Here is a 231,293-nt window from a genome sequence, read left to right on the forward strand (position 1 = left end):
AATTTGAAGCGACCTGTATCTGGGTCTGCTGAACAGAAGGCCTACACACACGCACACGCACACGCACACGCACACACACACATCATCTGCATCACCAACAACACAACACGTCATATTTGTGAGTGATTTTCCTTGACACCTTGGTCTAGAGAAGATGACAAACACTTCATCGATGTGTTCATCAGCAGATTGCAAACGGCTAACGGTCTTGAGGAGAGGCGCGCTGCATAATTTACAGCAACTTTAAGTTTGAATCACACAATTGGCACGTTTCCTTGAACAACAACAACAACAATAACAACTAAACTGTAAATGACCGTGTATTTAATTCATCCTGTGAGTAACTATTTAAACACTAAGGCTCTTCTTTCAGTGAGAGCTTTTCAAATCAAATGGGCATTTAAAAAAAAAAAAAAAAAAACATTTCCCCCACAGAGAAAAGAGAAACCAATGCTGCAAAAAATAAAAATAAAAATAAAAACTTCAGGGTATTTATTAAGAGGCTAAAGAGACAAGCACCATTCAGGAACACGTGATTTGGAGTCCACTGGTTCTTTCCCAGTGCACCAGTATAATCCCCCCCCCCGTCTCTCACCATGTCCGCTGGGGTGCTGGCCGTCATGGTGAAGGTTGTCTCTCTGTCTGTCTCTCACACAGGACAAGGACACCGATCTGTCCTCTTATCAGCTCTTTTTGCTCGCTGTCGTCGCTGTTCGGAGACAATTACCGGTAGTTCCGGTCTCTCCGAGTCTCTCCGAGTCTCCCCGGTCGCACCGAACCGAAGTCGTCGCGTTACTTCTTCCTCGCTAACACGCAGTCATGGCGTTTATCGCCCCGTCGGACCCGATGGCCTCCCGCGGTCCGCTGACACCAACGACGGAAAAGGCGCCTACGCCATGCGAAAAACCGAAATGCATCCGGACACAGACCGTTTCCTCTGTCGGTGGGGGGGGGGGGGGGGGGGGGGGAGCAACCGACGTCCGCTGGTGAGCTCAAACACGTCCTCTGGTGAGCTCAAACACGTCCGCGGGCGGCTACAAATGCGATTTGAATGTGTCTTTTGAAACGAGGGTCTGTAGATCAACGCTCCGGATCGCCGCCCCGCACCTTTACGCGCAGTTCAGCTGTCATCCCGTCTCAGAACAACCAGCATAAAGCTACAAACGGGATAAAAGAAAAAAGCACGGGACTTCCTGTCGAACTTTCAAAGTAAAGGCACGGGGTTTTTTTTGGGAGGGGGGGGGGGGGGGGGGGCTTGTGATTTTACATGCTTTTTCTTTTTTCTGGTTGTCTACAAGATATCAAACATCTGTCATTGAAATGTGCAATTTTATTTAGCCGTAGATTTCTGATGAGGGAAGAGGAGATTTATTTTAGGTACATCTTGCAAATAGAAAAGTCATTATAATAATATAATAATAATACCCAGGCTTGAACAGCGTCTGAGTCCCACCATAATGGACAATAAATCAAGACCTTTTTTTAGCAAAAAAAAATGTCCAAATATCGCAGTGGAAATTTAATTAGTCATATTATATGTAATATATTATATTAGTACGCTTACGGCTATGGGCCGCTGTGACTCGGGCTGGCATCGAAACATCTGATGCAAAAAATAATAGAATTTCTAACCGAAATTAAGTTGAATTTGCAAAATCTTGCCTGTTATTTTCCCTTTTACATTACTGTTTCTTAAGCATGACAAAGAGTTTATCCAAAAATATGCATCGCTAAGTGGTTTTATTGCCCGCACATTTTATTTTGAAAATATAATTACCGTGCATCCGGTTTGAATGGCGTTTAAAGTGCCGTTTGATGCGGTTCCTCTCCGAACATGGCGGCAATGAACGCCTCAGGGGGTAGAACGGAGAAGAGAGCCCTTTGAGTACTATAGTGGGGGGGGGGGGTAACTTAGTCGGGCAATTAACAACCAAACTATTTATATTCTCAAATTCATCCAAACACAAGATCGAGTCGGTAAACTGCTGCAGACGAGGACTCAGCAAGACTTTACTCACACATAAACAAAAGAAGAAGACTACTGCTATTTTCATTTTTATTTTTATTTTATTTTTTGCTCTTTTACTGTTTTCTCACGTTTGGGAAGGTCAAAAGTCATATAAAAGCATTATATTAAGCATGATTAAAAGAGTTTGCATAATTAAAGTCCTGGTGATGGTCGGCCCATTTGAAGTGAATCAATTACTTGAGACGTGAGACAAGGCCACAAGGTTCTTCATCCTTTCATGACTGAATCAATAAATAAGTCAATCAGTACCCATTAATATACTGTGATGAAGGGTAAAGAGTTGAAGCACGGGTGCGTGTGCGTGTGCGTGTGCGTGTGCGTGTGCGTGTGCGTGTGTGCGTGTGCGACTGGTGTGTTGAGATGATGCCAGCATCTCTGTGCTTTCTGGTGGACGGAGTGAAAACCGTTGTGGCATCAAAGAGAGCCTTTTTCTCTGGGCTCTGTGGGATTAACTACCAAATCTCCCCACTATAAAGGAGAGGGGCGTAATGAGTCCGACACACACACAAGCACACACACACACACACACACACATGAATAAATATGACACAACACACAGTGAGGTGTGAAAACATGTGTTTATTGATCTGCCAAAGAGGGGGTATTTTTTTGCTGCCTTTGCTTTGTTTGTTTGTCATATTTTGCTAAATTCTTTTGGAGCGGTAGGAGACAGCACCCAGGGCGTTGTTCCAGACCTTCTTTGTGTTTTCTTCTGTACTTGAGTACGTAGCTGTGTAATGTGACTCACAAGGTCACCTTCACAGCTCCCGAGTTCCTCGCTTTAAGGCCTGCGATCCTCTGTGAAGCTCCTCTCTCCTTCCCGTTCACGGATTGTGGAGACACACACACACACACACAAAACGGTTGCTGCGTTTTGCCTGCAAAGGGCTGCTTGTTGTTACCACTGCTCCATACAGACACTGACATACAGCACAGCAGAACTGGAGCGTCCCGATTCTTCCGCTCGCCGGTTTCCCCCCCCCCGTAGATTATTGACATACATCATGTGGCGTCGGCTATTCTCAGACCGTGGAGTAGACTTTGAGCTCTGACTGGTGCAAAAGTTGTTGCCAGGAGGCCGCTGATGCAACGGAACACCAGCGTGACACATCACACACTGAGGACACAACTTAGTTCGGCTCTCGTGTTGGTAACTATTACCCCACCATAACCACACTGGCCCTTTTTTTTATACCCCCTTCCTGCTTTCTCCAGTGTCCTTTGCCCCCATCTGTCCCCAGTTGAAGGAAATAAGTGACAGAGGCGTTGAGCTCGTCATTTTTTTTTTTTGTATCATGGCACCCAGGACGTGACGGCGTTTACTCTTTGCCCCAAGGTCCACCCATATAGCCTTAATTTCACATTAAGTTCACATGTTTTTATATAATATTTTGGCTGTGTGCTAAAACCAATATGTGCCAAACCGTTCCTATGCTAATCTGTCTTCATGCGTTGGTGAATAGTATTATATTTTTATGGAACAGTGTCCAGGAGGCGGAGCTTTACATTTAACACAACTAAACCAAGTTGATACATTCACCCGCGTCCTAAATGCTCTCTCAAATAATTTAATAAACCCAATTTCTTCTGCGATTGACAAGTTCTGTCCAGAGATCCGCGTTTATTACTCAGGATCAGGCCCCTCTCAGAAAGCCATAGCCTTAGCTGAGTTGGATTTATCTCAGACTGACCAGGAGACGGCCTTAGCCCGAGCTAAGAGGAGGAGGTGGGCGTCCCTCTTATTCTCCCACCTGTCTAATATACTCGGTGTTAAATATACACAGGAATTCATGCAGACACCGTTTCTTAGGAGGGAAATCTGATAGGAGTTGTGGCTTTAATTTCCAGTGACGGTCTCGGGAGTCTTTGTGCTGTGAGCATTAAACGAAGTTGTTGTTCTGCTGGGTGATGCATATGAGCAGCGAGGCAGTGATCACTCAGTTGTCATGCCGTTGATGCTTCCTCCCCTCTGCTGTGAAAGCAAATTTGTCATCATCTCACATTGTGGCCATCTGTCAGCCACAGAAGGTGAATATTATACATGCACAGTGGGCGTGTTTGGTATCTTTGCACTGTCTGTTTGTTTGTTTTACCTGTGCATCATAATCTTTTATAAAAGCCCACTTTATCCTCCACATACGCTCTAAAGTCTAAACCTAGACCTACTAGCTGCAAACATTTGAAGCTTGTTTCACATTTTGAAAGTCTTACATTTAGCTTGTCGTTCAAATCAGCGTTTCCCCTATAAAGACACAAACTGTTTATAACACATCCAGCTCTGTTTTAGCTCGCAGTAGACTACTGGATTTGTCTTTTACACATTAAAAAGTCCAGGCAGTCTTTCTTTTACTAGAAAACAGAATGATTATCTCACATCAGGAAGTCAAACATCCAAAAAAATAAAGTAAAGTCATTGTGATATCGACAGACATGAATGCGCTCATGATGAGCTACACGCTGTTATTTCTCAACCCTTTCCGCTCCAGTAGTTATAGTTAGACTTTATTGGCAAAGCATACCTGAGTCAAGCTCTACTTCCTCCTTCACCCCCCCCCCCCCTCTTCCTTTCCTCTCTGCATCCCTCCCTGCCTCGCGAGCGGGTATAAAGTACAGGTGGAGTTGGATGATCAGGAGCGCACAACAGCCATTACAGCCACCAGTGTCAGGTTATTATGTTATTATGTATGTCCCAGTTATTATGGCACACAAAATAGCTGTGATTAGATGAGCTGCGGTTTCCCGCGCAGAGCTCAAAACAAAGAAATAAGAGGATTGTGAGATAGCAATCGTGTCTGTTTGCCCCTTCGATGGTTTCCCATTCGGTCGCACGTCGATGCTCGCGGTGGCCGGCGTGTCCTGAGCTCCAGTCAGACCTTCATTCACTCAGTAAATCTGCTCAGCAAATCCGAGGATTACATGGTTATTTTTGCTTTGCTCGTTCCTCAAGTCTGTGTTGTTTTTCTAGGCGTTAATTCAATTGGAGCAGGTGGAGCCAGAAGGTTGTGGTTCTAATCCCGCTCCATCTCCAGTCATCCTCTGCTTTTTCTTTTTTCCTGAATGAGACACGATTCTGTCCGTCTGCTCCTAAAGCAGCAGTGGCTACGGGTGTAATTTACCGCCGCTGTGTGTGACTGTGTGGAGTGAGTGAATGATGGCTTCAGTGTGAGCTGGAAAAACACAAAGCACAGAGGTCTAAACAAAAGCAAGCCTGACTCGTCAGCATCAGCAGGAGGAGGGGTCGCGCTCCGGGGCCTGGGATGGAAATGCACAGTCGTGTGAACAGTGTTGTTGTGCAGTAACAATGTGGGATGAATTATACAGCACTTTAAGAGTGTGCTATTATTTACAGGAATGTGGTGTAAAAATAACCGTAAACAGCCGAGCATCATGGGAAGGTTAGAAAAATGACGCTCTTCACCCTAACGTAAGTCGACGAGGCCACCTCCACCGAGCGACACAGGTCACCATACTGCGCCCCCATCATCCTCATGCCCCCAAAGGTCAATGGAATGCTGCACAATTTTGTTATTGGCCTTAAAGATGTGCGTCTTTAAGACGCCAACACGAGCAGAATTAAAATTCCCCGCCTGCATCCCTTCCTCTCCTCTTCTTTTGTTTCTTCTCTGAATGACACAGTAAAGTCAGCAACGCCTTCCACATTATTCAATCACTAAATACAAACATAACTAATTCGGGAAAAAACAACAGATTGATTATTGATTATTCATCAACAAATGAGTCTAATTATTTTAGACAGTGTTTCTTATCAGCTGTAATGCATTATTACTAGATAATGACGTTACTACGGCTGAGCCTTACTGTCACTTTTATTCTGACGCATTACTGAAATCAAAATCATTAAATTTTATCGTTTTGTTGGCTCCTTCAGCCATAAAGTACGAACCTGCACTAACTCTGGAAGCGAGGCTCGTTAACTCTGCGTCAACACGTCGACTGTACAGAGTTTTTGTGAAATATTTTACCACGAAAACTTTCACGCCAGCTTCTAAAGAACGCAGAGCGTGATTACTTTCTGTCTGCAAATCTCCAGGCTTTGCATTTCTCCTTGTCGTAAATCCCTTTTTTTTTTTTACTTTTTCTGCCCCGTCCCCTTGACAAACCTTGTACTCGGATACTTGTGTCTGAGTACTCAAGCAGAGACCATGGTCTTGGTCAGAGCTTGGTGGCAGTAAAAGGGCCATTAGATACATACATATAGAAGCACTGACGCTAACCATTACTCTTTAACTACTTAATATACAACATGGTAGTAAAGTTCCTCCTCATGGAATAACACAACCTCCAGATGATGTCATCCATTGTTCAGTCGCAGGTTCCATTCCAGCACTGTGGCATTGTTCTCCTGCAAAAACCTGGACGTCTTGTCCCCGTGTCAGGTCAGATCATCATGACTCAGCACACCTGCTACTGTTCTCTCATCTACTGCTGTAGCAGCGGTTCGTCCTGATCTGAGTCATCGCCTGTGGCCGGGCCTCTATCGCTGTTCAATATGACGTCGGTGCTCCGTTGTAGAATAGAGAACATTTTCTGCCCTGACAACTTCTGCCAGCACCGCCTCACGCAAACAGGTGGACAAAAAAAAACAAAAGCCCTAAAGTGACGCATGAGTTTACAAAACCACCAAAACAGGATAGCAATATTTCACAAGAACATTTGTGTTAGCCGCCCACTCAAGTGTTTGCAGCAATGTGTCCACTTCAAAATGCAAAATAAAAAAAGTGTGCAAGCAAGAATCTGTACACCGAGAGTTTGAGTAATCGTGACGATGAGAGCTGAATCTGTAGCAGCAGACTTCAGACTTCTCGCCCACTTAAAAACAAATCTTCATTTGTGTGCCCGTGCTTCGCCTTATTCTCTGACCACACAGTTCTAACCACCATCATCGCTCTAGTGCAGATGTGTCATGGCTGATTTCTGTTTCTGACTCTTTGAGGAAGTAAGCGGCGAAAGGATTTGAGCATATTTTATTGCGTTGTGAGAAACAATGCAGAAACACAGCTGCAGAGGTTTAAACAGTGCTGCTGCTTGTGTAAAGGAAACGACAAAAGTTTCCTTTACATTGTGTTACCTTGCGTTGCGTCGAGGCCGGGTCATCAATATAAATGAGAAGGTGTTCTCAACTGATTTACCTGGATAAAGAAAGAAAGAGGTAATGAAATAATATTCACTTTACAAGTAAAAAAAAAAAAAAAAAAAAATCTTGCTTGTTGCATTAATAAAGAAATATTTTAATGTCCAATTTCATGCTAGTCTTTAACAACAGCATCACCTAGTGGGAGTTGCTAGTAATTTTGCCTCATAGCCTTAATGCACCGACATGGAATAAAGCACAGGCAGTTGTTTATCATTATTATTAATAAATAAACAACTCACCTACAGTCTGGTGAGATTATCTCTCCATATAACCTGAAAACAGCAATTAGTCATAAACGGTTCCACCACCGTAGCATATTCTTGACATGCTCACTTCAGGGAACATGACTTCAGCAGGTCACGCTGACCGCAGGATGTGATCATGCAAAATGAGCATGGAAGACAATAATAAAAGGAGATGACATCACGCTGTTCTCCAGGCAGTGCTCTCTATGTATAATAAAGGGGGGGGGGGTTATAGCGAGAAGGATGACGGAACCCCTATGAAGGGCTGAAAACTGATTTAAAAGAAAATGTTACTGAGGATTGGAGGCAAACACACACACATACGTACATAATTGTGTTTTTTAGATGGTAGAGCGTCCAGATACTTATACTCCTGTTGGAGGAGAAAAAAAGGACCCAGACCCCCGCCCCCTCTCCCCAGGACAATTAGACTCGTTAGGAGCTGTTAACATTCATAAGGGAATCATTGTCAGAAGACACATGGCCGTAGTGAGGGAGGACATGAGAGTGGCTGGTGTTGGGTGGGGAGGACGATGCTACTTTTAAACAATGTAATAGTACCTCATTAGTAATTACCGCCTCCGAGGAGGTTGTGTTTTTGCCGGTGTTTGTTTGTTTGTTTGTCCATTAACAAGATAACTCAAAAGGTTCTGGACGACTCTTGATGAGATTCTCAGGAAATGATTATTACATGTTGGTGATGATCCCGAAGAGATCCTGAATTCTGGATCACTTTGACATTTTGGGGGACATTGCAAGTCAATGGAGCTATCTTCCACCAAATGTGTGAAAAATGTGATTACAAATGACCAGAATAAAATAAAATAGCTCATAGAAAAGGACATTGTTAGACCCATGTCCCAGTGATGATCTGCTGTGCCTCTGAAATAAGCGTCATTAAGCTCCTGAATTCAGCTGCTGAGTTGTTCAACTAATAATTGGACATGTTTCATGATGAAATCCACATTTCTACAATAGAACAGGTTCATCCTTCAGGAAATCAACCGATTTCATTTCGACTTTGTAGAGGACTCTCAAGCCGCTGTCTATTAATAGACTGTGTATTTATTATTTACATGTATTTATTTACATAAACTCGTTTACTCAAGACACGAAACGCCGGTTCAAAATATTATTTACTCTCAATTTGTAGCCGATTGTATGAATTTAATTTGACCTGCGTTATCAGAGCGGCTGGGTTTTTAAACCTATCTTGCACCGTGCAGTTGCTGTATTTAGCCACTAGGTGTCGCCCGGAGACTAAGTGATTTTGAGGACGCCTCATGTTGGATGAGATCAAAAAGGTTTCGCCGCCCGCTGGGGGCGCTGTGGAGCTAATCCGTCTTTACTGTATGCAGCGCTTCTGTACACAGACGCTGATCAACAGCTGAGAGCAGCTGCACGGCGCTGCAACTGTTCCGGCAGTTCTCCCCGTCCCCTGCCCCTCCACAGGCCGGACCCACTCCGGCAGAGGAAGGGCAACCTGCCAGCCAAACGTTCACCATTTTTTATTTAAAAATGCTTTCCAAAATCCTGCTTTTAATGACAACGCGAGACCATATTGCAAACTGACAGCCTGGTGGCTTGCATGCGGCGGTGCTTCAGGAACGAGGACAGTCGATTGTAGACAATACATTTACGATAAACGGGGCCCCAAGGTTGAGAAAACATCGAGATAAGTTCACAATGGTCGCCTCCTGATTTGGAATTCAACGTGCAACAACAGAGCACCATCAGTGAGAACGAGGACAGATCAGGGACAGCAAGCTTCTGGGACAGACTGGGCTTTAACGGTCCAGAGGTCCAGAGGTCAGCTGCCCTGGATCTGCCTGTCCTCCATATCAAGGCTTGTTCAGCAGGCCGCAGCTGATCCCGGTGCAGGGAGTGGCATGGGAGAGAAGGCACATGCTTGTAATTTACACCACAGATCAGAAAGGTCTTTATGGCTCAGTGTCTTGCGTATGCGAGTCTATGTTCAGACCCCCCCCCCCCCCCCCTCTGTCTCATAAACCCCCATGGGGTAAACTGTTAACACAACATAGTTACGTACATATGTGCCTTTATTGTTGTTTATACCCAGCAGCCATATTTGTTTGTCACAGTGTTGTTCAAATCACATAATCCGTATTACATAAAGGCTCGTCTTTACCCCGGAGGGGACCTGGAGCGGCACGCCAGAGAGACGGGGCTAAATCAAACAGGATGTCAGCGTAGCTCCACCTGGGCTGGGGGGGGGGGGGCTGAAACACACGGCTCATTTAAATACAACTGTAGTAAGATCACACACACGGGGACATTAAGTTGTGGCGACGAGTCCTAATTATTGCTCTATTTAAAGTGTCTCCTGGCATGTTTGTGTCACCGAACAAACGGAACCGTCTCAGTCGCGGCTGCTTCCTAACAGAAGTCGTTTGCTATCGATCAGTTCTTTGAAGCAGGTTCGATTCCATTGAGCTGCCTCGTCTTCTGACGCTCGAACCCAAAAAAAAAAACAGCTTTATTTAAAAAAAAAAAGAAAATGTTTATTGACATCAAAAGCAATTTAAATTTCAACAATAAACAAGGTGTTTTTTTTATTATTATTATTATTTCTGCTATTACAGTGGTACGTAAAGATCAGTAAAACTGTGATACTTCAATTCTGATAACATGTCATTTTTTAAAAAATAAGAACACACAGGAAAACTGGAAAAGAGGAAGAACCACTCATCTCTAGTTCTGAACATTTATGTGCTGTGCACTTCTAACTAGGGTAAATACTGCAGCCCCCCCCCCCCTTCACACTGCACCAGGTAGGATAGTGGTCTAGGAACTATCACTGGGAAATAAGACTGGCAGGAGGATACAGACACGACACGTGTGTAGTGTTAACTATACAAAAAGGAGAAGAAAGAAAGAACAGTACAGCATAAAAACAAGTGATATACACAGCCGTTGTTGTTTTTATTTTAACCCCTTGGATACTAACACATATTCTTTCAGTGAACGAGGTTAAATGCTTTATGAACAAGAAACTGACCGCCGCGTGCCATTTTGCCTTCTACTCGTCGTCGTCGAAGTCATCCTCTTCCTCCTCGTCATCGTCGTCGTCGTCGTCTTGTGCCTTCTTCTCTACCTTGGCGGGAGCTTTTCCTGCCGCTCCGGAAGGTGCTTTGGTCTTTTGGCGATATAATGCGACTTCCTAGGACGGTAGAAAATGGGGGAAAAAAATAAAGTGCAACTGATCAGGAGGGAGAGCGGAACAAAAATAAACGAGCATCGCGCCAGATTTACGGCGGAATTCTTTTACCTTCTCATACTTCTCCTTCAGTTTGGCAGCTTTTTTCTCATACGGCTGCTTGTCCTCTGAGGGGGTGCCGTTCCACATCTCGCCCAGCCTCTTGGCTATCTCTCCGATGGTTAGACCGGGCTGCTCGGCTTTTACCGTTGGGCGGAACGCTGAGCAAAAGATGAAGAAGGCGGATCTAGGAGGAGGTACAAGTAACACGTTATCTTCGAGAAATCTCGCCCCCCCCCCCCCACTTCCACTAGACAAGATGATGAGGCATCAGCAAGTGCAGCACTCACGGGGGTCTCTTGGGGGCGTTGGGGTCCTTGCACCTCTTCTTCTTGCCGCCTTTGCCTGGAGCATAAATCTGCATCTCTCTGTCGTAACGGACCTTGTCCAGCTTGGCGAGGTCCTCAAATTTGCCCTTCTCCTGGTTGGACATCGTCTGAAAACAGAGCTCACTTGCTGATTGTGAAAAAATCCTTTACATACAAGTATCCGCTCGTGTTTGGGAGGGATACTGAAACAAATTAAGAGTATAACAAACAAAAACAAAAAAGTAAAATGAGCCAATATCAGGAACGGGCGAAGCTTTTAAGATCGACATCCATCTGTTTTCTCCTACCTTCCATCGCTCAGAGCACTTCTTGGAAAACTCAGAGAAGTTAACCGAAGCTTCCGGGTGTTTCTTCTTGTGCTCCTCCCGACAGGTCTGGACAAAATATGCATAGGAGGACATTTTGCCCCTCGGCTTTCCCGCATCTTTCCCCATCCTGACGACCGATCTAAAAGTTCAAAGTGCATATTAGCTGTGAAACTGCAGAGGTATTTAAAATTAGGCAAATAAAATCGATAAAAAGTTCTTGAAATCCACCAATAATGGCTTTCCTGAAACTGTTATCTTCCCTTCAACACTGCCTTTTCCTTATGGATCAGCCAATTAAAACCAATGAGCCACTAATATTGTTAGTGACCCCGCCCACCCGGGTGACCCCGCCCTCCCTGCTGTCAAACGGTAATAAGTTGGGACCTGTTAAAGCAACTCGCTGGAATAAAAAGGTCCTCCTCACACGGAGTTAATGGAATGGAAATCACTTTATTTATCGATGCAATTTGAACCGTGGCCTTTACATCAACGCAATGATCCATGATCAACTCAGATTTTTAAACTCAAAAGGGAAATCTCATGAAATAGATTTCCCCGTCCGCAGTGATTTCACGTTAAACTAAAAAAAAAAGAAAAGTTTCAAAAGCACAAGTGGCTGGTATAAACTCTGTCTCCGTATGGAGCTTCAAAAAAAAAAAAAGCGTTTTTGTTTTTATTTTATTTTAAATACCTTTAAAACTCATCTTCATTCAGAAAAAAAACCTTAAAGAAAGCCCCGTGCCATGTTTTTTTTTTTTTAAATCAAACAAATAACTTGGACACACACACAAAAAAAGGGCAAAATTACACATTAAGACGTATTTATTGAAAATAAAACATTTAAAAGACTCGTCTTGCAACAGTCTTATTTTCCTCATTCTGAAAAATATTTCCTCCATCTTGATTTAAAATATCCGAAACTTCTATATTCTTACGCATTAAAACGCGGCCGTAACTCCCGGCCGAACTGCGTCGAGCGGAGTAGCAATGGCGCATACTGAAGGAAAAGGAGGTCAACAACGACAGCAATATTTCTTCTTCCATTTTGTGCGAATGGCTTCTTCATGAAAGAAAGTCCCCCTCAAATGTCTCCTCCCGCCTCCCGCTTCGCTTTGTGACTCGACAGAAATGCCCGAAAAGCCGGCGATCCTGTCAAAAAATCTTTCCCCGATTGATTCCCATTGCGCTGGCCGGTTTGTACAGTAATACATTGGGGCTGCGCTACTGACTGGGTTCCTATGGAGCTCCTAAATGGCCGCTCGTCTTCATGCACTAACATGGAGAATATGGCTCCTTCTCTTTGTGTCAAGCGCGATAGCGGGCACAAGCTGGGACCCGCTTCGTTTCGGCGGCCGATTAAAACGCTTTCGGAGCATCGCTGGGGGGTCGCGATAGGGTCGTTCGAACCGCGAAAGGTTGAATTTTCTTTTGCCGTCGTTACATGCCACAGTTACCGATTCGTTTCGCGAGAAAACACCGCTATAAAAAGTTGACGCGAACTGCGCCTCTCCCGTCTGTAGCTTCCCGTTGAATTACAGTCAGCCATTACAGTAAAGCGCAGAGCGCGAGGGGGGATTTGCTTTTTTTTTCACCGTCTTCTTGGCTGTATTTTTCTCAAAGTAAACACACGTTTACGTGTATTTTAAATCGCTTCCTCTTTTTCTGAAGTTTTTTTACATTTTTTTTATGTTGGGAATGAACCCCGCACTGTTTTTGTTTTTTTTTGCGTGACAGCCATTCAAGCCTCGCTCATGCACTGCAATGCCAATGGGCTAGCTAACGGTGAGTCTTCTACCATTGTCGCTGACCGTACGCGAGACATTTCTAATTTTTTTCGCCACATCTACCGTTTGATTTGACTCCATTTTGTGGGAAATAATACCACCGTAATATACAAAATTATTTCTATTTAAGAAATTGACGGGTCCCCGTCGAAATTTTGTCAGGGTTAATAATCGCTTCTTAATTTTCTTTGATAGAGCGTCTGGTCTACATTGAGGCAGGGCAATGTAACGTTACCTCCGCTCCAGATATGTTTTCTTGTTTTTAAACGGCTATAAAAGATTTAAAAAAATTTTTTACAAGTAGTAAAATATATCAAAATTTAACATGGCAAGCGCATAAGTGCGATATTAATAGATGTTATCTTTATTCTCATCGTTAGGAGTACTTAAAATCGTGTGCGATACTTACCTCGGGACTATCTCTGGGCTCTCAATGCTCTGCAATGGCTGTGTGTGAAGGAGCTCAGGCGATACGCAGTGTCTTCAGTCCCTCAGCTCGCTAACCATTACTCTCGACGGGGCTCGCACGCCATTGGTCAGCCCCGGATCTGGCACTCCTCCGATTGCACAGCAGCGTTTCATTGTCCTAATAGAAGACGACGTCCGATTGGCTGCCTTTTGTGAAACGTCACCGAAGTTTTCTGAGGCGCGTGGATACAAAAACATCCTCCGCCCGAGCACGCTTTGGAGCTGGTAGTAGTGGAGCGTTTTGCTATAGTATTGGATTCACTTACGTTGAGCGCAGTGTTACAGTGAGGCGAGGTAAATGAACGGGACGGGCGCGCATGTAAGTCGGTGAAAGAGGCAGGTGTAAAGTGTGTGCCCTCCTCTTCATCAAACTGCTCTGGAGTATTTTCTCCTCGTTAGCACGTAGGTCGTATTTAAGAAATTATCGCATAATGAGAACATCACGCATTCATTTATAAAACACAGAGGACGCGTTTCACCGTCCATTCCGGAATAATTAGGGTGGAATTTGATATTTTGAAGGTTTCAACTCCAAGTTAGAATAAACACACTTAAAATTCACTTAATGGCTGACTTTGAATTATCGCATAACCCACGATTTAAATTTTGTCCCAAGTGTTGACGTGATTGCCTTCGGTGACTGTAACAAGCAATTGTCATTTCCACAAATATATATATTTTAATTACATTTAACTAACACTCGCTCATGTTCAATTAAAAGTCTGCATTGAATCAATATGGTGATGAGGATTTAGAAACAGACACCGAATCATGCTGAATGAATTAATAGTTATCCTAAATCACAGTTTTTTTTTTATATTTTTCTCTCAGACAAATGTTATCTTCGGGACTAGCTACTTCCAGACACTAGCTGTGTATCCCTAATTAAAACAAAGAGGAGATTATTTGCTGTTTAAAGCCACAGTTAGGGGGTAAAGTAAATCTGGCAAAAAGTAAGATGTAAGGAATACTTTTTATGATTACACAGAGTAAAGTTTTGCTTGTCTGTTTCTTAGATTACAATAATGTGTACATTTTGCTGATTGCAGTTTTCGTAGATCTGTTAGCATCATAGTTGTGAGACCTTCTGCATGCATTGCTCTCTCTATGAAATGAATGAAGTCCTAAATTCCAATAAAAGCCTTACTGAATTGGAACAAGACAAGACGAGAGCATAATACATGTGTACGTGTCTGCATGTGTGTGTGTGTGTGTGTACACAAATACATATGCATGTGTGTTTGTTTATGCAGTATACGGCTGATAAGTTATGTAATAAGTGTGTATAATTGTTTGTTTGTATGATCATTGACTGATCATCTGTCATCATTTGAAAAAGGTTCAGATTTATGTATTATATTTTATGATATTAATGAATAATAATACACACAATTTTTAAGAGTTGTTTTTCTAAATCAATATACATCTTGGGAACAATGGTAAAACGTTCAGATTTACACAGATATCCATTGTGTAGGTCTGCTTGCTAAAAGTTCAGTAAAAATAATCTGAGATTTTGAAAGAGGGGGCTTTGATAAAATGACTTACTTTCTCTTTTTTTTTCTCTCTCTCTTTTTCCTACTCTTTTTCTCTATTTAAAGTGAATCTAATACATTACCTGAATTTAAAGGCTTTTCCATATCTATAAAAATAGTTGTTGATATGAATACATTTAGAAATTTCCCAAGTTAATTATGATTAGCATAAAAAATGAATGTACCCACAGGAGATAATAATACATATACACAGATATAATACATCCTTAAAAATAATTGACTAAATATCTGCATGCATTTAATGAGGAATTCGGTGTTCAGATATGCTTTTTCTTATCAGTATAGGAACAAAGGGAAATGACAAATAGAGCTTGTTTTTATCTGAATTAAGAATGGGAATGGGGAACAGTTTCCCGATGCCAATCTCAGATTCAGGCCACATTTCTGAATGATGCTGCCTGTCTGTGTCTCCATTTTGCAGGAGATGCCACAGCAGAATGCAGAAAGCTGCTCATGAGGCAAGGCGGCGGCCAGTTAATGCATTATAATGAGCACTCTGGGAAAGATATGCAAATTCATTTTGTCATCAAAAGGAAAATAGAGGACAGGAGAGCTGGAGATACGGGAGGGGCTTAAGGGAGGAGGGCACATGCGAGAGGCGGGATTGGGTGGAAGGAGAACTGTGTGTGTACGACTTTGAATGTGCGTAGGAATGGGGGTTGTCACGACAAGGCGACTTGAAAGGTAGATGACACCCCCCCATCCATCCGACTCCACCCTTCTATGACATATAGTTGATCCTCAAAACAAATAAATAGTCATCCTAAAAATAAATACATCACAAAGTGGATGAGGTAGAAATGTGGTGCATTTCCAGGTAGATGTGTCTCAGATGATTTGTTGCTACAGATATATCTGAAAAAGAACTGAAAAATAAAATAAAATTTATTTACAATGAGTGATGTCGATTGTGTTTTTCAGTTTATGGTCAATCTATCTGGTCTTGTGTTTAATAACAGTTTCATAAAGCAGTTGTCGTGGTTAGATTAGCGTGACAAATGTGTTACATTAACATTAAAACATTAAAAATTAAGCTTTAAAAAAACGATTGCAAATTAGAATTGCAGTTGAAGTTTTTATAGTGTTAGCTTACTTGAATTAAATATGTTTATTTAAGTCACAAATTATTACTTTCAAATATAATGCAATTCAGTCTCAAGGCACTTTACAGGATTAGCAGGGAAAGACAGAACCCAACTTGACCCACAAGAGCAAGAACTTTGGCAACGGAGGCAAGGAAAAACTTGCCTTTAACAGGCAGAAACCTCGGACAGAACCTGAGGCTCATAGTGGACGGCCACCTGTCTGGATCAGGGATGACAGCCACAGGTCCAGGTTCTGCAGCACCATGGACAGAAGGACCTGCAGACTGAGAGACAGAAAGAGGGACAAACAGAGGGAGAGAGAGGACAAGAGTATAGGGAAGAGAAGGATTACTGACATATATATATAACATGAATAATCAGAGGGAGGGAGGAGCTCAGTGTGTAAGGCGATGACAGCATATTGATTATTGTATTGATTAACTATAAGCTTTGTTAAAAAAGGAAAGTCTTTTGTCTACTCTTGAACATAGAGAAGTTGATTTGTGTTAGCCTAGCTGCAGTGTCAAATAGAAACCTTGGATTATAATTAGATTATATGCTGCTCTTACCTTGTGGCGGACCGTCCAGAAATTATAAATTAGTTCATGTCTGTATATTGACAATATTAAATGCTCCTGCGCGTTAAAGATACATTCGTGTATCGCACTGGTTAAAGAGCCATGGAAAAGAACAGTAGCAGTAAAATCAAGACAATTTATTATTATGCATTTCGCTTCCAACGACCGAGTGGGGTCGGACCAGCGGAACCATTCTCCTCCTCTCAGGGGGGAAGACAAAGATCGCTGCACAATCACCGGCGAACGGGGAAAGAACGTTTCGAAAACGAAGTGGCAGAGACGGGCACATGGATTGGGTTAATAACTACGGCGCTTCGTGGATAAATGTCGCTGATCAGAAATTTAATGTAAAATCCGATTTGAGTTCAGTTTGGGTACGTTTTAACTTTTATTCAAACTGAAATGATCCGGCGGCTGCTGAATTAGCGCCCGATTTTTAGGGCAACATGTTAGCATCATTAGCAAGGGTTGCTAGCTAAATTACTCGGTGTAGCCTATGTTTGGATTTCATTATAGTTAGAATGCTTTGGTTCGGCAATGGAGATGTAATGTTAGATTTTGAGTAACGATACGCTACGCTAAGATTATCGACGTTAACCGTGTCGCAGTAAAACGTAGCACGAATGCTAACGCTAGCCCGTACTTTATTGCATTAAGAGGGTTTTTCCCATTTCATGCTGTGACTCCTGTGTTTTAGCTCAGGTGGCAGAGTAAACGGTAGCTGGCCCGACGGATCCACGTGTCTACAAACATTCCTTCAGACGAGATTTATGTAAAGGGATAGGGAACATCTTTGGCTCCTGGTTTAGTCTTATTTATTTTTTATAATATAATACAAAGTGTTTATGTCAAAAATGTGTTTTTATTGTTTAAAAAAAATAATATCAGAAAATTATTATCAAAATCGTATATGCAATAACTTCACAACATGCTTTTCCAGTCCAAAGTTGTAAATGATAAATCATCTTAAGTAAACTTGAACTGATGCTCATTGCTTGCAGTGTTAGTAGAATTCATTTTACCCTGGTAGCTTGGTAGCTTGATGAGATTCAGTAACATGCCCTGCTGGTGCTGTTTTTGTGTTTGTTTTCTCTCCTCAGCTCCTTCTGATTGGAGCCGGGTTGCAGTGGTATGGTAATATTGTTTGAATGGCACAGCACCGCAATGGATCAGAAGAGCAGGAACAATTTTCCAATGACTGAAGACACTGGTTTGGAGGCCTTGGCCTCACCAATAGAGGGGTATTTGGGAAAAGTCAGTAGAGCTCATGTTTTCCTCTCGCTCTTGTCACGTGCGCAAAGCTGAATTGAATTTGAACAAAAATGTTATTGGACATTACCCATACAAATTCAACAAAAAGTCAAAAACACAAAAACGGAAATCTTTGGAGGTAAAAGGCGAAAGATTTTGGTAAACTTGAAGCTAATGTGTGCAGAAACTACCAAAATACGAATTCAAGTAACAGATTCCCTGTTCAAATGAATGGGATGTGTGATCAAACGTTTAATTGTATGTTGAACTCTTTAATATCTTTAGATGAAATACAGTGTAAAATACTCTTGATCGTCATCGGGGGTCTCCTCTTGGTTCTTTATTTCTAATGTTTCTTTTTAAAGATTCGAGAAAGAGCTGCCTCTCTGGAGCATTGCCCCTGGTGCACTTCAAAGGGCTTGGACTATGTCCTGCACTCCTACCGCCTCACCCTCCAGGAGTCAATCACACTCTGCACAAACCCACAGGTAAATCCCAGCACTGCTGTGACACACACACACACCCCGGCCATTATGTGTTTTGCTTTGTTAACCTGTTTGAATCCATTCCCACACAGTGCCTTTTCCCCCTGGTCAGCCAGTCGCTGGATGATGTTTTGGCGAGCTTGGTTCCCGTGGAACCCGTGGTCGGGGGCAAAAGAAAAAATTCCTTTGAACCGGAAAAGGAGGATTTGCTTGAACCCAAATGCAAACGCCTACTATCAAGTGAACTTGACAGTTTTGACCCACAAAATGTTACTGACGGCCTCGCCGGCCTAGCAGACCATGTTGCCATGGACTTTGTCCCTAAGGGTCAACATGCAGCAGCCAAAACGACTGGCGGAAAGGCAAGGGAAAATCACCGGGGCTCTCCTGCTGCAGACTCAAGGAGACGTGACTCGCTACGAGATGAGGGTGATAAACTGGACATGGAATCAATGGATGTTTTACGTACAGATGGTTTTTCTTCTGCGTCCGCGGTATCGGTTGAAGCACTGCGGTGCATTTCAAACACCTCCATTGGTGATGGCAACGAGCCTGCGCTCTCTCCTCACCGTAGCGCTCTTGGCCTATCAGAGGGAAAGGATGACATCAGGCAGGAGAAGAGTCCATCCGAGGGGCCGAACTCAAGCTGCAGTTCGGACTTCAGTAGGTCTCTTTTCACACTTGAGAACGTCGGTTCGACTGAAAGTGGTGCTCCGGCTCCTCGGCACAATGAGCAGACGGCAACGATGGGATGTAAATCTGTGGCCGCGCACATCGTATCTTCTAAGGACACGGACGGAATCGAATCTGAGGCATTGACTGCTACTGCCATAATGGAGCCCAAGAATCTTCTCCCTATCCCCAAGCAGCTCTTCTGGAATAATAGCAACAACCTGTGTTGGCTGGACTCGATGCTTGTTGCTTTGGTCAAATGCAAAAGCCTGCGAGAGTGTCAGCCTAAAGATGAGACTCATCTGTCACCCATCTGGCAGCTGATGAAAGGATATGAAGATATTTGTGCTGCCATCCAAATCCATGAACGGCCCGGAGGAGGTAAGAGAAACCGGTTTGCCAACCACGCGTGCAGGGTCCGAAATTAACTCCCTTGACTTATCAGCCAAGTGGACTGGTAGCTGAAAAGAAAACACCGGCCAAGCATGTTTTACAGGCCAAAATGATAGATTGTCTTTTTGTGTTCCATATGCATTAATTTCTGATGGTTGATGTGAGCAAATGTGTCAGTGAAGGAAAGAGGGCGGTCATCACTCGATGCCGTCCTGCTGGTGCGTGTGTGTGTGTGTGTGTGTGTGTGTGTGTGTGTCTGAGGGACACAAGCGTTTCACGATGCAGTTTTATTTATCATCGCTAGAAGTGTTTAACCGGCAGTCACTTTGGATTTAACGCCTCCTCCTTGTCACTGGCCGTGAATAAAACGTCAATACAACGAGTAGTTAAACTTTGCAGGTGACATTGTCAAGGCATGAATTTGATTTACTCTCCATCCAGATGGTGTTGTGAGGGTGCCGAATCAGGCGCTGCAAAAGGCCAACGCAGACCTCCAGAGTCTCAGGATGTCGGTCTTCAAACTCCTGAAGCCCAGACTGCGTTGCAAACTGGGTAAGGGCAGGTTTGAAAGATCAGCCAATCGAAGCTGTAATTCAGAGTGAAGACACTAGCAATTATTTGATGTTCTCAGTTTGGCTTTCTATTTAAATGAACTATTCTGCATAGTATGAGTTCAGTGGTTTAGTTTCATTCAAGATGTGTCCCACTTCCTTTTACTGCTACAACGGTGCATGAGCTGGGGGCAGCTAAACATGTAAAACTCAAATGGGCTCTCTTAGCGGAGGCCTGCCGCTGCTGTGTATGGTGATGGGCGCAGATTGGCGAGGAAATTAAAATGATTCATGGCAGATGAGAAGTAGTCAGGAGAACGAATACTGTATCTCACCAATGAGAAAAATACTTGCAGTACTTCAGTCAGTGTCTGCTGTCTGTGCCTTTCATGCACAAGGGCACCGCAGCTTAATTTATTCACATCTCTCAACATGCAGGCAGGATTTTAAGTTGATCTATTGTAGCCGCCCATCACAGCTAATGTAATTATTTATTTTTTACCTTGTTTGGAAGTGAAGTGAAATGTTGAGGAAGGAACCCGATTGGAGGAAATTACTATTTTATAATGCAACTATGCAACTATTCAACATGGTTGAATAGTTGCATTATAATAAAGTATTTCCTCTGCAACAAAAATACTAAGACTGGACTCGAGTACTGATTTCATAGCAGTAGTACAATACTGTGATGCCACCATACCATAGTCACACTGTGAGTCTCATTCCATTGTAAACCCGGCAGTTACCTGGTCAGGGTCAAGGGAAGCTGAACGTGAGGCTTCGACCTTGACTCTCATTTTCATGTCGCGTAACGGCGGCCGCCACAACTCGCACCAAACCGTGACTGACGGGAGTCGCTTTTCTCCAGAGTGTCGGTTGTAATAGTGCAGCGGCACAAGACGCAACTCCGCCGGGCCTAAATTCCTCCAAACACAGAGAAGCACAACTCACACCTGACAGACGCTGGTTCAGCCAGTTTGCATTGGATCAAACCGGCTTGAACTGCACTGCGCTGGAGTGGCCAAACCGGAAATCCAACACAACACTGTCATTATCACCTGATGATGATGATGATAGAAGAAGATGGTTCTGTACACACAAGCCTTAGATTCTGCTCTGTTGTTGTAGCTGAATCTCTAAATATTAACAGAGGTGGTAAACCTTAGCTGGCAGCGCCGGATTGAACCCGCCTCCAGATACGACGGCTAACAGGATGTCTTGCCCTCCCTGATGCTACGTGTGAATTGTAGCTTTAGAAACAACGTATATTTCATATTTCTGGTCCTCAGAGGGAGCAGTTTATGAAACGTATTCAGGCTAAACATGGAGCGTCAGAAGGAAGGGGGTCGGGAGCTTTGTGCATCGTTGGCTCAATATGCTCGACATCCATGCTGCTTTGCATCGACCTCAATTTAAAGCCACTGACGTTAGTTGGACAGATCAGAGTGAATGTAAAACTTTATTTTTTTTCTCAGTAGGCCAGTTCATGAGTGTACACCTTGGACAAAGGATTACGTGTAGCAACCAAGCAAGATTACATCAGTGAGAGGTTCTAAATGTTCGTTTTTTTAAGTTTGTAATTTTTGTCGAGTGCTTTGTCTTTCATTGGACTTTTCATTCAGCTTGCAATTGACAGGAAATGGGGAGAAATAGCGGAGGTTAAGTAGGAACTGACCCTTTTTTCTTTACTTGAAATGCAGCTCCTATCGTTACTCCTACCTGTGAAGATCCTCTAACTCCTGTGACCTTGTGCTTTCCAGGTCAGACGGAAACGCCGGTGTTTGCTTTGCCACTTTTGCTGGCGATGGACCCTTGGGTGGAGCCTCTCTTCGAGCTCGTCTTTCACTGGGAGTTCAAATGCAGTCAATGTAAAACTCCCACCAAAGAAAGGTGACTGATGGAATACGTTTAAGATGTTGTACTTTGATTTAAATGATTCTGTCTTTTCCGGAGACCTGTTTGAGATTTGTTTTTGATATGAACAGGAAATCGCTAAAGCGGCGAGTCCTTCAACAGAAGTGTGTTTTCTGCCCATCTAAAGGCATTCTTTAATTTATCCATGAGTGACTGTGCTGTATGGATCGTTGATTGATGTCTAGTAACGGCTGAAAACTCCAATTTCTTTAGGTTTTTGGTAATTAGTGACTGAATAAAGCCTAACTATATTTCATGCTCTCCTTTTAAGGGTTAAGAAAACTCTCACCTCCTTCACAAATATTTCACCTGATTGGCGCCCGCTGAACGCCGTTCACTCGGCCCCGTGTAATGTGTGCTCCAGGAAGAATGGGAGGAGGACTATGAAGCTGCAGAGGTAAGTCTGTGTATTAACGATACTTTACATAAACAGTTTGAACATTCTTGGAATTTATGTCATGATTAAGATTGGCGTGACGCAGGTTAGACTTCACCCCGTGTCTCGTCTTGCTTGTAAACTCTTGAAATCACAATATTACTAAATATTTAACTGTTATCATTGTATATATATCTATTCTGTATCCCAACAGTAAAACGCATCCTTGTTGTCAGAACAGGAGTGAAAAGGAGCCCGTCTGTTTCCGATCCTATTAATGCTCTGCTTTGTGTTTCGTTTAGAGTCCCGCCGGTGTTCGGGCTGCACTTTGTCGAGGGGCTTCCTGACAACGATGTCAGAAACTACACCTTTACCTTCAAAGAGAAATGTTACTCTGTCACCATTTGCATACAGTACAACCAGCAGCTGAAGCACTTTGTCACTTGGATTCGGAATTCTGATGGTAGGTGCTTTAACACATTCATTGATGGGTTTTACGAAATCTTTTTAAACCGTCGTCATGTAAACATTATCTTGACTAATTTTGCTAAAATTGTAGATTAGTTGATTACAAACTTTGCAACCTTTCTGGAATACTGTCTTTTTTTTTCCTTTGCAGCGTGTTGTGCAGGGATAATTAATTACAGGAATCAGAACTACTACTGTTACTACTTCAGGTTTAGTTGATCCCCAATAAGAAGGAACGTGCGTCCATATTGTCTGCTAAGGTTTTAGAATTGAGCCCCCCCCACATTTTATTTATTTAGTCTGCATGAGATTCTATTCAAGGTTCTGCTGCTCCCGTTGTAGCTCTCAGCGAGCCACTTGCTTGGATTAATCCTTCTGTTTGATTATTATACAGGACATCATTGGTAATTAGAATCTGATCATCGGTTTTTTTTTTAACCAGTTTCGGTATCTGTATCTTAACAGGATCATGGCTAGAATATGACGGCCTGAAACATCCTGAGTGTGAGACTTACCAGAAGCTTCCGGTCCCTGCTGAGGAGATCCACGTTGTCTTCTGGGAGGTCCAGGAGGATAAGGAGCCTCAGGCCTGCTCTCCTTCCAGCACTTTCGGTGAATCTTGTCTATCTCAAAGCGAGGTTAACATCAGTCCAGATAGTGAAGACTTGATCGCAGAGGAGACTTTTGCTCACACCCAAGATCCCTCCCTGCTCGCGTCTTACAACGATACCGATATCCTCTGCGCACTCTCGACATCCGCAGACGGCAACGACGACGTGGACGCAGCGGCCACAGGCGACGCGTCGATAGGGTCCACAACGCTGCTCGACGCATTTGAGGGTCTGACCCACAGTGACATCGTTACGCTCACGCTGGTGGAAATCAAAGATGGTTCAGATGAGCAGATTCCGGATTTGAACGTTCCCAACCGGAATGGGATGATCGACTCCACGCCAGTTAGCTCGTCCTTCGTAATAGGTAGTGAAATGTCTGGCGCTCCTCGGGTTGAAACGCCCGCTACCTCAAACTCATCTGAAAGTGGCGATGGCTCATCGAGTGATCCGACATTTGTGCCCGATGCTAAGAGACGGCGAGGGAGAAGCAAGCCTGAAAGGAGACAAATGGATCAAACGGAAGCCTGGTTTGACGTAGCTCCACATATTTCATCTGAATCCCCAGAATCTAACAAAATAGTCGGTGATGAAAGTGCTGCCGCGGCTCAGGATGGCGTGCCGGATGCAGAAAGGACACGGCCGTTATCCCCCGTGTCCTCGACCAATACCTCCCCTGTGGCCACGACTCAAAGTCTGGCAGCTACGCCGATGCCAGTGCAGGATAGCTGCTGGTCATTCCTGCTTGGCAAACACTCTCTAAACCAGGTAGGCAAGGCAGCTGAGAAAGTTGCCCCCATCCCTGTCATGGAAGTAAAGCCCACTCATTCCACGCCCAACCCTTTGAGAAGACAGCCGTTTCCGGGCGGACTCCCTAAACCACAGCTGAAGACCGATAAGGGTGAGCGTCTCCCACCGAAAGCTGCAGAAATGTACGATTCCTTTGGTATAAAGAGCTCAGGCGCCACCAGTAAAGGTTCCAGTCCGGCGCTCCCACCCGCCGGACTCAACCTCGGTGTCAAATCAAAGCTGCTTCAGCCCGTACCTCCCAACCACCAAAAACCACCAGTGAACAACACAGGGGTGTCTGGACGGGGACTCCTCCCTGATGTGCCCTCTTCAAGGAACCGCAGCAGCCAATCCTCGAGGGCCCCCCCCGGTCTCAGCGAGACTGACGTCCTCAGGTACAAGCTAATGAAGAAGCTTAAAGCGAAGAAGAAGAAGCTTGCTAAACTAAACGAGATGTTGGGACCTCCGGGAGGAGCGAGCCTCAGGCAGGACAACACCAACCAGAGCTCTCCAACCACCGTCACCTCCAGCACCTTTGACGGAAGCATCGGCAACGACCTCCTCTCAGAGCTGCTCTCGCCGGCGACGACAGCCAGCAACCTTTCACCAGACAGCACCGGCTTCCTCGAGGTGCTCGCCAGCGGGCGAGAAGAACTCGGCCAGTTAGACTTGGGGATGTGTGCAGCGTCGCAGGTGAACAGCCCCAACCACGAGAACTTCTTGGAGGACTTCCTGTCCCAGGCTGTGGCTCGCAGGCCGACTGAGATGGAGACGGAGGCACTAAATGCCCTTGAGCTTTTCATTTAAGGTCTGGCGTGGAGGCGTTTTTCATGCTGCAAGCACAGATTATAACTCTGACCTGCTATTGTTAGAAAATCACACGGTTGACTGGTTAATGCTGCGCTTCCTGCTTTTTAGGTTTGTCCCAGGTAGCATGATTTACAATTATGTTTAAACCAGTGAAATGCCTTGGTGTTTTTGACTATTGTGACACACACACAGTTTGTATATAATGTATTAAATATTAAACTTTAATCTTCAGGTTTAGCACCTTTTGTGTGTTTTAATTTTTTTGTATTTTGTGAAAATCATGTTTGCCAGGCATCGCTGTCTCTTTGCTTTGTTTCTTTTTCTATCTTGTCTACATGGAAATATCTGCTGCTTTGTATTATTTATGACACTTGACATGACTAATGTCTTTAATTTTTGAATTATTAGATCTAATAAAAAATGTTTGTGCTCTTTTGCAAAATGCTGGAGTTGCCACTTCAAGCAACTTCCTCAAAGGGAAATAAAATCATCAGTTTTATTTTTAAATTAGCCTCCATGTTAATGTTTCTGAAGTCTTTCACCTAGGTCATTTCTAGGTTACAATTAATAACCGTGCACTTGGACTACCATTCAAAAGTTTGAGGTCACTTAGAAATTCCCTTATTTTTGAAAGAAAAGCACGATAAATTTAAGATTAAATAGTGAAGACTGAACTGGGGAGAGTTTTGTATGTCTTAAGTATGGTGAGATTTGAAGTCTGCACTTACCGGTATGCTTATGGAGGGGGGGGTCACTGCCTACAAAAATGTGATAATTGGATGGCTTGCATAGAGCTCAAAAAACTCCCTTTTTCTGTCTTCAAAAAAACAAAACAATCTCCAGTCCACACCCAACCAACTGCTGAATGCTTGTATCAACTGTACTGACATTTATCCAAGCTGTGTGGAATCCTCAATGCGCTTAATTAACCTGTTTGTTTTAGTAGTAGCCAGGAATCGAAGAGCCATCTAGTGGCCACCAGTATATATAAACTTGTTCAAAGCACCTACTGATCAAAAACAACATTCTAATATTAGGACTTGAACCCTGACCTCGTGGGTGAAATTTCCGAAATCCCAAACACTAGACCTCAAGCATTTCAATGATCTAAAATACGCAGTCTGATTGGTCGTCACGGTCCCTCTCGCCCCTTCACCTCTGGCCATTTTGGTGTTCAGCTTCCGGTTCTATCCACACTATCGCTGTACGTCTTAATCTTCTTGCGGGTCAAGTTGATATAATTCATAACATTGTGGAGATGTGCATCTATAAACAGGTGGAATGAAACAAAGGGGAAGCTGCATTACCGTTCGGGAGCACATGTAGGTGCTGTTTGATGGTAGACACCTGTGACTACATGAAAATACTTGTCACAGTGTCACTCGTCTATTGTGTCATTTTATTCCAAATCGTGACTTTATTCCTCACATTTTAAAGACATCACTTTTCTCATTCAATTTACTAAAATATTCCATAGTCAATATTTACACATTCTTTCAAGCCAGGCTTAATCTTGAATTTCAAATCATGTAATGGCTCAGTATTATTTGTCCTTTTAGAATTGTTCCCTTCCTGTTTTTGAAAGGAACTATCTGAGCTTGATCCTGACTCAATGCTAATTTGAGGGTCAAAAAAATCTGATCTAAAGAATTCAATTTGATTTCTAAAGCGCCAGATCATGACAGAAGGTCATCTCAAGGCACTTGACAGAACCCAACTTGACCCACAAGAGCAAGCTTCCTTTTACTAGGCAGAAACCTTGGAAAGAACCTGAGGCTCATAGTGGTATTTGTCTTTACCGGTTGGGTTGAGAAGGAGAGTGATAGAGAGACAGAGAGCACGTAATGTAACGTATAGGCTGCTGAACAAGAGACTGAATAAAGAGCTGCTATATAAAACTATAAATGCTAATGTTAGCGATAGGGACATCAGAGTTGAGGGCTACAGGTCCAGGTTCTGCAGCGCCACGGAGAGAAGGACCTGCAGACAGAGAGACAGACAGAGGGAGAGAGAGAGCACAAGAGTACGGGGAAGAGAGAGGGATTACTAAAATATATTTATAACATGAATAATCAGATAGAAAGGGAGGAGCTCAGTGTTGTCATAAGAGGTTATGCCACCAGGGTTGGCCGATGACAGCATATTGATTATTGTATTGATTAACTATCAGCTTTGTTAAAAAGGAAAGTCTTTATTCTACTCTTGAAAATAGAGATGGTGTCTGCCTCACAAACCGAATCAGGGAGCCGATTCCACAATAAAGGAGCTTTTGGACACGCAGAATTGGTTCCAAACATTTGATGACAGCAAAAGCTGTCTTATATTTGCAATTTAATATTTAATTAACTGTGGAATACAATCAACAAATCATTTGGTTTCCAAATAATATTTCAAATATTGGTTGTATATTTATATTACGTAAATAAAAATAATAAGCCAGTGTGGAGACAAGAAAGAATGTTTGCTGCCAAAAAAAAAATAGGAGTTGAAAGCATCCTTTCTCATAGCAGGTGTCTTACCCTTGCATCCGAGGTGCGCCCCCTAGCGACACGTTAATGAACACAAGCCACTGAACCAATAAGAAACACGCCTTGCCTCAGTTTCCAGACTCTCGGCGCGTCTGATTGGTTGCTAGGGGCGGGGCGCCGTCGTCCCCGAGATGGTAGCGCTCGTCAGCCGGAGGTCGCACACGCATTGATGAAAACAAGCTACTGAATCACATAAAACAAAAGAACCCGTGTTGAGGAAATGAACATATAGCCTTCCAGGTCGACGCAGAAAAGGTACCGTTCACCGTCGGGCCCGCCTCGGTGATGTTTGATGGCTCCGTTACAATGCGAAAGGCAAAGTCGTGCTTGATATACCGCCAGCAGCATCCACGGGGCTGGCACTGGCTCGTTAGCGACCCAGTTAGCTAAAGGCACGGCTCGGAACCCCCCCCCCCCCCCCCCTTTATGGAACCAGAACACGCTTTCCTCGGCGGATTCGCGAACAACGAACAAATCGATTAGTGTGAACACGCGCACATCCGCGATGGCGGTGGAAGAGACAGCGAGCTGCGATGCATGTTAGCCACCGGCGAAGTAGATCGGATTCATTAAATGGTAGCCGCCGCGTAATTACTACCAGGTGCTGAAGAATATACACGCAAATGAGATGCGTGGAGCGTTTCGCTGCGACGCGTGGACGCGCGCACCGCCTTTCGGAGCCACCCGCTGATGCGGCGCGCTCCTTTTGTGCAGATTAATTACTCTGTTGTGGCTTGTGCGTTAAATCCCAGCTGTCCAATTGTAAAATAAATAAATAAACAAATTGTGGTCTAATCCAGTGGGGGGCGCACGTCTCCCCACCTGGATAGATGTGCAGCAAGAGTCCAGAGAGAAAGTCTGTTTCAGCATTTATTATTATTTACACCCACACGTACAGGAGAGCATGCAGCCCTGCTGGTGTGGCCTCTCTCCCTCTCTCTCTCTCTCTCTCTCTCTCTCTCTCTCTCCAGCTGTTTAAGGACATTACCTCTGCTTTCTGCTTTCTTTTAATCGTCATGCTCCTGTTTTGGGTCTAGTTCTGCTTGTCCTCTCTCCCCTCAGTCCTCAGTCCTCCATCATTCTCCTCCACCTCACCAGCTGTTTGGGACCCAGTTAGCTCCATTGTCCTGCGTCTGGATTTGGACACTCTCAGACAGCTTTTTGTGGGTCAGGACTGTGTGCACCCTGCAACGCTACATCCTCGTTCAGTGTGGTGCATGTCTCAGATTTAAGCGGTTGTGATGTCTCCTTCCTCTTCCTCTCCAATGGCCTAGTTCCCCCCCCCCCCCCCCCCCCCCTCCGAAAGTAAAGGTGCCGTTTGCTGTAAAGTTGCCGCTGGTTGATTTTAGCGTAGAATGAGAAATAATTCAGTGCTGCCACGGAATGTTCAAAGGTTTTACAGAATGTGAGGAATTCATATTATCTTACATGTTACTTACCGGTACTTGTCAGTATTCACATGATTGTTTGGTAAATATTAGGAGGCCTTTTAAATTAGATGATCCTTAAAAACAGGTATTCAGACATTGTCTTTCAATACCATCATGTGACGATAAGAAAATCAGATGAGACATATAGAAATATAGCATATTTAATAAAAATCGCACTGGCTGCCAACTGGACTAATCAATACTTTGCATGCTGATGTTATGTCAGGCTCTTTAAATTTGAAAATACAGTAATACCTCGACATCTATCGTCTATCTTGAAGGTAAAACTCGTATCAAAACCACATTTTATGTTACAGTAATACTGTATATCATTAATTCTATCATTGTGTGTGTGTGTGTGTGTGTATCTTTTTTCCATTGTTATCAGCGTAGATTTGAGTGAGATCTGAGTGACTGCCAGAATTGATTAAATTGTTTTTAATTATTTTATATGGGAAAACTTGATTTGGCGTACGAGTGATTTGAGTTATGAGCTCGGTCCAGGAACGAATTACACTTGTATGAGGTATTACTCTTCAACAAAGAGCAGCCTTGACTTTGAATCAACCACAATGCATTTTTTAGTTTGTCCATTATAAACACATAATTTCTTCTCATCATCCTTAAATTGGAAATGAAATTCCATCAATGCTACTAAACATTACGAGTGTTTCCAATTGATAAAGCTTCCATGAACTCCAGCACGAATTTGGTTTCATCCCATCTGCCTATCACATGTTTGTGAGCTTGACATCGGACGTCAGAAAAAAAAGTGAAATGTCTCCATGTGTTCTGGATTTGGTTCCGGGTGGTTGCAGCAGGTCAATCTTTCCCACAAATTCCAACCTTTAAACATCCACTGAACCAAAATACCGGTACCTTTCTATGTGTTATTATATTTGTGGCATTTGTCTCGAGTAAATAGTGGACGAGGAAACAGGGGGCCGGGAAGGAACATTGTTTGTTACAAATATCTTTACAGCAGAAATGCTAAGTTGAATAATTTTGCATGCATTGCTATGCACAGGATCAGCACGGTGGCGCAGTGGGTTGTGCTTTTGCCTCACAGCAAGAAGGTTGCAGGTTCAAATCCAATTGGGGGGGCTTTTCAGTGAGGAGTTTGCATGTTCTCCCCGGGTTCTCTCCCACCACCAAAAACATGCAACTCATATGAAATGGTTACACTAAATTGTCCATAGGTGTGAGTGTGCATGAGTGACTGTCTGTGGCCCTGTGGTGAACTGGCGGCTTGTCCAGGGTGTACCCCGCCTGTCACCCGTAGACTGTAACCTGGTTACAGATACAGCGGTTAAGAATGAATGTTCTGCATAGGTCAGGGTTTGCATTATGTAGCATGCAGTGCTACTATTTTAGCTCTGTGGCTACCTGAGAAGCCACTCATTACTTACTGTGAAGACCTTTGTTGAGCTTCATCCCCGCACGGGAACGGAGCAGAAACTGTTTTAACATCCTGCCTCACAATCCTTAGTCGGCTTGCAAAACTGTCTATCTTTCCTTGCTGTCCTTGTTGCCATAGATACTGAGACACTGGCCTGCGCACACGTACTCGCATTCCTTACGTTTGACTCTTCGGAGCATCGCTTTGAGAGGAGCAGAAGACACTTTCCAGTGTAAATAACAAGATAAGCCCCGAGTTGATATGAGTATGTAGACATCTGGTGCCGGATTGATTTATCTGGCCGTTTGTTTGAGTTAGGAGAGATGTTGTTACGCTTACACTGTGATACAGCTCTGAGGCTGTTTGCTGATGCATTCATTTGCACATTAGAGACCCCAGAGATGGTGTTAGATAACACAGCTGTATATGTATGGAAAGGCCAACGGGCATCGTGCTGTGACTGTTAGTATTTACAGACTCACAGCAAATGTTTGTGCATGAATTAATCTCTGTCAGAATATATTCAACCTAATTGTTGAATTTTAATGTATTTTTCTTTCTTTCTCAGAAATGGTTTGTATTGAAGTTCAGACAGGGAGATTAAGCAGGTGACCAAACAGAAAAACATTTTCCTTACAAAGAAAACATGACAATCAAATCTAACAATAATACAGACATCCTGAATCAGAATTTTCATCAGCAGAATGATCATATCTGTAACGGGCTGAAGGGGGCACCATCGTAGAGCCAAGCGTGCCTGTTTGCTGCAGACAGAGGAAAGGCGAAGGACGTCTCAATGATACTGCTGTTGTTGCCGGTATGACCAGTATCAGCCGTAGTGTCGTCATAGCTCTAGCAATGCAATAGGTGCATGTTAGTGTTTGGTTTTTTACGTTTTGAGGCGATATATTTAATGTGAGATTCTATAAATGGAATTCATTCATTTCAGTGCAGATTTATATTTCTATATTACCTGTCCCGTAAAACAGTAGTTTAAAAAAAACATCTGAAACATCTGCTACAATCAGGTTAACGCTTGTTCAATCCTCCATTGAATGTTTGAAAAAGGGCGCTGCTGTTTTCAGTTTTAAACCATGTTCACTAACGTCAGTAGTCTATTGACGTGCAAATATTTAATACAACTGTTAGATAAGGTTTTGTAATAAAAGAAAACTACAGGTAGCTATATTTTTTGTATTTTTTACCACTCAAAGTTCTGTTGTGTTTTTGGGAATAAAATAAATTGCAGGCAGGTGGAGCTCGTCTGTCTTGTTATGTGACGCCTCTAGCCGTTAGCAGGTAGCAGCCTCTCTGCTGAACTCCAGGCAAAGCCATCGCTGTCCGAACACTGAGCAAAAGACAGAGGTTTCAACTGAAATAGTCTGAGCGTATCACGACATGCAGCGTTTTAAAGTTAAGTGCTGAGGTGTGTGTTCACCAGCTGGTGCTGTCGGTTCATACACCGGAATTTGCTGCTACACTAACTTTAATTTCTGACTGATTATGCAGAAAGTTCATGATTTCCTTCTCATTTGTGTCAAAAGGCAACTATTGAGATGCTAAAACAAAATATATTCACAATTGATTGGCTTGCTGGAAGAGGAAATACAAGATTCCTCTTCCATGTGTTTTCTTGTGTGGTATGCTTAAACACTTCTCGATCCAGATGTGATCCATCACGGAGCTCCAGCACTGAAATATGAAACTACCCCTCAGACACGATAGAATATTCATCGGCGTGATGAGAATTAAGAAAAAAAAAAGTACCAACAACAAAATGAGTGTAATGAGAAGGAAGCTCAGGGGTCAGTGTTTAGCGCCATCACATCCAGACATGGGGACTCAGTGTGGAGTTTTCTTGTCTTCCCAATGGACCCTAATGTATTACACGTGAATCCTGAATACTGTAAAAGTAAGTTAAAAAAAACTTTTTCTAGGTGTGTGAGAAGTGAAGTGAGAGGCTTCAGAGTACAAACACACCTCACAAATCAGGTCAGACAACAGTTTGAAACCTGAGTGGCTTTGTCAAAGCGGCGTAACTGTCACTGGCTGGCGTCCCACCCTACTTTTACGCTGTCATTACATTCCTGGGGGATGAGTGGCTAACCTGCTTGTTTTCTTTGATTGGGTTCTAAGTTAATGAAGTACACAGTCTCCCAGGTTTGCCGTGCTTTCTGTTTGTTCATGTGGGTGTCAGAGTGAATTAGCCTCGACGCTTGACCGTTGCACTCCCGAGGAGAGGGCGCGCCTCTCTAACTGATTTGGCACAGGTGCCTTTCAGTGGTTGTTTACCATCGCCAACCATTTCCTCAGCAGATGGTTGATGTTGAAACTTATGTGAGGTTGCAAGGCGAGAAAAAAAAAATCAGTGCATGTGTTTTCAGTTTTATTTGCTCTAACAAAGACTATAACCGGATCAGTGGTTCTAGATTTTTGTATGCAGCACAGGTACGGAACAGAAGCTCAGTATTAGGGCGTGTGACCGGCTCTAATAGAATTACAGTCATTTCAAAGAGCATATCTTAGCTGAGCTGTTGTCACACAAACTCACATGATCTCTCATGAGGCGCTCAGTAGAGATGATGACGGCATGACAATGGCGTCATCGACAGCAGGAAGTCACCTCAGGGTAGACGTTTCCTGAACCTACAACAACAAGCGGACCTACAGAAAAAGAGACACTCAAATACAGGATTTTATCTTGTTTGATGAAGGAATTGGATCAATTTAAAATTATTTAATAATTATGGATGTGAATCAAAGTTACACAGCATTGCCCTGCAGATTTACCAGGAATAGATGATTAAATGTTGGTGATGATCCAGAAGAGATCATGGATTACGTATAAATTAGAAATATTCGTTAACTTTACAGTCAATGGAGCTTCAAAATGTGTTCCTCAATATCTCGGTTGATTATTGACCAATGTTTATGGAATTTGACATAGACATCTACCACCACCGAATTTCATCTGGATCGGATCCAGAATAACATTGTGAAAAAAATATTATATTTGAACATAAAAAAAAACCTAAATTTACAAACTCAAAAATCTGTTAAAAATACACATAAATTCAGATTAACTATTACTTTTCATGGTTGTTTTATAAAGATACCAAGAACAATGTAGAACCTTTTGATGATGATCCAGATCACCAAGTGGACGGTGGGAATCTAATTAGGAGGGGAATAAGCTGCTCGGTGGAGGTCTGCGCTCTCTGAGTGCTTTTCTATTTTGAGCGGTGAACTTCCCTAATCTGCATCACAATAGAAGGAAACCAGTTTTTAGTTTTAAGCATGACTGGTTGTGGCCCAGAGGTGGAGACTAGAAATCCAAGCTGAAGTAACTTGAAAAATGGCCGTCCACATGTTTATCAGCACAAACTGCTAATTTTCCTGTGTTACCCAAATGAGGGTTCTCTCCATTTCTGTTTTTGCTTTGTTTCCCCCTCTGTAAAGGGGTGTGTCTGCCCCGAGTAATTCTACACCAGTAACACTTTGCGGTTACTGTAACTGGCTGAACAGCCTCTACCAGTGAGTACAAGGACTCTATTACTCACACCCACATGCCATGTAGGTGTCTGGATCAAGCAGATGCATAGCACTATATCATGACGTTCTATCACGAGAGACGCAAGGGATGAAAAAATGGAAACAGGTGTGTCCCAGAGTGCACAAGAAAAAAAAATTTGTTTGGCCTGATACTAAACAAGACAAGAGGAGGATCGCTGGAAAGCCCCCAGCGAGTGAAAAAAGAAGACGGTGAGAGGGAGAGCCGCTGAGAGAACCTCCCAATCCTCCCAAACCGCCCAATCAAGCTGCGCTCTTGGAATTGGATCCCTCCCTTGTTCCCCACCTGAGAGCGATGGAACAGAGCCGTGGCTCAGTCAGAGGAGTGAAAGAGACAGAAAGAAGCAAAGAACAGGTGAGAGGAACAAAAGAAAAACAGGCCAGCGAGCGGAAGTCAGCGAAACTCTAACATACAATAAAAGAGAAGACATTTGTTTTCGTCCAAGGGAAACAATTGAGGAAGAGACTCAAGGGTAAGAATCTGAACTCCCAGAGGAGTTGTGTCCTGGTAAAAAGAAAGCAATAAGCGCACTCTGCATTGAATGAACTCGACAGAGAGACAAGAAATTCGAGACCAAAACATGGACGAAATGGACAGGACGAAAAGGAATACAAAGTTTTTCCAAAGTTCTGATTTGTAAAAAAAAAAAAACTCAACTTATTGGACTTTTCTTTTCCGTGAATGATTTTTTTCCCCCTTCCGATTTTATGTCAAAACACGTAGCGCCTCCTTGCTGGCTCTGAGGAGTGCGAGGTTTTGACTGCTCAGGGTGGATTGGCAGTGGGGACATGTCTCTGGAAGATGTACGGAGTACTAAAAGCTTTGGGACTGAAAGCGGTGCTTCATACGACTGTGATGGAAACTCTCTGGTCCAGGGTCAGGACAATCACCTGGACAGCCCAGGACATTTCCAGAATGAGTTTGTTCTGGAGCGTATTGCCGCTGTGTCTCTGGACATGTTGGACCCCAGTGACTTCATTGGGAGGTTTACAAAGTTCCAGCCTAGGTCCAGAAAGAGGTTGCAGATTATCAAAGGTAGGTCCAGACAAACCCCGAATCTCTTCGTGATTAGAGTGAATATGATGAGGGACAACAGTTATGTTGTCTCTCTGGTTTGGCTTTCAGTGTGTTTAGTTTGAATGTGAATGCTAATTTGTCATGACCTGCGGGGACTCTCAGGCTGGAAGTAGTGGAAAATCTGATTCACCATCTCGCTGGCATAATGAGTTTCAACAACCCTACTGTGTGGGGGATTGGAATAGCATTTAGATCTATTGGGACAGCACTCAAGTGTTCCTCATCTTACTTAGCTTCTGTGAATTTCATGTCTAAATAATTTGACATTTGTAAATCCAGTAAGTGACATTAAATATTGTCACTTACTATAAGCTATAAGTTTTTAAAAAAACTTATATAAACTTTGTTTGTCTGGCACCTTTTTGACACACAGTTGGAAACTACGGCCCATCCTTTCTTGAACCTTTAACGTCCAAGTTTTAGGATATTCTGTTCTATTGCAATTACGATACTATCAGTTCATCTCCAAATAGACAAACAGGCTCAGTGTTTCTCTTTATTCCTTGAAAGCTGCCTCCAGGCCCAAATCAAGCGAAAGCCCTTCTTTTTTTATGACGTTTCCAGACAGTGGTCCAGAACATTGGTTTCTAGATCTCCGATCAATAATAGAAAGGAGGGAGACATAAGCGTGACATGTCTTTACCATAATCAATGGTAAAGACATGGGATTCAATGGGATTTTGCTGCACTTTAAAAGACAAGAGAAATTGGGTGTAGCGTGAAATCTGGACTGAGGTAGTGCCTGTGTAGCAACATACACCCTGCACAAACATGTCTTGTGGAAAAGTGGAAAATGAGTGCGCCATTAATGAAGACCTGTCACTGCTTTGAATATTCCAAGATTAGATCCCTGTTATAATGTACATTATTCCAACTTTGAGGCAAGGATAGACAGGGATGGATGAAACTACAGACACACACATTCTTCACAACCAATATCTATTTGATCAACCCAGCTGTGTCAATGAGACGCCCCTGTGTGATCCTCAAACAGACTTGTTTGGGACTGTTTTCTATGCTTCCATGTATACATGTGTACAGTATATCCATCCAATGTATTTTTTTTTAAATCATGCACTTAAACAACCCACAACCACATGCTCGGTGAACATATGAGAAAGACAAATTAGAGCCACACGTTTGGCTGTTTGTTTAACAGATGTGATGTAATTTATGCAGAGACGGTATGATCCAGAGCTGAAAGTACAACTTAACAATCATTAGCCAGTGGTTATTGATTGGATTTAGATTATATCATTCTGAATAGGAAGCATCACTATTTAGACCTAAAGCAAACGAAAATAAGGTAATTTAATTGGACTCCATATTACAGTGATAAAGAAGGCGGAGCCAAAAGGAAAGTAATGAGGTACATCCCCTCAAGTGGATCCATGTAATAACAAGCTGGATTCCAAACCCTATATATATATTTTTTGTACATATGGAAGATTAAACACAGATTTAATTTAAGGTTACATGTGTGTTTGTCTGTGTGTGTGTGAATTAATGCACAGATGTGTGCATGTACGGCTGCGTGTGTTGTGTGAGGGAGTCACATTCCGACAGCTGGCATGCCCAGGCCCCTGCTTAGAATGTGAGGAATCCTAGGAGCCCCATAAGGGTGTGTGTTTCCTTATGGCCAAGATTTATTTTTTTGTAAGCTAGTCAGTCAAAATATGATCAAATTCTCGTTGTTGGTCATGAAGTCTGATTTTCACATGTTGGGCATAAGTTGCACTTTCTCAGACACATGATTCTCAACCCAACAGCTGTTGCCTCTTCATGGAGAACACATTTTATTTATATAGAGATAAGCCAAGGGAGCCTTTGCCAAAGAGATAAGCAATATTTTTAATTGGGCAATTTCTATTACAAGAACTATTTCTCTTTGTGCGCCTTGCCCACAGCTTCCTCCCCAGCACTACAACTGGCATGCTCAGCTTGCCCACACAATTCAAGTAAAACTTCCCAATAGCTTCTCCGCTGGCACACCTAGCTTTTTAACCTATTGGGCAATGTGAGAAATAGGGTCAACAAACAGTAATCCATGACACGTCTGAGTGAACGAGGCAACGACACAGAGAGGGGGGTCACAGTGGAGTTGAGACAACAAAGTCTGAGTCTTAGAGTTCAGCCGGTCAGTAACTGGAGGTTGGACAGAAAACTTTGCATGGGTTTTTTGACGGGGAACGTCTTGCAAACGTTGGTTTTCTATCCGTGCCAAGACTGTTTGTTTTGATACATTGAGCAGGTTCATTGCTGATGCTATTTGGCCCAGGACTGTAATGGAGTATCCTCTCTTACTCACACAGCCACCATGGCCATCACAGGTTTCTGCTTAGACAGAAACCTGTCTGAGGATATCCCAGGGAAACTAATTGTATTTGTTGAAAACTAAACCTGAGGTTTCTCTAAATGATTGCTGAAGAAATAAACCACAGCAGAGTGGAGATTTAATCTTGGCCCTGAGGCCTGTTAAGTGCTGGCAAGTGACGATGTCATGGTAAATGTTGCTATTGGTCTTTATTGTTTGAGGTATTGAGTGAGTTAGAATAAGCTAATTATAAGAGTCTGATATATTTGGCTATATTTCACACCATGTCATCATCAAAATATCTCCAATCTTTCTTTATGTGCTGTGAGTTTTGGGGCTTGACTTACTGAGGCAGAACAACTCCAATTTTTTTATAGGTATTATTAGTGTGGAAACCATCTGGTAAATCCATGATAATTACCAAATCCTCTCAGACCTCCACTGAGGACATAGCCTGTGGTCAAAACTAATCACAAAGTCCAGCTAATTAATGAGACCTGATGCCAATACAAAACATCGACTCAGGATCCCAGGAGAGAAATAAAAAAGGAGTTTAGAATCAATACTATAGTTGGTCAACAATTATAGACCCAACTCTGGAGTTAGCCGTTGTAGTACAGGATGGAATGGACAGAGCGGGAGTCAGGGGGTCTCATGTTGGGTCCACAGAGTAGAGAAGAGTTGGAGACGCTTCTGATTCTGTTAAAGAGAACTCTGATTGCTTTAAGGATGCTGTTGGGAAATAAGTGTTTTGTTTTATATATATATATATATATATATGTATACGATCCCTCAATCTGAAACTCTATACTGTCTAAATTCAGCATGACTTTGGGCACAGAATCGGGATCTCTCCCCAATTTAAATCGTGCATTGTGGGACAATGCAGTCTGCTGCACACGCCGCACGGAGACATGACATTAATAGTATGTGTGTCCATTGTGTGCTCGCTCGTGTCTGAGGCCGGTTATTCTCGTCTATTAATGTTGCTTGTCGTCAGTGCTTTTCTCGGCTGTCGGATGAGTAGGATTGCGACACGTTCCCTCAGCAGATAACAGAAAACAACATGACTTCCCTCTGCCTCTACCCTCGCTTCTCCATCCCTATGTCCGCTGTCTTGCCATTGTCCCTCACTGAGTAGTTTCCTCCTTCCCATTTTCCCCACCTCTCTTCTCCTGAGCTCCTCTGTGCAGTGCTGCCTACTGAATGTTTCACACTCTCTCTCTCTCTTTCTCTCTGTCCTCTAAGAGGATTGGTTGCTTGCGTCTACCAATATCTGTGTATCACTGTCCTGGGAGAGCAAAACAGAGAGGGGGGGTCGGGGGGGTGTTAGCCGGCTTGATAGCAACAAAGTGCACAGGCAAGACTGCGTGTCGCGCTCTTCTTCTTTCTCTTTACACACACACACACACACACACACTCACTTAGCAGCTGACAGCTGCAACATCCGCAGCACCGGCTGCCCACCCGCATCCCTCCTCTCCACAGTCCTTCTCTCAGTCGCTCTGCCTGCAACACCTCATCCTGCCTCCTGTCCCCCCCCCCCCTGTGCTATCTGTCACCGTGGCCACGTAGCCTCTGCAGCCATGGCGACCAGCCAGCAAGAGTCCGGCTTCTTTGACATCAGCATCAAGTCTCTGCTCAAGTCCTTGGGAGGGAGTGAGTACAGCTACCACATCACAGCCGTTGCTGCTGTTATATCAAACAAACGCATGATGTGGTCTGAGCGCAGTCAGTTTGTTTGTAGACTGTGTGTTAGGAGTGGACGAGGCTAAAAACAGTTAGCATAGGGCACGATCCGTTCTATCAATATTTGGCAGCGTTACATAATTGCATAACGGAAGACGCAGAGGCTCCAGAGAGCGTTAATCTGGTGACTCAGCAATTCCTCCTGATGAAATTCTTCATTATTTTTTCAGGACATTGCTCAACAAAAAGTAGAAATCTTTCATCTCCCACTAAAATAGTGCTGTCAAGTACTGTCAAGCTCAAACATCTCAGTTGAAATGTGCCTTTACATATAAAGCAGATCTTTTGTCAGCCCTTAGTTATCTGGGATTTTTGGCCTGAAAGATTCTGAACTAATTCTGCTGTCAGTAAGTCTGTTTACTAACCAGCTACAGCATGCAGCTCAGTGGCAGTCCGGAATGAATGTCCAGCATCAGTTCAGACTTAAAATACTGCCCCCCCCCCCCCCCCCCCACTTCTATCAGTGAGTTCATGAATATGTGTCTTTCCAGGCAACCAAAGCACCACTGTAATTCGGTCATCATCCCACAGCCTGTATTCAACGTGCATGCGAGAACCGTTGTGTTACGGTCAGTGCCGGGATGTGGCAGCTGTGTTGATCTTTTATATTAGGTGTGTGTCGAAGGTTCTTGTCAGCATGGGTTGTGACGGAGTTGTTGCTACAGAGGAATCGATGATAGCCATTTACTGTGCTGCAATGGAATATACATTACAGGGACCCTGGTGTTGTGTCTGATTTCATTTGAGCTTCAGCTCCGATGATAACATGGAGTCAAGTGTTTTTGTATGCTTCAAGGTCACACTGACAGCAGTGAGAAAGCTTAATGTGCAGGCTTAATCTAAGTTCAATTTGTACTTCAGTAACACCAATATTAATTGCCTTGCATCGACTAGGTGTCACAGATGTTTGCTGATTCATCTCTTAATATGCTGAGTCATTAAAAACTTTTGTACAAGATTACATGGGGTTGCTGAATTGGTCAATATTGACAGCTCTATAGGACAATGTTACAGTTGCATCTTCCTAATCTCGTCTTTTTTTAAACACACACACACACACACACACATACTGTCATATGTTCAAGATTCTTTGCCACCACTTAAATTTTTTCTAAATGTTATTTGCCACTATGAACATTGTGTGTCTGTGCCTCTGAGCGTGCTTTAGTGTGTGTTAGTGTGTGTCTGTGTGTGCATGTGCACTTGTATATGAGTAGGGGTCAGTGGGAGTGGTGGGTATCTAAGAGAATGACCTCCAGTGGTCTATATATAGGGCCTGCCTCCTCCCCTCGCCTCTCTCTCGGGGCAGTGTTGAAATTCCAACCGAACTCTTCTGGTCAGATCTCCATGAAGACGAACTTTTCTTTACTTCTACTGACAACTACCAGAGAGCCACCGAACCGCCCCGTAAGGTCGCGGGAGCTGCCATAGAGTGGACTGATAGTAGGCCAGAACACAAGCTAAAGAAGACGACATGGACTTCAGGCTCGTATGCTTCTCAAGCACGGGGTCCGTTGCAACTTTGGATCCACACAAGTTCCTGCTGGAGTGTTACTGTGGAATAGTTCTCAATGTGGAATAATTCGGATGTTGTTTTCAGGGGGCACGATCACAATTTCTTCCACTGTGATTGCAACACTCACAGCTTTATGCCCAGCCTTGCTTATTTGTGCAGGTTTACCCTGGCAATGACTCTTCCAGTCGGCGGATACAGAATACTTTTCCTCTTTCATGTTGGATTAAATGTAGGATATAGCTGTCATGTGACAAAGGATGGAGCTTCATACTTTTAGCTTTGGTTGAAGTTCTCTGGCGCCAACACCAGACATTACCGTTACTGTTACTGCCATGGTGGACTAGTTGGACAAGACAAAAACCTCTTCTGCACTACTCTGCTCTTTCTTCAATCATGTTAGCTGTATTTTACACCTCGTAGACTCCTCAGTTGCCCCTCCTTACCTCGTACCCTCTCCCGATTACCTTCCCCCCCGCCACCCCAGTCTTTCTATCCATTTTACCTACCTGCTTGCACCATGGAAGTGCCAACCAAATGGAGTAGGGCTAGTGTCATCAGCTTTATCAAGGGCCTTGGTAAGTGACCAGGACGTGTGTGTGTTCATGGGTATACATGTTTGCATCATTTGGACACTCACGTTTCACACAAACAGGTTGCTGTGATGCTTGGGGGGCGTATCGTGTCCAGGAATTAGTTTTTGCGTTTGACTAGTCCGAGGAGGTTATGTCAAGATGTCACGAGAGGTCAGTTATACCCTACAGAGTGGTATGCTCACACATACTAACCTCTCGGGTTAGACAATATGAGAAACGTGCCACGCTTTTGAAATCCCTTTGTCTCTTTCGTCCTGATGAACCCTAACAATCTTGGGTTTGACATTAAGAATTCGTTTTTGTTACGACTGGATGAACAACATGATTTTGTTTCACCATCATAGGAAAATAAGTAATCGAGGTAACATTTGGGGGGGAGGGTGTTGCAGACAGGAATCCCGGTGCCTCAAGGAGGTAAAATGAGACCGTTTTCCACACATGAAGTGAGAGTGACAGTCGAGTTGTGTTGTTTTTTATGACCATGATTTAAAACTACAAAGTTAACAGTTCGTGTGTGTGTGTGTGTGCTGGTGCTCTTCTTTAAATGTGTTTGAATTTTCAGTCATATAGTTTGATTATATATTACGAAGTCGGCAACAATATTTCATAGTGCAACATGCCTGTTGCTACAGCTCTTGCAGTGCACACTCACTGATGCCGTGGAAATGTGCTATGTCTTGGAGGGACAAGCTTGTTCTATTTTAAGGCCATGCCAGTATTCCTAGAGACATATGACAGGAAATGTCATGTCCCTTCTTAGATCTGTCCGTCCATGTGCCGTCTGTCTCTCACTCAAACCCCTTCCAGACTCCGCCCATTTTATGTCTACTGTCATTATGTCCTGCAGGGTGAAAGGTGCAGGTTCATGCTGGGTTTGTGAATAGTTATTTAGGGAAGTTACACCTATTCGTTTGGTTTCTTAACAGCACAGTCAATGGTTAGAAACACTTGGCACCTGATTGCCTTCATTTAATAATAAAAAAAAAACAATCTTGCTTTCTTCACTGAATGATGGTGAAGTCAAATGTAATCCTTGAAATGTGATCAGAATATTTCATGTCTAAATAAATAAAATAAAAAAATCCATGAATCTGCTTTAAAATTAAAGATCATATATTCTCCTCATGAATGTGGAACTGAGAGAGTCTTAGAGTCTCCATGTCTAGAGGTTTTCTTGACAGGGTGGGAAACATCTGATACACAACTGATTCACGGATGCCACGGAAACATCTGACCTCCTGTTCCAAAACATTGGACGAATACTCCCTGAATAGAAGGAAGACAAACAGTGATAATAAGAGATGAAATCATGGAGGATGTTGAGGGAACGCAGTGGTCCCTGCACGTGAGACATGTCCTGCAGTTTAACTGACCTGTCCTAACTCTCCACAGCCTCCCCAGTGGGACTGAAGCCACCCGTCCCGCCAGTCAGTGGAACCTCGGGAGAGAGAAAGGGTCCCGTCATCATGCCGCCTGTCAACGTGGACCCTGATAGCAAGCCGGGGGAGTTTGTCCTACAGAGCTTGTTTGCAAACTTCACCTTGCTCTCCGAACGAAAGATTCGCATCATCATGGCTGAGCCACTGGTGAGAAACTTTGCGTCGATGATATTTCATGCTGTCTTTGTTTTGTTTGATCGCACCTAAACTCAGGCATATACTCGGGGCTAATGGGAGATGGTAACTAAAGCAGAGGGCAGGCTGACGATTGCATGGACAGGGAGATATTGCGTGGGCTGGAGGTTGTAATTTGGAGTGGGTGCAAGCGGACAGGAATGTGTGATCCGCTGTCGCTGTACAAACATTCACTGAAGAGCCGGAGTAGACTGACTGCATAGCAATGACGTTGATGGATGGCAGGCGTGCACAATCAGGAGGAAATCACGAGCCAGGAGAGACAGAAGGTGCACCACACCGATGACACACCCAGACAAACTCACAGAAACAGTCAGGGCAGGACACGAAGCACACGGAAACGCCGGAGAACAAAAGCTCCTCTCTCTCAGGCTGCAGCGGTATTACCTCCGCCAAGGAGGCTGGGTTTTTGATGCTGTTTGTCTGTTTGTTAGCAGGATCACGGGAAAACTGCTCATGATGGAAAAGAAATCTGAAGATCGGGTCTCGGTCTAACTTAGAGCCCATTAAGTTTTGAGAGCGATCCGGATACTCGTCTATACAAGAAAGAAAAAAAAAAAAATCCCATTTACTTATAATGGAAGCGTTTTCAAAAAATGTTTCATTCAATTCATTCACAAAAATAAAAATCACAGTCATAAAGGCGTCTGATATTCACTATCATACAAAAATGTCTTCTGGATCTGATCCAGAATGAGATTCAAAAATCAGTTAAAAATACACATCAACTCTGATTCACTTTTACTTTTCATGGTTGGTGTAAAAAGATACCAAGAACAATCTATAACCTTTTGGTGATGATCCAGATCCCCATGTGGACGGTGTAAATCTAATTAGGAGGGGAATGAGCTGCTTGGCGGAGGTCTGTGCCGTTTGAGTGCTTTTCTAGTTCAGGAATACTTTCCACATTTTATCTGGCCGTATGATCATCGCTCACAGCTCGTATGAAAGCCCATTTAGAAAAGACACATTTTCTTTATGTTGTTTCTCTGCCTGTGCCTACGGTATTTCCCTCTCTGACTTTTTTCTCTATGACTTTATCGCTCATGTTTTTGTAAGGAACTTGCTAATCTATTTTACGTCTCTCACTACAACCTCTTTGCAGCCATGATTCAATCTTTTAACTTGGTGCACCATGTTCTGCTGTATTGTGTTACTGTGCTTGCATTGTTTCAGTGTTGTCACAAAAAAATACTTTTTTTTATTAATTAGGAATGGTATTATGCTGCGGTAAATATTCAGGCATAATGAAAGGAAAATATATTGATTACATATATAATAGATTCCTTTAGATTAATGGATTGCAGTATGTTGATGTCATATATTTATGTGTGATGCCTTTTTGTGCCAGTGCCAGAAACTGCTTCCATGAATTCAGAGCATTTATGTGGGGTTTATTTGTCTCTCCACATAAATCCAGCTGGCTGAGCACAATCTGTATTTTATAGACAATCTCTTTTTTCTTAGAGAGTTTTTGTGTTTACAGGATTTGCCTGATTTGTTTTTTGAAAATAACTTTACAAGCTTAAAGCAACTACAGGCTGATTAATTAAACCATCTCTGTGATTCAAACCTTTGAAATGACACGCAGCCATTAATAAAATTTTAATTTACCAGTACTTGCAGCTGCAACATGGACTTCATGTTTTTCATATGTGCAGCCTGCACAGGTGGAAGTCTAAGTTGTGAGCAGTTATAGGGCATTTTAAATTTAGGTTTTGATGAATATGTTTTCCTATTTCACAGGAGAAGCCACTGAACAAATCACTGCAGAGAGGAGAGGACCCACAGTTTGACCAGGTGTGTGTACCTGACATGCGTTGCCCTTCTGTTGTCCAAATAATTTTATAAGAATCTTAATTAAATGAAATTAACCTCTATTTCCTTTCTTCCAGTTGATCAGCTCTATGAGTTCTCTCGCAGAGTACTGTCTGCCATCCATCCTGAGGACTCTGTTTGACTGGTACAAGAGACAGAACGGCCTGGAGGACGAGTCCCACGAATATCGACCCAGGGCCAACACCAAGACAAAAAAGTAAGACACAAACTCCTCAGATTCAGAAGAAGAGCCATCCAATAAAAAAAAAGGATGACAAACGTACTTCTGCTCTAGGACAGCTCATACATATTTAAATGAGTATTTTGCTCTGTAGGGTAATAACTGCCTTATAACAATGTAATAACAAGCTGTACTCTATGGAAGTTTATTCAATGCAGATTCTCACGTGGGATTTGTTACCTTACAGCAGTAGTGAACGATGGCGTGTCCATTTTCTATATTTCTCTCTGTCTGACTGTCTTAGTGATGAACAACAGAAGGACTACCTATTGGAGCGGAGAGATCTGGCGATAGACTTCATCTTTTCTCTGGTGCTTATAGAAGTTTTGAAGCAGGTAAATGTCACTTTACAGCGTGATCCATCCTCAAACCTATCACTGTGAGTGGGCTCAACTCTTTCAAAATGAAATATCTAACTTTAAATACATAAACTGTTAAAGCTCTGTGTTTTTTTTAAATGGATAAATGCAGGAAGCAATTTGAACATTTAGTCCACACAACCCACTGAACATCAGTTGTGCACTATTTTCCTCCACACTCATGAGGAACGCGCGAGTGTGTGTATGCGTGTGCGTGTGCGTGTGTGTGTTCTCAGTAGGTGATGTTTAGCAACAGTCGCTATTATAACACATCTTTAATCCAGCCTTTTCAATCTTTAGTCCAGACGGTCTGTAGACTCTCACTCATTGTGTGCATCACAGACAAGTCCATGTTGCTGCAACCAGAGAGAGCAATTAGTCCAACATGATAACATCCTCATCAGAATTACCTCCCGGCCTCTCTAACCCTGCTCCCTGAACCACCCCCACACGCTCTCTTTGCTACTACTGAATGCTAACCAAGCACCAACACCACAGAGTCATTTACATAATCTCGATTATGGGCTCAAGAAAACATCAGCGCATAGTTGACTCTGCAGACTGTGCATAAAAGAATAATAAGATCATTCATTTACTCATATTATATATTTTTCCCCCCCCTCTGAATCCAGATCCCCCTCCATCCTCTTTTGGATGGACTCATCCAAGAAGTGATAAACCTGGCATTCAAGCACTTCAAATACAAGGAAGGGTAAGGATGGTGACACACAGAAACACGAGTGGATCATAGAATACCTTGTTTAACCCACGGCAAGAGATTCAGGCTGCACTTTCTAACCAGCTCCGCCATATTGCGCAGGTGTTTATTCGTAGATCATCCAAGTATCATAACAGTGCATGGTTTATAATCAGTTCTGTCTTCCTGCAGGTACCTGGGACCCAACACAGGCAACATGCACATAGTAGCTGACCTCTATGCTGAAGTCGTGGGAGTTGTAGCTCAGTCCAGGTACTGCTGTGCTAATGAATGTTTTTACAGTTGATGCGTACATACAGATTAATAGTTGTTGTTTCTTTTCTGCATGGAATTGCATTGAATTTCCAATCCATGTCCCTTTACTCCTGTCGGCTCATTCACCATGGTTACAGTAACTACCTGTCTTCCGCTGACCCATTTTCAACAGAAACAGCAATTACAAATGCCATCAAAATAAACTGCATTCATTAATTGTGTGGTGAATTTGACTGAAGACAACAACAGTTCAGATTTTGTGTTATTTGTGATGAAATATGAATTCTGTATCCATGGAGCTGTCTTCATGGAAAATAGCTACAGCTTCACACACAGACCGAGCCATCGCAGCTAATAGCCTAATAATAAATTGAAGTCTGTGCTTCCTAACTAATGCACTCTGCGTTCCGTGTGGAAGATGAGATTCTCAACGAATTTAGCCTCTTATTAGCGTTCCAGCAGTGTTTTTTATTCATTTGTACCACATAACATAACAGAGGGCTGATCACTCTTCCACTCACCCTACTGCAGGGGCAGCCCCTGTCAAACATGCCAAAGCATGACCCAGAGAAAAACTGCAGACACCTGAACACCAAGTACATGCACACGCATACACATTCCTTCCACATCACCCCTCCAGATGCCATTCTAAATATAGGCCTGCAGAGCAGCGTCGGTATAATCCGTCCAGCTCATGGGGCTATACGCAAGCGCACACACCCATGTGCACAAAACAAAAACAGGTGGGTATGAGGAAGAGAGAATCACCTCCACGTGACACAGTACTCGAGTCATCCCACCTGCCATGTGACGGCGTGGCTTAGACCCGGATGGGATAACATTCCCTAAAAAACGGATGTAAACAGAACAGCTGCTCCATTTCCTCTGCAGATTCCCGGCGGTGAGGAAGAAGTTCATCTCCGAGCTGAAGGAGCTGAGACAGAAGGAGCAGAGCCCCTACGCCATCCAGTCCACCATCAGTCTCATCATGGGACTCAAGTTCTTCCGCATCAAAATGTATCCAGTGGAAGACTTTGAAGCCTCTTTCCAGTTCATGCAGGTGCACTGGTCTGATGTCCTTTATTGCTATTTGTCAGCAGGCGCTCTGCATGCATTCATGTCTGGAAGTCATTTTGCAACACCAGAGCAATTCCTTTGATTTAAGAGTCCCTCTGAAGTAACTAGGGATGAAATGCATTGTTTATCTGCTCTTTCATGGTAATTGCAGCGGTGCAAATGTTTTCTCGTTTCTTTTCACCGTACTTAAGGAGGGATTTGGACTGGTGACCCATCACATTCACAGTTATCATATACACATACAGTACATTGCTGAACTCACTGTCTCTGGCCATCTTAATGTCTTACAGGAGTGTGCACAGTATTTCCTGGAAGTGAAGGACAAAGACATTAAACACTCATTAGCTGGACTCTTTGTGGAGATACTTGTACCTGTAGCTGCTGTGAGTGCATTTGCTTTCCTTTTAAAGCCACAGTCAGATTAAAGTACATCTGCACGCATAAATATGCAATATGCTGTTTGCATGTAAATGTGAATGCGTTTGTGTCTCCCTCCAGTCTGTGAAGAATGAGGTGAATGTGCCGTGTTTACGAAACTTTGTAGAGAGTTTGTACGATACCACACTGGACCTGTCCTCTAGGAAGAAACACTCGCTGGTAAGTTCCACCCAGTAGTCTGTCTTTTCACTGCACATCGCTCTTCATCCTCCTCTCCACTAAAAGTAATTGGTGAAAGCTTTTTAATGTAGCTCTCAACATGTGGGCTTTTATCGCTCTGTGGGAAGGACACGAGTTCAGTGGGCAGTACACAGGTTACTTTTTTAATTGTATTGGCGATGAGCAATATTTGTCTGCAGGGACACGGGAGAAAATCAGACAATTAAATTCACTACACCTCTGTTATTAAGCTTTTGGTCTCACATGAACTGGGATGCTGTCAGGCAGGCAGATTGTAAAGAAAGGTGAGAAACTAGCTTGAAGCTCTAACTGTGTTTTAATGAAATGAGAGCTGTCCTCTCCTGTCCTTCCTGTCAAGAGTTTTTCAAAATTAGTTGCTGAAGTTTCTTTTAAATTAAAGTCTGACAAAAAAAAAAATAATAATCAGATAATAGATTAAGTATCTACTTCATTTCTTTTCAATTTCAACACTGAAATTAACGGGGGGGGGGGATCTGTTGACATTTGAACCGCACAAATTAGTTTGGTATCTTTCTCATGAGAAAGAAGTGTTATGATAAATTAACAATAAAAAAAAGAAAGGGATAGATGATGGAGAGACAACAACATGATTGTGAAAAATGTTATTGTAATGTATTTGTTAATGTAATTGTTTTTGCTGTCTTAATGATTGTATGTTTCAGATTAATAAATTGTCATTTTTTAAATCCTCCATATGATATATTCCATGTGTCCCTTTTGTCCCCTGTCCTCATGCCAGGCTCTGTGTCCTCTGGTGACCTGCCTGCTCTGCGTCAGTCAGAAGCAGTTCTTCCTCAGCCGCTGGCACGTTTTCCTTAACAGCTGCCTGTCAAACCTCAAGGTTAGCGTTCATGTCTACGCTCTTTAAAAAATTACTGTAGCATTACATAATGCCTTCTGAGCTTTTAAATGAAGTGTGTCACCTTGATGAGAATACTGCAGGTTGGTATTAGTGATTGATGGGGCCCCTCATAAAGGTATCTGAGCCAGGCCGGTCCATAATCTCTCTGCTATAAGGGAAGAGAATATAATTTATACTTCTTCCCACTCCTTTTTGAGTGTGAATATCCTGAATTAAAAAAAAAAATCTATGTGTGTGTAATATAGTGTACATGAAAATTCTAACTCGAAACGATTAATCAATTTTTTGGGAGAATTTAATGAATACCTGGTGAAATATTATTATTTTTTTGTGAATGTATGAATGCAGAACAAAGACCCCAAAATGGCCCGTGTGGCGCTGGAGTCCCTGTACCGCCTGCTGTGGGTCTACATGATCCGAATAAAGTGTGAGAGCAACACTGGAACCCAGAGGTAACAGCCACGTGTGTCTCTCCTGAGTGGCATCTGACATGTTATTTCAAAAGACATTAAAATTAAATTAGCACAGAAAATAGCCCAAGAAGAGTGCAGTTATCATTCTTCTGTTGCGCTTCCATTAGAACTGAAATTATGAAGTCAGTGAATTTTGTTTTGTCTTACTACGGACTTTCTCTTCCCTCTCTGTCCAGTCGTCTGACGTCCATCACCTCCACTCTGTTCCCCAAAGGCAGTCGTAGCGTTGTGCCCAGAGACATGCCTCTTAATATTTTTGTTAAGATCATACAGTTTATTGCCCAGGTTAGTATGTGTGATACTTGTACCTCCTTTGATCTACTAGAAAAACTTTAATGCTCACCCGTTCTATTCACAAAGTATCCATGCATTGTCTTTTCATCCTTTATGTTGTTCTTCTGTCAGCAGTTACATCCATACATAACCAGTGAAATATTGAACAGTGTCCTATCTGCGTGTTGTTGCAGATATACAGTAGTAGTACTAGTACTAGTTGTAGTAATAGTAACAATAGTACTATATGCCTCCCATCTCCATAACGTGTCCTGGAGATCCTGTAGCACCTGTATGTCTGCTGTCTGTTCAGGAGAGGCTGGATTTTGCCATGAAGGAGATCATATTTGACCTGCTGAGTGTCGGGAAACCTGCCAAAGCCTTCAGCCTCAACCCCGAGGTGAAGAGAGAGTCATACTCACATAGTTACACACAGATTCCAGCTTTCATCATGCTGACATAAATATAATGGTTAAAGTGAGATATACAATCATACAGTATGCGAAATGATGGGTAGAGTTGTTAGTTTTTATCCAGAGCATATCCAGATCGCCTAATGGCAACTGATGTATAAATTAACCAGGTCAGGTAGTTGTGGTTTTTTTTCTTCTTCATTGGAAAGATGGTTTTAAAGTGAATACATAGCATCCTCCATAGCCTCACCTCTTATGATTAGCAGGCCCACATGAAGCGTACGATAGAGAAACGCCCTGCTCTACATTTGCCTTTGCTCCCGATCATCACACTCTGGCATGTCTGTGTTGCAGCGTATGAATATAGGCTTGCGGGCATTCCTGGTGATTGCAGATGCGCTCCAGCAGAAGGACGGAGAGCCTCCCATGCCCAATACAGGAGCCACCCTACCCTCTGGGAACTCTCTGAAGAAGAAGAAAACCTATCTCAGCAAGACACTGACTGAAGAGGAAGCTAAACTGATAGGTCTGTGTGTGTCGTGTATTTGAGGAAGTATCATTTGATTGCAGTCTTTAACTTCATATGCTGTTTTTTCTGCACAGGCATGTCCTTGTACTACTCCCAGGTGCGAAAGTCCCTTGACAACATCCTGAGACACTTGGACAAGGAAGTGGGTCGTTGTATGATGCTCACCAGTGTCCAGATGCTCAACAAAGAACCTGAAGACATGATCACGTGTGTAACTAAAATGTGCAGCTTTTAGTGCTGAAGGTTAAGCCTCATTTCAATAGACACTGAAATATGAATATCTTTATGCTGCCAATCATATGTGTTGTGATGAATTGTGTTTATAACCTTAAATAACTTGTGTTTACATAAGCTAAAAAAGAAATCTGTGTTCTTTCATACTTTGCCCTCCTCTGTGCTCGACAGTGGTGAAAGGAAGCCTAAGATTGACCTGTTTAGGACGTGTGTCGCTGCCATCCCTCGAATCCTGCCTGATGCTATGTCTAAACCTGAGCTCATTGACCTGCTCTCACGGTGAGTTCAGAAGCTTTATGCCTGGCTGGCTAGCTTACTGCTACATGCCAGGTAAAACACAGTTTACGTTCTTTCCTGTTAGATCCTTCTTTCTTTTCGTTGTCTATGTGCTTGACTTCCATCGTTTCAGTGAGATTTTGTTAATTCAACATATGATGTCATCCGTCTCTCAGACTTACCGTCCACATGGATGATGAGCTCCGTCTTATTTCCCAGAACTCCTTGCAGAGCTTGCTGCTCGATTTCTCAGACTGGAGGGAGGATGTCCTGTTTGGTTACACTCATTTCCTTTTGCGTGAGGTAACTGACAGAAACCTGCAGCTACCTAGGCAGGAAAGGACTATATGCTATATGTTACATTCCTATCGTGTACATTTTTAGGCTTAGCTATTATTGATTAACAACTGATAACCAAATACAATATTCATGATAATCTGAGTGTTTAATCATGATTCCCAGTAAAAGCTCTTTTTTATGTGCATGTAAACAGTTCTAAACCAGATCAAGATTACTCTAGCTGTACTTATATACCTTCTTAGTTTAGATATTTACAGCAAAGATTTATTTACCTTTTCAAAATGATCATTTGTGTCTCGACAACTCAACAAGTGTGATTCAAAAGGCCACGTCCTTTCTAAATTAGAGCATGTTCTAACCCTGACACAAATACCGGCTTTGGAACTGTTTCAGGTCCAAGACACTCATCAGGGTCTTCAGGATGCATCTGTAAAGCTGCTCCTGCAGCTGCTCACACAGTGGAGGTTAGCGCTGCAGCTCCAGGGAAAGGCACGAGGTGGAATTGAGGTTTGCACAATGTAGTTTAACTTGTCAATAAGTGCAATAAATCAAGCATTGTTGTTCAGGCAGGCCACCTGACCGTCACGCTCTGCTCAGCGCCGGGTGCATCAGTTGTTTCGTTATTCTTGATTAACTCTTCCTTCGTCTGTCTTCCCTCTCCCTCAGTCCAGCCCTCGGCTGCCAGAAAGAAGCCCCCATTGCTCGGTGCTCCATGCGGTTGAGGGCCTGGCTCTGCTGCTCCTCTGCTCATGTCAGATCAGCACCAGGAAGCTGGCGGTCGGTGTGTTGAGAGAAATCCGCTGCCTCTTCACTGCTCTGGGACATGCTGAGGTACAGTATAGGAAACTCACGTCTCTCACAAAATAGACGAATATACAAGTCAAAGATGAATAAAACCAAACGTGTATCAGGCAAAAGATGAAAGAAGAGCCATCTGACCCCAGGTGTGATTAGATATGCAGTGTCACGTTCGCTCAGATATACGATGCCGCTATTGAAAATGGTTGTTTAAATGTCTTCTCTCCCAGGATGATGACAAACCCATGATAGAGATCCTGGACCAGCTGAGCCCGGCTGTAATGGATAGCATTGTGCATGTGGCTGTTTCTGACTCTGTGAGTGTCTCTGTTTAGTTTTAATCAACACCTATTACGCATCATAAACTATTTTTCCAACTTGAAGTGTGAACATTCTTACGTTTTCTCCCTGCTCCTCCCTCAGGCCACCTTGCCTCTCAGTCACCACGTTGACCTGCAGTGGCTGGTGGAGTGGACCGCTCGGCTGGTTAGCAGCTCCTACGACGTGAAGAGCCCCAGCCACGTGTGGATCTTTGCCCAATGTGTGAAGGACCCGTGGGTGCTCTGTCTACACATTTTCCTACGGCAGGAGCACCTGCCCAAACTCTGCCCCACCGCCCTGGGTTATGCCTGGCCCTACGTTTTCACACGGCTACAGCTGCTGCTGCCACTGGTTGATCCCAAGTAAAAGGACATATACACACATATATCATATTATGTGTATATTCTAGGGATATATTTGCTACTGAAACATCAAAAAATAGTTACTGGAGGTGATCGTTTAACGAGAGTACGTCTCATACAACCAAAGGTCCATGCCTGCGAAAGAGAAACTATCTGACCACGTGTCGTTTGTCTTTCTGTAACAGTCCAGTGAACGCCAAGAAGACGAGCACAGCAGGCTCCAGCGACAACTACATCTCTCTGTGGCGGAACTACCTGATCCTGTGTCTCGGTGTGGCTAAGCCAAGCATCATGTCTCCCGGTCACCTCAGAGCTTCCACGCCCGAGATCACCGCCACCACACCCGACGGCAGCGTCACCTACGACAACAAGGTGTTTTTCTTCTTCTTCTATAAGATGCCACGGAAACGAGGAGACGTTTGGGATTATTTGACATGGACGGACGGACGGATGGAAATGCCGCATAAAAAACTGAAAAGCTGACATTTAAAACATAAAAAAGCCTGAACCCATTAGTAATGATCATGTAATACAGAGTTAAATGTGGCCATGTGTACATTTGGATCAGGTTTTAGGTTGTTGATGTCATCCAATCCATGTTTGTGTACTTGTTGTCTCTCAGGTGATTGGCACCCCCTCAGTCGCCTGGCTTTTAAAACAGCTTGTCCCACTGATGAGAGGAGACAGTCTGGAGATCACAGAGCCTCTGGTGCTGGGGTTCGGATGCACAAACGCTCTGGTCTTCAGGTACAGAAACAAGGAATAAGACACACAAATTCACTCTGCATATATCCAAGTTTGGAAGAAACCGGCAATGCTACGTTAGCTCTTGCTAACCGCACTGCCCGTGCTACCCGTGCGGCTGCATTTGGCTATATTTAGCCCTAATCCCTCACAAATCGACAATCTTTCTTCCTCCTCCTTCTACTTGCTAAACCCGCATCTCTTCACATTCACTTCATACTTGAGACGCCTCCAAGGCATTCAGAGAAGTAAAAACAAAACTGCTGTTGGGCAAGATTAACACTTTTTTTTTTTAAACATTCCATTCCCATAGACCAGTCTCAACCTGCACAGGAAGGAGTATTTGATCTGTCTCATTTTGGTAATGGGGTGCTCAGCTGATCTTTTCCCCTCTTTGATTCTGTATTGCTCTAGGGAGCTCGTTGAAGAACTCCACCCACTGATGAAGGAGGCGCTGGAGCGTAGGCCCGAGGTAACAGGCAACACACTGACACTGCTACTGAAACAGGATTTGATCAACTATATTTGTTTATTTTAAAATCACAGACAGAAACATGTGAAAATATCTGAAAACAAAATAATGAATGAAACATAATATTAGTCCATCATTCAGCTTCTTTTATAAGAAAACTTGTGCTTTCAGAACAAGCGGCGCAGAGAGAGGAGGGATCTCCTCAGGCTGCAGCTGCTGAGGGTCTTTGAACTCTTGGCCAATGCAGGAGTTATCAGTGACAGGTATTCAATCCTCTGTGTTGTGGGGGGGTTATCCCCCTCACATACTCTTACTCATGATAGCATTCCAAAATTGACATCAAAGGTATTCTTCATGGTGGAGTAAGATTTCTCTCTCCTCCTTTACAGCACCAATGGAGCACTGGAGCGGGACTCCCTGGCGCTCGGTGCCTTGTTCCTGGAGTATGTGGATCTCACTCGGATGCTTTTGGAGGCTGAGAACGAGAAAGAGTTGGATGTGCTTAAAGACATTAGAGCCCATTTCAGTGGAATGGTGGCTAATCTCATCCAGTGTGTTCCTGGTACATCATTTTATTGTATTTTTATGATATGTCGTTAAACTTCAATCTAACAGCGGCAGTGAATATAGAAGACGCGGTTTTAGCCGTGTTTTCCAGCAGGAGACAACATTTCCATTCCAGTCGGCAAAAATGCTGAAAGATGACCAATGTAAATTCAGCATCTCCTCATTTGACCCTGAATGTCTCTCTATCTCTCTTTCCCATCGTAATCCAACCCACATCTTCACAGTCCACCACAGGCGCTTTCTATTCCCTCAACAGTCTCTGAGACACCATCTCTTCATCCTCTTCAGCCAGTGGGCTGGACCATTCAGCGTCATGTTCACTCCTCTGGATCGTTACAGCGATCGCAACCACCAGATCACTCGTTACCAGTACTGTGCTCTAAAGGTGAAGTAAAATAACACGCTGCTATGCCGTCATGCGTTGTTTTTTTATTCTTTGTGTAGTTAGAATAATTGTACTCGACCTCTGTCCCCTAGGCCATGTCAGCAGTTCTGTGTTGCGGCCCAGTGTTTGACAATGTGGGCCTCTCCACTGATGGTTATCTCTACAAATGGCTTGACAACATCTTGGCCTGCCATGACATACGGGTACATTCATATTAGGATTGACTGTCGCATTTAACTTGATGCTCTGGAGTTTGTAATATATATATATAAGTTATGGTCCAGAACATTAAGAAGTTTAAGCACTTACAGGACCTGGAATGTATCATTTAAATCAATCCCATTTGTTTGTGCCGTCTTTGATCTCGTCTCTTTGCGCATTGACTGCCCTAGGTGCACCGTTTAGGCTGTGAGGTTGTCATCCTGCTCTTAGAGTTGAACCCAGACCAAATCAATCTGTTCAACTGGGCGGTGGACCGCTGCTTCACTGGATCGTACCAGCTGGCATCCGGCTGCTTCAAGGCCATAGCCACAGTCTGTGGTAACAGGTAGGCAGCAATGGCTGTGTTCGAATTCTGTTGTCTCTACAGACTGAAGATCTGTCAGCTGCAAGGAAAACTATTGGATTTATTATGAAAGAAGCATTTGTTAAATACTATGAAGCATGTAAAAAATATGCTTTTATATTGTAATAATTAATCAATAATAAGCTACGGTAAATGAAATCCAGTCTTCAAAAACATTGGGTAAAATATTTCTAACAAGGCCTGGCTGCTGGTTCGCCAATGGGATCTTACCTCATCCATATGTTAAATTACTTATTAAACTGTAACTTAACTGGTGCCAACTACTGTCTCTAAACATTCACTGATTTCATTTCCATTGTAACCAGCAACTAAAGACCATGTTTCCTTTCCTCCAGGAATTACCCGTGTGACCTTGTGACCTTGCTAAATTTGGTTTTATTTAAGGCTTCAGACACTAGCAGGGAAATATATGAGATCTCCATGCAGCTGATGCAGGTATACATCAGGACACAGAAAAGAACAACATATGTCTTTGGTTTTTTTTTTTTTATTCGTCATTGCACACAAAGACAAACGTGGAAATGCATGTTGGCTGTAAAAGATAAATCATTGGCCTGCAGGTGCTGGAGTCTAAGCTGTGTGTGTACTCTAAGCGGATGGTGGAACAAAAGCCTGGAAACATTCTGTATGGAACGCATGGACCCCTCCCTCCCCTGTACAGCGTCAACCTGCCTCATCTCTCCATCCAGCTGGCCAGCATGTACCCAGAGCTCACGCTGCCTCTTTTCTCAGGTGCAGCTCTCTGAGTGAAAACACTGAAGTACTTTATCACAAAATCTATGAAACAGGGCTGAGACTCGATTGATTTTCAGAAAACAATGCAACCTAATTGCTCTGCTCCCTACCTTAACCTTACTGTCTTTCCCTACACTCTCATGTATCGGTTTTTGAACAATAAAACCATCCTCAGCCTCCTCAAAGCTCTTGTAACATTGATTCCTCTGACATTTTATGCTTGTGCAGAGGTGAGTCAGCGTTTCTCAACTACCCACCCCAATGGCAGACAGATTATGCTGTCCTACCTGCTACCCTGGCTTAGTAACATTGAGCTAGTGGATACAGGCCTCCTGCCTCCTGCTTCAAGCCCTTGCACACCAGAGGAAGACGCTCACAGTCAGGGGCAGGGTCTGACCCCCACTCTGAGAGGCAACGGCTGGGGCTCCCTGCAGGCGACCTCGCTAGTGCTCAACAACCTCATGTTCATGACTGCTAAGGTAGAAATGCTTGCTCATGAAGTTACTCTACCTTTTCAAATGGAATGTCCATTTGTCTTTAATTTCGTGTGTTTTTTTCTTTGCATTATTAGTACGGGGATGAGGTTCCTGGTCCGGAGATTGAGAATGCCTGGAATGCTTTGGTGTCCAACGAGAGGTGGAGCAACAATCTACGCATCACCCTGCAGTTCCTCATCAGCCTGTGTGGAGTCAGCAGCGACACGACGCTGCTTTCTTATGTGAGGGTTGTCTTGACAACAATGCACTGCTCACATAAAGCCAAAGTAGAATGATGTAGAATATAGTTTAATTACAAAATACAGTTTTGTGCATTTCTTTTATGTTGCAAACACAACAAGAACTATGGAGCAACACTGTGACCGGTTAATTCTGTTTCCGTTTCAGATCAAGAAGGTTGTGATTTACCTTTGTCGAAACAACACCATTCAGACCATGGAGGAGCTGCTGTTCGAGCTGCAGCAGACGGACCCCGTCAACCCTGTGGTGTTGCACTGTGACAACCCTCCCTTCTATCGCTTCGCCGCCAGCAACAAAGCCTCCACCTCACAGACAGGTGAGAGGAGAAGACGTCTCTCTAAAATTCTATCGCATTCTCTTCGCCTTTGCTGTGTTTCTGAAACTTTGCACCACACCATGTCTGATGTGTAGGAACCACGTCCAGCAGCAACACCGTGGTAGCTGGCCAGGAGAACCTGCCAGACACAGATGAGACCAAACTGGTCAGAGAGAGCGAGGATCGGTAAGTTTGAATACATTTTAAATATAGGCTAGGCTTCAGTAAAAAAAACTACTGGATGTGTTATTAAGGCTGTTTCATTCAGTCTCGGCCCTTCATGAGGCTTGTGCAGGAAGATAAATCCAGTTTGACATTAAAAACATTAAAATAATGTGTTTGAAACGTTTCAGTAATGTAATAAAAACACACACTTTCTGAATGTCACTTTGAATGCCACTATTTCAGCAGGGCCAGGGCTCACAACAGACTGGAGTCTCGCTATAGCAACAGCTCTGGAGGCTCCTACGAGGATGAAAAGAGTACGTAGTCTTGGTTCTTATGAGAACAAGTGTAAAAACATGCAAGTAAATGTTAATTCAACTGTCAAGTAAACGTGAACTGTCGTTTCTGCTCTCTGTGATCCAAAATATAAAGGAAAGGTTGAAACAAATCAAATTGCATCTGTAAAATAATTTTGGGACATAGTGTATGTTTCACGCGTGGTTCTATTAGCATCTTGATACATTTTTCCAGCTGACCCACTACCACCGTATGCTGGTTGGCTGTTGGGCGTCCTGGAGACCAACCATCCTCAACCTTTACCCATGCCCATTAATGGAGGCTGCTGGGCTCCTTTGGTTGACTACCTTCCAGAAACCATCACACCGAGAGGACCGCTGCACAGGTGCGCTCAAGCAAACACGGACACACACTGCACCCACACACACTACACCCACACACACCCACACACACGCACGCAGTGATCATCTTTGAAACAACCAAAAAAGGCACTCGCAAAGAAATGTCTCAGAAGAGAGTGATGTTTCCATCAGTAACACTTCAGCAGAGTCAGCAAAGAAAGGAATTATTTCCACATACTTACTGATGGTCGGATACAGAATCTGCTGCACAAAATGAAGCCTAGCCTTCCTGCTCTGTCTCTACTGAGTGGAGACTGAATATTAGGAGGGATCACAATAATAATTCATCACCTCTTATTGCCCAGACGCCAGGGAAATCATCACCGAAATGAGAATTAGGTTAGATTTATGATGCACGCATATATAATACATTACAGGAGAGCAGTAAATCTTTATTTACAGGCAGACACACTTTCTATATTTGCAGTTTTTATCTGATTTAACATTCAGTAACTCCAGCAGCAATATAATACATACACAAAGCCGAGGATTCCACAATAAGATGAGGACCGAGCGATAGATGCACTTGTCTGAAGAAATTCCTAGAAATCAGTTTTTCACAATGATGCATGGTCTTCTTCAGACTGAAGTACATTCAAGAAACAAAATAAAGAATGCACGTTTAGGGAATGAAGTTGCCTTGAACTTTTTTATTTATTTACTTAGACCTGAAGAAGTCAGTAATCAATTAGCAGACTGACAGAAATTTATCTTGAAGTTACATTGATATGCCAAAAACGTACAATTCCATGTCTTTATCATCCATTAAAACTGTTGCTGAAACAAGAATCTAGCAATTGGAAATTGTTCACTTGGATTTGTTTAAACAAATGAATTAAGAGATTAATTTATTGATATCTGAAGTGTCAGATCTGAAGTTTCAGGATGACTCTTCCAGGACACAACTACTAAAACTGACTTTGCAGGGAACCCAAGCTGGAAATGATGTCACAGTCCTCAGTGTGCCACGTCACAGCCCATGCAGGGATCCAGGGATCGGGCATTGCTGATATTTTATGTCTTTGTGTGTCCGGTGGTTCTCAGGTGTAACATTGCAGTGATCTTTATGACTGAAATGGTGGTGGACCACAGCGTGAGGGAGGACTGGGCTCTGCACCTGCCCCTGCTGCTTCACGCCCTTTTCTTGGGTAGGCAAACACAACACGGCTTTGGTCAGCCTTGCTCTCTGTAGATGTGCTAAAATCTACAACTAAGAGCTTTATAGTTACGTGAAAAACTGGACTCTCTGGTTGACTAACTGAAATAAACTCAGAAATTCTCTCCGGCCTGTCTCATCTTAACTCCCAGTGTGGGAACATCAAGCTTGACTCAAAGTATCTGGAAGAAGATGAGATACAAAAATCATTATTCACTGGGTGTTAGCAGGGCGTCTACCCAGCAACACACACACCAAAAAAAACAACAACGTTTAGGCATGTAGGTATTTTCTGTTGTCTGAAATAGCGTGACAGTGTGAAGTTTTATCTCTGTTTCTCAGACACAAAGGAATGATCATCTTTATGTGTCATCAGAGACACAAACTCATTTCCCAAGTCTGGCATTTCTCACCCAGAATGCACATGGACACATACCTACACTGTCAGCTGTGCAGACACGGACTATTATGCATGCTGCATATTCAACATACTTAACCTCGAGTTCAGGCTGTTATTTTATCGTCCAATCCGTTTCACTTTAGTGCATGACGTTGGACAAGGACAAATGCTTTATCCATGGTAGAGTTCATACTCCACATGAGAACAGGAGATACTAGCACCTTGGCTGGAGGTGCAAACCGATGAAGAAACAAGTCTGCGTTCATTGTGTACAGAACCTTTATATTGTTATTGTCGTACTGGATGGGTATTTCTTTGGCCAGGTCTGGACCACTATCGACCAGAGGTTTATGAACACAGCAAGCGACTCCTCCTCCACCTCCTCATCGCTCTCTCCTGCAACAACAACTTCCAGGTCTGAGATGCATCCTTATGCGTTCGGCATTAAGCTATGTAAGCCCATTGATATATAAATAGGAGCATTTATAGTCCTCCTTATATTTACAGGTAATTGCTTCTGTTCTGATGCTGACAAGAGAGATCAGTGACAACAAGACTCTCACCATCAAGTCCAGCTACCACACTGAGTACCAGCAATCGCGTAAGTAGGAAACACATTTTCAGAGATGAAATGAAAACATGTGCATAGCATGTACAAAGAGAGCTGCTGGACTATTATCATCGTGCTCCTTTAGACGTACCTGATTTCCTGCGAGAGTGGCAGACATCTCCTGTGGTGGACTCTGGCCTCAGCTCCACCTCCAATTCTTCCTCTGCCAGTCTGGGCGGTGGCAGCACTGCAGGCAGCGTTGGACATTTGCCCCTTGTCACACCTGACGACCTGGAGGACCTTGAAGATGCGCCCAATGAAACCGATGACAAAACAAACAAACTCATCGAGTTCCTCTCCACCAGGTACACACACACACACACACACGCCGTAGAAGCAGCACTGCTGCACTTTGACATGGAAAGGTTCCAGCAGGCGTGTTTGCGAAGCTCATGCGTGTGTGTGTACGAGTGTAGACCTCTCAAGCGCTTGTGTAACTTGTATGTGGTGCTATTGGTGGTGGGTATGCAGTGCCTGGAGTACTGTGTTGTCGTTGCTCAGAGCATTTGGGCCACTGTGGGTGCACGAGGACATCACACCAAAGAACCCCAACTCCAAAAGCTCGGAGCAGCTCTCCAACTTCCTACGCCACGTCGTCTCTGTTTTCAAGGAGTCGAAATCAGGTGAGAAATGGTTCGACTAATAAAGAACAAAAGAATTATGAATCACTTCTTACCTCATGGGTCATTTATTTTGAGATAATATGGTTAAAGCTCTCCGCTAGGTAGACTGCTAATCTCATCAGTTCTGTAAGTTATTATTATAAGTAAGAGCCAATATCTGTGTCTTTGCATCCATCTCTTCACACAGACTTTCACCTGGAGCACCAGCTGAGCGACGTGGCTTTACAGACGGCTCTGTGCAGCTCCTCACGCCACTATGCCGGGCGCTCTTTCCAGATTTTCAGAGCCCTCAAGCAGCCAATCAACAACCACGCCGTCTCTGACCTGGTATCGCGACTCGTCGAGGTGGTGGGAGAACATGGGGACGAGGTGCAGGTAGGAGAGTGCCAGAGTTTAGAAAGAGGGACCTCGGAAACACTATAAATCTATCTATATCTCTAAATGAGAATGCGCGTGTGTTTCAGGGCTATGTGATGGAGGTGCTCTTGACCCTGGAATCAGTGGTAGTGAATCTAGCAGAATGTCTGAAAAACAGCGACCTTATGGCTGCGCTAACCAGGTAGACCTCTGCTCTTCATGTGTGACATTTAGTTACCCATTTGTTATGTTGCTTAAACTCATCTCATTTACTCAGTGATCTGATGCAGCGGGGGATTACATTCAAGTTAAACTTGACTGTGTTTTATTCACAGTACATGCTCTCCAGACTTTGCCACTTGTGACAAATTGATGAACCGAAAAAGCACAGGTCAGTTGAACTTCCCTGGCCCAGGATTTGCTGGTCTGTCTTCACAGCGTCACCAGCGCTCCTACTCTGTTCCCAAGAAGTTCGGTGAGTGTGGCCACCACTTGAGTGATCCTCCCCGGAGCGCAACTCTGGACCGCATACAGGCAAGAATGAAGATTCTTGCTGGGGCAGACTTTCTGCTCAGAGTGCATATCTCTAATTCAAACCTGATTTGTTTTTTTACAGGCCTGCAACAGTCACGGCCTCGCCCGAACAGGAAGGAGCCCTGGATCCTGCACATCGTCGACCAATCGCATTGATCCCAGTGTTCTGTCGGACCCGGCCCATGTTTCCCATCCCTCCTCAATACTGGCCACAGTCTTTTGGGTGGCAGTTGCACTCATGGAGTCTGACTTTGAGTTTGAATATCAGATGTCACTTCGCCTTGTTCACAAGTTACTATCAAAGGTAGATTTCTATTCCTTAACTGAAGCTATATAGTCTGAAATGCCAACCGAGTCATCCTAAGACTTTAAGGCTTTTAAATCAAATGGTATCTACCCAGGTGTCAATACTGTGTAGAAGTACAGACATCTGGCTGTAAGAGTACAAACGCCTCAGGCCGTCACCATGTATTTCAGAACACAATATGATAGAACCATTTTCCATCGTCAATATTACCAAATATAATGCTTGTTCTCCAGGTGCCCTTAGACAGAGCAGAGAATCGCGAACGCCTTGAGAAGCTGCAGGCTCAGCTGAGGTGGAGTGGATTCTCTGGAATCCAGCAGCTGCTATTGAAGGGTTTTACCTCTCAAGCGACCTCTGACCTCACCCTGCAGCTCTTCTGCCAGCTTACACCAGTCTCCCGTGTGCCTGTTGTCGACAGTTCACAGTCTATAGGTAGGTATTTTCATCCTGTGTAACTGTAACGCTGCAGTTTGTGTTCTTACCAGGTGATGTTGGAAGCTCAAGCTCTTCTCTGTGTGTAGGTTTCCCTCTGAATGTGCTCTGTCTCCTGCCTCACCTGGTGCAGCACTTTGGCCACCCAAATCAGTTTTGTAAGGAGAGTGCTGAGAGGATTGCTCAGGTTAGTAGTACTAGTGTAGTACTCATGTCCCGTTCTTCACTTGAGTCTGATCCAGTCTAATGCATTTTCCTTTAGTTCTTTTTGGGCTTTTTTAAAGTACGCTTCTCTAAACGAAAGCATTGTGAAATGAAAGGCGGTGAAGGACTTTTGGTAAGAGGCCGGCTTCCTTTCCCTCTTCTCAGGTGTGTTTGGAGGAAAAGCACACAAAGTTGTCGCATTTGGCTCATGTGATGACACTTTATAAAACACGGTCCTACACACGGGACCCTTTCTCCTGGGTCAGTGTGGTCTGCCGCTACCTCCATGAAGCTTTCTCCGACATTACGCTCAACATGGTCACCTATATGGCTGAAGTAAGTGCTGATAAATGTGCATTGCATGTTTTTTTTTATGTAGCTCTGCATATCTTTCATGCAGTGTGGTTTAGAGACGGGCTGGTTGTTTATTTTGGCGAGGCATTGCCTCTAAACAAGATCAGTCATGTACTTGCATGTATTGTCACTCACCAAATGTCTCTCACAAACTCTCAGCTGCTGGAGAAGGGCCTTCCCAGCATGCAACAGTCACTTCTCCAGATCATCTACTGTCTGCTCAGCCACATGGACCTGACTTCCGTACAAGTCAAACAGTTCAACGCTGATGTCACCAAGACCATTGAGAAGTTTGTCCAGGTAAGTGTCCTGTGAATACTCCCTATGTTATTGTGTGATATAAAGTATGGACAGTGTACTTTTACTGTATATTCTGTATGATTTTTGTAGACTGTACATTGGAAGGATGCCTTAAACATCCTGAAACTGGTGGTGTCACGCTCTGCCAGTCTAGTCCATCCGGTGTATGGCCACTCACAGGGGGATCTGTCCAACCTCGAGGTCAGCAGGGTGTGGGACGGTTCAGCCAAGGCGTTGCCTGGGAAAACACTGGACTTCACCTTTGACATCTCTGAGGTCAATAAGCAACTGATTCAGCTGATCACTGAACGAATCCATCGTCTTCTTCGGCTAACTGCCCTCATGTGTCCCTCACAGACTCCCGTTATTGGTCGCCGGTTTGATGAGCTCCAGGGTTCAGGTGGTAGAGAGGGGAAGGCCAGAGCCATGGCCGTAACCCGCAGTACATCCTCCACCTCCTCCGGATCAAACTCCAACACCATCCTGGTACCCGTCAGCTGGAGGCGACCACAGTCTTCTCAGGTAGGTGCAATCTCACCATTAAATTATGGGATAGAAAATGTTTAGTTTATGCATGCTTATCACCGGTACTGTAAAACATTAATCTTCTGAAGAAGTTTAACATCACCAGGCTGACAACATCTCGAATATAATAGTGTCCGTGTGTATTTCCTCTTTGTCTACTACATGCAGTGTAGTTTTTAATTTCTTTCTCCTGCATCCAGAAAAGAACCAGGGAGAAGCTGGTGAATGTTTTGTCTCTTTGTGGACAAGAAGTCGGACTCACAAAGAACCCGTCCGTAAGCTACGTCTCATGTCTTGTCACTGCTTGTCTGTGGTGTCTGGAGAAGTCGAGTGTTAGAAAGTGTCCACGAATCTCCCCTTGTGTTTATGGAGAATAACTCGGGCGATGCTTTCAGTACGAGGGAACCTGCTAACAACGACTGTAATCGGCTCTTTTCTCTCTTCCTATCAGGTGATCTTCTCGTCGTGTGGTGACTTGGACATGATGGAGGTGCGGGAGAGCGGCGTGTCATCGGAGGAGGGTGGGACCAGGGAAGACACGCTGGACGACACCGCCAGTGAGCAGCAGTTCAGGGTTTTCCGAGACTTTGACTTCCTTGACGTGGAGCTGGAGGACGGAGAGGTGGGATTCATATTCAGCTGTTCCATCACGTGACGAAACGTGAACAATGTCAAACGTCGATGTCTTTCTACCCCTTTTACCTTTAACGTGTGGACATTCGTGTCTTCCTTTACCACCAACATATTTGAAATATATTTCTCTGTCCCTCGTCCTTTTCTCTCTCTCCATCTAACCGAGTGTCTCTCTCTCTTCCCCTCACTGCCCAGGAGCTCCAGGTAAGGCCTCTCATACTGAGCACCTCCATTAGCTTTTTGTTCTCACTGTGGTGTTGCTGGCGCCTTTGTTTCCCTCTGGAGAGTAAGAGAAGGGATGACTGTGCTTCATTGTGCTCTCACGGCTTGGTTGCACAATTACATTTCTGACACGGCTGCTTTGTCATTACACATAAAATTGCTGTTGTCGTGCCTTTATGGGATAAAGATGATCATATTGAATGCACAACGCAGCCTTCAAGCATATTCCAATGCCATGAATAACAGCTCATTCTGCATTCTGTGCTCTTAAACAGCAACCGATCATTACCTTGAAGGTAAACATTGACGTTTGCTGCTGCCATTGCCTTTACCCTCGTCTTCCAATGTGTACGTGTGTGTGTGTGTGTGTGTGTGTGTTTCATCTAGGGTGAGACTGTTGATAACTTTAATTGGGGTGTGCGGCGGCGATCTCTGGACAGCACCGAGTTGGGTGAACTGCTGGAGGAGAGCCAGCACTCTGGCAGCACCCCGAGTCTGGGTCATGAGGATCCCCACGGTTCAGACGAGTCCTCTGAAGAAGAGGAGTCTTCGACCAGTCAGAGTCTCTCTCACTCTCAGCTTGTGCGTGGTCGTAACTGGATCAGTACAATCCATCCATGGATAAATCAATCAAGATTATATAAATTCCTTGTATACCTTTCTGTTCCAGACAAATCCCTCTCCATCAGAGGAAACCAATCACACCGATTCTCTGTCTACTTCTTACGATACGCCTGCCGACCCGCCATCACTAAATGCCCCTCCCCAGGGCCAAAGAGGACGCCACGATGATCACAGTGGCCTACATGTAAAGAATAAATCACACACACGCGTGTCATTTTAGTTCTGCTTGTTATCCGCTGAGAAACGTAAAGTCTTTGTCTCCTCAGGGAAGGGTTTGCGGTGACGATGAGGACACACAGGCACAAGATGACGAGCTGTCACTGAGCACCTGTGAGCTCCCTCATGGCTCGGACTGCGGAGAAAGCTTTACTCTAGAGTTGCCCGGGCAACCTCAGGATCAGCTGCGCAATCTGGACCACAGGCTCAACCCAGACTACTACCAACCTCAACTGGACTTTCTGGACCCCAACTACCTGCCCAGGTGAGTGTTACAGACAGGAATTGTAAAAAGATGGAGTTTTTAGTTTATGTTTTTTATCCCTGTGGTGGATATTGACCCATTTTGTCCATCAGCACATCTTATTTCTCCATTTTGTCCAATCGTTGTGGGTTGCTGAGTTTCATCAATCATATTGTTACATGTTGCACGACTTCACCAAGAAAAATTCCAAGTCTGTGAACCCCTCATTGGCGATAAACTACTTCTGATTCTGATACTGCAGCAGTCTCTCAAAATGTACACCACATTTGTACGTCACTATACTCACATTTGCCAACAAAAATAACAGCTAAAGAACATATGAGGCAATTCTCTGATGTTCTCAGATGATGCTGAGTTTTGTTTCTCGACCATATCTCTGAAAACTTTCAATATTTTTGTCTTGACACACATTTCACCGCTCCACTAAAGAGATATCTTGTCGTCAATATTAAACATTCAAAGTTTTTACAAATTGGCGAAAACAGTTTGAACTTTGACTTAGGTAACAACGCACATGACATGTCTGTGTGTGTAGGACCTTAGTCATCCAGGGCATGGTAAATCACGAGTTAACTGGACTTGTTCAAGTTAGAGCGAAGACATTTCACCTCTCATCCAAGAGGCTTATTCAGTTCTGAGAGACTGTTAGAGAGTTTAGATACTTATACTCTTGTTGCAGCAGAAAACAAAGAAACAAAGAAGGTAATCAGACTCCCCAGGAGTATTAGCATTTCCTTTATGAATGCTAATGCTCCCCAAAAGCACATGACAAATACCCATACAATATTTTCTTTTTCATACTACCATGAACAATTTTTGAGTCTTCAAGATATGCATCTCCTGATAACTCTTGTGATATATTAGACGTATTTTTATTTTTTTTCAGTTTTATAAAATGGTCTGAAATTAGAACAGTTGTTTTTTTTCCAAAACAAATCATCAGGATAAAATGTCTCCACTTTGTCCCATCACTCCACACAGATTTGTCAAAATTCGTTTTTTAAATTATTGGGGAAACTGTCAAAAAATTCTGAATGAAATCGTATTTGTTTCCCTCCTGGCTCTGTCCGATCTTTCCACCATATTTTGGGGGACTTGGTTTGTTTGTGAGAACCAACATTTTGACACCGAACCTTTTTTCTCTGTTCTCCATTTCTTTCTTGAATCCAGTTTACGTGATGATGTCGATGACTTGGAGGACCTTGGTTTTCCTCCCCCCCCCTCTCCATTTTTCTCTGCCATCTTGGCGGCCTTCCAACCCACAGTCTGTGACGATGCCGAGGAGGCGTGGCGTTGTCATATCAACCAGCTAGTAACTGACTCAGATGGGTCCTGTGCCGTCCACACCTTTCAAGTCTTCTCATCGCTCTTTAAGGTAAATGTTTTGGAAGGATTAGTGGAAATAGTCACGCAAACTCTCCTATCCTTCGGGGATTACATGAATGAAAATCTCTCAAACTTCTTCCCTTTCCAGAACATCCAGGGTAAATTCTGCCTCTTGACAACTGATGTTGCCAGTTACCTTGGAGAGGGCTTAAGGGGCATCGGGTCCAAGTTCCTCAGGTCGTCACAGATGCTAACCACATGCTCAGATTGTCCCACAATCTACATCGACGCTGATACGGTGAATATTGTAGACTTATTGGACTTAGTGAAGATTGAGTTTACTGGACCCGGCAGACAGGTCTTTCTCTCACGTTGAAGCACTGAACTCATTCTCACATCTTCCCCTCTTCTTGCTGGTGTTTCCAGGTCATGTCCTATGGGCTCCTTGAAAAGATGAAGTTCAGTGCATTGGAGCTGCAGGAGTTTCTGGACACCTACAACACCAGAGAGGACGCCGCTCTATCGGTAACGCAACCTTTATAAGTGTAATTTTTCAATCATTGGTAAATGGGTTTATATTTCCCATCAAGACTCACAAACAAACAAAATCTCTGCCATAATTGCTAACCCCCCCCCACCCCGCTCTTGTTACTGGATTCAGTGGCTGAGAAACTGTAAGGACACTTTTCCCAGGTGTCCTGGTGACAGTGTGGTCACCTGCCAGCCCGGAGACTCAGAGGAGAAGGTACATCAAGTTATTTCCTGTAACACGCTGATATCTGGAGTTTACAGGAAAACACACGAAACATACGGCCGACTTTTCTTCTGTGCTTTGCATTTCTGATCTCTTTGCTCCTCTGTGATTTGCCACTCTGAATAGTTTGTGTGGTCGCTTTGAGTTATGTACTTAATACTAAATCAGATTTAAAGATGATGGAGTTTTTTCGCTGCTGACTAATTCTTGCTAGCTTGTGACGTGTGCATTTTACTATTCTGTGCATGTGTTTGATTGATAATTTGTCTTCCTCTCACTTCACTCTGATGCCCTAACATGCTCTCTCGCTGTCTAGCAAATGGAGTCTCTTGCAGTAAGTTCTTTTACAAGTTTCTCTGCCTCACTGCCTTAGATTCCTCTTAAATAAACTACTTAGTTTACGTCAACTAGCTTCTGTTTGTTGTATTTCTTTGCATGCGGCGGGTACTTTGTTTTCAAATATGTCACCATGCTGTTTGACTTTGTCTTCTCCGGCAGTGATGGATCTGACCCCGTTTTTTTTTTTTGTCCTCTAGCAATTAGAGCTTTGTCAGAGACTCTACAAGCTGCATTTCCAGCTTCTCCTACTCTTCCAATCCTACTGCTCGCTCATTGGACAAGTTCACGCCATCAGCTCTGTGCCTGAGGTGAGAGAAATAATTTGATTCCCTTGTATAGCACAATCTTTTCAGAATCAAAGTGAATCAGGACTGTGTGGATCATCATTGTAATCCAGTCTTTGTTTAAACTGGGGGGGAAAACAATCTGACAAGAGCATAAAGTAGCTTTGAATCCATGTAATGAGAGCAGCTCTCATCAGATGTTTTCTGCTTGAATGCAGCGCATGAAAAGATAAATTATTACATATGAGATGAACATTTTTTGAAAAAGATCCATAACATTTAGTCCTTGAGAGTTGCAACCTAATTGTTCACTGACGATTTTACAGTGTAAATCTAAACCTGCCCGCCGGTAGATAACTACGTTTCATCTGTGTAAAAACCGAAGCGCTCATTCAGCAACAATCTGTTTCCCTCCCCACGCCGTAGTTGCTGAACATGTCCCGAGAGCTGTCGGATCTGAAGACCAGCCTGCAGACAGCAGAGGCGGCTGTAGCCAGTGAACTCGAACACAAACACTTGGCCCACAGTCACACGCACGCCACCCTGATGTCAGCCATGGTTGTCCCCAATTTCCCCTCCTCAGAGTCAGCGGTGCAGGCCATACTGGAGTGCCTTAAGAACCACGAGTTCACCAAAGCTGTGCGCTACATCCAGGAGTTCAGGTCTTTAAATGCTTTACTATACAGATCATCAGCAGTTTGTACGGATACTTAATCTGCCTAAATATGGTTTTGTTCATTCCCGAGTGTCATAACTGCATTACTTCTTGCGTTCAAGAGTACAGATAAGTAGTAGCTCCATACTAACGATACCCATTTTACTTCCTCTCCTTTTCAGGAGGCAGTGGCCCCACAGCGTGTTTGGGGGGAGTTCAGAGAGCGAGGTCCAGACCCTGCTCAATGTTTACTTTCGCCACCAGACGCTGGGCCAGACCGGCACCATTGCCCTGGTTGGCTCCCGCCAGGACCTCAGCCTGATCTGCTCCAAGCTGCTGGAGCTCAACGGGGAGATTCACGAGATGATTCGCCGCGCTCAGGGTTACCGGGTTGTCACAACCTACCTCCCCGATTCCAGCGCCTCCGGGACCAGCCTCTGACAGGAGCTCAGGAGCCCCCTGCCTCCTCCTTCCCCACCTTTACCTCCCCCAAATCTACAACCACTGACTCTTCCAAAGCCGTCTGTTCATCCCTCACTGCCGTCTCTGCCTCCACTTACAGACGATGCCAGACACCCACCCACCTGGCCCCTCCCGCCCCGGCCGCACAGCTCCAGACAGATCCCTGTCTACAACCTCTTCCAACACCAGAACCAGAACCACGTTTAGACCGTGACCCAAACCTTCTCCTGCTCTCCACATCCTCGGCTGCTCCTTGGCTTGGACTTCCCAAACCTCCAGACGTGATCTCATCCTACAGCTGCTCAGAGCTTACACTGCCGCTCACACAAGAGCCGAGGAGCCGTCGCCTCAAGGGGAACCTTCATCCGTCTTTCAGTTCACCGCTACCACATTTGCATAACAGCAACCGGCTGGCACCCTCTCTCACATCTAGCGTGCTCCCCACTGTGGCCTCCGACCACACCCTGCTCCCACAGTCTGACACAAACACTCCCACTATCGCCTCTCGGAGCTACCTCCCCCGTTTCCCCGGCTCGCCGTGCAAACAGCCACGGCCAAATCTCCGTCATTCCCACAGTCGTGCCCTGGCCTCATCCCTTCCCCCTCCCCCACCGTGTCCCACTGGCCCAGATGAAGCTGCAGCGTGGGGTTGTTGTTGCTCCCTCAGCGCAGCTGCTGTGCCCTTATCGCGCTACTTGGGGAAGGCGGGGCATGCTGCTCTACCGCTATTGAAAACACGGGGGCTCCTGAACGCTGAACCATCAGACGTCCCGATCTGACACATAAACGTAAAAAAAAAAAAAAATAATATCAAAGGACCTAAAGATTTTATATTCTGTAAATCCAAATGGAACTGTGCCGAAGCAGATTATATAATCTGAAAGGGGAAACGAAAAACATCTCAGACGTGATTTAAAGATGTGCGTCTTTAGGAATCATGTCCAACAGTAACTGGATGCATTGCTGAACCCACTGGATATTAGCGACCGCTGACTGCTAATCCATCGTGTAGGCTTTACGCCTACATGTTGGATGGTGGTCGTCGTTCGGTATCTGATCGGTTGTGCACCCGAGGACCTATGAAGGCTTAGCTTGGATTTCTAACTTGCTTACCAGAGGAACTCAAGACCTGATTGAACTCCGTTAACTGCTGCTGCCTCTGTCGGTGAGAAAGTAGTTTGCTGGTTGCCACCTGTGACCCTGCATAACCCTGGTCGAATTTCTTTTTGCTATTGCACTAAGACTAAGTGGAATATTGGTATTAATGGTATTATGTGACTGTCACTTACACTGAGAAGGAAAAGCCAAAAGCTGGTTTAAGTCTTTCGTCTCTGGCTGTTTTGAGATCTCCCTCGGAGGGAATTGTGCAATGCGTGACCCGGTTGAATGCTCTCTGCTTTACTCTAAAAGTCTGGCCTATCCAGATCGACTGAAAGACATGACGAGGAGGAGCGTACGCAGAATATTCACGTGTAAATTCTCCTGCCGTTAGTGAGCCAGCTCGTCTCTGCTGGTTGTGAACATTGGTAGATTGATCATCCTATAACGTGCACTCTGTATATTTACACTCCAACATGTCAACCATGTGTTCACATGCCAGGAGGACCGTGCATTTACACACTCAGATATTTTGTCTATCAGTCTGTGTGTGTTTCCTAGTTCAGGGTACACAACCATTGTAGCATTTGTGTGCGTGTGTGGTACGTAGTTACCCTGAAGTTGAAGGCGATGCTGACATTCAGCACTCATCGATGTTCCCAACAAACCCTGCGCTACTGCTGGTTGAACACTTCCCGTCAGCCCTCCTGTGACTCTCCCGCTCTGTTTACCGTACAAACGGCTTTTTCCCTATTTATATCTTAGCCATCAATCAACAGTTGACTTTTGGTTGCGTATCTGTTGCTCAAACTGCCATGCATGTGCTCGCTGTGCGCTGTACGGAGTGTTAGGGTTATTTATTGACTAGATATTTTATCTGAGAGATACAGTATGTTTGTATGAGGTACAAATGGGAGCGTTGAGCTCTCATGGGTATGTTGTAGTTCCTGTGTTTGGGAGACAGTGCGTGCATGCTAAATACAATTGCACCTTTCTAAAGCATTAGAACAAGACAGTAGTCCCCCCCCCCCCCCTTGTAAATACTCTTACAGCCGAAGTTGTTTCGAGTTGATTGTCTGTCAAAGTTAAAAAAATAAAAAAATCTGCCTAAATAAATGTAAATTTAAAGAATTCCATCAGCTTTTGCAATACATTGTTTATTCCATACATTTTATTTCCCCCCCCTACAAAAAGAATTTCACATTTAAATCACCAGGACTCATGAAGGGACACGGCCTTTGAGAATTTGTCTCAAAAACGGACCAAAGCAGAGACTCATCAGGTCGCCAGCAGGATAACAAACCATCGTTTTGTGTCTGGTCGTGGAGGCAGCGTCCTTTAGTGACAGCAGGTCTGCTTGCAGATAGATCTACACGGTGGACCGGCGCTTCCAGAGCTCAGACGATGTATTTGTAGCTGTAGGTAGTGTCACAGGACAGCACCATGCCCTTACAGCGGCAGCACAGGTCCTGGCGGTGAGGCCTCTTCATGTTGATGTGCCTCTGCTTCTTCTCACAGCTGCAGCAAGTCTGAGAGCAACCCTGAGACGGGGGAGAAGGGTCGAAACGATTTAGAACGCCGTTTATGCACCTCGAAGCTCACCAACGTTTAGAAGGCACCAAATTCAAATATGAAAACTGGAAGAACAAGTAGAAAGGCAACACTTGCTACATGAAAGTATAGAAGTACCCTGCAGAGGATGGACTCCACTCTGTAGGGGTTGAATCCCACCTGACACTTCCGGCACAGCTGCTTGTAGTACACCTGAGCAGATATAAAAACAAAAGTCACACGAGTTCTTATGCAGACTTTGTAAAACATAATTTAGTGGAGGCTGAACCTCAGCATGCAGCACGCACCTTGCTGGTCCCAGAGATGCACCACACGTAAGCACTCTCCCACCGGATATTACACTGTTTGCAGTGAAAGAAGCCGTACCTCTGCTCCAGGAACTGAAAGGCAACACACTGGAATTACTGGCGCACGCAAATTATTCCGACTATAAATCCATCTACAATGCTGGACCAACTGGCAACTATTTTTTTTTTTGCCAATCACTTCAGTTCATTTTTGATCTTATATTTAAACCTCCTTAAATCCCCATTCGGTTATACTTCGTTTAATTACACATTTTAAAATTGCCTGAAATATCCTGGAAACATGCAACAGTACAGATAAACCAAAAATGTAAGCCCATTAAAGTGAGGTTTGTTTTTATTTGTTTTTATTTCCTGGGTTTGAAACCAAGGATTTCTATCAAATCTACTTTAAAGAACTTTGTTGTTTCGGTTCAACACAAGTATCAGATTACCAGCAGTAATTCTAAGCATCAGCTGTTTTAATCTCCGCATAATACACACATTTTTTAATCCTCCCTGTGATCCCCCCACTGCTGGTACTTGAGATTAAATGTTCTTAAACTTGGATTTATTTTCTGGCCTCACTTCGCTCCTAATTCTGAAGCCCACCTGAAAGTTGGAGCCCTGAGAAGAAGATCTGAGGAAAGTTGTCTCCGAGTCCTTCGCGGTTTCTCCGCAACTCGGATCCGTCTCAGCATCCCCGTCAGAGTCCGCCTGCTCAGCATCTTCCTCGCTTCCGCCGCGGTCGCGCAGTTCCTTCGGGGAGGGGGCCTTGCGCTCGAACACCGGCGCGTAAACGAAGCGCAGTTTGCACGGCGCGCTCTCGTCCGGCTTCGGGGCTTGGGCGCGCTCACGATGCTCGCCCCCCTCCCCCCAGCAGAGCAGCGTCTTGGGACCCAGCGAGCACTGGATGATCTTATCCACTTTGCCGTTGACCTGCACGCCGCACTCTTTGGTATTTGCCCTCTTGCGCAGAGGAGGCGCGCCGGGGCCGACCTGGGCTATGATGGCCTTGCAGAGGTCCAGGTAGTTCAGGCCCTGGGGCGTGATGAAGCGGCTTCCTGGCTTCGCCCAGCCGCTGCCCTGAGATCCGGGGGGGCAGTCCGGGTTGCCGCAGGCGTCGTACGGCAGAAACCCCTCCATCCTGGAGCCGTGAAACCGGCGCAGGTGCTTCTCGCCGGGATTTTAACGGTTGGCTTCGCAGCACTAATTGGTTGATTGGTAACAGGGGGGTTGATATACAGAATTATTATTATTTTTTTTTAATTAGCATTTAGAATTTACTTAGCCAGACACGCAAGCAGGTTCGGAACCATATTTCTAAAAATGTAATCTGTTGCAGTGACAATCTATCTAAGATTGTCAAATTTGATAATAGTTTAAAATATTTACTGAAAGTTTCAATTGTTGGATTCGATGCACGTAACGGTTTAATTCACAGTTAAAAATCCCTTATTTAAAAGCAATGTCTGGCCGAATTCTCACAGCCTGAAATTATATAAATCCGCTGAGATTATCCCAAAAATCTGATCCGGAAGTTAAAGTTCACTGCTGAAAGCAGGAGCCGACTGTCGCCTGCTTCAAACGAAGACATGGTTTTTAAGTTCCCATTCATACTCTTGGAGTGTCCATGTTTTTTTTTTTTTTAATGAAATTAAGTGTTGTATGGTTATTTAGGTTTGAGGAGTCCCATTCAAACATTATACTGGAGCTCCCCCTATAGCTCCCTCTGGCCGGGGAACAAATCCGCCTTTGTGTTTTAAAATGATGTGCATTTCAGCTCCATGAAATGAAAAGTCAAAAAAAAAAAAAATCTATTTTAATTGTCTGATTAAACTGATCGTTTTTACATGAGTTTACGCTAAAACGCTGCTGATTGTACTCAGTACAAGGCAGCATATTATTTGTGCTTGTATATTTTAACACATACTAAATCTCGATCACACACACGTTGTGTGTTTTATTCTCGGGCTAATGTTAAATTGTTAATTTTCTGTTTTATAGTTTCGATGCAAACATAGCAGTTTTCACACTCGGCCATGATACATCAGGGAAAATGTATTTAGCGAGCTAAAAAACTAATAATAATTTGTATTAATGTAGATGAGAGGACAATAGCAGCAGATCCAGGAGCCCTGCGTGGAGTCTCCCTGTAGGTGGCGCTGCACGCTCACCGACGAGTCGCACCCATCGGCACCGAGGCTGCTCATATTGGCGCCATTTTGGAGCTAGGAGGGGGAAGAGAGCTGCCGAGGAGGACGCGATTGAGCACAGTTCACCGTTACAGGTAATGAAATGCGCGAATTAGCAGATCGTTCTGATCGGAAGGGGCGAATACTTGCAGCCGCTGTCGTGAGAAACGAGGTGGAACTCTGGATGTGTCCGAGGAGTCGCTAGGTTTCCGGCGGCGCAACGCGCCCTTGCGCCCGCCTGGGTCCGGATTCACGGCGCTGGGCGAACCGGGGTCCCTGCGCCGCAGAACGGCTAGCTAGTGACGCGCGGTAGCACATTAGCAAGGGTCCGCGTCCCGGGAGTATTTTTAAATCTACGAGTGGACGTGCTTGAAGGACTTTAATGTTGTTATTGCTAACGCTAGTTAGCCGGGTGTTTCGTTCGGTTCCCCCCGTCTGTCACTGAGATCGCTGTTGCTAGCGTTAGCTCGGTTATGCTAGCCAGATATGCATAGCAGCTAGCTAGCCGCAGCTAACTACATCAGTCAGCAGCTCGGCGGTCCGGGTCCACCGCAGTACACAGCACGGCGAAGCTAATCCTACCGTTAACTTGCATCGAGTCATTATTATTATTTTATTTTAAATGTTTTCGATCGATCGTAGACGTAGCATTTATCGCACGGCCGTTCCAGTGCGCGTTTATTGTCGCTTCGACACGCATTGTTGTGAGTTCTGTGCCCGAGGCTTTTCGCCCCTTTGATGCGTAAATGGTGCATTTAATAACTCCGCTGGACAAATTGATGGATTAAGAGAGTATTGGATTTTCATCTTAGTTGGTGAGGACTACATGATTTCGCGCACATTTATTGTTTGACGTGAACGAAAGACAAAAGCCTTTGTGCGGTTCTGGAAGTGGAAACTTCAACGACTCACAGGACGGCGCGCTGTTATCGATAACCTCGGCCCGCCGGCGCGCTGCAGTGGTTCGTGCGTTGAGGCGTCGTCATCGCGGATCGATCAGGGGACCAGTGGCTCATTACTTATCCATGAGTTAAGGATTTATTTATTTATTTTTTATAATAAAGTTGTTGCATTGGAATTTGTGTCAGATGATAATTTTTGTCTAGTTTGCGGTCTTTTATTAGGATTCAGTAAAATATTGAATTTGTATTACATTTGTCACGTTAAGTTTGACTTTTAATTTTCACTGATGTTGCCTCAAACATAAAATTATGAGCCAAGTCTGTTACACACAGCAAGTCATGCAACTCGCTGATATCCAGATGAATGCATGGTCAATGGATTACAACAGAAAATGAAGGGTGTCTCTGTATTTCCTGTAATTTTTGTTTTGGAAATGTAATTTCCCTCCGTTTTTACGCCCCAACCTACTTCGGGATATTGGCTTACCGTTTATCTTTTCATCTGTAAGAACACGATTTGTTAGATTGCGTGCTCCGTCTTCATCTTCTCAACCACTGGACTGAAGCCCCAGTTAGGGGTTGAATGTGTTTTACTATGATAAACTGGTAATGAGTTGGAAAAGGGCCAATTATTCCGTCGGTTTATTATTATGAGGCAAAGCTTTTGTAATTATTTACTGCCTCTTCTTATGCAAAGTGACTGTTCCCTGGTGGACGGTACCCAGACAGACTCGCAGCCACAAGATGAAAAATACTCTGATTGGGCTCTGCCTGTGGCCGACTGAGGGGGAGGGATGGCCTCAAATCTGGCATCAGCTGTGGGTTGGAAAGTAAGGTCAGAAAGCAGCGATTTGGCAGCCCGTCTGTGTCCGGTGTGTGGGATTGTCCCTTCTGGTGTACGTGTTTTAATAAAAGCTCAGGTACAGCTGCAGAACATTTTCTTGTTATTCAGAGCTCCGTAGCATTGCCTGGTCTCAAATCAAACCCAACAAGTGCTTTTGTCATCCGGCAGACCGACCCCTTGATAATCTCCTCTCCTTCAAACGTAAAAAAGCTCTGATGCAGAGCGCATGTTGGACAGTTTTTGTGCTTCATCAGTGTCAGCAGGTAGAATTGCAGACCAGGGAAAATGTGACAGGATTGGCTTGTTTGCATAGTTCTGAACTGCAGACAGATATCTGTTCAATTTCCTTCTTTTCATTTGTTTTGTGTTTCTGTCTGTTTTACGTTCAGAATATCCCTCACGCAGTTTTGACCATGCCTGTAGATCATGGGGTCAAACAACATGGCAGTGATGTTTTTTTAACGAATCAAAGAGGGGTTGTAGGGGAGGACACCCATGTTTCTTTTTTTTATATATAATAATATCCACTTGGACATGCTTATTCATCGTGATAGTGGTGTCGTTTACGCAGACGTTTTGAGGCAGGATTGTTTGGCAGTTTCTTTTTTTTTTTTGGCCTGATGGTACAGTATAAAAACAACAGATGTAATGGGGGTGTAACATCTGCAAATCACACATCTGTGTAAACTTGAGGTGGAAAGCCGGGAGGGGGGGGCTGTGATGTTTTTGATGATGTATTTACACATGCTTCCAAAACCAGAAAAAAAGAAAAGTAAAAAGAAGGAAAGCAACTGGAAAAAAATGTCTTCATTTGGAGCGACGGCAGAAAGCTATATGCCCTCTGATTGGAGGAGAGCCTTCTCCGATTAGCAGTTGTGGTTTTCTTCTTGTCTTTGCCATGTTCCGTTCTTTACAAAGTACTTTCATCTCGTGTCAGATGTCACACCGGGTGTCAAAGGTGCGGTGTTGCATGTCGCACCCCTTTGGCTTGCTGTATAAAGTCACACACACGGGTGTCGCGTTGTTCCGCTGCCGTCTTGTTCAGTAAACAAACAAAAGGACTTGTGCAGTGCCTGTGTACGGAAAGAATAATCCGAGTCGACTTACTACAGCAATGTAACAAAACCTGTAATGTCGCTACACTCATTATTTATTAATTGATCAGCTGATGATTTAATTGAATGTTTTTGGGGGGGATTTCTATTTATTTATTTTCACTATAAGCCATTATTTCTAAAAAAAGAAAGAATGCTCACATTTAAGAATCCGGAACCAGCAAAGTCATTGCATAAAGGACTATCATAGGGTCACTCACTTAGTAAATAATTACAGAATTAAATTGAGAGTTAGCTAATCAGTCGATTAGCTTTTTCAGCTCTTAAAGTGAAGCGACCTTTTTTGCAACGTCTCTTCATTGAGGTGGCAGAAGAAAATTGGTGCTGAAAGATTTATGAATAAGTAAATAAAAAATGATGCAAGAACTAGAGAATGGAATCAGAATCCTAAGTATACTCTGCACCCCACTTGTGCATGATCTTGATATGCATCAGTTCAATTAGTTATCCTAATATCAGTAACAAAAAGGATAGAAATGAGGTCCATGTTTTCTTGATCTCAATCCTTCCTCCATTTACTGTGAATTAAATATTTTCAGGTTTTACATAGGTCATGACCTCATTCAGGTTGTGTTTTTACTGAAGGAAATCCCTCGGCTGTAATTCTAGAAAGAATATGGCACGTGGTCATTTGTATTTCATTACTAGCTGTTCAGAGGATGGAAATATTCCGTCCTCTTAAAGATCCTTGATAAACCGCCACCTTTTCCGATGTCGGTGTCCATCATAGTCGGTGTTAAGAGAGACACTGTAAACCTAAATGCTTCCTGAAGAGTAGCCAGATTTTAAGTGTATGTGATGAGACGAGGTTATTGATGAAAGTGCCTGCAGAGATTGATAGGGCTGATGGTTATAAGCAGAGTCTTATAACCATCGCACTTCTCCTGACGTGGTTATCTGCAAAATGTGCCGCTGAACCGAAGCTGCCAGAGGTAGCAGTAGCACAAATTTGTTTCACCACCTGAAATGCCATCCACTTCAAAATGAAGAATGCCTCAAACTCTGCATGTCCTCGTCTCCTCCTACACCACATAAAACATCAAAGCTTGAGTGCAGCAGCCCGGCTTGAAATAAAAGGTTCACTGAACTTAACTTGGTTGTGATTTTTTTTTTCTTCCCTTTTTGCATGAAAATTTCCAATCCAACAGAAATGCACGCTTCAGTCATTATACTCGCGTCATTTTATGCATCAAAGGGTTGAATTTAACATGTATATAGGGATTTAGTGGAGAAATCAGAACCCAAACACGGTTACATTCATGCCTCCACCCTTATCATACGGCACACAGTTGGTGAATCTCTCAAGTGCCGTCTGCTTTGTAGCAGCAGTGCTCGGGCTGCCGTCTTCGTGTCGGGGAAGGCTGAATGCACTTCTCTGTTCAATCGGGGGGGGGGGGGGGGGGGCTTGTTTTTCAACTGCTGAAACAAGTTGGCCGTGCTGCTACCTGTAGCTACAGTCTTGAAACAGGTTTTTGCAGCACGGCTTCACCTGTTGATCATCAGTGGGATCAAACCCGAACCGGTTCCGGATGACTGAATTACTGATCCCGTTTGAACGGCGTTCTCTTCTACTCGCAGCGGCAGCACTGCTCTTTCTATCTGTGTTGCTCCTCCTCCTTCTGGGCTACGGAAGCCCACGAGGAGGAGGAATAGTGGAATGGAACGAGGATCGACTGTGTTTGGGGGGGGGGACTCAAAGTTTCAAAATTAACATAGATTTTAGATAAAAAGAAATGAATCTTTTTGTCGCATGCCTAGTTTTAGGCCATATCGTGCAGCCTGTATTGGTTCTAGGTTCGTGTTTTTGTTAATGAAATCCTCCGTCTTGGTTTGCATTCTGTCTTGCTCTCATCAAACTTACTTTGTGCGCTCCCTCCTTCTTTAGGCCGTGAAGAGCTAGAGGATGGCTCACTCTAAAGCTCGAGTCACAGATGGGAAGGTGACCTACCCCCCGGGGGTCAAGGAGATCTCAGACAAGATCTCCAAGGAAGAAATGGTCCGGAGGCTCAAGGTCAGCGTCTACATCCTGTTCTGGTGCAGTTTGAGACTAGCAAGCCTGCTATTGACGCATTACTCTGACTGCTTTAAACGTTCTTTGATTTGTGGAATTAGCAGTAGATCATGCATTATTGAAACATTTATTTTTCAATGTTTGATTTTGAATTTGATAGTGTTAATAGGGATCACAGATCCCAAGGTCTTGGCTCGGTGACGCGCTTCCCAAAGCCGCTGCCATCCGGTATCTTCTGTGCCGCCTCATTATTTGCCCACTCCTTCTCCTTCTCGCCTAGATGGTTGTGAAGACCTTCATGGATATGGACCAGGACTCTGAGGAAGAGAAGGAGCTGTACCTGAACCTGGCCCTTCATCTCGCCTCGGACTTTTTCCTCAAACACCCGGACAAGGATGTACGTCTACTGGTGGCCTGCTGTCTGGCTGACATATTCAGGATTTATGCCCCGGAGGCGCCTTACACATCCCCAGACAAACTTAAGGTACGCTGCTCTGTGCTAGTATTTATTTACTTTACTTCTATGTATATTTTGTATATAAGAATTGGTTCATTGCATGAATGACATCTGGAAATGTAATCTGTGATTCATTGATGTGTACATTGTAAATCATTTTGTATTGATTCGTACACCAATAAATGAGTAATAACATTTATCTCACACCTAGAATTCATTTAGCAATAACTGACACATTGATTTTTTTATATTCTAAGATTTGTGCATCATTTGGGTTGAAACCTGATACGAATCACACTTGATAGATCTTCTACGCTGGATGGGTAAATCATTAGCATTCATACCTACGCTTGCTTTTGTGTCTCAAGAGGGTATCTCTTTCTTGTCATTCTGAACCTTGACCTTATAAACTTGCAGCATTGTTGCCTTACGTCCGTGTTCACAGCAGGGCTTTATTATTGATGCGGTGAAAAGTTCCACCAGAGTCTTGTGAATGTCTACGTTTGTGTGCGTGCGAAGCATTCACTGTTTCCTTTCTGTCTGCAGGACATTTTCATGTTTATCACAAGACAGCTCAAAGGACTAGAAGACACAAAAAGTGCTCAGTTCAACAGATACTTCTACTTGCTGGAGGTGCGTGTGTGTGCGTGTGTGTGTGCGTGTGTGTGTGCGTGTGTGTGCGTGTGTGTGTGTGTGTGTGTGTGTGTGTGTGACGTCTGATCAAATTCAAGCTGCATTGAATCTGGATCCTTCAGAGTCCATTAAAATTCTTAGTATGTTTGTGTTCCAGTGCTGTGGATGCCTTCGTACAACAAACTCGTTACTCTCTGGGGGGACGGGGACGTATTGATATATATATATCGGCGAATAATTTTTTTTAGTGTGTTAGAGACTGGTCTGTTTCTTAGAGCCGTGCGAGGGAATTCCCTGCTATTGGTTTGTTCATGTCCTGAGGACGTTTGACGTGTCTCTGCACTGTCGTCTCTGTTCAGAACATCGCTTGGGTGAAGTCCTACAACATCTGCTTTGAGCTTGAAGACAGCAACGAGATCTTCACCCAGCTTTACAGAACGCTCTTCCAAGTCATCAAGTAAGTCTCTCTATCGGTTATCAAAGCCTCACTTGATATCATGTTCTCGCCCCAGCTTTTAAAAAAGATTTTATTTTTTCTTGATTAAAGATCACATATACTCCTTTTCCACAAGGTATTGCAGTTCCCAGACACTTGTATGAAATATTTTTTTAAAACATCAAACAGATACTGCAGGACAGCGTCCCTCTTTTCTGTCTCAAACAGCTCCATCAGAAAAGCCTCTGAAAACAAAACTGAAACTAAGTTTGATGCTTGCGTGCACACAGCTGAGTGCACACAATGAATGTGCATGCATGTGCACGTTCGCCCTCTGTGACGTCACAGGGGGTGAGATTTCTGCCAGACGCGTTTCAGTAGGTGATTACAGAACTATGCAAACTATGCAGGATTCATTTATTCTGCTGGTTTTGGGTTGGTAGTGACCCAAAACCAGCAAAACAGTGTAGAAACATGGGAAAAGTGAGTTTTTCATAATGTCTCCATTAAAGTAGCCCCCCCCCCCCCTACCACCTCCACCATCCTATCACCTCGCCAGCTTGCTTCTGTCATACAGACATGCATTCGGCGCAGGTGCTCCGTCCGCTACCAGCTCAGAGGTGTACTCATATCTGTACAGAATTCTGTGTGATACAAGCGCTGCTGCTTGTGGCTGTGCAAAACGGCTATTGATTGAGGAACAGGAGTCATGCCCTCTACCAGTAAAACAAAATCCATCATGTTGCTGTAAACTTCAGTCTTCTAGTAGCGGTTGATGATGTAAATACTCTGGATATTTAATATTATTATCTACAGTGACGCCGTCCTTGACCTTTGACCTGTCTTGCCTCATTTCCCCAGCAATGGCCACAACCAGAAGGTACACATGCACATGGTGGACCTGATGAGCTCCATCATCTGTGAGGGTGACTCTGTGTCTCAGGAGCTGCTGGACACCGTGCTGGTCAACCTGGTTCCAGCGCACAAAGTACGTTCAACACACACACCTGGGCCCACTGTGAATGATGTGACTGCTGAAGTTGCTGTCAATCCACTGGACAGCATTGTTTTCTATGGCCTGCAATTCATTGAGACCCCTGCAGGCCAGAAGAAGCATCGCAGCACAAGAGTTGATGTATCAAAATGTGTTTGACCGTCCTAAATGCATCCAATATGAAAGAAAGGATGAACAGTACCCTTGAATTTAATGTACTTTTTTGTGGCTCTTTATGCACAGTTTAATCCGGTTTTTATTTGTGTGCGTGTGTGTGTGTCTAGAATTTGAATAAGCAAGCGTACGATCTAGCCAAAGCTCTGCTGAAGAGGACCGCTCAGGCTATTGAGCCCTACATCACCAATGTAAGCGTTTGTGTTGTTTTTATACTTTTCACTCCTACAAATAGGCATGAAATTCAGAAATGGTTGTGATGATGCAGCTTCAGTGTGGTCAGTTCATATTTGAGGCTTTTGGAGTAGTTGGTTTTGGGTTTTTAGCACCAGTGGGAAACAGTGTTTAGCCTAGCAGACATGGATTTGCTGTAAATGAGGAATCCCCGCCAACCCCTGAGATGCTGGTCTTTACTTAACCCTTGACCTCGCCATGGATGTGCCTATTATTAATAATGTACCGTAATATGTAGTTATTCGATTCATTCATTTCTTCTTTAATAGAAGCGTAATAAACGGTATTCCTTGGAGATCCATTGTTCTCTCATTCTATCTTCTCCATTAGTTCTTCAACCAGGTGCTGATGCTGGGAAAGACCTCCGTCAGCGATCTATCCGAACACGTTTTCGACCTCATCTTGGAGCTCTACAACATAGACAGTCACCTGCTGCTGTCGGTGCTGCCGCAGCTCGAGTTCAAGCTGAAGGTACTCGTTGTTTTGAACACTGAAGCACCAAGACGCTGTGCGGATTTTCAAACCTCTGATTTCCTGGGGCTGCATAAATGACGCCATTAGCGCCTTGCGATTCCTTTTGTGTTGTTGGAGACAATTTATTAGGAAGCTTGGAAGGTGAATAAGAATATTCATAGAGTTTCTCGTGTGCAGAGCTTTTTCTCTGTCTGCAGGTTTGTATTAGTGAGATAAAATACTCCACCAGTCAGCGTAATGTTGCTGCTGTAGCGGCTCCTGAACGCATCCTGCTGATGTACAACGCCCATTAACTGTTCAGGGCGAGTCTACATCACCGCTGCCTCCTCACAATAATAGCCGAGACAAGCTCGCCCTCGTTCGCTCTCTCTCTCTCTCTCACTCCGTCTCGCCCTCAGAGTTCCTCATTCTCAGCTTTATCTCCCTCGTTCTCTCTCCTCAGTGCTCATTACTTCTTCCTTCCTTTGTCACTGCTTCTCATCATCTGTGCCCATTTAAAATGGGGATTAGTGCTTGCGTCCATCATGTGGGTGACTCGGCGTGTCCAGGCGGCGCAGCAGGTCCCGTGCGTCATTTTTCTCTGTCTCTGCAGAGTAATGATAATGACGAGAGGCTGCAGGTGGTGAAGCTGCTGGCAAAGATGTTTGGAGCCAAGGACTCTGAGTTGGCGGCACAGAACAAACCGCTATGGCAGTGTTACCTGGGCAGGTGGGTTTCAGTCGTGACTATAGCACATAGAAATCATCCTATTTGTGATATTTGTCTCGTGGTGACCGCGTCCTTTAATCCACATTAAATGCTTGAACACGGTACCTGATGGGTTACCTGTCCTTTAAGTGTGTGTGTGTGCGTGCTCGCGTGTGCGCGTTGCCTTGCAGGTTCAATGACATCCATGTACCTATCAGACTGGAGTGTGTTAAGTTTGCCAGTCATTGTCTCATGAACCACCCAGACCTGGCCAAAGACCTCACAGGTACTTCAGCCGAATGCTTCAGCTTTCCGAGGCTTCAGTCACTTGTCGGGCTTTTAAATTTATTGTATTTTTTTTTTTCCCGAAACACTTCTAAGCAACCCGATAAATAATTTATGAATTTCACAATAATGTGTAATTTGTCAGAAACGACAAGCATTGGGATATTTTGTCTGTGCCTGAAGTGGCCACATCTTTCTCATCCTCGCTCAATTGCTCCCGCTTTCTTTCCCAGAATACTTGCGGGTCAGATCGCATGACCCAGAGGAGGCCATCCGCCATGATGTCATCGTCTCTATAGTAACTGCTGCCAAGAAGGACTTGTCTTTAGTCAATGATGCATTGCTCAACTTTGTGAAGGAGAGGACCTTGGACAAGAGAGTAAGTTGGAGCGTTGCGTGTGTGTGGGTTCCTGCTGTGTTGCATGCAAGTTGGTTGCTGCGGCGATTGCTCCTGCTTGCTTCAGGGGGCTGGTCTAATTGCTGGTCAGATTATTCTGTGAAGCTTGTTTTAGTGTGTGCCATTTGGTGTCATTGTTGTGTTTTCTGCACCCACCAGTATCCTCTGTGTGGGCAGCTCTCGATGTTTAAAGCTGCTCTCTGTACCGTTTTCTCCGAGTGAGCCCTCATCCCTATTTTCTATCTGGGCCTTGATGCCAAAACAGCCTGTGGTGCGTTTCGCTGAGCCTGCTTCTGGAAGCAGAGCTCGATTATGTTGTGTTTCTATCTTATCAAAGTCTCTAATTCTACTATTTCTTCCAGTGAACTTGTATCACAAAATGATTTTCTTTGTTTATATTGCAGAGCCATAGTTACGTTTCGCTTTATGGCTCTCTATAGCATTTCCATTTACCTGGAGTACACGATGATGTATTTGTCCCCCCCCCCCTCCATCAGTGGCGTGTACGTAAGGAGGCCATGATGGGCCTGGCGTCGATCTACCGGAAGTACTCGCTGCAGGGGGAGGGCGGGAGAGAGGCATCCAAGCAGATTTCCTGGATCAAAGACAAATTGCTGCACATCTACTACCAGAACAGCATTGACGACAGGTTGGTGCTGCAAGTGCTTCAGTAGAAAACGAATGAGGAGTTGGGCGGTTTCACCAGTTTGATGAATCAGACGCTCATCCGTGCGCCGCAGCCCAGCCTCCGTGCGTTCCTTGACTTGCACAGCGTGGCAATCGGACGGGATAAAATGTCAGAGATCTCACATTGACCACCTACAGCAGCCTTGGGGACATTTTAGTAGTCGTACTGCACACTAGCGTCACTTTCAACGTGACATTTGTGTCCGTCTTTGTCTCTGTACACGCACATGGGCATGAATGCCATGCTGAAAATGTCTCCAGCTAAATCAGAAAGATGAGGAGCTTCACACGGACCGATCCATGAAGCACCAGAGTGTGATTTAACTGCAGAGCAGCGTCTGAGGGTCGAGTCGTCCTCTAGCTCGCCCGGCTGCTGCATGTACGCGGCGCAATGCGATGTCTGTAGCCGCGTGAAGGTTAATCTCAACGCCACACTCGGGAAGGTCCTTCTAGACAAAGAGGCATCCGATTACAACAAGTCCATTGGTCCGGCGATGACTGTCGAACTCTCGGCTCAAACGAGCAGAAATTCTTGCTCGTTGGTTGCTATTGGTTGTTTTGGTTGGTTGTTGCTATTCTTATCTTGCTCCGTGTCCGCAGGTTGCTGGTGGAGCGGGTTTTTGCCCAGTACATGGTTCCCCACAACCTGGAAACGACTGAACGGATGAAGTGTCTCTACTACATGTACGCCACTCTGGACCCAAATGCTGTCAAGTAAGCCTTTCTTCGACTGCAAGATTAATAACAGCTGGCTGCAACATGCTGCTCGTCATTTCCTGTCCGGTTGAAACGAGAAATTGGAATAAATTATTTTGTATAGTTTGACTGTTCAGAAGGGACGGCCTTGATCCGTCCTCCTCCTGTTCCTCACAGAGCTCTGAATGAGATGTGGAAGTGCCAGAATCTGCTCAGGCACAACGTCAAAGACCTGCTGGACTTGATCAAGAAACCGAAGGTGACTGAGGGAAGCGTGCTCCGGATGGCTTGTTGCTTTGGTCTCGTGTTGCTGATGTGTTTCTTTCCGTATTTGTCGTAGTCTGAAGCATCGAGCAAGGCTGTTTTTGCCAAAGTCATGGTGATCACAAGTAAGGAAACAAACAAGCTGGGTCTGGATAGCTTTTCTCATTAGCATATTTTTATTAAGGCTTATAGAACAAAACATTAAACAGATTTGATTTCACCACCCTTGTTGGAAGTCTGTGCCCCTTTTTTTTTTTTTTTTTAGACATCACTTCTTTAATTCTGTGACTCTAGAGAGTCTTCCAGACCCGGGCAAGGCTCAGGACATTGTGAAGAAGCTGGCTCAGGTCCTGGATGACGACGAGCGCGTCAGAGATCAGCTGGAAACCTTGGTCAGCCCCTCCTGTTCCTGCAAGCAAGCTGAAGTCTGTGTGGTGAGCGTTGCCGTTTCTGTTCGGTGCCCTCCGGCTGAAATGCTGTCACCGCTGCTCCAGCTTTGGTTTCATTTTAATTAACCTTATTTGAGCCTTAAAATTGCTGGTCTGAATGCAATAGTTTGCTTTCAGTTAGAACTTGAGTAGTGAAAACCGCCGGGGCCTTTCTAGTACGGTATCGTTTACTTGCGTTGTTTGTTTGTTCTTTTCAGCGAGACATCACTAAGAAGCTTGGCAGCCCCAAACAGCCCAGCAACCCGTTCCTGGAGATGGTCAAGTTCCTGCTGGAGAGAATCGCGCCTGTGCACATCGATACGGAGTCTATCAGGTGAAGGGCCGAACCTTTAAACCCGCGTTTAAAGTCATTTCAGAGCTACAGAACCCAGTGATGTTCGCTTCAGCTATCCAGTGTTTGATCTTTTTCTTCTCTCTTTTGTGTTTAAGTGCTTTGATTAAACAGGTCAACAAATCCATAGACGGAACAGCTGACGATGAGGAGGAGGGTGTCCCAACTGAAGAGGCCATCAGAGCAGGACTGGAACTTCTGAAGGTGAAACCCAAACTTCCTCTGTTCTGCTCTGGATAGCAGTTGTTGTTGTTACAGGGACACATTAAATTGTATAACCGCGTTCGTATTCCTACTATTTGTCTCTAACCAGTTCATTCATGTGCTCCAACCCATTTCTGAGGATCATTGTTGAAATCCTCCTCGTTTCTGCGTCCACAGGTGCTGTCCTTCACGCACCCAGTGTCGTTCCACTCTGCAGAGACGTTTGAGTCACTTCTGGGCTGTCTGAAGATGGACGACGAAAAGGTCGCCGAGGCTGCGCTGCAGATCTTCAAGAACACGGGCAGCAAGATGGAAGAGAGCTTTCCTCACATCAAATCGTACGTTTCACCGCCCGGTCGGTCACTCATGAGTTCTCTATGTATAGCTGCACACGGATGCTGCGGTTACTCGTTGATGCACAAACGCTTGCTGCACTTTTCAGTGGTTTTTAAATGACTCTCTGCTCCCCCTAGTGTCCTGCTGCCGGTACTACAGGCTAAAGCTAAGAGAGGCCCCCCACGCCAAGCCAAGTATGCCATCCACTGCATCAACGCCATGTTCACAAGCAGAGACACGCACTTCGCCCAGATCTTTGAGGTCAGTCATTCCCGTCGCGTGTTTTGTGCTTCCCTGTACATCATGAGGTCATTCCACCCCCCCCCCCCCCCCCCACACACACACACACACACACCCTACAGCTTCAGTAAGCTGTGAAATACGATGAGGCGCTGGAATCTTACTAAAACGAGAATGTGAACATTGATTTGTGGCGGGGTTTTTCCTGTACAAAAGGAGGCTTTACTTTATCGCCATTTGTTTGTCGGAAAAATATCCCAAATTTCAGAATGAAGTAGAAATCTTTAGCGCTGGATAGGATTTCAGGACGGAATCATTCCGAGGCACGGATCCAGGAAATATTTCATAGTCTTGATGGTTTTATGTTTTTCTGTACATGCTTTTACTTTGACGATCAATGAAACGTCCTGTTCTTGTCTCTGAAGCCTCTGCACAAAAGCCTGGACCCTGCTAACCTGGAGCAGCTCATCACTCCCCTGACCACCCTGGGCCACCTAGCTCAGCTGGCCCCAGAACAGTTTGCAGCACCACTCAAGTCTCTGGTGGCCAACGTCATAGTGAAGGATCTGCTCATGAACGACAGGGTACAAATGACACCGCGCATCACTTTAAATCAGCCTCACGTGGAGCCCGCTCTTTTTAGCAGGCTGAGTCCGTGTCTAAGCGGAGAATCGGTCCTGCAGGAGGATCAGTGTTCCTTTACTGCATCTGTTCCAGCTTGTGGACTGTGTCTGACGGTTCTGTGTTTTCTCTAGATCCCAGGAAAGAAAACGACTAAACTTTGGGTTTCTGATGATGAAGTGTCTCCAGAGACGATGGCCAAGGTCGGAGCTGAACACTCAATCTCTTAAAAACTGTCCAACCATTGATGTGTGACTCTGTGGCAAATTAATCGTTTATTATCATATCAGACATTGTAAAAAGAGGAGACCTCTCGGCTTCTGAATGTGGTTTTTTTTTTGTGTGGTTATATTAATGATGTTGTGATCTCCCCCCCCCCCCCCCGCCGCCTCCCTTCAGATCCAGGGCATAAAGCTGATGGTGAGGTGGTTGCTAGGCGTGAAGAACAACCAGAGTAAATCGGGTAACTCCACCCTGAGGATGCTGACTGCCATTCTGCACAGTGATGGAGACCTGACCGAGCAGGGCAGGATGGGGTAAAAGCTTTGTCTTCTCACGGTGAACGTTTTCATCAAGAGTTGAGTCATTTCGGGGCCCGAGTGAGCTTTGGTGTGAACCTTTTTGCCTCTTCTGTCCCCCCCCCCCCCCCCCCCCCAGTAAACCAGACATGTCACGACTGCGTCTGGCCGCGGCGTGCGCCCTGCTGAAACTCGCTCAGGAGCCCTGCTACCACGAAATCATCACACTGGAACAGTATCAGCTGTGCGCTCTCGTTATCAACGTAAGACTCCTCAAGTTAGCGCGCTGCGTCAAATTTATTGTTTCTGATTGTCGGATTCCAACCCCGCCGCTCTCCCTCCGTCGCTTCCTAATGCTTGCGCTGTTTCCTGATTTTTCTCTTCAGGACGAGTGCTATCAGGTGAGGCAGTGTTTTTCTCAGAAGCTCCATCGAGGCCTGTGTCGCCTCCGGCTGCCTCTGGAATACATGGCGGTGTTCGCTTTGTGCGCCAAGGACCCCGTGAAGGAGAGGAGGGCTCACGCTCGCCAGTGTCTGGTGAAAAACGTCAACCTACGGCGAGAGTACCTCAAGCAGCACGCCGCCATCAGCGGTAAAGAATGGAATCCTTTAAAAACATTTGTGACGTGAAAATAAATCACATTTAAATGGGATGGGTAAATGAAAAAGACGTTTTCCTGAGGAAACGGAAGGAAGGTCCTTGCTCCGTTTGCTCCTGTGGTGATGAGTGATGATGATGATGATGTCGTCCGACAGACAAGCTGTTCTCCTTGTTGCCGGAGTACGTCGTGCCCTACGCCATCCACCTGCTGGCGCACGACCCGGACTACGTCAAGGTGCAGGACATCGAGCAGCTCAAAGACATCAAAGAGTGAGTAGCATAACAAGGAATGTTCTTTATGAATGAAACACGAAACGCTGAATAAGAACCACGCCCCTTTACTGTTGCCCCTGCAGTAGCCACAGTCTTTTGCTGCATGTCTTTTAAAGTCTTTGTATGTTGACGTAAAAAACTTTGCTTCCTCATCAGAGCTCTGTGGTTTGTCCTCGAGATCATCATGGCCAAGAATGAGAACAACAGCCACGCCTTCATCAGGAAGATGGTGGAAAATATCAAACAGACAAAAGACGCCCAGTCCCCCACTGACCCCAAAACCAACGAGGTACACGCTGCTCCGAGAAATCATTTGATCTGGGTGTATGACGGCCCGTATTCACGTTGCTGTCCTCACCGCACAGAAACTGTACACGGTGTGTGACGTAGCCATGCACATCGTCATGTCAAAGAGCACCACCTACAGCCTGGAGTCCCCTAAAGACCCCGTGCTGCCCTCCTGCTTCTTCACCAAACCTGACAAGGTTAGCTTCTCCACGCCGAAGCCTTTAATATGCCCAGCAACAGCTGGAAGCGCCGAGTCTCTGAAACATTTTCTCCATTTTTAATATATTTTTTCTCTTCTGCAGAATTTCAGCAACACAAAAAATTATCTCCCACCAGAGATGAAATCATTCTTCTCACCAGGAAAGGTAAGCTTAACCCTTGGGGGCCGTGAGAGTGTTGGCGCTATAAACTCACTTGTGTTGTGTTGCTGGAATGAACTGAAACACCAATTTTGGTTCTTGCTTCTCAAGCCCAAGTCGGCTAACGTTCTGGGTGCGGTCAACAAGCCATTGTCAACGGCGGGGAAGCAGCTCCAGAGTAAAGCCTCCCGCATGGAGACCGCCAGCAATGACGAGTCCTCCTCCAACCCAGGGTCCCCCCAGCGCAGTAAGACCAGGTACATGTGGCACAGACACACATGCAGGGTCTAAGGAACGTGGTAAATGAAGAGAGAAGATGTTTACTGGAACGCACACACCACTTTTTCGGGGGGGGGCTTTGTGGACTTTGAGTTGGAATAAAAGCTGTGACCGTTAATCATTTTGTTTCAGACAAGACGGCACCGAAATGGATCATAGTGAAATTGAGGACATCATCCTGAAGAGAGCAGACAGCACGGATAAGGTATGAAGTCGAACATCAACAGTCTGCATCAGCCATGAAAGGGTGCAGACGCCCATTAGCGCCGTTTGTTCTGTCCGTTACAGGATATCGAAAAGCCACGCGGTCGTAAACGTGGCGTGCCGTCCGGCGACGACCAGGAGGGCAAGCCGAAGCGCGGGCGCAAGAAGGCGACGGCCAACGCGCCTGCGATGGCCGAATCGGAAGACCAGTGGGGCGAGGACAATCGGCCAGAAGACGAACAGAACAGCCCGCCGAAGAAGGGCCGCCGGGGACGGCCTCCGAAGTCCGCCGCTCCGAGTCAGGACACGCCTGCTCGGGGAAAGAGGGGGCGGAAGAAAGTGGCTCCTCCACCGGAAGAGGAGGAGGAGGAAGAGGTAGAGGAGCGGGGGGAGGAAGAAGCAGAGGAAGAGCAGGACGAGGATGACGGAAGCAGTGAAATCGTTGAGTTAAAACCCAAGAGGGGAAGGCAAACCAGGGCGGTGCGGCGATCACAAGGGTGAGGAACGGACACGCCTCCTGCAGCGCTGAACGCAGACCGGCGCCGTTAACGATTCGTCGCAGACCTGTATCGGTGGAATTCCCGTTGGATTCGAGCTGCTGTCGTTTTGTCTTTGTTTTCAGTTCGGAGTCGGCAGAGTCCACGCCGCAGAAGAGGAGGGGACGGCCGCCCAAGTCGGCTCAGCCACCTGCCAAGAAACCAACGTAAGCCGCCGTTTCTGATCCTCCCGGGACATTTTCCATTCCTGGAGCGAGAATCTCGTTTGTGTTCCTGTGAACAGAATCGCTGTTTGACCACCCTTTCAACTCTTCCCACAATATTTTGGCAGGAATGCGATGTGCAGTCGGTCCTCACTCAACGACGGAATTACTTTCTGAAGACCCTGTTGTTAAAGAAGCCCCCCCCCCAGTGCATTGTTGTAACGGCGATTCCTCGTCGCTAAACGCATCCATTTAATAAAAACTGCAGGCGCCCAAGTGTCCGTTGAGTGAGGACCGTCGTTCATGCGTTGCTATTCGGAAAGTCCCAGGACGATTTACCTCAAAGTACAAAAAGAATACTCGATGGTACTTGCAACAGGGATTTCATTGTAAAGGTACATTTTGTGGGAAATAATTCAATCTTAATCCAACATCCTCACGGTGACTCCTACGGAATGGTATAAAAATAATTAGAAACGAAGCATTAAAGCACAAATGAGCCACATTTCCTATACTTGATCCGGTGCTACTTTTTAGAGCTGCATTTATTGCAGTTCCAAAGAACTAGGCAGGAAATAAAAGGTCATGCAAATATTGCAGGCCACTTGATTGGCCAGAGATAATTGTTTGTGCGTTGTTGGGTCAACAGGATGCTAATCATTTTCAAACACGCATAATAAGGATAATGATTCACTGTCCAGGCGCGGTGGACGATCAAAGGCAGCTGTGGCTAAGGATGACTCTGAAGAAGAGGAGGAGGAAGAGGAGGAGGAGGAGGAGGAGAAGGAGGAGGAGGAGGAGCCAACACCGAAGGTACTCGTGAATCTTAAGTATGGACTTTCTGAGTGAGATTCCTCTTCAGAGATTCATCCTGATTTATTTTCCCTTCACCCTGCAAGGGTCGCAAGAAGCCTGCAGGACGACGAAGATGAGCCAGAGGAGAATGGGAGGGGGGGGGGGGGGGACGACCAGTTGCATCTACGCTAAAGTTGTGGAGGAATAAATATTGGAAAGGAAATAAGGACATTGAACTTTTTAGACTTTTCATACGCTGAAGCTCCTACTGTTACGAGTTCACACTCTCGCGTTGCCACACGCAGACTCCATCAGTTCATCCGCTGTGGGCTTGTTGCATTGTGATGTTTGCCACATTAAGTAGAAATCATTTTAACAAAACAAAAAAAGGTTGCTCTTGTAAATAGTTTGTCTGTTCCATGTTTTGTTGTTGTTGACTGGGGGGGGGGGGGGAGATGCTGCGAAGCCCTTACCTGCCGATATTATTATTATTATTATTAAAAATGTTCCCACAAACAGACATTGTTTACCAACCGTTCCCTCTGTGTCACTCTTTGAAATCTGAAAAAAGATAAACCATTATCATTGTCGTTTTGCTTTTAAAGAAAATGTCTTGTTTACAGTTCTGTATATTAATAACTTCCTTTTTTTGGACCACATATTGAAAGATTAAAAGCATTTCTGTCCAAACGTAGCGCTGTTTCTGGAGGAGATGCAGACTAGAGAAGTCCTGAGCCGCCGTGCTTGTCGTGTTTGTCGCTGCTGATTAGCGTTGGCCTCGGATCCGCCCAGTCAGATCCTCCGTTGTATCAATATAATTCTTTATAAAACCCGACTCTACGTCTCTTCATTTCACTTTGAGTCTTGGATGAAATGCATGTAGAAACAATCGGTGCCAAAAATTCAATCCAGGTTATAATGTCAAATTCAAAGTGTGTTCCGCTCCCAAACGCCGTTATCTTGTCCTCATTGCATTATTTGCAGAGTGAAGCAGCGAGTTTAATCATTCGCTCCCACCACTAATAGTTGCTGCTCCGGTTGCCAAGCAACCACCAGCGTGGCGTTCTTCCTGCGTGGAGCCTGGAAACGACGCACTCCTCATTGCTTATGCGGGCACACTTTAGTGGGAACTTTCCAGTGCTCATGTGATGGGTGGAAAGAACCCCACAATGTGCCCCCCCGATGAGGGTCCGTGACAGACCATAATAATAATGGGAGGCTTTTCCTGTGCTGGATCAGCCTTTTAAGAAAAATGAAGTCACGACTTCTTTACCTCATCAGTCATGTGACGTCATTGTTCAAATCATGGGCATGTATCAGACCCCCCCCTAGAAGATGACCCTTCTGCTTGGTGTCCTTGCTGGTAAAAGAAAAGTTCAATCAACTGTTTTGGAGTTGGTTTTATTATTAATGTCTTCCTGACTGATTTAATGTTTTTTACAGCACAATTTCTGTAAAGTTGTTGTTTTAAGATTCCCAATTTTGACGGCCAGAAGTTCCTTTTTTTTAAATTCAGAATGAACAAAATAGAAATCACTGGCAGATTAAATATGAACGCACATGCTCGATAGAGAAAGATGACCAGTGGTTACCAAGCAACCGAGGAAGGAGGCTGCTGTGCCCCATCATCCTCCTCATCCTCCATCATCTTCCTCTCGTTCGCGCTGTTGACTTGATCCAGTGAAGAATGCAGATTTCCGACATGTGAAGGAGTTATAAGATCATCTGCCAGCTGAGGATGGTCACATGTTCGGCATCCGGTCACACACCTGCGTCCCGCTCCAATACGATCATCATTATTATTATTTATTCCTGCAGTTGCCACAGAAACCTGATCGATCACTCGGGGCTTCGAGCATCGCGCGTCAGGCGCTTTGGCTAATAATTGATCGTTTTGGAGAGGCTGCCTGTGTTCGGGTTTACAACCGGCGAGCTGCACTTGCTCGCTGGTTCGGTCACCGAGAGCCTCCGAGCATGGTTGAATAAAGGTCAGCGTGGAGACCCGGAGAGGCCGGAATCAAACCGGAACCATGCTGGTTCCGCTCGCCCTTGTTGCGTTTCTCTCCCTCCACTCCGCCGCCTCGAAGCCCGACGCCGGCCTGAAAACGTGGGGACGTTTCAGGAAGCTCCCGTTCCCGGGGGACCAGGCGTTCCTGTACGGTACCTTCCCCGAAGACTTCATCTGGGCGGCGGGCACCGCCGCGTACCAGGTGGAAGGCGCGTTCGAGAAGGACGGCAAGGGGCTCTCCATTTGGGACACTTTTACGCGCGGGGGGAACCGGATCGCCACCGGGGACGTCGGCAGCGACAGCTACCACAACATCCACGCCGACATTCGAGCCATCAGACAGCTGGGGGTCAGCCACTACCGGTTCTCCCTGTCCTGGGCCCGGATCTTCCCCAACGGGACGCGCGGGAGCTACAACGCGCTCGGCACCGACTACTACCGGACGCTGATCCGGGGGCTGAAGGCGGTCCGCGTGCAGCCGGTGGTCACGCTGTACCACTGGGACCTGCCCGAGCACCTCCAGCGGACCTTTGGCGGCTGGAGCCACCCGGAGCTCGTCGGCATTTTCCGGGACTACGCCGACTTCTGCTTCCAGAGCTTTGGGGACGACGTGAAGTTCTGGATCACCATTGACAACCCGTTCGTGGTGGCGCGCCACGGGTACGGCACCGGAGTGGTCGCTCCCGGGATCAAGCGCGACCCTGATCTCCCGTTCCGCGTTGGGCACAACCTTCTGAAGGTTTGCATCACCGGATTATACTTCTGTGTCCTAAAAATAAATCAACACTCATTTTTACAACAACGCATAAATTACCATTTACATTTAATTTTGTGAGAAAAGAGTGTAAGTCTCTATTAGTTTTTTTTAAAATCATATCTGAGTCTTATAATTAGTTGTATTTATTTCATCTTATATAAGTCTTTATTAGTAGTATCCCCCCCCTCCTTTGAAACCCTTTGAACTCCTTTGAACTAACGTCTGACTGATTGATCTTCATCTTTTCTTCATCCACTCCACCCTCCTCTTCTTACGCTCGGCCCGTCTCTCCCTCCAGGCTCATGCGGCTGCGTGGCACCTCTACGACCGCCGCTACCGGCCCCGGCAGCAGGGCAAGCTGTCCATGGCGCTGGCCTCCCATTGGATCAAGCCCAGCCGCACCCGCCTGGAAAGCCAGAGAGCCTGCCAGTGCTCCCTGGATCACGTCCTGGGCTGGTTTGCCCGGCCGCTGTTCGTAGATGGAGACTACCCCCCCTGCATGAAGGCCAGGCTGGGCTCACGGCTGCCCTCCTTCACCCGGGAGGAGAGGGAGCAGGTGAGGGGGACGGCAGACTTCTTCGCCCTCTCTCACGGAGCCACGCTGAGCTTCCAGCTGGTTAACGACAGCCTGAAGTTCGGGCAGCAGGAGGATCTCGATCTGAGGATGCTGCTCTACTGGGTCAATGCCGAGTACAACAAGCCGCCCATCTTCGTGGTGCAGAGCGGCTGGTAGGCTCAGATCTCATGTAGGTCGTGATGTTATTGTGGGCCATTTTGACCAACTGCTGCTCAATGCACAGGTACGTCCTTGGGAATACCAAGACGGAAGACCCCAAAAACATGTACTACCTAAAGAGGTTTATAGCGGAGGCTCTGAAATGTGAGTAATCACCCAGTTTGATGTCGCCCCAACAGCAAGGAGGGCAAAGATACGCATTTGTGTATTTCTGAACCCACAAGTCCAACGAGTTTTAAACTGAAATGTGAGCCGTGTGTGTGTGTGTGTGTGTGCGTGTGTGTGTGTGTGGCAAACAGCAATCATCATAGACGGCGTGAATGTGATTGGATACACCGCCTGGTCGCTGATAGACGGCTTCGAGTGGCACAGGGAATGCAGGATCAGAAGAGGACTTTATTACGTCGACTTCAACACTCCGGACATGAAGAGGGAGCCAAAGACCTCGGCCACCTTCTACAGGTGCCTTGAGATCAGTGTGTGACAGCGTCCATCCGTCCGTCCGTCCGTCCGTCCATCCAACCTAAAGAATAGTACTTTAGCTTACAAAACCTGTTCTGATTAATAATGGAGCTTTGTGCCACTAGAAAGCCACTGAAGTTTAAATCTTACTTTACATCTCAAATGATCTGTTTTATTGTTTTTTGTTGTTTTAAAACTTATTTTAAACTATATGTAACAAAATATACGAGTATGGAGACTAATACAGACAAGCTGGTCAAAAGGTGGTAGAACCTGTGTTTTAAAAGTATATTGACATTTACAACATTTTAGAAACATGAACAGAGTAAAGGTTTCAGTGTACGTTATCTGTCGAGACTTTCATTCTCAGCTCGGCTCCTCCTGACGATTGATTATTTATTCAACCTAAAGAAATGTCATCCAGAAGAATGGCTTTCCTGAGCTTCCAGAGAACAGACCAGCACAAGGAGTCTTCCCGTGTGATTTTGCCTGGGGGGTATCTGCCAACTCCATACAGGTGTGTGTGTGTGTGTGTGCGTGTGTGTGTGTGTGTGTGTGTGTGTGTGTGTGTGTGTGTGTGTGTGTGTGTGTGAACTTGATCATTATTTGCTGTTCCTCCCCTCCTATCAGGTCCCATCATATAGTTTTGAACCTTTCGGCTCAGAAACAGCCATAAATCGTCTCTGATCATCAGCTTCTATCATCCGCCAGCTGAACTTCAGAGAACAAGACCATCTGTTACAATATCGATTTGCCCCGGTTGGGCCTTTATTTGCCCCCGTGCACGAGGTAAACACTGTGACAGAGGGAATGAGCGCCTGCCTACTTTGGTGTGTTTCTCTCCTCCATGTTGCAGGTGGAGACCACGCCCAGCCAGTTCACAGACCCCAGCGTTTACCTGTGGAACATCTCCAACAACGGAGCGCTGATGAAGCGGCCGGGCCTCAGTGCACCACCTTTACGCCGAACCACACACTGTGCTGATTACGCCACCATCCGACAGCAGGTGGCGTAATGTCCTCCTCGTACCAGTCTAAGATTTATAGATCCAACGGAATGGGTTCAGACACATAAATAAGGGCAGGAGGAGATGTTCACGCCAGCGAGGGATCGGGCACTTGTTGCATGAAGTGATGCTAAAATATAAATACAATTATACAATCCAGAAAAGCACTGCAGACCTCCGCCAAGCAGCTCATTCCAATCCTAATTTTACACCGTCCACATGGTGATCTGGATCATCACCAAAAGGTTCTAGATTGTCCTTAGTATTTTTATACAGTAACCATGAAAAGTAAAAGTGAATCAGAGTTGATGTGTGTTTTTAACAGATAGTTGATTCCATAAATGGAGTTTTCAATGTTAACATTTTATATGTTTTCCTGACCTCATTCTGGATCAGATCCAGAAGACATTTTACCGTGCATATCGGGCCCCTTTATGACTGATTTTTGGTGAGTGAATTGAATGCATATTTTACAAGAAGCCTCCATTGTAAGTAAATGGGAAAATTCCAAATTATCTTTGTATCCAGACAGGTATCTGGATCGCTCTCAAAATTTAATGGGATCTAAATTAGACCAAGATCCATCTTCAGATTTTTTTTCATTAAGATCCATCCAGAAGTTTTTCTGTAATCCTGCTAACAAACAGACACACGCTGTTAAAAACTCCATAGCGGAGGTAAAAATTCAACAAATCTGTGATGCTGATTGATTCAGGTCATCAATCATTGTTTAAATGGACATTTCTTTTATTTGTGTACATGATTGTAAAACCATGGAAGCCAGAAGCCAGAAACACAACGTGGCTGACAGCGAGCAGGATTTGTCCCGGTTGTTTCGTGGACATTCTCTGCAGGAACTAATAATTTACCACCGGTTTATTGCCTGATCAGGTTGCCTTTGCTCAAAAACTCATTATGCATTTCATTCTTAGATTTGATCGTACACATTAATATGAAACATTATAATTTCCATTTACAAAAACCTCAAAGTGCAAAACGCGTGAACGATGCACCTGGTTCACCGGCTGTAATCATGACGTAAATGTCAAATAGTGGGTGCAATTCTAATCACAAGTAAATTCAATGAATGAAACAACGATCCATCCTCCCATCCTTTAGGTGGATGAAATCCGGCAGGTGGGGGTCAATCACTTCCACTTCTCGCTCAACTGGTCAGCCCTCGTGCCCACGGGCAACGTGGCTTCTCCCAACGCCACCCTGCTGGGCTACTACCGCTGCTTCAGCCGCCAGCTGCTGCAGGCCCACGTCACGCCGGTGGTCACTCTGTGGCATCACACGCACCAGCGCAGCAGCTTCCCGGCCTCGCTGGACGCCAACAAGTGGCTGAACAGGTTGGAGACAGATGGCGCTCCCGTGCTTCAATATTTCTTTCTAAGGGCCAGTTTTATTATGTTGATTTAAAGAAAAATGAGTGACAGACGATGAGCTAACGGCGCTCTCGATCAAACGGAACATCCTAAACTGAATTCCATTGTGTCAATATTTGGATAGTTATTCAAGAAAAACAACCTTTCAATGGTAGAACAGGAAAAAAAGAGAGGCTGTAAAAATCCATCCGTGCCGGGTAGGCTTTATTAAAACTGAATACTGTGACGTAAAGCAAACAGCCAGTGATTTTCCCAGGAACGTCCTGTCTGCCCCCCCCCCCCCCCCCCTCCCCTCCATGAATACAAAGATACAAGATTTACCGCCACAGTCTTAACTTTTAAATGTAAATAAACATCGCCTGTCATCTATTTCCTCGCAGGTTGTGGATATAAATGTTGTATGCTGTGTTTTTAATGCGATGACCTTCCATAAACACACAGGCAGGCAGTGATTGCTTTCCCTGCAGGGAGACTCCAGAGGCGTTTGCAGACTACGCCAGGCTTTGCTACCGGGAGCTCGGCGCACACGTGAAGATGTGGATCACGCTGAACGAGCCCAATGACGAGATAGTGAACTACCAGGAGGCTCACCAGATGCTGCGGGCGCACGCTCTCGCCTGGCGAGCGTACGACGGCGAGTTCAGACACACACAGAGGGGGCAGGTCAGTGTCAGGGATTGATTGATCGTGAATTATCTATATTTAATGCAGAGAGAGACTCAGATGGTGTCACCTCTGCTGCGTCGTGCCCTAGGTGTCCCTTGCTCTGCACATGGACTGGGTGGAACCGGCCTTTTCATTCAGCCGGGAAGACGTGGAACCTGCTAAAAGGGTTCTAGACTTCCGCATCGGCTGGTTCGCGGAGCCGATCTTCGGCAGCGGGGACTATCCCCTGGGGATGAGGAGCTGGCTGCGTCAGCTCAACTCACTTGAGTACAAATATTTCATTCACATTCACAATACAGTCAGTCTTTAAAGAACAAGCATTTGTTTTTCACAGTCACAATGAGAGCAGTCAGAAGGCGGATCACTCCTAAAGTTACCTCGGCTCCCGTGCGAGATCGTCTTCATCTTTTCTGCATGTGTGTTTCCACAGCCTGCCGGCGTTCAATGAGGAGGACAGACGGCTGGTCAAAGGGACGTACGACTTCTTTGCCCTCAGTCACTTCAGCACCAAACTTGTGACGCATGCCAAGGAAGACTCGTAAGAATCGCCGTCCTCGCTGTCCATTCATAAACAGACGAGGGCTAACCTTCTATTGCCGACATTTCCATGTCTCCAGGTACACCTACAAAGAGATGCTAGAAGTCCAACACATGATCGACACCACGTGGATCATGTCCCCGAGGCCTGTTGTGCCCTGGGGCCTGAGGAAGGCCCTCAACTGGGTGAGGGGGGGGGCTTTCGTTGGTGGTTGGAGACCGCCCACGTTGGATGTTGGATGAGACATTCTGCAGTTAAACATTTTAAAATGAGTTTTCACAATGCAGATAGTTTTTTTTTTTATTAGGAAACCCAACAACAACACGGAGAACTCACCTGAACTCCCGTTGGCATGTAACAGACGTGGATGAGCTAAAGAACGCTGTCGCTCCTCTGCTGGGTTCAGGTGAAGGAGCACTACGCTGATGTGCCCGTCTATGTGATGGCCAACGGGGTGCAGGAAGACCCGGCCCACTTCAAAGACAGCCTGAGGGTGTACTACCTGTACAACTACATCAACGAGGCGCTCAAAGGTGAGGAAGCGGACGCCTCGACATAGAGGCCGTGCAAAGCGCTCGTCGGCCCTTCAGAGGCGATTTGGGTTTGATCCCTCCTGTAGAGCTTAATCATTAGACAGAGTTTAGAACACTGAACCTTGAATGATCAGCTGACGCGGAACACACACACACACACACACATGGAAACACACACACACACGGAAACACACACGCACACACACACACACACTCACACTCTATGCTGAACTGTCCTTGTAAAGTTTACTGTGCTCCACTCAGTTTTAGACCTTAGTCAGCATTTTAAAAATTTGCCGTGTCATGCTCGGATGGACACGGTTTCATGTTATTGAATGCTGTAGGGTGCCGTGTCACCGCTGAGTGGAGACAACAACAATTACAGTCAGTATAATAACATTAATGAAACGATTCATTTCATTCATTTTAGAACCCATTGTGGCCCGTAAGTCAAAACGTTTGCCCACCCCTGGTTTAGAACCTCTTGGTGATGATCTAGATCACCATGTGGATTGATTTTGTTTAGTTAATTGATTGATTTTGTTTAGTTAATTTGAACTTGAGGGGAGGATTTTTATATAAGCCTTTTCGGCTTCTTTTCCTCTCCTGCACTATTATTTGCCTTTGTAATGTTTTGTTTATGTTTATTATTGTGCATATGAATAAAATGAAATGAAAATTAAAATGACTGTGTAAATGTAATTAGGAGGGGAGTGAGCTGCTTGGTGGAGGTCTGCGCTCTCTGAGTGCTTCTCTAGTTCATTGTTGTAATTATTAACACTTATTAATTTAAATTTGCACACCTTCATGTTAGTAAAGAGGCTATAAACATGCTTTTGCTCTCACTGCCTAGATAATGTTCACACATTAATGTCCCCGTTTGGGAACTAATAAAGGTATCTATCTATCTATCTATCTATCTAGATGCAATCTTCTCGTGTGTTTGTGCTCCTTCCTCCTCAGCGTTCACTCTGGATGGGGTCAACCTGAAGGGCTACTTTGCTTACGCCCTGAGCGACCAAAAGGACCCGGGGTTTGGAATGTACGGCCACGTTCAGGAGGAGGTCATCACGAAGACCTCCCTCTCCAACTACCGGAACATCATCCAGCATAACGGCTTCCCCATGCAGGGCGCCGCACCCCAGCGGTGTCCCAGCATGCCTCAGCCCTGCCTTGGCTGCCACGCCCTGGTCAAGAGGCCTCTTGTGGGCTTCCTGACTCTGGTGGGTTCTGGGGTCCTGATCTCTACGGGCCTCATTATCTACTACACAGCCAGGAGGCACAGGGAGTGTTACTGAGGAAGGAGGCCACGAGACTTATCTCTATAAAAGAAACTCAAGGTTAAAAATAATAATTTATTGGTCAGGACTAAGAATTTAATCTCCAGAGCAACCCGTAATTATGGAACTTCTTTTTTTAATTCCCATAAAATAAATCAAAAATCATCTAAACAGGTAAGAGAACTGTTGATGTAAATTAATCACAAAACTTGTTTAGCTCCTTTTCATAGCTGATAAATCCAAAAGGAAAAGCTCCATAAAACATTTACATGAATCAACTCAACATAGCAGGAAGTCTGACAGCTTTGGAATCAGAATCCAAACTGAACAAGTCGAGTTGCTATAGAGAAAAAAGAAGTGGCTGCAGCATCGCTGTCTAGTTTGTGCAACACAAGGTTGAAAAATTAAAAATAAATACATCCTAAAAACTTGGAAGTCCCAATTAAATAAGAATTATGATCCTTGTTTGCCTCGAAGATTTAATTCTGCTTGTTGTACCTTCTCATAATGCACCGCCTGCTTTAGAACCATTTCCCCCTTTTTACACCGCACATTCCAGTGTTATGACCGGACCATGTTTCACAAAGACATGGAGCACACGCGTTGTATAGAACGTACTTTATTGTAAAGCTCCGATGCATATTCTTTAGGAAACAATTCCTAACCGTTGCTGGATATTTCTAAATTCAAATTTTTTCTCAGTTGTGCGAAAAAGAAAAAAAGAGTGCGAGTTGATTTTATGTCAAGAAAGGCATCTGCATAAATCCCCTCCGTGCTAAAACACCATGCCGTCCAGGCCGTCTTCCATGAACTTCTTGTACATGGCCATGAACTTGGCGATGAAGGCCTCCAGGTGGTAGATGGCTTTGCTGCCCAGCTGCAGTCTGTGCTCGTAGTAGGCGGCCATGTGGGCCACCTCCGTCTTCAGGTGGCCGTCGCAGTTCCTCAGCAGCTCCGTTACCAAAACCTGTTTCAAGGACGAGGAATACTTGACGTAAAATACCACAGCAAAGTAAAACGACTAAATGGGAGATTCTAAGGAGTACCTTCATAATGATATCAGGGGGGATGCAGTGAGTCAGCAGCTCGTACAGTCGGGCCCGAACCTCCAACAACCTGGAACAGACAGACAGAGGGACGGATGAAACATGGAGGTGGAGTCCCCGCCGTGCTACTCCTCTCTCTGCCTCGTCTACCTCTGAGGGCTCTGCTGGCTGACGATGGCATTAGCCGTTTCTTTGAGGTAAACCTCCCAGTCTGTTAACGGCACTTCCTGGTCCGCTGTGAATGGATACCTGCAAGAGATCGAACGTCAACCTTTCCCTTCGTGTAACGCGCTAACAAACCGATGGCCGTCCCGTGAACGTACTGCTGGACTCGGCAGGCCTCGCACATCAGCAGGGCTCTGCGGAGGTTACGACCGGACTTCTCTGCGATTTGCTTGGCCAGCTCCGCTGGGAGCAGCAGACCCTCCTTCTTACAGACCGATTGAAGAACGTTACAGACCTGGCGAAAGGGGATCAAGAGGAGGAATGATCTCATGGAACAAACGGTAGGAACGCTCTGATATGAAAGCATCAAAACGCAATTTTAAATCGGTCAGTCTCGCCTCTTCTGTGCTCGGCAAGGGAACTCGGATTGCCAGACAACGGCTCCGAATCGGCCCGATAACCTTGGAGGTGGAGGTGGAGCACAAGATGAGACGGCAGGTCGCCATGTACTTCTCCATCGTCCGGCGCAAAGCATGCTGGGCATCCTTGGTGAGTCTGTCCACCTCCGTTAGCAAAACCACTGAGAACGCACGTTTGACACTTACTAGTAGGGCGAACCACGATTAACAGACGAGCATTCGCAGGTTAAGCTTTGCACCGACCTTTGAATTCTCTCTGGGTGCTCGACTGAATCTGCTGAGACTGAGCGACGGTTTTAATCAGCTCCTGAATCACCACGCGGTCCTGGAACCCAGCGTCACTGTGCGACACGACGCAGAAACACCTTGAAGCCCGCGCGACATCGTCCACAGCGGTAAAACGTTCCTCTGCGTCCGCTACGTCACCTCGGGTTGACTTCCATGTGGTAGTTACTGGATATGGTGTTGATCTCAATCTTCTTTTTGGAGGGTGCCTGGACACAAACAAAGCAGAGACGGGCGATGACCTTCTGGAAGCTGCCTGCGCGAGGCCCTTCAGCTTTCAGCCGGTGGTTCATTAGCACTTCCTCTCTTACCACGACGGTCTGGTGCTCGATGCGAAGTTTCTCCACGCCAGCTCCGTACAGCTCCCTCAGCAGGCACATGATGCGGGTCTTCTTCCCCGCGCCGGACGGACCGTACACCAACAAGTGAGGGAAATCGCCACACTGAACCTAAACCAGTGTTTTCCAAGGAGTTACTAGCCTTCACCATAATAAACGGGTGCTAATGCTAACGATGCCTTCATATAATGCTGGTGCTAATGCTAACGATGCCTTCCTATAATGCTGGTGCTAATGCTAACGATGCCTTCCTATAATGCTGGTGCTAATGCTAACGATGCCTTCCTATAATGCTGGTGCTAATGCTAACGATGCCTTCCTATAATGCTGGTGCTAATGCTACTGTTGTCTTCCTATAATGCTGGTGCTAATGCTACTGTTGTCTTCCTATAATGCTGGCCCTAATGCTAACGTTGCCTTCATATAATGCTGGTGCTAATGCTAATGTTGTCTTCCTATAATGCTGGTGCTAATGCTACTGTTGTCTTCCTATAATGCTGGCCCTAATGCTAACGTTGCCTTCATATAATGCTGGTGCTAATGCTAATGTTGCCTTCATATAATGCTGGTGCTAATGCTAACGGCGCTTTCATATAAAACTGGTGCTAATGCTACTGTTGCCTTCATATAATGCTGGTGCTAATGCTACTGTTGTCTTCCTATAATGCTGGCCCTAATGCTAACGTTGCCTTCATATAATGCTGGTGCTAATGCTACTGTTGTCTTCATATAATGCTGGTGCTAATGCTAATGTTGTCTTCCTATAATGCTGGTGCTAATGCTACTGTTGTCTTCCTATAATGCTGGTGCTAATGCTACTGTTGTCTTCCTATAATGCTGGTGCTAATGCTAATGTTGTCTTCATATAATGCTAACGTTTGCTCGGGTTTATTAAACTTACCAGGTTTTTTAGTTGGGTCGCTTGCTTTTTATGATAGTCGAGTTTCCCAAGGGAAGTCGGTCGGTATTTGTCAACCCACAGACTCATTTCGTTGCGGATATATTAGCAGTTATCGCCCGTGTTGTTGTCAACAGACAGCCCGTCGCTCGCTATTCTCCCGCGGAATATTATTGACCAGACAACAAACCACGTGACTACTTCCTGTTCCACTACGGAGAGTCAAAGCAGCCAAAACTCTTCAAGTTATTGGTAAATCACAAAATAAAACAAACTGTATTTTCAATCTTTCAACGGGAACAGAAAGAATTTTTCCCGTGTTTGTTTGATTCTTTGTTTGCATTTTTTTGTCCCGAAGATTTCCCAAACACGGTCAACACATTTTAATGCCATTTCGTGTCGGGTGGATCTTGTTCCAAGGAAAGGTGATTAAATGTTGAAACAAATCAGAGGACAAATGCAGAAAATGAACCATTTTTTCCCTTCGACATAATGATCAGGACTTTCTTTTTACAATTTTGCCATTTTTTTGTGTGGAAAACAATAAAATAGGGCAATCAAATCAAACCAGTCATGGAGAAATCAAAATCAGGATCTGGGAAGTGGAAACTTTGGCCAACGTTACCCAAGCAGTAGTTAGCCGTACTCATAAATGCCTGGTAGCCAATGGCCACCACTTTGAGCACCTCTTGTAATTCTAGAGGCCAAAGGTAACTTGTATTAATCTTGTGATGTCTGAATAAATTTGGTATTGAAATAATTATGCAAGTTTTTCCTCTTCCAGATCTATAAATTATTTTGTCTGACTATATATATATTAGCAGGTTAATTTCTATGTGTACCGTATATCAAAGAAAAGCTTCTTTTCTCTATTGTGGTAGATATGCAGGTGTTTTATTTTACAGGGAGTAAGGCCACAATGATGCCGCCAACAACTGTAGGACAATAAATCCAATGCAACACAAATAAAGGCACAATCCTCACCATGTAACACAAAGCTTGATGTGGAGGTGTGTTACATAATTCAGTGCGGGTGCTTTCGTGTGTCCCTTGCTTGCCTGTCTGGAGAAATATTTAATGTGATTTTCCTCAGCCTAATTCATTATACAGAGAGAGAGAAAGACACAACCAACCTAATCTGGTTGTCTTCTTCCCACGTTGTTTTATTTCATGCATATTGGAAGAATGTGTCCTCCTTCCCTTTCCTCTTCTTTGCCCTGATTTTCCAGTCTGAGCCAGGTCTCTATGCCGATCTGTGACAGGAATGCTGTACGTGGAGCAGCATGCCTCAGCAGGCAGCTACCGACTGTGCCATTCATTATCGTATATGCAGGGCACCGTAAACATCTGGGCTGGCTGGAGGAGATCGCCATGTGTCGTGTAATGTAGGGCTAAACCTCTACCACTAGAGGGCAGCAATTTGCAAAGTCAATTTTATTTTATGGCTCTGCATCTTTCTCGCATTGTCGTCATCCTCCCTCCAGGTAAAATTAATTTATCAGAACAAAACTTTTAATTTTTACTGACGAAACTTGAACAAGCTCAAAGCTTTGCTGCTAGAAATTATTCTACATTTGGTGATAAAGAGTTTACAATCATTTAAATTATTCGGCATTTGAGTTTCTTTTTTTTTTATAAGTAAAATAAATAAAGATGGATTTTAATATATAATATTATTTAGCCAGGCATACGTTCATTTAAACATTTCTCAAATTTTTCTCCTGGCCTTGCCTGGTATCTCCACCTCCCAACATGCATTGCACCACTGGGCATCCATTAGTATGAGCGCGCCCCTGACTGTGCTCTCACCTGTCAGAACAGCCCTCGGTCGCTGGTACGCTGCACGGTTCCGCTCTTGGGCTGAAATGAAAGGATTTGTTCTCTCTGTGCTCCTTTGTGATGTCGCTGAAGCCTTTCGAGTCACTTATTGACAAGCTTAGAGCAGCATTCAATTGAAGAACTGTTAAGTCAAAGAGCCCCCATTATGGTTCCACATTCTTGGAATATCTTGGTCCGGGCAGTTTCGTCACACTCCACAATGAGGGTAATGACTTTGCCAAATTAAATAATCTCCAGTTTTTCCAGAGGAAAAACAAGTTATCAGACATAATTTAAAATAAAAAAGAGTTTTTCCTCTTCTGTGGCTGTTGACTCTCAGCTCAGCCTTCATCAGTGAGTTACTGCCTCAACTCAGTCAGCTTTTCAGACAGCAATATTTTTTTTCTTATATACAATATTTATATTAAATAAATAGAAGTGTGATTCGAGTATTTTAAAATCCATTCCATGCCCTGGAGGCAACTAGAAAAGTTGTTTTCCCTAACATGGTGTATTAGTAGTACTGATAGACCCATTATAGTATGACTCTGGTAACATGACTCCCTGAACATTAAAACTTGCCCCTAATATTCAAACATTGGTATTTTCAGTAGTTTGATAGTTCCTATTAAAGATATATCAGTAGTTCAAACCAGTATCATTATTATTTGACATTTTATTGCAATAATCTAAACATTCAAGGCCTATAATCTTGGTGTTTAATATATTTATTAATTTCACTGAGAATAACAAACAGAAATACAGACAATACAAAGAATGAAAATAGAAGTAAAGAAAAAAAAAAAAAAAAAAAATAAGAAGAAAAATAAATAAATAAATAAATAAATAAATAAATAAATAAATAAAAATAATAATAATGTAAATAAATCCCACCCAAACCCACCCCTGTTCACTGTCAATCAAACAACATATTACATTTCACATCAATACAAAACAAGACCTATTGTACTTGAGTCAGCCCAAATATGCTCGATCAAACAGATGGTCACTCCTGGACCTGAGTAGAAGGTTGGTCAAAAAATATTAGAAAGGGCTTCCATACTTTATAAAATTGTTTTTCAGAACCCCTCAAAACAAATCTAATCTTCTCTAGTTTGAGATAGAATAATACATCTTTAATCCACTGTGACACAGTGGGTGGAGCCGCATCCTTCCACTTCAAAAGAATTGAAGGCCTATAATCTTAAACACTCTGGAACACCAGATTTGGATTATAACCTGGACCCAAATCAGAGTCAGATCTGTGGTAGATCTTATGAGGGGTCATTGTGTAAATCTTGTTTGAGCATTGTAGACAGTAGTCATCAAGTTACGGGTAACAATCTTGTGATATCTACTAATTATTATTTGAATAATCCCATCCCATCCCGTCCAACCCGTCCCATCCCACCTTTCAGAGATTGCTGAGATGGATAATGAAATGGTCTTGTAGCAGAGATATGGTTACGAGCTCTATCCTCAGTATATATTTAGGACAAAATCCCATTAATATTTTATGCCTTTTGAGAGCTCTCGACTTTGAAAAATAAGCGTGTGTAAATGTGTGTGGTGACTTTATGACGGTGTGTGTTCTCCCTGCACTCCAGCGCTGTCCCTGATCTTTAGGGTAAAAATAGCACCCTGCTGCACACATACAGCCCTCTGTGCTCCTGTGTGCAGGAATCTGGATCTGTGCTGGCTGCAACACACAGGAAATAGCTTTACTGCAGACCTTTTTTTTAAACTGGCCATCATGACGGGAGTGGACAGAAGGGTGTGTTTGTATGGGTGAGTTGGCGGCTAGATGGCTGTGTGTATGCATGCATGTGAGTGAGGGGGCTGTGTTTTACTTCAAGCTCCTCAAAGGGCTCCCTATATACTGCTATCAGCCTCTGGGTCTCTGGGATTGGCAGCAGAGCCCAAAAACAAAGCAGTTTGTTCATTTCCTGGAAGGCCAATGAACAAGTGTCTCGGTCACGGTCCATGACCAATGGGTGGGGAGGAAAGCAAGGGTTGAGGGATGTCTGCATGGAATGCACAGATACTACATTTGGATGCAGATTATTTAATCCACTGCCACGAGAGCATCAGACATGCACACATGTGCATCCATGAAAAAAACATCACAATCAAAGGCAGAGTGATGTTGTTCCCCGTTCAACATGATTTAACTGCTCTATGAACTTACACCACAAATAGTTCTTATAACTCTTTATTCATTATAATGTTCTAAATATCGTATTTCGGCCACAGAGACGCTTTATTCCTGCATCGCTGTGTCTTTGGCTTCAATATTTTGTCTGTCACTTCCTCTGCAGTGCAGGGAACGCCGCGTACCCACGCCTGAGCTGCAGATGTCTGCAGGCAGTGAAGGGGGGGGGGGGGGGGGTGATGATGAAGATGAAGAGGAGTTGGAGCGGGAGCTGCATCGATAGAGGGCTGTACTCCACAGTCTGAACATGTCCTCCAGAGACGGACAATGAGTTGGGGGGGGGGGGGGGGGACAGTTCTGGAAAGAATGCAGGCTGACCATCAAGCCCAACTCCAGGCATCTAGTGATGAGATTGATCAGTTAAAGGCTGATCAGAAGGCATCACATCATCTGTAGCTCCAACTAGCAGCAGGAGAAAAACTCCCTGATGCAGGAGCTGGAGACGTCCAGACGTCCGCACCCAAAGGACATTGTGGAGAAAACTTAGAGAAACCAACATTGCTAAGATGGCTCTGAAGAATCGTCGCTGGGAGGAGCAGGAGGAGAAGTCGTCTCCTCCTCAAGAGACAAGCATTTAGCTGGGGAAGGAGCCGGAGCTGCAGGAGGAAGCGGTGGCCTCCACACCCACGCTAAACCATAAGGAGAGCCATTTTAACATTGAAAACCCCATTTACGGGTTAAAAAAAACTCTGATTCACTTTTACTTTTCATGGTTGCTGTATAAAGATACCAAGAACAATTTAGAACCTTTTGGTGATGATCCAGATGACCATGTGGCCGGTGTAAATCCAGAATGAGCTGCTCGGCGGAGGTCTGCGCTCTCTGAGTGCTTTTCTAGTTATTTTTGGATTCTAAATATCTATACATCTATAAATAGTAAAAAGATAACTGTGGACAGGATTTGTTTTAGTTCTTCTAGTGCGAGGTGTGAAGAACAGGAGGCGGGGCAGCAGAGCTTCATCACATATAGTTTCACACACACACACACACACAGAATAAAAAGACATACTTGATTATAAATGTGTAAATAAATAGTCGAGCAAACAAGTAAATACAGGTAAATAGTAAATCAATATACCGTAATAAAGTCAGACTGCAGAATTGCCTCACACACACTGTAGGGAGCTTCCTCAGGGGAACGTGTTGCATCCTCTCTCCTTCATTAAGAACAATGGAGGACAGTCTCCAAGCCTGTTGCTTCATCGGTCAGGCGGTTGCATCTGGAAGCAGCATTAGCCACCCAGAGCCCACAGATGGAGCTGGAAGACGTTCCAGCTGCCTCATTATGCTTACCAAGTGTAAATCAGGTAACCTCAAATAGCTCCGAAAACAATATCACAGAACCGAAGGAATCCTATGAAAAAGATGAGGGAGGAAGAGCAAGATGTGGGGTAGGTGTGGCAAACGCTCACGGGAAAAGTTCAAAGAAAAAGAGGATAATCTGATCATCTGACTTGTTTGTTTGAATCGTTTCGCTTCAATTCATGTTAGTCAAAGAATCACAGAGGGGGGATTTTTTTTTAAAAATAAACCACTTTGAGAAATCCAGTCATGCCAGAAATAGAAGTGTCCGTTTTGGGGACACATTGTCTCACTGTCTAACTGTCACTGCAGACTCCGAGAATTAGAGACGGCGTCATGCCATCTCCATGATGGAAATGCTCTGCTGGGCCAGAGGGGGAATTTTCTACACAGACGCTCATTGTTAGCGATGTTGAAGGGAAAATGTGTCCCTCTATGTTTGGCATCTTGATTGGAAAAATTCTGTTTCCAGAAATATGAGTTGTTCCTCTTCACTCTCAGTTACACTCATACGCATCCACGTGATCAGCAGGGAGAGCGGGAAGCACAATGCCGGGTCTTCCCACCGACGTGAGGACAGCCCTTTAGTCATGAGGTCAAGCTCAGATGGACTTTCCAGTTTTGTGACAGAGGAGAGAGATGAGGAAGGGCCGGATAAGGGGGGGGGGGGGGGGTATTTCTCATGAGAGAAGGGCAGACACTTCATCATCAGTGTCTTATATCTATGAACACTCACCCACCGACACCGGTCCGCCAACCACTGCACAGAAACACTCGAGATACGACGAGCTGCCGAGGAGACGGGGGACATGAAGACACGGAGTCCGGTAAGAGACTGACAGTAAACAGAATGTGTGAACTTGAGCATCGAGAAACAGCCAACATAATAATAACAAACAAGTTAAATGACAGGATTGTGATTAATTTTATTTCTAAAGAAATGAATTTTCAATCATACAAAGTTTGACTTGGGAGAAAGGCGATGAGAGGCCAGATCGTCAGCTGCAGAAACACGAGCTATTAGAACACGACCGTGGAGGATTTGACAGGTATTTATAGCTGGAACTGAGGATTTAGTTCATACTGATGTTTCAAAATGAGACGGAAGCACGTTTAATTTCATCTTCTGACTGTCTCTCGTCATCATACTCCACATTACCTTCAGCTGGCAGCATCCAGCTCACGCCTTTGGTTTGTGAATGGATGAAATCATTTGGTGCTCAAATGTCTTTTTTTCTCAGTGATAAGATTCACTTGTCGCAAAGTTCAAATACGAACTCTCCACCTCTTTCCGCCTCGGCTGATCACGCACCTTTCCTGTGGTTTATTTCTTCTCTTTCTTTCCAGGTCCCTTCAGATCTGGCCAGGACAGCAAGCCGAGTGCCGAGTCGGGATCAGCGAGACTGTAGAGCTGCAGACAAACACGACTCACTCACCAGGCGCCCCTTGCGACCTTTGTCCCGCAGCAGCCCGCTGACCCGTTCCTCCCTCTCGTCCCCCACGCACCTCCGTGCCCGACGTTCCAGGGTGAGACTCCGGGTCTGTGCGTTTGTGACCGAGTTACGCTGAAGCATTGGCAGTCAGGGTACGAGACGTAAAGATAGTTATATACTATATTATATTATAGTATAATTATATTATATACTATATAAGAATACTACGCTTCACGTCTGCTGCCTTGCTATTGACTCATGCCTCATTCAGAAACAGCACCCACAACCTTCATGTTTTTGTCCCTTTCTATTTTTTGGTCCTTTTCTTTTACTTACTTTCTTTGCTCCCTGCTTTCCCTCCGTCATCCCCGCCCGCCGCTCCCCCTGGGTCTCTGTCCAGTTTATTTAACCCTGTAAAGTAAAAGGACGGGACAGCTTCTCCTCATCCAGCAACATGCAAGGTCATTCTTTTTCTGTATTAGCACTGCGGCTAACACAAAAGTCGCCACACATTCTTCACGGTTCAACAGGCCCGACTGTCAAGTCGGCCAGAGGGAGATAAAGAACAAGGACACAGTGCAAAGGGTTTAATTAGCCATTTCTAAAAAAAAAAGAAAAAAGTTGGTTAAATAAGTGGCCAAGTTTCTGCCATCACTGGACCAAACTTTGTAGATGTCCTCACTTTTGGATCTTTTCTCTCCCGTGGAATCACGTGAAGCACAAAGGATTATTGATCTTTATCTTAGTAGTACTTTATTGGCAAATTATGTGCTACAACAGATAGGAATTCTGTGCAGATTACAGTTGTACCTTATGTTAATGTACAGTTGATCATGAAGTACCAGAATTATTAGTTGTGAAAGTGTGTGTGTGTGTGTGCGTGTATGTGCTTGGATGAAGGGAGCAGCAGGGGCCGTGGGATCAGGCCGATGTTAAGGAGTGGGTTTATTTTCCCCCCCGACCGTGTCTGATAAAGTCCAGCTGTCCAAACTCTCAATGCAAACACGACAGTCAGCCCCTCTCGGCTCTAAATCTAGAACAGATTTATATGCGTAAAACAATGTTTCCCATTTCTTTAGTCATTATTCATCCTTCTTCAGTACAGTTCCATTCAGGAGGAGCCTTTGAAGCCACTATAACTTACACGCCACATTTAAATGACTGATAACTGCTCTTTTTTGATGAGTAATGGACAGAGCCCTTCTTTCTTGTAGAGAAAGCCGTAAAATATGAACTCATACCTGCTATCTGCTCATATCCGTGTCGTCATAACCTTTCATCGATGCATGAAATCCACTCCAAGCTGCAGTATCTCAGCCACAGATGTTTGTCAGTGTCCCATCATCCTGTACTCACAAACATTCAAACTGCCTTTTTATCCCTAAATTTATAATCGAACCATTTGTTCTTATTCAATCTGATTGTGAATCATATTAATCAAATGGATGTTACTAACTAAACACTTGATGGCTAGCAACCTGTGTGATTTTCATACAAATAAGCTTTGAGGGCTTGATTCATCAGGAGGTTTTTATTTGACATAAACACTCTTGAAGTGTGTCTTTTGACGTTATGGAGCTCCTGCTGCTCCAGAGGGAAAGTGTGTGAGAGGGAAACTGACTAACTGCTTCTGGCTGATACTGAGTTTACATTTTCCACCGCTTGAAGTGTTTGTATATTTTATTGCTTGAGTTTTGGTGCTCATCGTGTATTTTCTTCTCTTTTGTCATGTCAGGCTGCTGCAAGGATGACAGATCGGATCGGACCAGCAGGTAGGCTAAGAGTAAGAGTGTCTGTGTGTGTGTGTGTCTTCAGTATCCTTTCAGTTGGATTGTTTGCATTCCTTCTTTGGGATAAAACTGGACTTCTGGGAATGTCTCCCACAGGATTCCCAGGCAGTACTGTATATCAATCCTCACCCACCCAGAAGTAATGGTATCCTGTTGCCTCACACATACAACATATACAGCCTCGTCTGTGGACACGTAAAACACATACAGCCTCCTCTGTGGACACGTTCAACACATACAGCCTCGTCTGTGGACACGTACAACATTTACCCAGTCTGACAAAACATTTTAAAATTCTTGAAAAGTCCCATGATCGATCTTCTTAGTTCAAAAAACATTTAGAGTTTCTTTTCCTCTGAAACATTTTTTCCTCCTGTCCTCAAGTTCTCACAGACGGCGATACGAGAGTCTGGCGAGATAACGAGTCTGACCCTCAGTGTCCCCTCTGATTGACACGCACAGGCGTCATGGCAACTGTAGTTTTATCAACTCAGGGAGAAGCCTTGCATTTGGATTGTTTACTTGTGAGTTTTATGTGGGTACAGTATACGTGCTGACATCTGGGGGCGTCCGTGAAGTGACACCATTGTTGCGGTTACATTACTGTCAATGGTAGTTCATGCAGGAGAAGTGGATTCTGGGTATTGAAGCCCAGGAGGATACATGACAGTAGAGTGTGACGAGGGTGAGTGTGTGCTTGTGTGTGCTTGTGTGTGCAACAGAAACATCTCACACACACACACACGGCAGCACTGAACGCTTGTGTTATTGTTGTGAGAGTTTATTTTCTCCTCTGATACCAGGAAACGCTTCGGCCGTGTGACACATCTGTGTGTTTGTGGGCTGAGCGTCAGCTTCAGACGACAGCGTGTGCGATACGGTTATATCTCTGCTCACATTGCTGACATTCACCCTGCATTCCCCCAGATAAACAGGGAATTGTGCTTCAAGGAGTTTTAATCAGCACTACCTGTGTTCTCTGCTCTGGGGATGCCTTATCAATTAACCTCATTGATTATTCCTTCAGTGTCTGGCAGCATGCAAGCATAAGAGAGTTTTTATAGCCAACCTCGAGCCACAAAATATTTTTAATGACTACATAAATGAAAGGTTTTACTGTTTACCACTCAGTAACGCTATCACTTCCATTTTACCTCATTCATGATGGAATGTTTGTGAATCGTAATAAATATGCACACGTTTTCCATTTACGGTATTTGGGCATTAAAATAGAATTAAAAAGCATTAAATATGACTTGCTGCTGCCTACATAAGCCCTGGTTATGTTACTGTTAATGATGGTGAACAGTTTTGCCACATATGAATCTATTGTTTACAGTTTTTGTCACTTTGTTTACAGTTCTGCAAAAATACAGACATTTTTGATATGCCTGGAATTTAATAAATTATTAAACTTACTGAATTGCTTTATTAATTAAAGTTATTAATTAATAACGACATTGTTTGCTTATATTAATATAGTTAAAAAGAAGATGGAAATGAGTGGAGAGTACACATAAACCTAAAAACCCTAAAATACTGAAACCAACTCAATCACATGATCTTGACCAGGCAACGCTGAATCCAGATGCATCGTGGGAAGTGTTTCAATCGAATCGTATCGGTGGCTTTTAGCAGATGTTCAAGTTGAGTCGAGATGCGTCGTGGAAAGGGAGTTAATCGAATCGAATCACGTCAGAGGTTTAAACAGCGGTATCTTGAATGAATCGGTGAGACGAGTGTATCGAGAAACGAATCGGACCGGACAGAGACCAGAGATTCCCATTCCTAAATCAGAGCCTTTTGTGTAACCAAAAACAGAAACTCACAAGCAGAGGTGATTATACCTTTATTTATTGACCAAAGAGCTTTACAATAAAAACATATTCAAACAGCAAATAAGATCCAAGAGGCCTGAACCAAAAACACACTGACACACATTCTCTGCACTTTCACTGCAGTTCAGGATGATAAAACCAAAACATGGAATCTGACAGAACTGTCACAATATCGGAAAGGATTAGCCTGCTGCTAATCTCCACCTCCGGCCTGAGAATCCTCTCAGCACATCCTCCGCATGTCTGTAGAATGCTTTTAATATTCTGATGACGTATAGCTCCTGCAGATTTATGGCACACATTTCCCATGAGGCATTGTCGTGCTAATATTTAACCCAAAATGTTCTTCACTTTTTTAAGTTGTTTATCAATACGACCTCTGGGTGTTTTCTTCTCACTCTAAAGTCTTAGGAGATCAGTCCATCCATGTGTGTGTGTGTGTGTGCTCTGTGTCAGACGACTCTCAGATAAACCTGTGAGGTTATGTCGGTGACTTGTTGTGTTGTTAAGTTGCGTGTTTGTTAGTATCTCCATTGTAAAGACCTACCAGAGTGCATATAATTTGTGACTCTTTGGAGGGAGCCTGTGTGTGTGTGTGTGGGGGGGGGGGGGGCGTATTGCATCAGTCTGGATGTGGATTTGGCGGATTTCCCGACTCTCCCCTTGCTTCCTCTTTCACCTTTCCCTTTTCATTTTCCTGTCTGTCTTCTCTCTGCCTCCTTTCCTGATGGTTCAGTCTGGAATTTGACAATTTTGAGATAAAAAATAATAACGATTCCCTCAGATCAAACGGTAGTTGACACTGCTGCAAGTTTCTTTTCTGAAAATTTGTGTAGTTCTGAGTTTTTCTTGTGTATTTGTGTGTGAGTGCGTGTCTGGAAGCACACCTGAAGGTTTACTGTTAACTGTGTGGTCCTGTGACCCGAACAGACTCAAGGAAGGAAGCTGCCGCTTGAATATTTTGACAGTATCTGCTAAGTGGGTTTAAAATGAAACGCTCAGCGACAAGGCCTCCTATCAGGATGTCATCTCCCCCCCCATGATCTGTGGCGTTTCCCCCACATGCATTAGCTATTGTTATTGTTTCCCCTTACAGGTCTTTCAGCTTCCATTCCACAGACTGCCCCCCCCCCCCCCCCCCACTAATCTTTGAAAACCAACATCTGCCCTTCTCCATTGAGCTCCATACTTTACACCTTGTGTTGAGTCTACTTCCCATACCCCAGTTCTCATTCCCCTTACCCCCCTCTGGATCATCTCTCCTCCTTGGTCTTTAGGCCCGAGACCTTTGCTTTTTTGTGTCTCTTGGCCTCAGGCTGGCCTCCGCCGATATCCATCTCCTGCTTTAGGCAATCCAGTGTCTATAGAACAGGAAGTGGGCGATGTCAGCACAGGCTGGACGAGGAAAATAGAAGTTTCTGTTTTTATTACGGAGCGTGGGGGATAGTCACCAAATTATCTCCCGACCCAATTTCCTGCGGCCCGTTTTTCTTAAGGAACTGACCAGAGTGGGATTCCTCAGTGGCTGGAGCAGAAGTATTGACAAAGACACGCTGATGCTGCGGATTCAAGACCGTATGAGCAGACGTGTTTCACGATCCGCGTGGAACCAACTTCCACTTGCAACATGTGCGTTACTTTTTGCTTTACGTGGCAGGAATCTCTGAGTAGTTTCCACCCAGACATTCAGCCTCTTCCACAGTCTTCAAGCTTTAACTAAAATGGACTTTATTTTTCCTTCCAATTTAAGTCATTGACCTTCTCATCTCCGCTGCAACCATCCTCGCTTCCGCTTTGCTTCCTGAGTCACAGAACTGCCTCAGAATACTAAACACACAGCCAGATGTCTTGCTTTTCCACTTGTAAATACAGTGATGCACTCAAAGGGTCACCTTCTTTGTGTCGTTGGGATACTTCTGGGCAACATTAGCCATTTCCTGCTTCTTCTAAGCAATTATTTAAGAGTAACTTCATACTAAGCTTTTATAGTTCTCAGTTTATATCATTTGCTGAATTTAAAGGAAATGACCACGACTGAACGCAAAAGCAGATGTTATGATTTGAATCCAGCACGTTTCTCAGGAAGCGAGCACCATATGGAATTACTGTGCACCTCCTTGTATGTTGATTGGGTGCATGTGTGTGTCTCTCCTTGTGTGTGTGTGTGTGTGTGTGTGTCATTACACACAGACAGTAAGCCTAAAGAATTTAGGTCAAGGTCACACTTTGCCTTCTGTTCAATGGTTTAGTTTCATCTGCAGGTTCCTATGATAAGAATAACGGCTGACGGCTGACACGATGACAAATGCTTTTGGGTTCATGAAGATGGTTTCCTGCGTGGACTCCCCATGCTTACTCCTCATTGCAGCGCACCTCAATATTTCAAGCATGCAGCAGTTGAGGCGATGCGTAGTGTTAGGGTCAGAGTTAGGGTTGACAGGTTGTGTGTGTGTGTGGTTGTGTGTTTTCTGTTTCCACACTACACTGAGTAATGGAAGCTGAACAGCTCGACATGAATGACCGAGTGAGGCCAAAAATAGAAATCAGACACTGGCAAGAAAGTGGCAGGGATGGAGAGGAGAGAAAATGAGCATGGAGGGGAGAGGGAGGAGGAGGAGGAAGAAGAGGAGGAGGAGGAGAAGGCAGAGGTTAGCTGAGCACACAAGAAGGGCCATGGACTCCACCTTTCACTATCCGCCTCTTTAACGTGTGAGTTCTGATCTGATCTGATCTGATGGTAACCAGGACGACAGCAGAGGTCACACTTTGGAAGGAATGCTGAATTGTTCATCCTAAAGTGATTCTTCACAGCACCTCACAGTGAAGGAGTATTCATCAGATACATGCAGGGTATCAGGATGTTGAGTGTTTTTCCACAGACTAAAATGTTGATTCAGGTATCTGTTCGAGAATCCTTGCGGACCTGGAACTCAACACCAGGGACAGGACATCCGACGGTGTCAGGCACATGGCAGCTGACGGGGCCATCCTGGCTGCTCCGGTCGCTCTGTCTGGCATTCCTGGGATAACATGAATGAAATTCCCAAAACTCTTGACCGGAACGGCAGGAGAGGGTTGAGGATGATTGGGAGACGTGAAAGAGAAAGTTCTGACGCCGGGCGCTCGTGATGCCCGTTGATGACCTGTTGATGACCTGTTGATGACCTGTTGATGACCTGTTGATGTTCGCTGCTGTAGGTTGCGTGGCATCACATTGATGACTGGCTGATGATGGTGATGCATATTTGTGTGTGTGTGTGTGTGTGTGTGCGCGCAGGAGCGGCATGTGTGTCTATCCAGGGGATTGAAAGAGATCATTGTTTTGGTGAGTGGGTGGGTTTGGGTCAGAGAGCACATGTAGATTTAGTGCGTGTGCTTGAGAGAGAGAGGGAGAAAGAGAGAGAGAGAGAGAGAGACCTAACATCCACAGCTGCCTCTCACATCTGGCTCGCCATGCCAGAGGTCCAGGCTCACATGGAGAAGTTTTGTTGAGACATTTCTGCACCGTCGCCCTTCCGGCGAGGGCGGATGATCTGAGGGATCTGAGGAGAGCAGAAATACCGGACGATCAGTAGCAGATCCAGATCCCTGCAATAGGACCCCAGCCGCCGCTGCTGCAGGAAGGTGACGCAGCGCGACCAGGGTTCTCACTCCAGGTGAAGCGGGGACGACCCCCCCCCCAGCGGCAGCAACGTGACAGCCGCGGAGTAACGGGACTGAGGAGTACCGGCTGGTCAGAGTCCGGGACGGGAATATGCGTCCGGCTGCACCGCAATGACGACCCGGCGAAGCTCCGCCAAGCTGCAGCTGCGGCGGTCGATCAGCGAGCAGCTGCGGGACTCCACGTCCAAAGCCTGGGATCTGCTGTGGAGGAATGTCCGGGAGAAGCGGCTGGCAGGTCAGAGAGCCGAGCCAGGGGGAGGCAGAGATAACGCGCCTCAGCAATAGAGTTCTAAACATTAAACCCGCACGCTCTGAAAACGTTTTTAGGAATAGAACTTAATAAATAAACAAAACTTAACCAAACAGCTCAGGTCTGTAGCGCTCACGCGCTGCGCGCGCCCCGATATTTTGGGAAGGTCATTGTCAAATATAGCGCTCAGAGCAGCGCCAGCATGTAATGCGGACAGGAGTTTCAGCGGGGGGGGGGGGGGGGGGGCTCAGCAGCTGCTGTGTGTGTTCACGGTTTTTGCTGATTCATGGATTTCCGAAAACATTGAAGGAAAAACTGTGATTTTGTATTTTGCCAAATCAAATGTTCCGCGTGCGCCAATGCGCCAAGCAGCGTCCTTGTTGCGCACAGCCATAGATGTCTCGCTCCGGGGGGGGGGGGCACATAGACACGGACCAGACTCTTCAGGCTTCTGGTGTGGAAATGCTAAATACGCCACACCTGTCAGGTGTCATCAGCCGCGTCGACGCGATAACTATGGCGTGTGTTGCATGATGGGTAATTATCATCCCCGAGTTGGTTTAGTGATGCTTGTTGTGCTCAGTTAATGAGAGGACTATCTAATTTATGGAGCATCAGAGAATCCGCTTCCCATCAGTGATGGTGAAGTTCAGTTGGTCCAACTTTTTATTTATTTATGGAACTGTAAAGTGTTATTATAAATATTTGTACGAGAACTGGAGAAGTTTTCTTACATTATCGAATATGAACGCCTTTAAACTAAAGATTCCATACGTAAAATATGTCCAAAATTAGTTGGAAACAATTAATGATCTTATCCAGAATGTGTTGACACAACATTAGGAGATATCCACAGAACTTGGCATGCTAACAAACTGACCCTTGTTGATGGTCCACCAGCCTCTGATTTAAGCTGCTGATGCTTCCTGGACTATTAAGCAGGGTGAAAACGAAAATATTAAGATTCTAAATATCCTTATATTATCTATTTGTCTTTTTACTAACCTAGGCTTTAAAAAAAGTACTTCTTTTTTTTTGTCTTACCTCTTTTAGCCAAGAAGAATTGCCTTTTTACTACTACAACTACTACTACTGTACTTTCGTCTTGTCCCGTGAGGGGTTGCCACAGGAAATCAACGTTCTCCACTTCACCCTGTCCTTTGCATCGTCCTCCCCAACACCAGCCACGCTCATGTCCTCCCTCACTACGTCCATGTATCTTCTCCTGGGTTGACCTCTAGCCCTGTTCCCTGGCAGTTCCATCCTCAGGATCCTTCTACCAATATAGTCCCTGTCTCTCCTCTGGACATGTCCAAACCATCAAAGTCTGGTCTCTGACCTTGTCTCCAAAACGTCTAACCTTCACTGTCCCTCTTATTGTCTCATTTCTAATCCTATCCAACCTGGTTACTCCCCAAGGAGAACCTCAGCATCTTTATCGCCTCCTCTTCTAGCTCCGCCTCCTGTCTTTTCCTCAGAGCCGCTGTCTCTAAGCTGTCCATCATGGCTGTCCTCACCACTGCCTTGTAGACCTTTCCCTTCATCCTCTTGCCTTGGAATTGTGGAATGCCTTGTTAACTGACTGTAAAACACACTTCTCTCAAAGGAAACATGAGAAACAAACACAGGACAGAAACACGACCACAACAATGAAACCTTAGCAGAGCACTTGTGTTCAAAAGTATTAATATTGAGATGCAGTTTAAATATAAGTGAGCTTTAGTAGCATAATTCAAGTGTGACTGACTGTAAAAGTGACTTTACTTTATGGTTACATGTCTCCTGTATGTTTGTGTGCATCTGAATTTAGCTGTAATCACACAGATTTGGAGGTTAGAAGTTGGGGTTGAATCTGCTCTGCGCGTGGGATTAGTGGTTTTAGTTGCTTTGAGTGCTGTGTGTGTGTGTACCGGTAAGTGATTTTAAGCCTTCACCTGGTATCTTTTTCAAACACTTTACGATTCTTAATTACTTTCTGTATTGGTGGATCGGAATGCATTTGAACAAATCTGGTCCTATTTGTGATGACAAGCAGACTCTGATTGAGCCGTCAGCACGTTGTCAATGACTAACGATGAGCTCGCTAAAGGCCTCTCACCGTCATGATTCACTACTGAGGAATGGGCTTAGATACCCCCTCGCCTCTCTGACAGCATAGAACCAGGTTGAAACTGTCTGCTCTATAGTAATACCCCCCCCCTGATCAACTATTGTTCGCACTCACTGGTTGGTGTGTTTATTAAAAACCACACGCCTTTAAATAACGGCTCTGAGCTGGGATCAGTTTTATTGAACGTCGTCTGGCGTGATCTCGATATTGTGGACTTTTCGCAATAGAACTACATTCCTCCTCAATTTTGGTAACAGCAGGTTAGCCCAACACGCATTCCTCTTGTGCGTCTCACACACCCACACACTCTGAGTTGTTCTTTCTCATTTCATTTTGCTGTGCAGCCATTAGCGGGATGATGTTGTTTTTTCCACGCCTTTCCCGACTCCCATCATAGATATTCCCTCCTCTCACACCCACATTTAGTCGAAGTGTGTAACAAATTGTGTCTTTGGCACGACTTCAGGAAGCAGTGCTCTCTGAAGTCTCATGCCATTGGCTTCTGGTCGTGTGACCAAAGGAAAGACTTTGTGGAAACAGAAAGAGTTTGTGAGTTCCTATTTCAGCTGAGCATCCGCATGAGTGTGTGCGTGTGCGTGTGTGTGTGTGTGTGTGTGTGTGTGTCGGTGGGGAGGAGAAGGTTTGTCATCTGAGTCAGGTTGTGTGATGAAGCTTGTGTGCATTTATTTTACTGTGGTGAGCGTAGGGGAGGAGGCGGGCGGGCGGGGAGGCGATGTGGCTTCCAGTGAAGGCATGTCAGAGGCAGGAATTCAGAAGGAGTGCTCACAGAGCAACTAATCAGGAGAAGAGGGAGGAAGACGTGTACGTTAGCGAGGTTTCGGCTGCTATATGGACGGAAGCATGGCTGCTCTGGGGGACAGAGCGGGCGACCACGTAGACGGCACGGAGCGAAACGCCAGGGACGGCAGTAACAGCGGTGAGAGTGACAGTGACAGCGGGAGTGAGTCGAAGTGCCTGGAGGTCATGACACCTTGCGGGAAGGACCATTACCTGAGGCTGGGCGACACCCCTCGGCGGCGCTCCGCCCTGCGCCTCTCACGCATCATCGCCCGCCAGCTCCTGCTCAGGAAGCTTTCACAAGGTAGAAAGGAATCTTAAGGTTGCCCCCCCCCCATTAATCAATATTTCATTAGAATTTTCTTTTTCTTTTCATGAAACAGAAACGTTCTGTCACCTTTGCTGTGTTTGATTTGCCTCTTTCCTCCTGCGGATGAACTCAAGGCAGGAATTATTTGTGTAACTTTACATTCTTGGTCATATTTCTCAGTTCATTCCTCAGATTGTTTTACACCAGAAATCAACTCGTACATGCTGCCTCCTTCTTGTCCTCTCTGATTCTAATCAGACAGACACATGGAGCCGCTTCTCCTCCAAATGTGTCTCTCATATATCTAAAAGAAGTCACAACCATCCCTAAAGCATTGCGATGTTGGTGTTTTGTCTGTCCCCTCCTTCCCAACAGCCAGCTTTGTATTCCATGTTACTTCCTCAACTTCCTGTCACGTGACTCCTGCTTCCCGAGTAAACAGAAGCCGCAGTGTCCAGTGCGCTTTGGGATGCACCGCTTGGTTCTTCTTAAAGCTGCAGTGTTTGTGCACTTTAAACAGAGCAGATTGTGCTCTGACTTGATGCACCGTGACTCATAGCTCTGGTCTGAAGCAGAAGAAACCTGTCTCCTCTTGTGCAAGCCCGCCCCCCCCCCCCCCCCCCCTCACTGGTGAATTTGTCTCTGCAAGCCAAAGCATCTAAAACTCTGAGATGTGTGAAGGTGAGATGTGACAGATGTGGTTTGTAAGGAATGTAGATAGAGGAGCGAGTTAAAGCCTGCTGGTTAACGGTAGGACTTTAACTTTCTCTCCTTGTCTCTCGCTCATTCGGTGCTCTCTCTCTTTTCTTGCTGACACACACACACACACACACACACACACACACTCTTGCCTTCCACTCAAAATGCCAGACAGACTGCAATAAAAAAGAGCTCAGCGACTTAACCATACAGGAGACCAATTGCTGTAATTTTGAAAGAGGAATGTTTTCTCATTCCTGCCTTGCTCAAGAGTTCAGGTTCTACTCTGTCGCATTTTACATTTCATAATGAGTCAAACATTTTTTCACAACTCCCTAGAAAAAGGGGTTTTTAATCTCAATGGGATAAATTCCTGGATAAATAAAGGCTAAATAAAAATGTGGTTTGGCATCGTCTTGCTGAAATAAGCAAAAGCACATCCTGAAAAAGACTGGAGGACACGCGTCCATGATATCTAAAAAGAATATTAAATCTTGTCTCATGAGAAAAGAGGACAGTTTCCGCTTCACCTTCATCTTGATCTCTGGCCAGGGACGGTGGCAGCATTTCTGGATCCGGTTTATGTACACGTTCCTCTTTATTCTGGAGTTTCCGCTGTCATTTGTGATGCAGTGATGAACTGTAGTGCGTTTCTAAGCCATACAGTAATGTCCACTACAGAATCATGTCTGTCTTAAATGCTGCGTCATCCGAGGGCCTGAAGGTCACAGACATCCATTGCACATTTTTGGCTTGGTCCCTGAATCTTTGTGAAAACTGGGTTGTATATTTATTTGTCTGCATGGAATATTTACAGATAGGGGACAATTTAACCTTATAGGTTATATTTACCTTTGTTGCAGTAACAGTAGATCATATTTGAGATGTGCAAAGAGGAAACAGTCAAAATAACAAACAAACAAGTACCTAGCTGGAGAATAGAGGCCTGCCTTTAGTGCAACCCACGCGTTTCCTGCAGGAGTTTGTGGAGACCAAAAAAAGAGCTAAAAGGGGATTGAATGTCTGACTATGGGCAGGTTGTACCTGAAGGGGTCAGGTGATGCATGAACAAAGGCAAAAGGGGGCTGTTATACTGTGCTGCAGTTACTTAGAGAGTTAACACACGTGAATGGCTGCAAAACAGTTCATTCAAAATATCATGAATGAATAAAATGAGACTGAATCTGTTTATGATATTCCAAAGTTGTGAATTGATTTAATAAGATTTGTGTCTATTTTGCTTTCATTATACATTTGTGTACGTTGCATTCATTTATGCAAATCTCAAATATTGGGGGCCAAAGATTCTTCTTCACTAATTATTGCTCATCTGGCGATTTGATGATTGTCAACAGGGTTAGGATCTTCCTGTAGATTGTGGATTATAAAGTCAACAAACCTGCTTTCTATATAGAGCGTTGAATCTGGACTGCTTCTACAGCAGTTTCCACTGAGACTGTCTGTCATATTGATAGTTAAATATCTGTCACACACTATCGTACTCGATTTGACAAAGCCACAAGGTTGTGCTGAATGCCAACCAAAGCTGAATGTTTTATGGTTTCTTTCTAAACCACAGCTGGAAGGATTTTAATAATTTAACAAAAACCTCAAACGCTCTTCTGTGATTTGTCACTTTGCCGCCCTCTGCTGGAGAGCAGCACAACAACCACAAATGCAGCTTGATCACCTTCAGCCTCCTTGTCTGGGATTGTCCCATCCCATAAATTCAGCTCCCACCATAATCTCAGTGCTGCTGTTAATCCTGGTGATCTGAGAGCAGCTCTGACATATCTGTCACATGACTCAGTGATGATGAAGGAGACTCCCACCGATGGCGTGCCAGTGCTGATTCTGTTGTACAGTACATTCCTGAGGGCTGGATGTCATCACAGATGATCCATACAGGCTGTAACAGACATATTCCTCTTTGACTTCACGCCCTACATCCCAACATCCCTCCCTTCCTTCCTCCCTCCCTGCCTTCACTCCTCCTTAGCAGCTTTCTTCTTCTTCTTCGTGACCTCTGAACATGAAGGACTAAGTGTTTTAGCATATGTAGGAATATGGCTGCACTCCAGGCATCCTGTGTGTGTGTGTGTGTGTGTGTACGTGTGCGTTTGTGGAAGGACTTATACAACTTGTCACTTTTTTTTGTCTTTCTTCAGTGTTCCTCTCTTCTACTTATTGCATTCATTTTTGACTGAAATGACTTATTTAGTGTCCAAAAACCAAAACATATAACTAATAAAAAATACTCTCCGTGTCACATGTTCCGGCCAGGACCTTCCTGTTGCTGTTCTTAGCCCGCATGGATGCCTGGGAAATTCAGAGCAGGATATGATGTAACGCAAGGCACTTCGAGGTCCTTGAGGCCGACACAAGGCAGACATAACGCTGTGAAAAAGGATGTCTCCCTCTTACTGGTGGGTAAGAGGGAGGAAATTAAAGGTAGGGGGAATAAAGGTCAAAGCACAGAGAGAAGCTGCGATCACATCGGGGTGCTTGTGTTCTGTGTATTATGTAACTGGCAGCCTTGTTGTGCGAGGAATAGCCTTACAGCCCCTTTGTCCCACACATGAACGCCGGTATTCACACACCCACAAGCAGTCACACACACACACACACACACACACACACACACACACACACACACACACACACCATCTGTCCACCTTTCCTGCTGTTGTTCTGGTAGCTTGCTGCCTGTTGTCATGCATTCCCAACAGCAGGAATGCAGCGGCATCGACTGAGGGAAAGGCACAGCGGGCAGCTCGGATTAGCTTCATCTGACGCCGTACAATTGTGTATTTGTGGCTCACTAATTACGTGTTTGTGCACTAATTAATCTCTTGATTAAATTCTCCAAAGATGAATAACAGTGCTTTGTTCTCATGCTGGCAGAAGCTTTGTCACTTGGCACCTTTGTGTTCGGACACAAAGACGATAACACGTGTACAGACACGGCAGTGAAGCAGATCTTATTATTTATCTTATTTACTTTTGAAGGTAACACAAGAAATATCAGCGTAAGCTTTGAAGCTCTTGTAGAATTCTAACAATTTATTACAAAAAGGATGTGATTGCACATTTTTTGAAGTTTTGGAACTAAATGGAGTGTTTTTTTTTTGTGTGCAGCAGGATAGTTGTATTGATTACATCAAATTGTCTGTAGTGTATGAGTGTGTGCGTGAATGGTTGCCTGTCTCTGTGTGGCCCCGCGACGGGCTGGCGACACGTCCGAGGTGTACTCAGCCTCTCGCCCGTAGCAAGCATGGATAGACCGCAGGAACTCCCATTACACGCAAAGCGGAGATGGATGGCTTGAACCTTCTTGTACGTTACAACATGTGTGTCTATGTGAAGTTGCTTTAAATGACTTTTTGATGAAGTGTTATTCAGATTGGACATAAAATTGGAATAATGAGGAACTGCAGGCAAATCTTGTTAATAGGGTCAAATAACGACGAAGACGTCTTTCTTCTTTCTAGTTTCTCCTTGTCCGCATCTTATGTTTGTCCACCCCAATAAAAACAGTCACTATCTCAACTCTTACATTCAGTAAATAAGTGGCTGCCGCTGTGATTTCTTCCTGCCTGTGGTTTTCCCACAAGGCCTGGCTTCTCATCTGCCCCCCCCCACCCCAGCTGTCTGCAAGGCTCATCCTTTTTACATTTTTTTTTTGGACTCACTGGGGGCAACATCTGGACTACTCCAAATGTCTGAGCTGTGTGTAATGTTTGTGCGTGTGTACTCGGGCTGCAGCAGTGCGCAGGAAGCCAGAAGAAGAGAGGCTGAGGTCTGAGTCTCCTCGTTGGGCTGCTGGCACGTCCAGCTGACACGTAAACCCGGCCAGCCATCATCTCTGACCTCGGGGGGGGGGGGGGGGGGGGGGGCGTGATGAAGATGCCAGCCGAGATGAACCCTTTCTTCATGGACGAGTTGGTGGAAGTGGTTGGCTTCACACAGGAGGAAAGATAATGCGAGGATGAGGAGTTATCAGTGAAAGAAGCAAAGGGAACGAATGGATGAAGGAGGATGATGAGATGGGGATGAGAGGTGACAGAGATGCAGAATGTGTACAGAGGACGATTAAAAGAAAGTGGACAAAATGGCCAGAAGAGAGCAAAGGTAAGAGACTGGAGAAATGAGAGTCAGAAAAAGAGAGACATTGTACGTGGATCCTAACAAAGCAGAAAGAGCAGGAGCAGCGGAGGAAATTAGAGGGAAGAGAAAAGCTGCATGGGGCAGGGTGCAAGAGGGAGGCGAGTTGTAGACACCAGGGTTGGAGGGGCAGCGAGAAGAAAGTCCAGGATCATTGATACCTGACGGGAAGCTGACTATTGGTGTGAATGTGTCGAGGAACGGAGAGGAAACGTCCCTCTGAGGAAAGGTGACAGAAATAGAAGCATGGCATCGCCTTCACCATGAGGGCTTCAAGTAAGTTTCCGACTTTTGGATTTCCTTAGATTTCCTCTCGCTCGTCTCTGCCTGTGGTGAGATATACTTTACTTTCTGCGCCCCCCCCCCTGCTCTATTTTCAGTTTTCTAGACTTTCTTTTAATGCTGATCGCCCCGTGTGGCTTCATGTGTGACTGAGAGCGATGAGTGATGCTGGGAATGTGTTGAGCCGGATGTAATTGCTGGATTGCGGTGAAAGGATCGTTTCCTCTGACCCTTCTCATCTCTGATGGTGAGACTTTTTATTTCGCTGCTGAACTCTGTCCCCTTGTGTCTCGGCGTTGCCATTCGCCGCCAGCATTTCTCTCGAATTTAAACCAAAGTAAGCGCGACTGAGCTGGGTTTTGAAAGCGGGAAGGGATAAAGAGCTGCAGGATGAAGAATCGCATCTGTGATATAATTAAATTACTGTCCATTTAGCAGATTTGCAAGAGATTTTACATTATTTTGCTTTGAAAATATTGTCATTTATCAATTCCACTCTTTCATTATTTAATATTTAGTTCATATGTGTGATCTCTTTTTAGATGTTTGTCTACAGAGCCCAATCCATACTCACTTTTAAGGTTTTTCTCTTTTTCAGATAACAGTGTGTATATGAATTTGTGTGTGTCACTGTGTCTATATTTTACATTTCTATATTTTGTCACCAGCAGAAAGAGCATTTGAATTTCTTTATCTGCACAAAGCTCTCCCCAGTGGTTGCGTTTGTTCATAATCAAAATGTAGGCGCGACAGAAACACTTTCAAAACTTTCAAATGCTTTTTTTCTAAATAAAAGCCGGTGAAAACACGATCCTGTCCCGTTTATCACATTGAAGATGAATATCTTGCCTTTGGCCAGGATTTAAATTCCCTCAAAAAGATTAACAGATTGTTGCATTTTGGGTTTTTTCTTTTATCAGATTTTATATGATGTCCAAAAGTTTATGGAATTGGGTTTGTGTGTGTCTGCATGTTATTTTATTTCTCGGACCTAATTCCAAATTTCCTTAGTTAAAGTTATATGGATTACGCAATGTTTTTTCTAACGCTTTACTCCTTTTCTTCTTTACAGAGATCGAAGCAAAGGAGGCTTGCGATTGGCTGAGAGCAGCGGGATTTCCACAGTACGCCCAGCTCTATGAAGGTAACACGCACATACAGCATAGCGGCGCAAAACACACGCACACAAAGTACTGAGCATTCACCCATCTGGCTTCTTTCACACACGCTTCAAATCTCTCCTTTTGTTTATTTCTCTACTGGTTCTCTCTCTCTCTCCCTGTTTGACTGTCTTATTTTTCCATCCCTCTCTTTTTGTGCTATCCCTCTGTCTTCTGGGCTGCTGCATTCTATTTGCAGGAACCAGTTCCTGGCCGGAGCGATGGGTCATGGGAAAGGCCTTATCACTGCTGGGACTCTCAGAGCTTCGCTCTTCCTCTTTTTTCCTACAGCTCATCTACTACTTTTCTTCCGGTCTCCTTTTCTCGTTTCACTCTCTCTGTCATTCTTTCTTCCTTTCCTTTTACATTTCCCTTTCTCTCTGGAAAACGTTAATTCATGTGACGATCATTAGTTTCATAAAGTTCAGGCACAAACAGGAAATAGAACCAGTATGGTAATCACAGAATAAGTAGCTATTAAAATCCAACAACACACACACACACACACACAACCACACACCTACACACACACACACACACTGAGCTGCAGTAATGCCAGGTTATGCATGTCGGCCTGTGGAACTCTGTGGTTGCTCCTGGGTTTACAAGATGCCTGCGTTCTACCACCACACAGACAATGACCAAAATAAAAGACCGGACTCATTTTGGATCTGCAATGAGGAGAATTCAAGTTATTCTGGGCTTTGAAAGTGTGTAGTTGTGTTCTGTAAACTTACGCTGAAGATGACGGTTGTTAAAAAGGGTGGCAGCGGTTGTTCCATATCTTACAGACTTCATGAAGGATTAAACAGAACGGAAACTGCTGCCTCCTGTCACTCAGTCTCTCTCTCTCTCTCTCTCTCTCTCTCTCTCTCACACACACACAGATTCCCTGTTTCCAGTCAACATTTCCTCAGTGAAAAGGGACCATGACTTTTTGGACCAGGATCTGGTGGAGCCTCTGTGTCGGTAAGGACATCCTCTGCGTGCACATGTGCAAACTTAATTTGCTCTATGGTGAAATTCCTATTCTCCTTCCCAGTTCCGCAGTTAAACGTGCCCCCCCCCCCTCCCCCCCCCTCCCACCCCCCCAGTCCTGAGCTACCCGCTAATCATCAGATACCTGACCCTGAGCCTTGATGAAGTCCCCATCCTCGTCTCCCACTCAGAGACCCAAGCTTTGATCTGGTCACCTTCCCTCCCCTCTGCCTCACTTTGATCCCCTATTCAAAGAGTAAAGATCCTTAGGGGGCAAACAGGGGGGGGGGGGGGGGGGGGGGGGCTGGAGGTACCAGTGAAGGCACCCTTTGCATACCTCTGTGATCTTTTGGGTTTCACATTTCCTCTCCTCTTCTGTGAACTGTCCCAGTTTGCATCAGCATATTTGACCTCTCCTCCCATATGCTCTTCTTTTTTTTATTTTTTTATTTATTTTTTTTAGTTCTGTTTACTCCTGTGTCTCCAAATCTCCATTGTCTATGCTAAAAGATGGTGCAATAATATAGCTTCAGTGGTTCCTGATGGTTACATTAAGATAGAAGACACAAGAGTGCTGTTTCAAGAGCTGTAAAACACAAGCATCTTCTAGGATTGTACATTTTAGGTTATATATTTGCGGCAGTAAGAACATCATGGAGCCTAGAATTCTACATGGATATGAATATGTTCAAAAAATTACATGTAAAAACTACAAGCGCTCTCTCACCTTGCATGTTTACTTTCAGCAAGAAGGCATTTTGGTATTTTAGGCTGAACCCCCCCCCCAAAAGGATGTTTTTTTAATGATCCAATCTTGAAAGGATCTGACACAGAGCTCACTCTTCTAATCAGTGTTCACCTTTCCTGGCCTGCAGAAGGGATGGGAAAGTGAGTAGGATGTTTGCCCCCCCCCAGCGCACCCACAAGGTGTTGTAGTGAAATGAAAGGGTGTGGGAATGGGTGAGTGATGAGGGGATGAAGAGAAGTTGAAGGCAGTAACCATGCAGTTATGATTGAAGAAAGATCAGCTCCAGAGATGTGATGCCAGAGGAGGAATAAGGATTTAAAAATGCAGACAGAATGAAAAGGATGCCTGATAGTGAGTGATCCGACTCAGAAGGAAAGGGTGATGGTGGAAGTGTGAGTGAGAGATAAAGGAGAGAAAGTGAGAGCACAGGGGGAAATAAACACATAGGGCACCGGGCTGGATTGTCTACCTTACCAGCTCCAGCATCTTTCCCCCCTAACTGTGTTATTGTGTTCTTTGCTGTGTTCTTTGCAGACGTCTAAATACTCTGAACAAATGTGCTTCCATGAAACTGGATGTCAGCCACCCCAAGAAGAAAGTAAGACGCTTTTAAGACATCATCTTAACAAAATTCTGCTCACTCTGGAAATGTGATTCCATGTTCCACAAAGGGGGGGGGGGGGTCACAGATCTAGGTCTTTGCATTTTGACCCAGTTAAAGGTTGTCTAGATCCAAATACTCGGTGGATCTTTGTCAGGTCATTGTCCTCAATTTTTACGAATGGAAAGACATTTTCAATCTAATTAAAACTCTTCATTTACTTATATTGAATTAAGTTGAGAGTTAAATAAAAAATAATAAAACACATTATCTTCTGCAGTCTGGTAACTAATGCGATCTTTCTGTAGGGCGATGACTCTGATGAAGATGACCCTTTGGCCATCAGTAAGAGATGGACATTTGAGTGGAGCAGCCGGCGTTGGTCTCGCCTCCAAGACTTCCTTTTGGACAGCACCAATGAAAGCAGCCCAACCAGGCAGGGGGAGGGACTGCGCAGCGCAGCGAGCAGCGAGAGCGTGCTAACAGACCTGAGTGAGCAGGAGATTACGGAAACTTCCTCGCTGCTCAGCGAGGACACGGCCTCTCCCATGATTGACTCTATATCCATGGCGTCTCTTTCCGCTTCCTACCAACCGTCCAGGGAACTTCCTCACTACAACTCCCTGCCGATCAAAAACAGCCACCACGGGCAGGGGGGGCGCAGTAAAGCCAAAGAGTTTTTACGTCGTATGGAAGTAATGCGCACTTGGGGTCCATCGACAAGACGGAAAAGCTCAAACTGCAGGCCGCCGCTGGTCATCAGTGAGCCAGTGTTACAGGGGGAGGAGCCTCAGGCACTGCAAATGCTCCAATGCACACCTATAAGCCAATTAGAAGACAGCCCCAAACACATCTCCTCTGTCTCACTTGCTAAGGAGTGTAAAGATCAGTCCATGGTGAGTGTGAGCCCCCGCAGTGAGACGGTTGCATCCAATATAGCGGGACCTCGGACTGCCAGCAAGAGGGGCAGCATGTATTTGGAAGACATGGAGATGCCTCCTCTGGGTAAGAGGACAGAAGGGCAGAGTCAGTTCGGCAGAAACCAGTTTCACTCATATGAAAACCTCCTCGTTCACGTCCCCAAAGATCATAAACCAGGCACCTTTCCGAAAGCCCTCTCCATCGAGAGTCTAGCACCTTCCAGCGATCACAGGATCGATGACCCCCAGGCAGAACCCAAAACCTCTCCACCCAACAAAGGCTTGGGTGAGCCCTGGGGTGGTAAACCGCCCTGTCCCGGAGCTCCTCGGGGCAGCAGGGTGAGTGTTTATGACAATGTCCCTGGTACCCACCTCTATGCCAGCACTGGAGACCTCCTGGACTTAGAGAAAGAAGACAACCTGTTCCCTCACCTGGATGACATCATACAGCATGTTAGTGGTTTGCAGCAGATAGTGGACCACTGGAGCCGCAATGTGCTGCCCGAGGGTGAGACGGGGGAGGGGGATGAGGAAGGTGAGAGCAGGACCACCGCTAGTGAAGGCGAGAGAGATGGCGTCTCCTTGAATGACTCGGATTCAACAGGGACCAGTCGGGAGAGGCGGGACTCTGGAGTTGGGGCCTCGCTAACGAGGCCACGGTGAGTACCGGTAGCTGTTTGGACATTTCAGAAGTGATTTGAATTTACATTCAATTTTTCTTAATTTAGGAGCGTAACGTTTTCCCTCATTTTAATGTCTTCTCTCCGTGTGTCTCCCATTCTGCACTGGATTTTTCTCCTCATCCCAGTCTCCGGTGGCCCAGTTTCAGAACTTCTGATCATCTCAACCAGCCAGCATCCTCGCTGCAGATCAGCAGCCAATCAGCAGGCCAGCTCAGCCTTCTGCAAAAGTTCTCCCTGCTCCGCCTCACGGCTGTCATGGAGAAGTACTCCATGTCTAACAAACATGGATGGACGTGGTGAGTAATCGTGCTGCCACATCCAGCACATGGATACACATCGCTCATCATGCCAACTGGGTTGTAGCTATTCACTCTTACCTTTATGGTTTAATTCATATGTTTAAATCAACAATAGACAGACATTGAGTCAATAATGAAATGAAAGAGAAAATTCACTGTTAGCGACTTAGCGCTATAGCAAACAGATTCAAAAGATTCAGCGAATCACGATAGGATCCAGTTAGCTTCTTCCAACGACATCCGCAGGTATAGTGGAATGAATGAATGAATGAATGAATGGAAAGCTTATGCTAAACGTCCCTGCCAACCACCCGTAGTTGCCTAGTAAACCTTCGTGCAGCAAGCTGACATGCCCACCTCGCCCACTTCCAGGTACTTAAACTCTGATATGGTCGATCTAAAAATCTTTATTGTGAACAGAAGATGTTGCGTTTAGCAGTTCTTTTGTTTCGTTAAAGCCCAGGGGTTATGAGAAATGCCTCAGGAGTCAAGTCAAGTCAAAAGTCATTGTACAGTATGTTCAAAGTACAAGCCACCCAATCATGCCTCTTCTCTGTCTTCCCTCCCCAAACTAAGTTAGTTTATTTTATGTTCATGATGATTCTTTCTTTTCTTTTTTTATGTGTTGACAATGGCTATTTTTACTGCTTCCTGCACGTTTGTCTTTATTAGGGCTTAAACCGCAGGATGCACATTAAGTACATTCACATGTTTAAAGAGCCGTAACTCATCTAGTACACGAATACTGCTTATGTCATCAGAGACGCTACTGCTTGTTAAAAACTGGCCATAAAATGACATCCGAGCACCACAAGTCTGTGTATGCCATGACCGGCAAACGCAAGCACATCCGCGTGTTAACGATCAGCCGCGCTTGCTTTTATTATCCCCAGGAGACAAATTCTGTTGACCGCCATTTACACGAGAGCGATAACGAAAGCGTGAGACACCCTTTCTCCCACACACTTCGCTAATTGTTTTTCTGTCAATGGCTCCCAGGTCTGTGCCAAAGTTTATGAAGCGCATGAAAGTGCCAGACTACAAAGAGAAGAGTGTGTTTGGTGTTCCCCTCATGATCCATGTCCAGCGCTGTGGTTTTCCGCTCCCTCTGTGTTTACAGCAGGCCCTCAGCCACCTCAGGATGCACTGTCTGGACCAGGTAAGACTTTTGACAAGTCCAAATTCGAGTCTATAGATGTTTTGTCACAATAGTGACAGAGGCTGAAAATGTAGGTTGTTTACGTGTAAATATGCTGCAGAAAACGGCAAAAAAAAAAAAAGCTAATTAGGGCCTTGCTTCGTTCTCGTGTTTTTCCGATGGCTCCACTTGGCTCTGCTTTTATTCCTTCCTCAGGTTGGATTGTTCCGGAAGTCCGGCGTGAAGTCTCGCATTCAGACTCTGAGGCAGCAGTGCGAGCTGTCCCCCGACGCCGTGCGCTACGAGGACCAGTCGGCGTACGACGTGGCGGACATGGTCAAGCAGTTCTTCAGGGACCTGCCGGAGCCTCTGCTCACCAGCAAGCTGGGGGAAACCTTCCTGCACATTTACCAGTGTGAGTTTCCAGTGCTGGACAATGACTCTGGCACAGCCAGCAGTTAGATTGGTGTCGGCCTCAGACGGCCGTTTGCTCATCAGCAGCACAGTGACAGCTTTCAAGTCTCTGGGTATTGCGACTGTCGGCAATTGTTTTACATTTTTATTTTCCTTTGCCTTGTGATGCTTCAATATGGTAAACTGTGTCCAAAATGTTTTGTTCTCAATGTTCCCAAAATCAGACAGAATCAGGGATCTATTAAAGACATTTTTTAATTAGCCACGGACTTTATGTTTGTCTGGATAAAAGACTCCATCAAACATTTAGTGTTGGTAACTATGACTACGGTATTCCTTTACCCACCGTCCCTGCTCACTTCCTCTTCGTCTTTTTCTCAAGACGTCCCAACGGAACAGAGGCTACAGGCCGTCAGGGCAGCCATTTTGTTGATGCCAGATGAAAACAGGGAGGTTCTCCAGACGTTGCTCTACTTCCTTCACGACGTCTCTTCTTTGGTGGAGGAGAACCAGATGACGCCGATGAACCTGGCTGTTTGCCTGGGACCTTCTCTCTTCCACCTCAGCATGCTGAAGAACGAGGTGCTGTCACCAAGGTGATTTTAGCTTGTGAACACGATGATGCTAATAAGAAGAAATGTTCATAGCGTGTTAGGAAACGCAGATTAAGTAATGTAATTTATGTGATTCTTTTGTAAAAAAACACATTTTAATGTCTGAAATGACATCACGAAGACCACGTAAATATGATACCCTGAGTTTTTAACATAACTGCATTCTTGTTTCCTGCCATGTAAATATTATTATCCTTTATCATTTGCAATCCTCAAGGTCAATCCAGAGGAAGTACGCAGCAGGCCGTCCCGATCAGAAGGACTTAAGTGAGAACCTGGCTGCCACCCAGGGCCTGGCACACATGATAGCTGAGAGCCAGCGCCTCTTCCAGGTCAGGATTTCATGTTTACAGCCGCATTGGATGCCTTAGAATCAATCTGGCTTGCATAGTAAAACATTTTTACAAATAAAAATTGCTGACAAGGTGAAGGGAAAGCATATTTCTTTTGCAGAGTTATTATCCAAGGCCGTACAGTTTATTTTAACTCACTTCTAAAACTGTATCATCCGTACCTGAACACTGTGATGATGATGATGATGATGAATGCTTCGTCGTCGTCTCCTCCACAGATACCGGAGGAGATGGTGACGCAGTCCCGCAACTCCTACATGGAAGCTGAGCTGCTGGTGCCCCCGCTAGATGAGCTGTGTAAGGTTCACGAGGATGAAGTGGACGAGGATGTGGAAGAGGAGGATGAGGAAGGATCTTATCATGCACATCTAGAAAGGCTGATCCAGAACCTGCAGGATGAGGCCAAAGATAAGAGTAAAGGCTGGGTGTCTCGCTCAACCAGCGACAATACAGAGTTAGCATTTAAAAAGGTAATATTGGAGAAATGGTTGACCTTTGTGCCTTTAAGGACATGAAAATAAATGGATTTTTAGATGCACTTTTGTGCGTAAGACGTAAACATGACACTCTTCACTAATGAGATGTTTGTGCGTAAGGTGGGAGATGGCAACCCGCTCAGGAAGTGGAGAGTGTGCGCGGAGGTGTCGGCAGCTCCCAGGGAAGTGCTGCAGCGGCTGCTGAGAGAGCGCCCCCGCTGGCAGGTGGAGCTACAGCAGGAGAAGGTTCTGGAGGTGCTGGACAAACAGACAGACGTGTACCAGTACTCCTGTGGCAACATGGCAGCTCATCCCAGCTGCGACTATGTGGTACTGAGGTCAGGATGAATGAACTTAAACAACTCAATTACCCCAAAAATATTCTTTGGTTTTCAAGTCTGTGTCAAAGACTTTAGGTGACACCAACCAGCCAAGACTATATATGAAAACATATTTCATTGTTGTCTCCCTTTTTAACACACCTTAAAGAATATACAAGACAATAAACATGTTACAAATGAATTGATAGATAATAATAATGAATCTGACTAAACTCACTGCTTTCCTCTTCTTCGACTGTCTGCTTCCTTAGATCATGGCGCACAGACTTGTGTAAGGGCTCCTGTGCGCTTGTGTGTGTGTCCGTAGAACATGACGACAGCCCACGCATGGCAGCAGTGAGGCGAGTGGTGCTGGAGTCTCAGTACCTCCTCGAGCCTTGTGGGACCGGCAGGACCAGACTCACACACATCTCCAGAGTGGACCTCAGGTATGGGTTGACGTCACGCTGTCTGTCAGTCAGTGTTTCATTTGACTTACTCATCATTAATATGCATTGTTTGCTTTCCTCGTCACAGGGGAAGGTCTCCAGAATGGTACAACAAGGCCTATGGTCACCTGTGTGTTAATGAAGCCCAGATGATCCGCTCCTCTTTTCACCCACTGGATCAAACAAGTACTGAAGCTAAGATCTGAAGCCCAGGAATCAGGCTTGATCCTGGCCACACTTCCAGAACAAGTGGTTCTAGTAACCAGTGACTGGGGGGGGGGGTCCGTGTGTTACTATGTGTGCGTGAGGGAGTCACTCTGACGTAATCCATACTGTATGGAATCAGTCAATTCACACCAGAGTGCTTTCTGATTATGCAGAAGTGTCTTTGACTAGAATATCACTCCTTATTTATTTCATAAATTATGATTTTTTTAAAGACCTTCTTTAAATATAAATCAAGTACATTTAATTTTTCATATATAACATTTGTAGATTTTTGTAAGGAGGAGATTATGTCGACAGAGAGTATTTAAGTATTTATGCGCTGGATCATTCATAACAAATCCTCATCTACTAATATAATATCTAGTCAGACAGACAGCGCCAGCAGGTGTGGTGAGGAAATGGTTGCGATAATATGAAACACCCTAATTTGATATAATTTCAAAAGTTATTACCGGGAGACTATCCATATATGTTACAAGAATTTATATAAAATGTACTCATACTTTAAGTAAAATACTTATATTTAAAAGGATTAATTTAGGAAATCTCTGTAAAATGCCTCAGGGCCTATAACTGTTCAAAACGATTTCCCTCTTAAAAAACATATTGAATTGTTTTTCAAAAAGTAAAAAAAATCCATCAACTACTACTGAACTTTCGTCTTGTCCCGTGAGGGGTTGCCACAGCAAATCAACGTTCTCCACTCCATCCTGTCCTTTGCATTGTCTTGTCCAACACCAGCCACTCTCATGTCCTCCCTCACTACGTCCATGTATCTTCTCCTGGGTTGACCTCTAGCCCTGTTCCCTGGCAGGTCCATCCTCAGCATCCTTCTACCGATATAGTCCCTGTCTCTCCTCTGGACATGTCCAAACCATCAAAGTCTGGTCTCTCTGACCTTGTCTCCTAAACGTCTAACCTTCACTGTCCCTCTTATTGCCTCATTTATAATCCTATCCAACCTGGTTACACCCAAGGAGAACCTCAGCATCTTCCAAAAAAGAACATCAACATCATGTTATATCTTGTTTTGATATCTTATACCGTGAATTGCCAAACTTAATTGCTTACACTTAGAATATCTGCTCCCCCTACCCCTCCTTTATTTTTCTTTTTTTTATATCTTCAGCAAAGTTAACATTTGACTGATGGACGCGTATTGCGTTAAATGCTTCTAGTTATGATAGCGCCCTCTGCAGGTATAATTATGCAGGTATAATTATCCCGATGCGCATCGTCTGACCAGAACAATACGGTTACATGTCAGCATTTTATAATGAAATGTGCAATAAATACTGGAACAAATAAAAACAAGTACATGAGGGAACACAAAGAGCCAAATACTCACCAGGTCCACAGATGTGCTCTTATGGATACACTATATGAGAGATAACTGTTGAATTAATGCTCTATGTTCAGTGTTAATCTTGTCTGATATTATTTTAAAGGTATTCTTGTCGTTATATTCATGTTTGTGATTTCACATTTGCCTTTTTTGCTGTCGTGATATACAATGTCTAAGACATGTAACCATTTCACTGCTTCTGGGAAGCATGTTTAAAACTCTCTGTGTGTGTGTGTGTGTGTGTGTGTACGCCCGTGGATCTGCATTTTGGACCTGTACAGCTTGTATTGTATGCACCATAGCTTTTCAGGGTCTTTTTTTTATCATATTGATATGCTGAAATGTGAAATTTGTGAAATCCATCCTACTAAAGCAGCCACGGATTTAAGCTTGCTTTGCTGTAGCGCTGTTCTCTGTTTCGGCTGTAGGCAAGCGTTGCTATGGTGTTGCTATGATACAACGTCTCTACGGTGCCACCAAAGTTCTGCGTGGATGCTGTTTTCTTCTAGGATGGCGGGTCTGTGTGTTACTATGTGTGCGTGAGCGAGACAGAAAGATCAAGCGTGAGGGAGTTACTCTGACGTAATCCATCAGCTGAGAGGCTCCAAACCGTAGCAGAGCAGCTTGCATGGATCTGAAGCAGAACCATTGTTTCTAGACAAGAGAATAATATCTGACAATTGTGTGATTGTTGTTCAGTCTGTGACATTAAATGGTTTTATTTTAATAAGGCCTGAAATCCCTGTACAGTTTACTTTCCTGCGTACCTGTATGTCACCGATAACATTTCCCTGTTATGCGTTCTGGAGTCCATTGAGTGGTGCTGTTGCCCTTGCTACAGTCTGAAGGTCACCAATGAAACTGGAACGTATCTCATGGATAATGTTTTTAGATAAAAGAGTGAAAGGAGACTCCTCAAGACATCAGGAGGGTCTCCCTAATAACATTCTCACAGTGTCCTTTCAAAGACACGAAGCAGTAGTAAACGAATCAATACCCAATCACATTTACCTACTTAGCCGTGCCAGATGAGGATTCTAGTAGAGGACAATGAAGGTGTCAGAAGACAGATGCTACTACCCCAGCCTCCGAGTCCGTGCAAGCCAGGGTGTCTCTAGGTTTTTAACTCAATACGGGATGAACGAAACACTGCTCTATTAACTGGTACCTCATTTAATGTCAGTGACTATCGAGAAAGTAGGACACCCTGTTACATCTCCTGAATGTCAATGATTCGCTGCACCGTGGGTGTACCTAAGCTCCATCACCCCATGGGCTCCGACAAATGAGGATCATCATGTCACGCTATGACAAAATCGGATTTCTGACAACGTGGGTGGATCTTTCTAATTGTATCAAATTCATTTTTGATTAGCGCCACGAGGGTCGAAACAAATAAATGTTGAAATGATGAAGATGTGGACTGTAAAACTTTTGAATAATCCGATTTGACAGCGCTTCCTCCTAATCGTGTAAAGATTAACATCCAGACGGCGTCAAGGTGGTGCAGCGTGTAGCGCTGTTGCCTCGTAGCAAAAAAGGTTATTGGTTCTGTAGATGAACTGCAACTTTAAATTGCATGTAGGAACAGAAGGAGCCTCTTGGATGAGAGGTGATAAGCCTTCCACCAACCCCAAGCGAGTCCAGTTGATTCGTTTTTTCTCTTCTTGATTTTCCTCGACCTGGATGACTGAAAACCCACAGGGACATGTTTATAGGTGTGTTAGTCCAGTGACAGGCCCAGGGTGTGTTATGTCGCCCAGTGTCAGCTGGGATAGGCTCCAGCACCCTGTGACACTGCAAAGAATAAGTGGCTGCAGAAAATAGATGGATGGCAGGCTCTTTCACACAGAGTGACCTTCTCTGGAGATAACACGAAATGCATGTCGAGCAGCGTCTCCAACCACCTGGAAAAGCTTTAATATCAATTTTCCCTAAAGATTTCCAATAAAAGTAAACACAAAGATAATATTCAAGAGTGAAAATTACAAATATTTAGCTGAAGAAAGTTTATTTTTGTTAAAAGTCTTCTTCCTTCAGCTACTTATCTTTCGGGGTAACCACAATGACCAAGTGATTTCAGCCCCCTGACAAATAAACCCCCAGTATAGCCTTGAGCTTTAAGAATGACCTTCTTGATGCTTTACAATTCATCAGGGGATGTGCAGTTAAGCGGGGAGGGAGTAACCCTTGCCCAAGGACGCTTTGACAGGAAGATGTAGGAACTGATCTGCTAACCATATGAGCTCCAGAACATCAGTCCCAGCTTTGCTTTACCGTGAAATTAAATAATGTATCAGTGATTTACCAGTACCATATTTTCCGGACTATAAGTCGCTCTTTTTTTCACAGGCAACAGAAGCCCAGTAAGGAGGAGGAGCCAGAGGGGCTATCATGGAAGGACAAGCCCCAGCATGGCATGTACCACCGACAAATTCAAGCGGTAGCCGACATGGGGAACACATACCAGTGGCTGGAAAAGGCATGGAGGCACTAATCATAGCAGCACTAGAACAGGCCAGAAACACAAGATCAATAGAGGCCGGGATCTACCACGCCAGACAGGACCCCAGGTGCAGGCGGTGCAAAGAAGCCCCTGAGAGGGTGTAAGATCCTGTCGGACTTCCAGATCCAGACGGACAAACTGGTGACGGCCAACCAGCCTGACAAAAGTGGTGGTGGGTAAACATCAGAAGACAGCGGTAGTGATAGATGTAGCAATCCCGAACAAAAGCAACCTCTGGAAGAAAGGACACGAAAAGCTCGACAAATACCAAGGTGAAGGAAGGCCGGGGCACAAGGGGCAGTAACCCCCGAGCTGGGTGAACGGCTCCAGCAGCTACCAGGAACAACGTCCGACATCTCCGTCCGGAAGAGCGCAGTCCTAGCAACAGCTAAGATCCTGCACAGAACCCTCAAAGCCTCTGGTAGGGGACCCGAGCTTGAAGGAGACACCGTACCGTCCAGGTGGGCGACATGACAATATTTAATTATATATGCAAATATATTAATCTATCATTGATTTATTTTAAAAACTTTAAGAGCTCTAGGTGTTTATTAATTCTCTCAATTTGTAGTTGCATATTATATATATATATTTGAATAAATAAACATGCACATCACGCAGGCAACTTGTCCGGCGAAGCACCCCACCTGCAGCATGCCAAAGACGTGATCTTGGTCCCGGTGCTCCAGCTGTGACATTCATGCAAATGACATTTTCTCCTCCGTCCCAGTCCCTTTTAATGGGAGTGGGTTAGTTGAACAGTGGTGTGGACATTTGGGCATTTGTAATTATTTGGATAAAGACATTGTTGCCTCTCTAAAATTGTGTTTTCAGACTCAAGAGTTCTCGAAAAACAGTCAAGCATGACTAAACCTTGTTTGTTTATAATCAAACACAATTGTAATGTGTACTTTTAAACTCATTGTGTGTAATTGACAAGTGGATAGCACTAAGCCTTCAACTTGTTGATGAATCAAAAAAAAAAAAAAGCCGCTGTTTTAAATTTTTCTTTGTGTTCTCACCTCCGTGGCAGTAAATGAAATAATGCAGGAGCGCCGGCTAACCTGGAACCAGCCTGATTTATGTAACAGACCAAAATAACAGGCTCTGAACAGCTCTATTACAAAGTCTGGCAGTTAATGTTTGTGTTGATGGACTTTGGCTGCTGTTTAATGGCGTTACTCTTTATCTGTATCAACTTTAACTGAAGCTTAACAAGGGAAAAGAGAGATGGGAGATAAGCAGACATATGTTCTCTGAGAGGGGCTAATCAACCTTCTTCCCCCAGACAATCACGATAAGGTCATTAATGAATAAATTATCCAATGAATGAATTATTGATGAGACTGTGATAGAAGTGAGTACTCTTTGCATGCTTACATGCACTGTGGTACTGGTGTACTACAAAGAAAACTGGGAATTTGAGTAAAAAAAAAAAGAAGCAAGGCCTGTGTTTATTACTCCACAATAAGAAACCTATCTTCAATTTCAGCACATAACAGGAAGAACTTGTTAAAGCCCATTAGCAAATTTGAAATCAAGACTGCTGCACAGGCTGATCAGATTAAAAACTTAGACCATAATAGGCCTAAATAACTATCAGTATTCCTGATTGTGTCTGTAATTTATATGGCAAAGAATACAAGCATAACCTCGGGGAAATAATTATAGAAATTACGGAGTGAAACTTAATGAAGCGCCACATAAATCTTCACCCAGGAGGCCCAAACCCCAGCTCTCATCACTTCTCTGTATATTCTGTTAGTCTCTTCGAAGATTCACCAACTCGATCAGTCAGTAGATGTAAATATCTGTAAATTCTTCTTCACACTGCAATTAAAATCAACCACGTTGGGAAGATTGTGTTTTTCAACCCATGCAGTGTGAATGCTTGTAACTGCTGAACTGACCACAGCGGGAACAAACCGATTTGTTACGGCACCTGGAGGAGCCCAGTGTCACTGTAGAAAGGCGGGGGGGGGGGGTCACTTTGATTCATTACGGCAGTGAAACTAATCACAAAAATAATGGCCCACTCCTTTTAGGTATAGCAGTGAAACTGCACACCCAGTATCAGGGCCTGGAACGGGAACAGCTAATGAAGAATCCAACCATTATTCAAGTTAAATCTGTTTCTGACAAGTCAATATGCTGTGAGGAAGGCCCATTGGATGTTATGACAAAATTGGATATCTTTCTCAGGCTCACTTGTCAGGGTTCCTCACCTGAAGACACTAGCAACAGCGCCAGGCCCAATATGTGCCTTTAAAAAAAAAAAAACTTATTATGAGACACAGAGCAAAGCATCCTGATTTTCTTTAGAAAATAAATAAATAATTACCAGACAATCTTTCAGCTCCCAAAAGCTCATTTTTACAACATCCACAGGCAGTTCTAAAGATTCTTCCAGACTTCTCTAAGTACGGTGCATCATACCAGATATCTGATTACATGTGGCCTTTACTGCATTATACACTGTCCTTTTAGGAACAGATGACACAACACATGTGTGGGTCTGTTACACTTTTTTCCATAGATGTTGACTATCTCCATATAATGTTTTTGTACACCAGGCACCAGGTGTCTTTTATCATGTAGATGAGGAAATGAGGATCTCTGATGATGTAAAAACACAAGATTAAAGTTTAAAAATATCACTCAACATTTCCTCTTTTTCTGTAGATCATTTGTCTACTAAAATGTATTTTTAACTGAGATGAAGGAGCCCTGTTTAAACCTTGACCACAGCACTAGTCTTTGTTACTGTAAAGAGCTACTTTGTGATGTCCTCTGAGGATTTTCCTCTCAGCATCGGTTTAGTCACTGAGAGCGTGCATCAGCGAATATGGCCTGCTTGTTGAAACTATTTGGTTTTAAGATTATGGATGCTGTAAGAAGGGGAGCCAAAAAGAAAACATTGTTAATTCCCCAAGAGTGTGGATATGAGTATTTCTTTTTTTTGGGTCTATTACTGATTATGCTTTCATTTTATGGGAGAGAGAGATTCCAACATCATTTACTTGATAAAAAAAGAAAAGAAAAATTGTATTAGCTTCAATATTGTTCTTGACTTCTGTGCAACACATTGCTAATTTATGCAAATGTTAATGAACAAATGAGATTATGTTGTGCAGGATGGGTGAGACAGGTGCTGTGCTACTGTCTGACCTCTATTTAGAATGACTATTATTACATTATTAGAATTCTCACTTTAATTCTCTCTCTCTCAGCCTGATTATAAATGCGTCCTGACTGGAATTAATGCAGTGAATTTAAATTTTATAATGCAAAAAAAAAGGCTTGTTTTCACATTAAAGTCAAATAAAAACAGGAAATTCATGATCTCCTCTGATAATCAGGCCACGCCAAAGAGTGGCACTATTTCTAAAAATGTACACCATAACAGGTGCTCAATGACTAACCTGAGCACAAATATGCACTTCCAATGGAGGTAGAGGAGGGAGAAAGAGGGATGAAATGAAGGACGGAAAAGAGTGAGAGAAAAGACAGAGCAGGAGAAAAATGTTTGTGATCTTTTTTTGTCCAATCACCAACCAGATCCTGGTTAAGACCTCTCTGTCTGCTAAAGAAGTCTTTTGTGGAATCCTAACAAAGCTCCAGGAGCAAGCCTTTGTCTCAAGACAAAGAGGAGCGTGTTTGTGTGTGAGCCTGCCATTGTGTTTTATCTCTGTGTGTGTATGCGTGAGCTCAAGTGTGCACACATCTGAGAGCAAGATAGTGTGGGCTAGTTTGAGAAATTACGTCTCTGACTGCGAGGGAAGTGTGCAACACACGAGGGCATTGCCTGCGAGTGTGCACTGTGAGTTGTGTGCTTGACAGTGCTTGTCTCTTTCATTTCCTTTGTGCTGATGAAAAAAAGAATCTGAGATGGCCTCTGCTCAGCTGTAAAATTCTCTAATGATTGCACACGTGCACGACACCCATTCACATGCAAAATGTCACCCACGTCATCCCCCCCTCTGCACGTCTGGTCAGCATCTCAAGAAGAATTACACGGTTGCCATCTCTGCCTTCATGAAAATAATATGTGCATGCCCCCCCCACACACACACAGACACGCACACGCAAATGAAACATCCTCTCCAGCCACTTTCTTGATGGAAATCCTTCCCAACAGATGTGGCTATTGGAAGAACACATGGAGTGTAAAACTGGGTCTGATATGCATACAGGAAGTGAACCAGGAGCCACAATCTGTGCAGCCACTGAAGGATGTCAGAGTGAAGGGGGGTATATGAGGAGTTAGAAACACACACACACACACACACTATATAAATTGTCGCCTCGCCCTCGGGTCAGGATCTTAGCTGTCCCGAGGACTGTGCTTTTCTGTCCGGAGATGTCGGACGTTGTTCCTGTTATCTGCTGGAGCCGTTCACCCAGGACTGGCTGAGCGATGGAAGAAGCAGACATGGAGGCAGGAATAATCTTCACCGCGTCTTGTTTTTATTAACAGTGCTCCCAGATGTACAACTCAGTCCAGACTGAATATTTAAAATAAATTAATCCAAAATAACTATTCAATAGAGCATATGAAAACTCAGCAAATGAACAAAATACATAAACCAGGTCCATAGCTACTGGGCGGCTAACTAGCAATCCGCCTGTGCTCACAGCCACACTGAGCTGGAAAGATAAACCCCACAAGAAGCATCAAGTCACGGATTTATATGCTCGATGCCACTCCCCGAGATCAAACCATGCACTTTACATTTATTAATTAAGGGATGCGGTTAATATTGAACTGAAAATTCAGTGAGAACCAATTCTGCTTATTATTTATTTCAGTCCTTTACTGCCAGACACAAAATAAAAGTATATCTTTAACATTAACAAAATCCTAATTTCAAATTCCATTTGAAAATTTCCCCTCAGTTTAGTCCCCCACTTGGTACACCCTGTTTAGTCCCCCACTTGATACACCTGTTGTAAAAGACTTTGAAACCTCCCTCTTCCTGTTTGACAGTCTGGGCCTCAAACCTGGTGGGTGCTTGAATGGACACGGAGCACATCAAACATCCGATCAGGGCAAAATCCAATCAACAAAAAGGTGAGAACAATGGAATCGATGCAAATATGTGCTTCCAATGCACAGCTATCAGACATTATGCAAAAAACAATATGCACGTTAAAATGGCAAACAACGACCACCATGCCAGCAGGGCCAAGCATTCTTTAGAGGGCATGGCTGCCTGCCACCGTGACAATGTTCTTTATACATAGAAATGTATTTTATAGGGAATATTTTGGATCCAGATGAGGCTTTCATGCAGTGTGGTAGATCTAATGTGCAATTTTGGTCCAGGAATTTGAGGTAGAATACATGAAGTTACAGCAAAAATTGTGAAATTGCCCTTAAACCTAATACTTGATTCAAATGATGAATTGTACCCTGCTGCGGGTTCGAATCCTATGTGTGCGGAGTCTGTATGGTCTCCCCGTGTCTGTGTGGGTTTTCTCCAGGCTCTCCGGTTTCCTCCCACCTCCAAAAACATCCAATTTACTTGAATTGGTCACTCCAAATTGTTCGTAGGAGTGAGTGTGTGCACGAGTTGTCTGTCTTTATGTGCCTCCCCGTGATGTGCTGGCGGCACATCTGAGGTGTGTACCCTGCCTCTCGCCCATAGCAAGCTGGGACAGACTCCAGCAGACCTGTTGTGGTGTGACTGAGGAGAAAGCAGGGCTCTGTCTGACACGCCGAGGCCATGGATGAAACACGAAGCAGTTACTGCAGTTGTGGGTGTTTATTTGACCCTTTCTTTAACACAAAAACATACATTCTATGCAGATGGACTATGAATCGACTAGACTAAGATGAAGAGTAGTCTTTTGCGGTCAACAGAAATATCGTTACCCCACCTCACCCTCTCTCTGTACCAAGCAAAGGGTGTTTAGCTCCACATGTTGTCTCCTGCAGTCCCTACTCATGTGCCCTATGCGCAGACTCCATAATCCTTCAAGAAGGTAATCTCGTCATTATGTGTCCTCTTCCCCAGTAGAGAGCACTTCTCTAATGCATGTTCACCAGTACAAGCAGATCCTTTTGTCAGAATGGGGGCTCCTTCCCTTTTCAAATGGGCCTTCCCATTAGCTGATGTTACTGTAGTGGCAAGACTTCCTTGATTTCGTGCGTGACGCTGATAAACATCTTTGCTGCCAGCAGCTTTGGTACTTTGCTTTGTCTTTTGGAGTACCTTCATGGAAGAAAATGGATGAATGTTAAGATAACGTTTTGAATTATTCTAACAAACAAACGTGTGCCGGACAAAACAAAATGTCCTTGACAGTTAATAAAGAAAATCTGTGTGAAAGTTAGAAGATATATGCAAAAAAGGAGGTATAAGAACTTCAAAGACCCATGGCGGGGGGGGGGGGGGGGGACAAGAGATAAAAACTATTTAGCAAACTTGTGATGACTGCCAAGAGAGCCATAAAGTGAGCAAGAGCGAGGAAATAAAACAAGAAACGGCGATAAGTGGCACAGATGTGTTGCGTCTGAATCTATAAACAGACTAGTCTGGAGGCCAGACTCCCTAAACTGCATGGACTCATTCTGAATTGCCCCTCAATTGCACCCAAAACATGCTCGCCAGTGTTCATTGTCATAATATTCAGCTCCCCACCCACAGACCCAGGGGCATTAAATATTAAAAAAGGCAGACAAAACGGTAACGAAACAAACAAACGCTCTGCTCTGCGTGGACTCATGCGTGAACGGCTCCACGTGACTCCGCTCCGAGCGCACTGGAGAATCTCAAAGTGCGCATGCGCGGTCGGAGCGCCCTGCCGCAGACAGGGGGCGTCAACCGCACTGACTGCAACCTGCCAATAAGAGAGAGAGAGAGGGAGAGAGGGAGAGAGAAAGCGCAGGCTGCCATTCTCCATCCCTTTATGAGTCCGTCTTTATTTTCGGGGCGGATTCAGAACATTTCGGCGCCGCCGTTCTCTCTCGTCTCGGTGTTTGCGCGGCGGCAGCAGACGCAGCTTGGGGCGCAGGTGTGAGAGAGAGTCAGCGGCGGCCGCTCCTCTCCTGTCCTCCCCGTTCCCAAGGAGGGTGGGGTGGGGGACATGTCGAGCGAGACGCCGGTTTCAGCACCACCGGGCTCTGCTTCTTCGCTCGCGGACTCAGACCGAGACGCGCATCCGCCGCCGGTCTCCGGTGAGAGGATGGTCTCTGCAGCGGGCTCCATGGTCCTCCCGGCCGGGGCGATGAACCCGGCTGTCCCGATCAGGAATATCCAGATGAAATTTGCGGTGCTGGTGGGTCTGATCCAGGTCGGGGAGGTTAGCAACCGGGACATCGTGGAGACGGTGCTGAACCTGGTGAGTGGATGGAAACACGGAGCGGGTAGAACCGGATGGTTTCACTCCCGGCGCGTCAGGAGATGATGTCATTTGTTTGTTCGGAGGTTCGGACGTCGGCTTCTTCCTTTTGATACCGTTTACCGGGCAAGAAATAAACCGAGAGCCGCTGAATGTAACACGTGACCCCCACCGAGCCGCGGAGGGTTCCGTTCATCAGCAGCCATTGTTGACTAAATGACCCGTTTGCGGCACAATACGCAAAAAGACATTTGTCCGTCCAACTGTAGCGGACAGATGGGGCGGCTGTCCTTATTGTACCCTGAACCGATGCTGCGTTGTCGGCTTGGAGTGGTCACAGTGTTGCGCACAACGCCAAGACGCAAACGGAATTAATTCGATATTGTAAAAACAAAACAAAAACCATCCACATGTGCGCATCTGTCGTGCGCTAAAACAACCAAACGCAGACAATGGCCGACTAGCTCCATGCTATCTATCCATCGACATATGCTTGTGCATGAGAAGGCCCATTGTCGGACGGAGGCAGGGCCCTGCATCCTGCGCGTAAATGACTGAAGTACCGGCGGCCGTGGAGCGGTCGGTGCTTCCTCTGGCCATTGTTGCCTTTGTGGAGCAACGATACGTGTGCCGCCCCCCCCCCCCCCCCCCCTTCCATCGCTGCCCCCCCAGCGGAGGTTTGTGTCGGAGATGCTGGGGGCCTGCACCGATGCAGGATTTATTCCAGATGGGGCTTTTAACGTGACTTTTGTCTCCCGTTCGGTCCACGTAATGTCCCGCAACACCCAGGACGTGCGTGTTTGGATGTCCCCTCTGGTAATGCATGTGCGCACCGTGATATCTCACAGCCATCTCAAAGAGTGGATTTTATTTTTCATTCATAAGTATAATAATCCAAAGATAATTTCTAACCTGATTTCAGGCCACTGCTTTCTGGACTTTAGACGATTCCTGCGTTTCATGCTGTTTGCAGCAGGATAAACCATTTCTGGGGAGATGTCCAGATTCAGGATGCCTCTCATCTTCCAATCAATTATTGGTGGTGGTGGTGGTGGTGGGGGGGGCTTTGCTGGTTCAATCCTCCCCCCTCCTCTGATAACCATACATCCTGTTCCACAGCCTCCTCCTGCGCTCTGTAGAGGGATGAGAGGAGGGATGCTGCCCGCGTAGACTGGCCTGGCAGGGCAACGCCATGCATTTAAAAACAGGCGGAGGAGGAGGAGGAGGAGGGGGGGGGGGGGGGGTTGTGGGAGGAGGAGGAGGTGGGGGGGGATGCTGCAGTGGCTATGTGCTTAAAAATCACAGCTGATGCAGTGGAGGAGGAGGAGAGGAGCTTGGATCTGACCACTCCAGATGCGTGGAAGCTCGTCAGCGTGCACAACTGAGACGTTCCCCCCGCTGTAAACGAAAGACGTCCAACGTGAAGGAGGCCCGACGCGCTGACAAATTACAGCAGTACGTGTTACCCACGCAAAGATTTACTGGCTAGATCCGGAAGTGAACAATCAGTTCGGGTTGCCAATATAATGAAGCCTTTTTAGGGAATTCTGTTTCCCAGCTTCTTAATCACAAGCGTTCAGAGACAAAGCGGTAAAAGCAGAGGCAGGGACCTCGGTGGCCGGACCACTCCGGTCGATGTGGAGGACCCCAGCGGCCACGTTCCTCATCCGCTGTGGCTGTATTGATCGGATCCCACCCTGCTGCTGGGCGAACAGACGACCTGTCCTCTGCATCAGATACCGCTCCTCGTCCTCAAACAAACAGCGTGGACTCGATTTATCATCTCCGCTGCTTGTGTAACCAAGAAAACATTGGGCGTCCCACTGTTTAAGGTAGAATAACACATGATGCTTCTGAATGCAAACGCACGCAGCGTAGACATACAGACTGTGTCTTCTGTGGGCTGCTGCTGGTGGCGGCAAGGTGCTAAGCTATTAACATCAACAAGGCATCGTATAGTTGTCAAGGCAACGCTGCTCTTTGACTGCCTGCCTCCAGACGATGGACCGCCCGGTGTCTCACTCCACTTCCGGATGTGCGCCACGGCGCTCTGCAAGAGGAGCTCTTTCTGGCTCAAGCAGCAACAGCAAGTGAAGCAGAACCGGATCGCTGAGAACGTTTCAGTATGGAACGCATAAAACGGGAGGATGGCGCAAATGAATACGAGTTGTGATTGTGTCTGCATCAGACTCCAGAGCAGCCGGATCGGCACCGGAGGGATGATCTTTTATTGCCAGGTTAAGATCCCTCCTTAAATCTCCCATAGGTCTTCAATGAGGTGCGGAAATCTATCAGCAGCGAAGGCCTCAGCAAAATGATGGCCGATGTTTTAATACCTGTCAAAGCATTCGATGTGGGTCGCCACGCTCGCCGGCGTGTTTGCTATGCTTCTCCTCTCGTTGATTCAGTGGTTTTCCGCGTGTTGAGACTGGCGGTGCGATGAGGTGAATCCAAGCGGTCCCGTGGCGTTGCAAAGGGCAAGAACAATTCTCACCGTGCTGTTTAAAAATAAAATGAATACAGCTTAGAGATAATTGAGAGAAGACGCACCCTGCTCGTAAAGCGTCCACACGTCATCGATGTCCTTGTGTGGACAAGCAGATCATGATGTGGTGACGGCCTTGCTTTCTTTTACTTGGTGGTTTTGTGGATTGAGACTTAATAGTTAATAGTCTGGCACTCTCCTCCCCAAGCCGTGGTTACCCCACACAAATTGGGCTTTGAACACAGGAATGGGTTCCAAACATTGTTGTGTGTGTGTGTGTGTGTGTGCGTTACACTTGGAACTGAACAACCTTTCTCAAAAGCATTAAAGCCATGGAAATTAAATTTTGAGAGCGCTTTAATACGTACTGTAGTGCATCGAGTTTTTGAAAATGACTTCAGAGGGACTTTTTCCAGTTGAATTATGGCCCTTAATTTATAATTTGCACTTGCCGCACTGTCTCTTCGACTGAGCACGTTTCCTCAGAACTTGTTAAAGGCATGAGAATGAAATGTTGCTGCGAGCTGGACTATGTCCTCGAGTTCGAGAATGACTGCAGAACAGACAATTACCAGTGGAGCTATGGCTCTTGAATCGAATATTGCACTTAAACGGGTTAGGATGGAGAAATGAAATTCTGCGAAGACGCTTATTATTCTGTTGTAGACTCGGTAAGTTAATGCTTAAAAAAATAATCTGCTCTGCTTGGGATATGATACTTGATTTGAATTTTTCTCGTGAACCATATGAGCTGAGGGAATGGCACTTTACCGGATTTATTTTAGTACCATGATGATAGAATGTCAGAAAATGTATCGATTAATTGCCACATATAGCTTTAAACCGATTCTGTCCATTTGTGTGTTTGTTAGAAATATGCATGTTGTCATGGGGATATTGTTGGCTACGCTTTCTTGGATAATTTGACATGTTGTGACGTTGATTATTAGAGGAACCCGTGCTTGTTTACGGTCCTATCTATTCTTTGAACAGGTATTTTTATTGCGTCTCTGTATGGGTGGCTGTGAGTTCAGCAGCAGCAGCGTTTATTTATAGATGTCTTCATTGAGCTTTAATGCTTTTTTGGGATCAAACATTGTGTTTGTCTGGCGTGAAGGAAATGAGTTCACTCTCGTCTCTGTCACTGCTTTTTACCGTTTATTCTCTCTTGCTGTCTTGGTCGGACACAACAACCGGCCCCACCTGAGCCCCTTTACTGTCCCACTGCAGCAGTCATCGCCAGCGTTACCTGTTACCGAGGCCGCAACCAGCAGAGTCAGTGTCGCACTGAGGCTGACAAACTTCACGAAGAATAACAACAGTCACCCAGACGCATATGCATGTGTCATTTGCACACTTACACTGACAACAAGGGTGATGGGAGGAAAACGGCATCAGAAAGGTGTTTTTGCGGCGTTAAACACCGCCTGCCCTGGAGCACAGACACCGCTCTGTTGATTTATACCACAGTGAATTTTGTAAAGGAATAGTTCACCCGACTATTACATGTATTGCGTGACATGTTGTCTGTCTCTGAGGTGCTACACAATTCAGTTTAATTTTTGTACAACGTTTCTAATGCCCTCTCTTTCGTACACTGGCTATATTACCTCTGTCTACTGCAGTACAGAGGTGCTATAGCCAGTGTATGTCATAGTTAAATGAAGTGCGTGTCTTTGTGTCGGTTACACTGATTGGACCTGGAAATTATTTCATCTAACTGCATAATCTTTGTAATCTATTCCATTCATTGTTGGTAAAAATGGTTGCATCACCACTCTGACGTTGGTTGACACCATTTGCGCTTTAGCCGTGGCTTTAATCTAGTTGTGTTTATTGTGTTATACGTGTAGAATTAAATTAGCCTCCGGTTTACCTCACAAAGTGCTTAATTTTTCAAGGAGCATCTATTGACCCGAACATCATGGATCATTTACTTGTAACATCAGGATACCGCTGTGGACACATGTAGGAGATTTCAATAAATTGCTGTAGGGGATTTGTCAAATTTGCAGCAAAAAGGTAGTGTGGAAAATCATTAATAGAATCAATCCATAATCCATACAGGGATTCATCTCCGTCCGGTCCAGCCTGGCCTGGACTGTTTGTCTCCTTCCTGTTGACATGGAGCTAAATATTTTTGTGTAATTGCAAACAATGAAAACAACAATGAAATCAGCTAAGAAAAGGTAACAATGAAGCTTTGTCTGCAATTACAAATCCAAACATCCATCCATCTTCCTGCAGGCGCGACGACCTCAATCGTCTCGTCTGCAGCTGTTTAGCCATCTTGCGGGTCGCGGTTGTTGCTGGAGCGCATCCCAACCGGCTACATCCCGGACGCATCGCCAGGGGCAACACAGAGATAGAAAACCACTGTTCAACGCTGATTCAACTTTTACTTTTGGTGTAAATCCAATTACAAGGGGAATGAGCTGCTTGGCGGAGGTTTCCACTCATCGAGTTTTTTTTCTAGTTGATTTATCAATTTACTTCCCAACAGCTGATTCGTCTCAAGTGTTTTTATAGTTTATATATATATATATATATATATATATTAATAATTTTTAAAAGTCTTTTTGTCCACCCGACTTGTTGAAACCCAGATGTTTTCATTTTGGCATGAGAATGACAAATTGTGTTAAATGAGCAGCTGGACCCATGCAGGGAATATTTTATTATTTTAAATAGCGTTCATGAGAAATGAATAAAAGGAAAATTATTTACAGATTATAGTTTTGTTGGACAATCTAATCATTTCAGTTCTGGATTAATTACTGTAAAGCAGAACGGCTGCTGCATCCTGTCTGAGGATGAGGAGAACGTCAGCCTCAGGCGAAGAACAGTGTCTAGAGAAACTCTTATTGCAACTCCAAAATGAAACATATTTTGTTTAGTCTCTACCAAGGGTTTTGCAGCCTCAATGGGATTTTTTTTTGTGTGTGTGTGTGTGTGTCTGGGGTTTATATTTTGGGATTAGCTGGTGGAATGTTGCAGAGAAGCTTATTCATTTTGTTCCTGGGGGACAGAGTCAGTGCGCAATATGTTGACAACTGTGTCGATGCTGAACAACAAAACAACAACAACAAAGAAACAAGAAAATAACGTGATTACATGGCGTAACCCGCCATTTGAGTAACTGTTGCATTTTACTGAGGCAGTGAAAACCAAAGTTAACAGGAGAGACGGCTTTATTTTTCCTGTTGGAGACGTGTTGACATTTTGAGCTTTAATTGGCCATTTCTCATTATTCATGGTCCGTCACGGCCACATCGGCGGACTCGAGTCCTCTGGGTAGGGGTGTTCCTCAGGGAAAGCGGCAGCTGCATTTTTATCTTGCAGGCCTGCTGGACGAGTCTGTAATCCACTTCCACAAATATCTGAAAGAAATTCAAATTTTTTAAAATCTAAAAATGCCCTTCAAAAAAATGAAATAAGATTTTGTTGCCTGAGAATTATCCATAGTAATGTGCTTCAGAACCAGAACTAATTTCTCATCCTGCTTTCCTTACACGGTCTAATATATAGTTTTATGATCAACGCTAAATTCCACCGGTTTGATTTGTTAGATGAAAAGAATCCGAGCTAACCTGTGAACTCTACTCTACTCTACTCCGCCTCTGCCTTTGTCGCTTGTTATTTCCATTTACATGGATTTTGCAGAGGAGAAGCCATGTGAGAATTTGTGTAAGGGCATTTTCCTGGAGAGAGAGAGACGCGCACGTGAAAAGCCTCATGCTCGCTTAATCGCACCTTTTGTTGCTTCTCTATTGCTCCCTCCGATTTTCCCATTCTCTCTCTGCTCGCAGCGCCTCCACCTCCTCAACCCTCCAGCGTTATGTGCCCTGCTGCCTGACTCCCCGGTGGAGTTAGTTGTCTACACAGAGAAATCCAGCGCTGCAATTCTCCCCTCCTTGTTGCCTTTAGAGTCTTGCTATTGAGTTCTAATCAAACATTAACATCCCTGCTTGCCATCTCAGGGTTTGTGGATTTAACTCTTAATCTTACTTGTTGAAATTAAATGTGTGAAAATTTCATTCAGCAGTTTAGATTTTACTAATTCAAAATGGAAAATACTTTTTATATTTGAATTCTATTTTTGGGACAGGACACAATGTTCTAAATGTTGTCTATACATTTCTGTATTGATCCACATAAAGATGACAAATACTGGGTGAGATATAAAATAAATGAATGGGCAGGCAGCTTATGCATTGTTAAACCTATATATCTGATCAAGTAGTTTAACGATTAAAAGCACATGCATGAAGAAATCATCATGGACTAATAAAAGGCAAAGACACAGGAGCTAAGCTCTAGCTTTAGCTGTGCGTTATTGCCGAGTGGAAACTTCCATCACGTTTATAAATTGCAGCTTTATTGTGAGCATTTGATGATAATTTAGTGCTTGAATATGTGAATTATTTACATGTCAATTGTTCTGTACTTATTTATAAAGAAACAAAACAGCATGGCTAAAATAATTAATGCTCAATCAATCTTTATTCACAGAAAAAAATGCAGTATATGGAGGCAAAGCATTTCTTTCATGACAAATGGTTATAGTTGCTATTATACATAACTGTAATTGGGGTATATGATCCATTGTGTGTTATTGTATTAGACGTATTTATGGTTTGGAGCAATAGCTAGCTTCTGTTCTCAGCTCCTTGTTCAAACTATTGTCTCTCTTGTGTGTGTGTGTGAGTGTGTTTTTTTGTCAAGGAGGGTGGGGCATCCTTTCTATTGAGCACATCTGAAACACTGTTAATACATGCTGTTGTCACTACGAGTGCCTCTGTGTGTGTGTGTGTGTGCGTGCGCGTGAGTGTCTGGCACCCCTTCACTGCACCATTCCTCACTTCCCAACAAGCTGCTTTGTTTGAATTACCTGGTGTTTGTGCGTCGGTGCGCTGGCGTGCACCCATCCTACAGTGTTCCTACACACCCTTTGTTTTAGGCTCCTCCTGTGCATTTTCCATTGCGGTACACACATGCACACACAAAATACACACACTGCTCCTTTCCTGCTTGTAGCCCACATCATTGCCTGGCAGGGGTGATTTAATATTCATGCTGGCCTACTTCGCCCCTCTCCCTCGGCTCCACACACACACACACACACACACGTGCGCGGTTACATCTGCTTTACTGTGAAGTATAGCTAACTGTGAAGCTATTCATCATCCTGCATGCTGCAGTGGACCATGTTTGATTATAGCAAACTTTGCACGAGTGTAACTTCAGTATTCAAGAGCTGCTCTGAATATTATTTATACTTCCGACATGCAGCATCCCTTGGAATGTCCACCCGCCCCCCTGCAGTGTGAAAACCCCACATTTGTCTGGGCAGACGCAATCACACCTTAGCGTTTGCTACTTTAGCTTCTCGTTGCTTCTGCTCCGGCTGAACTGTGCAATCCAGGCTGCAAGTTGTCCCCATGAATCCCACTTTAACCAGTCAGTTTGAGTGGGAGCGATGATCCCGAAACAAGTTGATCGAATAAATCCAGTTTGGTAATGACAGACTAGTGATGAATAAATCCGAATAAATCCAGTTTGGTAATGACAGTTACAAGATGTGCTCCTTTTATTGTGCTCTTTTAGGTGGATGTGCTGCAGCCTTGCTGGCGCTGCAGCCGCGTTGGTGCTAGAACAGCATTGAAATCAGGTCTGTGTCCGCTGGGCCATGTCAGCAAGGGATCGTAATCGACCAGTGAGTCAGAGTGACGGCTCACTGATAGAATCCGGATGATAAGCAGCTCAAATATTTCCCACAATAGCAGCAGTTCTGCCCGTATTTGCTTTATATTGTTGTCATACTGGGTGTTTTGGTTGAATTGAAACATTGATGTTGGACCGACTGAGGAGCTTCATTGCTTTAACGTGAAGAGGAAAAATTAATTCACCAGATTCTCCTTTATGAGTTCTCTTCTTGTTTTTCTTTTTTCACTTGGGAGAATTATATGAAAGCAATTAGGCCATTACATTTCATCAGCTCTTCTTGATGCAGACAATCCTGTACTGAGAGTCTGAGAACGATTATTCGGGGGATGAACGAGTAATGAAATGTCACTATTCATAAATATTTTAGGTGGCTGCGAACAAAGCGACACAAAGCAGCCATTGATTAGGCCCATCCTAGCCGGATTGATGGGCTGCAGCATCGTGCTGCGTTTCACCTCACCCCTACTGTGACCACTTTCACACTTGGGATAACGGTGGTAGATGGAGGTGATGCAAGCGTTTGCACAGCAAACACTTGGCAGTGGTGAGTCACTACCTCCCTTCGTCACACTGTGCTTCGAATCGAGTTAATATGTGGCTCTGATAACAGGTGAACTAAGTTCTCCATTGGTTAACTTCATACCTGTGCCACCTTCATGGAGGGAATTTGCACAGGGAAGGTGTTTTTCTCTCCAAACTTAAAATCTATGATTTTTGCGTTTCAGTCCAGTGGCCTTCCATCGCCTCGAGGTTCCTCAGCTGGTATTATTCTATCCTTTCTTTAAAGTTTTGCATAATGTTATTATGATATCTTTTCAAAGAGTTTAGCCTTCTTGAGGATGAGTGTGAGATCTCCAGAACATGGGCTTTCAGCAGGACTGTGGTTCCCGGGAGAGAATATTACCTTTGATATTGACATTTGAGCAACTTTAAGACGCTTCTTGGCGGCATTTGATTTATATGTAAGGAAGTATGTAAGAACATAGGGCAATGTCTGTTATAATGGAAATTCTATTATGTTAATGGAGGTAGATTGGAACTGTTGTTCTATCGTATCAACCACTGATACCCAAATGACTAGTAGCTGCATTGGTTCATTTATCCTGGATGTCTTCGGCATTATGTTATCAGTTATATACATGTACTCTAGTTACAAGTTACAGATGCGAATCATTTGAAAGTCCTTGCTAGTCATCCATTAGTATCCATGACCTCACTGTCCAGGACAACAGCTTTCAGAATATTCCACGGAAGATGTAAAACGCAGCATTGGCGAAAACAAGGAAAATAATCTTGACTTGATTCAAACTCCAAATGGTTCAAGGCGTGTACTGCTACTGCTGCGTCTGCCTGACTTCAAGCAGCTCAAGCTTCAAACAGCTAGTGTCCGGGGTGTGGGACAAGTCTGAAGTAAAGAATGATGACAGGAGGACATCATCACGAAGCAAATGCCTCCATAGAGCAGCAGAAGCTGCTGATTAGTTGGACCCGACTTCATTTCCTCTGCTCAGCATTACATTGTCTGGTGGTCTAAGTGGACTTATGTTTATTTTTATCGTATGTGTGCCATGTGTGTGTGGGTCTCTGTACAACAGCATCATCATGCTCCAGTAACCTTCCAACCTTACTTTGTGTGTGTGTGTGTGTGTGTGTGTGTGTCATTGTCTCATGATGATGGATTACTCGTTAGCGTTTGCTGCTCTCTCTGATCCTCCATCAGCTGGGGCTCAATGAAACAGTACTCTCCATTGTTTCAGCAAATGGTGAACACGTGCACAAATGTGTGTGTGTGTGTGTGAGTTCTCGAATACTTTCTATCATGCTTCAGCACATTTATTCAAACAAACAGATTAGTGATCCGGATATTCCACCGGCCTTGCATGAGTCAGGTCTGCAGGGTTTACCTGCTGACTGGTGAACTTAACATCAGTAAGCGCCCATGTGCCTTAGCCGCACAGTTACACAAACAGAGAGACACACACATTGGGCGCGTTAGTGTTTTTACCCGGTAGATAGGAGCTACTTTTATCCGTCGTTCTACGCCAGTCTTCCTGTAGGTGCACCGGAAGACAAAGTATAGCTCACAGTGACTCGTGTCTCCAGCGTCTCTTTCTTCATCCGTGCTAAACCCAGTGCGATGTACGCAACATTCAGGATGCCCCGTAGGACTTAACTTCCTGTCAGCCTCTCCGCAACGAGCCCATTGGAGTTGAGTCAGGAGACGAGACGTGAAGGCCTTGTTAAGGCACAGAGTCTCAGCCTTGAGTCCTTCCTTTCCCGAGACTCCCACAAGTAAATTGAATTGTCTCCCGTCCACGATAGGGTCTACTTTTTCCAGGAAAACGAGGGCGAGAACGGCCCCCTCCTCCACCTCATATTGTGTCTGCTAGAATTCAGTAGCACATCTCGTTTGTTTCAAGCTGTCCTTTCAATCAGCACCCCTCCTTGATGCTATTTTTTCCACTCTGCTTCTTATCTCATCACTTCTTATTATTCTCTCTCTGCTTTTGACAACTTGAATGTTTTCTTCTCCTCTAACCTCTTTGGTCTTGTGAGAAAAGCTGCCTGTGGCCATTCTTTTATTAAACCTCCAGTCTTAAGGACTTTAAGGCACAGCTCGTAACAGTTTTATTTTGTCAGGATGAATCTTTTTTTCTTTTTATCATCTACAGTTCGAGTTTCAAGTATTGAATAAACAAAGAGCATGATGATCTGATTGTGAGCATGATGATCTGATTGTGTCCTGTCTTCCATTACACTGATCCACAGCAGCAAGGTGTGATTCCGTAATAGTATATGTATTCTGTATAAGCAGCTGTTAAATCATAATGAACTGATACGGTCATGCTTTGTATATCATTGCATTTCATCCTCTTCCTGTTGTCTCCTTTTTCTGAAAATGATCCAACTAACTAAACTTTAGGAACTCTTAAAAACTCACTTGAACGGCTATTGGTGTTGTATTCTGCAAAGACAGATGTAAATTTATTCATGAGAAAGTGCAATGGATAATTATTTTGGCCAGGAGGCATGAATCTCCTACACTTGTTCTCAGTATCCTTTCTGCAGCCAACATAAATTGAAGTGGTGAATTGCTTTTTTTGTGGGCAGGGATTTTAAAGCATATATCGTAGAGCCTCGTGGCTAAAAGGACATTTTCTATTTATTGCAGAAATTCCAACTTGATTCAACAATCTCAGCTCTGCGTGTTTTTGGTTACGTAAGTGTTAAATACACTGAAGGCTTTGCTGTATCTTTAAATGAAAGTAAGACATATGAGATATCTGTTAAGTATAGATTCCTCTACAAATGCTCTGGCTTTGCTGGAGACAGCAGAAGCCAGTGTGCGTTGGAGGATCATGCGCTGTTTCGTAAGACAAAAGGGATATTTTTATTTTTTTTACATTTTTCCCGAATAGCTTGTGACAAGGCTTATTGCCACATCCGTTACTAAGCCTCTTTGGCCAATCAGGTGGGAGACATTTTAAACTGCGTTTGGATGAAGTCAGAGTTGTGATCGCTTGGCAGCGATCCTCAAGCCTTCTAGTGTGTGTGTGTGTGTGAGAGAGCACATGCATGTGTTTCTGACCTAGATTTTTCTCCTCGGATGATATTAGCTGTGAACGGCTCAGCTGTGCAGTGGCGCACGCAAACTGCTCAGCGCTCACAAGTTGGGAATGAGTCGTAATTTGCTGCCGCGGACTTTTAGGCCTTGGAATGATTTCTGTAATTAATACAACACTTGGCACAGTTGCGGTTTCAGCTGTTTGTAAATCCGTGCAGCCTTCGTGAAGGATTTCTAGTGCAGCCTCTCTCTATTAGTGTGTCTGTCAGCAAGGAGAGCAGGCGCTGTCCTTCGTGCTGAAAGGGCTGCCATATTTGTCTGTCTTCTCTCTTTAGCTGTCATTTCGACTTGCTTTCCACCCCGAACGTTTTGCGCATCACAGCCGCTGCATATTTCCCCCCTGCCCTTTATGTGACATCTCCCTTTCCTCTTGTGATGGCTTTCTTTTATTTGCATCCTCCTTTTTGCCTTTACAATGTGCTGCTATTTTTAATGATATGCCACCACCTCAGTGGTAGAACTAATTCTGCGTGTTCCTCCCGTTCCCTTCCCCCGTCTCCACCCTCCCTTTCCTGGATGGGTAGACTCTCATCACTCATGTGACTCGCTGCTACAGCGGTTAGCACGTACGAGTGTGCTGGTGACAAATTGAGTGACAGTTTAACGGTCCTTCACGACTTTTTTTCTGCAATGAGTTGTTTAAAGTGTCCTTTGAATGCAGGGTGTGTGTTTTGGCTGTGTTTGTCACGTGGGTGTGGGTGTCTGTGTTTAATCCACTCTTTGTTCATAAAGTGATTTAAGCTTGCATTTGACAAACTTTGTGTCAGATATTGGAGGTAGCCTGAACGGGTCTGCACTGAACGAGAGACTTTCTGGAGGCTTTCATGAGGAGAGATTTCAGAAGGTTTTACTGTCTCATATCTCGCTCTCTTCTTTTGTGCTGCTCTCTCTCTCTGTCTTTGGGTTTGGGGATTGTTCATAGACGCTGAGAAGCCAATACATGGTAATGCTCAGTAGCTATGCTTTTCTTTGATGTATGTACAGAGGCGGGTATTTTTGGGGAAAATGTGCACAGGGCATAGAGAAGACAAATGTGTGTGTTGTAATCTGATGGAACTGAAAAGTGTAGCTTATTTGCTAAATTGGAATTGCTCTTTAGAATGTGTCTGCTTCCCGTGACTGGATCTAAATGATCGGAAACGAGCTTTCTTTGCCTGTTAGTCCATCGTGCTTTTTTCATACGTGACTTTACACCCACATGCCAAATTAAGCCGTGAAATGGCATTTTTGAAATTCAGCGCATCATGGCTCCAACATAAAATATAATTTTACCACACAATCTGGCCCCTGCTCTACATCAAATGTTCCATTTAAAAACACAAATATATAAGTGTTCTCTGGCTTTGGGTGCTGTTTACCCCATCGCTGCTCGTCATTTTAAATCCAATATTTGGTGTATGCTTTTTAAGGGTTAAGCTGATCAATATAGGCACAAAGCAACAAAATCATATGAGGGAAATATCGCAAATCCTGATCCAAGAGAACAGCGGATAAGCTGTCTAAGCCGGACCTTTAGCCCGGCTTATTTTCCTGTATTGGCTCTGTGACTGAATGGTTTATGTGTGAGACAGAAGTGGAAGGAACGTATGCAGCATTGATGTTAAAGAGAGAAATGGGGTTTCTACATGTTAGCCCGTAATGATCTGCTGGTCTTTTTTAGTGGGAAGATGCAATGTGTGTGGTAAAAAAAAAAAAGCCACATGAATGTTTTGGCTTGTTTTAGTTAACCAAAAAAGACCTCCAGCGGTCCATGTTAGGTGAGAGGAGGAGCCATCATGCTCCTCAATCAGCAAGAGGATGTGGATGGAGCGCTAGTTTGCAGACCATGGTCCGTCCGTCCATCCGTCCGTCCATCCATCCATCCGTGCTGCTTTTCTTTCTTTTTTTTTTTACAAAAGCATGATGCCATCCAAGAATCAGACTGGGAACTGTTTCGTGTTTATTGGGCAGCACAGCACCATCTATGTGTGTGTGTGTGGATATTTCCTCTGGTCATCATCAGCACTAAACACGCCGCCGATCTTTGTAAAGCTTTGGGCAATAAAACCGCTCTGCTGGCGTGATAACAAATTACAATAGCCTTCAGCCGCCCTCGGTCTCTTTCCCCTCTTTCCTCATCACTGTTTTCCCCTCTGCCCAATCTGCCCCCTATTCTCATGTTTCCCCCTCCCCTTCCTCATCTTGCTCTTTTTGGTTTGCTCGCTCTCCTTTGATTTTGCTCTCCTTCGCTCCGTTCAGCCCTCTTGGTGGAGCGTTAAGTGTATAATCTGTGATCTCATGTCGAGATGGGCCTCTCGTCTCAGCGCACAAAGGCGCTGAATGGTGGCGGCGCACTCAGGGGACACAAATGAGTAATGAGATGCATACACAAACACATCGCTGCGCCTCTCCAGCGCACTCCCATGGGCTCTGAAGTTGCATATTGATGATGCCAGCTCCAAAGGCTCAATTGAACGTGCAGCGGCAGAGGAGGTGGCTATTGACCGTCCACTCATCTCTCTGACCTGCCATCTCTGACGGCCGTAATGACCAGCAGGTGCCTCTCTTTACCTGCTTTGTCCTGAAAAGAGCCATCTAATATTCATCAGGCAGTTGGGGATAATCAGCCAGAGTCATGGCTTATTCGATGTGTCATCGCGGTGCTGCATAAAAGACCGAGCGATCGCTTTCTATGGTTAAGTAATCGGAATAGTAACGAATGTAGCACCTTCCAAAATACCAAAGGATAAAACAATTGAAGTTGAAGTAAAATTCTAATAAAATAATAAAGAATAGAAATGGACAAATAGCAGTAAACACAGGTGTAATGTTATAATATATACTGAATATACTTCCATATATTTATGAAAAATAAATACATGATTGAAGAAGACATCTGAACATGTTACATCATGACTCATCAGAAATCACATTCATTTCTGATGTTTCTCCTTTCTCTTTAAAGATTTTAAGATATTAAGCAAGACAATTTTTCTTCTATGTATAAGAAACAATGCATTTTAAGCACAGTAAGACTAAAATGCTTTCTGAATGCTAGTATGTGTATCTGTTCAAATGCTTTCTTTTTTTTGACACGCGGACCTGCTGTATTATTGCATAGAATTACTGTTCTCTGCAGAGGCGTCCGTATAAGCGGCATGACTTTACATTCTGACGCACATGCAGGAAATGATTGTTTGAATCTGCAGCCCCTTGGACTTTGTTAATCCTTAAACAGAGTTTAAAATCATTGTTTATTTCTCTGGATGCAACTGTGCTGCTTTTCGTCAGTTGGACAGCTTTCATAGAATCACCATCAGCAGCGCTGATGGTGAGAGGGTCAGAGGAACAGAAGGAGCGTTTGTTTTAACCACCTCTTTATGCGAGCTGGTTTTGGCCGGGTGAGGTGACTGCTCATGTAAGGCTTTTGTGGTGTGGAGCTAGTCCTGCATGGCGCTGGCATCCACCCTCCTCCAACACCCACCTCCTTGGCACAGCTCGAGTGATGCTAAGCTGTGTACCGGCTTCCTGTAGGGTCGGAACGGGCAGCACTTGAAAGCTCACTAGGGCAGAATTACAAGTGTGGGCAGAGGCAGGAAATGTAATGGATTATAAGAAAATCCAGAGTCATCCTCAGATGACCCCCCCCAAACAAGGATTTGTACACCAAATGCATCGTTCCATGGCGTAACCTTAATTTCTTGTCTGTGCTGTGGAAAAGATGACCAGCCTAAAAAAATTCAGAATTCAGAATTCCCCTCAGCGTAAATAAAAACAGAGACCTCAAGACCTGAAATGGGCCGTATAGCAAAAGCAAATAAGAACTAGATAGGCGCTCGGGCCTAATAATAAAGCGGTAGCAGCTATGAAATTAAAAATAACCTTTCTATAAAATTACATTTTAAGGACTGACTTTAAAGTAGGAACTGATTTTGCAAATCTGATTTCCCCGGGCAGGGACTCTCCACGGGTGCAGAGCTGTAATGGAAAGTGCCTGATTTCCTTTTATAGCGATGCCGTTGGAGGCAGCAGCAAGGAGGGTCCCGTCTGTGGATGGAAACAGCAAATTTATGCTTCAGGCAGGAGCAAAGCGATCAAATCCTTTAAAAATAATTAATATGAGTTACCAATCAATTTTCTTTTTTGCCAACTGGTAGCCATTGTAGCATTGCAGTAATGTGAATTATAAAGCCAGTGGGAAAAAAAACCCAGTCATTTTACAAGAAATAATGTGCTGTAAAAACCGGTAACGGACAATAGCGGTTAAGGAGATGAATGAATGAACTCTTGAATAAATACAACTGCAGTTAAAAAGTGAGATGAACTCCAGATGCATTAATATTCAACAATACGGAGAGATTTGACATCAGTTTGTAAAACTTCGTAGATTCCAGACACAAACCGAGAGAGTTTCAAGGTTAATGCCGCACTCGAGGCTCTGAGGGCTTGTTCCTCCTCCAGCCATGATATCAGGAATATTATATTTCAACATTGTGCAGCCTTAAATCCATTTTGCTTCATTTCATTGTGCATAAAACGCACACTGTACCTGTACCTGCCTTATAGCAAGTAGATGCACAGTTTTCATGCGTCAGCACAAATCGCAGTCCAACCTCTGCTTTCCGCTTGTCAGATGTTCAGAAAACCTCCCGGAACACCGATGGTGGGAAAGAGGTTGTCACTTTCTGAAGCAACTCGCTTACGGGTGAGTTGCATTCTGCCCCCCCCCCCCCCAATGGCAGGCATAGTGCCGCCAAAACAAACGTCCTCGACCGGCTGCCTCGAAGACAATGAGGTCGCTGCTCACATTGCCACAGAGGACAGAGGAGCCATCGGCGCCAAGCCCCTTTATCCTGAGGCGTGTGTCATGCCGTGGCTCCCCTGTGGATGTGTGTGTGCATCCTTTTTTACCACCAGGGAATGTGTTGTGGTCATGAAGGTCTCTTGTTCGTGCTCACTGATGTGGCTACTTGCCTCTTTGTCGGGGCTTCCTGTGAAGCTAAGAGGCAGGGGAACTGACATTGTGGACATACACAGCGGATTGAAAGAGGCGATTAGGGGTTACGAGTGTTTATGCAAAAGCAGCGTAACGCTAAACGCCAATCCATTGGCCGCCTGCGCGGTGATGATTGTGCTTTAGTGCACTCGAGTGTTCTCAAGCTGCTCCCGATCGACCTTTTTGCAATCGAGGCAGCATGTTCGTTCATACGTCAGTTCAAGGCCCTCCTGGAGCAGATAACCCTGCAGGAACGCCGAGGCATCCGTCATTTTTACGGGAGTCACGTGAAACGGAGGGCATATCTGTGATGTGAGCATGTTCATATTGGAGAGAGTATTTACTCGCACGCCCTTTCCGTGCTCCATCTTTCTGTCATTGCCTTCCCCTCTCCGCACCACCTAATGCTCTTGGTCCAGCTGACTCTTGGCAGTGTCATTCAGGTTTTTGTCGCCTCCCCACAGGTGCTGTGTCTGTTGGAGGATAGATAACAGTTATCTGGGATTGTTCTTGTGTTCCTCCTACTGCTTCTCCTGCACCCCCCCCCCCCCCCCCCCCCGATGTTCTCCGAGTTGTCGGTCACGAGACTGAATTTGTTGCTGTCGTTTGCATCACCCCTCTCATTGTGCAGTGATTGTCTGTACCCGGGTGGGAAGTGTGAGCGTAGAGATTAGTTTTGTGCTGTAAATGTAAGTATGCCCTGGGGGGGAGGGGGGGGGGGGGGCGTGTGAGTCTTTGTGTTCAAGTTGTGTGTCTGCGAGCACATTTCAACAAAAAAAAAACCCTCAAGCTTTAGTCGCATTGTGCATGAGGCATCTTCAAACTGGCAGGTTCAATAGATGTTGAGGGGCGCAGTGGCCTCCCCCAGCGACATGTATAATTGGGAATCTCAAAGGAAAGAGGGGAAATTCAATGTGCATAAATTAATTCCTCTTTTTATTCCATGCCTTGTGTACCGGTCCTCCCTAATCCGTGCGAGTGCATTCACAGAGTGCACTCGATTTAGAGAGCGGGGTGAGCGAGGGACTGAATGGAATGTGAAGTAGTCCGTCCAAAGAAAGAGAGGACATGAGAAGCAGGGAAAATACCCAGAATATAATGGTTTGAAATATCTTTATTGATAACATTCTAAAAACAAAAGTAAAAACGGAGCCATGGCACAAAAGGCCTGACTGGTCTGAGACGGGGCAGCTTGGTGGCGTAGCGGGCGGTGCTGGGCTGTCTCCTGCAACTTTTCTAACTGGAGTTTGCATGATGTATTGCTTTATGTCATTGCGTGCAGGACACCGTTCTTTACAAGGTCGTCCAGCTTCCATCGCTTTTATTTCAATTACCTTGAACTATCTGGCGCTCTCTAAAGCCAAAACATTTTCAGGTTTCCATCCACCTGTTATCCCGATTTTAAACATGTCCAGAGGAGAGACAGGGACTATATCGGTAGAAGGATGCTGAGGATGGAACTGCCAGGGAACAGGGCTAGAGGTCGACCCGGCAGAAGATACATGGACGTAGTGAGGGAGGACATGAGAGTGGCTGGTGTTGGGGAGGACGATGCAAAGGACAGGGTGAAGTGGAGAAGGTTGATTTGCTGTGGCGACCCCTCAGGGGACAAGCCGAAAGTACAGTGGTAGTAGTTGTAGTAGACTCTTATGGTAAGAGCTCCAGTCCAACATCAAACAGGAAGATGTGACTCAATAATTCATGATTGTAAAGATCTATGTAGCGACAGATCTCTGGTGATGTGTCGAGGCTGGAGCAGTAAAACAACAATGGTGAATTTAGTTTAATGCTCAAATAAATTCATGCAGGAGTTTTGTTTCTTAGTAATTTTACATCACAGTGTTGCAGTTGAGTTTTTTCAAAACATACAAAATACAACATTCAACTTGCAAAAACTAAGCTTTTCCTTCTATGTCTCAGCAAAGTGTTCCACAATTATGCAACAACATCAACAACAACAACAACAACAACACAAATCAAGTGAAAAATCACTCACACACAAGCTCATTTTGTTTCTATGGTTTCGTTTTTCCTTCACATCTTCAGTTACAACACGGTTTTCTTTCATTATCTCAGAACACAATATTGAACCGGTTCCGAGCTTGAACAGTGTTTAGTCTAAAAGCTGTTTAATCCCATGCGTAATTAATTAAAACATTTATTGAAAGTGATTTAGCTTTTGTTTTTGCATAGATTCAAATGAACACTGGCGAGCCTAATTACGCTGACAATATTCTAATGATTCCATGTTTCATTTCAGTAGAAACTAGTTTTTGCTAACCTATTTCTAATAAAATCAAGGAGCAGGAAATGAAACCTCTCACACCTGGCTGTCGGCTGCTTCCTGAGATGTACCTGATCTTGACCTGGTCGACACAGTTTAAACTCTGGTTTAAACTCTTTTCTCACCCCTTTCTCTATGTATTTTTTTTATTGTTGTTTTTCCTGTCAGTGTTAGAGCAGACATTTAACACCTGTGTGTGCATTGTCTGTGCACGCTCCATTATCAAGGGATTGCTAATGAGCCAGGGTGTGTTTGCTGTGTGCTTCCAGTTTGCACATATTGCTTTTACAGGTACCTGCTGCGACATTGTGTGGAACAGTTTCCTCATTGCTATTAAGGGGGGGGGGGGGGGGGGCTGCTGCTGCTGATGATGATGAATATATTTATTAGATAGAATGTTGGAGTACAAGTACAGTCACACAGCAGCATGTATTACAGTACAAATAAAGTCAAACATCCTGTCTAAGAGGAGCATTTCAAAGCCCTTGCGGTCTTGTTTCCGTTGAAAGTCCTTAGTACATAAATCATCGACATTGAACAATACAATTTTCGCAATACAAATAAAAACAAAACCAATATTCAATTAATCAATTGATGCAAAATAACATTAGAAAAATAAAAATAATTTTACAACACAGATGCAAACTAACAATAAATTTAAAATAAATCACCTGGAGTGACTGTACTCGAACGGCCATTGTCTTCAGCCGCTCCTTTGTTTTCATTTCTGTATTCAATCTCCTGCTCCCACTTACATCTGTTCCATTACCTCCGCGGTGCTCTTTTAGTTTGTTGGTTGCCATGACTACCATTTCCTGGATAGTGCACTCTGCTGAGGATGAACTGCGTAGGTTATGCTTGTGGTGCACAAGCGAGAGCGCTGGTGTGTGTGAGTCACGGCGATATGAAGGCTGTTCCATCGCCAGTAATTTATTAGTGCACCAGCCTTTAAGAGACAGAATATTTCACCTGATTTTAAAAGCACGGCGTCCCCTGACTAATGCTCTCTGAGAGGTCAGTGGCTGAAATTTGTATTGATCAGTGTCTGTGAGTATGAGTGTGTGTGTGTGTGTGTTCCTGCAGAAATGGAGGCCATTTTTATGCCTGCTGTATTTTGAATGTGATTGTAGCTCACAGAGGAGAGTCCTGCACTCCTCACATAAGAGAGAGAACAGAGGGTTGTGTGTGTGTTTCTGCACTGCAGATTAAGGATGTTTATTTGCTGCTGTACTTGTGCCTCAGGCTGAAGGAATGCCTTCATAGCCACTGTTCGCATCCATCAGAAGCCTTTCCCACAGACAAAAGGTTAAATGCTCCACTTAATCATTCTCTCTTTTTGTTCTGCCTCTCCTCCTCCTTCCTTCACCCCCCTCTCCCTGCCCCTTTCCTTTTACCCATCCCAACACTTTCACTATACACCTCCCTGCCTTTTCCTCACCCTTTCTCCCTTCTCCTCCAGCTGGTCGGCGGCGAGTTTGACCTGGAGATGAACTTCATCATCCAGGAGGCGGAAAGCATCGGCTGCATGGTGGAGCTGCTGTCCCACTGTGAGGTTACATGCCAGGCAGAAATCTGGAGCATGTTCACTGCCATCCTCCGCAAGAGCGTCCGCAACCTGCAGACCAGTACCGAGGTTGGCCTCATCCAGCAGGTGCTGCTCAAGATGAGCACTGTGGACGACATGATAGCAGGTAACTGTACTCAATGGATTGTATGGTAAACAGTTCGATCGGGCCATAACATTAAAACTGGACGGAAGTGCAGATTTGTAGCGAGGTAATTCAATTTCCTAATAATGCCATTGCACCTAAAAGCAACAGGGTTTTATGATGTCCTCCTTGGCCCCTTACAACGTGACCCTAGAACAAGGGTTGGTGGTGTAACTTTTTTTTTTTATTTTATTGTTATTTTGCATCAATTGATTAATTTAATATTGGTTGTATTTTTATTTGTAGTGTTAAATGTCGATGATTTATGTACTAAGGACTTTCAACGGAAACAAGACCGCAAGGGCTTTTTTGACATGCTCCTCTTAGACAGGATGTTTGACTGTATTTGTACTGTAATACATGCTACTGTGTGACTGTACTTGTTCTCTAACATTCTATCTAATAAATATATTCATCATCATCATCACTTTACAATATACTTAAGCCCAAATCATTAATAATATGATCTGTTTTTACAGTTTTTTGCAGTATTTAAACATTTTCACTAAACTACCAACTGCGTTAGTTGACCGTTATAGTGTTGTGTAGGACACACACGGTGAGAAATATTATAACTCCCCTCCGTTGCCTTGTTTTTAACAGTACAAAACGTCTTGAAGGTGCTGCTCTAGTTAGCATTCTTTGCAAGCGCTCCATTGTAGCCGTCTCATGTATTAAAATGACTCGATGTACTACACTCCACACCACACTTGAAATAAATCCACATGATATTCTTCATGAGGCGACTAAATAGTAACCTGAAGCTCTCCTGCTGCTGCTTTTTTTTAATAATAATAAAATAATATTCTATTATGAGATTAAACTCTGTTGGCATCTGTATTTACCGGTTCCACAGAATCTCTCTCCACAGTAGATATTGCAGGCGTGGAAATCTGTTTTCATGCGGAGATTATAACCTGCTGGCACAGCAGAAGGGAAGTAATGACCCCAGTATGGTCCTAAGCATGCTCCGATTTGTACACGGGGCTTGAATGCAACAACAGCTCACACATTAGCCTCTCTTTACAACATTGTATTGACCTTGAGTTTCCATTAATGATGCCTCGAAGTGCAGGTCCTCTCTTTCCTCTCCCCCAACTGTCCTCGCTGTCCTACCTAGCGCCACAGGATAATGCACTTTATGACTTATTACTGCTCGCCACAGTAGAGCACACCCTGCATAAATCAATTTGATGTCAATTCTCACAGAGTCCCGCTCTGATCCGCAATTCTAACACTCCTAAAACCATTAAGATCAATCGCCACCAAAACAGAGGTTCTTCTGAATCTTGGACATTGTGCACTGGCTTTTTCTCTTATTCCAAGCACTTTAGTAAACTGCATGCCAGCTTTATTCCCTTTTTGCTGGGCTCTACCTTATGAAACATTGTGGGAAGATGCTATTCATATCTGGCATGCCAAATGGGGAAAGAAGAGTATTACTTCACAGTACCTGTTGTACAGGATTTAGATCGGTTTACATCATACTCATTCACTGAGACTGAAAAACGGCACTTGAGCTTCAAGGTTGTGGAAACATTGACACGGCTCTGACACCCGGCAAACTGAGGATGCTATTCATATATTCATATTCATTTATCGGAGAAGTTGGGCTGCCCAGCACACTTTTGTTCTCGTATGCTTATTTTTCCTCCATGTGTGTCTGCTCAGATCTCCTCGTAGACATGCTGGGAGTCATGGCCAGCTATAGCATCACGGTCAAAGAGCTGAAGCTGCTCTTTAGTATGCTGAGAGGAGACAACAGCATCTGGGTAAGCAGAACTACTGAACTGTGTGTGTGTGTGTGAATATTGTCGTGCTCATTTACACATCTGCAATAAGCTTTAACAACAGTGAAAAAAAGAATCATTCACTCTCCATTCACCGGTATTTATATTGTGCTTGTCTTAATGATTGGATTCATTGGCTATTTGGATTTTCTCACGGTGCACAATGTTGCAGGTGTGGAATTTAAAGTTTAACTCTTGAGAGTTTCTTAATTTGTGATGACCTTTGCCATTTTCCTGTTTTTCAAATCCAAACAGTTCATATGCTGCAAAACAACAATTGCCATTTTGGTTGCTTGGATTCACTTTCTGATAGATGAATTATACAGGATGAGTTTGTGTTATTGGTTTGGTTGTCCCTTGGGATACTTGTGATTATAAACCAGAATAATAGAATGGTGTCGTGTGTGTATGTGTGTCCCTAACATCAAAATCTATGTTTGAAATGATTTGCAAATGTATGTTAGGACAAGCTTATATAGTACAGACTTTTTACTTCTTGTTATTGTAATTATAAACCCAAAAAACCTTTGAAGTAGTTTTTTTGTTTGAGTAATGGCATCACAATTCATGTACTCTGTATAACTAGCGGCCATCTGAAGTGGAATAAAAACCTTGCTCCCATGGTAACGAGTGTCTTTTGGTACATGCTTTGTGTAAATGTTAACATGAAACACTCGCACACCCGACTGCTCCAGGGCTTCACACTGATACATAATATTCTGACATTTGATAATGACCAACTAAATTGCTCTCTGAAAAGAAAGCAGAGCAGAGTGCACCAAGCAAGTTGCTGAGTCATGCTTTTAGAGCCACCGCACATACGTTTACTCAGGTAACACAATAACTTTAGCGGCTGGCAGTGGGCACTTCTCCCTACAAATGGCATGTTACATCATCCTAACTGCTCCCCGTCGTTTGCCTATTTCTCACTGACTATAGATGACTCAGAGTGAAAATATTAGAATGAAGTGTGGACGTTTAAGGAGGCCGAACCTTCTGCTCACTGCAGGGTTACTCTTGCCCCGGATTGCACTTTGAATATCTGTTAGTGAGCTTTGCACACAATCAACTTTTGTGAAATCATAATTTAACCTCATGTAAGACATTCTGTATTTGTGCATTTGATTGTGAGTTTAGTTGATAGTGACCTACTGTGTTAGTGAAACAATACGTATATATCTTTACACACTTGGAAAGCGTTAGTTAGGTTTTACCACAGAATGAACTCCATACATTAGTAGCTGCTAGCAGAAAACTAGCTTAAGCTAACACACCTGTCTCCATTCTCATCAGTGTCTTCTGCTCAGGCTCCAGGACAAACTGCCCTCAACAACCTTTAGTCCTTCCGTTATCTCTTCAGCCCACCCTCCGCTCTTCCTCCATCCAATCACTATCATCACCTCATCCTCTCGACTCTATTTCCCCGTCTTTTCCAATTTCTTCTCCCGGGGAGCTCGCTCCAAAGACAAACCGATTAAGGGTTGCCATGGTATTGATGTTATGTTGTCGAGGAAGGTGATTCATAGGTGATTGGAGAGTTATTGATCCACTGTGCAGGAGATGTGATGTCACACCATGTGTTTCTTTCACGTCGCACCCCTGTGGCTCTAATTGTTGGCATCTGTCACATAATAATAATAATCCTCTCCTCTCCTCTCTTCCAGCCAAGACATGCTGTGAAGCTTTTATCAGTTTTGAACCAGATGCCTCAGAGACATGGTCCTGATACCTTCTTCAATTTTCCAGGACGCAGTGCAGCGGTAAGACACACACACACACACACAAACGCACACACCTTCGTGGAGCACTTTCTGGGTTGGTATAAAAGGGAAAAGTATTCCTATCTGTCAACTTTCATAATAAAAAATCAGCAACTGTATTACAGTTATTATGCAGCCGAATAATGCATATTAGTAGTCTTTCATCGCATTGTTAATTGCTGTATATTCATTTTTGATTTTAATAGTAAGGAGCAGGGGCTTGAATTTTCTATTTGCCTCCTCCCTCAGGCCATAGCGTTGCCACCAATTGCTAAATGGCCTTACCAGAACGGGTTCACCATCAACACTTGGTTCAGACAGGATCCACTCAACAACATCAATGTGGACAAAGACAAACCGTACCTCTATTGGTAAGTAGAAGGCCTCTCGCCTGCTCTACAATAAAATAAAGTTCTTGCAGCGAGAGAGTGGGACTGAAAACATCAATGTTCAGAATATGTTTATTACATGTATGTTTCAGCTCCTTTTCCCTTTATTAACCTGATGACATCATGCTGACTTTTTGTAGCACAGACAGAGAGGAGTTGAATAGCTGGAATGGACATTTTAAAAGTTGGGATCAAAGAGACGCTCGGCTTTTAGCATCCTTACAGAGATAAGAGCCTAAAAGATGCAGATAAACCAGCCCTCAACACAGCAAGGCTTTAAGAGTTATTGCTTTTCTGTGAGCAGTGAGATTTTCTCCTTGGTGATTGCACAAACTGCTTTCTTGCTTCTGCTTTTGCTATTGATCAAAGTAAACAAAAGCACACAGCGGGTTCAGGCTTGTTCCCGCTGCATGTCAAGAGGCATTGTGGTTTAAGCAGGCAGAAACAAACTCCAGTGAACACGAACGGTGCAGGTTGGTGGAGCCTGCGCTGTGCTTGATGAGAATGGACTGCATGGTACTTCTCGGGCTTAATCATCATCTCCATTTGCTGGAGTAGGCGATCCAAGACTGCAGAACGGACGACCAAAGTTTGTGCTGCTGATAAAGTCTAGGTTTGTCAGGATCAGAGGAACGAAAGTGCGCCTGACAGATTTAGGCTTTAAGATATATCCTGAGAATATATATTAAGATGAGAAAAAAATGAACTTGTTTTTTGAGTCCTGTCAAACAATTATTGCAGAACCTGTGATGTAAGAGAATCACCTATATAAAAATGCTACAGAAGAAATGGAAGCAACACATTTGAATGACTTTTTTCATCTTTTAACAATACAAAATCAATTCATTTCAATTAATTTAGCCTTTGCAGGGGGAAGAATTTATTTTTCCTTCCTTCTGAAAACGATGTCATCATTATTTTTCTGAAGAGAACCTAACAGTTTTCTTTGCAGAGCCACTACAGATGGTGAACACTGAAGCCAGGAGCGTGAATGTAGACAGGAAGTTAACAGATAAACATATCATGAATTCAAATCTTACTTTAAGCTCAAGACAATACATTATGCTTCTTCTCTTTTACTTCTCAGACCTGCTGGCCTCATTGCTCGTGTTAGTTACCCATTATGAAACTTTTTATTTTATTTCATATCTTATTGAATTGAACTGCTTTACTTCACTGTTGGGCTTTTTCTCTCAAACTCGTCTGTCTAAACAGAGAGAATGTCACTAAAGAGGCTTCACAATGCATCTGCATGCTCTCTGGATAGCATCGCAGAGATGAACCGTCCTACACGAAGGTCGTAATCCTGTTACCTGAGTAACCATTTGTCAGGTTGTTATGGTGATTTAGGAGAGAGCGAGAGAGAGGGAGGGCACCTTCCTCTCCTCTGGCTCAGGTCTTATCACCCTAGCCCAAATGCACCTGGTACTCACGCCTCCTGACTGATACAGGCCTCCGCAGATGCAGGAAGGCCAAGATAATACACCGTCTGCACTCCCAACATGTTCCAGGGATCCATTTGGAGGGATTTATGTCTGCTTTTCTGGAGCTGCTGCGCGCGGCTGTCTTCTGGGACTATTTTAGAAGAGAAATTTCTCGTTGTTTCACAAAGAGGTTTAGATGTGAGGCTGGGTTTTATATCGCGGTTATGAGTACAAAGAAGAGAAATATCAGGGAGAATATGGGGAGGGTGTTGATGCAGCAACGGAAATATGTCTTCTGATTCTGAACCCCCCGTTTAAATAACGATGATAGAAGTGTTAAAGGCGTTAAAGTTTGTTGGTTGGTTTTACGTGGATGTACTTTTTGTTTCCTCTCCATAATAAGGTGGGTAGATAAAGTATATTCATTATTTGTTCATCTGTTTGTAATTGTGATCAAGATTTTTGTTTGATCTTTAATATTTAAATTGTCCTGAACTTTTTGAGCTTTCAGACAAAGATCGATTGGTCATCTTCTCATGGGCATAAAACTCCACGGCTTGTCAGGGAGGGACATGGAAACCAAGGTTTCCATGATGAATGGCTGTCCTATCGTGTTATTTTACCTTTCTGTGCTGATGTTCAACAAAGTCATTTTTTTTGGGGGGGGGGGTTGGCAGAATACCTGCAGGTGATTTGTCAGTAGGTGATTTACTCCTGCTCATCACGGATGCACACCTTGGATCTATGGTGGTGGGATTTGCATGCGTGAAAACATTCACGTTGGCCAAGCATCTAAACACACGCAAACAGAACCGCAGATGTCGGCAACTAAAATGAGTGCAACCGTTTCCGTTTCTGTTTTTCAGCTTTCGTACCAGTAAAGGAATCGGCTATTCTGCTCATTTTGTGGGGAACTGCCTCATTGTGACGTCGTTGAAGTCAAAAGGAAAAGGTTTCCAGCACTGTGTGAAATATGATTTTCAACCACGCAAGGTAAAAGAAAATGCACGCACGCAAGCAAATTCAAATAACGACCGTGTAACTTTCAGTCGGCGCCAGAGATGGGTTGAAGTTGGTAACCCTTGTTAGGGGAGACAGTATCAGGAATGTGTTGATGCCTTCTTCTTCTATCCGCTCTTGAACTCTGTAGCAGTGAGTGTAGATAAGATCTGTCATCTAAGACCTGCGCAGCGCTCCTGTACCACACCGTCAGCAAACTGCAGCTGTCCTGCACAGAAACATCACACACACACACCCCTTCGCTTGACGAGTTGGCCTCCTGTTGCTTTTTGCTGACCCAGTAGAATATATACACTGCTTAACGAAGTTCCCAGTGCCTTTATTTGATCAATTTGTAAAGCATCGTGTCCAAAGTATTTTGTAGACTAGCAAAACCTTTAGCATCCCTCAGTCTTCATCCCGATGATAGTCCTCCTTCCAGGGATTCTGTTTGCTGGATGAAGGAGGCTGACATTTTGCCATCGTTCATTGTAGCTTCCTAGTACAGAGAGATCCAACGGTGCGATTGGGACCATTTGCAGTATTGAGTGAATTGCAACGAAGCCTTACAAAAGTACCCCGATACAAACACAGGACAGATGACAAAATTAATTCGAATGAGTCATCACAACGCAACAGACTCTCATCCATAAACTCCAAAACCAGCTAAATGAGGACAAAAGTGCACACAACACAATAAACGCTCACCACAGGCTTTAAAGCTAACGCCTCCTCAGTTAGTATAATGAATTTGGTCACCAGAACGCAAAGACATCAAAATACTGTAAGTCAAAGTGCTTCGCATAATGCGCGACGAAATGCACAATAAAATTAAATAAACAGCAGCGTTTACTTCAGAAACATGAACCGCTCCTTTGAGAAGAAGCTGCCACTTTGTTGTTGTGTGTGAATTTGTTGCATCCTTTATATCTGAATGGGATTCTGTCTTTTTCAGTGGTACATGATCAGCATCGTCCACATCTACAACCGTTGGAGGAACTCTGAGATCCGTTGCTATGTCAACGGTCAGCTGGTCTCCTACGGCGATATGGCCTGGCACGTCAACACTAATGATGTAAGGGTACCGACTGAGCAATGGAGACTTCCGCTACTTGTTCTGGCTGCAGGCAAAAGTGGCCCTAATAGGATTTATTTTTACTATATAAATGAATAACTTGGGTTCTGATCTGTTTGATTCTGATTTGTATAATCAGATTAGATTTCATGGGAACTTGCTCAAACTGAGCACGCTCACTCAAAGTTGTACATTTAGAGGTTTCAAAGGAAAATGCTTCAAACAGATCCTCATTTTGCTTTGCTTTCTTACAGCCAGTTTGAAAAGCTAATTTACCACCACCATACGCCTGCATTAATATCCGAGTCATTCCGTTGTTCCTCTGCATGCTTGTATAAATGTTGCGACGTGGTACAGATGTTTGCACTGATGCTGCACAAAGACAAATGTGAACAGTCTAGGGTAAACAGATCAGATCTGGGATGTATAATGTCAACAACAGTATGTATGTAGCCTTTTGTTTTTTTATGCTTGGACCTGTATGGAAAAACAGATGTCAGAGAAACACCCTTGAGTTGGTTAACAAAGTGTTAGAAGTCCGAGACGGTTATGAAAGTTTGATCTATTATTCACCTGCTTCTGGTAAAGAAACGCTTTTTGCTTACTAAAGAGTTGTCTTTTTCTTTAAATTGTGTGGTTTTATCTCAGCCTTGGAAATTCAGTATTTGTCTGGTTCCACTTAGCCCCCCCCCCCCGTTTGGATGTTGGCAACTATTTGATGTTTGCCCTCTGCATGCGTTAGCTGGCCCAGAGTTGCCCTTGGGCCCATTTCCAGCACAGCTTGCTTAAAATCCAACTTCAAACTTTTCCACTTAGCAAGGGATTGGTAGTCTCTCCTCACGATGGCAGCTGAGCCTTCATTACGCTCTCTTCCTGGGCGGCTCCATAACATTGCAGCAGTTATTAAGGAAATGCATCATTCTCGTGCCTTAAAGTTCACACAGCTCACAGAAAGACTTGTAAGGAAAGGAGCGTACATTAAACGACCAAAAGAATGTAATAACGCATTGATGCTATCAGCTTTTGTTTTGTCCCAAAGGCTGAAGATAACTTCTTTCATTTCTTTGAAGAAGCAGAATATAGGAAGATCTTGTTGAGATAAAGGGCATCAGAAGGGAGTAGATGAGATGGGACTATACAGAGAGCAGGCGATGGAAATGAAACAAGCCAGCCTTAAAGGTTGGGTTCATCACGGCACAATTTTGCCCCCCTTGCTTGCAGGGAATCGTTCAATTGTGTTAACCATGGGGGGGGCAAGTCTTATATATTTTAAAACATTTGACATGTTTGTTAATTCTTTCTTTTTTCAGAGCTATGACAAGTGCTTCTTGGGTTCGTCAGAGACAGCCGACGCCAACAGGGTGTTTTGTGGTCAGTTAGGAGCCATTTATGTTTTCAGTGAAGCTCTCAACCCAGCTCAGATCTTCGCCATTCACCAACTGGGACCCGGCTACAAGGTGAGACAGCGCCCACTTGTTACCGTGCTACTCTGTGTTCTCAGCATGATTAGCTGTGGATCAGTGTCATGCCCAGTTTGGCAAGCTGTGGATTTCATTTGGTTCTTAAAGCAGCCTTTCCCATTCACGCTGCTAGCAGGAAGTAGCTGATGCCTTTCTGGGGCTGCCATTTGCAAAAGAGATTCTGTAATTTGTGCCGCCATGTCCTAAAGGGTGGTGGATTTAAATTAATGTTATCACTTTCTGTGGATTTAGCATTAGTGCTTTATATTTCACCCAAATTAAAACGCACACATTTGAATTCCTACATTTGGGGGGGGGGGGGGGGGGGGGGCAGCAGGTTGATTTGTATTCAGACATATATTTATCACTTAAATTTAGCATTTCAAACACTTAATAATTCATCCACAAGGAAAAATAAAGTACAACTGTAGTGCTAAAGATTTTCAAGGTCAAAAAAAGCAATTGATCTTTGCATTTTGGGAACATTCAAGGGTGGATTTTGCCCTTAAATTCAGAGTCCTGACACTGATGAGAACTTTATGTTCATGTCATAAGAAAAAGATTCACAAGAGGCCTCCTAATGTCGGGTTTCGGTGGCTTTAGGAATCATAAACTCTGCCTTTTGGCCTGACTGTCGATGGCAGCTGAAATGTTGCAACACCTTGCCAGCTGTCTGCGTCTTGCTTTGGCAGACTTCCACGCCTCGGGCCGCTGACAGCTTGTTTATGAAGGTGTCCAAAACTGTCAAGATTCCCCCACCGTGAGTCTTTCTAGATATACGAGGCTTGTGATGTTGGCCAACAGCTGCCGGAACCTCGGTGGATTCTTAGAAGTCAGAATGTAAATCAAACGTGTGCGTTGGTCGCCACTGCTCGAAGGTGGCATGGAAGGACAGGTATACTGGCGGCCCGTAAGAATCCTTTCATTGCCTTCCTATCTTTCTGTTTTCCTGAGATCATAGAAAATTAACGCTCATTTAAGACTCAAGTTCTCACATCACATCTCGGTCAGGAATGCTGATTTTTCTCTCTGTCACGGTCTGCAGATCGGTGGGTCCGATTGGCCGGCCGTTTTCCTCCCTGCATGGCACAGAACGGGCTTCTCACATAGCCAGACGAGTTCATTCATTGACTCGGTTGTGTCAAAGCTGCCGAACTCGGCGCCAGCTCGATTTGGCTCGTTTGACTCGGGTTCCTAGTTCAACTTTTTATGACTTCACACAGATGTGCTGGTGTGTAAAGATGAAAGGCTGCTCTGGGAGTACTTCCTACGCAGTGTTGAGGAGAAATGTATCTATATCCATCTATCGGTGTGTGTGTGTGTATGTGTGCACGCGTGTGTGTGTGCGCGCTGTAGGTCTCGGTCTCAGCCGCTGTCAGTGTTTCTGTACAGTAGCGAGGGAAAAAAAAGTCGATAGAGACTCGCTCTGCCGAACGAGACTTCACCACAGCAAGGTTGTTCAAGGCCTCCTCACTTGGTGTGGATCGTGATGCCGACCTGCTGTGTGTGTGTGTTTGTGTGTAACGTCTGTCTGTGTGTGCAGATCGGCACATCCCTCCTAATGACAGGGAGATGGAACATAACATCTTTTGCTTCCTCTTTTTGGACCTGCCAATCAGGGGTTGTTGAGTGTTTGTCTCCGGTTGTGCAATTTATTAGGAGTCTAGATGCCCTCATCGAGAGAGCCGCCAACAATCTGGACGCGGCGTAATTAATGGACTGTACTCGGACACCTGTATTGTGTGTTTGGGTGTGTGTGTGTGTTTGAGCTCCCACATCTATTATCAGATTTTATTTTACTGGGAATGTGTGGATTTTATAGAGTTATGTTTTCAGTAATAGCAAGGAATTAATATACCTGCCGCAAGAACTTTGAATATTTCTTCTCATTCTGGGATCATCTTTGGATTTTCAATTTAAAAACTGAAATTTCACGTTATTATTATCTTTAATACGGAACAATTTTAAAGGATATCCAACCTTTTATTTTATTTAAAAAATAAATGTTACCGTGTTCTAATCATATGCTGGAACATAATCTGTTTGGACATGCAGGGAGCCTTTACTGAGCTGAATTGCTTCGTCTGCTGTGTGTGTGTGTGTGTGTGTAGTTGTTGCTGCCCTGTGTCGTATCTGCAGCAGCCAGGCTTTTCTTCCCCTGTGCGTGTTTGTGTAACCAGGTGAAGGGCACGCATGTGTTTGAGCACAGATATGGAATCACCCTTCACTTTTACATGTTCCTCCCGCTTTGTGTTAAATCCCTCTGTGCATTAAAGAGTCAGCAAAGCCCTTTGAACCTTCAGCACAGAAACAGCAAGCGCACATTTACACCGCACATATATGCACATACGCACGATTGTAAATGCAGCACAATAAATGGGCTTGCACAGCAAAAGTGAACATTTTAATAAGTGTATTAATTTTGCATTCCGGCTATTCAGTGGTTTTTTTTTTCATGTTGAGGGGCCGCTAACCTTCAGAGAGCAAACGCACACCAATAAGCTGCTGGCCATTAGCTCTTCCATTTCACTGTGTAATTATCCAACACAACATAAATGTGGAAATGTTGTACTATCTCTTAAAACCATTAATTACTGTCAGAAATAATGCGTTACTTGAAAGAAATGCATGTGTGTGTGGAAATTGCAAGCTTTTTGAATCACAAGTGGATCTGAATGAAAGAGGAAGGAAATGAAGAAGGAGCTTAAAACCAGTAGATAGTTATTCAGCCTGCGGACACGGTGGAGGCGAGGTGCCCCTCCTCTGTTGTGTGGTGTGAGACTTGGTTCTGTGTGGTTAAAACCGCTAATAGCACATTTTCTACAGCAGACTTCAGATGAAAGGTTGAGAACAAGACGGGCTTGCAGGTCTGCGAGCAGCCTGGGGCATTCCTGTGCTGTTAGGTGGAGCAAGGCACCTGGGGAGCCAGCTAGTCACAGGGAAGCGTGTCCCTCGCCTGCAGCTGCTGTGAAAGGATGGGCAATGCAACCTCCTGGCCTTTTCGTGTGTGCAAATATAGACATAGATGTAGAGACTCAAAAAAGTCCTCCTACAAATACTAGCAAGGAGAAAACTACTTGATAGCAAATGGAGCAGAGAGGAGAAAATGCCTGCCTTCGGTAAAACATGTTCAACATCTCTTCCTTCAAGGAGAAAAACCGAAGGAAACGTGTTCATTATGAAGATGTTTTAGACTTAACAGCACAGGTTTCTATCATTTTAACATGACGTTAGCGCCACTTTCTGCCGGCAGTTTCATTTGGGCAACAAGGAGTGAAGCTGCGACTGGAGCTCTGAGCGCCTTTCCCCCTCATGCCCGTCTCCCCTGCTCTGCCTCTTATTCTCGGCTATTAGCAGACAGGCTACTGCTCTGCTCATTAAGCTGATTCTATGTTGCTCACAGTTCATACCCCAGTCGGTTTTGGGCGATGAACCCGAGCTTGACGCTCTCGCACTTGTTTGCGTTCGGCATTTGACACGTTCTCTCTCTCTCTCTCTCTCTCTCTCTCTCTCTCTCCACAGAGCACTTTCAAGTTTAAGTCAGAGAGCGACATCCACCTTGCTGAGCACCACAAGCAGGTGCTGTACGATAGCAAGCTAGCCAGCGCCATCTCCTTCACCTACAATGCCAAGGCAACGGATGCCCAACTCTGCCTGGAGTCGTCACCCAGGGAAAACCCCTCCATCTTCGTCCACTCGCCACACGCCCTCATGCTGCAGGTCAGTCTGTTGGGAACTTTCTGCGTTTGAAGTACAGTGGATGCAGAAAAAAATCTTTTTTTAATGCGTGTTCAGTGCTAGTTTCCTTCCAAGCATCAAGTGTCAAGGTGCTGCGTTGCTAAGGATGATGCTTTTCTGTTTCGCTTTGGCAAAATGTCCTCCGTTCTTAACTTGTTATTTGAAATTACCACTAACAAAAGGCAGTAAGACAAATTGTTTTGTCATCCTGCAATCCGTTTTTGTTTTTTGTTAAGTATATGTATGAATTTGGTTCAGGACGTTAACACGGCATAATGCAGCTCACACAAAGGCCCCTCAGAGCTGTGAATAGGAGTATTAAAATGATGTAAAAATAAAACAGTTTCATCTATTTAAGTTTCTCTGAAAATCTAATTTCTCTACAGCAATAATAAAATATTTTAACCTTCAAATAAATGAAATTCAGTATTGAAAAATAAACAGCTCAATTCTTTTGTGACAAATGTTTGTTTTTTTCTTTCTCCAAAATCCAAATCCATCCCACAGGATGTAAAGGCCATCGTCACCCACTCCATACATAGTGCCATCCACTCTATAGGAGGCATCCAGGTCCTGTTCCCTCTCTTCGCTCAGCTGGACTACAAGCAGCTCAATGACAGCAGCGTGGACACCACAGTCTGGTGAGTGGGCACATCAAAACCCACTGACTCGCTTTAATGCAGTCATATGAACAGTATAAATAAAAGAGATCAACCTTAAAAATGATGCAGCGCAGGAGATCTTTAAAGCTTATATATAGAACAGGGCATGTAAGTAGGAAAGGGAATTATGTGGCGTTCCTTGGAGCAACGACTTACTCGCTCACAACTCCTCAGCCAGTGGGTTGCGCTCGTCATAAGCGCGACTCTTTGTTCCTAAAATCATCCTTCTAAATTTCGGAAAGCCCGTTGTGACTCCGAGTCGTCGTCGAAGTCGAACACAATGCTTCCGTTGCAGTGCCACTCTGTTGGCCTTCCTGGTGGAGTTGCTGAAGAGCTCGGTGGCCATGCAGGAGCAAATGCTGGGAGGGAAGGGATTCCTGGTGATCGGCTACCTGCTTGAGAAGGTCAGTGAAAGGAATCTTTGAGCTATGAGTTTGGCTTTGCATGACTTTGCACACGCTGTGCATGTACACAGTGTGTGTAAAAAAAAAGACAACATGGAAAAACCAGAGATCTGACAAATGACAGGTGATCCCTGGTGTAGATTAATGACACTATTTTTCCGTGTCATTCCACTTGTGTGTCACCTGTTAGTCAACAGTAACCAGGGTAACCGTGGATCTACTCTTCTGTATAGATGCTGTAATCCCTTAGAAGTAGCTTAACGGAGTTCGACGGGTGAAATCTCTCCCAGTTTACTGAACATCGGAACAAGACGGAAATTTGCTTTGTTAACCCGTCAGATGGAAGATGGAAAAAAGGAAGTTAGCAGGGCATTACAGTCCGGTTACATGACAGCTTGCATTTCCTTTCCCCAGTCATCACGAGTTCACATCAGCAGGGCTGTACTTGAACAGTTCCTGTGCTTTGCCAAGTACCTGGATGGTTTACCTCATGGAGCGCCACTCCTAAAGCAGCTCTGTGACCACGTCCTCTTCAACGCTGCCATCTGGATACACACCCCTGCCAAGGTCGGTTTATTTCTATGTGTTGATGGATAAGGTGTGTCTTTTTGACCCTGCGGCAAAGCATCATTTTGGACATCATTTTCCCGAACAGAAAGAAAGAAAAGCTGGAGAGAATCTATTTTGCATTTCTCACACTTGGGTGGTTTTCTTCCATTTCATGGAAAATTAAAGACAAGCAAAGAGATTGAAATGAAGTGGGAAGGCATCTTTGTGGCAATTGCTCTTTACAATAATAGAACAAAGGAGACTGCAGGACTCAGAGGAAGGATTTGGCACATCACGCTGGAAAAGAACAGAACTTTCAAGCAGCAGAAGGAAAAAGTGAAAGTGACATTTGAAATGACCCCGGGATGGGAGAGAGATGTGAAGTCCCCCCCCCCCCTCGCTCCACACTAGATGTTAGTATTCCTGGCATTCCCGACAGGCCAGTGAGCTTTCTTCCATTATTTTCTCGAGCATATTGAGTCTTCTCTCTTCTGACCCTGACGTATGATTGGCTGCTGAGTGGAGCAGCACCGTGCTCCAAGTCACGCTGGCGTTCCGATGGAAGAAATGTGACTAGGCAGCATGCTGGCTGCTGTCGCTCAAGGGAATTGGAAGCGTGTGAATGTCAGACAGCAAAATCGCATCAGCCGCAGTTGAAATGTCACCATGAACTATAGTTCAAAGGTCACACCCATACGTTTGCAAATTGTGTTTTTAGCTTTAACCAGCTGAATCACCTGTAAACATTCAACGTGTCATTAATGAGCTGAAGACGAGCATAGAAGAATGTCTTGTGAATTTAACTGGGCCTCCGACAGAACTTCATCATTTCCCATTTCTTTGGACGTTATCACCACTTTAATTATTGGCAAGAGTCGCCTTGGTCACATTTCAGACTTAATGAATCACGTCTGAATCTCGACTCCCATCTCTCATAACGCCTCCCGTGCAGGAGAGAGCCCGTTTTCTGTGCGCAGCATTTGTATTTACCATCATCCTCTCAGAGGTGGAGGCACGGCCGCTGGAATCTACCGTCGCAGTAGCGGCTGGGATAGGTTTAAGACATCTCAGGCTTTGCTGAAGTTAAAACCTCTTTTAAATCACAGCAGATAAACACATCAGATTAGCGTGAAATGTAATGAAATGAAAGCCCCCTTAAAATCAGCTTGAGTGCCCTTTCTTTTCTAGCATCCTGCTAATCGTGTCTGCTTAACAGTGCTGCCTCATTAAGGCGGTTCCTCAGCGTTGTGGCCGCTGTAATGAGCTCAGAGCATTGTGATGGAGAGGACAGTTAGAGGAATATTAAGAGGGGGGAAAAGGAGACAGGAAGGAAGTACCGGTACGCCATTGGAGAATGTCTTTCTTGAATGTCAGAGCTGCCCCTCAGGTATTTGACAGTTTAAGGCATCCAAAAACACACACAAAAAAACATCAGTGCTTTGTTGTGGGAAACCTCCTCTCCATCCCTCTGTGCATTTGTGTGTATGTACATATATCTCCACTGTATAAATGATCTGTGTGCGTATACAGGTGCAGCTGTCTCTCTATACATACCTGTCGTCTGAGTTTATCGGCACCGCCACCATCTACACCACTATCCGGCGTGTCGGCACCGTCCTGCAGCTGATGCACACGCTCAAGTACTACTACTGGGCCATCAACCCGCTGGAGTGCAGTGGAATCAATCCCAAAGGCCTCGGTATGAAAAGAATATTGCAGACAAAGACACCACTAGAGGGTTAAGGACACCACGCCTGACCTCTCTGTTGTGCACTGCCTCTCCTCCACTTTGTGCCCTTCATCATCTCCCTTCATCTCCCTTCATATTCTTGTTTTTTATATGCCTTAAACACGGTAGATATTCTTGTTCCACTCAGGCTTGCTAGAGCTGAGGTATTCACATAATGTAGCAATATATTATATATAAATGAAGTTTTCATTTCCGATCCATCAGGGTCCATCCATCCATCTTTCATGACTGCATGAAGTTAAAAGGGACTGGATCGCAGTCCATTGTAGAGATAACACAAAATCACTATCTAATCTACCTCAATGTGCAAGTGGATTTAAAATTTCTGATCAAAATACTGATTGGCTTGTTGAGCCATGTCTGAAACTCTTCACACATTTCCCATCTCAGAATTGAGGGACCTCTATTTGGGGATCCAAATGACCGACATGTTACAAAGATTCCATGATGGCAGAGCTGCATAATTTTATATAACACCTTGACGCACATTATACCTGTCAATCAGAGGAGCAGATTTCACCTCCACACAACCTTTCCACAAATTCAACATTATTTCTGAGTCTCACAATAATTGTCACTTTGATGCACTTGTTAAATAATTCTTTCTTCCCTTGTATACTGTGAAGTCTTTATGCTGTGGAGCTGTGTCAGCTAACAGGTACACTTTGTGCTTATGACAATTTATAGTTCACACGTAGCTCACACGTAGTTCTAAAACTGTCCTTACTCAGTAGATGTAAATGTCGGACATGGCAGAGCAGGTAACTTCACATCATCTGCTAAATTCTTAAATTATGAAATCTGTTGTTGGAGTTTTTAAATAGTAATAAAAAGTAATAAGAAGTACAGTATTTTAAAAATGTTTACACCACTGTAAGCTTTATTGACTGTTTTGTTGAACTCCAACACTTTTTATTCTTAATTCTGACGACATTTTTATTCAACTATTGTGCAGGATATATGCAGCGCTTATTAGCATGTATTTAACTGTATACAGTTCAGAAGTGAAGTGTTTAAAAGCTACACCCGTGAAGCTCTCCTAGTCGAAAATGACACGTGAGTAGCTTACTGAATGTTCATTGCCATCAGTGGTTGTGCGAATTGTCATAGAAATGTAGAAAATATATGTATTTGAGCACAAATAAGACAATTTTTTAGTTATTTTTTATTTCAAACTGACAAGAGGATATCCTTGTGTTATTTTCTTATGAAAATAATATAATGTAATAAATTAAGCAGTGTTTATTCATCGACTGTTTCCAGAGCGGCAGCGACGTTGCTACAGACCTTTCAATTAAATCAACCCCTTCTTTTGTTCAAGACCTTCTACTATGAATCTACATCCCCCATTGCCATGGTAACAGAACGAATTGATGGGCAGATCCAAGGAAGATTTTGGAATTTCTAATCAAGTGGCTGCCTGGCTTCATTTCTGTTCGGTCATATTATTGCTCGACTGCTGGGAAGGAGCCCAATAAAGAAACGTAGATAACAAAAGCAATTAGCCACATCTACTAATGGGAGTGCTGTGCATGGGCTGGAAATCTGCACATCTGTACCTACACATACTGCAAGAATGTCTTGTACAGTGTTGGAATACATTTGCATAGTAACAGTCAGATATTTTGAACATAAGGTGGCTTTAAGGTTAGAAATTAACTGTATTTTGTGGTATTTATTTGAAGTAATGAGGCTGAATCCAGGCTGCAGATATATTTTCGTGTTTGTGTGTTTTTACACTGCAACTCCTGTGGACTCGGATCTGTAAAAAAGCAATTATCTATCTAGGTTTTCATTGTTTTATGCAAACTACTTCATTTGATATATGTAGAGTACTATACATTACCACAAAGATGGTCAACTTGTAGTGTGCCTATAAACAAACACTTCAGCCTTACCACTAGTCAGGTACATTACTATTGAACCCACAACTCAGAGATTAAATTGCTTCTAAAATAACATTGCAGCTGAAATGAAAATCAGTAGAGTGCATTCCTCCAACAATTCCCAACAGTGCTCTTTAATTCTATCAATTATTATCCAAAATCAGAATCATGGCTGGCCTCTGGCAGTGTCAAAAGACAGTGGGGAAAAAATCTTCCTGTTTATCTGTATCTGCACCAAAATGTAATTTAATTTCATCTGGCCTAAGACCCATTTTTATTCTGTCATATGCCGTTATTTATTGTAACATGATGCACTTTGTCAGTGGATATATTGTGCGTCCATAAATCATCCTGAGCACCAGCAGACTAAATGTAGATCAACGGGCAAATTAAATAGAAATTCAGTCGCTTTTAGATCAATTCAACATGCATGTAGGCGTTTAAAGGATCATAAATTCAGAACAAACTCGTAAAAAAAAAAAAAGCAATTTGTCTAAAATGCAAAAGATGGCAATAAAAAAACTGCCCCAGAGAAACTTTCTCATTAAAAAAAAATAAAATATTTATTCTCATGCCCTAAATCCTGCTGAACGGCGTTTCCACCTGGTACCTCGGCTCTCTCTCTTGGTGCAGAGACGCTGGGTGACCTTGATCGGCTGCTGGGTGTCACCGCTTTATCCAAACATGCAACAGCTTGTTGTGTAAGGATGATGGATTACGAGGGACCGTTTCAGTGTCACGTTGTCGTTTTGTGAAGAGCAGGCAAAAATGATCAAAGATCAGCAAAGCATGACAGCGATAGGACGGGAGAGGTGCCTCGCGTCTCCTTCCTCTCACGTCCTCAGCCTTTTAAGTTTGCCTGAGCTTACTTCCATGCGGCCACATCAGATAAAATGATCCGAGAGATGGATTTCAATTAGAGCATGATAAACAGGACCCTCCTGGATTAAATGAGACTGTTCTAAACAGCTGACACAGCAAAATCTTATAAGATTAAAAACTCTTGTTGCCATGTAGCATTTATGAATACCTGCAGCTTGCGAGGTTTGTTTTGTACTGAATCTTCAAGGATGAGTCAAAAAGAAGGGGGGAAGTAAACTTTAACTGCCCAAAGTGAATTCGTGGAACGTGAAGAATGGGTTATCATTTCAACTATTTGGCAATTTGCGTCAGTATTTTCTGTCAGTATTTTGTATGTGGTTGCCATTATGAGTCAATTATCACAGCCCTAAGCTCTTAATGCAGTTCCAGGCTTTCAGACGGGACAGGCACGTTGATGCTAAATGCAACCATGAGAAACAGCTGAAAGCTCAAAATAGGCCTCTTTAAACACAGAGTGATTGTAAATGCTCTGAGATGTCACACGGAGGCAATGCGTCAGAAGCCACGTGAGAAATAGTCAGGCAATGTAAAAGGCTTTTGTGTTTGGCTGGATTGTGGCTTTGTAGCACGCAGAGCTTCAAAGCAGGTGCAGCGGGGAATAACAACAGCTCGGTGTCAGTCACACCGTCGATTTCATTTTTGTAATTTTCCATTTTGCTGCAATCGGTTAGAGTAAGAAAACGATCAAATACCCAGATCACCGAATTGCCTCTCGTGTTAATGACGGTGACTTTGAGTTCGAGCGGAGACAGTGTTTGTTTGTGTGTTTGTGTTTATGTGATTGTCGCTGCTGTCACCGAAGCCTTAATCCAATAACAGTAAACAATCGAGCTCGCTCAGACTCAGCTTATGACTTTTTCGCTCGTCGTTACCTTGCAGAAAAAAACAACACTTTTTCGACCAGGAAATGATTGTTCTGTTTGTGTCTGTTTGTTTTAGAGGGACCACGACCATCCCAAAAGGAGATAATATCGCTCAGAGCCTTCATGCTTCTCTTCCTCAAACAGCTGATCCTCAAGGTACGGTGAGAGAAAGGAACTGGCAAGCTTGTGGGTGCAATCAGGTTATTGATCAGCGTCCTGAATGGAGGTTTGCCATTTGCTGTATATTGAGTCCCTGCATCTCATTCATAGTTAAGAACAGGGTTAATGAAGTCACCGGAGTTTAATAAGATGAAATGGTCCGTGTCTGTTTTTGTCCCCCCCCCCGTACAGGATCGGGGTGTGAAGGAGGATGAGCTGCAGAGTATTCTCAACTACCTATTGACGATGCATGAGGTAAATGTCAGACTCCCTGTGTGAGAATAGACACCGAGCGAGAGGTCACCACTGAGCCCGGTGTCGTCGTGGCCCAATTAAAGATTGAGTCGGCTTCGGTGCGGCGGCCGCATGAAAACTGGGACAGCAATGGAACGAACAGAATAAACTCTTTGTATCAATTCATGTATTCTTGCTCTGAAATAGACCACCTGCTGCTTTGCATTCCCCATCCCTTCCCTTATTGTCTGGTGAACCTTCTATTCTTCTGTCCCTCTGGACTTCATCCTCCTCCTTAGAGTACCTGCTCATCTCCGCTTTCTTCTCTCCATAGGATGAGAATATCCACGATGTGCTCCAGCTGTTGGTGGCTCTCATGTCTGAACACCCGGCATCTATGATCCCAGCGTTTGACCAGAGAAATGGCATAAGGTGAACACACACACACACACACATCTTTGTTAATTATGATTCCAACAGATATATGTACATTGAATATATTTGAAGTTACAGTGTCGAGTAACATTAACTATTGAGTGTTAACAAACAAGATACAAAATATGTGATAAATAAATTTAAATAAAAGTTTTCAAGTTAGATTTGGATTTCTGGATTTAACATGGAATGGCATTCCTTTACTCTCCCAGGCAACAAACAAAGTGAGGAGTAGGTTCCGTCCCAGTCAGAAACAGGCATACACAACATATCTTTTGGGTTTTCACAAATCTTTGTACACGCATCAATCAAGACATGAGGCTTATTGTGTTTCCATTTCCTTAGTTACCAGATTATGGATTTAAGGGTATTGTGGTGGTTTTATGGCTGTAAATCTCAAATCGGGTTTGCAACAAATTCCTGAATTTGTTCTTTTGTATTATTTTATTTTTAGATCTTCTATTACTTGTATTTTTCCTTTCCCATGGTTGCAGGTTGATCTTAGGCTCACTCCATGAGTGGGATTTATCTCAAACGAGGGATTCCGGAGCATAATTTAATTAGTTTCATTGTATTTTCAATATTTGGAGAATTTTGTGCTCATTTTTTATTATTTTATTTTAACAATTGGACTAATATTTCATGATAATTACATTACTTTTTTTTTCATTATTTCCATGTTTTACATCATATATTACATGAATAGTGTTGAACATGATATAGCTGCTTTGCTGAATAGTTCAGCTGTTCAGCTGATGTTTCCGGTACACAGGGAAGCTTCAAGCAGCAATCTACACTTCATGTCGTCTGAATTCCCTCCTTTGCTTTAGTCACATCCTTTTTTTTTACCCAGCATGGCGACTGATGCTTTCTGCACACAGGAGAATCTCTTATAGCCTGCATGTGGGGTATTGTAACGTCTTCACTGACATTCAATGTGAAATTATTGTGGCTCTGTGTTTGACTGCTACAGGGTGATCTGCAAGCTCTTGGCCTCGAAGAGCGAGAGCATCCGAGTCCAAGCCCTCAAAGTCCTGGGCTACTTCCTCAAACACCTCGGTCACAAGTCAGTTCCTTTTCCTTTTGTGTCTATTTGTGGTGTCTGCAGGGTGAAACATCTTTGAATAAAGGGAGCAGTTAAAGCACTTAATATTTGTTCTCATCAGAGCAGTGAGACTAAAAGCCTCATATTTAGGTGTGATTGTGTGAAAACACTTAAAACTACAGCAGTGCAGCTTCCAGTGAGCCTTAGAAGGAGTGTTTGTTTGTGTGTGTGCTGGAGAAGATAATGTCCTTATCATCAAGTCCGAGCGGAATAATCATTCTGACAGCGTGCACTGGCAGGGGGAGGATCCTTGATGAGCAGCCATGAATATTAGGGGGTTTGTTCGTCCCGTGTGACAAACGCGCCTCTCGCTGAACGACGTGGGAGTCGACTGCCAAACTGCACCTGAGCCCTGGGCCTTTGGTGTCCCACCTACTGAACATCTGCACCAACCAAACATTCTGTGGAGCTGCCTTTTCAATCTTGCACCAAAAACTCAGAAACTCAGTGCTGCTGGAAATGGAAAATCACTCGCAGTACAGAAAAACATTGAATGTTTGAAAGATGTTTTCACCTGCGTTGGTTTGTCTGTTAGCAGATAACTCAAAATGTTCTGGATGGATCTTGATTAAATGTTCATGAAATGTTGGGATTGTTACCAGGACCAGTTGAATACATTTTGGTGATGATCCAGAAGAGATCCTGGATTCTGGATCACTTTGAATTTTTTGGAAACATTGCATTCACTGGAGCTTCAAAATGTGTTCTTCATTATCCCGGTTGGTTATTGACCGATGTTTATGGAATTTGACAGTCAAGTAGGGTGGGGGTCTCCATCTCACCACTGAATTTCATCTTGATCGGATCCAGAATGAGGTCAGGAAAAAATATAAAATGTTAACATTGAAAACACCATTTATGGATTAAAAAATCAGTTAAAAACACATATTAACTCTGATTTACTTTTGCTTTTCATGGTTGGTGTATAAAAATACCAATAACAATTTAGAACCTGTTGATGATGATCCAGATCACCATGTGGACGGTGTCAATCTGATTAGGCGCAGAATGAGCTGCTTGGCGGAGGTCTGCGCTCTCTGAGTCACCATGAATCAGTTGAATGTTATGTAATCACTGTTCATTTGTTTGTAGGCATGATATCTCAAAAGGTTGTCAACAGATGTCGATTAAATTCTTTGTGGGAGTGAATCATGGACATGAACGAGTTCATAAGATGTTCACCTCTGATGAACAATAATTACCGGATTGTGTGTGACGCCATTTCCCAGTTGAGGTTTTAGTGATGTCTGCAGAGAAATACGCTCTGAGCTTGGCTGAGTTCTGAATCCGAACATTGCTGGGCATCAGTCTGTGAGCGGTGGATGTGCAGTCTAAGGTCGAGACTCCATGAACGCACAAAAGAGTTGACTTCGCTGCCGCTCTCCTGTTAAAGAGCCTCAGCTCAGTCTCACTGTCTGTCTTGTTGACCAAACACAGATCAGAGAGGCCAGAAGTGGGTAGGATGGAGCATAACTTTGTCTGCATCATTTAGATGTTTCATGTGTCCAGCATTATTTAGTCAAACCTGATCTCTGAGCCGCTCAAATGAAGTCTTTCAGCGATGCAACGTCTTCACCCAGCGGTGAGACTAACAGTCGAGCTTCGCTCTTTACTAGCAGACAACATTCCCCCAGTAACTAATCCAATTTTTCTTTTCTCTCTTGTCGATATTGGTTTGTCGTCCTCTTTGTTCCTATCATAGCTGACAGGTCCACATAACGCCACCTGCCAATATCAGGCTATCATCAGCCCCGCAGGCAATCAATGCCATTTTACACTGTCATAAATTCAGTTATGAATGGCGGGCTGCTGCGTGTGTTTCTGCAGGAGGAAGGTGGAGATCATGCACACACACAGTTTGTTCACACTACTGGGGGAGAGACTGATGATGCACACCAACACCGTCTCTATCACCACCTACAACACTCTGTATGAGGTACGTGATTATTTAGCTCTGGCTCATTGACACATTGCTTTTTTGGGGTTTTGTTTATGGCAGCATACATCACTTATGCCCTTCTAGTTGATTTTGATCAGATTTTCTGCCGTTGATCTTCTGTTTGTGCAGATTCTGACAGAGCAAGTCTGCACTCAGGTGGTTCACAAGCCACATCCTGAGCCAGACTCCACCATCAAGATCCAGAATCCCAGTGAGAACAAAAATCCTGTAGCTTGCGTCTGTCTCTGTCTCTCTGTCTCTCTGCTGTCTGCTAATGATTCATTATTGTTTTAATGCATCAACATTTTTTTAGAAGCTGACGCTGCCTTGCATTCTCCGGTTCCTTACATGCATTTTCTCACTTTTTTCTTTCCTTGTCCTCGCTCCACTCTCCACTCCCCTTTTCCTGATATTTTTGCCACCTCCTCAGTGATTTTAAAGGTTGTCGCCACCCTGCTAAAGAACTCCTCTCCCAGTGCTGAACTCATGGAGGTCAGGAGACTCTTCCTCTCTGACATGATAAAACTCTTCAGCAACAGCCGTGAGAACAGGCGGTAAGAGCGCACCGAGCACATTTGAGACGATACAATGATCAATATATTGTGATATTGGGTCAGACTCACGTGCAGTGCTTGTGCCGTGCACCAGTTGCCTGCTGCAGTGCTCCGTGTGGCAGGACTGGATGTTCTCCCTTGGATACATCAATCCCAAGAACCCAGAGGAACAGAAGATAACCGAGATGGTGTATAACATTTTTAGGATACTACTCTACCACGCCATCAAGTATGAATGGGGAGGTTGGAGGGTCTGGGTTGATACCCTGTCCATTGCACACTCCAAGGTAAGAGCAGGATAGTGTGGGGACTCTGCAATGCATCTTTCTGATGTGCAGAGTGTTGCATTATTGAATTCAACTTTCTGTTTGCCGTCTTTGTAATTCTGGATGAATGGACATATGGAGATTATAATTCATCCATAGTAAGTCTAAGAATCCAAAACGCCTTATTTTTGTCATCTGGCCTCTAGATGACCCTCAGAAGAGCTAACTGGTGGGCGGGAACTATTGTCAGTGCTTGTGTTCTAATCCCGTAACCAACTACATCCTGACCATTTCTCACAGGTGACCTATGAAGCCCATAAAGAATATTTGGCTAAGATGTACGAAGAGTACCAAAGGCAGGAGGAGGAAAACATGAAGAAGGGGAAGAAAGGGTCGGTATCAACCATCTCTGGGCTTTCTGCCACGCCTGCTCCTGTTGTCAATGGCAACCTGGAGATTGATGACAATTCCCAGACACAGACGCCTGAGAGCGAGGCTGAGTACAGCGAGGGGGCGGGTGGAGACTCGCGGAACCTCCTCGCCGAGGGAGCTGTGAAGCGACCCAATGGAGAAGCCTTGACACCCGGCGACCAGAGCACTGGTCCTGGAGTGAGGGTGGAGGTCCACGACCTGCTGGTGGACATTAAAGCAGAGAAGGTAGAGGCCACAGAAGTAAAGCTGGATGACCTGGACTTGTCTCCAGAAGGTCTTAGTGGAAGTGGAGGTAGAGCAGGAATCGAGAATGGACCTCTGGTAGAGGTGGATTCTCTCCTGGGTAGTGCTTACTGTGCTGTAGTTCAAAACCTAAATGGGAATCTGGCGCCGAAAGACGACGCTTCAGCCTCAGTGGTCGGGATGGGGTCAAGCCTGGGACTCTCAGGAGTCCATCTGGAGGATGACGGGAACATGGGGCCACTCATCACACTGGCAGACGAGAAGGACAGTGTCCCAAGCAACAACGGGTTTCTCTTTAGCAAGGTAGTCCATTATATGAACGTTATTGTCACAGATTAATAAAAGCTTTCCCAGAATACGCCAACTCAGCCATTGTTTCATCTCCTCGACCATTTTTTTCCCCCTTTAAACTCCTCAAGGTTGATGAGAAGCTGCTTCCAGCTCTGGCAGCCACGGACCCCCTTGTGCTGCCAGCCCCTGAGCAGCCCACTCCATCCGGCACAGTAATGGCCCCCTCCACTTCCAGTGCCAGCGATGACCTCAGCCTACTGGCGCACATGACCAGCTGCAGCTCTGATTTAACACAGGCCCAGAGACACGCTTCAGGCGAGCTTCCAGAGGAGGAGCCCTTCAAGATCCAGAGTCCACTTGCTGACATCAGCTCCATTGCTGAGGCTGAGAGCCAATCCCAGATCCTCGGAGCCTCGAGACCAGACTTCCCAGAAGGGGAGTCCACATCCGGAGCAGAGGGAGAGGCCGCGGGGCCCAAGACTGGCGACACAGCCAGCACCACCTCCGATACGGAGAGGTCGGATGATGGAAAAGACAAAGACACGAAGAAGATCCAGACTACGGCGACCACTCAGGTGTGTAGTCAATCCTGAAACGTTTATGATGCTATACGTTTGCGATCGTGGGCGCCTTAGTGCCGTTTGGCTCTAAATGAGAAACCTTTGCTTACGTGAGACTACTCAGCGTTGCAGTGTAAGTCTTTGGCCGACTGACTGAGTCTTTGCCCCCCCCACCATGCTGCAGGCCCTCCACAGTCGTACTGCTGCCCAGTTAGAGCGGGACCTACGCGTGGACCTCGGGTTCAGGGGCATGCCCATGACGGAGGAGCAGCGCCGGCAGTTCAGCCCCGGCCCACGGACGACCATGTTCCGCATTCCAGAATTCAAATGGTCGCCAATGCATCAAAGGTTGCTCACCGACCTGTTGTTCGCCCTGGAGACTGACGTGCACGTGTGGAGGAGGTGAGTTAGGGTGTTGCAAGCATCCCTCTTGCAAGCCAGGTGTAAAATGAGGTTGTCTTACAGTGTTCATACAACATTTATCACAAGATAGCTTTGCTTTTGTTGAACCTTCTGGTGTCTCCATGATAGAAAGCTCTTTTATTTCACAACCGTAACACTACCTGAATTACACTTGACTCGTGAAGTAAAAAGTGAGATCTACTATGTTTCAATTCCCAAACTGTATTCTCCACTTTCATCCAACCCTTATTTTGCATTTTAGCCACTCCACCAAGTCAGTGATGGATTTTGTGAACAGCAATGAGAACATCATTTTCGTCCACAACACCATCCACCTCATCTCTCAGATGGTGGACAACATCATCATTGCCTGCGGAGGCATCTTACCTCTGCTGTCTGCTGCCACCTCCCCTTCTGTAAGTGATTCTCCTCTGCCCCGCTGTGGCTGGAGGCGAAACTGCAGGTCGTCACCTGCTTTGTTCATTTGCAGTGCAGGTGGTGTCGCCGAGTACGGACTAAAGCTGATTCGTCCTCATGTTGAGGGAAGCAGCGAAAGATTGAAAATATAATTTGTTGTTTCAATTAGATTTTTTGGGTATTTTAGCATCTGAAAGACTTTCAAAAGGTACTTGTTAGTCTTAATTAAAAATGGATCTAATGATTACACTTTCTGGATTCCTCTCTTCTGTATCACCTTGTATTTCACTGTCTATCTAACACTTCCTGCATAATATTTAAAGCTTTATCTAATTGCTCCCCTGAACCTTTTAACCAACAGTCTGTTTGATTTGGCGTTTTGGGGATTGATTTTCTTTAACCATTTTCTTTTTCTTTTCCTCTCTGTGTTACGTGTATTTTGTGTATTTTCTCGTCTTTCTGTCTCTGTTTTTGTCTGTTTTTGCATGTGCAGAGTTCTAAGAGTAGTGCCAACACTGTAAGTTGCAGTTCCTTCCTCTCTTACTGTTCCGCCAATCCTTGGTTTTGGGTTATTTACGACTGTGCAAACACAAAACCTTGCTTGTCAGACATCCATAGTGTTTCTATGTTTTGTGGTGCTTCGTTGCCCTTAAAAGGTTGTTTCTATTGTTATGTATTGATCTCCCTGCCCGGATGTGTCTTAGCTCTTAAAAGGACTAAAAATATGGAACAAGAAATGCTTTGTATAATATTCCAACACTTTTTAATATTATACAAATAAGTGTCCTTAAAACTGAGAAGACATGGATTGATAATAAGGAGAAGCCAGACTGAAGATATGAGGTGTATTTTATTTTAAAAAGGCATGTTTTCCCAAAAGTCCTTGGGGGGTTGCATCTGCTAAGCCTGTCCCGTTTGTATCAACACTAAAGAAGGCAGGAGGAGCCAGACCCCAGAGAGGGTCAAAGGGAGAGGAGGTGACCCCTGTTCCTGGGGGAGGAGGCGCAGGGGGAGAGGTGCGTAACAGCCTGAGAGTCCCAGCATCACCAGAAGAGCTAACAACACCAACCCGAGCCCTTGTGTCATCTCCTTTTGTGTCTGTTACTTCCCAAACGTCACCGAGCCTGCACTTTGTTGACTCTGTCCTGCTTCCTGAAGCAGAGGCACAGCAAACCGCACCGTTTTCAAACCAGCCACCGCTTCGCTGCCTGCAGAGTTAACACAGATGTGCTGTGAATTGGGTCATTAAATAGCCGAGTTAATTTGAACTGAAAGGGTTATTAAAGACAAGCGTCTCTCTACGCTCTTCCTGTTATTCTGCCACACTGCCCCACTGTTGCCATCAGACTGCACCTCCCGTGTCGTGTAGAAAACCTCATGTTGTCAGGTTTGATAATAGACGTATATATTTTCACCTTCCCAGCATGACGAGTTGCTTTTTCCTGTTTTTCTGTCGGTGTGACCCAGCTCCTTGCGCTTTCTATAGGTTGCTTATGTGGTTTAAAAGAGTATATTACAGTATTTCAGCACCTTTCCAAAAGCCCAGTGGGAGAGGATCCAGTTCGCCATTGTTTACAAGCTGGTGTCTCAGTTAATAACCAGCAAGCGTGTGTTTGTACTTCTCCTCCCTCCCCAGACGGAGCTGGAGAACATCGAGGCGACGCAGGGTATGTCCTCGGAGACGGCGGTCACGTTCCTGTCTCGTCTCATGTCCATGGTGGACGTTCTGGTGTTTGCCAGCTCTCTAAACTTTAGCGAAATTGAAGCGGAGAAGAACATGTCGTCAGGAGGACTGATGAGGCAGTGCCTCCGTCTGGGTGTGTGCCACTTTGATGTATTCAGTTTTAAGATCTTCGTGCTCTTATTGACCAAGGCTGACACAAAACCAGTGTTTTTGTTTCAGTCTTTTGTTGAATTGTAAAATGTAATGTCTCGTATTTTTGTTGTGTAAAACTCAGTACAAAATTCCAATTACATAAATAGAAAAAAGTTACAGGGCCTCACGTTGACCTTTTGTTTTTTCTAAATCGATGACTTGGTGACAAGTTGGGGATGAACTTTCTGTTAATTTGATTATCAGGACTGAACTATTGGATTCTTGTTGAAGGAGGTTAAGAAATAATGTTCAAGATGTCCTAGAATTGGTTTGCCATATGATTCTCTATGTCACTTTAGCGGTTGTTCATTCCCGCATAGATGGCACGTTTTTTTTATTTATGTTTTTCATTTCACTTTTTTATTGGCTTCAACCGGTCGTGTGTTCTTCTACAGCTTTATCCAGCGCGGACATTTCTCATAGTTGTTTGTCGGTTTAGGGAAGGTAATAAACCGGATACCTCCTTCCAGTCGTTCTGGGTACCGGTCGTCATGGTTACACAAGCCGTGACTGCAATGCTTCACCATTTTTGATTAGTTCTTAGGCTTTGGATGACACGCTACCGGTAATCAAAGCGCTGCTAGGCTTGTTTGTCTGAGGAATCGAACATGTACACATGCACGTGGCGCCCAGACGTGACGTGTAGCATCATGATTGGTCTACTAAGTCATGTGGGTGTGTTTACGGAAAGGCCAATTGATATGCATACATTCAAAATATATTTTGAATCTTTGGTTTTTTCAGCATTTAATTATTATTTAAGTCCACCTTTAAATTTTTTTGTGCGCTCCTGTTAGACAAGGTTGTAACAAGGGTTTGTGAAGTCGTTTTTTGCCCTTCATGTTCCTTCATTCATATTATTGTCCCTGGATTTGTCAAATGCACAGTTCAGGTTCACACCAAAATAAAACCGACTATTTTATGCAAGTATTTGGGAGGTTGTTTTTCACATCTCGGGTTAGGCTCGTTAGTTCTACCGAATTTACAATTGTGTGCCTTCAGCGTTGTGGGATCCGTTGAGTTCTGTTCTGACTATGCCCCACCTACACAAAACAAAGCCTATAAAGACGTGGTTTGTTGTTTGAGTTTGCGTGGAAGCGGAAGAACTTTACTGGCCTGCACGGATCGCTGACCTCCACCCCACTGAATGCCTTTGGCTTGAACTGGAATGGAGACTATGAGCAAGCTTTTCTCACCCAACATCATTGTCTAACCACACAAATGCTCTTCTGCATATACTGTATGGTCAAACGTTTCCCACACACATTCTCTAAAATCTTGTAGAAGGCCTTCCCAGAAGAGTGGAAGCTGCTATATGTGTAGCAGGGGGGAGCGATTCCATATGAATGCCTCTGAATTTAGAATTTAAGGTCATAAAGGTTCCTATGGGTGTGAGAGCCAGGTGTCTAACATACAATGTGTGTGTGTGTGTGGGTGTGTGTGGGTGTGTTGTGTCTTACCTGCAGCTGTGTCGAACAAAGCACAAAAAAGATGTCTCTTTCCACAGATCATGACCCAGTTGCTAGGAATTCCAACTTCGTTGGAAGATTCACATAATTATTATTTTTTTCTGTGAAACTAAGTTATACCAGCTGCATTTTGTTACATAAGGAAAATAGTCACTATAAAACCCATCATTGCATCTGAGAATTAACTTCAGAAACGAGGTCATGAATTCTGGAAAGAGATATTTTTTTGGGGGGGGAGGTGATTTTAGCAACACAGTTAAAGGGACATCCAATTCCTATATATTTGAGAAAAGGCAGGTATCTGATCTCTCCATCAATCTGGATCAGTTAACGCTGCTTAAAATCAAAATGTCCATTTGTGCGTGATCAAATGATCTATAAAACAAACATCACTGAACAATTGGGAGGATTGATATTTACTTTGGTTGTTTTTTGTTTTCAGGGATGAAATGTGATGAGAAATAAAAAGCTCTCTTCAGCACCCGAATCTTACTGTTCCTGTCTCCTCTTCATCAGTTTGTTGCGTGGCAGTGAGGAATTGTCTGGAGTGCAGGCAGAGGCAGAGAGATCGGAGCTGCAAGTCCTCCTTAACCAGCAGCAAATCGCAGGACAGTCTTCATAGTGCATCCACCACCAGCAAGGTACAACACACACACATATACACTCTGTGTAAATGCATTCCACACACACACACACACCAATTAAAATCTGACACAGACACATAAAAATGTATGACATCTGTTTTCCATATTAAGCAGGATCCAGACAGACTCCTGCAGGATGTAGACATCAATCGTCTACGAGCTGTGGTGTTCAGAGATGTGGTGAGCATGTGTTTGCGTGTATTTTTTACTATAGGGTATCGATGTTTGTTACAATTTCTAATATTTTTATGTGTGTGTGTGGTATTTTGTGTCAGGATGACAGTAAGCAGGCTCAGTTTCTAGCTCTGGCAGTCGTCTACTTTATCTCAGTTCTCATGGTATCTAAGTACCGGGACATTTTGGAACCCCAACGAGAGATTGGCAGAACCACCAGTCTGTCGGGGAGAAGCATCCGCCACGAGATCAACTCCCCAACCAGTACAGGTCTGGTTTTTCTTTTGCTGTAATATTCTCAGTATTGTTTCGTCTCAGTGGTGACATTGTTTCATTTTTCTCAAACCAATAACGTGACCTTCTTCAAGAAAAGGGAAAGCGGAGAAAATGGGAAGGATGTTATTTGATGGAGAAATAAAAGCTTCAAACAGAGAGAAAGGGGCTGAAAATGATACTTTGAAGATGGACAACATGCTAGAAGTTCAGTTTATGTGTCATGTTTCCTTTCATTTCATTGAATTCTTTATTCCTTTCTTCCAGAGCACCCATCCACACCATTCTCTGACCGCGACAAGCAGACCCCCACCCCTGTGGACGACTCTCCCCGGGGCGGCCTCCCCCACACGGATTCAGGCATCGGAGAGGAGGGCCATGTGGCCGGATCTCTGAATGGCTCAGAGATGGGTTTGGGGCTCGGCCTTGGCCTGGTGGGGAGAGAGACAGACAGAGACAGAGATTTGGGAGGAGTAGGTGGAGGTGGGATAGGCGGGACGGATCTGTTATGTAGCCTGTCGGATGTCAGGAGGTCTCAGGAGAGTCTCCTGGATTCTCCCCACAACCCCAGTTCCAACCCCAATTCCAGCCAAGCCCCACCTTCATCTATCTCCAGCATCAGCCAAGCAAACAAAGGCATCAATGTCAAGGTGGGACTGAGCGACACCATGACTAGCCTCCTAGTAATTGGATTTCTGTCTGCGTACAAGGAGCATGTCTGCATGCATTATTTTGTGTGTATTTTGGTATGTCTGCGCATCTCCTAGAGATGAGAAATATGTTTAGGTCAGGAAGTACATTTACTCTGTACTATTGAGGAGTCCTTGAACGCTGTTAAATACGGTGCAGAGGATCAGGGAGCATCAGGGGTTTTAGGTTTGAGCTAGCCTTCTCTCAGTGAAGGGAATAAGGTATTGTTAAAACATGCACATCTTTCGTACTCATTTAAATTCATATTCTACTCCAGGAAAATATGTTTAGCAAAGCATAACATGAGCAATTTTATGGTTCAATTTTAAGAGATGGAAAAATGGCAAAACATATTCAATCCATTGAACTCAAATCTGCTGTATCCTGAGGCGTTTGTTTTCCCTGACATGCAGGAGATCCTGAAGAGTTTGGTGGCAGCTCCAGTTGACGGCGGGGAGTTGGGACAGGAATCTGGGCCGACCCCCTACCATCCAGACCCCGCCCTGAAGACACACCCCATGCTGCCCATGCAGTTCCACTCCTTCGACAGGTCAGTAGCAGTTCAGTGCTTTGCCTACAAAAGGGCAGAAAAGCAGGATCATTGCAGCCTGACACTCATCAATGAATAATATTTCCTGGGGGATTTATTTATTTTTTTTTCTTGATGTGTATTATTATGTGATTATTTGTCAAATTTCTGCATGGATTTATAAATGCTGTTGCTTAGAAATGGATTTGTATCAAGACAATGGCGTTTCAATATTTACAGCCGTTTAATTACAACTTACTGCAGTCAAGCTGTTGCTTTCAATTGTTTTGATATAAAATAAAACATAAGAAAAGCATAAAAAAAATGCTGAGCACTATGGCTTAATAGCAGTTTGTTGCATTGATATTCATTGACTTTCACAATTTGGTATTTAAATATATAACAATATAATGCCCATGCACTTTATTTTTTCCAGAGTGTCATATCTGATCAATATCTTGGATATATATTGCTGAATATTGAATTCCCTGGGCAGGCCAAGATATCGATTTCCACGCAGGCACAGATTTTCCTCTCCGTTACCGTATCGATTTTCTGCTGAGTCATGATCTGCTTGCGACCTCCATGCATCACATGCCTCTTATCCTTGATTCTGCCCTGTGGCAACCTTGAGAGCAGAGCTATTGATTGAAGAGATGCGTAGTCGTCCACAGATGGCTCTATATTCACCTCTGGTTTGTCTACACCATGAATCAAGCCGGTTGACTGATGCGGCCCTTCTCTTGCAGGAGCGTTGTGGTTCCAGTCAAAAAGCCACCGCCTGGTAGCCTGTCAGTCAACACAGTGGGCACACCGACCACTGGTGGAGCAGTCACTGCTGGCAGCACGCCAAACATTTTTGCTGCGGCAACAGCAACACCTAAAAGCATGATCAACACCACAGGTGAGACATAAACAGATGCACATGTCTGTCTTTCATTTTCTAAATATACACGTTTTCATTCATTCATTGCTCTGATCGCGTCATCCTAAATCAGGGTCATGGGTATTGCTGGAGCCTATCCTAGTAGTCTATGGGCTGGAGGCGGGGTACACCCTGGACAAGCCGCCAGTCCATTACAAGGCCACACACACTCACACCTGCAGACAATTTAGTTTAACCAGTTCACCTGTTTTTGGAAGTGAAAGGAAGCCGGGAGAAAATGCAAACACCTCGCAGAAAGGCTCCAAGTTGGATTTGATCCTGCGCCACCATGCCGGAATACAAATGTTTTTGATTTTTTTTTAACCACATGCAGTAGATTTGTGTACTGATTTTTGCCGGTGTTTGTTTGTCTGTCCGTCTGTTTGTTAGCAAGATAACTCAAAACGTTCTGGATGGGTCTGGATGAAATGTTGGGAATGTTATCAGGAATAGATGATCTAGAAGAGATCCTGGATTCTGGATAGCTTTGAAATTTTCAGTAACATTGCAGCGGTTCAAAATTTTGTTCCTCAATATCTCTGTTGATTATTGACGGATGTTTATGGAATTTGACACAATCATATAGGGTGGGGGCCTCTATCTCACCACCGGATTTCATCTGGATCGGATCCAGAATGACATTAGGAAAAATATATAACATACAGGATAACAACATAAGAATTAACTGGATCATGAGATAAGATCCGGCCGAATCTGACAACTTGTGCTGCATCAAACGTACATAATGGATAAAAAAACGGATTTGTTCCCCGGGAAGGATCGTGTGTATTGATTTCATTGCTGTTCTCACAAACTGGGACCATTAGCAGAAGACAAGGAGCAGTCTGTCCCAGTAAATTCTATACAAATTGAATTTGAACACAGCTGAGCGGTTCCTTAATTTGTTTCTTGTGCTATTATCCTGCACGCTTAAACTCGGCCATGGCTCATTCATGGCAATATCGCACGTCTTCTTTCATCACTCTCCCTCCTGGCCGTCTAGGTGCCACAGACTCTGGCTCCTCCTCCTCCTCCTCTTCTTCCTCATTCGTTAATGGTGCGACTAGTAAGAATCTACCCGCGGTGCAGACGGTGGCTCCCATGCCAGAAGATACTATGGAGAACATGAGGTTAGTGCCCTGAGCCCAACAGAGCTTGTTATCTCTTCAAGCAGTCACTTTCCTCTCATTCTTTCTTTTTTCCTCCTTTTGATTTGGCTTTTTTTTCTTGAATGCCTGTTGTTGCTTTTTCCAACTTTGTCCCTCTTTCACTTTACACGTAGGTCTTCATCCTCCCCAAACCCCTCACACACTAGCAGGACACTGATGGACACTGGGGTGCAGGCACATGTCTTCTGAGGCTCAGATGGCTGAGTTAGAATGATTCAACACGGTTTAATACTTGAACTGCTGTTGAGCTCAGTGACAAATGACCAGAAATCAAAAGCCACAAATATTTTAGTTCCACATCATCAGCCATAAAAAGGATACGGGACCAGTGCTGACATTCCTCTGTCACGCTGACATCATCCCATTTAAATCAAGATGGTGATCACGTGGCTCTGAATCCATGGTAACTCGCACACGTGCATACTGCCCACACATCCCACTCTTCATCCCTGACATGCCAACACTGTTTTAATGCTCAAATGTACCGAAGAGTATAATATCAATACTCCTGATAGATTTCAGAAGTGAAAGACTTGTCAATTGAAATGTCATAAACATGTTTGAATTGTGTTTCCATCCTCTGTGTAGGCCTCTGACACTCCAGTAGCATAAGATGATCTGTGGTGTGAGACGATTCGTGATGAGGAACCATAACTGTAACAGTTCTGTAGACGTTTGTGTCGATGTGCTCTCTCTCTCTCTCTCTCTCTCTCTCCATACATGATCTTTGCAGTGCCGTGTGCTTCTAAAAGTCCACACGCATGCGAGTGGTGAGCGTGTGCTCATGTGCTCCTTAATCAGCGTGCATCTCTGTTAAGTGTGTGTTTGTATTATTGTGTGTGTGGTTTGTATTGCAGTGCCTATTGTGAGGTGGCGCAGTGTGCGCTGCGCAGCGGTCAGACGCCCCCTGAGCTCAAGTCTTTTAGCTCTCTGGCAGGCTTCCAGGCAGCTCCCCGAGATGCAGGACAGTGTTTTAGGCAAGAAGTGACTTACCTGTCCTACCACCGCCCAACTCACCCCCCCCCCCTTGCCCCACCACCACACACACCCTCTGCCACTCCCAGCCACTCCGAAGTCTTTCTCTGCTCACACTAACCACTTCAGACCTGAGTCAGAACGTCTTTTTAGACTTCACTCTATATTGAGAAATGCCTTCCATTGAACACACTGAATACAAAGAGCTGATTTGTGAACACTCGAGGCTCAGGTCAGCATTGTTAACACACCTCACTGCCATTGTGGGTCCATCGTTTAGCCTGCTTTGCTGCTCTCCCACTGACTTTTTTTTCTCCATTTCTAAACCAAACACAAAACAGAGAAGTGTTCCACTCTGCAATTCACCTGCACCTCTACACACAAGACCCTCATATGAAAATGTGTAGCTTCTGCAATATGAATGTGCATTACATACACTGTATTTACCTGCAGTTTGAAATAAGGGCAGTTTTGTCTTTTATTTCCCATCTGGCTTCGCTCATCCCTCGATTCATTCAGCGATTAGCCCTAAAACTAGTGTCACCATTAGCCCCACTAACCCAGGCCTCGTGCTTCCATATTAAACCGTCATAACATTCCCCACGATGTTGGATTTTTTTCTTCTGTGTCCATTTGAGACATTTTTATATCCTTTCATTTTAAATTCTTTCTTCTTGCCCTTCCCTTTTCCTCCCCTGAATTCCGCATGTGCATCCTTTTTTTTTTTTTATGTCCCGACTCATTTCTTTGCACGTATACCTCATCCCCTCATGTAATCTCTTCTTCCCTCGTCATTATTTTCCTTCCCTTATCTTCCTTCCTGTTATCTTCATCTCTCTATCTCACCTGCCACCCTCTGCAGCATCACCACCAAGCTCGAGCGCGCTCTGGAGAAGGTGGCCCCCCTGCTGAGGGAGATTTTTGTGGACTTTGCCCCCTTCCTGTCCAGGACGCTGCTGGGTAGCCATGGGCAGGAACTGCTCATTGAAGGTACAGGTGCTGTACACGGCTCCTTTTCTCTAACTGGCGTCTCTCTGTGGAGTCTCCCCATTCACTGTCCCTCACTGCGATGCGTGTGACAACTAGTGAGCGTGGAAGGAGTGAGTGGGTGAATGAGTGGATGTGCTGACAAGTGAGAGCGATGCGTGTCTTTTAGTTGGCTGCTTTTCTCATGTCAGGATTTGACGCTGCTTTTAAACAGCTATTTAGATGACGTCATGGTTAAATCAGATATGTTGAGTTTCAGTTCTGTTTGTCTCCTCTGCCCACCTGCTTCCTGGCGTCCTGTTTTCGTGATCCACCGTCTCAATGTCGCTCTCCCTCTCTCTTCACCTTCTTGTCCTTCCCTCCTCTCTCCTTCCTTATCTTCTTCTCTTTGTCTGTCGCCCCTGTCTGAACTGTGGCATGCTTTTTTTTATGAACATGGTTGTGACGACTGTGCCTAACAGCAGAAGCCACTGCACTACGATGTCGTCTTAGCTATATCTGTGGCGTGTTTGTCAGTGCGGTAAAGGTATAGCACCTGACCGTGTTGTGTGTGTCCTTGCACTGCAGGTCTAGTGTGCATGAAGTCCAGCACGTCGGTGGTGGAGCTCGTAATGCTGCTCTGCTCTCAGGTTGGTCACCCTTCACCTCTACTCCTCGTTCCTCTGTTTGCTGTCATCACACAGCGTGCCCTTAAATTGTCTCCTCTCTATTTCATCCTGAACATGTGCCTTAGGCGCCTAATAACGGCTGTAAAAGTCAGCTGCACACAGGGAGCTCTGGAATTATTGATCTGCCCTATGAGGCACGGTTAACTTTGGAATGAGCGCATTGCAGATGTAATTCAATATCAGCGTTTGTGCATCATAGCAACACAGATTTTACTCTACATATGCATGTGAAACATTTATTTTAATATTTTGCATTCCACTAAGCAAATGACATCATGAGGGTATCAGTATTTTTCACATAGACTATCTGGCTCATATCTATATTCTGTATTTACTGAATAACACTCAAAGCTAGAGCTGCAATAGAGCGGGACTTACTTCTGCAGGTCGTTCTCCAGGTGGCGTCGGCGATCGCTGGTGCTCTTTTCTTTTGTATTATGAAGTTTCTTTTCCTCCTTGTTGGGCTCGCTATAGGCATTCTCCTACTCATCTTTTTCTCAGCTCTTCTTTCCTGCTCCGTGTTTTCTGCTCCATTTTTACTCCAGTCATCCAGTAGCAACAGCCTCCATCTACTGCCCCTTCTCCTTCCTCTCTGCCCCTTCCTCTCACCACTCCCTCCGCTTTACCCCTGGCTGGCTGCTCGTCAGCATGTATAGTATTACCAGTGTCTCCGGCCCTGTCTGCCATTAGCGGCCTCGGAGAGCAAACCCAAGCCTGGATATTGATCCTCTGGATGTGGGGGGGATGTAACAGGAGCTGCTTAACAGCCTTAAGAGCTAATGGAGCGCGGATAGTTTGAGGCTTTCAGCAGCATTCATGCTCAAAAGTCCTCACTCTCATATGCACAAACAAACAGGATATTTACTCTTCGAGGGATGCATTAGCATCAGGAAGCTCTAAAGATGTCCCTTCATCCCAAACCTGACTGCGTGAAATAGGATTGGATGATCATAGACCATAGAAATATGAGCAGCAGTTTGGTCATTATTCTCATAACCACACACAGCTGAGGCCATTGTAGGCGATAAAGTTGTCTGGTACTATTGAATTAAGTGAGTAAGTGCAGTATATATATATTTTTTTTTCAATTATTTGAGTCAAAAACAGATATTTATTAATTAACGGACTTGCATATCTAGTCCGTAGATACATCATTATATCAGCAAACACAGACACATCCAGTGGTTTAATACTGTATTCATTTTGATGTCTCCTCTTAGGAGTGGCAAAACTCCATTCAGAAGAACGCCGGACTGGCCTTCATCGAGCTCATCAACGAGGGGAGGTAATCCATCACAGAGGCTTAACTTTCACGCAACATAATTCCCCCTGATTCACGCATAAGCCCCAACTCTGTTATTAGTGCCTAAGAACTAATGGGCATGACCAAGCTCTAATGAGAACCATGCCAGGATAAGTGCATGGTGTCATGTGTGTTTAGCAGCAAATCAGATCATTAAACTGCAATTAAGTTTGCAGTTACGTCGGGTTGGTCCATTTCCAGTGCCTTTAATCAAGTTCTTTATTTCTCACCCCAACCTCTTCATTGGTGCGTGGGTTTAAATTAGCCGTACTGAGGTTCGTTTGTCTGCCTACCCTTTAAATGAGGACAGCCTCCTCGCCACAGAAGTGCTGCGAATGCCCACGGTGTTTGTCTCCCTCGTTCACTTCCCTCAAAATATATATTAGATTATGTCTCTCCCTCTCCTACCAGACTTCTGTGCCACGCCATGAAGGATCATATTGTACGAGTGGCCAATGAAGCCGAGTTCATCCTGAACAGACAGAGGGCAGAGGATGTACACAAACACGCTGAATTTGAGGTAAAAACAAACAAAAAAATGCCATATGATATTTGTTGTGATGCTTTTAAAGCTATTGGGTGTAGCTAATAACTAATGCTATGTGCTGTTACTTATAATCACAAACACATTTTTGGGATTTTCATTCCTTACTTGTTTCTTGGGTGATTTTTTTGTTCTCATCCAGAATTTGATTTTAATTAGTGTAAATATTCTAAGAGCAGTAAGAGACCCCTCAGTGTCCTCCGGTCCAACGATCACTTGGTCTGCTTGTTTGTCAGAAAATAATTGAAGACATTTTGCCTCTCATCCAAGAATATTGTTCTCGGAGTTCTACCATGACCTGGACAACTGAGAAATGCTCACTTAGTAATGTCATTTCTTTCTCATTACTGGCGGCATTTACACCAAAAGAAATTATGTGTACAAGTATTGTACAAATTGAAGGTATTTTCATTGAGTTCTTATATTTTTGGCACATTTCTACTTACCGGTAAATTCCATTACATTTCAGGGAGAAATGTCTAAATTGGTTCAATAATTCAATAATATGTTTCAAATAATTTAATTAAATAAAGATTTGTCAGTCCAGCTGTAGCCACCAGCATGACTGCATTACTAATCCAAAATTATTATCGGGTATAATCATTAGGAGTTTTAATTGAGGTTCCTCTACAGAAGTCTGCTGTACTGTATAGCAGCTGTCACCATGAGCATCTCGTCTCTGGCATGAAAGCCGTTTCATCCTGTCTTTTTCCAGTCAAACTGTGCCCAGTACGCTGCCGACCGGAGGGAGGAGGAGAAAATGTGCGATCACCTCATCAGCGCTGCTAAGCACAGAGATCATGTGACTGCCAACCAGCTGAAACAAAAGATCCTCAACATCCTGACTAATAAACACGGGGCCTGGGGGGCGATGTCACAGAGGTGAGCAGCGGAAGACAAGGAGATGTGTGTCAAATTAGTCCCTGTAAGGCCTTCATATTATGTGAGAATGTAATATTACACGTGGAATGTTTCTTGGATATAATTAGAAACTTGTATTAGTATGTGATTATTAAGGCACCATACATTAATTGTGCTCCATATCACCATAGCACATTATCACTATATGTTATTGCCTTTTTTGTGTGAAATGCAGTTAAATCATCAGCTTCTACCGAGGATAAAGTCAGTATGGAACATGAAACAAATGAAATAAAAGCAAATAAACACAATAATATGGAGGATATATGAAGAAATCAAGTGTTATTTAACACAAGTTGTCTAATAAATCAGCGACAGCTGCATCATAACATCATCTCAGTGTTAAACACGCTGACACACTCACTTTAAATCAATGATTGCTTGTCATCCAGATCAGCCTTCAGGCTTTGAGCTAAGCTGAGGACATGTAACATCTGAAGTCTGTCATCTTCCTGTCACTGTTGATTAAGCACAGAGCATGCTGCAGTGTGCATGTTGTTAATAAACACATTTTGCACTCGGATAAAAACTAATTAAAATCAAATTGGATCTGAATACTTGGCCCCACTGTGGTATTTTTAAAATGTGTTCACATTAGCAGAATGATTATGCCAATCACACTTGACTTTCAAGTGCACACAAGTCAGATTAATGGTTTAGTCATTGGTGTTGGAATTTATTGTTTATCAAATTCTTATTCTTTATCCTAATGAAGAAGAACCCTTTCAATGTTGGAAAATTGTTTTGGAATTTCCAAGCGTCCCTGAAATGAACATCATCCTTTGACTTGACACTGGTGAAATCCTCCACCTCCTTTATGTCTCCAGCCAACTGCATGACTTCTGGCGCCTTGACTACTGGGAGGACGACTTGAGGAGGCGACGGAGATTTGTACGAAATGCCTTCGGATCCACTCACGCCGATGTGTCGCTCAAAACTCTGGAGGACTATGGTGAGTGAGTTTGCTGACGCAAACATGTTATGCGTGATCAGGTTCCTTGTTTTACATCCTCACTGCCCTTGTATGGACACTCAAAACAACAACAACAACATTTTAAACAGGCACAGAGGAGGAGGAAGAGGGCCAGAAATCAAAGAAGAATTTCCGCAGCCAATCAGTTGTCACGCAAAACCCAGAGGCGGAGCTGATGCTGGAGGGAGACGATGACGCTGTCAGCCTGCTGCAGGAAAAAGAGATTGATAATCTTGCTGGTAAGACACACACATACGCACACACACAGACATGAAGTTGCAGTAAATGTGTACAGTAAACTGTGTATGACTCTTGTTTTTAGTACGTTTTCGTCCACGACTTTTTATCTCCAAAGGCAAGTTGGACATTTGAAAGGTTTGCAGTTGTACTAACCACCGGACTGATTTATCTGACTCGAGATTAAGGCTTAATCCACTAAAAACGCACAGAAATCAGATTTCAGTCAGGCTCTACCCGATACAACTGTAGACAAAGTAGAAAATAAATCAACAAATCTGAATTAACATGAAATGACTGTGTGTGTCATTTAACAGTCCTGTGTGATCACGAATTACTATCGTCTCTCCATAAGACAAACTACAGTAATATAGAGCCAAACAAGTATCCTCTCCCCAGGCCCGGTGGTTCTAAGTACCCCAGCCCAGTTGGTGGCGCCGGTGGTGGTGGCTCGAGGCACTCTGTCCATCACCACCACTGAGATCTACTTTGAGGTGGATGAAGAGGATCCCGCATTCAAGAACAGTGATGCTAAGGTGAGACGTCTACTCTTCTTGCATGGGAATAACGATTTAGACAATGTTCTACTACTCTGACCCAAATCTTCGGGGAGTAATTTATAAGTCTCGTGTGTTCTGAACAGGTGCTGGCCTACTCGGAGGGTCTGCACGGCAAATGGATGTTCAGCGAGATCCGAGCCGTGTTCTCCAGACGCTACCTGCTGCAGAACACCGGACTCGAGGTCTTCATGGCCAACAGAAGTACGTCTCTCCTTTTTTTTTTTTTTTGATTTACTAATAGGAAATAAGATCTTCTTCTCCGTCGCCCGTACTGTGATTAAGCTGTGCTGAGACAAACATGTTGTAATGTGATCAGCTGTTCTACTCGTTTTTTGGTCAAATCTTTATTAACACAAAGCTGTGTGTGACTCATCACCCCCCCCCCCCCCCCCCCCCCCTCCCTTGTGTATAAATATCTCCCTGGGAATAAAGTCCTTGCTCTCGTTTGCAGAATATTTTTCTCAAGTAAACGTTGTTATGATAAATGAGTCGCACGATGTTGTTCATGTCCTCTCTCCAGCATCTGTGATGTTTAACTTCCCCGACCAGGCCACGGTGAAGAGGGTCGTCTACAGTCTCCCCCGGGTGGGGGTAGGAACGAGTTACGGCCTACCGCAGGCCAGGTAGGTGCAGGGTTCACTCGGCAGCTCCACAGCTGAGGGACGTTTCCTGGGGTTGAGAGGAAATTCACTCCGTGCGTGTGTGTGTGTGTGTGTGTGTGTGTGTGTGTGTGTGTGTGGCCCAGGCGGATTTCCTTGGCCACCCCTCGTCAGCTCTTCAAGTCATCTAACATGACTCAGCGCTGGCAGAGGCGAGAGATCTCCAACTTTGAATACCTCATGTTCCTCAACACGATTGCAGGTGAAATCCACTTTCAGTTCAATTTCACGCGTTTTCATGTCCGCCGTGGATCGACCTCTAAATCTGTGGCCCCAGTCAGAGGTCATGAGGTCAAGCAGTTGTGTCTGAGGCATGAGTTGCTTCGTTTTGCAAGCTCAAACCACATTTCATTGGTGTCTATTTCTTTCTTTCTGTTTCCTTCTTTGTCTATTTCTGCTCTAAATCAGTTTTTTTTAAACTAATTTGCTTTGAAGATGTTACTGGCGTGACCTCGTTGGGTTGCTTTGACAGGTACCATTGAATTGTGTTACAGCAGCACCGAATCGCAGATGTGCCTTTTTCATTTTTCGGCTCTCTCATTTTAAGTGTCTATTGATTAACAGCTCAATTTCATTCAGCATAATAGTTTTTTTTTAAATCCAAATAAATGTAGCAATTATATATGAAATATATATTCATATACTGTATAAGATAAAATATCTATAAATATCTTTATAGATTTATCCACAATGACTTTCAGGTGCAGGTGAACGGCAGCTAGTTGAACTTAGTTTCTGTGCCTCTACGTAATGCCAGGGAGCAGCAGCTTGAGCGTTAGAACATCTTTCATCACGCGATCATACAACCTAGGTCGGCGTAATCGTAATCCCAGTCTGCTACTTAATCTTTGTTCGCACCAGGAGCCTTTGAGCACAAGCCTGATTTATTAGGCAGTGAGGTTTCGAAGCCTGCCAAACGGCAGCTCCGTAAATCACGCTTTGTTTGATGACCGTATTAAACGCATCATGGGGCTGTTTTAAGTGGATCCCGTTTCATCCATATCGTCTCATCTCCCATCAATCTTTTACCCTGACAGGGAGGACCTATAATGATTTGAACCAGTACCCCATCTTCCCATGGGTTTTGACCAACTATGACTCAGAGGAGCTTGATCTCACCCTGCCCGGAAACTTCAGAGACCTCTCCAAGGTAAGACCGGGGCGCTTAATGCATGGGTTTTTTTTTTTTGCAACAAATTATAATACAGTTCTCATAGCATAGCCGAGCATAGCATAATATGGCGAATCATAGCGTTGATGCGGATGTTATTCCTGCATTTTCTTTCCCCTCTTCCAGAGGATCAGAGAATGTTTTAAGTGAAAACATATGAATTGGTCCTTTCAATGAACGGGTGTCAACCTATTCTTGTTATCACTTAATTATTTTTCCTCTTGTTTCTTCCAGCCAATCGGTGCACTCAATCCAAAGCGAGCCGCATTCTACGCTGAACGCTATGAGACGTGGGACGATGACGGCACGCCTCTTCACCACTACACCACCCTTTACTCCACAGCGCATTCAACGCTGACGTGGATGCTCAGAATAGTAAGTGCCCTCCTTACTTTGAAACATTAACCTCGCCAGAGACCCGAAATCACATTTGTGCGTCTCCTCTCGTGATCGCAGGAACCCTTCACCACATTCTTCCTCAATGCCAACGATAACAAATTTGACCATCCAGAGAGATCGTTCTCTGGTATCGGCTGCTCGTGGAGGAACTGCCAAAGGGACACGGCTGATGTCAAGGTAACCAAGATGAGTCAGAGGATGAGTCAGATCAGTCAAAGAAGTCTTTTAACCTTACTGGGATAAAAATGTAAAAAAGACGAGTTTCATTGAAAGTTTAATGCAATTCTTGCAGTAATTGAGCAGGTCGGTAGGTAAAACTTTATTTATACTTTATTGCAATATTTTAAACATGCATATAATATAATTATAACATAGCATATAATTATAAAAGCAATGTAAGAGGAATGAAATGAACAAATAATTGCATAAATAAGTAGCAAAAACAGCAAATAAGCAAGAAGACAATTAAATGCACACAAAAACACACATCCATACATGCATGCAAACACTCAGCCTCATTCATTCATTCATTCATTCATTCATTCAATCACGAATGCACACACTGGACCATGTCTATAATAAAGCTTTTCTCTAGAAATAAAGCAGGACCGGTTTTCAGTGCTTGTGACAGGTTCTTACGGCGACTGTTCCAAACACTCGAGGCGCAGCCAGCTGAGGCTGGGCGACATTTCAGAGCTGAAGGGAGATCATTTTGTTCAAACAGACCCGTTTCCGTCCCGTCCATTAGGAGCTGATCCCAGAGTTCTACTACTTGCCTGAGATGTTCGTCAACAGCAATGAATATGAGCTCGGTGTGCGTGACGACGGCATGCCTGTGTGTGACATAGAGCTTCCCGCCTGGGCCAAGAAACCAGAAGACTTTGTCCGCATTAATCGGATGGTGAGAGCCTCAAACATGCTTTTCCAAAATCTGAAAAAGACTGAACACACTATTGACTCTCTTCTTTTGCGATTTTTTCATCCACCAGGCTCTGGAGAGCGAGTTTGTGTCGTGCCAGCTTCACCAGTGGATCGATCTAATATTTGGCTACAAGCAGCGAGGTCCAGAAGCAGTTCGAGCTCTAAACGTGTTCAGCTTCTTATCCTATGAGGGAGCAGTCAACCTGGACATCGTGGATGCTGCGCAGCGGGAGGTGCGTTTTTTCCATGACAACGAATCACTCTTGGGGCTAATAAAGTCATAAAAAAAAAAAAAGCAGACTTCTCCGTTGTCGGAAAGCATACGCGTAAAACAAGCAAGTGTGTAAGATGTTGACTTGTTTTAGTATTTCTCAGATGCGTGTAATCTTCCTCATCTTTGCCGATGTCATCTCCATCTTTGTCTGCCTGACTGTAGGTGGTTGAGGCCCAGATTCTGGCGTGCGGACAGGTCCCCTCCCAGCTGCTGATCGAGCCACACCCACCTCGCTCCTCCGCCATGCACCTGGTGAGAATACCATTAAAAAAAAAAGAATCTTACTTTCATAGCTGCATTCATTTCTGTATGTAACCAGGAGCAAACAGTCTAAAATACAAACCAAAACAATATACTGTATACTTGTTTTTTTATTTATTTAAAGATTGATGATTTATTTTTCCTTTGAAAAAACAGGAAGATAATTTTTTACTTTAGTACTGAGTTCTTATTTTGAAGAGATACTGTGCTTAGAGTTAATCCCTGTTTTATGTTTGAAACCTCCAAACAGCTTATCCTAGCCTAGATTGCCCAGTGATATGCAACAATGTTAAGATGGAGACTTTGACAAAAGTGTGAGGATGTTTTTTCAAAGCAGAGCTGCTCTGATTTTAGCCTGAGTGTTCTCCCTGCTCCCCTCAGCTAAAGGAGGCCTCAGCGCCTCCCCATTCGAACCCTCCATTTCAGGTTAAAATCCTGAACCCTTTCCAGGCAGCACCTCCACCACCTCCCCCATTGTGTGTACCTGCTCTGACCCTGTGCTCCCACTAATCAGCCTTTTCCTCTCCTCCCACTCTCCCCTCTGTTTTGGTTCCACCTCTCTCCGTTCCCCAACCCCCTCTGTCCTCCTCGCTCGTTCTCTTTCTCTCTCACCAGTGTTTCCTTCCCCAGAGTCCTCTGATGTTTAAGGATCAGATGCAGCAGGATGTCATCATGGTGCTGAAGTTTCCCTCCAACTCCCCCGTCACTCACGTCGCAGCCAACACGCTCCCTCATCTCAGCATACCAGCAGCCGTCACCGTCACGTGCAGCCGGCTGTTCGCCGTCAATCGTTGGCACAACACAGTCGGTGAGTCGGTATGCGTTTGTAGCTGAAGGCTGTTCAATAGGTGACGACAGGGTGGCATCTACTGCTACAGAGTTATAATCGCTGGATTTTACTAAACGTGGAAATAAGATTGAAAAGTTACATGAATGTGCATTTATGCTACCATCAAGAACAGTGCAGGATGTGGAAAGACAAATGTTAAAAATAAAATAAGTATTGGGTTTTTTAATTTCTACTTATTGTACATCAACTAAAAACATATTATAATATATATATATTATTTTTTTTCTGTTCATTTATGACACAGAAGGTTGCTCATTCCATTTTCTAAAATGTGAAGATTTTCAGCCTTTTTTCTGCGTAATGAACTTCTTCAGATTGTAATTTTCTGGCATTTTACAATGAATCGAAAATTATTAAATCTCATAATTATTAGATCATGTGAATTTGAAAAAAAATTATTTAACCGAATGAATGCACTCATTAGCACAGCAGGCTAGTCTGATTATGGAGGGCCATGAGGGTAATTTGTATTGATGTACTTCTTGTAGCATTAGCCTTCATCAGAGCTTTCATTAGAGAACACTCCACCAGGCTGATCATAGGAGAGGATGTAGTTTAGGATGTATCATTCCCTGCTTAATGATGTGTGTGTGTGTGTGTGCTATAACATCTGACCTTTTCACCCCTCAGGCCTTCGTGGAGCTCCAGGATACTCCCTAGAACAGGCTCACCATCTTCCCATTGAGATGGACCCTCTCATAGGTCAGAGCGTGTTCATTTAAAACGCCGGAGATTATCAAACAATGACGGCAGCTGGGCCACTGGTGGGCAGGGGTGGGGTGGGGTGGGGGGGTTACATCTCATTATATACAGGGGCGTTATGTACTGCAGACACTTTAAACACTTTAATGGCTTCAGAGATCGGGACGGACTCGGATGATTTGTTTACCAGATTGTATTTGTTTGTCCTCGTTACCCTGCTGACATCTGTCTCCTCGTGCAGCAAACAACTCTGGTGTGAACAAGCGTCAGATCACGGACCTGGTGGACCAGAGCATCCAGATCAACACACACTGTTTTGTAGTTACTGCTGACAACCGGTACATCCTGGTATGTGGCTTCTGGGACAAGAGCTTCCGTGTTTACTCCACAGAAACAGGTAGATTTGTGTTATTATTTATGTCTTACCGTGCATGAACAACAGTAGATGCTCTCCTGTATCTTTTTTTTTCTTTTCTTTTATGTTTATTGATGGAGGGGCATTTGGAAAGCTATCCTTCATATGATCATATACAGGGGGTCGTCGGCTTCCGACCGCCATCGTCTGTTGACGAGGTGTTTTTTATGACATGCCGGAAAGCAAGTGAGCGAATCTCCCCCACGATGTCTACCGCGAGGAAATGGTCTCCTTCTACTCCGATATTTTCCGTATCATGACGCAGCGTAATATACTTACGGGAATTTAATTGGCTGACTAATGACCGAGTCGGCATACGACAAAACCCTCGGAATCAATTGTGGTAGTAAGTCGACGACCCCCCCTGTACATTAGTAGCGGTGGCCGGAGGGCACAGTTTGGCTTCTTCTCCTTCATCCACCTCCCTTCCTCCATCCTCTTCACAGGGAAGCTGACTCAGATAGTGTTTGGTCACTGGGACGTTGTGACGTGTCTGGCAAGGTCAGAATCCTACATCGGAGGAGACTGCTACATCGTGTCAGGCTCCAGAGACGCCACTCTTCTTCTGTGGTACTGGAGTGGAAGACACCACATTATCGGGGATAACCCGAACAACAGTGAGTGGGCGGTGTGGTGGAAATAATGTTCGGCTGTCTCTGTGTTCCAAAGCCATCTCTGTTATGTAAGTTGGGGCTCCAGTCAGTGTTTGACGGTCTGTTGTGCCCTCCAGGTGATTACCCCGCCCCCAGAGCCGTGCTGACAGGACACGACCACGAGGTGGTTTGTGTGTCTGTATGTGCAGAGCTGGGATTGGTCATCAGTGGAGCTAAAGGTCGGCCTATTACCACATGTTCTTTTTGTAAATGCAATTTTTACTTTTGGATGCAATTTTTACTTTTGGATTTCTTAGTTACATTGTATATTAAAGACTTAACACTGAACATTAAAAAATAAGTTATCTTATAGAATTATTATCTCCATATTTGAGATGATAAAATTCAGACCTGTAAATTCTCCTCTTGAGAAATCAGGAGCCAAGTCATAAGCAAATAATGGAAAAATGAAGTCATTCCCACCCGCTAGCACCACCTACATGCGATGCTAGTAGGTTTGGCACTTTTTTGATGGAAGTTAAACAGTGAAAGAAAAAAAAAAATCAAATACAGAAAGTTGATAGAAATCTTTTTCTTTTGAGAAATAAAAACGGATCGTCCTGAGAAAAGAGGAAGGACATGTCTCTGAAGCTGAACCTAAAAAATATTTTTCAAATGTACAAATCTCTGATTGATTTTAAATTGAGCTGAATCGTGTCTCGGAGAAACACAACAAACAAAAAGGAGCTCTTATTTTCAATGTAATTTTATTTATTGTGCTCTGACAAGGTGGGAGAACATTTTCCTTTAGTGCATTTCAGGGAACCTGATTTTAATTGCTAAAACAAATCCTTTCTCCCTCTGCTTTTGTTTAGGCCATGGGGGGGTTATATGGTCACCAAAGCTGTACGTTCTCAAAAAAACATTTCCTGTCTTGCTTTTCAGAGGGCCCGTGCCTGGTCCACACTATCACAGGAGACTTGCTTAGGGCCTTAGAGGGGCCCGAGCTGTGCAAACGACCTCGCCTCATCTCAGTGTCCAGTGAGGGTCACTGCATCATCCACTATGAGAGGGGTCGCTTCTGCAACTTCAGCATAAACGGAAAACTGTTGGCACAAATGGAGGTTAACGATTCCACCCGGGTAACCATGCAGTTCTTACCGACTTGTGATCAATGCAGCACGGAAGATGGCTGAGCCTCTTTTCATCCGTTCATCCTTTCATTATCTCTCCTACCAGGCGATCCTGTTGAGTAGTGACGGACAGAACTTGGTGACGGGAGGAGATAACGGCGTCGTGGAGGTGTGGCAGGCGTGTGATTTCAAACAGCTTTACATCTACCCGGGCTGTGATGCCGGCATTCGTGCCATGGATCTCTCACATGACCAGAGGTAAAGCAAACCTCTGCGCTATCGCTGGAGAAACCTCAAAGGAGAAATTATTTCCCTCAAAGTAGGGAAAAATTACACTGAATGATCAGTATCATTTTTCCCAAGACCTCACACTCATTCCAGGTTGGAGGAAAAATGCTCCAAATATGTCTTTCTTGTGCACTGATGATGGCATGATTCTGAAATGTGACTCTCTACTCTCAGGACTCTGATCACTGGGATGGCATCTGGCAGCATTGTGGCATTCAACATAGACTTCAACCGCTGGCACTACGAACACCAGAACAGGTACTGAGATGGACAGTGTGAGGAAGACGAGGAGGGAGAGCTGAGGAAAGAGGGAGAGGAAGAGGAAGTGACACACGCTGTGTATCTGCGACGTGGGGGAAACTACAGGTATCAAGGGGAAGTAAAGACGAGTACCGGGCCTTCAGACTCTGATCCCTTCTGAAGTTGATGTGAGGACACGGCAACCGTGGTGGAAACGGCTTCTTCTGTGCACATATGTGTGTGTGCCCGTGTGTGTGTGCAATCACAGACACATAACAGCCAGAAGATACACACTAAAACCTGCTAACAAAATAGAAGTGCTGCAGAATGGATTCATGCAGACCATGTAGAGGTCGATCATATCCGTGCCACTCACAGGACTGGTTGCCGTTGCCATCGCTGGTACGCTTAACGCTTCACAGACAAAGAGCATAAGATTTCTTTTCCCTTAAATCTTTTTTTGGTTTTGACTTCTAGTTTTTATTTGTTTTAATTTCAGTCTGGGATTTCTTTTGGGTGGAATATAAATTAAGCCTCTCTCAATGCCTCTAAAGGGATTAGAAATGGTCAGAGGTGAACCAGCGCCACCCACTGTTCAAAAACCGGTGCTATTGGCTTGATCTTAAAAGAAAAAAAACAAAAACAAAAGACCCTTAAAAATTTGGCTGGGGTTCTGATTTAATCTGATTTCTTTCTTTCATTTTTAATCTGGTTTCCTTTTATTTAATAATTAAATTTCTTCCATCCACCTGCAGCAGGGTTGAATCTGATTTTTATGTAATTAGGGCTCTGCCTCCTACAGAGCCTCCGAGTCACTTCACTACACAAACTGCGCTTATCACCTTTATTTTATTAATGACTTGCCGTATGTAAAATATTGTGTAATAATTATTATAATGTCGACGAGGCTGACGATAATAATGGCGGTGTCAAAGATGGTGACGATTGTGCCGGAGATGGCCACAGAAGATGACTGACACGATTTCCTTTGTATATTTGGTGATTGTTTTGTCAAATATGTACATATAGTCTTGGTTCTGGCTTGATGGGACGCTGAATAAGACTGAAAGTGCAAAGGAAACCTTCACTTACCCACATTTCTTGATTATAAAAAAAAAAAAAAGAGAGAGAGAATCAATGTAAGAGTTTTGTTTTGTATTTGCACTTTGCACCAATCACACATCATTATTTATTGGCTTGGTTTTTTCTGGTCGGCTGCCATTTCGTTTAGGTCCATCTTCCCTACGGGATTATTTGTGCATTGATGTTTGTATTTAAACTGTTGAGCTCATATGTGATTATTAGGTTTTACAACCACACACAGTTGTAAGCAATATCATGATTCTGTAGCTGATGGAGGCGGAGAGGCGGGAGGAGACTGGTGACAGGCGGGATAAGTTCGGTATGTGTGAAGCCATCTTGATCAAATGCGCACATGCACACACTCTAACGACAGGTTCGACTTACGCATCCAAAAAAGGTTAAATATTTTTGGATCTATGAAACCCTAAAAATTATTGTATTCATGTTTTATTGCAAAGATGTAAAATATGACATGTGTGAGTTCCAAAAAAAAAATCATAAGAAAAATAAAATATGCAAAGAATTTGATGACTTGCTTGTCGTTCATCTCACATCCTCGTTCACTCAAGATATCTTTTGCATCATGGCATGTAGTGTGTCTTATTGTTGCTGCTAAAGAATCCTTCCTGTCTCAGATAAACCAGTAGCCTCAGGACAAATATAGTGCGAGGCATGCAACGCGAGTCTTTACTGTGGAGCTCCTTAAAGGAAAACTGTTCCAGCTGCACCTCTTCCACGTCTACCTTTGGACAATTGCACGTCATGAGTATAAGTGGAACTCTGCTCCATGGAGTTTCCTTTAACAGGGTATTGAAGCTCCTTATGCAGCAATGAATTAGAGATAAAAATGAGAGTATATCCCTCATAGTTATTAGTATAGGTGTAATAGAAGAACAGATTATGTACGTGACAGTAAATCCTTCAAGGTAAGGTGACTATAAGAACAGACACTGCTCACTTAAATTGGGAAAACAAGGATTTTAATGAGATAACGTCTAGAGTTCATTTAAACTGTTAATATTTGAGTTATCCCGTTTATACACGTCCAGCGCATGAAGGAAGAACCTTAACTGAATTCTAATTTCGAAACAACATAATCTGCACGGAAAAGTTTTAGTATCACCATATCAAAATAATGGTTTTTACATTAATGGGGGAAAAAGTCTCAAATTGCCTCTCTTGTGTTACATTTAACCCAAAGGTTAATATGTATTTATATATTATATAGTATTCTGACTGGTATGCATACAGATCATAACATCTGAAATAGAAGTCCATTTTTAAGATGTAAAACATTTTGTTGCCTACATTTATGGATGAAGAAAATAATGATGTTCCTTCGTTCGTAAAATTTGCACAACTTACAACCCATTGAGATCTAACCTATAAAACAAAACATGAAACGGAGGAAACGCAGACCAGATTGTTTCGAGATTGTGAATCCGTGTGAAGCCAATTCTTAGATCCTGAATCTTCCCACCGATGTGAAGGAACCAAAGACCTTGGCTGATGTGGAAAGGGACTAATGTGTCACCAAAGAAAGGAGCGGTAGACCTAGTGTAGTCGGACAGACGTCAACCTTGTTCGCCTCCCTGCTGGGGCATGTGTGGTGTATTTCTGCTGCCATATCAAAGAAGCTTCATCTCCCGGTAATAAAAATGAACACTGTGTGTTTTGAGTGGAAGCGAACGTTGATGTGGTTTCGTCCTGGAGTTCAGAAGAGGCTGCCAGCTGCACCTAGTTCTGTCACCGCACACCTTAGAGCTGGCAGACGGGAGCATGCGATCTGTTCCGCTGTGCCTGTCTGCCTGGGCCAGGATTTCATCTCGTCGCTGATACTATTTTTGAGCTATTTTGTCTGCAGCTGTAGCGTCTGACTGCCTGTCAAGACAAAGTCATCACTACGTTCTAGCCTTTATCCACAGCGGGATGTCCTGACAGATCGCTGCTGCCCAGGAACCGTGAACAAATTGGTATGTGGAATGTTTTTTAAGTTATGTTATCTTTTATTATGGTAAAATATGATTCATATAATCCCAAAGCCTGAGTTAACAACTGAGGCAGTATCATGCATTTCTAGTTAAATTCTGACTTTGCAAAGTTGTTGACAGGCTTTATGAGGCATGCTGAAAAAAGGCAGCGCTGGAAAACAACGTACCGTACTTTGTTGTTGTTGTTTTTTCACGGTAAATTTAACAGTTCAAGAAATAAAAAATAACCAGAATAAATTCTTCATTATTCTTTTTCCTGCAAAGGAAAATAGTTAGTACTTTTAAAATAAGCCGCATAAGTGTCTTTTTGCTCAGTTTGTGAGCTCTAAATCTCCCATTTATGCTAATTCAATCCAGTTTAGGATGTACATGCATGGAGTATAATACCATGCTGTCTTTGAGGCATTTTATCACGTTGAAGAGGGCTTCTGTGTGTGTGTGTGTGTGTGTGTGTGTGTGTGTGTGTGCGTGCGTGCTCGTTTATTGCTGCATGCATGAAGAAATGCCCTTAAAATGTACGTCCAATCGGTCCTCTTGTGCTTCCTTCCTTCCGTCCTCCTCATGTGGACACCGTGGAGATGGTGGACCTTTGGGAGGAGATGCTGCAGATCTCAAAGTTGGTGAAGGAGCTCCCTCCCTCGCTGCAGACATCGGGGAGAGAAGACGAGGAGGAGATGATGTTCTTCAGCCTGTAGAGGGAGATGACGAGCAGCAACAACAAGAACGCCAGCAGTCCAAGGAAGAGCCACACGTAGACGTAGACGTCAGCTAGACGTCCCGGTGAAGAGGCCGCCGCTGATGTGGAGGCGGAGGTTGGGGTGAAACGGAGGAAGGTCCCATTGCCTGCAGTAGAGATTCCAGTTTCATTGTGATCTATCAATGAGGCGTCCATCACTGACATCCTGGCTGATGTTTGGGATGGATTTGCATGAGAGAAAAGGAGAGAGGAGTGAGACTTATTATAAATCTGAAAAATAAAACACTCAAACCTTTCTACATTTAAAAAGTCTTTCCTGTCTGATAAAGCTGCCAGAGAAGTGATGTCTCCCTTCGGGACTCTTTAGCACGCCTGATGCTTGCTGACACAAGAGCTTTCACCCGCATCCTCCGCTCTGCCTGAAAGCAGAGAGAACACTTCTGCAGCTTTGATTCAGAGCCAGACATTAATTGGGGAAAAGATGCAGAACACACTTCTTCTATCAAGCCATCCCCGCAATTAATAAGGATTTATTTTCAAATGGAGAAATCCCAAAAATCAAAAGCAAAATATTTCTTACAAATACTAATTTTAATTGCATAGTAACAGTTACGTCCAACAATAAATTGTGAAAAGAGAAATAACAAATATTTAAATCATTTTGTAGACAGGTCTCAGTTCACAGATTTTTATTTTCCTCCAGTTTCATACACACATTTGTGCGTGTGTGTGTGTGTGTGTGTGTGAATGTGCGTGTGCTAACAAAAATGACGATCTGCAGCGGTCATCGGCTCTGAGCCGAGCTGCGATGAGGCTGTCATGAGGAGTAACGGCAGGGGGAGCGCTTGTCTCATTGAACACCTGCCAGGCTTGATGCCTGGAGCTGCTTATCCTCCCAAATGAAGGCATCCTTATCTGATGAAATTAGACTTCTCATAATCAGTTTTTACAAAGACAGCTGAGTCCCAGCCTCCTGTACAGCATATTAACTGCAAACAAGGTTCCACTGTGTATCTCTGCACGGCACAGTGTGTTGAGAAGTATCAAGCAGAAACTTTCCCAGCCTCGCTCACACTCGGGGAGTCTGTTGAGTATTTGGGTTTGACCGGCCTTGCGTCTTGACTTGATCTCTGGCAGCAGATAGACACTTCAAACAGGAGGGGGGGGGGGAGATAAAAGACCATGACCAGAATGAAAGCAAGAGGTCACCACCGGTCTTCGTCTCTTATCTTCCAGATCTCCACTGTAAACTATGTTCATTGTGCTGCATTATAACATCATGCGTGGACCCTTCAGGAAGACAAAAAATGTGGAAAAATAAAAACAACATGTTAAGGTTCTAAGGTTTTCGGTCAGGAATGATTATGTACGTTTACCTGGAGACCTGAGATATGTGTGTTTGCCCCTGAAGCATGGGTTTGCAGACGAATGCAGGTGTTAGTGGCTATAGCACTAGGATTTAGCTGGTCTTCAAACTTCTGGATATTATCAACATTGCCCTTTTTAAAAATACATACCATTATATCTACATTTTTGTAAGCTTTAATCATATCAACGGGCATGCTTTGCTTCCACTGATACTTTATCGATACCTGCTGGCTCTCCTTACATTTTGACACTCTTATTTGGTTAACTCCACCTTTCCCTCATGTTTTCTCTTTCCCTGGTGTCGCTCAGTCCTACTCTGTCCTGCTCTCCGTGTGCCTCGATGTCATTAATGACGTGTTGTTTTGAGATCTGTGACGAGGCTGGTTCATTGTGAGCTAAAGTGGCTGATAATTGGACCTAACGATGCTTTTTGTTTCCAGGCAACAAGGTATGTATAATTCTCTTCCAAGCTATTAGTCATGCGCACACACACGTACACACTTTTCTTCATTTCCACCTTAATGCGTGGGGAAGATTTTGAGAATTGTGAGACTAAAAATTCCAAATTTGATCTCATACATTTATTTATTGCAAATTAAAATGTGGATCTATTTTACACAATGTTTCCATTTTCTTTTCTTTTTTTCTGTCTGAGAATAATACTCCATATTTATGCATGCTGTGAGGCAAGATGTGAACCCACTGGACTAAAACCATTTTATCCTCTGAACATGATGTATGTAGGTTTTAAAATAGCAGCAAGTGGTAGTTTCCTGCAGCCGTGCCTTCCTGCTTGCTGCAGAGTCACCAGCTGATGCTGGTTCTTTGGTCTGCTGAAACTGAACATTTCACTCCTGAGACTGAAAGACTAAATTGGAGATTTATTTGGGGGGGGGGGCACTTCATACCATTTTCCCCATACCATTTCCCCATCTTTACTGCTCTTAAACATGAAATGTTCTGGAAGCCTCTGGTGCTCTTTAACAGTTCCTAAAAGCATTTTTTTCAGCTTGACACTTTATTTCTCCGTAACAAAATCATTAAAGATACAATCTTAATTTGTGGGGAAAGGAAGGTTAGCATTTCAATTCTTACTGAAAAGCTTTTCATTTTAGGTTGTATTGGGTTCAGCAACAAAAACCTTTTCCAATAGCATAGCTTTTTTGAGTTTAAAGTTTGTTTTAAAAAAAAGTTCCGATTTCTTCTGCGATGCTGACATTCACCCAAATGATTTACCGGTAGGTGGATTCACTCCAGCTGATGATTTATTCTACAAACTATTCAACTTGTCCAGCCCTGACTGCCAGCTATCCCAAAATGTCTCTCAGTCCACACTCACCCACAGAAACTCACTGTTCTGTGAAAACCACAGTGGACCCCCCCCTGAGCTACAGCTTCCTCAGATGGTTTTCAAATAATACTTTTTTCTATTATTACTATCTGGGCCTGTGCAGTAGAAAATTTGGCTTTATATCCCGCTATGATCATCCTGAACTTATTCTGGGCGATCTCTGCATGAAATGCATCTCATATACATCATATATACTCCTCTATTGGCTGGATAGTAAATACGCACCCATGGATCCTATTAACTCTTTGGGTGCCATTCACGTCGAAACACGTTTTTTGAAACCCAAACATTCATTTGCCGACCCTGACATTGAAATCTGCCTCTCTTCAATGCCCAATAACTCCGGAACTGGAAATGGTAGGAAAACATTTTTTCATTCCGATGAAAGAAGAGACTTTTAATCTTTCATGTGGCATTTGCACAGTCATAGTAAATAATATTCTGTGGGGCTTGGAAAATCGAGGAAAAAACTGGGGCACTCGGCATGTAGCTGAGTTGAAAATGGCTGATACTCAATGACAAATCCCTGCATTATAGATATAGTACGCCCTCTTGAATTGAGTGACTCAACAGCATGCATCCATGACACAAACAGAATGCTTCATTGATGGTGGGCTTTCCACAGCACTTCATAGGACCACGTTTCATTTCACTGCAGACGAGCCTGTGCCTTTTAAGAGATTCCGTCAGAAACAGAAATAATCCTGGGTTCTGTCCGGAAAGCTCTGTTCGCTGATGAAAGAGAGGTTTCAGCAACTAGCATGTTGAATATCACCCACGAAGTGATAGCATTGTGTCAATAGTATAATAAAACTGTGACTCACAAAACAAAAACACATCATTAGACCATTATCGCTACAATCCTACTTCATCACTAAAACCATGCGTACTTCTATTTTACACAAAATAATTAGAATGATATATTGTATAGCTCTGGGGGAGGGGGCGTCTTAGATGCTATGAGGAATATCAGATAATGCTAAATTCATAATCCAACTTTTTGAATTAGAATCTCAGTTTCCTCTCGAATAAGTCTGAATTATGAACGGGATAATGGGATCTGACTGCTGCTGCTTCCTTCCCACCAGACGCCTCCAGAGTCTGAGGCTCCTTGACTTGCTTGCATGTCCATCCTTCTTTAACTATACTTTAAACCATCCCCCCACTTTCCTACCGACTCTCCCAGCCTGGAGCTCATCACTCGCTTCAATGCAGGCGTGCTCTACACTTTTCACACAGCAATGGGTTTTTCTATGATTATGTATGTCAACTTTTTACAATGTCAGCATTACCCTTTTGGCAACGTCAAGAGCTTTTAATATATTCAGCATATCCTTGGTTAACTCTGCTGCAACGCTCCTTTAGCTGAACCGCCTGGAGACATTTTCTCTCCATGAGTTTCTTCACTTTCTTCCCTCTCAGCGGCACCTTTGCAGATTTCTTCTTGACTTTGAGCTCACCACTACCGGTAACCTGTACGGGCGTTGAGGCCTGACTACGCTCGACTATGTAATTCTCTGTTTGTCCTGATCAAATTCCTTCCTAAGCTGCTCTAGAAGTCACTCCTCAAACAGACACATCCAGCTCCTCCATCTCATCCTGAGACATTGGGCTTCCTGCGCTCCATTTTCTCAATCTGTTCCTCCCTCCATCACCCCCACCAGGGCTGTCAATTCAACGCATTTCATGATGTCTAATTTGTTCTGACCATATTAGCATGCTCATAGTATGTTAGTTTTAATGCTGCCTCTTATTTGCTACGCAATGCTGTGCTTAACTCTGTACTTTCCAGCTCTAAAGCGGTTGGAAAATGATCAATATACCGGTATATAATATTAAAAATTAAAAATCATTTAGAAACAAAGATGTACAATTTTGAGGGTTTTTCCGAAGCTCCGTCCTAGATTGGTTTTATGTTTTTTTGTTGATAAAACCTATTATTTTTTAAATCCTTTTTAAATCCACTGATCCTCCATTCGGGGCCGGACATAGATGACCTTTTAATCTCTATTGATTCTATTCACCGCTTCTATTTTAGTTATGAGTTTAGTAAAAAAAAAATAAAAAAAAAAATATATATATATATATATATATATCTGGCCTTTGGTAAAATATTCGCAGTCTGCACAGTCGGCATAAAAAATTTAATCAAAGCTGTATTTAAATTTAAATACTGTCACATTCTGTTGTGTATTCAGCTCTGGTGTTAGCGCTTTCATGAATAATGGACAAGTCCCATATGTGGCAAAATGTCATGGCATTTCGAGTGTGTGTGCATCTGCATGTGTGTGTACAGCACACATAAACTCGTATGTGACGGCTCAGCGGATTGTCACACACGCAGATTTATTTGAAACAACAATTTACCAGGAGATTAAAGAGTCCTGAATTTCAAACATGTTAAATATCTCATCTTCTGAGCCCCATCTGAAAACAGGCCTGACGCGCAACAACACGAATTCCACATCTGCAACCCCAAATACCAGAGATAACCCGCATGAGGATCACAGATAAGTAGGAATGATGAAAGCACGAAGAAAGAGCTGCTGCATTATGAACAAAGCTCAACCATTTCCTCCCTGTGCTTTGAAACTAACCTCTATAATTAGGATTTGATCAGCATTTACTGAAATTAGGTAATAAATGTCCATCAGCCAGAAATGTCAGGCAAGAACTGCTTTGCGTTCGAATTTTCAAATAAAAGATCGAAATTCTAATCGGTTCACAAAACAATAAACTAATGTTTTTATTCATGGCGTCGCCATTTGAATGGCAAAAATCTCACGGCGCACCTGAGAGCACTCAAAGCGCCGGCGTTCAAATGCTCTCCGGTTCCTGCCGATATTCAACTCAGGAAGGTAAAGATTAGGTGAAGACTGAAGGTGCATGGAAACGTTCATTATGGCTGACAGAACAGTGAAACGAGTTAAAACATTACAAACTGTAATTACAAAGCAAGTATTGGACGGATTTTGTTAATTGGCCAGTGGAGATAATGAGCTCTTTTGCTTTGATGTCCATGTGTGTGTGTGTGTGTGTGTGTGTCTGTTGCTTCATCCTTGTGGTGTGTTTCTTCTCCTTTGTTAATCACCCCTGATAAATGCAGCTCAAGCTCAGGTTGGGTTTATGAGGATGAATTGCCGTATATCATTTTTAAAGACACTTTTGATCCATTTGTCCTTCTCTGCAGAATCACCGCTTCTCTCATCCATCTTTGTCTCATCCGCCCCACATTAAGCCGACTTATATCCCAGGTCGATTCCTCCCCTTCTGCCTCTGTCTTTTTATCGCAGTACAGTCTCCTCTGTCATACTTATTCTCTGGTGAATGCCCTGCAGCCATCGACGGCGCGCTGAATAAAGTTGGCTGCAGCAGGAATCCCCTCTCACAGATCACATTAATCCCATCCCTGCTATGTCCCCCCTTAAAAACAGTTGGAAACATTTCATGCAAAAGCAGCCTGACGCAAAAGCAGCCTGACGCATCAGCAGCGCGCAAAAAACAGACGGTAAAGAAATAGTCACCGAGCTTTTCTGCTTTGGAGGCAGCTTCTTCACTCTGATCACGCCGTGCAGAGATCCATCCCGTCGTGTTTGGTCTTTCAGCTGAACAGACCACATCTGCCCCTGAGATCTGCCCACGACTCTCTCTCTCGCTCTCTGTCTCTCGCTCTCTCTCTCTCTCTCTCTGTCTCTCTCTCTCTGTCTCTCTCTCTCTCTGTCTCTCTCTCTGTCTCTGTCTCTCTCTGTCTCTCACTCTCTGTCTGTCTCTCTCTCTGTCTCTCACTCTCTCTATCTCTCTCTCTCTCTCTCTCTGTCTCTTTCTGTCTCTCTCTCTCTGTCTCTCACTCTCTCTCTCTCTCTGTCTCTCTCTCACACTCTCTGGTGCTCTCTCTGTCTCTCTCTCTGTCTCTCTCTCTCTGTCTCTCTCTCTCTCTCTCCCTCTCGCTCTCTCTTTGTCTCTTTCTCTCTCTCTCTCTGGCGCTCTCTCTGTCTCTCTCTCTGTCTCACTCTCTCTCTCTCTCTCGCTCTCTCTCTCTCTGTCTTTCACTCTCTGTCTCTCACTCTCTCTCTCTGTCTCTTTTTGTCTCTTTCTCTCTCTCTGTCTCTCTCTCTGTCTCACTCTCTGTCTCTCTTTCACTCTCTCTCTGTCTGTCTCTCTCTCTCTCTCTCTGAGTCTCTCTCTGTCTGTCTCTGTCTCCCCTCCGTAGTAATTTGATGTAAACATCAACCAGAGTTATTGAATTCTTGCCTTGGTGTCATGGATGACAGAATCTGTACAGATGGAAGTCGGAGCTAATGTTTAAAGCTTCTCTTTATTTATATCATTGCATGCTTTCACTCATAACTTCCCTTTTTGTAAAAGTGTTCAAAACGCAGGTCAACAGAATCTCAGTCAGAGAAAGAAGAAAAGCCTTTCAGTGCCTGCATTCGTGCCTCAAAGTTCTTTATCAAAATATGTTGGCAATTTTTTTTTTTTTTTTTTAGATAGCTGGCAGTGATAAACAATCGTACATCCTCCTCGAACACTTGGTGCAATTAAAATTCTAAAATACAGTTGATTTACAGGAACCTGCGGCTTTAAAAGCCTATTTCTTTGGTCTGAAGTAGTTCAAGTTGAAAATATATATTTTCCTGATTTGTGTGAACTCAGACTTTAAAGTGCATTATCTATATTGCAGAAATCAGTATGCTCATTTTTGAACTCTCATCTGTTTCTATCTCCTTTGATCAAAAAATAAATGGAGTGCGTCTGCTCCCTAACACCTTAATGGTTATTCAGTGAGAGGACGGCACCTCCTCTCGAACAGATGCCTCAGCCTGCCACCGTCTGTCCGCTGACACCGGCAGCAGTGCAGAACTCGAGATGGTCGGTGAGAGCGGTCGCACCGCTGCTGAGCTCCCGGCGAGCTCCCGCATTCCACCTCGTTCACTGCTCTACAGGAGGAATCAACATCTTCTTCTGAAATCCATCCTAAAAATAATGAACTATTTTGTGCTGATCTATGCGGTAACCTTACAGGGATTAATTTTCATCGAGTCCCAGGAAGTACTTTTACCGAGGATATCGGAAAGAAATGGATCGTTTCCGTGCGCCGCTTCTTCAGCGCATTTTAAAACTCTGGGCGATCTGAAGCGGTTTCAATCCAGGAGGAGAAACGTGCACCACCTGGACGGCAGGACAGTAAGGAAAATCATCTGTATGAGTCTACTTCTGTCCGGAAATATACACCCAAACCCGGGACCCGGAGACGCGAATTCTACGTTCACGGAGACGCCGTTCGACTCGCCCTTCGTCGCCGCTCACAACATCTGGAGCAGCGACACGTGGAGGCCGCGCCCCGAGGACTTCGCGACAAACCTCCCGAGGTCAACCCAGCCAAACGCCACATCGCCCACCACCGAACCCCCCCAGCAGCAAGACGGAGACGGAGCGGCGCAAGCTTTCTCCCTGTTTTCACTTCCGGCACTTCGCGCCGAGGGACGCAGCCACCGCGCGACGGCGCGTCACGGAATTCCCCCGGCGCAGATACGTCACGGTGACGGAAGGGGCTTCCCCCGCCGCCCTGGTAACACAGACAGGGTCACATCGAGCAGAGGCCTCGGAAATGCGGATTATTCCCCCGGAGTTTTTCGCCGCGAAGCAACGCCTGAGAGCACCAGCTGCACTCCCACCCCCCAGCTGCACTCCCCCCCCAGGTATCGGTCGGCCACTCCCTTTGTTTACGATCGATACCGCCACCCCAGCGCCCCCCTCCTGCCCAACGGCCCCACCCTACCCCATTCACCGGCGGACAATATCCCCCCATCGATACCCCCTCCTCCCCCCAGCGTCCCCCCAGAGACAGTGAATGACAAAGGCTTCTACTCCACGGAAGATATGAATAACATTTTCTCGGGGAGAGGTCTTCACATTATTCATCTCAACGTGAACAGCTTGACATGCAAATCCAAGATGTCCGAGTTAACATCGATGTTTGGCAACGGTAAGGTTGGAATTCTCTCCTTTTCGGAAACCAAACTGGATGATTCATGTAAAGACACTGAGATTGAGATTAAGGGATACACTGTTATCAGGAAGGACAGGGACCGTCATGGGGGCGGGGTCTGCATCTACGTTAGATCAGACCTCAACTTCACCGTTCTACCAGAACTTGGAACAGACACAGAGTCTGTCTGGGTAAAAATCATTTATCCCAGAGCTAAACCTCTGGTCATTGG

The 231,293-nt window shown here is 44.3% G+C and overlaps 11 protein-coding genes across 11 annotated transcripts in view; 6 read left to right on the forward strand and 5 right to left on the reverse strand.

The window, feature by feature from the left end:
• The window catches only part of ubl3a (ubiquitin-like 3a), a 19,470-nt gene extending 18,680 nt beyond the window's left edge, over positions 1-790 (reverse strand). The window contains exon 1 of the mRNA XM_068744532.1: positions 596-790. Within this exon, the coding sequence (XP_068600633.1) occupies positions 596-622 (27 nt within the window). The 5' untranslated portion in view covers positions 623-790. The remainder of the gene's footprint in view (positions 1-595) is intronic.
• A 9,144-nt stretch (positions 791-9,934) lies between these two features.
• Positions 9,935-13,597, reverse strand: LOC137900020 (high mobility group-T protein-like). The gene is made up of 5 exons (XM_068744058.1): positions 13,537-13,597; positions 11,323-11,482; positions 10,997-11,142; positions 10,719-10,893; positions 9,935-10,610 (listed from the first exon to the last, which is right to left on the reverse strand). Exons 2-5 carry the CDS (start codon positions 11,467-11,469, stop codon positions 10,470-10,472), a joined length of 609 nt encoding a protein of 202 aa, XP_068600159.1. The 5' UTR covers positions 11,470-11,482; positions 13,537-13,597; the 3' UTR covers positions 9,935-10,469.
• Positions 13,598-17,059: 3,462 nt separating this feature from the next.
• uspl1 (ubiquitin specific peptidase like 1) lies at positions 17,060-25,620 on the forward strand. Its single transcript, XM_068744057.1, has 10 exons — positions 17,060-17,188; positions 17,915-18,068; positions 18,431-18,553; positions 18,643-18,852; positions 18,913-19,603; positions 20,057-20,167; positions 21,927-22,056; positions 22,352-22,477; positions 22,759-22,919; positions 23,390-25,620. The coding sequence occupies exons 2-10, from the start codon at positions 17,946-17,948 to the stop codon at positions 25,129-25,131; spliced, it is 3,417 nt and encodes a 1,138-aa protein (XP_068600158.1). The 5' UTR covers positions 17,060-17,188; positions 17,915-17,945; the 3' UTR covers positions 25,132-25,620.
• A 9,371-nt stretch (positions 25,621-34,991) lies between these two features.
• Positions 34,992-72,109, forward strand: fryb (furry homolog b (Drosophila)). The gene is made up of 67 exons (XM_068745015.1): positions 34,992-35,097; positions 42,704-42,897; positions 44,692-44,745; positions 44,841-44,980; positions 45,249-45,339; positions 45,996-46,075; positions 46,253-46,333; positions 47,228-47,396; positions 47,704-47,796; positions 47,912-48,010; positions 48,792-48,893; positions 49,263-49,366; positions 49,564-49,672; positions 49,974-50,060; positions 50,428-50,599; positions 50,677-50,809; positions 51,008-51,115; positions 51,289-51,415; positions 51,806-51,919; positions 52,079-52,243; positions 52,441-52,527; positions 52,634-52,893; positions 53,079-53,265; positions 53,516-53,640; positions 54,052-54,109; positions 54,281-54,372; positions 54,499-54,671; positions 54,901-55,061; positions 55,154-55,264; positions 55,454-55,608; positions 55,983-56,082; positions 56,208-56,379; positions 56,611-56,861; positions 56,954-57,100; positions 57,267-57,435; positions 57,531-57,621; positions 57,844-57,917; positions 58,132-58,282; positions 59,343-59,446; positions 60,178-60,269; positions 60,362-60,455; positions 60,550-60,769; positions 60,936-61,087; positions 61,275-61,462; positions 61,552-61,646; positions 61,780-61,978; positions 62,061-62,282; positions 62,519-62,717; positions 62,807-62,904; positions 63,087-63,257; positions 63,435-63,575; positions 63,666-63,851; positions 63,933-64,097; positions 64,301-64,375; positions 64,552-64,722; positions 64,929-64,937; positions 65,343-65,537; positions 65,626-65,763; positions 65,846-66,060; positions 67,231-67,435; positions 67,535-67,684; positions 67,813-67,911; positions 68,048-68,131; positions 68,457-68,474; positions 68,677-68,787; positions 69,190-69,425; positions 69,601-72,109. Exons 1-67 carry the CDS (start codon positions 35,019-35,021, stop codon positions 69,857-69,859), a joined length of 9,156 nt encoding a protein of 3,051 aa, XP_068601116.1. The 5' UTR covers positions 34,992-35,018; the 3' UTR covers positions 69,860-72,109.
• Positions 72,110-72,375: 266 nt separating this feature from the next.
• zar1l (zygote arrest 1-like) lies at positions 72,376-73,980 on the reverse strand. The gene is made up of 4 exons (XM_068744980.1): positions 73,447-73,980; positions 72,838-72,930; positions 72,668-72,742; positions 72,376-72,519 (listed from the first exon to the last, which is right to left on the reverse strand). Exons 1-4 carry the CDS (start codon positions 73,978-73,980, stop codon positions 72,376-72,378), a joined length of 846 nt encoding a protein of 281 aa, XP_068601081.1.
• A 5,813-nt stretch (positions 73,981-79,793) lies between these two features.
• pds5b (PDS5 cohesin associated factor B) lies at positions 79,794-92,653 on the forward strand. Its single transcript, XM_068744112.1, has 34 exons — positions 79,794-79,901; positions 80,182-80,385; positions 80,905-80,991; positions 81,351-81,448; positions 82,289-82,415; positions 82,706-82,786; positions 83,160-83,300; positions 83,896-84,011; positions 84,182-84,276; positions 84,509-84,654; positions 85,170-85,321; positions 85,960-86,073; positions 86,233-86,314; positions 86,396-86,444; positions 86,614-86,753; positions 86,966-87,081; positions 87,198-87,303; positions 87,481-87,641; positions 87,777-87,900; positions 88,305-88,463; positions 88,635-88,703; positions 88,900-89,036; positions 89,158-89,281; positions 89,405-89,609; positions 89,774-89,888; positions 90,048-90,180; positions 90,257-90,376; positions 90,482-90,544; positions 90,650-90,795; positions 90,950-91,022; positions 91,106-91,518; positions 91,644-91,724; positions 92,423-92,534; positions 92,621-92,653. Exons 1-34 carry the CDS (start codon positions 79,794-79,796, stop codon positions 92,651-92,653), a joined length of 4,230 nt encoding a protein of 1,409 aa, XP_068600213.1.
• Positions 92,654-94,546: 1,893 nt separating this feature from the next.
• On the forward strand, positions 94,547-101,908 carry kl (klotho). Its single transcript, XM_068744288.1, has 13 exons — positions 94,547-95,263; positions 95,580-96,010; positions 96,082-96,161; positions 96,317-96,479; positions 96,891-96,996; positions 97,336-97,485; positions 98,605-98,837; positions 99,341-99,536; positions 99,628-99,806; positions 99,970-100,077; positions 100,157-100,262; positions 100,484-100,610; positions 101,574-101,908. Exons 1-13 carry the CDS (start codon positions 94,547-94,549, stop codon positions 101,906-101,908), a joined length of 2,931 nt encoding a protein of 976 aa, XP_068600389.1.
• A 617-nt stretch (positions 101,909-102,525) lies between these two features.
• rfc3 (replication factor C (activator 1) 3) lies at positions 102,526-105,161 on the reverse strand. The gene is made up of 9 exons (XM_068744619.1): positions 105,045-105,161; positions 104,117-104,254; positions 103,947-104,014; positions 103,764-103,861; positions 103,500-103,681; positions 103,260-103,396; positions 103,087-103,185; positions 102,937-103,006; positions 102,526-102,857 (listed from the first exon to the last, which is right to left on the reverse strand). The coding sequence occupies exons 1-9, from the start codon at positions 105,129-105,131 to the stop codon at positions 102,666-102,668; spliced, it is 1,071 nt and encodes a 356-aa protein (XP_068600720.1). The 5' UTR covers positions 105,132-105,161; the 3' UTR covers positions 102,526-102,665.
• Positions 105,162-122,274: 17,113 nt separating this feature from the next.
• Positions 122,275-137,069, forward strand: stard13a (StAR related lipid transfer domain containing 13a). The gene is made up of 14 exons (XM_068744289.1): positions 122,275-122,559; positions 128,783-128,854; positions 129,758-129,839; positions 131,131-131,194; positions 131,506-132,776; positions 132,926-133,096; positions 134,099-134,258; positions 134,454-134,652; positions 135,034-135,247; positions 135,483-135,597; positions 135,837-136,088; positions 136,215-136,432; positions 136,687-136,863; positions 136,952-137,069. Exons 1-14 carry the CDS (start codon positions 122,307-122,309, stop codon positions 137,067-137,069), a joined length of 3,366 nt encoding a protein of 1,121 aa, XP_068600390.1. The 5' UTR covers positions 122,275-122,306.
• Positions 137,070-148,031: 10,962 nt separating this feature from the next.
• nbeaa (neurobeachin a) lies at positions 148,032-218,607 on the forward strand. Its single transcript, XM_068744861.1, is given in 58 exon segments — positions 148,032-148,286; positions 168,842-169,073; positions 170,763-170,863; positions 172,546-172,641; positions 172,891-173,012; positions 175,321-175,447; positions 176,409-176,528; positions 177,839-177,985; positions 181,511-181,708; positions 182,234-182,367; positions 182,684-182,792; positions 183,207-183,359; positions 184,872-185,040; positions 188,799-188,878; positions 189,074-189,136; positions 189,450-189,547; positions 190,524-190,616; positions 192,483-192,591; positions 192,724-192,805; positions 193,025-193,148; positions 193,243-193,435; positions 193,715-194,392; positions 194,509-194,955; positions 195,125-195,342; positions 195,605-195,758; positions 197,396-197,576; positions 199,621-199,928; positions 200,024-200,192; positions 200,463-200,845; positions 201,299-201,435; positions 202,164-202,318; positions 203,343-203,469; positions 204,366-204,485; positions 205,346-205,479; positions 206,038-206,099; positions 207,359-207,423; positions 207,853-207,961; positions 208,701-208,867; positions 209,734-209,866; positions 209,980-210,118; positions 210,516-210,652; positions 210,760-210,877; positions 211,197-211,299; positions 211,422-211,537; positions 212,373-212,485; positions 212,741-212,881; positions 212,963-213,082; positions 213,654-213,806; positions 213,895-214,059; positions 214,263-214,352; positions 214,977-215,169; positions 215,842-215,913; positions 216,155-216,310; positions 216,775-216,945; positions 217,059-217,160; positions 217,867-218,063; positions 218,161-218,312; positions 218,517-218,607. Coding segments are annotated over 58 exon segments (9,081 nt in total).
• A 3,608-nt stretch (positions 218,608-222,215) lies between these two features.
• On the reverse strand, positions 222,216-222,557 carry LOC137900863 (serine-rich and transmembrane domain-containing protein 1). The gene has a single exon (XM_068745007.1). The coding sequence runs from the start codon at positions 222,555-222,557 to the stop codon at positions 222,216-222,218; it is 342 nt and encodes a 113-aa protein (XP_068601108.1).
• Positions 222,558-231,293: the final 8,736 nt, after the last annotated feature.

Source organism: Brachionichthys hirsutus, chromosome 10 (genome assembly GCF_040956055.1).
Source record: "Brachionichthys hirsutus isolate HB-005 chromosome 10, CSIRO-AGI_Bhir_v1, whole genome shotgun sequence".
In the NCBI taxonomy this organism is placed as follows: Eukaryota; Metazoa; Chordata; class Actinopteri; order Lophiiformes; family Brachionichthyidae; genus Brachionichthys; species Brachionichthys hirsutus.

Coding starts and splice junctions, on each gene's coding strand:
- kl (XM_068744288.1), top strand. CDS start 94,547: ATGCTGGTTCCGCTCGCCCTTGTTGCGTTTCTCTCCCTCCACTCCGCC. Junction 95,264..95,579: donor TTGGGCACAACCTTCTGAAG/GTTTGCATCACC, acceptor CTCTCCCTCCAG/GCTCATGCGGCTGCGTGGCA. Junction 99,807..99,969: donor CGTCAGCTCAACTCACTTGA/GTACAAATATTT, acceptor GTGTTTCCACAG/CCTGCCGGCGTTCAATGAGG.
- uspl1 (XM_068744057.1), top strand. CDS start 17,946: ATGGTAATATTGTTTGAATGGCACAGCACCGCAATGGATCAGAAGAGC. Junction 20,168..21,926: donor CAGACTGCGTTGCAAACTGG/GTAAGGGCAGGT, acceptor TGTGCTTTCCAG/GTCAGACGGAAACGCCGGTG. Junction 22,057..22,351: donor AAAACTCCCACCAAAGAAAG/GTGACTGATGGA, acceptor TCTCCTTTTAAG/GGTTAAGAAAACTCTCACCT.
- rfc3 (XM_068744619.1), bottom strand. CDS start 105,131: ATGAGTCTGTGGGTTGACAAATACCGACCGACTTCCCTTGGGAAACTC. Junction 104,015..104,116: donor TCGAGCACCAGACCGTCGTG/GTAAGAGAGGAA, acceptor GTTTGTGTCCAG/GCACCCTCCAAAAAGAAGAT. Junction 103,397..103,499: donor CCTTGCCGAGCACAGAAGAG/GCGAGACTGACC, acceptor CCCTTTCGCCAG/GTCTGTAACGTTCTTCAATC.
- zar1l (XM_068744980.1), bottom strand. CDS start 73,980: ATGGAGGGGTTTCTGCCGTACGACGCCTGCGGCAACCCGGACTGCCCC. Junction 72,931..73,446: donor CTCAGGGCTCCAACTTTCAG/GTGGGCTTCAGA, acceptor GTTGCCTTTCAG/TTCCTGGAGCAGAGGTACGG. Junction 72,743..72,837: donor GCATCTCTGGGACCAGCAAG/GTGCGTGCTGCA, acceptor ATATCTGCTCAG/GTGTACTACAAGCAGCTGTG.
- pds5b (XM_068744112.1), top strand. CDS start 79,794: ATGGCTCACTCTAAAGCTCGAGTCACAGATGGGAAGGTGACCTACCCC. Junction 89,037..89,157: donor ACCGAGCAGGGCAGGATGGG/GTAAAAGCTTTG, acceptor CCCCCCCCCCAG/TAAACCAGACATGTCACGAC. Junction 89,282..89,404: donor TGTGCGCTCTCGTTATCAAC/GTAAGACTCCTC, acceptor TTTTCTCTTCAG/GACGAGTGCTATCAGGTGAG.
- fryb (XM_068745015.1), top strand. CDS start 35,019: ATGTTGGACCCCAGTGACTTCATTGGGAGGTTTACAAAGTTCCAGCCT. Junction 47,797..47,911: donor TACTTGTACCTGTAGCTGCT/GTGAGTGCATTT, acceptor GTCTCCCTCCAG/TCTGTGAAGAATGAGGTGAA. Junction 59,447..60,177: donor GCTTCACGCCCTTTTCTTGG/GTAGGCAAACAC, acceptor TTCTTTGGCCAG/GTCTGGACCACTATCGACCA.
- LOC137900020 (XM_068744058.1), bottom strand. CDS start 11,469: ATGGGGAAAGATGCGGGAAAGCCGAGGGGCAAAATGTCCTCCTATGCA. Junction 11,143..11,322: donor AGTGCTCTGAGCGATGGAAG/GTAGGAGAAAAC, acceptor CTCTGTTTTCAG/ACGATGTCCAACCAGGAGAA. Junction 10,894..10,996: donor AACGCCCCCAAGAGACCCCC/GTGAGTGCTGCA, acceptor ACCTCCTCCTAG/ATCCGCCTTCTTCATCTTTT.
- LOC137900863 (XM_068745007.1), bottom strand. CDS start 222,557: ATGTCAGTGATGGACGCCTCATTGATAGATCACAATGAAACTGGAATC.
- stard13a (XM_068744289.1), top strand. CDS start 122,307: ATGGACGGAAGCATGGCTGCTCTGGGGGACAGAGCGGGCGACCACGTA. Junction 129,840..131,130: donor CTGGTGGAGCCTCTGTGTCG/GTAAGGACATCC, acceptor TGTTCTTTGCAG/ACGTCTAAATACTCTGAACA. Junction 136,433..136,686: donor TGCGACTATGTGGTACTGAG/GTCAGGATGAAT, acceptor CTGCTTCCTTAG/ATCATGGCGCACAGACTTGT.